Source organism: Chenopodium album, chromosome 20 (genome assembly GCF_948465745.1).
Source record: "Chenopodium album chromosome 20, dcCheAlbu1.1, whole genome shotgun sequence".
NCBI lineage: Eukaryota > Viridiplantae > Streptophyta > Magnoliopsida > Caryophyllales > Amaranthaceae > Chenopodium > Chenopodium album.
In genome coordinates, this window is record NC_137853.1 from 11,794,708 (window position 1) to 12,080,835 (window position 286,128).

General features: G+C 34.9%; 22 protein-coding genes, 1 long non-coding RNA gene, 1 other non-coding gene and 1 pseudogene across 27 annotated transcripts; 18 read left to right on the plus strand and 7 right to left on the minus strand.

The window, feature by feature from the left end:
• The first annotated feature begins 3,091 nt into the window (after positions 1-3,091).
• On the plus strand, positions 3,092-7,198 carry LOC145597404 (syntaxin-121-like). Its single transcript, XM_081653562.1, has 2 exons — positions 3,092-3,898; positions 6,668-7,198. Exons 1-2 carry the CDS (start codon positions 3,320-3,322, stop codon positions 6,983-6,985), a joined length of 897 nt encoding a protein of 298 aa, XP_081509688.1. The 5' UTR covers positions 3,092-3,319; the 3' UTR covers positions 6,986-7,198.
• Positions 7,199-20,193: 12,995 nt separating this feature from the next.
• LOC145597968 (syntaxin-125-like) lies at positions 20,194-22,202 on the plus strand. Its single transcript, XM_081654248.1, has 2 exons — positions 20,194-20,945; positions 21,741-22,202. The coding sequence occupies exons 1-2, from the start codon at positions 20,379-20,381 to the stop codon at positions 22,056-22,058; spliced, it is 885 nt and encodes a 294-aa protein (XP_081510374.1). The 5' UTR covers positions 20,194-20,378; the 3' UTR covers positions 22,059-22,202.
• Positions 22,203-22,475: 273 nt separating this feature from the next.
• LOC145598893 (multifunctional methyltransferase subunit TRM112 homolog A-like) lies at positions 22,476-23,921 on the minus strand. Its single transcript, XM_081655294.1, has 2 exons — positions 23,751-23,921; positions 22,476-23,073 (listed from the first exon to the last, which is right to left on the minus strand). Exon 2 carries the CDS (start codon positions 23,030-23,032, stop codon positions 22,664-22,666), a length of 369 nt encoding a protein of 122 aa, XP_081511420.1. The 5' UTR covers positions 23,033-23,073; positions 23,751-23,921; the 3' UTR covers positions 22,476-22,663.
• Positions 23,922-28,500: 4,579 nt separating this feature from the next.
• LOC145596802 (chitin elicitor receptor kinase 1-like) lies at positions 28,501-45,453 on the plus strand. The gene is made up of 13 exons (XM_081652999.1): positions 28,501-29,059; positions 29,729-30,280; positions 32,147-32,180; positions 33,867-33,871; positions 34,000-34,149; positions 34,527-34,708; positions 35,202-35,291; positions 37,054-37,147; positions 37,222-37,373; positions 37,448-37,539; positions 38,929-39,067; positions 44,721-44,819; positions 44,928-45,453. The coding sequence occupies exons 1-13, from the start codon at positions 28,501-28,503 to the stop codon at positions 45,084-45,086; spliced, it is 2,307 nt and encodes a 768-aa protein (XP_081509125.1). The 3' UTR covers positions 45,087-45,453.
• A 16,393-nt stretch (positions 45,454-61,846) lies between these two features.
• On the minus strand, positions 61,847-65,815 carry LOC145597583 (NADPH-dependent aldo-keto reductase, chloroplastic-like). The gene is made up of 7 exons (XM_081653783.1): positions 65,659-65,815; positions 63,720-63,770; positions 63,492-63,568; positions 63,231-63,318; positions 62,840-63,115; positions 62,348-62,596; positions 61,847-62,146 (listed from the first exon to the last, which is right to left on the minus strand). Exons 1-7 carry the CDS (start codon positions 65,764-65,766, stop codon positions 62,060-62,062), a joined length of 936 nt encoding a protein of 311 aa, XP_081509909.1. The 5' UTR covers positions 65,767-65,815; the 3' UTR covers positions 61,847-62,059.
• A 5,623-nt stretch (positions 65,816-71,438) lies between these two features.
• LOC145597584 (uncharacterized) lies at positions 71,439-77,662 on the plus strand. The gene is made up of 3 exons (XM_081653784.1): positions 71,439-71,902; positions 76,929-77,036; positions 77,154-77,662. The coding sequence occupies exons 1-3, from the start codon at positions 71,579-71,581 to the stop codon at positions 77,463-77,465; spliced, it is 744 nt and encodes a 247-aa protein (XP_081509910.1). The 5' UTR covers positions 71,439-71,578; the 3' UTR covers positions 77,466-77,662.
• A 3,125-nt stretch (positions 77,663-80,787) lies between these two features.
• Positions 80,788-84,619, plus strand: LOC145598881 (uncharacterized). Its single transcript, XM_081655282.1, has 4 exons — positions 80,788-81,059; positions 81,164-81,558; positions 83,734-83,776; positions 83,962-84,619. Exons 1-4 carry the CDS (start codon positions 80,939-80,941, stop codon positions 84,393-84,395), a joined length of 993 nt encoding a protein of 330 aa, XP_081511408.1. The 5' UTR covers positions 80,788-80,938; the 3' UTR covers positions 84,396-84,619.
• Positions 84,620-87,708: 3,089 nt separating this feature from the next.
• On the plus strand, positions 87,709-90,219 carry LOC145598853 (putative F-box protein At3g51171). The gene is made up of 2 exons (XM_081655248.1): positions 87,709-87,902; positions 88,420-90,219. The coding sequence occupies exon 2, from the start codon at positions 88,451-88,453 to the stop codon at positions 89,660-89,662; it is 1,212 nt and encodes a 403-aa protein (XP_081511374.1). The 5' UTR covers positions 87,709-87,902; positions 88,420-88,450; the 3' UTR covers positions 89,663-90,219.
• A 5,988-nt stretch (positions 90,220-96,207) lies between these two features.
• On the plus strand, positions 96,208-96,404 carry LOC145599826 (U2 spliceosomal RNA). The gene has a single exon (XR_014104087.1). It is a non-coding gene; the product is annotated as a U2 spliceosomal RNA (small nuclear RNA).
• A 695-nt stretch (positions 96,405-97,099) lies between these two features.
• LOC145597437 (33 kDa ribonucleoprotein, chloroplastic-like) lies at positions 97,100-99,509 on the plus strand. Its single transcript, XM_081653602.1, has 4 exons — positions 97,100-97,628; positions 97,718-97,819; positions 98,724-99,032; positions 99,151-99,509. Exons 1-4 carry the CDS (start codon positions 97,173-97,175, stop codon positions 99,235-99,237), a joined length of 954 nt encoding a protein of 317 aa, XP_081509728.1. The 5' UTR covers positions 97,100-97,172; the 3' UTR covers positions 99,238-99,509.
• A 34-nt stretch (positions 99,510-99,543) lies between these two features.
• Positions 99,544-111,901, minus strand: LOC145597436 (uncharacterized). Its single transcript, XM_081653601.1, has 12 exons — positions 111,797-111,901; positions 111,688-111,708; positions 111,495-111,595; positions 111,253-111,310; positions 111,117-111,160; positions 110,898-110,978; positions 109,641-109,711; positions 109,417-109,527; positions 102,075-102,157; positions 101,108-101,324; positions 100,109-100,192; positions 99,544-99,904 (listed from the first exon to the last, which is right to left on the minus strand). Exons 1-12 carry the CDS (start codon positions 111,822-111,824, stop codon positions 99,838-99,840), a joined length of 966 nt encoding a protein of 321 aa, XP_081509727.1. The 5' UTR covers positions 111,825-111,901; the 3' UTR covers positions 99,544-99,837.
• Positions 111,902-111,972: 71 nt separating this feature from the next.
• On the plus strand, positions 111,973-113,552 carry LOC145598655 (uncharacterized). Its single transcript, XR_014103594.1, has 2 exons — positions 111,973-112,246; positions 113,130-113,552. It is a non-coding gene; the product is annotated as an uncharacterized LOC145598655 (long non-coding RNA).
• Positions 113,553-119,199: 5,647 nt separating this feature from the next.
• LOC145599495 (RING-H2 finger protein ATL70 pseudogene) lies at positions 119,200-119,766 on the minus strand (annotated as a pseudogene).
• Positions 119,767-128,064: 8,298 nt separating this feature from the next.
• On the plus strand, positions 128,065-140,389 carry LOC145598752 (uncharacterized). Its single transcript, XM_081655142.1, has 4 exons — positions 128,065-128,259; positions 135,169-135,270; positions 137,275-137,435; positions 140,014-140,389. The coding sequence occupies exons 1-4, from the start codon at positions 128,166-128,168 to the stop codon at positions 140,128-140,130; spliced, it is 474 nt and encodes a 157-aa protein (XP_081511268.1). The 5' UTR covers positions 128,065-128,165; the 3' UTR covers positions 140,131-140,389.
• A 5,281-nt stretch (positions 140,390-145,670) lies between these two features.
• LOC145598854 (uncharacterized) lies at positions 145,671-150,134 on the minus strand. The gene is made up of 4 exons (XM_081655249.1): positions 149,614-150,134; positions 148,080-148,235; positions 147,284-147,961; positions 145,671-147,168 (listed from the first exon to the last, which is right to left on the minus strand). Exons 1-4 carry the CDS (start codon positions 149,992-149,994, stop codon positions 146,077-146,079), a joined length of 2,307 nt encoding a protein of 768 aa, XP_081511375.1. The 5' UTR covers positions 149,995-150,134; the 3' UTR covers positions 145,671-146,076.
• A 5,185-nt stretch (positions 150,135-155,319) lies between these two features.
• LOC145596803 (uncharacterized) lies at positions 155,320-156,965 on the plus strand. The gene is made up of 4 exons (XM_081653000.1): positions 155,320-155,545; positions 155,643-155,940; positions 156,073-156,266; positions 156,355-156,965. Exons 1-4 carry the CDS (start codon positions 155,320-155,322, stop codon positions 156,963-156,965), a joined length of 1,329 nt encoding a protein of 442 aa, XP_081509126.1.
• Positions 156,966-168,747: 11,782 nt separating this feature from the next.
• LOC145597491 (ubiquitin carboxyl-terminal hydrolase 8-like) lies at positions 168,748-191,404 on the plus strand. Of its 3 annotated transcripts, none has more exons than XM_081653673.1 (13): positions 168,748-169,057; positions 169,468-169,713; positions 174,606-174,747; positions 176,571-176,630; positions 176,710-176,805; positions 177,148-177,504; positions 177,605-177,745; positions 183,855-184,025; positions 184,316-184,573; positions 185,337-185,485; positions 187,683-188,228; positions 189,835-190,108; positions 190,947-191,404. In XM_081653673.1, exons 1-13 carry the CDS (start codon positions 168,840-168,842, stop codon positions 191,055-191,057), a joined length of 2,769 nt encoding a protein of 922 aa, XP_081509799.1. In that variant the 5' UTR covers positions 168,748-168,839; the 3' UTR covers positions 191,058-191,404. The 3 variants fall into 3 exon arrangements, with proteins under 3 accessions (XP_081509799.1, XP_081509800.1, XP_081509801.1); XM_081653674.1 differs by having other exon boundaries at positions 169,612-169,713; XM_081653675.1 differs by lacking the exon at positions 169,468-169,713.
• An 8,365-nt stretch (positions 191,405-199,769) lies between these two features.
• On the plus strand, positions 199,770-210,193 carry LOC145598661 (uncharacterized). Its single transcript, XM_081655043.1, has 4 exons — positions 199,770-200,365; positions 205,021-205,296; positions 205,829-205,966; positions 208,475-210,193. The coding sequence occupies exons 1-4, from the start codon at positions 200,045-200,047 to the stop codon at positions 210,023-210,025; spliced, it is 2,286 nt and encodes a 761-aa protein (XP_081511169.1). The 5' UTR covers positions 199,770-200,044; the 3' UTR covers positions 210,026-210,193.
• A 664-nt stretch (positions 210,194-210,857) lies between these two features.
• On the minus strand, positions 210,858-217,920 carry LOC145598956 (uncharacterized). The gene is made up of 8 exons (XM_081655354.1): positions 217,682-217,920; positions 213,269-213,412; positions 213,073-213,188; positions 212,684-212,775; positions 212,537-212,558; positions 212,387-212,455; positions 211,170-211,232; positions 210,858-211,086 (listed from the first exon to the last, which is right to left on the minus strand). The coding sequence occupies exons 1-8, from the start codon at positions 217,878-217,880 to the stop codon at positions 211,006-211,008; spliced, it is 786 nt and encodes a 261-aa protein (XP_081511480.1). The 5' UTR covers positions 217,881-217,920; the 3' UTR covers positions 210,858-211,005.
• An 8,403-nt stretch (positions 217,921-226,323) lies between these two features.
• LOC145598794 (uncharacterized) lies at positions 226,324-229,850 on the plus strand. The gene is made up of 7 exons (XM_081655183.1): positions 226,324-226,460; positions 226,678-226,755; positions 226,857-226,976; positions 227,091-227,169; positions 227,547-227,633; positions 227,880-227,942; positions 229,270-229,850. Exons 2-7 carry the CDS (start codon positions 226,700-226,702, stop codon positions 229,345-229,347), a joined length of 483 nt encoding a protein of 160 aa, XP_081511309.1. The 5' UTR covers positions 226,324-226,460; positions 226,678-226,699; the 3' UTR covers positions 229,348-229,850.
• A 1,167-nt stretch (positions 229,851-231,017) lies between these two features.
• Positions 231,018-238,548, minus strand: LOC145598704 (uncharacterized). The gene is made up of 4 exons (XM_081655086.1): positions 238,022-238,548; positions 237,476-237,650; positions 231,640-231,917; positions 231,018-231,317 (listed from the first exon to the last, which is right to left on the minus strand). Exons 1-4 carry the CDS (start codon positions 238,424-238,426, stop codon positions 231,210-231,212), a joined length of 966 nt encoding a protein of 321 aa, XP_081511212.1. The 5' UTR covers positions 238,427-238,548; the 3' UTR covers positions 231,018-231,209.
• Positions 238,549-243,689: 5,141 nt separating this feature from the next.
• Positions 243,690-251,015, plus strand: LOC145598645 (uncharacterized). 2 transcript variants are annotated; one of them, XM_081655028.1, is made up of 12 exons: positions 243,690-243,798; positions 244,000-244,041; positions 244,687-244,922; positions 245,076-245,197; positions 246,046-246,154; positions 246,260-246,299; positions 246,394-246,483; positions 246,583-246,682; positions 246,774-246,913; positions 248,249-248,351; positions 249,146-249,849; positions 250,471-251,014. In XM_081655028.1, exons 3-12 carry the CDS (start codon positions 244,781-244,783, stop codon positions 250,706-250,708), a joined length of 1,788 nt encoding a protein of 595 aa, XP_081511154.1. In that variant the 5' UTR covers positions 243,690-243,798; positions 244,000-244,041; positions 244,687-244,780; the 3' UTR covers positions 250,709-251,014. The 2 variants fall into 2 exon arrangements, with proteins under 2 accessions (XP_081511154.1, XP_081511155.1); XM_081655029.1 differs by having other exon boundaries at positions 243,698-243,798; positions 244,720-244,922; positions 250,471-251,015.
• Positions 251,016-251,536: 521 nt separating this feature from the next.
• On the plus strand, positions 251,537-259,618 carry LOC145598647 (iron-sulfur cluster co-chaperone protein HscB homolog). The gene is made up of 6 exons (XM_081655030.1): positions 251,537-251,945; positions 252,831-252,927; positions 253,019-253,108; positions 254,906-254,971; positions 258,583-258,651; positions 258,962-259,618. Exons 1-6 carry the CDS (start codon positions 251,596-251,598, stop codon positions 259,097-259,099), a joined length of 810 nt encoding a protein of 269 aa, XP_081511156.1. The 5' UTR covers positions 251,537-251,595; the 3' UTR covers positions 259,100-259,618.
• A 2,872-nt stretch (positions 259,619-262,490) lies between these two features.
• Positions 262,491-271,788, plus strand: LOC145599313 (fra a 1-associated protein-like). The gene is made up of 2 exons (XM_081655712.1): positions 262,491-262,753; positions 271,197-271,788. Exons 1-2 carry the CDS (start codon positions 262,530-262,532, stop codon positions 271,564-271,566), a joined length of 594 nt encoding a protein of 197 aa, XP_081511838.1. The 5' UTR covers positions 262,491-262,529; the 3' UTR covers positions 271,567-271,788.
• Positions 271,789-273,288: 1,500 nt separating this feature from the next.
• On the plus strand, positions 273,289-280,412 carry LOC145599312 (calcium-dependent protein kinase 26-like). Its single transcript, XM_081655711.1, has 8 exons — positions 273,289-274,234; positions 275,155-275,298; positions 275,434-275,586; positions 277,442-277,557; positions 277,650-277,817; positions 278,498-278,722; positions 278,877-278,972; positions 279,769-280,412. Exons 1-8 carry the CDS (start codon positions 273,289-273,291, stop codon positions 279,769-279,771), a joined length of 1,851 nt encoding a protein of 616 aa, XP_081511837.1. The 3' UTR covers positions 279,772-280,412.
• The last annotated feature ends 5,716 nt before the right edge of the window (positions 280,413-286,128 follow it).

Genomic DNA, 286,128 nt, shown 5'->3' on the forward strand with positions numbered 1-286,128 from the left:
GGGGACTAAAGTTTGCCATTGTTCAAGAAATCTAGCAGTTAAATTATAGCTGGTACAACTCCAAAAAACTTCCATATATACTCATCTCCATAGCCATCTTCTCCACCTTGCATATATTGAAAAAAAAAATCAGAAGAAATAATTACAAAAATTACAGGAAATACAAAGTGGTCTTAATTCATGTCTTGTCCTTAATTCATGTACAACTAAACATGGCTTAATTCATCCATTCTGCATATCATAGCATTTGATTCATGATAAAATAAGTGCATAATAATAACAACACAGCAATTTAAAAGATTTGGCTTCATTCATACATATACATTTGTTCCATTACAAAATGGCTATACAAGCCAAGCCATCCATTTCAACCTAAGCATTGTCATGGTAGTGACAAATAACAAAAGATTATAAATGATTTGTCACTTTAACAACAAAAACCTACTTAACCATGACAATGCACTCCCACAATTCACATCTTAAAACTTAAAAAAAAAAAAAAATAAGAACAAGCTTAAATCTAGCAGCTCCTAACCCCAAAAACCATCTAGCTGCACATACCCCCCACCCAACCTAACAACAACAGCCTACACATCCTCCTTGAAGAGCAGAGGGAAGCCATCAAAATAGACTGTCATGTCATTGTTGATCCAGGCATGAAAGTCACTGCCATCATTGTAGATGAGGTCGTTGAGGATCCACTCGTTGACAGAGGCCCTAGGACTGAAAAAGGGTTGGAGTCGGGCAAGGTGGCGGGTTTTCCACCACAGACGCCATTTCCTGCCGACCTTCTTCACATTATCCCGACTACCCCAGTCCAGCTTGGAGAAGACATGGACCACAAGCAAATCGGGGTTGCTGAAAATTGGGTGAGCATCGGAAAGCTAAGAGCGTCCATACCTAGGTAAATTAATGGAGTTAGACAAGGTATTTTGCATGGGAAAACCTACTCTGTTTTAGTAAGCCAAAACCCTAGAAATAATTATGAAGAAATTCTACCCAACAACAACACAATTCAATTTTGATAATCACCCACAACAACAGAATTACGCAAACAAAATACAAGATCATGATAATTGAAACAAGAAAAATCACTTTCAAACAAAATTCGCCCAAAAAAAAAAAAAAACAGAACAAGCATACAACACCATATATTAATGGCGAAATTAAGAAGGTGAAGACAAAAAAAGGGAATATACCTTGAGTAGATTGAAGCTCAGCCAACTTTGCTTTCTTGGAGGAAGATTGACAATCACACTCCCACATTAATGGCGATTTTCTTGAAGAGGAAGTACGAGTTTTTTTTTTTGGAATGAAATACTATGTTTTTATCTGAAAATGGAAGTGATGAGGAAGCCAATGGGCGTGAGAGAGAGTGAATAAAAAGGCATTAACCTTTCTAAAAATCGTGCCATTGTCAGTGTAATGATGGATTTTGACTTCTCAAAGTACAGCTAAGTGGACAGTTAAGCTTTTTTTTTTTTTTTTTTTTTTTTTTTTTTTTTTTTTTTAAAGGGAAATAGGAAGTAACCAGTTATTACCAATTGCAACCGGATTGTTAACCTGGAATAGTGGGTTTAGTACCCTCTTTGCAACTTCTGAAACTTTAGTCCCTTTTGTGCAACTTTTGGCAAACGTTAGTACCTTCAATTTGTATTAACTCATTTTTTAATACTTCAACTACCCCACTTACCTCTTATTTTATTTAAGTTAATTAAATTGCCTAAAACTACGTGCCGGTCAAATTGTACTCCCTCCGTTTTTAAATACTTGCTCCAATTCTCTTGGACATGCATGCCAATGCTAATCTTTGATCACTAATATCTTTAATTATCAATAAGTATAAATTCTAACAATTGAAAATTAATAATCTATTCATTGAGATGATTCCAACAAGTATCCACAAGACTATATTTTTTCTTATGCATAAATCACAAACATTAGTCAAAGTAGGACAAATGAATAGTGCATAAAATAGAAATGGAGCAAGGTATTTAAAAATGGAGGGAGTAACACTTAAAAAACACGGAGGGAGTTTCAAAGTACTACTGAATATTTTTTTTTTGGTGTTCCTTAGTGTTTAAGTTCCGGTCCCCTCCCAATTGTTGTTGTGGGAAATCGAACATAAGTCTTGTCTACCAAGTGTAGTCTCAATCACCATTACACCAACATCCAATTAGTAAGTACTCCCCCCGTTTTTAAATACTTGCTCCATTTCTCTTGAGCACGTATGCCGATGCTAATATTTGATCAATTATATCTTTAATTATCAATAAGTATAAATTTAACAATTAAAAATTAATAATCTATTCACTGAGACGATTTCAACAAGTACCCATAAGACTATATTTTTTCTTATGTATAAATCACAAACATTAGTCAAAGTATGACAAATATATAGTGTAAAAAATAGAATTGGAGCAAGTATTTAAAAACGGAGAGAGTACTACGAAATCTATAACTTTATACTAAAGGCGAAACCAGGAATGATGTAATTCATAGTTATTTTTATTAGTTGTGTATATATTATTCGTTCTGTTTTATTTTTTTTTTTTTTTGTGTGTGTGTGTGTGTGTGTTAAGAGAGCCACAAGGGCGGAGGGTAAGAATCGATCACAAGATCTCCTGGAACCGGGAGGAAGCTCTAACCACTTGAGCTATCCCTCACTCGCATTTTCTCTGTTTTCTTTAGTGTGATCAATTTTTTTAAATTTTTTTGTAATTACAGAACTTTTATCCTATTTTACCATTAGGTTTAATTTTTTATAATTAAATAATAATGCTAAATTAATAATAAGTATTAAGTTTTAAAAATTACCGTGCATGACACGGGATTTAACCTAGTATAATAATAATAAGATCAAATAAACTGAACCTACATAATACTTCGTATATATATTGGTTCATACCGCACGCCCACACGGTTATGTACTACTCAGCGGTAGCCATACGATATTACCCCAACCTTTACGGCTAGACGTCACTTTCCTAGATACTTCATCGGTTCTTCCCTTTTCAATTTTATAGTACTATTTCTACAACCGCATCTAACAAATAACTCCAATTCACAGCCAAAACCATAATTCAATCATCTCACCTTGTATTATTATAATCCAAACTCCCCATTTTAGTCAAAGTCTTCTCCTTCCCATTGACTTCCTCCTCTTGAATCAGTATTACATACTCCTTCATTCATCTCCTTTTCTGTACCTCCAACTTTGACATTTCAACTACTCAACCAAATCCAACTCCAGTTTTACATTTAAACTCATCTCCATTTACAAATCAAACACCACAAAAAAAACCCAAAAAAAAAAAAAATGAATAATCTCATCACAAGTTCATTCTCCCGGTTCAGAGAAAACCCGGGTGACTTAGAGATGGGTTCTCCCACCCCTAACCCAGGAGTAAACCTTGATAAGTTCTTCGACGACGTCGAGACTATCAAAGATGACTTAAAGGAGATTGAGGAAGTCCACAAAAAACTAAGAACATCCCATGAAGAAACCAAAACGGCCCACACTGCCGGTTCAGTGAAAGACCTCCGGTCTAGAATGGACCGCGATGTCGCGGTCGCATTGAAGAAGGCTAAAATGATCAAAGTAAGGTTGGAAGCTTTGGACCGGTCTAATGCTTCGAACCGGAATATAGCCGGGTGTGGACCGGGGAGTTCAGCGGACCGGACGAGAAGTTCGGTTGTTAATGGGTTAAGGAAGAAATTGAAGGAGAAAATGGATGAATTTCAAGAGTTAAGGGAGAAGATTAGTGGGGAATATAGGGAAACTGTTGAAAGAAGGTTTTTTACTGTTACTGGTGAAAATCCTGATGAAAAGACTGTTGATTTGTTGATTAGTACTGGTGAAAGTGAGAATTTTCTGCAAAAGGCTATTCAACAACAGGTTTGTTTTTCCTGATTTTTACTTATTTATTAATAATTTGTTATTTAAATTAATTTTGTGATTGATGAAAAATATGAATGGGGAGATTTGATAATTGGGGATGAATGATTGATCATGTGGTAGTTATGAGTGTTTAATATAGAATAATGTATTTCTGGATCAATGTAGACATGTGAGTTATTTTGACTAGTAGTTGTAGTTGTTAATCACTTTCTCTAATTATTGAATTAAGGTATCTCTATGTGATTTATTTTGTTTGAAATTAGTGTAGTTACTGGTATTTGGACTTAGGGCCTGTTCATATTTACTGAATTGAGCTGAACTGAACTAATTGAAGCTGAACTGAACTGATTGGAACTGAACTGAACTGAATTGAGCTGAAATGAATATTTTATGTGAGAGGGAAATTAAGAGCTGAACTGATTGGAACTGAACTGAACTGATTGGAGCTGAACTGAATTGAACTGAAATTAAATAAATGTGAACAGGCCCTTATATGAACTAATTTTTATCGTGAGTAAGGCTTGAGTGTGTTTTAGGAATTAGGATTGAAAATGAATGAGTTAATATAGAGAATGTAGTATTCTTTCGTTACTTATATGTCTTTTAAGAATTAAGATTATGCACAAGTATTTAAAAGAAACTTAATTAAAAAAGAAAGCAAGTGTATCGATATTTGGTTAACGGACTAGATATTATGAAATGGAGAGAATGGTATAACTAACGAATTGATCCTATTATTAAATGCCGCCTATTATTTTGTCAATGAATGCAGTATACAAAGGGAATGAATTTTTCCTCATTAGATAATAATATCCGGACTTCCATCCACCCATTGTCTTATTTGTAGGTGATTAATAATCCATCCATCAAAGATTTTGGCACACCTATTAAGTGTATTTAGTTGGATAATATGTCTTCTTTGTAAATTTATGGAAAATAAAGAGTAAAATTTAATTTGTCTTAAAAAAAAAAGAGTAAAAATTTAATTTAGAGAGAAAGAGTAAAGAATTCCTCACATGACATATGAAGAAAGAAAGCGATGACTTAAAGAGAGTGGGACAGTTAGTAGTGAAGCCGTCGTTGTATAGGTTGGATTGGTTGGGTAAGTGAAATATTTCGTGTAAAGTGACTGGAAAATCATTTGACGATGGACCAAAATAGTTTACAAGACAATTATTTGAGGACAAACGAGCATATATATTATGAGTTTGGTAATGAAACACTTGTGGTTGGTTAATGTACGTTGTTCTGTACAAAGTTTAGCTCAAGTTCTGTTTGCTCAATGTTGCAATGTAGCATCCTTGCAATGTTGTAATGTAGCATCCTTTCTTCTTCAAAAAAAAAAAAAGAAAAAAGAAAATGTTGCAATGTAGCATCCTTTCAATTCACTCTCATGGAGTCATGGGGCCATTTACCCTCAAAGTTAACCAAGCATATTACATTTTGATGTTTAGCCGACTTGATTTTAATCCTGTTCTCTTGAATTTCTCGTATTGAACATATTGCCCTTTGTCTGAATTCCTGTTTATCTGTGACATGAACTTGGTAGAGCTTATCTGAAAGTCTGAAACCATAAAGGTTTATTATTATAGGGTCTTTTTGGCATTACTCTGTATCTTTTTAAGTTTTAACGTAGCTGAGGTTAGACATAGTTACATTATTGGTTATAAGTTGGAAACACTTCGTAGTAGTTTTGGTAAGGTAGTGGTTAGAAAGTCCTTAAAATGAAAAACCTTAGAATTTTTAATGTTACAAACTTGCCTACTGGTTTGGAAGGATTCTCAGAATCAGAAGCAAAAAAGCAGAATAGAATCTCCCTTTTGATGTAGGCAGTGGAAACTCAGGAAGGAATCTTTAACATAATTTCATTGAGTGGAAGAATATGAAGTAAAATTAGACATGTAACAATCCTTGGTACTCGTAGTTATAGATGTAATTGGTCGAGAGTTATCACACTGTAACTGAAATTAATAGGCTAAAACAGTAATCAATATGATTGTGTCGTGTTGTAGCAGATGCTACGGATAACACTCAGGCTCCCAGAAAAAGTTTAAGAACTGATACAATAACTCAAAGTTCGTGTAATATCTACAAGTTTAAAAGCCAATATTCTTTCAAATGAAAGTAAAGGGCTCTTGTTTACATCTTTGAATCTTCCAAGAAGATGTAATTTTCTATAAGTATTCAAATGAAAGTTTAGACCTTTGATACTTTGATTGGATTTCTAACTAGAGAACTAAATGGAAGTCATTCAGATTTAACTTTGCAGATTTGCACAAATGTTAAATGTCAACTCTTTTCCTGAGGATAGCTAGGACTGTAAAATTTGCCATTCAAGACTAAATTTGGTTCGATTTCTATGCTAATCGGGTGAACCTGTACAAATAGATAATAGTATAATACATAAGTGAATTTTGATATATGACCAATCTTTAAAGTTTCTCCTCAATTAGGTCGTTTTCTCACTAACCTTTACTTTGGATTGTTTGGAAGTGTTAATTTATATCTTATGTTAAGTGCTTAAACACTTAATTACATAGTTTTGTGTTTTTGGATATCGATTGAGTGGCATAATGCATATAGGCATATAGGCATATAGCAATGCCCATGTTCCATACAAATCTTGTTATATATGCCCTGAATGCTATAATTCATATAGTGTGAGAAACAATGTGGACTGTCATGTGAATTTGCTTTAGTGCAATTGTATCTTTGATTAAGGAACAATGTGAACTGATGTGTGAAGTCGTTCTTGTGCAACTGCAGGGCAGGGGACAAATTCTAGATACGATTGCTGAGCTCCAAGAGAGGCATGATGCTGTCAAAGATATCGAAAGAAACTTAATGGAACTACACCAGACATTTCTTGATATGGCAGTGTTGGTTCAGTATCAAGGTGAGCAGTTAGATGATATCCAGGCTAATGTTGGTAGAGCTTCTTCCTTTGTTAGGGGAGGAACTGAGCAACTGCATACTGCTAGGAAACACCAGAAGAATACTCGAAAATGGACTTGCTTTGCCATCATTATACTTCTCATCATCATATTAATTATTGTTCTCTCTGTAAAGCCATGGAAAAAGTAACTCACTAGTCACATTGGTTTTTGGATGGAGGATTACAAGATCTTGAAATGCCATGTACACTCTGTAGCTATGTCAGATCTTCGCTTCATTATACCTTTTTTCTTTAACCGTCTTTTGTCATTGTAATTAAGAATTGTGGGAGCTCAATTTTGATCAGGAATGAAGTCAATATTGTTTCCAAGATGAAGAGAAACAAAGCTTGTTTTAACTAAATTTTGGAGTAGTTCCTCTGTTTGGCTCAATTGGGATGTTTTTGTATTTGAACCTCATCTGTAAATACCCTTATTGTTTGCTCGGAATGTTGGTAGTAACATTCTGTTGGCCTAGTGATAAGGAAATATTCTACTGAGTTTGATGTAGGAGTTCAATCCCCTTGAGGGTGAAGGATCCCCTCACCCTTTTCCCAAAATACAATTGATTTATTTTAAGTATATATTACTTCATATAAACATTTAAAAGGAATAATATAATAGAGATAATAACTATAAAGCTAAATATTCAATAAGTTGATTTTAAAAAAAATATTCAATAAGCTGATTTTAAAAAAAACTTTTTTTTTTTTTTTTTTGGAGATTTTCAAAGAGAGCATTTTCGACTTAAAAAACTCTTTTAATAAGTTATTTATCAAACACTCAAAAGTAGCTTTTTCATTTGGTCAAATTTCAAATAGACCTAAATAAAAAAAGCTCTCTAAATGAGCTTTACCTAACAAGATCATCCCTATCCCAAATCTCAACCCACATATTTTGGCTCAAAACGCCAATAACCCAATTATGCCCTTTTTTTTTTAGTTGTTTCATTTTAACTTGCATGTTTGATTGCTTATCAACGTACCACTTTAAATCTGTAACACTTAATATCTTAAACTTTGTAGTTGCAAAGAATATATAAAAAAACTACGTATTTGAAAATATGTATCGTAACAATTCTAACAACCCAACTTAAGTATGAGTATCATCATGTATAATTATCAAATGATGATCAAAATGAACTAACAGAGGAAGTAACAACACGTTTTAGCACGCATTGGCGGATGTATATAGGTGCCCACTGAGTCACGTGACTTAGCAGCAACAAGAAAAAAAATTGCTTTTTTTTAAAAAACAAAATATCAAAGAGACCGCTTATTGTAGAGAGGCGATCTCTTTGATGCTACTATTGTTGAAGAACTTTGCACTGCGTCAATGGTTTTCTTTTAAAAAATATCAAAGAGACCAGTTTTAATATTGACAAGATTTGTGGGAAAATATTAAAATTGGATGCACAATTATAGGATATAAATATAAGTAGAAGAAAAAAATATTAATAATTATTAATATCAAAGAGACCAATTTTAATTATTTTTAATAATTAGTTGTGGACCCGCGCGCGTTGCGCGCAGTTCCTTAGGTTATCGATTTTTTTTGGCTATTGTTCTATCGTTGTTTGTATGTTCATCGTATGTTTATTAAATAACGGGTTTAATCATAAGAAATTTTTCAGATTGAGGATAAAATATATGTACACTTTAATTAAGATAAGATGTGTGGTGGAGTTGAAAATGGTAACATGCATATTGCTGAGCATAATTCATACACTTCAGATCTAATGTCACAAGCCACCAAAATATGCAAGAAAAGCCAAAATTGAGCAATAACGACATTTCACACACAAACACGACAAATGTAGTAAAACGTTATTAAAACCAAGTAAAAAGATAGAAAAACTATGAAAAACTAACTAGAAAACTCCTAAAAATAGCGACATAAATAACACTTATCAGTCATTCACTCATTTACCAAAGCAAAAAAAAAAAGGAAAAACAATTACAGAATAAAACAAAATTGATAACTCCTATTAATCCAACATAAGTGCAAAACAAAATTAATTAAACCAAAATTAATCAGTCCCAAAAATAATGAAACGAAATTAAAACAAATTACAGAAATGAATCATCAGTCATTACAGAAATTAAACGAAATTAATCATTAATCAAAAAACAAAATTGATAACTCCTACTAATCCAAAGATTGAAAAATAGCAAAAAACGAAATTAATTACTCCCATAAATAAAGAAACGAATTACACGAAATTAATAACTCCCATAAAAAATGAAACGACATTAATTACTCCCAAACTTAATGAAACGAAATTAAGAAAGATTAAAAAAAAAAAAGCAAAAAACAAGAAAAAAGAAACAAGGAAAAAATATATGAATCAAAATTAATTACTCCATAAAAAATGAAACAAAATCAATTACTCCCATAAATAAATGGTAGAAGAATTGAAAATAGCAACAAAAAGGGAAAAAAAAAAGCAAGAAGGAAAAAAAACAGATGATCCGAAATTGAAAAAAATTTAAAGAAAACAAAGAACTAAAAGAGAAGAAACAGAAAGAATAGAAGAGACAAACAGCAAAGAAAAAGTGATATGGAGAGAGAATAGAAGAGAGAGAAAGAAAGCAGCAACAGAAGAGAGAAGAAGAGAGCAGCACGTGATTGCAAGGGCAAAAATGTCAAACCACTATTCATTTTCAACAGTAAACATGGTTACTGTTCCTAAGCTACAGTAGCTGATTTCTTATATTTATAGAAAGGGTTTGGATTTTTGCTTCTATGTATATTTTAGATCTATCCTATATTTGTGCATCCAAATATAATATTCAAAACCTTTTGCATGCCCCCGGTTTACAATAATTTTATTGTACATCGAACATTTTGTTAAAAGTGACCCTTTTTTCTTACAAAAGTGACCCTTTTTATTTACAAAAGTGACCTTTTTTTTTCAAAAAAGTGACCCTTTTTTTTCACAAAAGTGACATTTTTTTTCACAAACGTGACCTTAAAAGTGACTCTTTTTTCTCGCAAAAGTAAACTTTTTTTTCACAAAAGTGACCCTTTTTATCACAAAAGTAATTAAGTTACAGATGCAAATTGCAAAACAGAGTATCAAAATGTCACTAGTTTTTTTTTTTTTTTGTTTTTTTTCATAAGTAACCCATATTCTGTTACTTTGATTCGAAATTTCTACTACTTTGATCTATTATTATTGCTGCTATTGTTACTCGCTTGATCTGTTGTGAAAGATGAACCATCAATTTATATACAATTTTTCTGTTAACGAGGCTCAAGTTCACGGTAGTGGTGGTGGCGGCGGTGGCTTTGCGTAGTGGGTGAAAAATTAGATGAACATATACATACCTCGAAATTGGCTGTAGTGAAGGAATTATGTCTTCGATAAGTGCAATTACTAGATATATCAAGGATCACTATTATGGAGATAATAAGTTCATTCTATAGGGTCGTCGATATCTGGTGCTAGATATGATAATTGATCTTTGGGTTAGTTAAATAGCCCAAAGCCTTATAGAATGGATCCCATGAGGTCACACAATAAGGGTATTGGGTTAAACAAGTAAGAGGCCCATTAATGGGCCTCATGAGATTATGACATACCATGTAGAGTGTTGGGCTAGAGAAGTGTGTTTAGGATAAGGGTTTTGGGCTTTTGACATGGGCTCTTATTTAGAGATGAGATCTATAAATAAGATCCATGCCTAGGGTTTGCAGTAAGCAGTCATAATTCACACACTGTGAATTCTGACATCAAGGCAACCAATCCCAAAACCCTAAACACTCTCCTCACTCACGGCCCTCCCCTCTCCCCTTCACGTCCGTACGTGCGGTGCCCCTCATGGTGGCTCGTGGCGTTCGTCGTGGTGGCTCATGGCTAGCTCATGTCTCTCTTCTCCGTTGAAGGTTGATTGAAGCGTTCAGTCATGACTAACTAGCATTAGTGGAGGTTTAATCTGTGCCCGTGGACCAAGTAGAGGAATCACGCTTGGGGTTCTTTATCTCCCTTTGTTCTTGCTCGATCGCACGTGGAATCACGCTTCAAAGGTACAATTATTTGTTCTTTATGTGTTATGCATTAGATCCTTGGATTAGGTACTGTATGAATATGATTCATGTTTATTTCCGCTGCGTAGTACCTATAAACTCCTACAGTGGTATCAGTTAGCCTATTGCATTTACGCATATTGCCAATAATTCTTTGATAGTCCACAATTTTAATTCAATTAGGAGGGAGAATAATTAATTATGGTTCAATCTTTATATTAAATGGAGATTTAATTTTTGGGATATGATTAAATATGATTTAATTACTCAACAAATCTGATAAAAGCCCTAGTTTTTCAAAAATTTTAATTGAAATAAAGCCCTAAATTTTGATTTTGTGCTTAATTTTGATGAATTTCGAAAATTTTATGCTTCATAAATTTAATTGAATTGATTTTATACATAAAATATATTTTTTTGGTATAATCAATGTTTTAATTTAAAAGTTAAATTAAATTTTAATTAATTTTATGAAGAACCCTAGATTTGAAATTGAATTATGAATTTGATTTCAAAATTGAATTAGGCATAAAAGTTATGTTTTAATTCAAAAGACCTAATTTAATTTAATTTTGCAAAAGTTGTTTAATTAGATTAAAAATCTCAAAAAAAAAAAGGAAAGAATTAGTTTTTGGGATGGGCAGCCGTGGCTGGGTGGTCGAACCACCATCAGGTGGGCCACGGCGGCTGCCCAGGAGGTCGGAAAGGGTGCGGGAAGTGAGGGCGGCAGCTAGTGGCGACGGGCGGCAGCAGGCGGTGCAACTGTTGCACAGCCGCAAGCTGCAACCCGTGTTCAGCTGGTGGCTGGGCTTCGGCCTAGCTGCCACAGCAGCCCTCGGATGACGACGAAAGTTCAGGCAAGGAACAAGGTGACTTTGGCGATTGGAGCCCACTGAGAATCGGCGGCAACTTCCGGTCAGGCTGCTTATGCGGTTGTGCCGTGGCTGGGGTTTGTTCCTGGCTGCGGTTGCGGTTTTGCGGGAAGCAGCTGCTTCGTTGGTTGGGGATTACTCCCTGGCTGACGTGGCAACAGCATAATTTAAAAATAAAAAAATGTTTTTTATTAAATTATTTTATTTTAAAGATAATTTTCAAAATAAAATCTGATTTTATTTTGGGATAAAATCAAATTTCAAAAGTTGGTTTTTGATAATTATCCTTAATTAAAATTGTTAATTTTGGATAGAATTTGTTAGAATATTCTGAGCATATTCCAAAAAGATAAAGATTGATATAAATAATGTGATTATCCCATAATTATTTTTGGATATAATTGATTTAAAACATTGTGATTGGCTAGTAATTAGGTTTCCTAACTTTGTTAGGATAATCTTTGAGGATAAATATGATTTATCTTTTAAGATTAAAATAAGATTTGATTCTATCTCATGACTAATTTATAATATATGATATTTTATTGATGATCATGAATAATATATGATATTATCTAATTACATTAATTAAAATATGAGATATTTAGATGCCATGTTTCCTTAATTGTGAACATTTGATGTTGTAGTTTAGGAAAGCATGATGAGTGATTTATTATGTGACAATTTTATAATATATGATGTTGTTTATTGCTATATAATGACTAGTATGGCCCATTAGATTGCTAAATACGATCTGCGCATCGTGATGTATTTTTGTAATCTTAGTACGGTCTACGTACCGATAAAGTATTTTGTAATTTTATTTTATTTTATTTAAGTAGTAGATAGAATAGAGTAGAATTACAGGTTGCAGTTAATCCAAGAAGCCCATGAAGTGAAGGCCCAAAGGAGCAAGGTGGATGCGATCCATGATGATTCAAGTGGGAGCATTTACTTTATTAGTTTTCTTAGGATTAGGGGCCATGCTATGTCTTATTTATGCATTCAGTATTTTATGCATGTTAGATTTTATTGATGTATTGTGATGATGCGCTAGAGTTCACTATTTAATCACAACATAATAAATCTAGATCCCAGTAATATTGATGTAGCTTTTCCAATTAAAAACCCGACGAAAACCTTGATCGTTTATGATGGGTCGGCCCTCAGCAGAACATCATAATATATCTTGGGGAAGTGGGGGTAGGACCGCATATCTACACTTTTAATTGGTTATATTCAACAAGGTTACCTAAAGCGTTTATAACCTTGAAGCTAAGAGTAATAATTAAACATACGATGGTTAATTATTCAACCAAGAATTACAAGAGTTGTAATCAGTAAAGAGTTTACTCACCTTGAAAATGTAATGGTTGATTGCAGGGCCTCACTCTGGTTAATTATTGCACGAATAAAGGATCTTGGAATCACTTAATTCAAGTTGGGATCACTTAAATTGAATAGAGTGTTTTAAAGTTACCAATTTAATTCGCTTTTGGCACTTTAAATTTAATAAACATAATTGAATTTTGCGTTTACTTATAGGAAACATGTCGTTCTAATTTTATTATTATATATAATCTCCTCGATTGAAAATAAAGTTGAGAAACGTTCTCAAAAAGTTTAAAAGATAATCCATAAACCTATATTCCAATTTTGCTAAGATTGTTCTGAAAGGCAAGTTTTAGAAATTCATGTCACATGTCTAAGGTTGGTTTTATTCAAAATGTTTGAATAAAATACCAACACATCTTCATTTTGAAAAATGTTTCATGGGATATAATGAGATGAGAGGTACAATCCCTCAAAAGACAAGTGTACAAGTCCAATAAAATCTCTTATCTTCAATATGATTGAATATAAGAAAGTGATTGGAAATCTCTATGATCAAAAGTTGATCATCTCTATGATCAAAAGTTGATCAAATGACAGTATTCTTCATCTACTTTATATAGAGTTTAATACTTGATTAAACTCAAATATAAATAATGATAGAATAGACTTAGCAGAATCATGAAAAGTGCTTAAAGTAGTTGAGCAAGGTATCATTTTGAACCTAAGAGAAATGTTCTAGGTGGCTCAAACGGGAAAGGTTTAGGAATATATGAGGATTGCATTAAGAAGTTATAGGCCAAGAATTGCAAACAAGTTGCTACTTCTCAAACCTAGAACTACTTACATGCTAAAAGTTGTTATGAACAACAAATGTTTCAAATTAAATGGACCAATTCCAATTGATTAGATACTACCTCATATAGTTGGAAGGTAAAAGAATGGAAATGTTCCAATTTAAGAATTATATTATAGAAATTGATTTAGCATATTGCTACTTCTTGGACATATGATGTCTTGTTTAGATCACTCATTGCACAATTTGAATGAACTAAAGGAAGAAGATATGGCTAAAGGAGAAATAAATCTACAAGTTTAGAAGCAAATGTTGCTACTTCACAAGTAGAATCTACAAGTTTGGAAGCAAAAGTTGCAACTTCACAAGTAGAACCTATATTTCACCTTACCTTGTTATTGGTTAGAATTGAATAAATGTTATTCATTCTTGCCATTATCAAAACAACATTCAATGTTAGTAATGACTAAACATCAAAGATTCAAAACGTGGAATAAATGTTATTCTATGCTTCATTGAGTCATAATGTGTTTTGAATTGCTAAATAGGTTTAAAATTCTATATGATAGAAACAATTAAACCATTTCTATATATATATAAATTGTCTCTAAAATATCAATTCATTCGAATGAAAATGAAAATTGCATGCGGAAGATCCAAAGGGATGGACTTTCAATATCATTAGATTATGAATCCATTGATATATGTAATTATCATTCTAATTTGAAATTTTGACTAAGTCACTATTTAGAGAAATGATGATGAGCACTCAAGGTTGAATACATATCGATGTAAGAAAACCAAAGGTTCAAAGGCTAGAGACAGACAATGAAACTTCATTTGTGATACGATCACTACTTGTGCTTAGTTGAAGCATAAGAGTGAAATTTTGAAAAGTTCAAAATTTTCAGTATGAAGTTCAGTATCAACTTGACAAGATAATGATTACACTACAATATGATTGTAATTGTGAAAATTTAAGTCGAGACATGTATTGGCAACACATTCAAAGTATTGCGATATGATCGTAATAATGAGAATTTAAGCCAAGACATTGATAAACATCCAAGAGTTGTGAAATCGTTTTACAACAAACTCCGAAAGAAAACCTTGTGAAGTGTTTATGAAGGAAGTTATCAATCTATATGAGATATATTTTGATAATGGATGTAAATTACCTATCTTCCAACCATTGTTCAAGGGATATACTTTTAAGAAAAGCTACAAAACTAAACAAACTGCATACGTCAAATCAAATGTAGCAAAGGCTTCATATGTGATATGGATAAGAAAAGTTCTTATTAAGTCTTTCTACAAAGCAAGGAATAAAACATGTGTTAAACCGTTTGATGCATGTTCGATTCCTATATAGAGCACGGGGTACTACTACACAACCATACTTAGCACAAAATGTTTGTTGCTCAAGTAGGTGCCCTTATGGAAATTGTTCCAAAAGGTCAAGTGGGAGTAGTGTAAATCTCAAAAGAGTTCGAGAAAAGCAACAAACAAACATGGTTCAAAACCATGGTTGGTTCACCCTATGCTAAATAATGCCTCCTCAAAAGGTAAGTGGGAGCATAAGAATCTCGAAAAGTTCGAGAGCCTTAAAAGAGTTCAAGAATAGTGATTTCGAAAATCTCGAAGAAATTTGAGAAGTTATCAGTAATACCCCGTATTTTTATACGTATTTTATTTAAAATATGTATTTTATAAAATATTTAATTAGTTATAATCATTTTAATTAAAGCATTTTAATTAATATTATTATAAAAGGAAAGTTTATTTAATTATTTTTATTTTAAAAGATGGGGTTTTAATTTAAGAAAGTTTAATTTTTAACAAGTTTTATTTGGGAAGGGATTAGGAAAATTAAAAGAGGAAAGTTTAGGGTAAAAGGGTTGGTAGAGAAGGGGTATAAATATCCCACTTATGAGGCAAATCAACTTTGTCCAGAGTGGAGAAAACCCAAGGTAAGCTTCTCCCCTTTTCTCCTTACTTTTCTTTCTTTTTTTTTCTTCCTCTTCCCCTTCCCCTTTCTCACGGCCGGCCACCACCACAGCCACACACGTGGCCGGACCACCACCACACACCACCGCAAGCCACCAGCGCACGGCCAGCAGCTGCGGCGACAGGCGCCAGCAGCCCAGCCTTGCCGCGGTGGCTGCTGCTGCCATGTTTGGCTCTCGAAAAAAAAAAATTTAATCTTTCTTACTTAATCTATGCTTAGACCTAATTATAAATTATGAATTTTGGGATTAAATTTTGATGTTTGAATGTTGTAATTATGTTAATTAATTTTCAGATTTGGTTCTTAATTAAAAAGTCCCAATTTTTGAAACCCTAGGTTCTTGATTTATGAAATTATGAAAGTATATGATGTATTAATATTTAGATCTTCAATTTAAGTGCTTTAAGACTAATTTTCAGCAAGTTTTAATTAGAAAAATAGAGCAGGAATTTTATGTAGAACCCTAAATATTATGTTTTTAAAGGAAATTTAAATTACCCATTAAAGGGGACTTAATTATGGTGTTTTAGTGATTTTTACCTTATAAGATTTGGTAGATGAATTTCAAAACACTTTCTTGAAATTGTTCATGAAATAAGATTTGTATATGATACAATCAAAAGTTTGGAGATCCAGTAATCCTAAGGATGCATAAAAGATTCATAATGGATTGAAGTTAGCATCAGGGAGTTATGTTCCTAATTTTGTGAGTTAATCAATTCGTTTGATGTTCTCGTAAAATGAAGAAAATGTCTTGTATGTACAAGATGTTTAGTGGGAGCTATGAAGTCTTCTTGATCTAGTATAAAGAGCAATTATTCATTGCTTGAAGAGTCAAGTGGTGGGTAATGCATTTTGTATGAAAATCTTGAAGAAGAAGATGAGTACATTTGGGATTCAAGATCTATATAGATAGGTCTCGAAGGATGTTTGAGTTTTGGTTAAGAAGCTTATATTGATAAGATTCTTATAAGGTTCAACATTATATTGAAAAGAGTTTCAATCCCATGTGACATGGCACGTTGCTTAATGATTCAATACCTTGAGAAAGGTTGATGAAATTAAGACTTTGAGTGATGATCCTTATGCAATATGCAAAGGATGCATCATGCATGTCATGGACTATTCTCATCCATTTGATTCACGTGTTTTAGAACAAGTGATGATAGATTTCAATCGAAATCCAATGTAACGTTGGAATACAAATTAGAAATTCCAAAGTTCCTTGCGAAAGGGCGAAAGAAAATTCTTAGTGTATGGAGATGAAAATGATTATAAAACTTAGAAATTGCAAAATTCATGTTTATGAGAATGTCTCATGAACTATACTTACTGAACCCCTTCCATGACCAAGGTATGAGAGTCATACTAAGGTTTTTGGATTGAAGCAAGTTATGTAATTTTAGTTGTGTATGTTTTGAGAAAGCATATTACAAAAGTAAATACATTAGCTTGCAGAATTATGTTTATCAATTGAAACAAAGTTTCAATCTTATTTAATCGTGGTTTCAAGATTAAATAAAATGTCCAAAATAATTATGAATTGATGGGCTCACTAAGTTGATGACCTTTTGAATGAAACCCCACAGGTGAATTAAATTCATATATTATTTAAGTTCCTAGTTTGGAATCATTAAACTGGACATAAATGACTTCCAATAATGGACTAGCATGTTAAGATTGATTGGATAGCGCAGTTTCATGGGCTATAGGAGCGTAGTGATGCTCGGTCAATCACATGGATATGCATGAATGATGCATGATCGAACTATAGACCTACTTTGAAGTTCAAGTATAGAGTTTCCGGATATATTAGTGGATTCCTTTGACATGAGTGGAACACTGATTCAATTCAATGATTGATTTAACTGTGGTACATTCAAGCGTCTAGCCGTAACTGGAGATTATAAAGGATGTTTCCCGGTTACTTCATGAGTTGAGTGGGAGTTTTGGTTGCCACAAGATTGGATAGAGTCTACCTATTTAATTAGGAATGTGTCTTGGCCCTTTGAAGAGGGAGAATTCAAAAAATGCATGGCCGTGCTCAAATGGATTACATTGTAACCATTTGTTTTGTAATTCTAACTCAGATTTCAAGAAAGATTTGCAGATTAATATGATCACGACATGAGATGCAATCATGTTATCAAATCGACACACATTGACTTAAGGAATTTGAATATTGCGCACTTGTCTCAGACAAGTGGGAGATTGAAGGAATTATGTCTTCGATAAGTGCAATTACTAGATATATCAAGGATCACTATTATGGAGATAATAAGTTCATTCTATAGGGTCGTCGATATCTGGTGCTAGATATGATAATTGATCTTTGGGTTAGTTAAATAGCCCAAAGCCTTATAGAATGGATTCCATGAGGTCACACAACAAGGGTATTGGGTTAAACAAGTAAGAGGCCCATTAATGGGCCTCATGAGATTATGACATACCATGTAGAGTGTTGGGCTAGAGAAGTGTGTTTAGGATAAGGGTTTTGGGCTTTTAACATGGGCTCTTATTTAGAGATGAGATCTATAAATAAGATCCATGCCTAGGGTTTGCAGTAAGCAGTCATAATTCACACACTGTGAATTTTGACATCAAGGCAACCAATCCCAAAACCCTAAACACTCTCCTCACTCACGGCCCTCCCCTCTCCCCTTCACGTCCGTACGTGCGGTGCCCCTCATGGTGGCTCGTGGTGTTCGTCGTGGTGGCTCATGGCTAGCTCATGTCTCTCTTCTCCGCTGAAGGTTGATTGAAGCGTTCAGTCATGACTAACTAGCATTAGTGGAGGTTTAATATGTGCTCGTGGACCAAGTAGAGGAATCACGCTTGGGGTTCTTTATCTCCCTTTGTTCTTGCTCGATCGCACGTGGAATCACGCTTCAAAGGTACAATTATTTGTTCTTTATGTGTTATGCATTAGATCCTTGGATTAGGTACTGTATGAATATGTTTCATGTTTATTTCCGCTGCGTAGTACCTATAAACTCCTACATGTAGAAGATGAATCATTTATCAAAACATGAAAATTATGTTACAAAATCAAGATAAAATCGAAAAAAAGAAGGAAATTGAAGAACAAAGGAGAAAGAAAGAGGGAAGAAGAAGTGCAGAGGAGAGAGAAAGTGAAGAGGAGAGAGAAGAGAGCAGAAAAAAAAAGATCAAATAGAAACCCATGAAGAGAGAGAAAAATAGAAATTGTAGTACTCCGTCAAATTTTCTCGCGCTAAATACCGCCATTCATTAAATTATTGTAAACCCGCTTTTCTTAAACTTTTGTGTATAATATTTTCCCACAAATCTTATCAATTAAGTAAAAAATCATAAAGTTAAGGGCTTGTTTGGCATCAATTTTGGTTTTCAGTTTTCTGTTTTTTTGAAAATCAAAAACCAAAAAAAAAGAAACAAGAAAAAGGTGTTTCCACTTTTCTGTTGTCAGTTTTCAAAATTATCATGATTTTAATAAGTCTATATATTTTTTGATTCATTATGTGAAATATATAATACACTTTTAAAAAACAAAAAACCAAAAAACTAAAAATCACAGCGATGCCAAACGAGCCCTAATGTAATAGTTTTATAGTACTATTTGTTTGTAACATGTTATTTGCAGTATTCTCAACTTGTAAGATTGAATTTTTAATTACTATGGAGTATTTGGTTGTAGTATGGATTTTTGTATACTATTTTAGATTTAAATCAATTTGGTGAAATATAATTTATTTTTTGTAACTTTTTGGATTGAAATTAATTATGAACAAGATTTGAAAAAAAAAAAAATTTGTACTTTCACAAGTGATCAATAATTTATGATGACTCAACATGTCAGAAATCCTAGATCCGCCACTGTTAGCACGGGTATAACCTAATTTTAATTAATAATAAAGTAATCCGAAGTAACCCATTCACATTCTGAAAATGAAACTGGCAGACTTATATAGCTTCCTTCAACACGTTGTTGCAACTTTTATTTATTTTTTTTTGCATTCAAAATATGAAACAGTGGAAGCCTACCAAATTGGTCATACAATAAAATGATGTCTAAAAAGACTCATTCCAAACAACTATTTATACACTTTGAGAGAAAAATAATACCAAGTTTTTTTTATATATTAAGGTCAAAGACGTGTAAAAGCCAAAATAAGAATAAGAAAATTACATACAAAGTAAGAAATTCTTCATTGCAAAGCAAAATCAAGAAAATCCTGCATTACTTCCTCCCACCTTCTTATACTCGGTTATTACATGTCTAAGTTATTAAGCATAAATAATTCGAAATAGTATAAAATTTCCTAACAATGTTTTCATTTATTGACTTTACAAATCTTTCTGGAAGTTTTAGTAGTTGAATATTCTATCTGTAAACCCAATTTTGACGACAATATATCTTCTAAATGCATCAAACTCCTCCCTTTTTCTAAATCAAACAGGGGAGGAGAGAAAAAAATTGTGATTTCTTAAGCACAAATAGATTAAGTGAAAAGTTTTGTTAACAGCGAAAATGAACGACTTATTATCAAGTTTCTCCCAGCACAGGAAGAATGGTTCCGGTGACATAGAGATGGGGGATGTTGGTGCAAACCTCGAGAAGTTCTTTGAAGATGTGGCGAAGATTGAGGAGGATTTGAAGGAGATAGAGGAGCTCCAACACAAGCTGAGGGCGGCTCATGAGGAGAGCAAGACAGCACACAAATCTGGTGTAGTGAAGGCAATCCGGTCTAGGATGGACCAGGATGTGAACCAGACAATGAAGAAGGCTAAACATATCAAGGAGCGCCTTCAGGCCCTAGACAAGTCCAATGCTGCAAGTCGGAGCCTGCCAGATTGTGGTCCAGGAAGCACGACAGACCGGACAAGGACATCTGTTGTAGGGGGTCTAGGGAAGAAACTTAAAGACAAGATGGATGAGTTTCAAGAGCTGAGAGCGAAAATTAATGAAGAGTATAAAGAGACAGTTGGGAGGAGGTATTATACCGTGACAGGGGAGAATCCAGATGAGAAGACAGTTGATTTGCTGATTAGCAGCGGAGAGAGCGAGACCTTCCTGCAGAAGGCCATACAACAGCAGGTTCGTTGTGTCTTAACCACTTTTTTACAATACTCTGTTCTGCATATAAATATTTGAATGTCCACAAATCAAATGCATGGAATCAGAAAAAATAACTAGTCGCAGACCTCGCAGTAACGTGTATCAGATCATTACTCGTACTAATTACTAAGATTAATGAATGTTTACAGCTTAAGTCGATAATTCATGCTCTAAACAATGCCCTGATCACAAAAATGGAACATAGGCTCCACAAATATGTGTTTTGAAGATGGGGAGCAATACTAACGGGACATGAAAATGGTTACATGCAAATTGCTGAGCATAATTCATACACTTCAGATCTAAGAACCTCAATACAGAATAATCATTTATTGAATAAGAAATCTAATTTAAGACGTATGGGGAATAAGAAATCTAATTTGAATATGGTAATGGCTAACGAAAGCCCCGGTGCGTTAGATAAGCTAGCTAAAAGTCAAAAGATTAAATTAAAATTTACATTAATTACACCGATCGATGCGTAATTTTGTCATATTTCCCCAAATTAATACCATTTTTGGTAATATTTTAAATGTAGTGTGAAAGGGTAAATGTTTAGAAAAATATAAACTAGAAACTAGAAAAGAAATCTTATAAAAAAAACTCAGAGCGCCTTAGTTCAAAGTCATGAACCATTAAAAGAACTGAGAGTCATCAGCTGAAAACCTGTTCAATGCCATACTCATTATTGCCAAATTAAAATACTATAACTTGTATTTTTAGAAGATATGTATGGCTAAATGTGTGAACAAAATCATTGTGATCTAAATGCAGGGTAGAGGACAGATACTAGATACAATTGCCGAGATTCAAGAGAGGCATGATGCTGTTAAAGACATAGAAAGAAGCTTGATGGAACTACATCAGATATTTCTCGACATAGCAGTTTTGGTTCAGCATCAAGGAGAGCAAATAGACGACATTGAGGCCAATGTTGATAGGGCTAATTCCTTTGTGCAGAGGGGAACAACCCAACTGCAGCAAGCTAGAAAATCCCAGAAGAATACCCGAAAATGGACTTGCTTTGCCATAATTTTACTGCTCATCATTATACTGGTTATTGTCCTCTCTTTACATCCGTGGTCCAATTAGTTCTTATGCAGGTTATGAGCGTCTAGACGTAGAAATTGAAGCCTTATTTTCTATAGTACCCTTCATCTGTTACAAATCCCCTTATTTTTTCACCATTATATGTTTGGTTTGCCAATATTGTTGTAGATAAGTTATGTACTTTGTGGAGAGCATCAAGATTGAATTTTGATCAGATATATGTATAATATACTACTACAGATTCATTTAAACAAGCGTAAAAAGATCATGAATTTGAAATTGGAATGTAAAACAAGTTCTGTGGTGCTAAGTACGGAGTACTAGCCACACCATCCCACTAAAATCAACAAGATCATGTTCGATCAAACATTAACAAAATGGGAGCAGAGTTAACAAGATTGAAATCTAGATTTGGCCATCTTCAATTATAGAAAAGAAAACAATGCACAAGCTTCACAATAGAAAATAGACCAAAAAACTTGCATTAAGATTTCCAGTAAAATCTACAACTTCATTGTTACAATTCATCCAAATAAATAAAAACAGAACAAGCTCAGCAGAACAAGTTCCAAGTTTATCATTCTCTACTACAAACCATTGGAGTATCAGCAAACGACTATCAAACAAGTCAATAAAAACCTAAATAATCAGACTTCATCCTCATGAAGAAGCATGTTAGGGATACCTTTACTGACAGGGAACTTGCGGCCAGTTTCAGGGCAAACAAGAGCTCCTTCTTCGAGGTGAATTTCAAGGAGCGCATGGTGGAACTTGGTGAGAAAATCTTGAGAGTCAAGTAGAGAAGGGTCAACGTCTTCAGGCAGTTCAGAATATCCCAAGGTCTTGGCAGCTTCAACAAAGGGCTTCCACTCGATCTTGGAGAAGATGTTCTTAAGGAAATCTGTATTCATATCAACCTCTTTCTCCACCACCTTCTCCGCCTCTATCTTTAAAGGGAACCCGTCCGTTACCCCTTTAATATTTGAGGACAGCATGTTGTGTGTCAATAGCCTCATCTCAAATTCTTTGGGAATTATGCCAGCAGCAAAGTCTAATTCTATTAACACAAAAATGCAACCAAAATCTGTATCAGTAAACATCCAAACTTATCTTAGACAGTCATAACCACAGAAAAATTAATCATTCAAGTAATCGAATTCATCGAGTAACCAAGCTAGTCGAGTAATCAAGTTATTCGAGTAATCATATCAAGGCCATCTCTGAGCCAGGGAAAGAGGAAAGGTTCATATTCATAGTTCTGTGTTCTGTCCTACAATAAAGGGTTATAAACAACAGTCTACAACAAATTAGCTACCAAATTTGACTCATTCATCAGATTAAGCTCCAAAAATCACAACAAAAGGGTTATAAACAACAGTTTACAATAAAATAGCAACCAAATATGACTTATTTATCAAATTAGGCTCCAAAAATCACAATTATAAAGGGTTATACACAATAGTTTACAGTAAATTAGCAACCAAATTTGACTCATTTATCAAATTAAGCTCCAAAAATCACATTGAACTCTTTTCGCTTGATAATATCAATGTAAATTACACAGAAAAATTCTAGCAACAAAATCAATCGTTATAATCTTATATAAATTCAGTAATAGTAATCAATAGTTCAATAAACCCTAATCAGACTGTACTGACAGTTGAATTAACGATAAACCCTAGATAGTGAAATTGATATTCGTTGATTAAAAAACAGGAAAAATATATTTCTTACCTCAGAAGCCGGTTCAATGGAGGAGAAAGAGCTCGGAAGCCACTTCAATGGAGAAATAGAGTATGCGCTTCAATGGAGGGGAGAGAGGGGGTCAGGGGGAGAATGTAGCGTGTAAGTGAAAAGCTCTGAAGAGAAAAAAAAATGGAATTGTAGTAGGAAGACTAATAATAAATCCGGCTCCTTAAAAGAAAAACAGCAAAGTAATGGCACTCTGTGTATTTTAATAAGTATTATATTTACTAAATTTGGCCGTGTTTTCAACATTATTATTAATACTATTATTAATGTTATTATTATTAGTGTTGTTGTTGTTGTTATTATTATTATTATTATTATTATTATTAATAGCATATACGATTTAGGTGAGAGTATGTTAATAGTAGAAAGATAAAAGACAGCGGTTTACTTATATTTATTTCACAAAAATTTTAAAATAAAATGATAAAAATAGGTAATAATGATTTTACATATAAATTTGTCTTAATCATATATTTTTAACCCTAAAAATAATAATAATGAACAAAGTACTACTTGAAAACAACCTCTCTTTTTTTAATACTTAAAATGTATGGAAAGATTTGAAAAATAATTCAACGCAATGAACTAACAATCAATACCCACATAAAATGTTCCTACACATTGTGATTCTAATATCAAATGTTTATAAAAGAAATTGTTATTATGTTTTCAAAAAAAAGAAATTGTTATTATTATTATTATTCTTCATTTTTTTGAAAGAATTGTTATAATTATTAGAAATTATTAATTAATAATATTATTAAAAATTAATTCAGTTTGTATTATTAAATATTATTATTATTGATAATTATTATTAATAAATATTATTACTATAATATTAATAATTATTAAAATTATTTTTAATATTAATAATTATTATAATTATTCAAAATAATAAATTATTATCATCAATACAATATTATTATTATTGAATATTAATTTATATTGTTGTTATTATTAATTATTATTTGAAAATAAAGCAGAGCAGAGCAGAGCAGACTTCTTTTGAGCAGAGCAGATCAGATTTGATTTGAGCAGAGCAAAGCAGAACAGCTCTAAAGAACGGGACCTTAAGTGTTACACTTCTTTTTTTTGGCAAAAAGTTCATTTTATTATTATAACTTTTTCATGTTCTCTACCCAACCCCACTATTACTCTTTTTTTATTATTTACTTCCTCTCACATTCATTACTTTACAATAAATTATTAAACCTACTATCTTTTTTTTACAATTTTTTTAATACTCTAACTACCCCACTAACCTCTTATTTTACTTAAATCAATTAAATAGCCTAAAACTATGTGCCGCTCAAAGTGTACAAAACACCGAGGGAGTACATACCTAACCAACAAGAGTTTCACAAAAGTTTTAAAAAAGCGGGTTTACAATAACTTAATGAATGGCAATGGCGTGTGAAAGTTTACATACCCAAGATTCTATTTTCCTCTCTCCTCATAGGTTTCTATTTGATTTTTTTTCCTGGTCTTCATCTCTTTCCTCTGCACTTCGTAATTCTTTTCTCTCATCTGTACTCCTTTGCGCTTCTTCTCTCTCCTCTGCACTTCTTCTTTGTTCTTCAATTTCCTTCTTTTTTTTTCGATTATATATTGATTTTGTAACATAATTTTCTAGTTTTGATCAATGATTCATCTTCTACAGCTAATTTCAAGGTATGTATGTTCATCTAATTTTTCACCCACTACGAAAGCCACCACCGTCGCCACCACTGCCGCGAGCTTGAGCCTCGTTAGCAATGATCTGACGGTTTTTGAGTGTTTGGCCATTCATTCCTTCGATCGCGGCATCAAGCTCTTCGTTCCTTGCTTCCGAAGGTAATGAGGGTGACGATGCTTGTATGGTAATTGGAAGCGGTAGCAAAAATTTTGGAATCAAAGTAAAATAATACTTGTATGGTTACTTTTGGAAAAAAAAAAAAAAAACTAGTCAGATTTTGATACTTTGTTTTGTAATTTGCATATGTAGCTTAATTACTTTTGTGATAAAAAGGGTCACTTTTGTGGAAAAAAAAAGACCACTTATGTGAAAAAAATGGTCACCTTTTAGAAAAAAGAGTCACTTTTGTGAAAATATGGGTCACAGGGTCACTTTTGTAAAGAAAAAGGGTCACTTTTCGCAAAAATGTTCGATGTACAATAAAATTATTGTAAACCAGGGGCATGCAAAGAGTAGGCTTGAGAATTTAGCAATTTGATGTCACTTAAGGAAGGTTTCAAATCTCACCATATGCAGAATCTCTTGTTAGGAGACAGACCCATGATAAGTCGGGTGTGCAACCTATAGTGTAATGGTATCACAAATAGAACTAGGTAAATTTCAATGATACCAAGGGGGCGTTTGGTTGGAGGCATAGAAATAAGAGGGATAAGAAGGGAGGTTAAAGACAGGGGATTAATAGGTGGGACAAGGATAAATAAATTTTATCCTATGTTTATAAGTATGGGAAACAAATTAAAGATAAGTAATAAATTTATAAAAATACCCTACTAACTTCTACCATCTTCTTACCCTTTCAATTTCATTAAGGGTAATTAGGTCTTTTAAAACTCATTTCTTATCCCTTCCTCTTATACCATCCCTTAGTAATAGAAATGGAGGGATAAGTGGGTGTTTTAATCCCTATTCCTAACCCCCTTCTAATCCCCATCCCTCTTATGTACTTATTCTCTTCACCTGAAACAAGAAGATCTGGTCATATTTTAATAAGGTCTGATCTGAATTTTTATTATCTTTTCTTATATGATCTGATTTAATAATTTGACTAAACTTTGACCGCATTTTAATACTAATCTATAAAGAAAAACAAGATCAAAAATCAAAATAGATCTTGGTAGATTTGTCTCATTATGAACTTTTTAAATATGTAATTTTCATAATTTTTTGTAATACGCAATTAATGATATTTAGCAACAAGTAAATGATAATTAAAAATTCTGATATGGTCTAATCAAAACGTTTCTGATCTGATCTGATCTGATATGAATTTATTAAGGAATAAGTTTTAAGTATATGAAATAACTTGAAGAGAACATGTCCTAACAAACACTATATTTCTTTTATCCCTATTTTTTTTTATCCTTATCCCACCCCTTCTATTCTCCTAAACAAACACCCTCTAATAGTATAAAAAAAATGTACCATTAACACTATAACGATATCGTATGTTTCTAAAGGTACACAAAATATACCATTGAAACTTAATATTTTAGAGCAAATGACTAAAAAACCTTGTGTTGTGTGATGCTCATACAACACGGGTATGTACCCATACCGACTCGAAATGGTTGGAGTTTAATAGATCCAACCATTTTAAATTTGGACCTAAATTTACTTCCAAAGATACGATTTTGTATCTGAATTTTGTTAGTGCCGATGTAAATTCGACCTATTGATCCTTGTGGTAAAAACGAAAAAAATTAACAATTAAAAAATTGAATTATGTCAAATATTTAAGTCATGGAAGGTATCGGTGGTGGCAGTGTGAGTGATGATGACTTGGGTGTTATTAGGTGTCGGTGTCCTTGGTGATGGTAGTAGTCTGGGTGGTGGATGTTTTAGTGGTGACAGCCGGGTCAGGTAAATAAGAGTGGGAGGAGAAAGTAAGGGCATGTTCTCATTGACTGAACTCAGCTGAATTGAACTGAACTGAACTGAGCTGAGTTGAACTGATCTGAACTGAACTGAACTGAACTAAGCTAAACTGAATTGAACTAAGCTGAACTGAACTGAACTGAAATGAATATTGTATAAGAGAAGGAAATTAGGAGCTGAACTGAACTGAACTGAGCTAAACTGAACTTAATTGAACTGAATTGAGCTGAACTGAACTGAATTTCAACGGAAGAGAACATGCCCTAAGTGAAATGAGTTAATAATCTAAGGACATTATGGTCATAACTAAAGGTGGGCATGAGCCGTGCCAGCACGCGGGCGGTACGAGCCCGGCACGATTCCGGCACGGCGGCCCACTTGTGGGCCGTGGGCCGTGCCGTGAACACAAATCTTGAAATTTGGCACGGCACGGGCATGATCGTCGGCCTGCCGGCACGTTAATTTTATAATATATATATATATATATCGATTTCGTATAATATATATATTTATAAAAAAAATAAAAAATAAAAAAACGTGGTGGCCCGCGGCACGGGGCCGTGCCAGGATGTGCCAAAACTTGGCACGGCACGAGCCCCACCCCGGCACGGCACAATGCCCATCTTTAGTACTCATAACTCATAACCTATAACATGGTGTTTTTTTTTTTTTAATTGAATTAATTACTTGACTAGCATTACGTATGATATTATGGGTAATATTTTAACGGCAAAATGTTATTAGTATCACATGATTGTTGACGGATCAATACGAGTGTGAATTATATACTAGTGTCAAACAAACCTTATGGTGTGGGGTGTACGAATTTTCGCCTAGTTGCCGATTTCCTATCTAAACTACTACGTATTTGATTAAAATTCAGAATTAATTACTCGAGTTAGTTGACGGTCCAACAATAATGTCCACTAGTCAACATTTAAACAAAAGGATCATCCTGCCTTCATTATTCTACCCACTTTGCCAAATTCATCACTGAATAATTCCCAATTCCCAACTCAAATTTCTGGGTATTTTTTAATTCTAACAATCTTGATGTTGTCTCTTCAAACCAAATTATTACCACTTTGGTTTCTTCTTTTATGGATTTCTTCATCAACTTTCATGGTAGAATCAAAATGCAAAAAAGGGTGTCAAGCTTTAGCATCATACTATGTATGGCAATTTTCAAACTTAACATTTATAACCCAAGTTCTGAATACTACTGAAGATGATACTCTCAGTTATAATCCAAGTGTTCCTGACAAAGATAGGGTTCAATCTTTTATAAGGATTAATGTTCCTTACTCATGTGATTGTTTAAATAATGGGGATTTTTTGGGTCATATTTTTCAGTATAAGTTTCAAAAGGGTGATACTTATGATAAACTTGCTAAGACATACTATTCAAATCTTACTACTGTAAGTTTGATTCAGAAATTCAATAATTTTCCTTTAAATAATGTACCTGAGAATTCCATTGTTAATGTTCCTGTTAGTTGCTATTGTGGGAGTAGTCAGGTTGATAAGAAATATGGGTTCTTCTTGACTTACCCACTTCGTCCTGAGGATAGCTTGAGCTCGGTTGCCCGGTTTTCGAATTCGACACCGAGTTTGTTGCAGAAGTATAACCCTAATGTGGATTTTAAGGCTGGAACTGGGATTGTGTTTATACCTGCTAAAGGTATACCTTTTATCAAGAATACTCTATTTGCTAATTGCTATGATTCATTGTTTTATTGAATTGTTTGATATTATTAGTATGTACTTCTGTAATTCTATTTGATCACTAATTGAATGTGGGAAATGTTGATTTTGTGATTGGTTGTTTTCAGTGATTTTAGCTTTGAAGAACAATAGTAATTTTGTTGTTATTATAGGGTTGTGCATTATTTGATGAAGATAAGAACTAGGGTGTGATAAGTTATCTGGCTTCATCAGTATTGTTTGATGAAGATAGGAATTTTGGTGTAAATTTGGGTTTATGCATTTTTTGATGAAGAAAAGAACTTGGTAGTGATCAATCTGATCCTGTTATATATAGTTTTTACGAAATAGTATTCCAAATATGGATGTGATGGTCCAATGATTACGTCGATTAGTAATAGAAAGTGATTATCTTTTAATTATTTTATCATTATTATGCACTTAGTGACTTAACCCAAATTTGCTACCTACTCTCTTTTTCTCCCTTATTGTAAAGTAGCTGCCTTTAAAATAACCCAACACTTGAAAATTTTCATTCTGAGTTGGGTAGTAGGGGTTTTATTTTTTCTGATCTAGATGTTGTCTCTTCAAAAACAATTATCACCTATTTGGTTACTTTTTCTATGGAGTTGTTCATCTTTCGTAGTAGAATCAAAATGTGAAAAAGGGTGTCCAGCTTTAGCTTCATACTATGTATGGACAGGGGTAAATATCACATTTATAGCCCAAGTTCTGGGAGCTTCTACAGATAATATACTCATTTATAACCCAAGTGTTCCTGACAAAGATAGGGTTAGATCTGGTAGCAGGATCAACGTTCCTTTCTCATGTAGTTGCCTTAATGATGGGCAATTACTGGGTCAGTTTGAGTATAAAGTTCAAAAGGGTGATACTTATGCTAAAATTGCTCAGGAATACTATTCAAATCTTACTACTGCAAATTTGATTCAGAATTTCAATAGTTTTCCCACAGTTAATGTACCTGAAAATTCCATTCTTAAGGTTCCTGTTAATTGCTCCTGTGGGAATAGTGATGTTGATAAGAACTATGGTCTATTTTTGACTTACCCACTTCGTCCTGAGGATAGTTTGAGCTCTGTTGCTCAGTTTTCGAATTCGACACCAAGTTTACTGCAGAGGTATAACCCAAATGCGAAGTTTAGTGCTGGGACTGGGATTGTGTTTATTCCTGCTAAAGGTATAAATATATTCAGAGTACTATTTGAGTAATGATTTGATTTGATTTACTTTTATGATTGTAGTTTAATTACTCAACTAAATGTAGGAGTAATTAGTTATCTGGTTATGTGTTGCTTTGGGAATTGCTGTTTTTAGTAAATTTTAATGTACAAGAGCAATAGTGGTTGAGTTGTTTCTGTTTTGAGGATGTGCATTTCTTCATAAAAACAAGAGCTTGAGTGTGAATATGTGATCATCTATCTGATTTTCCCTTTTTTTTTTTGGTTGGTTCTTTAGATTCATTATATAATCTGAAATATGAATGCTCCAGACAAACCAAATGGAGTGCTTGATGCACAAATTCTCGGTATTGGGTGTGCTGGTGACCAGACCTGAGATTGTATACATTCTGGATCACAGCCTTTGAATCTCTGTCTAGCCCAACTGCCCAAGTTTACAGATTTGTTAGAGACTCAGATGATCAAGATTAATATAAGTTGGCTAACTTGTATGGTTGTTCCTCATTCACCCCCTCTCATGTCAGGAGTTAAGTTTTCGTTAATATTAACTTTGATGCTTGAGAGGGGAGCAAAGGAGCTTATAAATCTAAGAGGGAAAAAGCTCACTAACGTATTGAAACGATCAATATGCTTGGGTGAGGCTGGGGCATTATGAATCTTAGTCTTTCAAGCTTCAAAGGCAAAGATTGTTAGGTTTCCATCTTTCTCAAATAAGTAAAAGAAGTGTATTGATGAGATGGACTTTCTCAGGCTCATTTCTAAGGAGCAGCCAAAATATCTTGATATTTCAAGGAATTAATGATGTCAAACTAATTGTGAGAAGTAGTCATGACTTTAATACAATGTTTTTAAGGGAATGTATGCATCACATAATGTAACTAATATTTATTTGGGGAAGATGAGAGATAGCTGGCTTAACAGAAGAATAAACTCCTGTAATTCCTTAGTTTTTTGAATATTTTTTCTATGAGAAGCAATTTACTGATGGCAAAAGATAAGCTAGAATTGAATTGACAAATCCAAGAAGCAATGTGCTTCGGTATTGGTGTCAATTGTCATGGTTTTGGTAAACTCTTGATGTGCAGTTAAAATATCAAATAGAGTTTTTTTAATGAAGAAAAAACTGACTAGCGTGAAATAAGTTTTGGCCTAGGCAACTTTATAACGGAAGACAAAGTGAAGATCAAATGATGAACTTATGAACCCATCCAGTCAGCTGGAAAACCGAAAACCAACATGTCTCCAAATGGGAAAAAGTTATGGAGCCTGTCACATGAAAACATAGTAGGCCGCATTCTTGCACTGATAAGGCAGATACACAAACACTGGGAGCAAAGTTTTGTAAGGCCTTAGTTTTTGTTGATAGTTCTGCTACCAGTCTTACCACCAATCCTAATTCAAGCCTTGGCCCTATTGTTGTATGCCTTCCAAGTGATAAGATTGGGGGGGGGGGGGGGGGGATAGAGTCTATGATCGCATTGGTGTTCTATATAATACAAATAATTTGGTTGAACTTATGTTCCAAATAGGCTAAGAAATAATTTCATTATGTGTTCTCCTCTTCTATGATGATTAAAACTTTTACCGTTAAGAAATATCAATAAATGAGGAGGATTAAAGTAATTACGGTATGTCACCTGCTTAGTATCCTGCCTTTGTTTTATCTTATGTATATTTATTTATTTATCTTTGTTAATTTTCACTGGAGAAAATAAAGCTTGAGCAAATTGTGAATTTGTAATACAGTACAAATACCAAGCGTAAGCTTTTTGTTTATGGAACATGCTTGTGATTGTTTTCCCTGTATATGCTTTTGAAAGTTGAAATTGTTTCACTAAGTTTTTTTTCCCATGATTTGATTACAGATAAAACTGGACAATATCCTCCTCTGCCTTCAAGGTACAATTCAATGGTAATACTGTATGCATATACATATATAGGGAAAATTCGACCATGATAATTCTGGTTAAGATTATAGTTTTAGGACAGTCAAACATTGTTTCGTCATAATTTCCTTGCTTTCTTCAGATTTTAGATGAATATATCTGTGTTAGTGTTCCCTTTGTTTACATACGTATGTGCAAAGTCATCAGTAACTGTTCGCACCACTTTTCTATTATTATGTGGAGATATGTATGTAAATTAACATTGTAAACCCATAACTTCAGTTTTTTCCCCTCTTATAGAAGATTGCCCTTTGGACTTTTCCCAAAGCTTTAAAAAGAATAGTTGACTTACTTTATTTATGATGTGTAATACAAGCAATTGCTAATGTTGGAACCACAATTTTATCATATTCATATTAATGTACTACCTCTGTTGTTGTTGCTCTCTCTTAAATTTAAATGCATTTCTTGATTTCCGTGAAAAAGTAAGTGAAATTAAAAAGAAACAAAGGGTGTATATTAATAGGCAATATATGACTTTAATGGATTAAACCAAATATCATTTTTAGAAATCTCGTAGAAGGTAGTTTTATAAAAGTATCATTTTGTAGCTTTTACAATTATATAGTGTATACGAAGAATACCACTTGACTAGGTTAGAATGCCAAAGTGAAAAGGCTATTATTTTGGTATAGAGGGAATATGTGTCCTTATTCTTAGTCATTTTTTGTTATGGATATACCCTTATTTGAAATGAGGTTTCCAGTAAGGGATCTGGTTGGTCTTCTTCAAGGCCTTATTCATGTAGATGTCAAGGGGTTTATTGGCTTGCTTCTTAGCAGCAATCTAAACTGTGTTAGGATGAAAAAGAAAGAAACATGATAATTTTATATGGGGCCAAGTGAAGAGGTTTAGGGAGGGGTCATGATGGTCATATATAAGCTTTGGAAATATTTGTCATCTGATCCGGGTCTATGATAGGCATTTGTAGCAAACATAAAAGGACGAATTAAAATTGATCTAGGGAAGCTTTAGACATTGAGTAACTTCTTAAAATCTAAAATTTCGAAAGCTAATGCATTATAGGAGGTTTGAAAAATGTAAGTTGGAAGTTATTTGGCGTGATGTAAGTATACAGCCAACAAAGATTTATAGAAAATATGTAAATGACATTTGTATCTAAATACATAGGAGACTTCGTGTACCTAAAGATGACTATGGGCTGTGCATCGTGCTTAACCCCCATGCCTCGTACCAAGCCCCTATCTCTTGAGCATGGCTAGACCTAGCTCACGGTTGGGTCTACTCGCTATATGTCAGGATGTGCCATGCCAAAAAATTTTAAAGTGGTAGCCCAAGGCACGGACCAAGCCCACGTGCCACCATCCCGTGTTTGTGTGCCTAAGCCTGATTTAACTTACTTTTGTGTGCTTTGTCGTGTTGGGGTGTGCTGTGTCGTGCCTTGTTGTGCTTTTCAAACAAAGTCATGGCCCAGCACGCATAGTAGCGTGTCATGCCATGGGCTGGCAAGGCGTGATGCCATCTTTACGTGTATCCAAGATTAGATATTCCAAACCTTAGAGCTTTGGTGTGGAATGAATATCATAAAGATGAACTGGATTAGTTTCATGCCATGTTTGAAATCTTAAAATTATGTATTAACTTTATTTTTTTTTTGTTTCCTTTTTGTCTTTTGCAGCTCAGGTGCTGTGGTCCCTTTCATCATTGACTTATTTGGGATAGATCTTGTTGCTGTCTGAATGGAACATCAATGAGCTCATAAAATCCAGTTTAATGCTATGTGAAGTAACTGTCTCCTTTTGTGCAAGCAGGACTTTCAGTTGCAGTCATTGCTGTTATATCTGTGGCAGTGGTAGCTGTGGTGATTATGCTGGCTGTTTTATTTTTGCATATGAGAAGGAAGAAAAAGAAGAAAGCTTCACTATTCCTTGACAACTCTGGAGAATGGCTAGCACGGTCTGGTAAGATTTGACCAATTATTTGCATCCTACAACAGCTATTCCTCAGCAAGAATTTGGGGGGGTGGGGGGGGGGGGGTGGTGAGGGTCAGGAGAAGGATAGAGAGGGAGAGAAGAAATAGAGAGAGGAATAATTAAAACACAAGTGTTGTTGGTCTATGATTTAGGGTGATGATGGGGGATGATTTTAGTAATTATATTATTATTGTCAGATTATGTATTCTGTTTAAACCAGATAGTTCACTGTTAATTATATGCTCACTTATTCTTTGTTCTACAGCTAACGTTTCTAATTTCATAGGAAGTAAAAAATTAATTGCATTTATCTTGAATTTAATATTTAAAGGTACAAATTATGCTCAGTTCACTTATGATGACAGCTCAGGGAAGTTCACGTAAAACTGCAAGTTCATTGGATGCTGGAAACAGGGGTGTGACTGTTGACAAATCAGTTGAATTTTCATACGAAGAGCTTGCACTAGCAACAGATAACTTCAGCATGGCTAACAAGATTGGTTCAGGTGGTTTTGGGGATGTTTACTATGCAGAGCTGAGAGGAGAGGTTTGTATGGCACTTATACTGATAGTGGCTTTGAATCAGTTGATACTTGATATTTACTGTCTTGATTAAAGATTCATGCATGAAATTCATTTTTTCACAGTATATAATCTTCATGTGAAGTATTAACAGACCTTCTCTTGTGGTAAATTTGGATTATAAAGTGAGATATTGCTCAATATTGGAAGTCTTAATACTTGCAAAGTTTTTAGCTGACTAGCATAGGGCACATCTTAAATAGTTGTAAATTTTAGAAAGTATCCCAATTTGGATTCCAGTGTTGTTAATTCCTTCTACATGGGGGAAAAATGAGGTGGACATAGCGGAGTACTGTTAGCACTCCTTGTGCATTTACAAAAACGTTGTATATTTATCTGTTTCTCATTACCCCTGACAAGTAACTTTTAGTCTGGCCAAAAATAGTATGAACTCTTTTGCTGCATTTTTATAATTCCTGATTTCCTTTTTCTTTATTGCATGCCTGAAATCTTTACAGAAAGCAGCTGTCAAGAAGATGGACATGCAAGCATCTAAAGAATTTCTTGCTGAGTTACAGGTTTTGACTCGCGTTCATCACTTGAATCTGGTATGCTTCATGAACTTTCTTTATATTTATTATTTATGATGCATTTGCTAACTGAGATTAAACTGTGCCACTGTGGCTCTTGCAATTTTTTGGCCGTTTGCCATAGTAGACCAGTATGTTTCCTCTTTATTGCACAATCTTGCTTGTATGTCCAACATGTACACAGCTTTGGTGTGCTTAACCTCTAGAAAAGAATTGCGTTTTGATTAACAGTGATTTCCAAAGGTCTAGAGCTGTAGACTATATAGAGTCATGTTATAATTTAGGGAAAATTTCATTTAACTAGCTTTCTACGAGGCTTTTAGTGGTATCCTCTGTTAAGCAGAGGTTTAAGCCTGTCCACAAATACATTAATTGATTTTCTAGTTTAATATGTTTTGTCTTGCCCTGGTCCAGTAGCTAGTAGGCAGGACTGTGACTACTTTAGGCTTTCTAAAATCAGAAAGGAGCACTGAAAGAATATAATTGGATTTATTTGCTGCGTAAGGAGTCCACCAAGAAGTTACAAGTAGGACTCCTTTTGGCTCCAAAGAGTCTTGAGTGCTTAGTGTTTGAAGGTATCATAGGGTAAGCCGGTGAGGACCTCCAATCTTGATTTGTAATATATGGAGAAAAATTCTCTACATGAAATTGATTTGGTTCAGCATTGAAGCTATCATATTATTTACTCTTACGACGTTCCCTAAATAATAGGCTACATTCACTAACTTTATCAAATTGTCAAAACATACTACCTCTGTTCTTGAAAGTTTACACTCACTATATGCACGGACTCTGATGCAATATTTAACCATTAATATATCCAATTTTGTATGCTAAAAATTATGAAAATTTGATGTTTGGAAATCATAAATCGAGATGAATCTAACAAGATCCCACATGACTATATTTTGAAGTGAGCAATAATGAGAATTGATGGTCAATGTTTAGTTGTTTACTAACTTTGGACACATATTCCAAAGTGTCAATAACTATTTCTATATAGGAAAACTGGACAATCTGCCATATATTAACTTTTACTCATGCTACCACCATCTTTTAAATTGTAACTGATTCCAATCCAAATCTCTGTAATATAAAACAGGGGGGGGGGGGGGGGGGGGGGGGGGAACCCTCAGTGCTTCCTTTCTCTATCAAATTCTTCTCAATGAATTTGAACCTCCTCCGTTATCAGCACTTAATGATTGACTTAGTTGTGTGTGAATCGAAGCTAGATTAGATTTGGTAAATCTGTATTCTGAAGATGAGATGAAACTATGAAAGTAGGGCATAGATTTTTTTGACAGATCATATAGATTGAGAAAAGTTAAGTAATCAGATCATTTTGAATGGAGGGAGTTGAGAGTGTACATTTTCTCCGGGAATTCGGGGAAGCTCAGGAGCTCTGCTGCTCTGAAAATTAATTTGTCATCCAAAATTAGTGTCCCCTTATGCATTTAGCTATACAGGCCTTCTTCTGGAATCTCACAAGTCATCGTAATGGCTAACTTATTCAGGTTCTATATGGAAGCTGTAGCTATTATTGTATATTTGAAAAGACTATCAATAACATAAGAAAATCCTGCTATCAGATATGCTGTCTAATTGCATTTTTGTTATCACCGCCTCTTCCTTTTTGGGGGAAAGTTTTCTTCCAACTACTTAGGATATTGTTGAGAGGAGATTATCTTATTGAGTACTAAGAGGATAAAATTTGCTTACCTTGTTTAATTCCCATATTGGCTTTATACATGCCGTTAACAATTTATACTATTGGTTGCAGGTTCGCTTGATTGGATATTGTGTTGAGGAGTGTCTTTTCCTGGTGTATGAGTTTATAGAGAATGGCAATTTAAGCCAACATTTGCGTGGCACTGGTGAATATCTATTATTGGAAACTTGGTGATGTATCTTGGCATGATGCCAATAATAATTTTTTCTACATGTTCAGGAAAAGAACCACTACCCTGGTCTACCCGAGTGCAAATTGCCCTTGATTCAGCAAGAGGTCTTGAGTACATTCATGAGCACACAGTCCCTGTTTATATCCATCGTGACATTAAATCTGCCAATATACTGATAGACAAGAGCTTCCATGCAAAGGTGTGACTGACTCCTTTCTTTCCGAAGTGGAAGTTGTTCCATGTTTTTTTTACTAATTTTTTTCATCATTGCAGGTTGCAGATTTTGGATTGACCAAGCTGACTGAAGTTGGAAATTATTCAGCTCCCACACGTCTTGTGGGTACATTTGGATACATGCCTCCGGAGTAAGAAAGAAACTTCCCTGTTACATTTTCTGAGCATGTAGTTTTCCAATCAGAAATTGCTGTTAGTAATGATAGAATTTGAACATCTTTCCCAAATTAATTGGCATGTGTACTAGTTCCAACTTGGTTATAGCTGTTAACCTGCCAAATCAACTTTGCATACAATCAGATTAATCCCTCTCTAGTATCTAAATTGTTGTCACATAAAGTTCCTCTCTCTTTTTATATCTCCCTCTCCTTCTCTTAGTCTATTTCAAAATAATCTTTCTGATAGGTTTCATGCTGGCACTTCTGATTGCTGTTGGCGTTAATTTTTACATCATTTTCTCTATTGACTCATTGCTTCTCAATTTTCATAGCCAGAAACCCTTAGTCTTCATTAATAGAGACCATAACCTTTAACATAATTCACGATTTAAGATATCTAATTGTTACATGTTTTTGCAATCCAATCTGTAATGTAAAATCCTGTTACTTTAAAGCATAGATAAAGTATACGGAGAAAAGTCAATGGACCAACAAAATCGTCCTCAATAAATAATCCATAATTTTGGCTTAATATCTGTGACAACAGGCATCACTATATGGCCTCTCCCCTAGTTCCCATTCCTATAGCTGCAGATTTCTTTGCTACAAGCAATACAAACAGGGTGGTGATTTAGTTTATTATACATCTGGTTGTACCTTCACATTGTAGTCTATTATGGCCATGATCTATGTTGCATGGACTCAGGTACTTATGTCCAAGCGTTTGACTGGACTATATAATGAAAATTTCCATAATATTGAACTAAAAATGAAGTGTCCAAGTGTCGGGGTCTGACATGGGTACTTGAGGTGAAATGAAAAGTCCAAGAAAGAAGGAAAGGATGGGGGGGGGGGGGGGGAGAGGAGGAAGTGGAGGGAAGAGAAAGGGAGGGGAAAGGTGAGCTCCAGTTTCCCTTTAGATTCCAAATCTCTCCAATTTTGGAGGGATTATGCTTATTAAAGAGACAGGGAAAATGGATCCCCCCTCTCCTTCCTCAATCCTTTACCCAAACACAAGAAATTGTCTTCCTTACTTTGCCTTCTCTTCTTTTCCTTCCATTTCCTTCTATTCAAACAAAGTGTTAATGCTCATATGAAAAAAAATAAAAATAAAAAATGCACATAACATATGCTCCCTTGCAAAGATATGGTGCATATCTATCTGAGAAAAAGGTAAGTGGGCCATGCATTGCACCTGTAGCTCATATACCTGGATTTTTGTGTGTATTGGAAAATCTGCAGTATTTAGAAGGATTGTTAATCTTTTGAGATAGTTTTCTCATGTAAATAAAGAGCACGGTCATTATACTCAAAAGAGTCATAAACAATTTTATTTTGTTTTTCTTTTATTTTTTGTTACAGGTATGCCCAATATGGTGAGGTCTCTCCAAAGGTTGATGTTTATGCATTTGGAGTTGTTCTCTATGAGCTCATATCAGCGAAGGCAGCTGTAGTGAAGCAAAATGCCTCTGGTCCTGACTCGAAGGGCCTTGTCGGCATGGTAAGCATTTGGTACACCCTCTGAAGTGGGCTTTATTGCTGAAATTAAACTACTGCAATTTTGTCGGCCAGTGGGTTTCCCGCTGCCAGTCCCAAGCCTGGATAAAGGAGGAGGGTTACGGTAGGCCAGTGACAGCCAGTATAAAACTTCGTCACATCCCATGACATGAGCCAAACAGATATTTTCGTGGGGGCGTTCCCTACTCAGCGACGCGCTGCACTTCCTAGACCCGGGTGTAGTGATAAGTATGCAAGGGTTGCTAGGTCGTCGCCCAGAAGCGACGCGCCACATTGCCCGAGTGTGGTGTCAAATGAGCAAGGGCGTGCCATTGGGGCGTTCCCTACTGAGCGACGCGCTGCACTTCCCAGACCCGGGTGCAGTGATAAGTATGTAAGGGTTGCTAGGTCGTCGCCCAGAAGCGACGCGCCATATTGCCCAATTGTGGTGTCAAATAATCAAGGACTTGGAGTTGGGATCAGGAGGGAGCGTGGGAGAAAAGAATTTAGTTTGCGGATTGGTTCTTGGAATGTGGGGTCTCTTACGGGAAAATCAGCAGAATTGGTAGAAGTAATGAAAAGACGACGCGTGAACATCATGTGCCTCCAAGAGACAAGATGGACAGGAGAAGGAGCTCGAGGCTTGGTTTTGGGGTATAAGGTATGGTATGTTGGGCAAGAAACGAGCCACAGAACAAGGAATGGTGGAGCTAGGAACGGAGTTGGTGTGGTTCTCGATGAGAGGTTGGCAAAAGAGGTGATCGAGGTCTATCGGAAGAACGATAGGTTGATAAGGCTGAAGTTGCTATGTGGCAAGGAGATTGTGAATGTTATCAGTGCTTATGCTCCCCAAGTGGGTTTAGATGCAGAAGAGAAACGACAATTTTGGGAGGACCTAGACGAGGTGGTGCAGGGTGTCCACCACTCAGAGAAGTTATATATTGGAGGGGATCTAAATGGGCACGTTGGGGCGAGCCGAGATGGCTATGAGAGTGTCCATGGAGGCTTTGGGTATGGGCAGAGGGACGCCGGTGGTGAAGCTATTATGGATTTTGCCCAATCATATGATTTAATTTTGGCTAATACTTGGTTTAAGAAGAGGGATTCACACTTGATAACTTTTCGGAATGGAGCAAATGCAACTCAAATAGACTTCCTGCTCACAAGGAGCATAGATAGCCAAAGTTGCATAAACTGTAAGGTTATCCCAGGGGAGAGTGTGGTCACCCAACACCGGCTATTGGTAATGACTATTCGTCTGAAAGAGAAGGCGAAGAAAAAAGTTAGACAAGAAGAACCAAGGATAAGATGGTGGACCCTAAGGGATGCAAAAGCTAAGGTTTTTACAGAAAAGGTAATTGAAGAAGCGGATTGGGATGGAGAGGTGGATCCGGACATGACCTGGTTACGAATGAAGAACTGTTTCCTAAGAGTGGCCAAAGAGGTCTTAGGGGAAGTAAGGGGAAGAACTTCGGTACAGAGAGATACTTCGTGGTGGACTGAAGAGGTGAAAGCAGTAATTAAGCAAAAAAGGGAATGCTATCAAGCCTTAGGAAAATGTAGGAGTGATGAAACCTTTGCAGCGTATAAGGAGGCTAAGAGTAAGGCAAAGGCAGCTGTTCGCCAAGCAAAAGAAAAGGCATATCAGGAGGTTTATGAAAAGCTTGATTCCAAGGAGGGAGAAAGGATCATTTATAAGATGGCAAAGAGAAGACAAGAGGCAAGGAAGGATATTGGCATGGTGAAGTGTGTCAAAGATAAGAACCAAATGGTCCTAGTGCAAGAGGAGGGCATCAAGGACAGGTGGAAGGGGTACTTCGATGAATTATTTAATGGAAGTAATGGAGTTGTGATAGGAGATACCTCTATGAGTGATGAAGAAATCAACATGGAGTATGTGCGAAGGATTAGGAGAGTAGAGGTGGAGATTGCACTGAGGAAGATGAAACCTAAGAAGGCGGTTGGCCCTGATGGGGTACCGATAGAGGTGTGGAGGTGTTTGGGTAAGATTGGTATTGATTGGTTAACAAACCTTTTCAACAAGATATGGACGGCTACAAGGATCCCACAAGATTGGAGGAAGAGCACCTTGGTCCCGGTTTATAAAAACAAAGGAGACGCTCAAGATTGTTCTAACTATCGAGGAATTAAGCTTATGAGCCATACTATGAAGTTGTGGGAAAGGGTGATTGAACAAAGGTTGAGGGCATGCACAAGCATTTCAGATAACCAATTTGGTTTTATGCCTGGGAGATCTACTATGGAGGCAATCCATTTGATAAGACAAATGATGGAGTTTTATAGGGTAAAGAAGAAAGATCTTCATATGGTCTTTATTGATTTAGAGAAGGCATATGACAAGGTGCCAAGAGAGATACTTTGGTGGGCAATGTTGAAGAAAGGTATCCCACGAAGGTATGTAGACCTAGTTAAGGATATGTATCGGGATGTGTCAACAAATGTGAGGACATGCGGAGGGTTGACAAAAGATTTCCCTATTACAATCGGATTGCATCAAGGGTCTGCATTAAGCCCTTTTCTTTTTGCAACGGTTCTAGACGAATTAACTAGACCAATTCAAGATGAGGGTCCATGGTGTATGCTGTTCGCAGATGATATCGTTTTGGTGGATGAGACTAAGGATGGGGTTAATGTCAAGTTGGAGCAATGGAGGCAAAGGTTGGAATCTAGAGGGTTTAAGCTAAGTCGGAGTAAGACTGAATATTTGGTATGTCGTTTTGGCACTCAGAGGGGGACAAGCAATGAAGTGGTGAGTTTGGATGGAAAGGATTTGACCATGAGTGAATGTTTTAAGTACCTAGGGTCGATCATCCAGAAGAATGGTGACATTGATCAAGACGTGACCCACAGGATTAAGTCAGGGTGGCTTAAATGGAGAGCGGCCACGGGAGTGCTATGCGACCGCAGCATTCCCTTAAAGTTGAAGGGAAAATTCTACAGGACTGCCATAAGACCAGTGTTGCTCTATGGTACAGAATGTTGGGCTTCTAAGAAAGAGCATATTAAAAAGATGGAGGTTACGGAAATGCGCATGTTAAGGTGGATGTGTGGAAACACTTTAAGAGATAGAATCAGAAATGAGGTTATTCGCAAGAAAGTAGGTGTGGCGGGCATTGTAGATAAATTAAGGGAAAATCGTCTGCGTTGGTTTGGACATGTAAGACGGAGACCCGAGGGTGCACCGGTGCGAAGAGTGGAAGAGTGGGACCATGGAGGGATTAAACGAGGAAGAGGGAGACCAAAGATGACTTGGTTGGAAGGAGTGAGGAAGGATATGAAGTGCATGGATTTACGTGAGGATGAAGTTTTGGATCGTAAGGGATGGAGGAGAAAGATTTATGTTGATGACTACACGGAATAATCAAATTTGGTTCATGTTAGCCGACCCCACTTTTGGGATTAAGGCTTTGATTGATTGATTGATTGATTGCTTGTGAACCAAATAAACCATGCCCCGCCTGTAACTTGTTCTCTTTAATTACTTAAAAATTTTCCGTTGATGTTGCTTTCCTGCAGTAACTTGACCAAGCCCCACCTGTCAATTTCTCTATCCTTTTTTTTTTTTTTTTTTTGGGGGGGGGGGGGGGGGGTGAGGTGGGGTATTGAATTCTTGATTCAAAGTAGCTCCCATAGTTTAGGATAGGAACATGTGTTTGTTAGGTTGCTAAGTATTTTGCTGAATATGTGGAGAGGTGGAGTTAAATGGAGTTAGTGGGTTACTTAGTTTGTGCATTAAGTTAGACGTGGGAATATGGGGTTATGCATCCTTGGCCATACATCTCTTTGTTATGCCTATATAAGGCTTTTTATTGTAGTTAGATTTAATTGGATTGAATACAAGTTTATATACAATATAAACTACAAGTTTATTGTAGCTAGATTTAATTGGATTGAATATAAGGCTTTCCCCTCTCTCTCTATCAAGAGCTTCAGGTTAGATATTGGGAAAAGCCGAAAAGAAAAGGGAAAGAGATGAAGCTAAAAAGATCTTTTTTTAAAAAAAAAAAAAAAAATTGTAATAGCTAAAAATAAAAAAAAAGTACATGAGTGAAAGAAACAAGCAACGCAACTTGATTTCATTGTTTGTGAGCAATATTTTTCTTATTTGAGTGAAATTTTTTGTGAGTGTTTTTTGTTTAATCATGGAAGTAACGGTTGGGTGTGATGTGTTGATAGGTTCCAATCTAGCCTTGAAAATGGATTTTAATTCTGTGAAATATTATGCGAAAAAAATATTATTTGAGGTAAAGATCGAATCATCTTTACGTGTGTGCAATCTAATAGTGTAGAAGTCGTAGTCAACACAAAGATGGTTCCCAAGATAATACTAATGGTTTTTATGGTAAATGTTGACATTGTCGATTGGAGGACAATGTCAAAGAGCGTTAAGGGAGATATGTGCTCCATTGAATGTAAGTTGGTAATATGTTCATCAACAAGATTGAGTTATTGATGAGAAATGCTTCAACAAAAAAATTGCCAGGTTTGGCTATGCGGAGAGAGGTGCTCTGACAATATTATGTTGGTGATGATGTGCATCAACAATATTGTGTAGGTGATGAGATGCGCATCACAAATTAAAGTGTCTGGATGTAAATTTTGACGAGAAATAAGTCAAAAGAAAGGAGGAATAAAGATCATGGCTATCAGGTTATGGCATTGCTAATTTCCATAGGAGAAAACAGCATTTGTTTCAAATGGGGAAGAGGAGAGCAAGCTCTTCAAGGTGTTAAAGAATTGAGTCGGGGTCGTCGAACAGAATGTCATGAACTTTGAATCAAGGGAGCATATTGGATTATTGATTCAAAGTAGTTCCTATAGTTTAGGTTAGTAACATGTATTTGTTAGGTTGCTATTTTGCAATATGTGGAGACGGGGAGTTAAATGGAGTTAGTGGGTTAGTTTATGCATTAAGTTAGACATGGGAATATGGGGTTATGCATCCTTCGCTATACCTTTGATTGTTATGCCTATATAAGGCTTTTTATTGTAGTTAGATTTGATTGGATTGGATACAAGTTTATATCCTTCTTTCCCCTCTCTCTCTCTATTATAACTTCAACAGGGGGTGTCTGGCATAAACAGCACGTAGTGATTTTAGAACACAGAGAATGTGTTTTCCTCACATCCATGTATACATAGGGATTAATTGATAACATTTATGCAATAGGTGTGTGTTTTTTTTTTTTTTTTTTTTTTTTTTTTTTTTTTTTTTATAAACTCAAACTAGGACAATCCTTTCAATGTATTCAGAAAATGAAATTGAAATGGATTCTTCCCATGTATAGAGTACCTCATGTAGAAGGGATGAATGGTTATTTGATTGATAACATAAATGATAAGATAAACTTATGGAGTTATGGTTGTCGAAGGAAATGTGTTAGATGCTAAGATGATTGTGTGTGAACATTACTATTAGGCTAATAGCTGACTCACTGGACTTGGAAGAGCATTAGAACAAGCCATCAGTGCCTTAACCACTATCACTAGGCTAAGGACTCTGGAGAAAATTTATTTAGTAGATGCTATAACCTGCATGTATATGTACTGAAAGATGTAGATGATTTAAAAGCTTAAGATTACACAGTTCGAGGCTATGTACTGAAAGATGTATATGTTTCTTGATAATTTCACAGTTTGAGGCTGTTCTCAAACAGCAGAGTGACCAAAATGAGATACGGAAACTGGTGGATCCTAGGCTGGGGGACGACTACCCTCTTGACTCAGTTTTTAAGGTAAAAACTTTCTACTGTATTAAAAGGTGGAAATCACAAATAAATTGTCTTTTGGATAGTTCATCAGCTAGAAACTGCATTTGTCTGATCATTTATTATTTGCTGCAGGTGGCACAACTTGCATATAAGTGCACTCAAGAGGATCCTCATCTAAGGCCAAGCATGAGATCTGTTGTGGTGAACTTAATGACTTTGTCATCCACAACAGGTGAGTGGGACACAGGTGCCTTCTATGAAAGTCAAGGAAGTCTAGTGTCTGCACATTAAGAGTCTTGTGACAGGATGAAAATTCGAAAAATGTTTGAAATGTTCGTTGTATAGCCTTTTGCCATTACAACTCTGTAAAGTCGTCAAGCAAGTGAAGTGTCTGCACGAAAAGAGTTTTGCGACCCGATGAAAATCCAAAACTGTAGAGGTTGTATTGAAATATTCGCCATATAATCTTTGCCATTACGACTCTGTAAATATGCAATGTACTCGCTGTATGATCTCATAGTTATCTTGCCCAAACACGTGATTCTGCAATATGCAGTTGTTGATCAGATCAGTAACTGTAAGAATATACAGTTGAGGAGCTGAAAAACAGCCATTCTTTTCTGGTGTGTATGTAATTATTTGGAAATACTTAAAAACATATGATTATGAGGAAATCCAAGCTTATCTTCTTGATAAAACAATTGGTGTTTATCAAATGGCCAAATGTAAATAAATGTGTAATATTTGTATTGTTCATAGGTGAAGGGGTAAAATTGCTAATTATGATAGTAAGACTAGTGAGTAGCCCGGGCGTTGTCCTAAGTTACTAATTTTGTAGTTGTACAACTGCAAATTTTTAAGGATATTTATTAGTTTGTATGTAACATGTGTCTTTAATACTTTTATAGTATTATATTAATTTCTGTGCAAAATTAGAGCATAATTGACAATGAGCATAGATGTTGAACAATAATCTTTCTTCTAAGAGGTTCAATGTTTGAACCTTGTCATCCATATTGTTCAATGACATAATTGAGACAACACGGAATATTGTTGATTGTCTGGGTGATATGGCACATTAAAGAGTTGAGTGGGTGACATGGCATAATGAGGATTTGCGTGAGTGATGTGACGTAATGAGGGGGTCTACGTGGTGCATATACGCTCTTAAGTTATCATGGATATAAACTAGGACTCTCTCTAGGATATATTGTTGGAATAAAGTAGATAGTTGTTTGATGAAATCACATACTCGCTCCGTCGTATGATACAATGTTTGTTTTATTTTGCATGGTCTCTGCGCCTTTGACTATTATTAATATATTCAATTACCTGTTGAAAAAAGTTATGAAATTTTGACAATTACCACCTGCTATTCTTTCCATTTTAGCAATTACCACCTTCTATTATTTTTTTTTTTGAAAATTATCACCTACTCTTTTCTAAAACATCAAAAGGTCCTACCTAGTTGCCTCCCAAACACCAAATGACGTCATTTGGGCCCCATTTATTACCTTCCCTCTCATTTCTTATTTCTCACTCGATTTTCATCACCCCTTTTACATTTTTTCACTCAAAGAAATCAAAAACACTGCAATTCACTCCTCACCAAATTAAGGAACAATAATTGGTGTTATTGCAACATGAAAACGATTCCACGAAGAAAGGTATGTTGTTCATCTTAATTTAGGGGGTTTCAATTTGTGTTAGGGTTTATGATTTTAATTTTGGGGATTAAATTACTGTAGTTGAAATTAGGGTTTTGCAAATCAAATTAGGAGCCAGGTTGTTCAATTCGTGAAGTAATTAATAGCAAATTGTGCATTATCACCTTGTTATGTAACTTACAAGTAGTTATAGCTAAGTAAAGGTTTGATTTTTGCAGGCACATTTTCACATCTGCAAGTGTGGATATCCAGCTTCCAATATGACTTCATGGACTAAGCAGAATCCAGGGAGAAGATTTCAAGCTTGCCAATTTTACGAGCTGGACACTAATAGCAGGGATTGTGACTATTTCAAATGAGTGGATATTGAAATGACTAAATGGCAAAAGGATGTGACTAATTCACTAATGGCTGATGTGAACATACAAAAAATTGAGCTGGGGATGCTCAAGAAGGAGTTGGCTGATGTGAAAGCTGAAATTACCTTGCTTTTTTACTCCGTTTTGTTAATTCCAACAACCAAATTCCTTCTAGCTTGGTCCCCCCTTCAACGATGACGTTTTCCACCCAATTGTACTCTCTTACTGCGCCTGGAAGAAGGTACCAATTTAAGAAATTTTGCAACTTTTTTTACCAACAATTATGAGGGGGAAAGAGGATGTGACGCAAGGGAGTAAATTTTCTTAAAAAAAATGAGGTGGGTGAGGTTGGATTAATTGACATTAATAGCGAAGGAGAGATAAGGGAGACAGGGGAGATGAAAATCGAGTGAGAAATAAGAAATGGGAGGGAAAAAAGGGAGGGAAGGTAATAAGTGGGCCCAGATGACATCATTTGATGGTTGGGAGGCAACTAGGAGGAAATTTTTGATGTTTTAGAAAAGAGTAGGTGGTAAATTTTAAAAAAAAATAAAATAATAGAATGTGGTAATTGCTAAATGGAAAATATAGTAGGTGGTAATTGTCAAATTTTCCAAAAAATTATTTTAAAAAAAATATATTTTAAAACTACATACTCAGGCGAATGAAACGATAGCTCATCTGCTCATGTGAGTAAGAGAATTTCTTTTTTTTTTTTTTTTTTTAAAGTAAAGATTAATTAACCAACCCTCCTTGTGTCATATTGGCATAAATCATTTGCTTGGTTGCATTTGAACAAGGGTTCAAGGGTTGGTGAAGAAGGAAAGAAGAATTGAACAAAGTAAAGATTAATTAAGAGAATCTTTGGTTAAAGATTAATCATTTATCAGAGTTAAAAATTATTAGCACTATATTGTGGAACAAAGGAAATATTTGTAGCAAAATGACAACTAAACCTCTAGTCTACAAACAATGCGGAGTATGGTCATGGACCCTCCCCCACCACCCTCATTTTACATAATCTACATTAACAACAAGATTAAGCACAACTTACCATTCTCTTTTCTCTCTTCTCTCTCCTCTCTTCTCTCTCTTTAGGGTTTTAATTTTCTTGCTCGTTTAGGTCGAAAATAATTTAATTTCTTCAAAAATTAGACTATTTCCCACCCTTTTTCTATGTTTTAATTCGCTTTTTTGTTATTTGATTTGTTTTTCTTTGTTTTGTTCTCTCCGTTTGTGAGAGTCTATCCCTTTTTTTTTTTGAATTTTTCCCCATTTTTTGGGATTTTGATTTTCATCTATGGGTGAGAATTTTATTTTTAGAGATTTTATAATAATTGAGAAAGTGATTTGGATTCATATGGGTTTAGAGTTCGTCATCAACTCTACGATTAAATCATCAGCGCAGATTGCGAAGGTCTTTACTCGGAAAGATACAAAGATATCGAAAATCACTGCTCGCGTTAAGTTTGAAGCGGTGGAGTGTGAGCTAGCCCGATATGCAAATTAGTTACGATTTTGATTGTAAAAGTTATGTTATTTTCTCTAGATATGTGGTTTACAAATCGTTGTTATTGTTGTAGATGTCGTATGGCTATTTATTAATGATAATATTCTTCTTCCTGTCACAAAAAAAAAAAAAAAAAAAAAAAAAAAAAAAAAAAAAAACATTAAGCACTATTTAGTGTATTGATTTTTTTTTTTTAATTATGATAATATTTTTTTTTGAAACTTATTATAGTTCACGTTTTAGTAATTTTCACGGTAAATATTTTTGATTTTACCACTAGTAATTGTTGAAAACCTTAAAATTTACCACCTGTTTGCCCAAGGTCCCAAACGCCCTAGCATGACGTCATTCCCTTCACTTTTCCTCCCATATTTTCCCCCTTTTCCTCTTCTTTATTCTTTCAATTCCATTTTCTTTCTTCTTTAATTCTAGCTCTTTGGGCCCTGTTCACTTCACCTTAAAAAATTAATATTAAGTAAAATGATTCCAATTTAGTAAAAATAATTTCAATTTAGTTAAAATAAGTTCAGTTCAGTAAAATTCAGTTACTATAAAGAATAAATATAATAGAAAATTAATAAAAATAAGTTCATTGCAGCAAAATAATTTCAGTTCAGTAAAATTAAATTCAATTCTGCAAATATTATTTAAGTTTAGCAAATATAATTTCAGTTTTGTAAAGATAATTTCAGTTTAGCAAAAATAAGGGAAGTGAACGGGGCCTTGGTGATATTCACAATACACCCATTAAATTTTTTCATCGCAATTTATGTTCCCACTACTTCTCTCTCTCTCTCCTTTTTCTTTTTAATTTTTTTTTGGCAATGTTTTCAAAAGTTATCATTCAATATGTAATTTCACTATAAATGAATAAAGAAGGGACAAAAAAATGAACAACAAAGGCAACGATGGAGGGGTATCATGCTTTGGAAATCGATCGCTTTCAAACTCACACATATCAAACAAAGAGCTATATATGTAAATTGGGGTTTTTTTAATTGATTGTAATAAATTAAACGTCAATGATGTTGAGGATAAACACACCTCTTGCGGAATAATCAAATGACCAAACAACAAACCACAAGCACACACAAGCTACTAGGTCTTTCAAAGGTCACACTTAACCCAAGCTATATGTATGTTCTCCAAGATCAACACACAACCAGCAATATTAACACACTAAATGCAGCAACATATGGCAAATCACGAGCATAATTTACCAAGCAAGAGACACACAATTTTTACGTGAAAAACCTCTTCGATGTGAAGAGTAAAAACCGCGGGACTTTAGGAGTCCACCCAAATTGTTCTTATTATAATCAAAGGAATGTTACACAAACACAAATCCAAGTCTAAAAGATGGGTATTCAATTACCCAACAACAACAATCATAAGAACAAAACAATTGAGGAAGAAATTGAGAGATTAAACCAGAAAACGGAGCTTCTGTCCAAAGGTCGTATCTCACGAACCAGAGCAGAAAACAACAATCCAACCGTTGTAAACGAATTCCTAGATGTCCTGGATAAGCTGTCAAAATTTGAGCTAAATCGAACCACGGATGAGCTTCGATCAGGGCTGATTTCTGAGGCTGCGCAGTGAAAACCGTGAAGAGGGCTACTCTTGTGAACTCTCTGTATTTTCCTCACACTCTCAACTAATTTGCTTCCCTCACATTTACTCACTCTGGCAGTAGCAAATAGTTGATATTTTAGACTTTTGTTGCCCATCCATTTCACACGGCAAAGGCACCACAAAGTCAACAAAGAAGCTTCCTTGTGAAGCTAAAGAACACTTGGGCCAAAAACTATCTAGTTGCCCCCAAACTGATCACCACATCAATGGGCTTTCTCCACATAGGAAGGAACCCATAGCCCAACAAATGACAACCATGGTTTTATTAATCTTAACGTGCAATTCATGAAATTTGAATTAATTTCCCTAAAAGCCTCATTCAAAACCCCTCTTATTAAGTTTATGAGAGCATAAAACAATAAATACATAGTTTTTTTCTCAATTTCATTTCCTTAATTAGAAGGAAATTAGGAAAAGGGAAGTTAGTGGGCTAGGGGTGTGCTGATATTAATTTTGGGTGTGCAGAAACAGTATCTGGTGTTATGCACCAAATAGTTGCATGGAGTTGAGTGGAAGTAATATATCCTTTAAAGTAGAAAATCATATCCCACGTTGTTACCTATCTTCTTCATTAGATAAAACCTTTGAAATACGAGTAAGTTCTTAACTACTATAGTGTCATTTTAAACCCTAATTCGCATTAGAATGTGAATATAATAAACTTATAGTAAAGCCACTATTGAATTGCAGAGTTAATCAAATATGAGGTGATATGCTATATATTCACAAAAATGAAAAGCATATTATAGGATGAATCACTATTTAATTACCAAATTTTTGTAATAATAGATATATTAAAAACCAACTACTATAGTGTGCTGCTATATAAGAAACCAATATATATATATATATATATATATATATATATATATATATATATATATATATATATATATATATATATATATATATATATATATATATAGTATGTACATCACTTAACTAGTAAAGCAAAACTGCAGAGTTACTAATTTAGTTATCACAATGTAAGGATAAGCTTCTAAATAAGAAACTCAATACCTTTCTCCTTGCACCTTAAACATTTTCATACATACTTGACTAAAATATTTGGTACATTCCTTGCATCTAATCTAATAATCATGCTAACAGTGATATTCTATATCTTCCTCCTCTGTCCTTCATAAACTAAAGCTCTAGCACCCCCGCCCCACCAACTGCAGCTGCACCCTCACCTACATACCAACTGTTGCAGGCGCACTAGTTGTTTTTCAATGGCCAATGGCCTAAGCTCAAGTATGATTGTGTTCAAGTTATTCTTGATCATAGAATTATGTTGCATGGAGTATTGCCAACTGATGGACTGTGATGTCTTTTTCAATGGTATAGCAGCACGAGCATAAGCTGAGCCATGTTCAAGATATGAGGTCAATTTACCCCACTTATTTACTCATTCTTGTAAAGTTTACTACATTATTCGAATATAATAAGAAGATATAACAACTAAATAACTTAATAACTTGGAGAAACAATCTGCGAGTTCGATCTACAAATACAAGATACCCACGCTTAATTAAATGGGTCAATTAATGTGTAGATGTTATATGTGCAATATAAATTTTTTTTACGGGAGCTATATGTGCAATATATGTACACGTACAATGTAGGATATATGTGCAATACAAAATTGTATAATAAACATATTTAAGTTTAATTCGAATTTAGTATTAACTAATATATTTAAATCCACTTGAAAAGATTATTAGGTTTTCCATTGAGTGCGAGTAAGTGACAATGTAGTTCTTCTCAAATAATTCCCTTGGTTTTGTATGTAAACTAAGATATTGCATAAAATGACTTTTTTCTGACCATGTATTCACATATATTGAAACCGGGCACGGTTTGTATCAAATTTGGACAGCCACTAGTGTGGATTGAATGATCCTACCAAACATTTCTAGAAACACAAGAGGGATGCACATGGATCTTGCTCTAGTTAAATTATAAGGATTACTTCACAAATAGTCCGGATCTTTGCCAGAAGTATTATATAAAGATTTACAAGAAAATATTTAAAGCGTATAGATCGAGTTTAATTTTATCAAACCACTAGCTATTTGGGGACCAACTTATGGACTAGTGGAAGAGCCTAGCCTGATGATTTTATAATGTTCTATGATTGAGCAACCTTCAGACAAAGTTGAACATGAAAAGTCATCTTGTAGATTTGTGTCTCCACAAAACCAAACCCAGTGATGAATACCTTTCGCGTCGAATGATAATCGAATGAAGTGAAAGTGTGAAAATTCTAGTGTTGCGGTTAGTTTTTATTAAAAATTCTTCTTTCTATTTTCGAAAACCTACTCTATTTTATGAAAATAGCCAATCCAGTTTAGGTTGGTCCATGATAAATTGATAAGGGTCCAATAATAGTGCAGTCATATGGGTCTCAAAAAGACCTTTCCAACGATATATTATAAGCCCAATTTCGATGAATAATGAGGAAGTTATGGACAAAATACCCTAAACTGGGCCCAAACCAGATTTTACCTATGACCCAATGATCATGAGCAGGGTCCACAGGTTTAATCCTATTCCTAAACTAATTAGGATTTATTAGAAGCTTCTATGATTTTCTATAAGATCTTTATCATCCTTTTTTGAAAGATAAGATCATAGAGTTTGAATTTGAATAAAACTTTCCTTTTTTTAAGTCCTAATTCTATTCAGATTTAAAGATGTTCAAAGACAGTCAGATTTTATTTTCGTGTCTCATAATCTTTATCCAAATTTTATATGGTTGGATATATCTTGAAATTATCTTTCCAATGATATATTATAATATTAATTTCAGGCTATAACGAAAAAGATATGAAAGGAATACGAAACTCTATCCAAAACTGACACCCTTTAACTATTTTGGCCATATCTTTTTATATACAAAATATTTTAATCAGATTCTAATTAAGTTGTAAAGTAGACTTCAAGAGCTTTCCAACGACATATTATATGCCCTATTTGGACTTCTGGATCAAAAGATATGATAAAAACAAAATCCGCAACAAGCCTTGTCGCCAGGCGACAAGGTTGATTGTAGGGCTGTCAAACGGGTCGTGTCGTGTCGGGTTCGTGTTCGTGTCGATGTTAAACGGGTTGAAAAACCCTTGACCCAAACCTAACCCATTTATTAAACGGGTTGAAAACCTTTGACCCAAACCTAACCCGCTTATTAAACGGGTTACCCGTGTTACCTTTTACCCATATAGTATATGTAATAAACTATAATATTCAAATTCAAAATTAAAAAGACATACATCATAAATTCGTTAATGATACTACAAGAGTTTAAAGTTAGTAATTTTAGCAAAAGTATTATAGGAATTTAAAGTTGGTTGCTTTAGCAACACAACCATACATAAGAATTGTCCTAAACTAACAGCCAAATTTTGACTGTTTTCAATCGATTTCTGGATTATTTTCCTAATACAAGTGTCAAGTCACCTTCTAAAACAGGTTACTAATTTCATAAACCGGTAAAAGGATCATTTTGGGAAGATGGGGTTATACGGTGGGATTATTTCTGGAATTCGAAAAGGTGGGATTATTTTGAGCAAATAGGCGAAAGGTGGGACTATTCTTTTCAATTTTTCCAAAAATAATTAACATTTATTTCTTGATTTATTATTTTAAAAAAATTCAATTTATAATTTAATAGTTATATCAAATTTAATGAAAAAAACTATTAAAAAAAGAAGAAGAAAAATCCAAGCCACCAGCCTCCATCCACTGTCGACCCCCTCCTCCTTCTAGCTGGCGGCGAGCACACCTCTTTGTGGTCGGCTGTGTTTCCTGGCAACCCCATCCCCTCCTTTCCCCATTCCCGCCCCTAAATCCAACCCTGAAACTCTAAACCCAATTCCAAATTCACAGCGGGGAGAAGAGCGTCGACGAGGTAGAGAAAGGGACGGCGACGACAGCATTGGAGACTGGACGAGGGTGTTGGGGATGAAGAGGAGTGAAACAGGGGAGTATGAGTAGGCTCGAATGAGGGGATTGGGTCTGGGTCACAACAGCGAAAGACGGCACTTCTATTGCGGTTGACGGTAACATCGTTGTGTTTAGGGGTTGCAGGAAGTGGGTGGATTGCTATGCCGATAGATAGGGTTGAGGTGGTAAGAGTGAAGGAAGTGATGGTGGTTAGGTGGAAGAGGAGATAGAATTCGTGGGTTGAGAAGGTGATTGGGTGCCGACGTCGGGGTAAAGCGCCGGCAGTTGGCAGGGGCAGTGGGTAAGGGGTTGGCTGCGTTTTTCTTTTTTAATTTCTATATTTGGTTTATTTAATATAATTATATTTGATTAAATGTAATTTTATTTAAAAAATTAATAAATTATTTTTAATTAAAAAAATGGCTTGTTTAGTATGTGTAGGTCATTTAGCTTATTAAAAGAAAATACCCTTAAAAGTTAGCTTATTTTGAGTTAATCGAAATGTTGACTTATTTTGAGCTAATCACGTAAACATTGGCTTTATATATGTATATAGGGGAGGGATCCGGTGGGAATAGGTCCATATGTGAGAATTCATACTTATATGAGAACTGATTTAAAATTTAGAACATGTGAGAAAAATTTTAGAATATGTGAGTTAAAATTTAGAACATGCGAGTTAAAATTTAGAACATGTGACTCAAGTTAAAATTTAGAACATATGAGTCAAAATTTTGAACATTTGTGTGAGTAATATGTTTAAAACATCTGCTAGTACAAGTGATCAAAATTTTGAACATTTGTGTGAGTAATTTGTTTTATGAAATTTTAAACATATGATTAAAATTTTAAACATCTGATTTAAGATTATGAACATGTGAATAAAAATTTAGAACAAATTGATATAGAATATAGAAAGTGTGAGTAAAGAATTTAGAACATAATAGAACATACGCTTTAAAATCTGGAACATATAATTAAAAATCAAAGAACACACGTTTTAAAATTTTGAACATATAAGTTAAAATTTTAGAATAAGTTATTTAAAATTTATGACATCAAACTTAACTAATTTATGGTTTAGAACATGTGAGTACTGAATTAGAACATTTGATTTAATTTAGAACACCTAAGGAAAAATTTAGAACATCAGATTTAAAATTTAGAACATAAAAAGTGTTCTCACATATGAAAAATTCTCACATAAGAAAAATTCTCACGAGAGTCTTCCCCTATCTGCATATACATATATATGTTAGTATATAAGCAAATTAAACGGAAAAACTTATCTCAATGTTGTGTAGACCAATTGACAATTGCCGTGTCGTGGTAAACCACTGACCTAAAAGACGACGATTCCGCGCTACCCCGGTGCAGTAGACATCAAGCGCTCGCCCTCCAGGATAAGCACGGCGCCGGAATTTGTGTGCACTCACAAACCCGACTGGAACCAGAATACTTGCCCAAAAACCGAAGGGATAAATTTAGAGAGGGTAAAAGATAGCTAATTTTGTGTGTATGCTATGGAAGCCAAGGATGTATGTAGATCAGAGAAGAAAGCAACGATCCACACAATTACAAAGGAAACTTCAACTTTTTATAAAGAGGAGTATCATCATGTGCCATTGACCAATTAATAAATGGGTAATCAAGGAGGCAACGGCTAGGCATTAATAATCGATTATGAATGAGCGTAACCCCCGAATTATGAATGACATTCTCAAAAACTTAATTCAAATGAATAGACCATGAATATTGTATTAGATACAATATTCCAATAACAATATCTCATAACCCAATTACGGCTTCTCAAACAAGTGGTACAAAACTACTCCAAAGAATAAACGGCATAAAGCTTTGGTAAATTATCAAAGTGGGACTCTCTCTTTTATTTCCTCTCACCTTTCTTTGTGTTTCACTCAAGAAATTCCAACAACCCCCCACAGGTTCGAAGATGTGAAAAGAAAGAAAGAAAAATTGATTTTGGGCAAAACAAAACAATTGCATAAGTGTCAATGTCTCGTGACTTGAATTAACACATAGTAGATATCAAGCTATGATCCCTCACCTACCAAGTGACCTTCGTCTTGAACTTAATAGGGAGTTAGGGACCCGTCACTTTGAGCCACATAATTGAACATGTATAATATTCTGAAATTCCGCGAATAAAGGTGACGCATTATTCTGGCCATACGTCCAGCCTGGATGCTCATAGGTGCTCTAGAGTATTAGCCCACCCATTACTCATAGGAAGCGGCCACACTTCCACACCTAAGTAGGTGAATCCCATCAAGTGTGAGCTGCATCACACCACCAAAAATATGGATATGGGTTCATTGAGAGTCATATGCTCAACCTCTTTCCATTTGTAGCAAGCACACATCAAACATCTAGGGATGGACAAAATAAAATTTTGTGCTTCCGAATTATTCCATAATGTTCCCCTTTGAACTCATGATGAGTAGGAGTTGATTACTTGTAATTCATACTTTGGGATTTTAGTCCCATCCCTTCCGATGTTACCAAAACTAGTTTTGTACAAGGTCTTTAGCTAATGGATCCATAACATTCCTTTTAGACTTTATGAAGTCTGGTGATATCACCCCATTCGACAAATCATCTCTGACATCAACCATTATAGGCATGGTTCAATCAAAAGTAACCACGACTTGCAAATCACAAGGAATTCCCCTTCAATGGGATACTTGCAAGCCCAATTGCTCATAAGAGCCATATACTCTTGACTATCTTGCCTCATAACCTGTTAATTCAAAAGCAATAAATTTAGATGATTCCAAAACAAACATAGCAAAACAAGGTTGCTTAATTTCCAAAACATAGCTCCACCACTTAGTGGTGCAGACTTGAGTTTGAACTCATTATCAAACTCCAAGAACTCGTGGAAATTTGCAATATTGCATACTCTAATCTTTTGTACTTTTCAAGTACCTATGCAACCTTCTCAAAACTATCTAATGATCATTGCTCGAAATAAGAGTATACTTGCTTAATCTACTTACAAAATAAGCAACGTTAGATTAAGCATAGTTCCCAAGAAACATAACACTGCACAGATTGCTCCAAAAGTAATAAATTCAAAAAATTTATATCATAGCAATGCCTCATCCAAATAAAAAGTTTAGCCTAAAATACCTCCAACAAAAACTCAATGAATTAGCAACATATTAATCCATAGAAGAAATATCAAGTATTACAATCCAAGAAAAAAAATTGTAAAACTCTACACATAGTTAGACATAACCTAACTCATGGTCAACGACTTCTTCCACGGAACCAATCACTCATGAAAATTTCACTAGTTTAAAGTAGATACTCTAAAGACATAGAGATACCAAAACAAACTTGTAAGGAAAACACCATCAATAACCGTCTTTAGCACAATTAACCACTTTCAGTCTTTGCATTAAACAATCGAAAACCCTTAACTTTAATGCCTCCTATTCTTCCTACGTACTATATTCAAATATCCACCACTAATAAAAGAAGGAAAAAAGACTTAGTTTCCCAAAGTGAATATCCAACCACTTGAAACATAGTAGTAACACACAATTATGCTCAAAGACAATTTATCCATATAAAGGATCAATCACGCTCAGGATAAAGTTACTCTAATACTCGCCTACAAAGTCATAAACTAATGCAATTACGTACTAATCAAAAACTGAGCCAAGACTTTGAGTCCAACACTAATTCTTTATTACTTCCCCCACATTGGACAACAAAGTCCGATTCAGATCAAAGCCCTTAGCAGTACGCCTAAAACCTACATTCTCAATGAATGAAATATTTAGACATAAAAACTCCCTCCAAAAATCATATGGGGTCTTTAATAACGTAAATATCATATAAAGAAATCGCATAAGTTTATAAAACCTAAACCCCCACATGAAAGCATAAGGTCAAAATCTCAAAATAAAGCAAAGTCAAATACATGATTGAGAAAAAACTCATAACTATGTCATAGAACTTGGGTGTAATAACAGATAAGGTACGGTGGACAAAAGTAGAGATAGATCTATGAAGCATTGAATTAATCAAAGATAATAATTCAACCATACTTCAAAATATTAATTCCCAAAATACTTTACTCAAAATTCTCCAAAGAAATAGTCATACATTCTCCTTAAGGAAAAATTATCACATAATATTCCTTCACAAACTTACCATATTAGAAATATAACTTTACATATGTTAATGAAATACAGTAATTATGTAATGAGATCACGTTACAAAAATTATGACTTGCATATTAACAAATGAATAATTGATGCAATAACTTTGATTAAACTCCATATCTTACACATGAATAATGGCAAAGTAGTACTAGAAGTTCGTACATATACCTCAAAACATGACAAATACATAGCTCAAGCTATCCCACCATATAGGTATTTAAATCAATAAAGCTATCTCCAAGGCCAATTTCAATCCACAAAATATATAACCAAGAAATTAGAGGTAACTAAACATATGCAATGTCATACTCATTTCAACAAACATTTAATTGTCAAATTCAACATTCAACATTCTTTGTCAAAAACTACAAAAGCATATACTTGTATTCAATAACATAATATCATTGGCCAATTAAAAATAAAGTAACTCATATCACTATATTAGTAATATGTACCAAACGATTTATTTCAAATTATTGCAAAATGCTAGATACAATTTTATACATAACATAAAACAATAACTCAACAATTCAAGAAATAAAAACCAATCACCAATTAAAAGGTTATTAATGTGCTCCCATGATTCAAGCTAACTCTCCAAATTAAAAACTCCTCATACAACATTTACTTAGTCACAATAACCAAGGCTATAATATAGAAAATAGTTGACCAAAAGTAATATTCATCATCCATCAAGCATACACTATATGCATAATTAATTCCTCAATTAATTCTCACAATTGTTAAACTTTAGCAAAAATAATTCCTTAAATTCAATCATCCAGAGTATTAAGAAATAACTGTCCAAAGAAGTACTAGCTAAATAACGTAACCATTAATATACTCTCAAAGTCACAAGTAGCCAAAGAAGCTTATTAGTAATGTAGCATATCTATATTAGTTTTGACATGCAGGCATGTATAATAATCAACACAATTGCATTTATATAAATATTCATACATAGCATGAAAATAACTCATGAGTATAAGCAATACTATCACAAGCTCACAATCCGTAATTGCTTAATACATAGTAAATCATGATAGCTACAAGAATGACATACTCCATACATTATCTAAATTTGACACATCAAAGTTAAAAAAACTGGAAGTCAAATAATGGTCTTTTAAATCAATAAGGTTAGACATTCATAAAAAGCATAGAGGGAGCTAAGCTAGAGCACTCAACAAACAATACAAAATCCATATTTGCATACTATCACATGCAATCAACAACTAACATATAGAATACACACTATATAAAATACCAAATTAACAATATGATGAACCCACTAAATAATCAGTGAGGAAAATCATCTCAACGCATCATACGAACACAAACCTATGTGCAAATAAACCAAAGTTTATTTAACCATATCCACCATATGAAAACAAAATCAAAGCAAATTAGAGGTTACAAATCTTACAATATCCTACGGGAATATGAAAAACAGTAACTCATTTAATTTAATTAACGAAATTATTTTCGTCATTAGTCTAACAATATACGCATCAAAATTGCTCCAAAGAAAAGCATATCCTAATTAATATGCCAACATTCACAACTCTTTTATAATAAGAGACTTAATATGACATATCAAGCTAGAATCAAATATCTAGAAGTAGAAGCAATAGTTCGTCTATTAGATTGTTAGTATATAAGCAAATTAAACGGAAAAACATATCTCAATGTTGTGTAGACCAATTGACAATTGCCGCGTCGTGGTAAACCACTGACCTAAAAGACGATTCCGCGCTACCCCGGTGCAGTAGACATCAAACGGTCGTCCTCCAGGATAAGCACGGCGCCGGAATTTGTGTACACTCACAAACCCGACTGGAACCAGAATACTTGCCCAAAAACCGAAGGGATAAATTTAGAGAGGGTAAAAGATAGCTAATTTTGTGTGTATGCTGTGGAAGCCAAGGATGTATGTAGATCAGAGAAGAAAGCAACGATCCACACAATTACAAAGGAAACTTCAACTTTTTATAAAGAGGAGTATCATCATGTACCATTGACCAATTAATAAATGGTAATCAAGGAGGCAACGGCTAGGCATTAATAATCGATTATGAATGAGCGTAACCCTCGAATTATGAATGACATTCTCAAAAACTTAATTCAAATTAATAGACCATGAATATTATATTAGATACAATATTCCAATAACAATATCTCATAACCCAATTACGGCTTCTCAAACAAGTGGTACAAAACTACTCCAAAGAATAAACGGCATAAAGCTTTGGTAAATTATCAAAGTGGGACTCTCTCTTTTATTTCCTCTCACCTTTCTTTGTGTTTCACTCAAGAAATTCCAACAATCCCCCCAGGTTCGAAGATGTGAAAAGAAAGAAAGAAAAATTAGTTTTGGGCAAAACAAAACAATTGGATAAGTGTCAATGTCTCGCGACTTGAATTAACACATAGTGGACATCAAGCTATGATCCCTCACCTAGTGACCTTCGTCTTGAACTTAATAGGGAGGTAGGGACCCGTCACTTTGAGCCACACAATTGAACATGTATAATATTCTGAAATTCCGCGAATAAAGGTGACGCATTATACTGGTCATACGTCCAGCCTGGATGCTCATAGGTGCTCTAATTCCCTCTAGTTTTTAGTACCTGGAAATTGGTTTAATTGTAGGGAATATTGGTGATATTTATTTTTCACTACTTGTTTTGAATTGGTTGTCTTCTGTTGATATGATCTTTGTTTAAAGATGTGAAGTCCATTGTTATTATAGTGATTAGTGATTGGCTTATATTTATGTTGATTGAATTGGATGTGAAAATTGGTGATCAATTTTGCTGGGGAAATTGCATCTGCTTGCTGAATATTAATTTTTTTATTTTTTTTTTTATTTATTTATTTCTTTGTTGCAAAGCTGCCAATACAGTCAAGCATGGAGATACATTTTTTGAAAAGCAGCAGCTAATTTGTAACATACATTTTTTGGCTGTTGGAGTTCAACAAATTAAGAAATTTTAACAAATTTGAGAAGAACATATAAATTTTAATGTTTTTGATCTCCAAATAACTGGTCTATATGCCCTGTTTATCTGTAATGGCTAGTTTTTAATTAGCCATTGTTGTACTTCCAAGAATGGAATTTTTTTTTAAAAAAAAATATGTTTAGTTGTTCAATGATGGTAATCGGTTCTAACAGCTAAACTCTCAGGCAATCCAAACTTTAGTACCCAATTTGCAACATCCCAAACTTTGGTACTCAATCTGCAACAATTGTCATACTTTAGTACCCAACTTTTACATTTACTCACCTAAGAATCATGAGGGCAATTTTTAAAATTTCTGTTAAGTATAGAGTCCAAATCATGTAAAGCCTCTGGTATAATTACTTGGTTAAGTAAAAACATTTTTTTTTTTTTCTTACATAGCAATATCGGCGGCTAGTTGTTCAACCCAATGACATACTTTAACATTAGAGCAACCTGAGCCAAATCCAATTGCCTTTTCTATATATAATATATAGCTTGCACAATAGGATTCTCACAGTAGAGTAGAGCTGTCAGTTCGGGTATTCAAGTCAGGTCAAATCAGATGTCGGGTTAAATTAGGATCAGGTTATGTCGGGTCAATCTAGCTTCAGATCGGGTTCAGGTTCGGGTCGGGTCAATTTCAGTTCAAGTTAGCAGAATAGGACTCATGCCAAGTGATACTATAGATCATTGCAACACTGCCTCATCTAAGTGAACATAAGTCAAAATGGGGAAAAAATTCATAAGGAATTTAGAAACAAATTTCATCAACGATTCTTATTTTTCGATAAACTATAAAATAAAAATAAAAATTACATAAATGAAACTAAAAGGTTAAAGACATTTATTTCAAATCATAGATCTTAAGGTAGGTAACACCATTAAAACATAGTCTACCCAGTGGAATAAAAGTATAAAACCTTATTGAACTTAATATGAGTTGATGATCAGACTTGCTCATCCCATAGTTCTTCGAGACTCTTGTAGCCAGCAAATGTCTCATGTACCATATCCCTGCCTTTAACAAATTTTTCCTGCAGCCCCCAAAGAAAAGGTATTTAACATGTGCGAAACCAACATGACACCCTAGCTAGCATATATATGCATTAATCAAATTCAACATACTTCAGCACAACATTCCAGTAATGAAAATATGCATTCACTTACATAGATTACCAGACTGGAACAGTACTAAATGAAGTTAGGTTGCATAAAGTGTTAAGATGGGTACTTGCCTGCTGAATCTCAGAAAGTTTGCAGAGTAAACTTTCTGGAATTGACCAATCAAAAATATCCAAATTCTCCTTCAACCTTGCTTCATTTGAGGTTTTAGGCAGTACACTATGGCCCTTCTGAAGCCCCCAGCGAAGAGCTACTTGTGCAGGAGATTTTCCTAGCTCCTTTGCAATCGTAGTGAGAATAGGATCGGCAAGAATTGATTTAATTTTTGCAGCAGAAGCTTGAGAACCCAGTGGTGAATATCCCTGAGAGACAAGAAATTTACTTGAAATTCTATCTAAATCTTTAAGCAAAACTACAATGCAAAAGAAATATGCCAGTGTACACTACAAATAGTAGCAAGACTAGTGACAAAACCATACATGGATCAATCCCCACACCACTCACAATAAAACAGCTTCAAAAGGTTAACCTTTTGCCAGAATTTACAGGCATATCATATTTGAAAGCACTACAAAATCATCAAATTGGGAGTTTGGGACACTTACAGATAGATGAATGCTCTTTGTTTTGCAAAATTCATGCAGCTTCTCTTGTTGCCACATAGGATGACATTCAACTTGGTTTACAGCAGGAGTAATACGGGTAGATTCAAGAAGGTTGTCAAGTTTCTTTATAGAGAAATTGCTAACTCCGATGGCTCGAACCCTACCTGAATCATATAGCGCCTCCATTGCTTTCCATGTACTAGGTATGTCTGCTGGAATGTATCTCTCAGGATTGTTACCAGATAATCCTTTTTTCTCCTTTACTGGCCAGTGGATCTTTCATACAACAATAGGATCCAAGAAAAGGCATTAATATGATAAATTAGAATTCAAGTAGATTGATTAAAAAAAAAACCATTTAGTAATTTCTCAATTAAAATAAGTTACATACAAGATATAGGTCCAAGTATTCAAGTTGAAGGTCACTCAAAGTCCTATCTAGCGCCTTTGGAACATCTTCTGGTTCATGATCAAAGTTCCTGCATAATCACATAAATTAAACCAAGTGATAAATGTTCGTCCTTCATGCTAAACATAATCATCTTCTTAAATTATACCATAAAATTAATAAATATATATAGTGAAAAAATTCTAGCCAGGCTTGAATACAAGATTATACTCAAAACAAGCCTTTTAAAGTTTCAATATTCACCATAGTTTGGAGGTGATGAATAACTCCTCTCGCTTCACTATCCCTTCTTCAAACAACTCCTTTAAAACAACTCCAATCTATTAATCAAGGAAAGCATTATCATGTGAGCAAGAATGGGGGAAAAAGTAAGTCAAATTGGAGTAGATCTTTATGATACAAATTTATTTATTTTTTTTTTTTTTTATATAAAGAGAACATTGAATATTTATGGTTAAATTTCATAATTACCTCCTTCTCATTTCCATAGATATGTGCACAATCAATGTGTCTGTAGCCCAACTGCATCAGGTAAAATAAGTGAGCTACATCAGAATGAGCTAGCATATGCTTTGACAATTAAATCACATTAAGAAGCTGATAGCCTCATAGGTACACATCTACATGAATTACTGATACATACGAAGTATATAACAGTATAATAAAAATAATGTATGGTTTAATCTACCAACAGAAGTCAAGAAGGTTCCTGCTAATTTGTTAGACAACGAGAACAAAATAACGCTCTAAATAACATAACCACATTTAAATATCTGTCAAAACTTTCCATAGCCCAAGAATATGCATTGTTAGTTTGTTACAGTGCAATTTACCTATTGGTTAATTGGCCTTTTGTTTCTCATTCATGGCTTCACCAAATTTCCCCAAAGTGATCATGGCTTTGTGGGAATTTGTAACAATGTATGGGGTAGAATCCACACTTTGGATTTGGCAATAAGCAAGACATAATATAAGAATTCGGAATCATGACTGATTCCATCTAATCTAAATAGTCTAGAATTAATCTTACAGACAATTTAAAACCAGTTAGATGGGAGCTACTATGAATGCAGACTATTGATGAGGCAAATTGTGGCTATAGATGGAACCCTTGTCATGTCATCCTGAAGGTACCCTCGTCTATGCTCCTCGAAGATATGATAAAGATCACTAGAGACCACACTAGGACTATATTCGTTGCAGCTGAAAACTTCTAAATGTATGTAATATGTAGTTGAATCATAAAACTCCTCTATATACTGAAAACTTCTAAATGTACTGAAAACTTCTATTGAACTCATAAAACTCCTTTTAATTTTGGCATAAAACTTGTTAGCCATTAAATAAGCTTATTAGCCCCTTTACACTTTTACAAACTCGTTTTACTTTAAATTTATTTTTCCTCCAAGATAAAAGAACAATAGAACATTGCTTAGATCATATGTTGCATAACTATCTATTTCAATCACCCTACTTAAATACTCCAATCAGTCCAATGTCAATCAAAATTCATGTATTCCTTGTCAACCAAACAGACACAAAAAACACAAATCAAGTACACTTTCGTAAATAAAGTGACAACTTTTCCATTCAACATAACAGTTTCGTAATAAAATCAAAAAAATATGGGACCACATTCAATGAAAGTAGAATTATATACAAAAATACCCCTTAATTTTATTTTTATTTCCTTTTTATCTATCTTGTTGATAAACTTAAATTTTTTAATTTTATAATCAATCTCTTTCATGGTCTTCACTCTTAATTTAATCAAAACTTTTTTTTTTCCTCAACATATACTTACTTACTCCCTCCGTCCCCAAAAGAACGACCTGTTTGGGTTGATTACGCAGGTATTAAGAAAGTTAAATAAAAAGAAGTAAAAGTATGTTAGAAAGATAAATTAGAAAAAAAAGTAATAAAATTACATGAAAAATCAAATTTTTATATGAGAAAGCTAATTTTACACAAATATTGTTGCAAATTGGTGGGTGTTTTAATGCAAATGGGTCATTCTTTTTGAGACTAAAATTAGACCAAATAGGTCGTTCTTTCAGGGAACGGAGGGAGTAATAAACTATCAACAATTCAACACCCTATAAAGTGTTTTTTACATGGAAGGAAGTAAATCTAAATTAAACAGAGTATACATGTTGTACAATGTATTTTTCTTTGGAATAAAATAAAACTCTTCAACTACTCTATTCTATATAGATTTATGTTTGGGTATGCAAAGAGCATGTTTTGACTAAAATTAACCAAATTTTGCAACAAAATTAACTTCAATTACATAGAATTTAACAAATACTAATCAAAAAACCAAAATCCCACTAATTTTAAGAAATAATAATGGGCAATTATTATCAAAGTACGGTAATAATACAATACATAAAGGCAGAGGAGAGAAAACCTTAACAGCAGCAGCAACAATTTGTGGAGGAGTTGAATAGGTACCAAGCCCAATAGATGGAATTTTGGCTCCTGTATTTAACTCAAAATATTGCAAATTCCCTTCCATTGTTAATTCTAATTTCTGAATTTTTTTTGATAGAATAAAGAAAAAATTAATTGAAGAGAAATGTACAATGCGAGTATTAATAGAATTGTGTAGAGACAAAAGAATTGATGAGAGAGAATGTAAGATAAGAAAATGACGTTATAAAGGTTAAAAGGTAACAGGTTCTTTTCCCCGAGAGCCCCGTATGACTTCATTGTAGGCGTCATTCTCGTGGAAATTATGTGAACTGTTTTTTTTTGACAGGATAAAATTATGTTAATAATCTACCTGCTCTAGATGATACGAGTATTAGAGTTGAGTATTGTTTTTGGCTTTCACTTGTTACGATTCCGGATTTCTAGATTTGATGGAGGACTTAAGCAAATAAGCATAAGAGCAACTTCAATGACAAGCCAATTGTCAAATTAGCTTGTCATACCACATAAGCTTTCAAGCTAATTATGTTTGTAGCTAGTTTTATCCCCAATGACTAGCTATTAGCTTACTATTTAAATTATTAATTTATTATTTTTATCTTAATTACTAATTGACTTTTAACATTTTCTTTTTGGCAAGTTTTTTTCAAGCAAATTAGCTTGGCAAAGCTAATTTGCTTGATTAAGCTAATTACATATTTTGGCTCCAATGGTCAAGCTAGTAGCTAGGGACTATTTAAAATTGCAAGCAAGTCCCTAGCTACAACCATTGGAGTTGCTCTAAGATTTGATGGAGGAGTTAAGCACATAGCAAAAGGATAAATTAAAGGGATTTTTTAAATAATGCATCTATTGTGTAGCCGGATGAATCAATCAATCAATCAATAACTATATACTAAAAGACACACCAGCAATGACACGTGTCATTTTCTGGTGTGTCCTTTAGTTTTTTTTTTTAAAAAAAAACAACTTTAGCAAACAAATCTTATACATAAATAGAAAATAGCAAAATAATGCATAAATAAAAGATTTGACAAATCTCATACATAAATAAAAAGATAGCAAAATAATACATATATAAGAAATTTGATATGTCTTTCCATAACATATACAGAGTAAATTGACAAATATAGAAACTAAAGAACAAAAAAAATAGTAAATCAGATTTTTAATATAATTGTGCCATAATATTATGTACTACTTATTACAACAATAATTTTATTTATTTATATTTAATTATGTGTTAAAAAATCCAAGAAAGTTTTTTGAATTTCAAATATTAAAAAATAGATTAAATTAAAAATTTGATGTATCCTTCTACAAATAAATATTAACTATTATTAACAACTAAAAATCAATGAAAGAGAAAAAATCAAGTTCTTAACATAATTTGTGATATACATAAATAAAAAGTCAGGTTATTAACAACTAGGGATGGGTCTCGGTTTGGCGGGTGGCGAGGCAGGCATGAGGATAAAAACCATACCCACCATGGGTGATGGGGCAAGGGTGGATTTTAGGTTGTACCCGCCCCATCCCCACCACATACCTATTGATATATTTTTTAAAAGATAATTATATACTTTTATAATATAATAACTACCGTGCTAATATGCTCTTTTATAATAATTAATTATAGGGTATTTTATAATAAATTCATTACACCATATAACATTTTAGAAAAAATTCATTGTTAATTTAAAAATAATAATTAAAATTACCGTGCATGGCACGGGACCTAACCTAGTAATCACTAATATAAACTTGTTTAGCAATGAAGCAAAAATATAGGGATAGGGACAGTATATTATAAACTTATCTATACTTAGGCCTCGTTCTTTAGAGCTGCTCTGCTCTGCTCTGCTGAGCCCTGCTCTGCTCTGCTTAAATTAAAGCTGCTCTGCTCTGCTATGCTTTGCTTAAAAGAAATCTGCTCGGCTCTGCTCTGCTCGGCTCTATTTTCAAATAATAATTAATAATAACAAAAATAATAATTAATATTCAATAATAATAATTAATATTCTATTGATGATAATAATTTATTATTTTGAATAATTATAATAATTATTAATATTAAAAATAATTTTAATAATTATTAATATTAATAATAATTAATATTTATTAATCATAATAATAATTAATAAAAATAATTATCAATAATAATATTTAATAATTCAAACTATTAAGAATGAATATTTAATAATATTATTATTAATAATTTCTAATGGTTATAACAAGTCTTTCAAATAAATAAATAATAATAATAATAATAATGACAATTAATAACAATTTCTTTTATAAACATTTGATATTGGAATCACAATGGGTATTGATTGTTAGTTATAGAGTTGAATTAATTTTCAAATCTTTCCATACAATTTAAGAATTAAAAAAAAAGAGGTTGTTTTCTAGTAGTACTTTGTATATTATTATTATTTTAGGGTTCAAAATATACGATTAGGACAAATTTATAAGTAAAATCATTATTACTCATTAAATCATTATATTTTAAAATTTTTGTGAAATAAACATAAGTAAACCGTTGTCTTTTATCTTTTGACTAATAATAATATTTTATTATTATTATAATATTATAATAATAATTATAAATTTTATCTCGGCTCCCCACCAATTTCTTGTAAATTTATTGACTTTGTAGGTTTTTTCTTATGATGATGATGATGATAATAATAATAATAACAACAACAACAACAACAACAACAACAACAACAACAACAACAACAACAACAACATTAATAATAATAACATTAATAATAGTATTAATAATAATGTTGAAATCTGCTCTACTCTGCTCTGCTCGGCTCGGCTCGGCTCTGCTCTGCTTTGCTATTCTAAAATCTGTTCTGTTCTGCTCTGCCCAGAAGCTCAAAAGAACAGGGCCTTATTAGTATTTAAAAACTCTAACCAAGAAAAACACATGTCTCCATCCTATTACACTTCAATATCTTTTTCTCTAACCCAAGTGCCACATGTCTTCTTAGATTTTTAATTTGTTATTACATATTTTTCTTTAATTCTTTCATTAAAATTATACTTCATATTCCATGCCCACTTCATCTTCATTTCCCCTTTTCAATTCAACTTTTTGCTTTTTCTCTTCTTTTCCCATCCACCTTCTTTATTTAATCCTCATTTTCAATTAAAATTCCAAAAATTTAATTTCTTTAATCATGTTTCAGATTACAGTCATTACACATTATAACCATAATAACTTATTGATATTTTATAATTCATCTTTCAATTCAATAGTCTATGAATAATCCATGCATTGCACGGGCCAGAAGGCTAGTTTAACTTAGAGCATCTCCAACGGCAAGGCTACAATACATTGTAGTTTGTTTTGCCACGTCAGATTTTAAAGCTACAAAGATTTAAGCTACAAAGTTCCACATTAGTTGGCTACAATACTTTGTAGCTTGCCTCATCAAATATTTGTTATTTTTTTTATATGTTTAATATTTTAATCTACAAATAATATGTTTAAATTTTAGTCTACAAATAATATCACCAAAAAAAAAAAAAAAAAAAAAAAAAAGCAATTTATGACTCAAAAAAATTAAAATGTTTATAAAGATCATGATAAAGATAAACATCTAAAAAACCAGAAATACATCATACAGTAGTCTAGTGACATATCATGATATCAAGTACTATGTATTTCTATTCAAAAAAAAAAACAAAGTACTGTATTTTTTTTTTTTATCTATATAGCGTTTTGCATGCCAAACTATTTCACACATAGTAGTATTTCAATTGGTGGAAATTGAATAAATTTGCATTAAATTTTAAATAAATAAAAAAATGCATTTGCTTTAAACTTTCAAGCAGTGTTGCTCATCCAAGCAGGGTTGCTAATGTTGTGCCAATGGTCAACTTTCAGTTTTTATACTTTCTAAATTTGCAAGCAAGTCCTTTTAATAAACCATTGGAGATGCTCTTACAGTATTATGTGGTTTTCGAGGTGGGAAAAAGGAGAGGGTTTGTGATAGAACTCTTGGGCATCAATTCAACCATCAGCTTAAGTTTTTAGTTGAATTGGTCACTTAATATGGTATCAAGAATTAGCGTGACACAAAGGTCACGAGTTCAAATCTCATCCACCCTCCACATTCAAGTGGGTTGAGTTGGTCCTCTAACAGTTTGGTGGTGGTTATAAGGTGGAGGATAAAGAGAAGGCGAATTCTAGTGGTGGAGTAATAAAATTGTTATAATATTAGTTTTAAAATATTAGATAAAATTCCTAATCTCAAAAGATAATATTTTGTACTACCTCTGTTAAGTTTTATTTGCAACTTTTACTATATTTGGATGCTTAGTATTATTTGCAACTTTCCCAAATCTTACCCTTTTTAGTAAGTTTTTTTTGCTTGAAATGTCAATATTGTCCTTATTTTAAAAATTACTAGGGCAGCTAACGCGCGTGATGCGCGCATCATAGCTAGCCAAAACTAGAAGGTTTTTTTTGGTTTGGCTTTTAAATCACAAATTTAGTTAAATTAACAATAAGAGAAAATATATAACAACTATATTTAGGAGATATAAATGTTCAAGATAACTAACATTAATGAAAAGCATAAAAATAAATAAATATTTTAAAGGGTATAGTTGTCTAAACACTATTCATTAAAAATAGCCTGTATATATTAATGAGGGTATATATGTAACACATTTGAAGGATATAATAGGCATTACACTATTCATAAGAGTAGTTTTCTACTTTTTATAAGGTAGGGAAACATTCACTTAAATGATTAATTACATTACACTAACAACTTAATCTAGATCTAACAACTCCCAACTTGGCTCTTTCTCTCTCCTCTCAATCGCAACCTCCATTGATTTCGACTCCGATCCGGCAAGCACTAGCAGCAACGTCGTCGTGGCTATGGTGGTTTTGCAGCAAGACTCTGATCCACATGTTGTTTCGTGCGTGGAATGCATGGATGATTTTCGTGGCCTCGTGGGTTTGTGGGTATTCAAGGTATAAGGGTTTCATTGGATTTGTGGGGTGGTTTCGGTGATATATTGTGTGTTTATGGATGGTTTCGATTATTTTCGGTGGGTTTATGGGTGGTTTTAGTGATTTTCGTGGGTTTTATGGGTGGTGTCGATGGTGTCGGTGTTGATGGGTTGTCTAGATTTAGGTGGTGTTAGGGGTTTCAGTGGGGTTTCGCTAGTGTCGATCGGTGGTCTAGGTCGGGTTTAGGGTGTTTCGACGGTGTCAGTGGTTGTGGTGGTCTGGGTTTGGGAGTTTCGTCAGTGTCGCTGGTTGTGGTGGTCTTGGTTTGGGAGTTCGGCTGTGTCGGTGGTTGCGGTGGTCTGGGTTTGGGAGTTTCGGTAGTGGTGTCGGTAGTCTAGGTTTAGGGGGGTGTCGGTGGTTCCAGTGGTGGTGGCTAGTCTAATTTAGGTGGTGTCGGTGGTGGTGGCCTCGTCACCTAGTGAGTGGCTTGGGTAGTTTACTAATCATGTTTAATTTCTCTCTCTCCTCCTTAATCACAAACCCTTTTATTCCATAATCACCATTATGAAATTTTGACTTGGGATCTGTGTTGCACCCCAAAGTTGCAAATAAAACTTAACGGAGGTAGTATTTAATTAATTTAAACATTAAAATCTCATTAGTCAATTTTGTTTACGTGACATTTGAATTATTTAATTGTAAAAAAAAATTAGATTGAGTTATTAATTATTTCAAAAATCTAAATTCAAAGTTGTAAATCCAACTGTCCAAAGTTGGATTCTCCCTTTCTCCACCAATTTTCATCACATCACACATACAAAGTACATCACCCACGTTATTTCCACTTCCCTCTCCACCACCCTGTCGCCGGAAAAACAAACCCCACAAACTCCACTTTCCAGAACATTCTTCCGCCATGGGAGGACCTTCAAGGTGGACCTTCGCCATCACCATCACCATCTTCATCCTCGCCATTACAACGATCTCAGTTCAAGCAGGCGACAACAACCATGTCTACTCCCCTTGTCGTGACACTACAGTTCAGCGCGACGATGGCTTCGCCTTCGGCCTTGCTTTCTCTTCCAAAACTTCTTTCTTCCTCAACAATAATGCCTCGCTTCAGCTCTCTCCTTGCGATCGACGACTTTCTCTCTCCTCCAGTAGCTCTCAAATTGCGCTTTTCCGACCTAAGGTTGATGAGATCTCTCTTCTCACCATTAATGCTTCTTCTTTCAGCCCGGTATGTTACTCTTCCTTCTTTCTTTTTCGCTAATTTTTGAATTTAGGGTTTTGATTCTCGTTGTTCAATTAGGGTTTGTTTTTAATTGGGGTTTTTAATTTGTTTGGTTGGATTCGGAAGTGTTGTTTGTTTTTATTGTGAGATCGGATCGTAGTGATTTGAGTATTGCTAGTGTATTTCAATTTATTTGAACCATAAAATGTTTCCAGTTTTCGGGTTTGTTTTGGTAGAAGTATATTTGAGTGTTTGACCTGATTGTTGAGCAGATTGTATATCTTTAGTTACTGGGATAAAATTGCAGAGGTGGTAGGTCTATATGATATGTGGTGTCATTGGATTAATGTTTATAATCTAAGGAACGTATTTTGGACTATGGTTTTTAGTTAATCTTGGTGATGTTGTATTGATGTAGCGATAACAAGCCATGAATGTGAGTTTTATAATTTAGTGCTGAAATGCTGTTGGAAGGCGTTTTGTAGTTATGTAGGATGTATAATGGGTAAACATTGGGAACTATACTCCATGATTGGTCGAATTCATGACAAACATTCCAGCCGGAAGAAAGGTTGTCGGGTATTATGCATTTAAATCACTGTTGTTATTGTCTTGCAGTCGTCTTTGCAGTTGAGCGCACTGTAAATTATTGGATGTGCCAAAATCTTCTTAAAATCCTTGAAAGCATCCTTGAGCATTCTTGATTCCCCCGTCAGCAATATTGCCAATCAAAATCTAATCTTGCTCATGTTACTATGGTGCTGAGTGTTTCTGAAGACTAGAGCCATGTATCACTGAAAACATTCCACAAATTGGTGTTCCAAAGTTCTCTTTCTCCTCCAAATACAAGGCACTAGGATTTTGTTGGTTAAGTTTGAAGTGAGTCTGAGTGAGAGCTATTGTAAGCTATGAGAGGATTTTTCTTTATTTTGTGACAACAGTTGATGTTTTGCCATCCTTTCAATTGCTATATGTTCATGGGTCATAGGTTATTGGAAGGTATCGGGGTTCTTAAGCTCTTTTGCTTGACTAGAGTGTCTTATTCTCTTATTATAGGTCAAACTAGTTGTTTTCTATGTATGATATGTGAACCTTATGCACTGGTGACTGGTGATAGATTGAGAAGCTCTTTGAACATCAAAAGGACGTTGAGTTGTCCCTTGAATTTATTGGCATTGATGACATGACCTTGGTTTTGTTGCTAGAGTTAGGCCTTGTTATTTTGAATTTATTTTTTCTGTTGATTCCATTTTAGTCAGTTTCGTCTCTCTATTTCAGCTCGGTTGGTGTTTGTCTCAATACTATCATACTTTGAGGTGTAATATTTGCCCAAACTTAAACCAGTCGTTTCTTGTATTTAATGAGAGACATGAATTTTGGTGGTTAGAATGTTAACAGCTGGACTGTGTTGTGCTTTCATACAATATAGTGTTGTATTGCATTTTGTTGCACAAGTATTTGATGAATTCTAATGTACCTTCTCTAACTTAAGTATGAAATGGAATGTGCTTTGTTTGAATTAAATAACCCCTAACTCATTTCTCAAGAAAAGGACAAATCTAGCCAATGCTCATTATTTCAATTCCATAATAAGTATTGTTTTACCCACTCTAGCTCCCCCAAATAGTCCTCCATGGCGCCTGGGGGGAGGGGGGTATGGTGGTGGTGGGTTTCATACTATTACCAGTATTTTAATTGCTGTACAAGTTTGATAGTGGACAAGCCATAACAAAAGCATTCTTGTGAAAGAAGTATCAATTCTCCTTGATTTTGTGTTCTATTTTGTTGGATTTACCAGTACTGTAGTTATACTGGTTCCTCAAAATAATACTGTACTGATATGCTATTCCATACCAGCTTTCGGTCCCCCTGATCCTTCTGTAAAGCCCACCATGATCTTTATATCTAAGCTTCCTAAATTCTTTGCTAACCACGGCCATCCACCATTGTCATCCTTTCTATTATCAAGCATCTGTTAATCACTCAAACCCTACCCTCACTTCCATTAAAACCCATCTTCCCCACTTGGTGCCCACCATCAGCACCCACCTTCAACGGTGCCATAAATTCAGGCACCACTAGAAGCCAGAAAATCAGATGCTAAAAGAGTTTATGTATACTCTTTTCTGGCGCCCACCAAATAGTGCAATTTGGGTGGTGGTGGTTGGACAATGTACGGCAGAGCCGCAAAGGTGGATTAGTTGAGTTGGGAGTTTTGGTGGCTGATGTAAGATATATTTTTAATTCTTTTCTTGATTCACATTAAAGCAAAGGCAACCCATTGAAAATTGTATAAAACTGTGGCACCCCCTTGTGTTACATCTAAAAACCGTAAAAGAGGAGCAAGTATTTCAAGATTCATCATCCAAAATCTAAGCTACATTGTTGCATTAGTACATTCTCTGTTTCAGATATTCCATAGATCCACAACATAGTGAATTGAAGCTCTCATCCCCATGAATTTTGATTTAGGGAAAGCCAATATAGACCGGTCAGCTTATTGAGCTTGGAATTTCAGAACACCCCCCCACATTTAAAATTATCACGCTCTCTCCCGCTCCCCAATTTCCTTGGGCATGCAATTTAAAAGTATGTTGTTTTCTTCGTTTTTTCCTAGCATCTTTTTAAACACCTAGCCTTATGTATGTCAGCTATGTCTCATCACTCACATGCCTGGATGAATGTTTTGGTGGACAAAAATTTGGTCCTTAATCTAGTTGTGATATACTAAAGATGATTTTTACAGTTCTCTCTTGTTGGAATTTAGGCCTTAGCTTCAGGGTGCTTGCGTTCTGCAATTTAGGTATGAGGTGTTGGTTTGTTTAACCCATACCTTGCGCTTGTTTGAGAAAATGACTAATTATTATTTATCCCATTCCTCATCCTCCAAGTTATGGGTTTTAAAGAGAAAAGTTCATTATCAAACAAAATTAGACACAACCCATACCGCCCTAAAATCCTTTCTTATTCAAAACCTAAAGTAGGTTGTGAACAAAAACGGTTTATATGGCCTTCTATAGCTAAGGTTGCAGATGCTGTTATGCTCTTTCAGTTATTGTGTAATATTTGAATTTAGTAAAAGCTAGCACATATAACTATATAAGAATGATTGTTTAGAACTTTGATTTGTCAGCCTACATTATATTTGCTAGCGTTTTGATAGGGACTAAATGCCCTGCCCTTCATTATTTTATTGAGACAAAGGAGAGAGGGGATAAAGGTGAGTGAGCTTAGTGCATATGAAATGCATTTTCCTTTGTGGCACATTGGCCTACATCCAGAAGTCTTTGAAAGAAACTAATGCCTTGAAATTTTCCGTGAAGCAGAAATTACCAAGCCCTCCGTTGCATTAGATGGGTTTCTCCCACGTTTATGAAACAATTTTTTTTTTTTTTTGGGTTTATTTTTTTATTTTATTTTTTATCTTAATGTTTCTATAGAGGCATCAATGCTTGCATATATAATTAATATAAGTCCTATTTCTTTCCCCCAAATGGCTAAACTAATCTCTCATGATCCGGCTGCCTCTCATTTAATGTTCCATGGACATCTTTCTCCTAACACTGTATATGTACAACTTATAGCTGTAAGTCCTTTTGCAGAAATGAAAATTTGGTAGCTCTGGCCTCTGATTGAATTAACAGCTTGTTTGGATACACTATCAGGATGGAAAGGGAGGGAAGGGGTAGGGAGGGGAGGGAAGAGAAGGGGAGGGGAAGGAAGAAGAAGTTAAACCTTCCTTGTTTGGATAAAGGAGAAAAGGGAGGAAGGGGAGGGGCATTCACCATTTTTGATTGATTCTTAATGGGTTGCCATCAAAATTATACTGATTTTTCAAAAAATTATACCGTTAATATTTGTATTGTAAACCTAATTTAAAAAAAAAAAAAAAAAACAAAAACAGCAAAATACTGACTAGCGGCAATTAAACATCAAGCAAAAATTAAAATCCTATGTTCTTCCCAAAAAATTAAAATCTTATGTAAATAAATCTGAAAGATCAGATTGATTTTCAAACGAATCATTCCAGAACTAATTTTCAAACAAACATCGAAGAAAAAAAAAACAAATTAAAAATCGAATTAACTGTTGCATTGAAGAACAATCAATACCTAGAAATTGAATGATAAAATTCATTAGAAGCAGAGTAGAGGAGGAGCGAGGCAATAACATGTTGAATTATTTTGGCCTTTACCTTGAAAATTCAAGAGATTGAAAGAGATGAATTATTAGAAATGCCATAACCCTAGCAATTGGGGGAAAATAATTGAGATAGTAGTATGGAGGAGGAGAGAGAAAATAATAGAGGAGAAAGAATAATTCTTTAATCAGTTTCTTATAATATGTTTTCCTTCCAAATCTTTTCAAATTTGGAACAATTAAACATAAATTTTCTCTTCATTTCCTCCCCTCCATTTCCCTCGCCCCCTTCATTTGTTATGCAAACGATGGATTTAATCCCCCTCCCTTTCCCTACTCTTCTTTTCTCTCCATTTCTTCTTATCAAACAAGCTGAAAATCAGACAGAAACTCTTCCCCAATCTTCACTTTAAATTTCTATACTTCCCATGTTAAGGTACCTTTTCTTTCACAGAATAGTGTATACATCAAGGTTCCCAAATCCCAATGCAAGGGCGTTGTGTATTTGTATGTGATCAATAAGATTCAGACTAGATATCAACAGGTCTTAATTTGAGCGTAAATGTGGTGACCACTATATTAGTATATTAATTTCATCCTGCTTCAGCACATAAGCTTGCTCGATATCTGATTATGATAGTTGATCCTGACATGTTTATCTTCTTCTCTAACTTAAGATAATAGTGCCATATATCCTCTACTGGCATGTTTTTGGTTCCCTTATATTTGACTCTAGTGTCTAATAATTGCTATTCATTCGAGTGCTTTCGGTGATGAAATGTTAAGCAAAATGGTCCTTAATCTATATGATCTCATATCTTCCTTTAGCCAAATGAGATACCTATTTCTGAATTGGACTATCCTAAACTTTAGTGGGATGTTGATTTTTCAGGATTCAGCTGGTGGTTATATGGTGGCATTTGCTGGCTCAAAATATGCTGCAAGATCCATTCCTACATTTGTTGCAAATAGCACCCACGTAGTGACCAGTTTTACTCTGGTAAGGATATCAGAGATCACATGGTTTTCTTTTTCTGTTCTTTTTTTTTTTTTTTGAAGGATCTTTTTCTGTTCTTAATCCTCTTTAAAAGCTTATATATTGCTTTTGTGGAAGCAGATTCTAGAATTTAAGCAAGGCAGACTACAAAATTTGTTTTGGAAAAGGGATGGTTGTGCATCATGTAAAGGCAAGTCTAAGTTTGTCTGCCTGAACAATGTGGATTGTGCAATCAGAATGAGTGACTGCAAGAATCGAGGTGGTTCTATGGATTGTAGCCTTGGCATACAATTAGCCTTTTCTGGTACAGATAAGCATTATTCAGTTCTTAATTCTTGGTATGAAGTGCAGAACCTTCGGCAATATTCACTATTTGGCTTGTATTCCAATTTACGGAAGTCTCTCTCTGATCAATTTAGCAGCTTCTTCTGATTTTCTGCTGTGACTTGTGTGTTCTAAAGAGGTTTTCTCTGCTTTTACAATTGCACGATTCTTCAATTTATTCTCCTTTGATCCTCCAGCAGGCTTTGTGTGGAAATATGTAACATGTTTTGGTATGTAATTGTTTTTTTAATTAACAGTGTATATTGAAATTGAGTTAATGTGATTAATTAGTCATTCTCTTCGTATCATTTTGCCTTGTACTATTGACCTTTGGTATAAGATCTTGATTCTTGGCCTAAGTAACTTCTTAAACATGATTTTATTTGGTACGTTGTTATGTTGTACAAGAAATATGTATTGATATGTCATATGTGTGATGACTGACTTGGGAGATTTTTGGCCAAACAGCTACTGCTCAAAATTTAAGGCTCGAGTAGACAATATCAGTATATAACTATGTGATGATGCATTAGTCTACTTGTCTCTGATCCTGCACTATCACGAAGAAATGTACGCAACTTAGATTGATATTACACCAAGCATGCTGCTTGATTTATTTTAAATCCTTTGTGTAAAACACGTTTTGGGCAGCAAGAGGTTCCAAAAAAATAAAAATTAAATAAAATAAATAAATAAATAAATAAAAAGGAAACTTTGATACTCCTATGTTTTTTGGTTACCCTATTTACTGTGATCTTTAGTTACATAAGCAATTCGTGAAGTGAACTGCTAAACATCGCTCCCATTTTACAAGGGAACGTCCAATATTTGGCTATTATTATATCATACCGTCCCCTCTAATTTGTACCATGTAAATCCCGAATCCACCGTATCGGTTCCACCACCACTTTTTTTGATCCACCACCAAAAAATCGTTTTTTATTAAAAGAAAATTAAGTTTTTGTTTTTTTTTTTGGAATTTTCAGATGCTCCCAAAATAATAGGATCCACCTAGGTCGATCTGCCTAAAATTCTCGGATCTACCTAGATAGATTTGGAAATATTAGGCGGATCCACCTAGGTGGATCCTATTATTTTGGGCGGATGCATGCTTTTCTAGATTTTTTTTTTTTTTTTTAAGTTTTCAATTAATTAAATTCATTGATTTGGTACTCCTTAATAATTCTTTCTTTCATGTTGTTGTCACTAATAACATAATCAAATATTGAGTTCTGATTTTGTTTTTTTTTTTTTCGTGAATAATTTTGTGTTTAGGATCAGTATTTTGTGTTGGATTAGTGTTGACAGCACTAATCCAGTACCTATTTTTACAAGTATCTTAGTCGTGAGTATTTATTTGCTAGGGGTAAAAATGGAAATCTCTTTACAAAATGCGAGCGCTCCCTTGTAAAATGGGAGCGACGTTTAATAACCCCCGTTGTAAAATGCATTGTCATGTAAATGATGTAACATAAAAGACAACAAAAATTAATAAAGAAGGAAATTTAAACTAATAATCAAACACCCTAATTAAACAAGGATTTGGACATCCATAGTAATATCTAGTTGTAATGTTGATTAAAAACATAGGTATCATCTATTAGGTAGTTTTCAATTGAATTTCATAATTCAAGCATTTTCTTATGTATCTTTTATTTATTTATTTTTACATCGGAAAAGGCATTGTATTAATCATAAAACAAATTACACACTAAAACATCAGGGGTACGACCATACAAACTCTTTCTATTAGGAAATCACATATTTTCGGAGGAGCAAGGCACTCTTCTTTCAGAGCCACTCATCCAGCAAAAATAAGGAGTCAGCAATACCCACATGGAGTTTTACTTCTTTGATAAACTACTTCCTTCTAACTCTGGAAAGGCAGGAAGAGGTAAATATCTTCGACGTTTGAAGGAGCACAATTTGGGGTCCATAGTAGACTTCATCGAGGTAAGGACTGATGCATCTGGAAGGGGCATCGACGTACTTTCATATGATAAATCATGAGTGACTTTACCTATAGTCGGATCTTCTTGTGTCAAAATTGGAGTTGTTTCACACCTATCATGCCCTTCAGGGGGGGGCTAATCTCCATTGGTGTAGAAATGTCTTGAGTTTCTACACAATCCATCTTCTTTGGAGGATCAAGAACTTGGATGCTAATAAAATTCTTTCTAGAAGACAATAATAAAGTAGTGTTCGTCCCTTGAAAACCATCCCATATATTATCGGGTAAGATACATCACCGAAAATCAATAACTTGACCTTGCAAGATTTGAATATTTTTTTTCTTCTAAAATTGAATTCAGAACCAAATTGTTATCAATAATATTGGGTCTTTCATCTTGGTCGGAAGGGTTGACCTTACCCTTCAAATACAGAGATTTGCCTACAGCATTCTTTTCCACTTTGGTGTCATCTTTTACACCAATACATTTATATACACAACCATTTCCATGACCAACTTCTTGTTTCTTAACTTTCTTTTTTCTTCCTCCTTCCCAAACTGAAAAAATCTCATCCTCTGTTGATAGTTGTAACCACAAGTGCATCTTCAACAAAATTTTGAGACCAACCCAATCTAAAGGTCACCTCCTTGAGTTGTTGTCTAAACTCTTTGTTGTTGGGATGAGTGATAATTGCTCGCTAAAGATCCATGAAAGCTAAGCCAGGTTTGTTTAGCACTAAAGCTGTGACCGCTTTTCTAAAGTAAGTTTTCACATTTGAGGTATCATAATAACACCACCGAACACAATTGACCCACCTTGTCAAAGTTATTCTCTTTGACATAACAAGCCCCTAAGCTCATATTAAGAGACACAACAAGGCTCGAAAAAACTAATTTATCCTCATCATTACAAACTGACCCAAACCGAGACAGACTAAAAAAGGTAACCTTAACCAAACACACCCGAACTGAATAAAGTAGACCTGTCGTTGGTCAACCTAGACCCCATCCAGTTACATAAATTGACCCTTATAAATATACTTACCATTGGCGTTTAATTATTGGTCGACATAGACCCCACCCAGTTACTCAAATTGACCCTCATAAGGCACTTACCATGTACATCATACTTCCTTTGTCCCTATTTTTTGCCCCATTTGACTGTACACGGTCTCTAAGGCACGTATTAAACCATCTATATCTTTATTTTCATACACATAAAAATTATAAAAACGTAATATTAATAAAATTTATAACGACATGAATCTAACAAAATCATTCATGACTAGATTATCTTTTATAAATTATCGATAATTTCTGGTCAAAGTTATAAACTTTGACCCTAAAAATGACAATGAAGTATAAATAAAAGGGCAGAGGGAGTACAAATATAACCGCTGTTGTACTGACGGTGAAAATTACTGAATTGACCTGTCTTAACTCGACACCGCTGTCTAAGCGAAATCAAAATCCATTCGTATAGCATAGCAGTATAGCACATATGACTGAATTTTTTAGCAACTCAGCTCTATATTCTCTCCGATCAATTTCTGCAAATCCCAAACAAATAAATTCATCAAGAAATTGTAATAAAATCGCAAAAATTGTTGGTTGAATTAACTAAAAATCAATGTCGATGAACAAAATAGAAGAACCAAGCACAGCACCAAATCCAGATCAATGGTATACTCTAACCCTAGGTTCTTCCTTCAAAGATCATCAACCTTCTTCCAAATTCTGCACTTTACGCTGTAATCTTCAATTTTCTCTCTCTTCAATTTTTATTCTGCAATTTTACTCTTCAAATTGAATTTTCCGAATTTGATTCAATCAAATTCATTTTCTTGATTTTCAGATGAATTTAAGCCGGCATCGATCGATAAAACTCAACCAGGAGCATTGCACAAGACGAAGGACAACAAAGTCAGCGTAGAATTCAACAACAATCAACCTGGTAAACCTAAGGTTACATTTGAAGGTAATTCTGGCGATGATTACAAGGAAAACGACGGCGTTTTGTTATTTGACGGCCATAGTTTCCGTCTTGAACGCCTTCACCATGCTGTCCAGCGTTTGCGCCATAATCGCTTGCCTGGCGAATCCTCCGCCGCGGCGTTGGCTGCATCTTCCACCGCGGACGGTGGTTCGTCGCCGGTAGTCCGAGGAGTTAAACCTCAGTCTCAGCCTCAAGCGTATAATAGCCGGCCTGCGTTTACGCCTCCTCGGCCGCCTCCGGCACCGCCTGTTGCGGTCAGTTTTCTGTCTCATAACATTCATTTTCAGCTATAATTATGTTGTGAATATATATTGTGTGTGGTGATAATGTTGTCAATTAGTGCAAATATGATGGTGGAGGCGTATGCATAATGCTTGTTGGGGAATATGTATAATTGCACTGTATAAAAGAATGCCAGTTATATTTTAATTAGCTTCATCCATCAAGGAATTGTGTTTAGTGATTAGTAATGTAGCTGTGATAATGTTGAGTGCAAGTATGATGGTGGAGGCATATGCAAAGTGCTTGTTGGGGGATAATTATGGTTAATTGATTATTGCAGTTTATAAAAGAATGCCAATTCTATTTTAATCAGCTTTATTCACCAATGAATGGTGTTTAGTTCTTAGTACTTCGGAAGTTACTCATATGCAGTAATTTAGAGGATGATTTATATACTGAATCATAAGGCTTTATGAGCATGTTTGATTGGGGTATGTATTTGAAGTGTGCTTTCAATTAGGTGCTGGTTATGATTGTTCTCATTTTGGAGTAATTTGTATGGGACTTTGCCAGTTTAGTAATGCTGATAGCTCAAACACCTTTCTTGCCATTTGTTGATTGATTAGTGGTCGTTTGATGTGTTACGTTGGTGAATTGCCGCTGATCATAAGTTGTGGAAGATAATAACGTATAAAGTGGACTTAGGGTCAGTTTCTATGGCCTTGAATTAGTATAATTGGTAGCTTCACCAAAATTACTGAATTTTAAAACACTATGGCATTAGTCAGTAGTCAAGGTTAAGTGGAATCAGTTCCAGATTATTGTCATACGTTGTTGCCCTGCCCTTGTCAAACTTTTGTCCTGGGAGGCGACTATAATCCTTTTACTCACCAGGATACAATGTATGTTTTTCATTCTAATTCATAGCTACCACATTTCCTAAACGTTTTCAGACAAAATTTGGTACTCTCATACTAGTGTAATTCTCCACTATAGCCTTTAGATAATTAGATGTATTGACATTATAGATGTGAAGAAGGTTGTGGAATGTTGCTCTTCCATGAGATCTTATGCCGAAAAATAATAATCATAATTTTGATGCATCAACTAATACACCTCCTTATCCTGAAGGCCATGGTAAGGGAGAAAAATTTTACTGATTCATTTCTCTCTAAACTACTAAATGCTGGTTATGGATTTAATGTATGATACTATGATGAACCTCAACAACACTAGAATTATCCTATCAGTCATCAATAATACCCCATTGAGCTGAAATCTTATAAGACATAGGCTGCATAACCAAGCTGCAATTTTTTTATTAATCCAAACATAGTATAGATGATGCAATCATGGCAGATGAACCTGAAGAATAGAAGCAATAAGGAAGTATACTGATCTACTTGTAAAGGAAAAAGTTTTATTCTGTATCTGTGATCATCGGTCTTGTGCATTAAAAATTTTTCCTGATGGGAAAGACCCACTATGTTATCACTAGATTAATGTTGCTGACACCTTTCCATTCTTCCCTGTTTCCTGGGTGAGAGCCTCTTTTTGGTAATTGGGCTAGTTAGTGCCTGTAGAACCGTAGCCAAAACATTTCTTTGTACCAGACCCATTTTCTCTGTATGTTGGCTATTATGTTGTCTACATCACTTCCCATTCATGGCTAGGATTTGAAAGGAGATGGGGACTAAGGCCTGAGGATTGGGCTTTTGGGAGTCATTGATTGAGTGGGTGTTCTTTTGGCTGCTTTATGAATAAGGAGCTTGATGATGTAGTGGCCGTAGTGAACTACGTGACTGTTATTATGTATAGGGTCATAAGCTCCTGGTATTTGGGATTGAGGATTACCAAGAGTTAATAGAATTATACTTCTATGCTATACTAAGGGCTTGTTTTGTTCAGCTTAATTTCATTTCATTTCATTTCATTTCATTTCAGTTCAGTTTCTAATTTTCTTCTCTCATAAACAATTCATTTCAGCTCTATTCAATTCAATTCAATTCAATTCAATTCAGTTCAGTTCAGCCCCTATCAGTTCAGTTTAGTTATATTCAGTAAATCGGAACAGGCCCTAAGTGTTTTTATTATCTACATTTATTTAAAATTTCACAAAAAGATTTAAGTGTTCATATTTCTGCATTTATGAATGCCTTAAGAGGTCCTGACTTCCTCTTTTATGTGTTTGTCTATCAATGCTCCAGGTTGAAGTTGAGCGAATCGATATTGGTGATGCTGGAAATTCAGGTAAGAAGAAATACTCTATCTCTTTCTCTCTACGAGTACTTTACAAAACTGAAATTAGGGTATCAAATTTAAGATGCATAGCAGGCTTTTCCCAGCTTCACTTTTCTGTGCATTGGGACAGTACATGTGTATGCTACATTTTTGCCAATGTCCAATCATATGTATTTTCTGGTGTCTTGGTGTAGGAGGAAAACCTGGAGTTGACAAGTCAGCCACTACTCCTCAACAATCAATTGTTATGGCATCACCAGACTCAAAGGACTTTGATTTGGAAGAGCATTTAGACATAATGAATGATGATGACGACGATGATGCATTAGGGCCTGTCAAAGATAGTGCTGAAGAAAAAGCAGTTTCCCATACTGGCATTGATATTAACATCCCGCAGCAAAATGACATGGATGTCGAGATTGCTGATGTGGATGTCAATGATGACGATGGTGTAGATGCTGCTGCGGCCTTAAGAGCCCAGGTAAATGCAGTGGAAAGGGTAGACCACACCTCCAGCTCAAGTGGCAGCAGTGGGAGTGATAGTAGCGGAAGCAGCAGTGGAAGTGGTAGCGGCAGTAGCAGCAGTGAAAGTGATAGCAGTGATGGTGACTCGGTCAATTCTATCTGAGTTCTGCATTGTGGAATTGGTTATGTAACTTTGGACAGTGCACAAAATGTGGTGCTTCTCCTATTGTTATGAACTTGTAATGAGAGATGAGGGAATTTAATGTATTTTTAACATTTAAACTAGTGAGTAGCCCGGGCATTGCTCCGGGATACTATTTTTATAGTTGTGCAGCTTCAATACTTTTATAGTATTATATTATTTAGTGTGCAACATTAAAACATAATTAGCTATATGCCTAGATGGTTAGACAATAATATCTCTTCTAAGAGGTCTAGTGTTCGAACCTTGTCATCCATATTTCTTTTTTAAAATATAGTTGAGACAACATGGAGTATTTTTGGTAGTGCGGTGATGTGGCATATTGAGGATTGGGGTAGCTGACGTGGCATAATAAGGAGTTGAGTTAGTGACGTGGCATAGTGAGGGGTTCTACGTGAAGTAGAGACGTTTTTAGAAACGCCTTTTAATATATTAGTATAGATTTTTTTGCTTATTTGATGGGAATCTGACATGTAGAGGAAATTCTTGTTCATCAGACTGATTTGCGAAATCAGTAAATCAGGGGGCAAATATGTCTTTTTCCAATTAAAGTTGGGGGCAATATGGTCGCATCACTTGTTAAAGGGGAAAATGTCTGAATGACATGGCAGACGTTCTTCATAGTCAAACTAACGCTTGACTAGTCATGTTCTAACGTCCGTCCTCAAGCCAATTGTTCTAACGTTCCTGGATACTTTCCCAATTTCTGAAACCCTAAGGTCTACATTATCACCGATTGTTTTATCAGTGGCCGGAACTATGACATTCCATCGTCGGTGATCAATTGTATGTGAAATTGAGGTTCTTAAGGGTTAAGCGGTAGTCGGAATGCAACCAAAAGTTGCAACCGCGTCCGGTCGAAATCAATTAGAACAGGTTAGTGGAAGTACTGAATTTGGTATTTTGTCGAATAGTAAGTAAATTTGCGACATTGTGCTCATGCTATGGTTTCAATGAATACTATTTATGTGTATGGTTGTAATTGGGAATTAATTTTGGCTATTAGTATGGATTGAATTGAATTCAATACTAATTGTGTTTTGTAAATTCTTGTTTTACCTATTGTTTTGGCTGTATGTTTATGAAAATTAAAGGGGAAAAGCAATAAATTAACTTACCAAGGTAACTAATTGTGTTGAGTACATAGGTCAGAGGAGGAAGAAGATGCAGATCTACAAATTTTTTTTGTTTTCCTTTATTTTTTGGAGAAGGGGGAAGGCCATTAGCTTATCATCAAACGATGTAACGGACTTTGTAACATTGAAAACTTCGACCGTCAACGTAGCCATGTCACCATCAGCAGAACTCAATATAAAAATATTACTTTTGCTGAGGAGGGCCCACAAATGTCGCTGATTAACAACATTTCGTTAATCAGCTGATCAACCGGGTCGGCCTCCTGAAATGTATGATAGTTCTGGAGTATTTGTTTAGTTCTAATACAGTACGAGTACTACATAGTAATAGAGTTCTTTTTAAAACTGACATTCAATCATTATTCATTATTGGAAAAAATACTTTAAATTAGAAACAAAAGTTATAATCTTCAAAGGGCAGGAAATTCTGTCTAAAACCACCCATTAAATAACACTTTTTGTCTAAAACCACTCACAATAAAAATTGTTGCCTAGGTCCATCCAAATTAAAATTTTGTTGTCAAATGCCATCTATCACTGAAAATTGGACATTGACTAAATTTACCGACGTTGACCCTAACATGGCATTGCATGTGACCTTTTTTTTCCCTCTTTTTTTTTCTCCATATTCTAAAACCCATCCTTTTAACTTCGTCATTCCTTGGCCTAACTCCTAACCTTTCTTCATCTTCTACTCCTCTCACCCTTAGTTTGTCTTTGATTTGTTAATCAATTTCATGTTCTTTGTTTCTTTTTTGCCCCAAATCAGAAGAACTCAATTCTTTAAATTAAATAAGCAACAAATGAATTCGTAATCTGCCATCATCACCATCATGGGCGACCATACGCAACATCAGTGGCAGCAGGAGCTACTTGGTAGTGGTTGGCTAGTTGTTGGTCATGGCTTCCATGGAAATCGTTGTTGATCGTTTGTAGATCTAGGGTTTGGGTTGTGGTTCAATTCCGGGAGAAAAAAACAAGGGGTACAATAATTTGGGTAATTGATTTTCCATTGGAGTGTACCTCGAGCTCTAAGTTCTCCATTGAAGCCACCTCAATTTCTGGGTGGGGCTAATTTTCGGGTAAGACCGTGGCATGGGTAATGGTAGGGCTAAGCAAAACTATCTGATAATCCGAAAATCCGATCCGCATCCGATCCGGAAATTTAGGATAACCGACCCGAAAACATTTTTGGATCGGATATCCGATCCGGAAATTTCGGATATCAAAATTTTGGATTTCGGATATCCAAATTATTAATAATATTATTAATCATTGATATTATATAGTGATTATGAAATAAAGTAAGAGTTTAAATATTGGAATAATAGATTTAAGTATGAACAGGTAACCGTTAATTTTAAATTGATACTCAATAACCATACCCGATAACAAATTATCGGACTGGGTACCCGGACCGTTATGGTTATCGGATCGGTAATGGAACGAGTTTTCAGTTTTTCGGGTAGTTTTGCTCAGCCCTACTATGTACTCCCTTCGTCCCATAAGTACAGATGAATAACTCTAAAAATACGGTTTTTAAGGAGGATAGAAAAAGTAGAGGAATATTGTATGGAAAAGATAAAGGAAAAATTAGAAAAAATAATCCCAACTTTCATCAATTTTGATGGAATAATCCCAATTTTGGATTATACTGGAATAATCTGAACTTTGGGGGTAGTTCTTTTTATTCAATCCTAAACACGGTGGTCGCTGGTACCTAACCGGCGTGAAAAACCGGTTTGCCGCTGCCGTTAATCGGTTTCAATCGCCGGTAACCGCAGTTGGCCAATCGGTTTTACACGCCGGTTGCCAGCGATCGAATTTAAAAATAAAAATACAGAAAAAAACAGAGAAACTAACCTCATTTTTCGAATTTCCGGCCATGAAAACACTAGACCACCGCCGCCTACTGCCGCCTTCCGCTGATTGTGGTCAGTAAGTGTGTGATTGTGGTGGTTGTTTAGAAAGAAAGTGGTGGTTGTGGTGTTTGATGGGGCAATAAAAAATAAAAGGGTAAAAAATAAACTAAAAAAATAATTAGGTTTTAATAAGGGTAATAACGGCATTTTACTTGAAATGAGGGCGGTTTTGAACTTGGCATTAATAATCCTATTCCCACCTTATAATCCCACATTCCAAACACCCCCAGATAGAATCAGAATTGACGGAATCACCATCACTTTCATTTCTGCTACTGCCGCTACCACTTCCACTACCCCTATCGTCTCCTTCTCTCCCTCAATTCTCCATTGCCATTGAAGAGCACTCAACATCGCACTCGACGTCATGCCTTCTGATACTTGTATTCCCCGTTGAAGCAGCTTATGAGGTAAGTTATTGTTTCTTTTTGAATTCATCATATCAATTTCAAAATCTAGGGTTTATCTTTCATCTAATTTAATTGAATTTAAATTAATTTTATTGTCAGTGCACTAAGCTTAGGGTTCGAAATCTAGACTATTTGCTCTAAATACTAAGATTATGAAAAGGAAATTATGGGCATAATTTGATGATTGAATCAAATATCCCTTAAATTATTTGATTTTAAAAACCCTATTTGATAATTGAATCAAAGTTCCTTAACTTCCTTTTATGTTACGATTAAGCTATGAAATTAGACCTCTTCTCCATATAATTGAATAATTGATTGTGGAGTTAGAGTCTTACTTTTTAGGTTTTTTAATTGATGATTGATAAACTAATGGTTTCCTTAGGAATTAGTGAACAAGATGGTTGTGTGCTGTCAATTAAGATCAAATATAACCTCATTTACACTAAATTCTATACTACGTATAAAGTTATTTGCCATTGTCCTTATATAAAGTTTTTTATATTGCAAAACATAGGTTAAAGGCGTCTAATCTTTAATATTAGCCCATGGAAACAAATTGGATCCTTCCTCGTGATCTATTAGTAGACATAGTTTCGAGGCTGCCAGTTAGAGACTTGTTGCGATTGAGATGTGTGTGTAAAGAATGGTGTGCCTTTATCGACGATGATAGCTTCATTAAGAAGTCCTATGAAGTTCGATATTCCATTTGCAAAGAGGATGGAAACATGCGCTACTTGATCACCAAATATAAATTAGGCAGATCAAATAAAGTCTTGCTTCTCTCTATACATCAAGGGGAGACTATTACCTTGAATTTGAATGCTGATCTTGAACGAGACAGCACTGATGTGCTCCCACATTGGGCAGATCAATTCTATGTTAGTTGCCATGGCTGTGTGAATGGTGTCATTTGTTTGTCCTTTGAATACAAGGAAACACCTAAGATTGACAAGTGTTTTCTGGCCTTGTGGAATCCAGCCACTAGAGAATTCAAGACTGTTGTGTATCCGAATGTGCCTGAACTTTTCTTTGCTCGGTGCTTTGGGATCCTCGGATTTGGTTTTGATCTTTTATCTAATGATTTTAAAATTTTGGGAGTATGTGATGATGAAACGGGAATTGGGAAGTTTCGTTATGAATTATATTCGGTAAAAACCAACTCTTGGAAGACAATTCCAGATCCTAATGTTCTTTGGTTGCCAAGTGCTAGCACCGACGCGTATCTTAATGGTGTGTATTATATGACGACTGATGATCAGCAATCAGTTGGGCGCGCGTCCAACTTTGAGATTGTATCATTCAATTTTGCATCTGAGGTTTTCAAGGTATCTGAAATGCCGCAGGAGGCTGTTTCACTTGTGTACTTGGGTAAATCATATCAAGTAATGCTTGCGCTGTACAAGGATCAACTTGGGTTGTTTGTAAGCCATGTGGTTGAAGAAGTTGCATTGTGTAACATTGATATATGGATTGTGACCCAATTTGATGATTGTGGAGTGCCGTTGTCATGGCAGCACTTGTATACCATTTACGGCGGCACTCTTGATAAACTGGGTCTGGAGGTTCAATCAATACTAATAAATGGTGATCTTGTGCTCTTATTTTTTATTCCAGATATAGACAGAACACATGAAGGCGACGTGGCTTGTACATGGTATTCTGGTCTTTATAATCACTCAAGGTGTGAGTTCAAGAAATTGGAAATCGATTTAAAGGCATGTTTTAGATATGTGGAGAGTTTATTTTTATTATCATAGAGGCTAATTTAGACTTATGGACAAGTATTTAGAATTTTAGATGCGGTGTAATTGTTATTGAATTTTCTTTGTTTGACAAGTTAGTTTTCTTGCCTTATCAGGCTGCTTATAAGCTTAAAAAGGATACATAATTTTTTTTTTTGTTTATAGTTGCTCTTCTAAAATGCTATTGGATGGTGTGTCTGCAACCATGAGCTAGGAATCGTGGTGTTTTAACTATGCAATTTCTTAATAACTACACCATGTACAAGAATGGAGTAGCTGATTTTTTTTTTTTTTTGTATTTTTTTATTTATTTATTTATTTATTTTTAACTTCAAATTCATATATAAGGATTGAATGTGGCATCTGATAGAGCTCGCTCTAATACTGAAGCTTATGCTGAGCAGAGTGCATTATTTCATCTGTTATTCCTTGAAAAAAAAGGTAATGATGAAGTTTGACTGACTTTACCGCACTGATAACGAGGAACAACTTCAAAGGGAATTACTCAATCAGGTTTCTTCCATTTTGATCTCATTGAGTTGTAGTCCATAACTTCATATTCTCTTGTACACATAGAGTATGGCTCAATGCTGCTCTATATTTTCATGTAATACTTCTTGTACTTTGTATGAGTTAAATTATTCTCAAGCTTAATGTGTATCCATTTTGCCGCTATCTTATTAAGCTTCATCTTCATCATAATTCTGAATGTACAACTCCATAGAGCCCTTGTTTTTACAGTATAAAACAAATTAAAAGGCAAAATGCAGCAACCTTTTAATTTCCAAATGTATGGCAAATAAAAAGATTGATTGTTTGAAAACAAAGGAATTTAACCTCCAAGATCTAATATGAATATTAAAACTGTTTAGTTTCAATATAAATGTATAATTCTAAGACTTTAGGCCTCTCTTCTACAATATCTATTATGTAGTGTTTGGAAACCTTGATTATAATTAAAATAAAGTGTAGTTATTAATTATGGTTTGCAAACAGACCATTAGGTATTAAACAAATAAACTTATATTAACAACGCCCTTATCATTAGGAGAGTAATCAGAGCAACCAGAGTTGAATATAATGGAGAACTTGACATCGTATGGAAGAGTAGACAGTCTCATCTTCTTTTTGTCACTATTAACTGTAATCTCTTATTCATATGAAATTCTAAATGACAACAATGATTCGATCATGCATTGTTGGCACTACTAGTTGCATTAACAGATATGTAATCAAATGCTTGAACTCTACGGGAAGAGGTGTAAAACAGTGCCGTGCTATGTCGTGGTTGTCCACAGTTTTTGAAGTTATTTCTTGTAGCACAATTCTGAAAACTCAACAAATCTGCAGTGGCACAAAGCCTAATCTCCAGCAGGTACACCTTACCGTCACGCGCCCCGCAAACGATAATAGGAACAATGTTGAGCTTAGTGTATATAGCATCATAGTATTCTTGAGGGATGGGTTGACCCCTCATTTTCATGTCAGTGTTGCTTGAAGGTTTTAACCCTGTTGTCAAACGCAAAGCAAATAAATTTACTAAATTAACAAGTACTTATATTGTAAAATTAAGTAGTGGTTTGAGAAAATTAGACTCTACCTGTTTCAACAATTTTCATGTACAGATTTTTGTAGTACTTCTTGCAGAGATTTTTGCTATTGGTGAAGTATTCCTTGACGGTTTGACCTGAGCATGATCCATGAGTATTCCACTCATGTTCCCTAAACACTTTGTCAGGCGTGTTCAATCCCCGCCAATACATGTTTAGATTGGTTACAGACTGCACCGAAATTAAATATTTGTGAGTACATAGTAAGAAAAAAAAAAGTCATTTTACGCACTATATTAATTTATATACTCGCGCTGCTGTATTACTATAAGGTTCACCGCCGCAATTTGTGATGGTAACGCCTTGTCCATCTGTTGGCCACACCCCATGCAAGAGGAATCTATCGTCAGGAATACTTTCAACGCAACCATCATTGAGCTTGCAGTAGGCCATTGGCCACTGAAAAACTACAAGTGCACCTGCAACTGCTGGGTGTGCAGGTGCAGGTGCTGGTGCAGCATCAGTTGATGGGGGCAGGGGTACAAAAGCTTTAGTTTGTGGAAGACATTGGAGGAATACATAGAATAATATTGTTAGCATGGTAACAATGCTAAGGAAGGCTGCCATGATCAGATCAGATGTAAGGAAATTTTGTTGTAAGAGAATTGAGTATGAGAATATTTAAGGTGCAAGGAGGAGATGTATTGAGCATGCTTCTTTTATAGAAGCTTCACCACACCTTGAAGAAGCTAAATTAGTAACTGCAGTGGTGCTTACTAAGTTACTAGTTCATTGAAGTGCACTCCTACAATAGTGTTTTCTAATATAGCAACACAATACGATAATGGTTTCTAATAGTGGTTTCTTATATCAACACGCTACAATAGTGGTTTCTATAATAGTAATTCATAGCAACACACTGCAATAGTTGCTTCGGGTGTGGGCTGGGTGGTTTTTGGTGTTTTGTTTTGTATTTTATTTAAAAATTTTAAATTCTTTTTAACCAATTATTAGCTCTCGAGCTCGACACTTGGGATTTTATATTGGAAAAAAATTAATGTTTATAACAAGTAATTGATCATAAGTATTAAAGAAAGAAAACAACCCCAACATTCGGATTATTCTCGAATTATATAAAGTTGAGATTAAAATCGGGCAAAGTTTTAAATTAAATGTATTTTTGCATGAGAGTATCATGAATAACACATGTATCTTCACTAATATTAGTACTTTAATTAGTGTATACCTTACGTTTGATTTTGTAGTTTGTTTTATACTCCGTATATTGGTAATTCATACGAGTATAAGGTATAACCCACGGCCACTACCCGATCTTTAAATACCCACTATTCTAGCTAGCTAATACCATTATTTAGTTATTTAAGTCTCAAATGAACGGTGCCATGTGACACTCTTCAAAGTATGTGCATCATGTCACAATGCAACATACAAAGGTCATACATTTACCATCTCAACCAACTTTTATTAATGTTTTTAATTTCACGTAATTAACATTATATATTCCATTTATTAAGTGAATTAGAGCTATATAATTTATTTATTTTTTCACAATATTAGAGATAAATACGTATGGGCTAAAAAAAATCAGTAACACCCGAGGCAATGCACGTACCACACACTAACAATACAAACAGTTGAACATAATTATTAAATTAAAGAAATACGGGCAGTCATCGTCTGAGACACACAATAATTAGTCTTTACGAAACTAGAGGTGTATGTGGAGTTTAGCACTAAGTTATTCTGTTTGTTTTTTTCATTATATATATTTAGACATTGTTAATTCATACAAGTATAACCCACTACCTCTATCTTTTTTTTTTTTTTTTTTTTTTTTGAAAAAACACTACCTCGATCTTAAAAAAGCCCAATATTCTAGCATCTCCACTATTAGAGCAACAAATTTCAGTAGTACTATTCACAAACATAGAAATTTTTAATACGGCCGCAATTGGTTTTGCCTTACTATTTCAATCTATATTCTCGATCTTAAAATACCCTAATCGTGGCTTAAGTGGGTTTGGTTTTGTACTAATAACCTTTTTTTAAAATTTTATTTTATTTTTGGTTTTGATTTTTTGAACCCTTATTTAATTACTCCGTATATTTAATTTTCTTTCTTTCTTCTTTCAAAAAAAAAAAAAAAAAAATCCTTTTTTTTAAATTTTATTTTATTTTTGGTTTTGATTTTTTGAACCCTTATTTAATTACTCCGTATATTTAATTTTCTTTCTTTCTTCTTTCAAAAAAAAAAAAAAATCCTTTTTTTTAATTTTATTTTATTTTTGGTTTTGATTTTTTGAACCCTTATTTAATTACTCCGTATATTTAATTTTCTTTCTTTCTTCTTTCAAAAAAAAAAAAAAATCCTTTTTTTTAATTTTATTTTATTTTTGGTTTTGATTTTTTGAACCCTTATTTAATTACTCCGTATATTTAATTTTCTTTCTTTCTTCTTTCAAAAAAAAAAAAAGTCTTAATTGTGGAATTAAGAGGTGTATGTGGAGTTTCCTACTAGTTTTTGCTTCGATTTATTTTTTTCTTTTTAATATTATTATATATTTTTAATTTTATACATATTGATATTGTTAATTCATACAAGTGTAATCCACTACCTCGATCTTAAAATACCCACTAATCCACTATTTTAGCATCTACACTATCAAAGCAACAATATTCAGTGATTACGATTCGCAAACATAGAAATTTTTAATGCCTGCAAGGCTGCAATTGGTTTTGCCTTTACTATTTCAACCTATATTTGAAATATGTTCTCAATTAATGTTTAATTTATGATAAAACTGTGTGTGTCAATTAAATGAGTTACTAATGTTTTATTATTTCATTATTATTCATCTTTTTTTTTTTTTTTTTTAAAAAGTAATATTCATGTTTATTTTACCTTCCTATATAACCTTTTTTTTTAGGGAACCTTCCTATATAACCTTTATGGCTTTATATACTCCTAATTGATGTGATAAAAATACTTATAATAAAAAAAATTAGGAAAAATTGATAAAAATAATCCCAACTTTCACCGGTTCGCTCAAAATAATCCCAACTTTGGATTATTTTTAAATAATCCGAACTTTGGAGGTTATTCGTTTTAAACGGTCCCAAGTGACCGGTAACCTGTTAAAGAGGTTATTTTATTTTTTGTTTAAGTGACACTTGTTACCACATGATTGGTTGATTTTGTATTTTTTTTTATTTAAGAAAAACACTTGAAAACTACCACCACCAACCCAGATTCCGGCAGGCGAAAGCCTTCTCCCACCGCTCACCCATGTACCCTGCCCCAAACTGTCACGCCAAACCATCACCCTCCCGCACCGGCGCCGGCTCCGGCGCATCACCTTCCCTCTAACCCCTGAACCACTTAAACCACCACCACAAAACCACCTAACCAAAACCCCAAAATCCTTAAAATAACCCATCCCCACCGATAAAACCCCTCAATCGGCCCTCCCCCACCCTCGGAACCCTAGTGCCGAGGGTTCCGAAGGTGGGGAAGGGTCGATTGGAGTGTTTTTGTGATGGGGCTGGGTTATTTTAAGGGTTTCGAGTTTTATTTGCCGTGGAGGTTAGGTGATTTAGGGGAAGGAGGAGGGAAGCACCGGCGACAGCGTGTCGGAGGGAGGTTCTGAGAGCCGACGCCGGCGTGAACGAGGATTGGCGGTGGTGGTTGGGAGCTTCGGAAGCAGCCAGCGGTGGTGGTAGGGAGGTGGTCGTGGGTGGGTTGTTTTTTTTTAAAAAAAAAAATAATTTTTTTAGTTTTCTTTTGTTATATTTTTAGACCAATTATGTGGTGCCACGTGTCCCCGTGACCTGATACAATAGGTTGGGTGACGGGGTGGGACTGTTTAAAGCAAATAACCCTCAAAGTTCGGATTATTTAAAAATAATCCAAAGTAGGGATTATTTTGAGCAAATCGGCGAAAGTTGGGATTATTTTCATCAATTTTTCCAAATAATTATTTAATTTAATATAAATCATGACGTGTAAATGGGTAAACAAATAGTGTTCTTATAAAAAGGTTCGTAGTGACATACAACGTAACAATTTTATCCATTAAAAGGTCTTTTTTTTTTATTTTGTTGGAAAAAAAGGATGGTTACGTTGATAAGATGTGAATACGAATTGAAAAACAGGAAGCTATCATGTCATATCATATCACTAATATATACAGCCGGTCTCACAGCCAGGCCATGAGACATCGATCAACACTTGACATTTCAGTTTTTCGCTAAGTGTTGCACCACGTAGGCGACAAATAGGTATTATTGTGACACATAGGATGCTAAATAAGCGAAGTTTGGATAGTTTTTTAAAGATAAAATTGTTGCATAATATTTTATTATCGATATACTTCTAATATTTCATATACTAGTTGTGGACCCATGCGCGATTCCCCAAGTTATCGGTATTATCTTTTGGTCCTTGTTTTATCGTTGTTTGTATGTTCATATATTTAAGGACGTTTTTCCTTTGAGTAGCCGTTCTATTCTAATTTCTCATTAAATAACTGGTTTATTTAGTAAGAAATACAAAGAATTCGAGGATAAAAAAAAAATGTATTTATTATATATTCATATAGATGACCCCAGGCTTTTTACCTTATATTTAGTTCCAATAATTTTAGATAAGTTTAAAGTACATTTAAAATAAGTTTTAATAAACTCATACGAAGTACTTTGTATAAGTTTAGATAAGATAGTACGAGGTGAAAACTTAAAACTAAAATTTGATTATCAAATAATCTATTTATCAACAATTCGAAACTCAAACTGAGGCAGTGTAAACATTAAACAACTATCTTTTATTTAGTAGTCACTAATGTTCATTTCAAAGTATGCCTACTGAGTAGTACTGTTTTACTGTATACTATATGTTGATTTCTGGAAAAATAACATATCCCACATCGAGCAGGAAAAGAAGAAGGAGAAGTTGTCAGACTATAAAAAAAGAAATGAGCTAATTTGCAAAGCATACCTTTCTCGGCCTTTTGGCTAAGATCAAGTGTAGTATCTGTTCTTATCAGTTTAATATCTGATACGTGGGCCAATGGCCCACAACGATATTAAATTTATTTTTTAAGGGGGAAGACCCATCACAATAGCTTGCTATTGGGGTCTTCAAGCGTCGCCCATGCGTTGCACTACTGCACGGGCCTGGCGCACCCCACCAATACTCAGTTTAATTGTTTATTAGCGACGAACTATTTTTTTTTTTTTTTTTTTTATTATTATTTTTTTTTAAATTTTAATTTTAAGAAGACGAACTATAAAAGAACTATGGAAAAGAATTAAAACAACTAAAAGGACCAGAACAAATTGTCCAAGTTAATACTGACTGTAGCAATGATTAATAAGATTGATGGATCCACTGATCGAATTACATACATACTAAGGGAGTAAAATTAGATTAATATGCTTATAATTTATAAAACCAATTATTAAAAAAAATTAATATCAAGCTAAATTGGATCAGTTTAAGTTAAATTGAATTAGATAATTTCAAATTTCTTGTTGAATATTTTAAAGGATTACATGATTTCACGTTAGTTTTAAGCTTCAGGGTCTACAAATCAGTACATGGAGTTATTTCACTAGGTAGTGATTCAATACCTAGTTGTTTGCTCCTTAGTCATGTTTACTTTTATTTGAGTGGAATTGAAAAAAAAAAAAAAAAAGTCGTGAGACCTAAATTAACTTTTACGGAGTATTAAAGTTATGATCTTATAGGGTCAAAGGCTTTTATACTATTGCCATATTGAGACAATTTTTAATAGACATCTCTATATGTAAAATGGAGCAAATAATTAGGAACGAAGAGAGTAATTGAAAATAAACAGCATATATCAACAACCTTATCCATAAACAAAACAAAAGTTGTGAGGGAAACAATTCACAACCAACAGCCAATTTCCCAAGCCAGCATCCCCTGCATAGCAATGGCGGCAGCAGCATCTCTTTCCACCATTGTTACACCTGCAACCTCCTCTTCTTCTCTCTCTTTCATCCCTTCTGAAAACTCCTTCACCTATTTCTCACCTAAACCAAAACCCTTCCACAAAACCCTCACTCTTAAATCCCAGAATTTCATTCTATCTCCTCTCCCTCTTCTCTTCCCTCTCCACCTCTGCCACTCTTCCTCAGGTTTCAACGATATCGAAAACCCGATAACCGATGAATCAGAAGAGAACCCAAATGAGTTAGAGCTAGAGCAAGAGCAAGAACTACAGCAAATTCAAGAGCAAGATGAATTAGAAGAAATTTTAAATTTAGAAAATAAAGGGGTTGATTCAGTTGATGATTGCAGGCTATTTGTTGGAAATTTGCCTTATTCTATGACTTCTGATCAATTGTCTGAAGTTTTTGCTGAAGCTGGTCAAGTACGGTTCATTGAGGTATAATACTCTCTTCTTAATTTTTATTTTTTGTAATTTTGGAAATTCTGGTTTTTAATTTTTTTTTTATTCATTGCACAAATTATCAGATAATATATGATAAGGTAACTGATAGGAGCAGAGGGTTTGGATTTGTAACCATGGGAAGTGTTGACGAGGCGAAAGAGGCCATTCGAATGTTTGATGGTTCTGTAAGTTCCTCTACATGTTCTCTTTTGTGGCACCTATATTTTGCAAGTTTCTGTCTGTTAATTATCTTGCTTATAGAACTCAATGTTTTTCACAATTTATATTATACACTCGGGTGAGTATGTATTTGACTGTTATGTTGTCAAACTACTCCACTCCACTCCACTAGAAGGCTTAACTTTGAGCAGTGACACCTTGATACAGTCTTCGAATTAGTCTAAAGGATATTAGGACAGACCACTTCTTGGAAACAATCATGTCCATTGTCCAAGCAATCCTTGGATTCACACTGTTCTCGCGGTCTATGTTCTATAGCCTGGGTAACACCAACATTGCTGTTTGATTGTCCTAAATGAAAGTGCAGAGAGTGAATGTTTGAGACATGGCAAACTGGCTATCCAGAGTAGTACAGTATATGACCCTTATTAATTATATGCTTTTTGAGGTTCGTTTGTTTTCAAGAACTGATTTTATGCAAAGTGCTTGACGATTTAGAAATTTAAATTGATAGTGCTGATTTAGAAACAATTAGAACTGGTTTAGGTGAGACTGGAGACTGACCAAGGACCTTTACATAAGTTAAGCCAACTGTGGCTTCCTCTTGTTCTTCATGAGTACCGGAACCTCTTCTGTTGTGTACAACGATCTTAATGTTGGCTGGGAACTTCTGAAACATAGCTGATGAACAAAAGCATTGGCTGGGTGTATTGGCTAAGAGGTAGCAAAACTAGTTTTGCAGATGCTAAGTTGACAAAAAATGCATGGAGTAGTCCAATCATCAATTCAGTATGCTGTATTAAGGCTTCAGTATAAAGAGCTGTACCTTGTTTTGATGGCATTACAAAATTAATGACAATCACCTATGTTATTAAATTTCCCCCTTAGTAATTAAGAAATATTTGGCAGCAAGTTGGAGGCCGAACTGTGAGGGTGAACTTTCCAGAAGTACCAAGAGGTGGTGAGAGGAAAGTAATGGGGCCAAAACTTCAAAGCAGCAACGTAGGTTATGTGGATACTCCTCACAAGCTCTATGCTGGTAATCTTGGATGGGGAGTTACATCACAAGGACTCCGAGAAGCCTTTGCAAACCAAGAAGGTTTTCTGAGTGCTAAGGTGATATATGAGAGAGCAAGTGGAAGATCTCGAGGTTTTGGTTTTATCACATTCTCAACTGCTGAGGCTGCAGATTCTGCTCTCACTAATATGAATGGAGTGGTAAGAACCCTTGAAATTTTGTCTTTCGGATCCTTGATAATAATATCATGAATTTGAAGCGTACGACTTTTTAGTTCTCAGTTGGGTATGCTCTGATTTTGCATCTTTTTTGCTCTAGGAACTGGAAGGACGACCTTTACGATTGAATATGGCATCTGACAGAGCTCGCTCTAATACTGAAGCTTATGCTGAGCAGAGTGCATAAATTTCATCTGTTGTCCCTTGAAAAAAAAAAAAGTAATGCTGAAATGCTATTTGACTGATTTACCACAATGATAAAGATCAAGGAACAATTTCTAGAGGAATTATTCAATCAGGCTTCTTCCATTTTGATCACATTAAGTTGTAGGTCATATATTCTTGTACGCGTAGAGTATAGCTTTGAGGTGTAAATGTAGCTAAATTTTTTCGTGTAATACTTATTGTACTTTGTATAATTCAAATTCTCAAGATAAATGTGTATCCAGTTTACTGTTATCTGATTAAGCTTCATAATAATTCTGAATGTACAACTCCACAGAGCCCTTGTTTTTTTCCAGCTGATTTCTTTTCCAAATTTATTGCAAATAAAAAGATATATTGGACCGTTTTACAACAAAGGAGTTTTAACTTCCAAGATTCAATATGAACATCAAAGTAACAATTTTGGTTTCACTACTTAAGCAACAAGCCCCAGAGTTTAATTCTTGGTGTGAAACCTTCAGTCACTAGCCCAGACGGATCTTGCTTCTTCATATGCGGCAAGAAGGTTAATCCCCGATGCCCACAAGCCACCTGGTATGTTAAGTGGGTTGATTGAAGTTCTTCACTGGCTCTCCTTACCAGTGAGTAGGGCATCAGCAGCAGAGTCTAAATCATGAGGAAAAAAGACCCTGTATCATACAGCAGAGCAGATTTAGGACTACAGTACAATACTATAATGCATCTACAAGTAGGGCATCCGCGCTGTTATACTTGTAATAATGCATATGGTCTTGTGGAAGATGAGAGATTTAATCTTGAATGCAAGATAGTGTCAATTTAAATTGTTACCTTAAAGAAGCGCAAATATATAATTCAATGCCCACAAAATTTACCTGCAAGTGTTGTGGTACACATTCTGACTCAGCTGATTTATGTCGGCAATACCCTTGCAGCCAGCAACCACCTCGAGGACTTGCCTGCAATACAGGGGGATCACACTTATAGACCAACAACAATATCAAGAAAAAAGCCACAACAATGATCATAAGCAACAAAGAATGATTTCAAAAATGACCCATCATAAGTAGAGAGTATAATTAGAGAGTCCCAGAAACTGATGTGTAAACAGCCTCTGGGAATTCAAACATAAATTCTACATAACTCACTTTATGAAGGGTGATAAAAAGAAACACACATAACAAACTTGAAAGCTATGGTGGTTACAAGATGCATAGAAAGCAAACGGACAAATAATAATATAAAATATAGAAGCAGTATGCTGGACACAGAATCAGCAGTAAACTAGTGCTATATGCTGCTTTGGATAAATTTTCTTGTGAGTGATAATAAAAGAAAAGAAAATTCTAACACTAGAAAAATGTTTGCACCACAAGCCAGGATTTACATGATTATCTAACTAGACAACCAAACACTCTTTCCTAATTTGCAATTGGTAGCTAGATCATATTTGCAACATCATCTGAAGAAGATCATACATCTACATTTAGCTAATAATGACTCAGGACATATCAACATGCTACTGTTTATCTCCACAATTTTATCTTATGAACACCTAAGATTAAGAAAACCAAAAACTGCACGACAATAATGTATCAACAGCACTACATCATTACATTGTACAAACCAGTCTGAAGCAAGTGTTGCTTGAGAGCAATTGAAAAAAGGTGCATACAAATATATCTAGATAAACAAAATAGCAAACACCAAAGACAAAGAACTAGGTACATTTTAATAAAAATAAAATAAAAATGAGACTGAATAAAAGGATATTGAATGCTTGTAACAAATGCAGCATAGTGAACATGAATCACTCGAAGTAAAACGCATCACGACCACATGAAATTGTAACTTAAGAATTGAATGACACTAACCGAACCAAGCAGGGTTCATTTCTCCCTTTGACAAGGCACTCCGAATCATATTTCTCTTTCTTTTTCGATGGCCATGTCGACTTAACCATTTTAATTCCTGCATGAGTGTTCTTAATATCACAATATGGCGAGTCAGTCTCAATCATCATTCTCTCAACAGGTATTCCCTTCACCACCTCCAGATTCTCAGTCGTCTTCAGTGAGCAACCATTGACCCCTGTTTGTGAATGTCAAAAGTGAAGAATCTCAGGTCAAGGGTTTTGATACTGCTTGAAGCAAACAGTCATGCATGGAAGGAACCGACAAAATTCATTAGCAAAGTCTGACTTTCATATTAAACAACATATGAATTATTAAGTAATATTTACAATAATTTCATAGCTTAAAGATTGAATAACTATACCAATTCTAAATAAGCAACTTCAACCACATCACATGAGGATAGTAACAGGAAATGGATTTTGGATTTCAAACACAAACAATGGAAAAAGAAAACTAGATTTGGAACTTTGGGAAAGCAAAGTGGACAATACAGGGGAAACGATGCAGAATCCTCACTGTATAGGAAATGGTAAGTACAAGTTTAGGTTAACCTACTTAGTGTTTCCGTAGTTGAGTCAGTTAGGTACAGAAGCAGCAGAGGCCTTATCAATTACCCTCCCATTCCCCAACAGGCTACCCCTTAAGTTATCAAGAGTCCATTAATATTCTTCAGGAAACTAGAATGTGCATGAGTGTACAGGATTTACTGAAAAGGCCAAAAAAAATTTAATATAAACTGCCATGCCTTATTTAAGTTTCCAAATTGGTCAATAACTGCAACGTATGTCACATTGTCAATTATCAACTACTTTTCTCACTGTGTATTGATATTCTATTGATCAATTCTAGAAGTTTGCTCTACTAATGTCTGAAACCCAAAAAATGAAACATAATAGAAGCTCGCTCTGGAAGTTAGTGTATTCACCAATGTACAAATTACTGAAAGAAAGTAGTTTATCACGATCTTCTGCACTTCCAGTGAAGGAATGAGCAACTCCAGATAAGAATCTACAAGCAAAGAATGTAACAATGACATCAAATTCTGCATCTATAGAGAGCATAGACAACTGAAACCCATCAGCAACTAAATACATGTAGATTGCATGCTATATTTTATAAACATTGCAATACAGAAAACAACAAATCTCCTGCATCAGCTTATCATCCGTGTAAGTATTCTTCTCTCAACTATTTGACTCGTGATCAAGTTTCAGTATACCTTACAATCAAGAACCAGTAAGATTGCTGCTGTCCAAGTTAGGATATGAATTGTCACAAGTATATAGACATCTTGTCAGTTGTAATACCACAAATTTTTTTATCACCGGGTTGATGATTAATTGATTACAGCCAAATAAAAATTTGTCAGTACTCAGTAAGAGTGCAAACAAATTGAGTTGAGTATTATTGTTGCATTGGCATGTTTAGGTCATTTTCGGGGCAAAACGAGGGCGAGGGAGACCGAAAATGACTTGGTTGGAAGGAGTAAGGAAGGATATGAAGTATATGGATTTGCATGAGGATGAAGCATTGGATCGTAAGGGATGGAGGAGGAAGATTTATGTCGATGACTACACGGAATAATCAGATTTGGTTCATGTTAGCCGACCCCACTTATGGGATTAAGGCTTTGATTGATTGGCATGTTCAGGTTCACATACTGAATATTGTTCTCAACTTAGACAAAATTTTAACCTTTACCATTCTGAATTCAGCTCAATTTAATTTTATAGACTAATAGTGAACTAGACTTCTCTTACAAATTCAACTAAAAATTCTAAACCATAATATAGAAATGGAAAGTTTGGACTGAAAACAATAGGAACTAAAGCATAAAATCCATATATCATCTGCTGAGAGCATCATAAGGGCAACTAACATCTTGAGTTTATAGGAAGAGAGCTAGATCTTTTTCGTACTAGCCATTTATATTTTGATCACCATTACTTACACGGCCCATTTAGTAAATATATGAAAGTGGAAGTACTCATATATTAGTAAAAGAGAGTTGAATGGCAATGTCCATAGTAATGGTTGTCTACCCTAAAATTTTGATTTTTCTCCATGAACTTTTATTATTATATTATAGCCCCTCTAAAGGGCATTGGCATGAGACCCTTCATACAAAATTACATACTTACCATTTCTGGTAGGAAATGGGATTAGGGTGTTCTTTTCCTGATTCATTACCATTGAATTCAATCTTTAAAAGAAAAAAACACCAATCTTTAAAAGAAAAAACATGATAATCTAATGAATTCAATCTCAAGGGTGAGTACCTTCTGCGCATCAGGACAAAATATTGAATGACAAGGGTGAGCTATATTTGGGGTTAATTAATGACGGACATAACTACACAAGATATTAAAGAATGAGTGTATAAAATACATTTTTGTGTAGTCAAATCAATCTTTTCTAAGTGACATTGGTCTAAAATTTGGATACCCTTGAAGTTACCTCTTTCTCCACCGGAGGTGGCATCAACAGAAGAGCGGGAGTAAGTTGATTCAGCGGCACAGGTTGGCATACGTGGCAGGATAATACCTGAAAAAAGAAGATAGACAGTTAATGCCTCTCAAGTAGTCAATTAGTACAAAATATTAAAATTCAAAACTTACTTTATAGCAGTTAAAAGTTTGAGATTCCAATCATCAAGCCTTTTAGCACAGTACTTCTAGAGTGAAAGACTGTATTGACTTTGTAACGTAGGACGAATGCACGGAATCCTTTCGAAAACTACTACGTCCAACACAGATTAACATCAATTGAAAACCAGTGTCACTTTCATTCAAAGTGGATTTGGAGTCGGTCAAAGCTTTTTTTAGATGACCAAGTGCAACTACAGGCCAATTCAGAGAATTGACCTTCCTCCAAATCATCTGCTAAATCAAAAAATCTTGAATTAACGGTTTGGTAGCAGGGCAAAGGAATTGGTCGATGATGTACAAGGTGCAAAGTTTTTAAAAGATCACCTTATCCTCCTTTTTTTCAATGTTCATCATGATGATATGCTACCTACGTGCAGGCAGGCAGCTTTCTTTTTTTTAATATTAAAGGGGAGAGGTAAAAAGGGAGAGATGAACAACTGGCAAGGAAGAGATATCGATCACGGTCCTGGTATCTTCAATACCAAGGACCGAAGCCACCTCCTGGCTGCAAATTTGCATTCTCGTAGACTGGTTGAAGACAAAGCTTGTCCCATCAAACACATAACAAAGTTCTAGTACCAGAGGCCCACTAGCCTCTCGGTCGTTCGTTAGATTTATCAAGTTCTTAAATATGGATGAACTTAATAAATCTGTTTTGTTTATTCTCTTCAAAGCCTTAACTAGCTCCATAATCTTACCAAGGCTTGTAGCAAATTTCATTTTTGACGAATTTCACTCATTTTGACAATATTCCAATACAACTGAATACATTAGACATTAGATTTAAATTAGTGTTCATATATTAGTGTTCACAATTCAGTATTCATATAATCATATCCTTCATAAATCACAAAACCTCCAAAATCATAATTCATGAAGAATAAGATTTGGGCTATAAATACCTCTTCTAAAGCCCAATTAAAGCACAATAATACTGAATTGGAGGTTTAGTGATTTATGAAGAATATGATTATATGAATACTGAATTGTGAACACTGATATATGAACACTAATTTAAATCCAATGTCTAATGTATTCAGTTGTATTGGAATATTGTCAGAATGAGTTAAGTTCGTCAAAAAATGAAATGTGCTACAAGCCTTGGTAAAATCGGCAAAATGACCCCGTAACTTCGGGAGAAGGAGAATAGAAATCAGAAGCACGACCGGAGTCTTCGTGGTGTGGAGCTAGTTAAGGCTTTGAAGAGAACAAACAAAACAGATTTATTAAGTTCTTCCATATTTAAGAACTTGATAAATCTAAAAAACGAGACGCTAGTGGGCCTATGGCACTAGAACTTTGTGATGTGTTTGATGGGACAAGCTTTGTCTTCAACCAGTCTACGAGAATGCAAATTTGCAGCCACGAAGTGGCTTCGGTCCTTGGTATTGAAGATATCGGGAGCGTGATCGATATCTCTTCCTTGCCCTTCATCTCTCCCTTCTTACCTCTCCCCTTAATAATAAAAAAAAAAGAAAGTTGTCTTAGGCAGCATATCATCACGATGAACATTGAAAAAAAGGAGGATGAGGTGATCTTTCAAAAACTTTGCACCTTGTATATCAACAACCAATTCCTTTGCCCTAGTACCCGCTACCAAACTGTTAATTCAAGATCTTTTGATTTAGCGGATGATTTGGAGAAGGTCAATTCTAAGTTGTACTTGGTCATCTAAAAAAAGCTTTGACCGACTCCAAATCCACTTTGAATGAAAGTGAAACTGAAAAACAGCGTGTTTTCGATGGTTGTTCACCCGTTTTGGACGTGGTAGTTTTCGAAAGGATTCCGTGCATTCGTCCTACGTTACAAAGTCAATACAGTCTTCCACTCGAGAAGTATTGTAATAAAAGGCTTGATGTTTGGAATCTCAAACTTTTAACTGCTGATAAAATAAGTTTTGAATTTGAATATTTTGTATTAATTGACTGCTTAAGAGGCATTAACCGCGTGTCTTCTTTTTTCAGCTTTTTTTAGATATTATCTTGCCAAACTGTGCCGCTGAATCAACTTACTCCCGCTCTTGTGTTGATGCCACCTCCGGTGGAGAATGAGGTAACTTCAAGGGTATCCAAATTTTAGACCAATGTCACTTAGAAAAGATTGATTTGACTACACAAAGATGTATTTTATACTTTCATTCCTCAATATCTTGTTGATAACTTGTTATTTGATATGATTAGGGTGATTTTAGACCTTGTTTACTCGATATATTAGCATTTTGGTTCACTTCTATCCTATTTTCGTTCAATTTTTGTGTATCCCTTGCTTCACGGGTTGTTAGTGTTTTGTTGAATTTTTAGGTCCAAAGACGATCATTTGAAGCATATGGATGATAAACCGAGGTTAGAAGCCGTGACAAAGGAGCAAAACCGAAGAAAATGTGAAGAGAAGGGCCTAGAAGACCCTGCACGGCCGTGCCATGTCCTGCACGACCGTGGAGTGTCCCAGCAAAACAAAGCTACTGCCTGATTTGGCACGGGCGTGCAAGGCTTCAGCATGTCCGTGCAAGTCAGACAACACGTCCGTGCCAGAAGATGCACGACCGTGCAGCTCACTTGGCCCAAATCAGTTTCAAAACTGATTCTACTGTTCAAAGTTGCACGTCCGTGCCAAATGTGGCACGTCCGTGCAGATTTTCCTGGCCAAATCAGTAGCAAGACTGATTCACCCCTCTGCATCTGCACGGCCGTGCTTAGGGTGGCACGTCCGTGCTACTTAGGCTGCCTTGGCACGTCCGTGCGTACCTGTAGCCGTGCCCTACTCTTGTTTTCTCCGTCCTTTTTATTTGAGGGTCATATAAATACCCCCTCTTTGCTCAATTGTACGGCATCCAAGTTTTTAGAGCTTTTCTCTTAGTTAGTAATTGTAGAAACACAAATATTCTCAAATCATTAGTTAGATTATAATTATTAGCTTGGAAATTTCATTCTCAATCATTGTAGAAGACAAGTTCCACCATTGTTATTCAAGTTCAAGCTTCTAGTAATATTTTTCTCACTCTTCTTTTCCATTTTAATTGCTTGATTGTTAATTTTCTTGTTTAATTCTTGTATGCTTAGATTGTTAATTAGCATAATTCTTAGTTTAATTATGCTCATGAATTGTTTGAAATCCTTAATTGCTTTAACCTCCATGGATTGTGAGTAGTCTAATTTTCTAGGGTTTGGGTAAAACCCTCGATGTAGTCACTAATTACTTGTTGCATGTGCTAATTTGGTAATTGTTGGGTGTTAATTAGTTGAGCTTAAGTGGTTTAATTGTTTAGTTCTTGTATATGGCCATTGCTAGAACTATTATCCAAGCTTCCTCAACGAAGGATCGAGAGATGAACTTGAGTTAGCTCCCTTATGCTTGATTGACTTGAAATGCCATGAGAATAGGAATTTCTAGTCAAGGGAATGTTTATGTCATCGTGATTATACTTTAACACTTGTTTTGTGCTTTGTAACCACGAGAGTAGGTTGTATTCATGATTCAAGTAATCCCTTCCTCTAGCCTGAGAGAGTAGTTGGGTGCTTTAGATGATTTTCCCTATTTTATCCCTTATTTTACCTTGTTTGTGCATGCTAATCGTGATTTGTGATGAAGTTGAGTGGTATAACCCGAGCCCTAGAATCCTCTAAATATTGTTAATCTCCCCCTAGTTTTAGTTGACTTGAACTAGTACTTGTTACATAAAACCAAACCAATTTCGACTTCATTTAGCTTATTTATGCGGAGTATTTCAGTGGTTGATTCAACGCCTCTCTTGGCTTCGACCCTTTCTTACCCTTGCTATTAGCTAGTGAGACCAAGATAGGACTTTATCTTTGGTAGGCTCGACGACGGCCTATCACTTATGTAGTTATGTCCGTCATTAATTAACCCCAAATATAGCTCACCCTTAGATTGAATTCAATATTTTGTCCTGATGCGCAGAAGGTACTCACCCTTGAGATTGAGTTCATTAGATTATCATGTTTTTTCTTTTAAAGATTGGTGTCTTATCTTTTATATATTATATATTATCCCTGTTTCTTAGCCGATCACTTGCACATTTGAGCTTTTCAAAGCCAATTTCTACTAATAATTTCTTCTCTAGTATGGTTTGGAATTTAATTTGAGTTTTGTAGGAATCCAAAAGTTTTAAGTTGCTTTCTACTATTAAAAGAGGCCAAAGATTATTGAATGAAGTTTCTAGATTTGCCCAACCAAGGCGGAGACTATGCCGGACAAAGAAGCGCGAAATTGCACATTTCCACCCCCATTGCTTGATTAGGCGGGATTGCCCCGGTGAGACTAGGTAAAGTACAAAGGGGTGCAGGAGTGCAGCACATGGAGAATTTGGCACATCACACACGCAACCGATAACCCAGGAAGACCGAAATGAGCTAGTTTTCAGTGCAACAATTCTACAAAGAGAGGTTTACCATTTTCCTTCGCATGCCTAACCGAATGAGGTTGGCCGGTGTGACCACGTGAAGCTTCATTGGAGGCAATTTTTCCTATGTTCGGACTTTTAAGATTTGGGCTATAAATACCCCTTCTAAAGCCCAATTAAAGCACAATAAGACTTATTATTAGTTTTCTAAATTGCTTAGAACCCTAGTTTTCTCTCTTGGTTACTTAAATTAATCACTTGAAGTTTGAAGCTTACTTTTCAATATTAATTCCCCGATTTTTCTCATAGTTTGGCATTGTTATAAACACCATCACTTATTTATTCTTATATACAATCATATTTTCATTGTTTAGACTTGAACTTGATATAAATAATATGTGTGAGAAGTCTCCCTATTCGAGATTAAGATTAATGCATGATATATTTCTTGAAATTCCCCAGTAGATGACCTAATAAACTAATTGATTGTGCAAATGTCAATACTAGATTAGGGATAATTGGTATTGTCATAATTCCATCATCTTGACCACAACATAAGTTAGGTTTTGACGGATTTGATTATTTCAATTAAGGGTATGAAATTCTCTATGGGAGTAGGTAAAACGGATTGTTAGGAAGATAAAGTATTTAGATTAATGTCTTAAATTTGCACGATTCAACGAGATTAGGTTTGAATGTCGATTAGGAAAGCCATTGCATACTCGGGAGACATTTCCTGACAGACTCATAGTTTATCAATGTTTATACCAGAATCTTTTGAAATGATTATATTTGTGGTGATGCCTAATCTTGGAGGTTCTTTATCACTGAATTTATTCCCTTAGAATTTACAGTAAAGTTCTTAGTTTAGTTCAATCTTCCTTGTGTTGATTTTTGGCACTTGATTGAGTCAAATAACTGGTTTGATTCCTTGGTCTTTTGGGATTCGATCGTTAATTGCCCCCATCTATATAGTACGAGGTCCATTAAGGTTATTTTTGTTAGGTACATCAGACACATAATTACCATTACCACCAAATTAAATATTATTGCCTTTGAAACGGGGTGTCAAAGTTTAGGAATTCCCTTATAATACTTCACTTACAGTTTTCAGGATCATAAATAAGTAAATAACTATGGCTTATACTAGGTCCAGCACAGCAATCACTTATATGTTACGGAAATATAAGATAGATGCAATAACAATAAGTAAGATCATACTCTAATAAGACAGGAAAGGCACAAAGATAATAATGTACCTGCTTTTATTGTGATCAAGAATATCACAGAAATCTGCTGCAGCTTCACGCATATGCAGGAACATTGGCAGCTTCATAGCATTTGCCAATTCAAATTGTTTCTCAAAATACCTAAGACCAAAGACAAATTAAAAACTAGCTCATTTTCACATGACAAAAAGTAACCAGTTAGGAAAAAAAAAAAAAAACACAATTCCACCAAGGATTAAATAGAAGTAACGTACTTCTTTTGGATATCAGCTTGACAAAACTGAAGTCTGTCGTAGTCCAGTCCACATTCACCTATCGCCACAACCTTAAATAGTAAATCATAAATATAAAGCACAAAATCATTACAAGTCAATCAAAGAACCATCATCCCAAGTATCTAAGGGGAGTAGAACCATCAATAAATTGTCAGAGAAATCAGCTCCCCCCGCTCCCCCCCCCCCCCCCCCCCCCCCCCCCGAAAAAAAAAAAAAAGGGATAAACCTAAGAAAGTGATGCTCCAACAGTCTAATGTGAAAACAGAAAATGAATAAGATAAATTACAAAGTCACAAAAAGGAGGTTAAAGAGAAAATATGATACACAATAAACTTTGAATAACATTGAGCAAGTTTACACAATTAAGTCAAAGAAGCAGTCTAAATTAATAGTTTGTTTATTTGTATCAGAAGGTATATACAGCTTAGCTACAAAGAAATTAGCCATGATACTCACAAATATCACAATGACCAACAAAGGGTCAAAGTTAGTATCTCTATAATGCATCTACAACAAAGTCAACTAGAAATGACTGATATATAGGAGACAAATACACTAAAAAGAAGATTACAATGGGCAAAGAACGGAACATATTGCTTTTACATGACCTCATCTAGCTATATTCTATTGATGATGTGCATACACTCGAAAAATTACTCAATCCGTTATTAAAATAATAGCAACATTTTCCTTATTTTGAATAACGAAGTTTCACATTAAGTGCAACATTAATATCTTTGACTAATAGGTTTCTCTATCTGTCTCTTCATACCATGGGTCCCCATTTTTATCTCTCTTCTCATTACATAAGCTCCTAAAGTCTTGTAATTCCCCCAATGTTGTAATTAGTAAGGAACAAAGGAAGTATTCGATCTTAGTACGCATGATGAAACTTGATCGATTGAGCTAAATGTTTCAGATTAGTTAGCGTTCATATATTGCTGACTACTAGCATCAAGAGTTCAAAACAAAAAAGAAAGCTTCGGTTACATTAGATAAAATTCTTTTAACATAAAAAGTGACCACATTGCTTTTGAGAGGACTGGTGAAATATAGCATTATTTCGTGGACAGAATGATATAGTTACACAGAATTTGAGTGCTGATCAAAAAGCAAACATAGTGTACCCCAAAAAAACCAACAAGTCCCAGTAAGATAAGCACATAATCAAGCTCCAAAATCATATACTCGCCACTAACCCAAATGAAATTCCAGTTGAAAAAAATTGGTCCCTACCTTTCCCTTCTCGACTCCCTCCTTAGCTAGGGATAGAAGTGCTTGAAAATGCTTTTCAGGATCACCACTTTCTTCGAATTCCTAGAAGTAATATGACATTTCACCCAAATAAATCACTCAAATTAAACTCAAGCAAGCATAATCATCTAACTTATCATCATATTGTAAGTTACAATAGCTAGATCACTTGAAAGCTATGTGAAACAAATAATGACATACATTGCATCTAGTTGGGTGCACCCCAACAGTACAAAATAGCATTCCTGAAAAGATCAACACCATAATTTATTAAACTTTATTTACTAATCCTAACTACAATGTTCAATCCAAGAAACTAATGATAATAGATCAAAACCATCAGTTTCTGCAATTGCTAGAGCTTTCTTTGACTCTTCAAGGGATCCCCCTGTCACCTAAACCCAATAAAAACTGAAATTATTTCCACAAAAATAAACATTAATTTCATGGTAATTACAGCACAATTAATCAATATACAAAAAAAAACCCAGATAAGAATTGGAGACAAATTACAGATTTCAATGGAAAACAGAAAATGGGTATCCCACAAAAATTAGGAAAAAAAAAAGGATGAATTACAATTATTCGATCAACTCCAGCGCTCCAAGCTCTGCTCAAAACAGTTTGAATATCTGGGACATGACAATGCTTGCCATGATAAATTCCCTTAAACATGCCATCTACAAATTACAGAATTTTGACCAAATGATTAGATGATAAAATGAGGGAAGAAGAATGAAATGAACACCAAGTGTTTGATAAAATGCCTGACCTGTGAAATTAACTGCTATATCTGTTGAAGGAGAGAATAATGATTAAAATATGAAATTGTTGGTAGTTTAGCTAAAAATTACATGAAGAGAGTATAAATCATGACTTGCCTATCATCCGTAGTGTAGGAGCGGCCATTGGTAGAGGCGCAAATTTAATTACTTTGAACTTTGAAGAACAGATTCTTCAATTCTCTCTTCAGTGGTGGATTTGGATATATATATATATATATATATATATATATATATATATATATATATATATATATATATATATATAGGGAGTGGATCATGTGAAAACAAGGCTTAAGCCGTAAACTGAAAACATTAAATCCTGACCGTATATTATGATCTGATGGCTAATACATCACTTAACTGAATTTATTGAGCGTGATATTATATACGGAGTACTATGCGGATATAATTACTCTGTACATTTTCTCTCTCCTCATTCTCTCTCCTCACCCATTCTAGAATTTTGGAGTACGATTTTGCGATTAATTTGCTACAATTTTATCTGCGACTATTGTGATTCAACTTGTATTTAGCTTCCAGTATCTTGTAAGTTTATCCGCCTCTTTTCTGTAATTATTTTTCGATTTTGGTTAGGTTAACTATCATGTTAATTTGATTTTACTGGTTATCGTACTTATCGATCAATTTGTTTTTCGCTGTTAATTGATTTGTTTCTTTCCTTTGATTATTAATCAATTTGTTTGTCGATTGTTCAATTCCTGCAATGTTTAGATTCTTTGCATCAGTGTTAATTTTGTTAATTTTTAGTGTAATTCTACTAAAATTAAGTTGAAATAAAATTATAATGGTGGAAATCCAAAGTGGCTAGTTCTTAGTGTAATTTAATGATTATTTGAGATTTCAGATTTTTGATCTTTCTAGAAGCTAATGTTACAACAATTTTTCAAACGATCAAGTAAAATTTTTTGCATCTCTACAAGTCAAAGTTCTTATCTCTCCTATTTTTTAGTTTAATTTTTGACTATTTTTTTCAAATTGTTTTTTTAGTTTCGATTTCAATTTTAGTTTTGCAGTAGTAGTTTTGAGTTGAATTTTGTGTAATTTTGCTTGATTTTGGTAGATTAGGTTGTAAGCGTAAGTTTTTCTCGATACTCTTACTCATGTTGTTCTTAACCTTATTTGGAGCACATTTTTGTGTTTGTTGCCAATAATATTATGATCTTAAGCAGCAGTGAGAAAACAAAGGTTCTGTTGAAGTTGTGGGTTGTCAAATATATATTTCAGAGTACTTTGCATATGGATTGTATTGTGTTTGTGTTGAGTATAGGAGGAGAGAGATTAGCATGCCTAGGTTTTGGGTAATTATGTGTGATTCAACTTAATGGTATGGCATTCTTTGAGATTCATTTCATTTGGACTATTGTGTTGCGGTGGTTATTGTGATAACTGATCCTGTGAAATGGTGGAGGTTGGTTGTGGATTTGAAGGTTGCGACTTGCGAGGTGGATGAACTACATGACTGGCTAGGCGAATGAAGGTGGCTCGTGGTTGTTGCGGGAATGCGTAGCTACTATATGTATATAACCATCTTTATGTTAATATTGTAACATTGGTGTAGTTAACTTATTTTTATATATATAGTGACCTTTATTTTTGTGTGTAGACCTTTATGTAAATGGAGTCAAAAACTCGAAGTCGATATAGTTACCTTATTTCTATACATAGTGACCTTTATGTAGATGGAGTCAAAAACTCAAAGTTGATATAGTTACCTTTGTACATAGTGACCTTTATGTAAATGTTGTCAAATTTGATATAGTTACCTTATTTTTGTATATAATGACCTTTGTGTAAATATCGTCAAAATTAATATAGTTACGTTATTTTTATATATAGTGACTCTATGTAAATGTCGTCAATTAAGATAAAGTTACCTTATTTTAGTATCTAGTACCCTTTAAAACGGCTAAATTGGTTATATGTAAGGTTGGAAAGATCTTTAGAGCTTTTAAATCGTCTGATCTTTTGTGCTAATAATGAATGGTTGAGATTTGCTGTTTTCAGCATAAGCCTTGTTTTCAACATAAGTCTTGTTTTCAGCGGAACCACCCCGTATATATATATATATATATATATAGGCTCTCGTGAGAATTTGTCTTATGTGAGAACACTTTTTATGTTTTAAATTTAACTCTTATGTTCTAAATTTTAAATCTGATGTTCTAAACTTTTCCTTAGGTGTTCTAAATTAAATCAAATGTTCTAATTTAGTACTCACATGTTCTAAATCATAAATTAGTTAAGTTTGATATCATAAATTTTAAAAAAAACTTGTTCCAAAATTTTAACTTATATATTCTAAATTTTAAAACGTGTGTTCAAAGACTTTTAATTATATGTTCCAGATTTTAAAGCGTATGTTCTATTTTTTTACTCGTATATTCTAAATTTTTTACTCACACATTCTATATTCTATATTACTTTGTTCTAAATTTTTATTCACATGTTCATAATCTTAAATCAGATTCTCATGTTTAAAATTTCATCAAGCAAATTTAATAAATATTTAATCATTTGTTCTAATTCTTAAATCAGATGTTCTAAAAATATTACTCACACTGATGTTCTAAATTATTACTCATATGTTCTAAATTTTAATTTGAGTCACATGTTATAATTTTTTACTCGTATGTTCTAAATTTGTAATTATATGTTCTAAATTTAAGATCAGTTCTCATATAAGTACAAATTCTCACATATGGGCCTATTCTCACCGGATAGGTCCATATGTGAGAATTCATACTTATATGAGAACTGATCTAAAATTTAGAACATGCGAGTTAAAATTTAGAACATGTAACTCAAATTAAAATTTTGAACATATGAGTAATATTTTAGAACATTTGTGTGAGTAATATGTTTAGAACATCTTATTTAAGAATTAGAACAAGTGATTAAAAATTTATAAAATTTATTTTATGAAATTTTAAACATATGAGTAAAATTTAGAGCATCTGATTTAAGATAATGAATATGTGAATAAAAATTTAGAACAAATTGATATAGATTATAGAAAGTGTGAGTAAAGAATTTAGAACATACAAGTAAAAAAAATAGAACATACGCTTTAAAATCTGGAACATATAATTAAAAATCATAGAATACACGTTTTAAAGTTTAGAACATAAAGTTAAAATTTTGGAACAAGTTATTTAAAATTTATGACATCAAACTTAACTAATTTATGGTTTAGAACATGTGAGTATTAAATTAGAACATATGATTTAATTTAGAACACCTAAGGAAAATTTTAGAACATCATATTTAAAATTTAGAACATATGAGTAAAAATTTAGAACATAAAGAGTGTTCTCACATAAGAAAAATTCTCATATAAGAAAAATTCTCACGAGAGCCTTCCCCTGCTTTTTCTTTCTCTGACGCTCATCTCCTCCTCCTTATTTGCATCTCCCAATCAAAAAAATTCCTCATCATTACCACCACCATTTCCATTCACTTCATTGCAAAAAATATTTTACTGCACGTGTTCGACTTCTTCGAGAATCTTACCATCCCAATAGATGAAACTCAGCCTATAATTGAAACTTCGTCCTCTCTCTTCGGCAAGCCTAAACTCAAAACACGCGAGTAATCACATCTTTTTCTGGTGATCGGAAAGTACATTCGCCGACAACGTCAATTGTATCCGTAAAATATGGTTTCTAATGTCATCATCAGCATACTCACCGAATTAAATATCCAAATTATTTTCTCAACTCTAAATCTAAATTAAAAGTTAGACATGGAATAAATTTAATGGAAGAGAAAGAAAGAGACAACACAGGTGCCCGTGGCTATTATATAGAGAAATAAAGAAAGAAAGAGACAACACAGAGACAACTAAAAAAATGAATGTGCATAATTTTTTATTTAAATATGCATAACTTTTGTACTAAATGTACATAATTTTTTGTCTAAATGTGCATTTTATTATATTGCAGCGTGAAATGTGAATCGTTGGATGCGATTGTATGGTCAAGATTCCTTCTCATTCTTCATCTCATTTTAAGATCCTTCTCATTGGATCTTAGGGTCAAATGAGAAGGGTCTTATAATGAGAAGGATTATATGCGCATTTCTTTTTTTGTATTAAATGTGCATATATTTTGAACTACATGTGAAAAAATCTTACAAATTAAAAAACCTACGCCTTAAATAAAATTTCTCTTCCATTTTCAAGATCTTATCTACCACTTCTCCAGCCATTATTAATGCTCATAACTTTCTCACTCCTCCAAGCTCCAACAATGGTGGCCAATCTACCGCAACTTAGCTCACACGTACTTTCTCTCTCCAACACTTTCTTATTTGACGTAACCACCACTCGATGCCCACTACAACTGTCAATCTCACTCCAATTCACTCACCTCCTCTTCATAATTTTTCCCTCCACGGTCACCGAAATCATAATATTATTGCAGCAATTGAAATGAATTCTTCGACATCAAATTTGAATTAAATGTTATTTTTGAGTTCTTATATAATAAGACCCCTCACTCTAGGAGTATTAAGGTCACGTTCTGGACTTCTAGGAGGGGGTTGTAATTAAGACATACCTAGCCGTTCCACCAACAACAACGATGTAGAGTCGTAATAGGAGATTGGTGGTATTGTTGTTGCTAATGAATTTAACAGGAGGTTGATTATTCAAATTATGAAAAATGAATTTGCATAATTTTTAAATTAAATATGCATAATATTTGTAGTAAATGTGCATTACTTTTGTTGAATAATGAATTTTACAGGAGGTTATTTTTTCAAATAGTGAAAAATAAATGTGCATAATTTTTGAATTAAATGTGCATTATATTTGTACTAAATATGCATTTCACAATGGTGAAATGTGAATCGTTGGATTCATTTGGACGTTCAAGATTCCTTCTCATTCTTCTCATTATAAGATCCTTCTCATTGGATCACAATCCTACCAACTAAGTTCTGATAAGATAAGTTATGTTGACCTTCTAGGATATATGGACACTTTATATAACTGACTTGCCTGTGTCGGACACCGTGTGAGACACCGACACCCGTGGGATACACAAGGATACGTCTCAACCCGTATCCTACTATGATATGGACAATACAATTTTTGTTAATGAAAAAATGTAAGTAATATAAAGTAAGGGACTGTTCTCATTCACTGAACTCAGTTGAACTGAACTGAACTGAGCTGAACTAAACTGAACTGAATTTCAACATAAAAGAACAGGGCCTAAGATAGATAAGGTAATTGTTAAATAGTATGAGTTCCTTCATATATATATATATATATTACATATATACATATATATACATATACATATACATATATATACATATACATATACATATATATATATATATATATATATATATATATATATATATATATATATATATATATATATATATATATATATATATATATATATATATATATATATATATATATATATGTATGTATGTATGTATGTATATATTTGTATATATATATATATATCGTTAATATGATACAATATGATCTAATTAGAGGACAGATTGATATATATGGTCAAATTCTTTTTAAAAATATATTATTTGAATTTTAACATCACGTACCTGTGTCCCTTATTCATAAATTGACGTTTTTCCGTATCTGTTTCGTACTCGTGTCTGTGTTAATATTCGTTCTTGTACAACCTAGTTGAATTTCGTCTAAATTTAAATGGTTAGGGCCAAGGCCCTATAAATTAATTATAATTTCTAAACTTTAACTATAAAAGATCGAGTATAAAGTTAGGGCCTATTTCTTACGTTGAAATTCAGTTTAGTTCAGTTCAGCTCAGTTTAGTTCAGTTCAGCTCAATTTAGTTCAGCTCAGTTCAGTTTAGCTCCTAATTTCCTTCTCTTATAAATTATTCATTTTACTTTGGTTCAGTTCAGTTTAGCTGAGTTCAGTCAATGAGAACAGGCCCTTAGACTATATTAGGATCTATAAACAAATTTGGTTACCCAGCCTATTCAATTAGAATATGAATACTTTATTCTGCTTCAATTTTTTTTTGGTACGTCAAATATATTGTGAAGTACGGAGTACTACTTTTGGTGATACGAAGTTACGATTCTTATTAAGGGTGTGTTTTATTCACATGATTTTCATTGATATGAACTTATCTTAACTGATCTGAACTTACCTGAACTTATCTAAACATATTAGACCTTATTAAAACTTATTTTAGTTGTAATTTGTACTTGAGTAACCCTTATTAGAACTTATCAAACCTGAACTAAACTTATCTAAACTTAGGGCATGTTCACATTTACTTAATTTCAGTTCAGTTCAGTTCAGTTCAGCTCTAATCAGTTCAGTTCAGTTCAATTCAGCTCCAATCAGTTCAGTTTAGTTCAGCTCCTAATTTCCCTCTCTCATAAAATATTCATTTCAGCTCAGTTCAATTCAGCTCCAATTAGTTCAGTTCAGTTTAGCTCCAATCAATTCAGTTCAATTTAGTTCAATTCAGCTCAGTTCAGTAAATGTGAACAGGCCCTTATTACACCTAAAATAAGTGAAAATAAGGTGAACAGAACATAAGTCACAAAGTCACATGTCTATACTTTGTCCACCACTTTTCTCTAGCTCCCTCCTATTTTTCGTAAGGGATTTGATTGCAATTTAAAAAGTCTCTAATTACTAGCTTGACCAATGAAGCTAAAATTTACAATTAGCTTGGTCTAGTGGCAAGTTAATTTGCTTGTAATTTTTTCTTTCAAAAGATCAAGAGATTGAAATATATTACTCGTACTAACATATTATCGAGTACAAACTAATCAATTATCATTGAGGCACAAAATTGCTATAAAGAGATTAGTTTGAAATCTTATGTGATATGAAAAGCTAATTTAACAATTAGTTTGTCATTGAAGTTGCTTGCCTGTATTCCACTTTAATTTATGTGACTTTCCATTACAAAATAGTCGTTTGTAGATTAATACAACTAGTAAGGGTCTGTTCTCATTGACTGAGTTGAGCTGAACTAAACTGAATTGAATATTTTATGAGAGGAGGATATTAGGAATTGAACTGAAGTGAACTGAAATTAATCTTATGAGAACAGATAGTCAGACCCTAAATAATGAAATTTAGATAGTCAGAGCTAAAATTCGTTTTAGTTACATACAAAAGTTAATCTTCTATACAAGTATTCTCTGTTCAGAAATCAAGCACATGAAAAAATAAAGTCAACTATGCTCAAATTGCAAATGAAACCATCCTACATTAACTTTTCTAATTTCTTTGCTCTGTAATTTGTCAGAATCCAGAAAACCATGGCTTATAAATTATGGAGTATATATAAACAGCAAAAAAAATAAAGACAAATCTAGAAAAATAAACTATCTAATTTTAATTTACCAATGAGGTCTTGGCCTACTTAGGTCGCGGGTTCAATTCCCCGACCCCATTTATAATTTGTATTTTGTATTGCTCTTGTGGCTCATTCGCACACCAAAAGAAAAGAAATTTATCCGATTCTCGACGCTGCAAGAGGAGCAACCTCGGCAAGAGGCGTTGACTGAGGGGTAGGCAAAGGAGAAGTCCTACAAACAGGACAAGTAGGATGAACTCTAAGCCAAGGATCAACACATTTTAGATGAAATACATGCCCACATTCTGGCAATAATCTCAACACATCTTTCCCTCTATAATCTGCTAAACATATTGAACAACAACTCACTGTTGAACCATTTTTCTTGCTACTCTCTAGTTGTGAATACAAGCACTTTGGGTATGTCTTTAGTGTATTTTCGTCGATCCCTTCTACGTCGATCACACATTGATCATTTCGTCTTTGTTGTTGTTGTTGTCGTTGTTCTTCTTCTTCTGATTGATTAGCACCCGTGGTGGTTCCTTCATCACGGGTGCAAAAGTAAGAAGCCAGGGTAATAGTTGTTATTAGTACAAGAATACCTATTGACACCCCTAAGCCGTAGGTGAACCCGCCTACGGTATCTTCTCTTCCCGGGAAATCTGAGTTATTTGAGGCTGCATCCCTTGTGTTGCTTGGACTAGCACCGGCCGTGTTCATTTAGGTTCTCTTTTGGGTTTTTTTGTAGCAGTGATGGATCAACAAAGGCTTTTCGAGTCGATTTTTGTAGGAGAAATTAAGGGAAGGACTACTATGTACAAGTTTAAACATGTAGCCATGAAAGAAAAAAGGGGTGTTATTAGGCTGAGGAGAAAAATGAAGTAATAATTAAGGGTTATTTAGGGGAGGCAATAGATTATTTAGAAAGTCAACAAATGAGGAAGGCAAATGGATAGGTGGAGTAATAATTTAGGGAAGATGTATTTGAAATTTGAAGCAAGAAATTCATTTTTGTATGTATAAAAAAATTAGAGGTCTAGTCTTTAGATTACATGTGAAATTCTTATCTTAATGTATAATTTATTATACGAAATGAAAAAAGGTCAAATAATTATATAGTTTAATAATATTTGATGCAAGGTGATGTACAATTTGTTTAACTTTTAGTGTTTCTTAAGGGCCCTTCTTAACTCAGCTCTTAAGAGCATTTAGTTGGATTTCTATAATTTTGTTGATAATAAGTTAATTATATATGATTAAAAAATGAGAATTAGTTGATATATTTGTCTTTTCTTTATAGACGTCCTTCGTGCAAAACACGTTGATATTTAAATGCAACTATGTAGTATATAAGTATATGCTTTGTATTCAAGGAAACGGTCTAAAGTGAGCTCCAAAGGAAACTCAATTATCCAAATAGAATTATCTAATTTTTATAGATATTTTAGGCAAAACGGTTGAATTTTTTGTCTGTTTAATGCGTTGTTACTAGCTAGTCGCAAGCATGATTCAACAAATTGATTATGGCAATAATTAGGCATATGTTCCTAAAGAAACTTCAAAACATTCGTGAACACAAAATTAATGATTTTGGGTAGGATTGTCAATGAGACGGGTCAAGTAATAATTAATGTGGAATCTAGTCGATTTTCAATCGTCTCGATTAGTTTATTAGAATCTCACTCTAAAGTCTAATGAAACTATTTACGGGGCGTTTGGCATGTGGGAATGGGAGTTTGGAGATTAGAGGATGGGATGGGGATGGGGATTGGGAATAAGTTGATGGGAATTCATAAAAATAAGCCAAGTCTTTGTTTGGTTGTTGAGTAGGAATATGTAGGGATTAAATAACAATATTACAAATTTGTCCTTGCCAAAACCTTTCTTTTTTTCTTTTCATTAATGGCAAGATAGTCATTTTACCACCCCTCCCAATTCCCATCTCATAATACCAGCTTCCCCTTGGTATTATTTTGATGGGAATAGAGGGCATATATTCCCAATCCCTTCCCACATTTTAATCCCTTCCCCACCTAACAAACAAGGGATTTTATTACAAGTGGGATTAAAAGTCCCATTCTCAACCCCAATTCCCACATACCAAACGCCCTCTTAGCTCTTTAACGAAACTTCAGTGTAATAAAATCGTTTTCAAAGGAAAATATAATGAATACTTAATTTGAGACTCGTCAAAAATTAAGTATTGGTTTGTGGCCTTTGTGCCTAGTTAGGTTGCATGATTGAATATTCACAAACTATTGGGTGCGGGCACCCAAACCCAAGTGTTTGTGTGACTACCTCTTTCTTCTACAAAAGTCCTCCTCTTCTTTCATCGGACTTTCTCTTTACTCCCTTAATCCGCCATTTTTCCCGGCATCTATGCCGAGTATCCCTTACACTTAATCACTAAATTACATTCATTTCATGGTGGTTTATTGAAGTAATTGAATGTCTTCGTAACCTTCGAAATTGGTGAAGTTTTCTTATCGATGGTTTACTCGTTTTCTTCTCTCTCCTCGTGGTCTTGTGGTGGTTGGAAAATTGCAATGTGGGCGGTGGCTGGTTATTTGCGGTGGGAAGTTGTTGGGTAATTGCGGTGGCTTGTTAGGGTCGTGGGTTAGGGTGGTGGCTAATTGGGCGGCATGAGGTTAATTAGGATTGTAGGTTGTTGGGTGGTGGCGTTAGGTTATGGTTATGTGTTGTTCGTTGGTGGCTTGAGGAAGAAGGAGAGAGAAGGAAAGAGGTGGTGTGATATTGCATATCAGCTAATTGATGTTAGCCAACAAAAGATCTATATATCAGCCAACTAGTATTGCACATCAACCAAATGATGTTTGACATAAGTCAATAATAAGGAAATTAAAATATATCAGCCAACAAAAGATCTATATCAGCCAACAAGAGGAATATATCAGCCAAAAAAAGTACTTATCAACCAGTAGAAGGAACATCTCAGCCAACAAAGGAAGCTTATCAGCCAGCAGAAAGAAGAAATCAGCAAACAAAAGCAACAGGCCAGCTGGCCAGGTAAGCCAACAAAATAAACATATAAGTCAATAAATGAAACATATAAGCAAACGATTAAAATATACATATCACCCAACAAAATAAATATATCAGCCAACTAAAGAAACATATAAGCCAAATGATGTCTGATATCAGCCAACAAAAGAAAAAAAAAATAATCATGTCAGCCAACAAAAAGAATATATTAGCCAACCACTAGTAGAAAAAAATGATATTTATAACTAACGAAATTGACTTTTTGTAACTGGCATTGTTGGTTGCGATTGCCACTGTTACAACTAGTGAAAATTATTCTGAACTGGCTAATGTTGGTTACTAATAATATACTATTCGTAACTGACTTAACCTAACGCCAGTTACAAATAGTCTATTTCTCAAGTTAGAAATCATATTATTCATAACTAGCATTAAGTTACGACGGTTACAATTAGGGTATTATTTGTAACTGGCATAGCCTAACGCCAGTTATGAATAGTTTATTTATTTATTTATTTATTTTTTGAGCAGCAAGAAGGGGAAAATGGAGGGGGATGGCTACGTTGGTGGGCGAAAGGGAGTGTGGTGAGGTCGCTGGCGTCGGCACGGTGGAGAGGTGAGCATGGTTGATGGGAGGGGGCTGGGCAATTTAAAGTGGCTGGTTTTTTTTTTTAAAAAAAAAAATTGAATAAACTTAACGAAAACCTAACTGATTCCGTTAAGTGGTAGTGAAATTTTACTTTTTTGATTTTATGTGGTAGCAAAATATAAAATATAGTTTTAAATGGGTAGCAAAAGTGAAGTAGGGTTATTAAGTGGTAGCAAAAGTGAAATTTTCCTATATAATTCAAAAAATAAATAAAAATACTAAATACAAGCCAATCAGATTATGTCGCATTAGCAAATTGTGGTGTCATTTTTAAAAAATGTCAAGAATCACATTTTAGAATTTTGAAAAATTTATAGAGATGGATGGAAGAACAATGGGGGTGATTGAAATCAAAATAAAGATGTGGATTTAATCATCTTCTTGATTGGGAGGTCACAAACAATCATTTTAAGAACAAGAAAAGTATCCACAAAGAAGGTCAAAGAACTCTGGATCCTCAATGCTTAAATTAACTGGGCATGATCCACCCAACCGGGTGAGAGTACTATATTCAAGCGAGATAGCTGTTAGGATTGCAAGTAGCTGTCAATTAGTAGTAAGTAGAGATTAGCTGTCAAAGTATTGGTTGATCATATGAGTGTTTGACAAATATGGCGGTTGTAATACTTAAAGATATTAATAATCATCATATCGGCCCTAGCGGTGAGCATTTAGACCAAGTCAAAACACTAATACGAAAAAATAAGTGTCTTTCGTAAGGTAGCAATTCATGTAGCGGTTAGCGGTACAGGTAGCTTTTGTCAAACGTACAATATTAGCGTTTGAAAAGTAGCAAGCAGCTTTTGACAAATTTTGTTTGCTTTATAAATATTATGTATGTATTCTTACTTTATTTTAACATTTCAATCGTTATTTTTGCCAAACACTCATATTATTCTGCTACATTGACAGCTAATCTCTACACACTACTAATTGACAGCTACCCGCTACTAGACCGCTAAAAGCTATCCGCTATCGTTAGTTTTGCTAAACAGAACCTAATAGAGCCTAAAAGTAGCGGGTAGCGTTTGTCAATTTTTGGTTAATTTTCGCTTAAAACAAAACCTAATAGCTACCTCTACCGCTAATCGCTACTCAAACCAATACCTTGCTAAACACTCTTATTTTCTTTCTATTTTAGTATTGTTTTGAGACTAATCAAAATGCTAATATATATATATATATATATATATATATATATATATATATATATATATATATATATATATATATATATATATATATATATATATATATATATATATATATATGTATATGTATATATATATATGTGTTACATACATATACATATATAAATATATACATATACATATATACATATACACACACACACACACACACACACACACATATATATATATATATATATATATATATATATATATATATATATATATATAGAGAGAGAGAGAGAGAGAGAGAGAGAGAGAGAGAGAGGCTCATGTAAGAACCCTCCTCTATGTATAAGAACCCAATCTTATATCAGAACCAATATCTGCCCTTTTATTAGTTTTAATCTAATCATCTAAAATGATCCTTTAGTAATGGCATTTCTACAATTTTGAGAAGTTCGTATTTAGAACATAGGATAAAATTTAGAACATAGAAAAAAATTTAGAACATAGGTAATTTTTTAGAACGTAAGCAGAAAAAATTTAGAACATAAGCTGAAAATTTTAGAACATTAGAAAAATAATTTAGAAGATAGCAAAAATATAGAACATAAGCAGCCAAAAAAGTTAGAACATAAGAAAAATAATTTAGAACATAAGTGAAAAAAATAATTTATAGCATAGGTAAAAATAAACAACATAAGCTAAACAAATAATTTAGAACATAGGAAAAAATTAGAACATAAGCTGAAAAAATAATTTAGAACATAGGAAAAAATTTAGAACATAATCTAAAAAATAATTTAGAACATTGAAAATAATTTGGAACATAAGTAGAAAAAATTTAGAATATAGGAAAATCTTTATAACATAAGCTGAAAAAATAATTTAGAACATAGGAAAAAAATTAGAACATAAGCTGAAAAAAATTATTTCGAACATAGGAACAAATTTAGAACATAACCTAAAAAACAATTTAGAACATTGGAAAAAATTTGGAACATAAGTAGAAAAATTTTAGAATATACAAAAAACTTAAGAACATAAGCAGCAAAAAGTTTGGAACATAAGGTGTTCTTACATAAGAAAGGGTTCTTATATAAAGAGGGGTTCTTACCGGATCCCTCCCCTATATAAAGAGGGGTCCCGTATATAGACTAATCACCACCATTATTCTATTGATAAGGGTAACTCTCATAACCCCCATTTAAGAGGATGTTTAAGGTGATTATTCACCTTCCTTAATGCTTGAGATTTTTCTTCTATGTTCTTTCATGTTTCTTTATAAATAGAAGAAGTTTTTTTTTTTTTTTTTTTTTTTACACTTGAAAAATACATCAAACACATAGCCTAAACACATTCTTTATTGGGCATAAGACCATAAGTTACTTGACTCAAACTTTCCTTCCAGAAGTGTCTTTGTGTAGAACTAGTGTGTTAACCTTAGGGTTCGTGCCAACGAATACAATTGAACACTTTGGTTGCGCTGGATATTCATTTTCAAGTCAATGATTTGCATCAAGACACACCGATATTATTCTATTGTTTGTGAGATTATCTTTTTTAATACCCCTACTTAAATATTTTTAAGGGGATTACTAAATGCCACAATGGAATTACTTATGCCGCGGTATTAATTGACCTATCTACCCTTATGAATTTAATCTTTGATGTCATTCAATTTTCTCACCACACATGTCCCTTCCACCACCATCACCCTAAACACCATAGGCGGTCAATTTTACCTCAGACGTGCACCACAAAATTCGCCGGAATCAACCACCTAACGCACCACCTATTGCACCTATATTGCCGGAATCAACCATGTATCGCGCTAAATCAACCGGAAAATCAAGAGGTTGACGACAACGGAATCGCGGCGTGGGAAGGGGGTTCGTTTGCCGGAAACACAAGGAAATCGCCTGCCAATTCAACTGTAAGTTTTTTTTTCATTTTGTTTGCCGAATCGCAATATGCGATCTACGACTACACCGTGGTGGAGTAGCATGTTACATGCGATTATACCATGGTTTAGTCGCGTATTACATGCGACCGGGTACAACGGAAATTGAAAAAAAAAAAGAAGTCCGACATATACCTGACTCGCCGGTGTCGAAGGTTCGTCGTCCCCACCAAGTGCCTCCGAGATGAACGCAGACCGCCGTCAACTCATTTATTGGTCGGAAAGTACAATGTTGGTGGTCAACCGTCGTGGAATCGGTCAACCTGGTTGTTAAGGTGGAGTCGTGGTGGTGGACAGTCAAGGTGAGTGGTGGTATGAGTGGTGGAGCTGATGGTCAAGGTGGAGCCATGGCTTGAGTAAATTCAAGGTGCAAAGTTAGTACTTAGTAATTGTTGGATTATTATTATGTTATTTTCAAAATTATAAGTGGCATGAAAGTCGTTTAATACTATAGCTTGAATAATTCCATTGTGGCGAATAGCAATTCACATTTTTATACCATTTTACAAGACTATTCGCTATTACTTTATATATATGTATGTATTTTATCACATAATTTTTATTATCAAACCTCAGATCATTTATAATATGCATATATTCACCCGGGGCATTACCCGGGCCAAAAACTAGGTGCTATATCAAACGCTACCATAAAAAACGACCTAATTGGTTAACAGTTCTATGGCCCAAACGTGTCCCGGGTTAACAATAATAATTTGAAAAGGAGCATCATATATTTAAAATATTAAGCTAAACTTTTAGCCAGGTCACGAGATTGAGAAATAGAGTTCATAAGATAAAAACGTTACTTTAGACTTCAATTTGGATAAAATTTAGGATAAAACTGTTAGATTAGAGTTTTATTATCGATAAAATATCAATATTTCAGATGTACAAATTGAATTATAATTTTATTAAATAAAATTAATGTATTAGTTTATAATTATAAAAAATTGTCATATAAATTTATTTTTTAGGAAAAATTGCTCCCATTAATCTGAACTTTGCCTCGTTCGCCCATTATCTATCACTCCCAAATTAAAAAGAAAAAATGTAAAAAAAAAAAATTAAAACCAACTCAGCAGCTGCCCCACCACACAAACACCACATCCACCACCACACGAACACCACCGATGCAACCACCATCCCAGTACCTAATACGCCGACGATGCCCCAGACCAAATCCAAACCCCATCTCTCATCGCCGCGAACAAGCCCACAACTCCCAAACGCTAACGCCGGCCTAACCAGCAAGAAACAAAGGTGCTGCGGCGGGGTTAGGGTTTAGAGTAGGGATGGGAGTTGCGACGGCCGGGAAACACCACATCCACCGGTTGTGGCCGATTTCGTGGTTGGGCTGCTAGGGAGGGGTTTTCGACGGGGAAGAGGGGTTTTCGTAGGTGGTTGGGCTGCTGGGGAGGGGTTTTCGGGGGTGGGGGAAGGGAAGGGGTAGTGGCTGGGCGGCGGTTTCCGGTAGTGGGGGAGGGGTTTTCGGGCATTTCCGATTATTTTTTGTCAATTCTAAGGTCAAATTGGTGCTATTGGACCAAAATGCCCCCTAAACTTTTGAAAAACATGTTTTGCGCAAAAAAAATCAAAGAATTTAAAAGATTCCGTTAGATTTTTGAAGACATGTGGTAAAAAACAATTTTAATTTTTTATTAGGTGATAAAATAAAAATTTTAAAATACAATTTCATGAATTTTTTTGTGGTTAAAGTCATATATATATATATATATATATATATATATATATATATACACACACACACATAAAGGGGAGTTTTTTCCCGAGATTTTAGAGCGCCATGTAGGAATTTTATTTTAAAAAAATTATTAGAGTGCCACATAGGATTAATATTTTTAAAACGCTACAATAGGATTATGCCACCTAAGATTAGTTAACGTGCCACGTAAGATTATAAATTATAATTATATCCAATAAATAATTCAAGTGCCACATAAGCATAATTGACCAATGAGATTGTAAGATTATAAATTATAATTATATCCAATAAATAATTCAAGTACTACATAAGCATAATTGATCAATGAAACTTTAATGGTTACATTAATTAAATACGAAATATTATCTTTTGAGATTAGAAATTTTATCTAATATTTTAAAATAAATACAGAGAAAATGATATATTACGTACAACTAATAAAATAACAAATATAATCACATAAATATGAAAAAAAAAAAAATAGATTGACCCATGCATCGCACGGGCTTCGTATGGTTTCCATATATATATATTGCCAAAGATTCCTTGGGAGCGCCAACTACCATTCTCCTGGTGAGTGTTGACAGTATTGTTCTACCTCCATAATCAATTCCTTCATCTCCACTTCCAACTTTCAAGCAGAAGATGATGATGCGTCAGACTGCAATCACAGTTATTCTCTTTTCACTGCTTTTCATTCTCTCTCCTTCCGCTTACGCCACCGATATTCGATATTGTGGTAAATTTTCTTCTTTTTTTTCTTTTATTCCTGTTCATTTTTCCTATTTTTAATTATTTTTTTCTTGCTTCGCCCGAATTAATTTGTTATGATAATAGTTGTGTCAATTTAATTTGCTTTTTTTTTTCTTCTGATATTTGCTTGGATTTTACAAATTAATTTCCGTGATCGGAATAATTGGATAATATATACATTTAGAGTTAGACATTGGAAGACTTTCGGAAATTAGTTGACATTGGATAAATCCACTTACATTTGGACTCGATTTAGAGAAAATGTGTATCATAATTGGATCAGACTTCAATTGGGTTTAGATTGATTTGTTATTTAGATGAAATTATAAGAGTTCAACAAATAGATCAATTATTCTATATCTACTTGTTTCCTATCATGAAAACTAAGTTACCTCATTGTAATTTGTATTTTATCTATTGATGAGGTTATGTTGGAACTCTTGAAAGCCAATTCGGATTGTACAGAGTTATCAAGTCTTTAAGTTAAACTGAACTAAAATCAGGCCTATTGTTATCGTTTTTTTTGGTTTTTGTTTTAGGTTTTATTGAAAACAAAAAATAAGGGGAAAAAAAAAAAAAAGTAGTTTTCATTTTTCAAGTTTCTCAATAATCATGATTTTAATAGATTTGACTAATTATTGGTTCCATACATGACATACATTGTATGACTTTTATATAGCTAGAGTTTGTTACTTTTTAAGTAGTACTACCTCCGTTACACATTATTTGCAACGATTTGACATAAAGTGGAGAGGGAAAATGTCTAATCGTTGCAAATAATATGTAACGGAGGTAGTAATAAGATTTGATATCACACCATTGATTTTCGAACTAAGGTTAATGTGTTCTCTTTGAATAGGGAATTTCACTACATGTTTATTAGCTTTTTTTTTTTTTTTTTTTTTTTTGTTGTTTTTGGTATTTAGAGGGCCACAAGGGCGGGGTGAAAATCGATCCCAGATCTTCTGATATCGGGAGGGAAGCTCTAATTAGGTTTATTAGCTCTGTATGAGATGGGCTTTTCTGTTTGTAGTTATCTTCATGGAATGTTGCTATCACAAAATGGTGCAACAATTACTATAGGCAATACACGACAAGCAAATCACTGGGCTGTCACATAGATTTTGAGTTTTTGACCAAAACAAATAAGTGGGAAAGGCACTCTTTCAGTTATATCGTTAAAAATAATTAATGGAACCACCGGTATGCAATCCTTTTCCTAAACAATCAAAGTGTACCCATAATCTTTGTCCCTGTACAGGTTTTACCATTGCAAGAAATATGTGATACTTATTATGGTTGCAGTATAATCATTTGAATTGCTTAAGTATTCCTGTTGACTACATTCATAGACTTCTGTTTTTTCGTTATTAATTAAGTTATGAATAGGAGTAAAGAATGTGAAGGTTACAACATCATTAGAATTGAGTTTTGTACTACCTCCGTTACATATTATTTGCAATGATTTGACATAAAGTAGAGAGGAAAAATGTCTAATCGTTGCAAATGATATGTAATGGAAGTAGTAATTAACATCAAAAGATCAAAATTTGGAATGAAATTGTTGAGCTAGAGGTTTCAATCATTCAACAAGGCTTGAGCTTGTGAAACACCGAAAGAGTAGGAACTCTTGATTGAACCAACAGAATTGTAGTTGAAACTTGAGATCAATAAAGCTATGTATCAGAACCAGATTTGCCTAGTATTCAATTTAAAAATACAAGCAGAAGAGGGGAAACAGGTAAATGTGGTTCAACATTGGAGAAGTTTATGTCCATTCTCAATCAATCAATCAATCAAAGCCTTAATCCCAAAAGTGGGGTCGGCTAACATGAACCAAATTTGATTATTCCGTGTAGTCATCAACATAAATCTTTCTCCTCCATCCCTTACGATCCAAAACTTCATCCTCACGTAAATCCATGCACTTCATATCCTTCCTCACTCCTTCCAACCAAGTCATCTTTGGTCTCCCTCTTCCTCGTTTAATCCCTCCATGGTCCCACTCTTCCACTCTTCGCACCGGTGCACCCTCGGGTCTCCGTCTTACATGTCCAAACCAACGCAGACGATTTTCCCTTAATTTATCTACAATGCCCGCCACACCTACTTTCTTGCGAATAACCTCATTTCTGATTCTATCTCTTAAAGTGTTTCCACACATCCACCTTAACATGCGCATTTCCGTAACCTCCATCTTTTTAATATGCTCTTTCTTAGAAGCCCAACATTCTGTACCATAGAGCAACACTGGTCTTATGGCAGTCCTGTAGAATTTTCCCTTCAACTTTAAGGGAATGCTGCGGTCGCATAACACTCCCGTGGCCGCTCTCCATTTAAGCCACCCTGACTTAATCCTGTGGGTCACGTCTTGATCAATGTCACCATTCTTCTGGATGATCGACCCTAGGTACTTAAAACATTCACTCATGGTCAAATCCTTTCCATCCAAACTCACCACTTCATTGCTTGTCCCCCTCTGAGTGCCAAAACGACATACCAAATATTCAGTCTTACTCCGACTTAGCTTAAACCCTCTAGATTCCAACCTTTGCCTCCATTGCTCCAACTTGACATTAACCCCATCCTTAGTCTCATCCACCAAAACGATATCATCTGCGAACAGCATACACCATGGAACCTCATCTTGAATTGGTCTAGTTAATTCATCTAGAACCGTTGCAAAAAGAAAAGGGCTTAATGCAGACCCTTGATGCAATCCGATTGTAATAGGGAAATCTTTTGTCAACCCTCCGCATGTCCTCACATTTGTTGACACATCCCGATACATATCCTTAACTAGGTCTACATACCTTCGTGGGATACCTTTCTTCAACATTGCCCACCAAAGTATCTCTCTTGGCACCTTGTCATATGCCTTCTCTAAATCAATAAAGACCATATGAAGATCTTTCTTCTTTACCCTATAAAACTCCATCATTTGTCTTATCAAATGGATTGCCTCCATAGTAGATCTCCCAGGCATAAAACCAAATTGGTTATCTGAAATGCTTGTGCATGCCCTCAACCTTTGTTCAATCACCCTTTCCCACAACTTCATAGTATGGCTCATAAGCTTAATTCCTCGATAGTTAGAACAATCTTGAGCGTCTCCTTTGTTTTTATAAACCGGGACCAAGGTGCTCTTCCTCCAATCTTGTGGGATCCTTGTAGCCGTCCATATCTTGTTGAAAAGGTTTGTTAACCACTCAATACCAATCTTACCCAAACACCTCCACACCTCTATCGGTACCCCATCAGGGCCAACCGCCTTCTTAGGTTTCATCTTCCTCAGCGCAATCTCCACCTCTACTCTCCTAATCCTTCGCACATACTCCATGTTGATTTCTTCATCACTCATAGAGGTATCTCCTATCACAACTCCATTACTTCCATTAAATAATTCATCGAAGTACCCCTTCCACCTGTCCTTGATGCCCTCCTCTTGCACTAGGACCATTTGGTTCTTATCTTTGACACACTTCACCATGCCAATATCCTTCCTTGCCTCTTGTCTTCTCTTTGCCATCTTATAAATGATCCTTTCTCCCTCCTTGGAATCAAGCTTTTCATAAACCTCCTGATATGCCTTTTCTTTTGCTTGGCGAACAGCTGCCTTTGCCTTACTCTTAGCCTCCTTATACGCTGCAAAGGTTTCATCACTCCTACATTTTCCTAAGGCTTGATAGCATTCCCTTTTTTGCTTAATTACTGCTTTCACCTCTTCATTCCACCACGAAGTATCTCTCTGTACCGAAGTTCTTCCCCTTACTTCCCCTAAGACCTCTTTGGCCACTCTTAGGAAACAGTTCTTCATTCGTAACCAAGTCATGTCCGGATCCACCTCTCCATCCCAATCCGCTTCTTCAATTACCTTTTCTGTAAAAACCTTAGCTTTTGCATCCCTTAGGGTCCACCATCTTATCCTTGGTTCTTCTTGTCTAACTTTTTTCTTCGCCTTCTCTTTCAGACGAATAGTCATTACCAATAGCCGGTGTTGGGTGACCACACTCTCCCCTGGGATAACCTTACAGTTTATGCAACTTTGTCTATCTATGCTCCTTGTGAGCAGGAAGTCTATTTGAGTTGCATTTGCTCCATTCCGAAAAGTTATCAAGTGTGAATCCCTCTTCTTAAACCAAGTATTAGCCAAAATTAAATCATATGATTGGGCAAAATCCATAATAGCTTCACCACCGGCGTCCCTCTGCCCATACCCAAAGCCTCCATGGACACTCTCATAGCCATCTCGGCTCGCCCCAACGTGCCCATTTAGATCCCCTCCAATATATAACTTCTCTGAGTGGTGGACACCCTGCACCACCTCGTCTAGGTCCTCCCAAAATTGTCGTTTCTCTTCTGCATCTAAACCCACTTGGGGAGCATAAGCACTGATAACATTCACAATCTCCTTGCCACATAGCAACTTCAGCCTTATCAACCTATCGTTCTTCCGATAGACCTCGATCACCTCTTTTGCCAACCTCTCATCGAGAACCACACCAACTCCGTTCCTAGCTCCACCATTCCTTGTTCTGTGGCTCGTTTCTTGCCCAACATACCATACCTTATACCCCAGAACCAAGCCTCGAGCTCCTTCTCCTGTCCATCTTGTCTCTTGGAGGCACATGATGTTCACGCGTCGTCTTTTCATTACTTCTACCAATTCTGCTGATTTTCCCGTAAGAGACCCCACATTCCAAGAACCAATCCGCAAACTAAATTCTTTTCTCCCACGCTCCCTCCTGATCCCAACTCCAAGCCCTTGATTATTTGACACCACAATTGGGCAATATGGCGCGTCGCTTCTGGGCGACGACCTAGCAACCCTTACATACTTATCACTGCACCCGGGTCTGGGAAGTGCAGCGCGTCGCTCAGTAGGGAACGCCCCAATGGCACGCCCTTGCTCATTTGACACCACACTCGGGCAATGTGGCGCGTCGCTTCTGGGCGACGACCTAGCAACCCTTGCATACTTATCACTACACCCGGGTCTAGGAAGTGCAGCGCGTCGCTGAGTAGGGAACGCCCCCACGAAAATATCTGTTTGGCTCATGTCATGGGATGTGACGAAGTTTTATACTGGCTGTCACTGGCCTACCGTAACCCTCCTCCTTTATCCAGGCTAATGCTAACTAACTAACTAACTAAATTTCCATTCTAACTAACTAAATTTCGAGTCTAATGCTAGAGTCCCCAGAACATTCTTAAGTCATCCTATGGTTGAAACACAGGCCCCGTATATCTTAATTCCCGATAACTAAACTCCTTATGTTCCAAAACAAACTTCTACATATAATTGTTACACCCCTAATGACTATATACAATAACCTTGTACGGTTGTACCCTTCAAATTTTTTATAACAAGTAGAAAAAATAATCATTTAAGAAGAATCAATGGTATGAAAATTGCTGGCCAAATTCCAACAAGAACAATCCACTTCAAGAATCTTAAAGCACTAACCATCATCAACAAAACAGCAGCTATAAGCCAACATTCTAATGTTATCAAGGAACAGAAAGAGCTAGTTTGATACATGCAAACTCCAAATATACAAATACTGAAATAATGCACACAAAATTCCCAGCTGAAATTGGGTAAATCCTGTTCCATCAACTGGCACCAACAAATCGAATGACTGTAAGGCCCCAAAGAGTTTAGCACTCATGGTTGGCAGAAGTCTTTGCTTGAAGATAAAGTTTGAGCAATACCAAGGGGACTGGTAAGGAAATTGGGGATGAAGAAAGAAATGAAAAGCAGAGAGAGAAAAGACACCTTCCAGGTTCCAGCTGTGGTTATTGTGAAGGGTGGTATTGTCAGCGTGACTATTAGGAGAGGTATAGTAGTTATGAAGAAGGATTCTTCAGGGTGAGTAAAACCCTTAATTATCATGTCTAATGGCTTTTCAGCCTTCTCTACAATAAACTTACCAATTGCTATCATTCTTTTTGCGACGTTTTTCCCATTTTTGGGTTTTAGATTATCATTCTTTATTTGAGGAGATTACACACTTAGAGTAAATGTAATTAGGTTTGGATTAGGTATTGTTGCTGAGATTGCTTGGGAAACTAATGAAATGGGTGATTTTTAAACGTTAGTACCAAAGGTCTTAGGATATACTTCATGTAAGGTATACCAAGGAGGTGTTTTGCCAATTACATGTCAGAGAAAATTTACCATATTTTAGACATTTAGTATATTTGACCTGTCAATTTTCTGCATCCTTATGCCTTTTTTTGGTGTAATGTGTATTCAATTCTAGATATTCTGATGTTATATGCATGCAACATGCAAGATTGTAACAGTAGCTTTGTGGACCTGTCAACTCTCTTTCCCCTTTCTTGTCTTCCTCCTTATATTAAAGTATTAAACTTGAGTTTAGTCTGTTGAAGATATTGGATGAAACAACATTATATAGTTTGATTAAGAGAATATGATATATGATGGGTTATGGGTACTTGGGGACCTTATGGAATCACAATTTGGATTAACTAGCTTTTTTATCATTTAAATTGTGTTGTTTTATACCAGAGACTTGAATTCTTTAAGGCAGGCTTTAAGCTCTGCTTTACACTTTGTGGAGTTTGGATAGGATGAGATGCATAGATAAAATCAGATATTGTGCTTGCAAGCTTGATGAGTCCTCCTCAGCTCTATAACATTGAATGTAAAAATTGGGCTTTGAAAGAATGTCTGGAACTCTTGATAGTGCAATGACATATGGAGTTAGAGTGTACAAATCTTTAAAGAAGAAAAACCCAATTGTTGAAATCTGTACAATAAGTTGTGAGAGAGAGGACAATTGAATTAATTACAATAAAAAAATATCCGTTGTTCTGCTTTAAGATTGCTTCTTAATTGTATGTCTCACAACCCTATAATTCTTTGCAGATAAGAAAACTGATTATGAAGTGAAGGTACACGGGGTTGAAATATCACCTGATCCGGTTGCTAGAGGCCAGCCAGCTACCTTCAGTATCTCTGCATCTGCTGGTATTTTTAGCTATCTCCCATTTTCTGTTAAAAAATGTCCTTTCTTTCCTGCAATCTTTGTTTGTGCTCCAATACTGCTTCTCTAATCTTCCATTTTAATTTTGATGTTGCAAATGACTTTTTGAAGAGCTTGAACTGTCATAGACATATTCTAGTCAGGTTGCATGTTTTTGATTTCATGCCTCTTTATCTTTTGTAGACATGAGATGTTTTGGTTTATATAGTTGTATGCTTTTTGCTTTTGAAAATGTTTCACTCTTGAAGGCCTTTAGGAAAAAGTCTCTATACTTGGAAAGTTGTGGTGCTTCCCATCATGACCTCCATTGACAGGATCCTCGTGTATGATCGTCATAATGTTCAATTAAGAAAATAGTCTTTTGTGTGGAAAAGAAATTTTAAGAAACAGAACGGGAGTCAAAATAGAGATCTGCCACTGTGAATAGTGTTGAAATGATGCAAGGAAAATATATAAAAAAAAATAATAATAAATAAATAAATAAATAAAAATGAAGGAATTATCAGAAAAAAGGGCAAGCTTCCACTCCCTTGGAGCTTTCAATCTCTTATACTTACTCAGTATTTCAATACATACTTCATTTTGACTTTCACAATTTCCTATGCACAAATTAAATACATTTTTTCAAAACTATAATTGTTTGTATTTTGAAAATACTTCCTTTGCTTGTAATTAGTTGCAGCATGTCTACTTTTTATAATTATTAATTGTTGATAATCAAATATATATTAACGGTGAAAATACACATTGACAAGTGTGAAAAGTAGATGTGAGATTAACACAACAGCAGTATAATGATGACACTTATTATCACATATATTAGTAATGAATGTAGTCTAGTATATAAATAGTGAAAAGTCAAATTGATGTATGTATTAAAAAACAGAGGATTTATAAAAGAGAGGGTTGCTGTTGCTGATTGCAAAATATCCAAAATTAAGGAGTTCTGTTCAGCTAATAAGACAATTATGGTTGTATTTAATTTTTAACCTTGATTAAGTGGGCAAAGTTAGTCTTTGATACTGATTCTTGCAGTAAATAGTTGGAAGTGGATTGGATTTATTTTGTTGTAATGGTAGAGCCGTAGAGGTTTCTTTAAGGTAGGATATGATAATTAGCATTTCTTACTTTCTTAGTGAGGATAGCTGAACAAGTAGCACTAGTCATGTATTATGAAGCACTTAGTGCACTACTTATCGAAAATCTTGTGTAAGATACTCTGCAGATGCAGTTATCTTCTAAGTATCCCATTGAAAAGGCTTAGTAATGAAATAACATGAAAAGGCTTAGTAATGAAATAACTCAGGTAAATAGGTGGTTACCATCATCAAAGTTTTCCATTAACTTATTCTGATTCTCATCAAGAAGCTGAAATTTCGTTGGATCTGTTTTCACTGCACTTGTGTAGATTCCATTTTGCTCCAATGTAAAACCTAACTTTTTAGCCACCAAATTTTGCTATATTTCTGTAGGTTAGTTGGTCGTTTTACCAGTTAAATTTTTTTCTTTGGGTTATACTCCTTTTTTATTCTACTCACTTTTCATTTAAAGCCGTTATTTTTTTTGTTCTACTCACTTTGCTTTATTCTCTTTTTGGCATACCCCTTTTACCATCTTACCCTTTCAAATCTACGATAATTACCTACACGGCGCTACACCTTGTCATACTCTCTCTCTCTTTTACTTTATTCACCTTTTTCGTTCACAAACCAATCTTTCTTACATTTTCTTACCTTATTATTTTACTGTATCTTACACCTACTCACATTTTTCAATATTTTTAAAATTGCAAACCTATGTAACTAAGTAGAATATAGAAGAACGGAGGGAGTATATTATAATCATGACAAACTAGTGATCCAATTTAATGTGAGAATTTTTTTAGTTCCATTGTATTGTAGGGCTTTGTAATTAGTGCTTGCCTTTTCCTCTGATGAGATCTATTTTTATTTCTGTGTAACATCATTTTGGTCATATTATATCCTCAGGAAATGCCATTTCTGGTGGGAAATTGGACCTTGATGTTGCATACTTTGGATGGCATGTGCACAGTGAAACCCGTGATTTGTGTACTGAGACTTCTTGCCCAGTCTCAACTGGTGACTTTGTAATTTCACACTCCCAGGTTTTGCCAATATTTACTCCACCGGTGAGCTATCTTCTGTATACTCGTTAATTACTTATTTAATACAATAGTCGATGTTGGTTTGATTGTATTTGACTTAATTTTATGCCTGATTAAATGACTGTTAGAACTGATTATTACAAGCTTTGATAGAGATTCTACTAATCACTAACATTTGGGAGTGAAACATATTGTCTACCTTAATATTTATGTAAGGGTTAAGGAGGTCAAGGTTTACTCAACCCTTATCCCATAATGAGGCCATGTTCTCCACAATCTTCACGTCAACATTAAGTATTTTAGCTCAAACCTTGGTTATGATGACTTCCGTAGAATTTTGCAATTTGTATTGTGTTTGGAACCCAAATTTAATAAGCAAACATGGGTGAATCTGAATACGAATGGGAAATTTCCTCAATTACCATGTTTGATTGTTGCAAAGGAAATGTGTGAAAGTTAAATTAAGCAAATATGGATAATACTCTTAGTGCTTGTTTGGTTGCACTTCTTTGACATAAGCAATGGGTATTCCTAAGAATTGCTTAGACCCCTTCTTATTTGGTTATGTCATGGGAAGATAAATACTTCAACTCCCTCCCAGTCATTCAAATTTCCTTATGTCCACCAAACAAGTTTAGCAAATTTCTAGAAAATATGTGAAAGGAGCTACTTCATAAGAAATGTAAATTACCATAGGCATAAAATTCCCCGTACAAGCAAACAAGCACTTTGATTTATTTTTTTTTTGACTACCCCTTCCCCACCCCACCTATGCTCCGTTTAAAATTTAATATACAAGTACAAAATATCAATTCGACAATTCCCACTGTTTTTTTCATAGTTTTTCACCATAACAAACCAAATAAATGAAATGTATAATTTGTTTTCCCAAGTAATACTCATGCTTTGGTAACCAAGCCAATCTGCATTTTTTTTAATTATCTGGGGAGGAATAGGTAAATTAGAGCACATTTTATGGTTCATTGAAAGGGTAAAACTCGGGGAAATTCCACGTTTCTCATGTTGAGAAACGAAATTTGTTTCTCATGGGGGCATTTTTGTGAATAAATCAACAACTTTTTCATTATTGTGAGCTCCACAGTTAAATAAAGTTGAATAAAGTTGTTACTTTATTTACGAAAATGCCATGTGAGACTATGAGAAACTGGGGCATCCTCTAAAACTCGTAAAATAGGAAAAATAATGACTAAATACAAAGGAAAAAAATAAAAAGGCAGCAAAAGTGAGTATAACTTAAAATTTGGATGTAACAGAAAAGTGAGTAGAACTTTAAATAGGTGGATTACACAAATATTTACTTCCTCTACCATAACTCGCCCAATAATATACAAATATTTAATCATTAATAAGAAAAATAATTACCAAAAAAAAAAAAAAAAAAAAAAAATTATAAAAAGTTGATATTTTGAATATATTAAATAAGACAAATCTAACAAGATAATATTTGACTATATATTGCTTACATATAACTCACCAAAGATGTAAAATGGAGGTTTGTGTTAATGTTGCCAGTAAAAGTGAATAAAGGAAATATTATTGTACTTCTCTACTGATTTTCATAGGTTTACTTTTCCTCATATTTCCATATTTTAATGGCTTCCAAACACTAAACATGTGGACGACCTGGACGTTTAACAAACAGAAATATAGTGTTTTCAATCTTCATATCCAAAAATTAGTTTGTATCATAGTAATATCTTTTCCCCTGGTTGAATGATTGACCTTCCCTTGGTAAAATTCTGTTACTCTTTTAACTTTTGGCTTTTTCTCTTATTACCAATTTACCATTTACTCCATGACTATTTATTATCCTGTGTTAAGTGAAAACTGTAATAGTATTTGTATAGAGAGAGAATGACCAATAGTTTCTTCAATTTCACAATTTAGGCTATGCTCTTATCTTATTTCTATTTACTTATTTATGAAGTTTACTTATTCATGCTGAACATTTGCTTAACTTGTATCTTGCTGAACTTTGACTTTTTTTTGCCGACTTTTTTTAAAAAAAAGGATTAAATAATTGATTAATAACAAAGCCTTATTCCTCTGGAAAATTGGAAACCTGAAAGGCATGAGTGTTAAGGTGTGATTCCACTTTGTTATGCATTTATAAACTGTTTGTAATCCAAAGATTCTATATTAATAGGAATGAAAGGCAAGCTTAACTGTGAGGTTAATATGTACATTGTTATCCTGTGTAAGTTAGCAGTTAGGATATGTGCTTTGTTAAAGGATTTTAAACTATTAAGACAGGAAAAAAAACAGTTTTTAGTACAAATGTTCAATTTCCACTTGTTCTCTGTCTATTTACCGAGTTGTTTTACCAGTCCAAAAACCTGTACAACACTGTGTGTACGCGCAAGTATGCAATAGGGGCAAAGCTTTCCGTCCTTGGGGAGGACTAATTGTGGGACTTAATCCTTGGGTGCTAGGTTGCATCACCATTGAACCATTCTCTTGTCCTCTGTTCTTTTCAGTTTATTAACAATAGCAGATGTTAGTTTGATAATATATTTTTTATGTCATTACAGTTTGGTCTCTTTTCATTTCTCACCCTGTAAATAATGTGATTATATACCAGGGTTCCTACACTCTTAAGATGAAGATCCTGGATGCAAACAAGCGTCAACTGTCTTGTGTTGCTTTTGATTTTAGCATTGGATTTGGATCGTCTATGGCTGCGAACTTTCTGATGTAAAAATCAATGTTATGCACAACTTCCTGAAGCAATCTTCCTAACAAAATTATGTAAATACTTCATATGTTTCTTACAGAATTGATTACAAATGTAAAGTACATACAAAGCACTTTATATCCTGTTTCTGGATATAACTATACAAGGTGATGTATAGTTATATACTATATCTAAAATTAGTTGCCACATTAATTGTGATTAGTAATTGTTTATTTGCTACTTTTAAAAAAAATAATATGCTTGGAATTAGTAGTTAATTACATACTTCGTATATGATATAAGCAATGTGAATTATTTATATGTTATTTAATCTGCTCAGTTGCTTAAATGTTCAAAATTCCTTTTACAGGATATATTCATAGAATTTGAGGGAATAGGGAAGATAGGGTTAACCCGTAACTTCATGCAATTATACAATTGGCTTCTATATATTCTCTTTCTTTTTATTCTTATTTACGAATGGAATGAATATGATAGCAGCTGGAATTTCAGGCAAGTTGGGGGTCGTGTTTGTGTTTCCTTACGTGTCGATTCTAGGTTGTTCATCAAATACATAAAAACTTATCTGAAACGTAAGATATTACACTATGATAATTTAGTTTGATTAGATAGGGTTTTTGATTCTTCGTGCTAAAATTTCCCCGTCAATTTAGTGGTCGAGTTTATGTTGTGTTGTCAAGTCATGTCGTGTCAACTCTAATAGTTGTAAAACACTAATCCAAAAGCAAGTTAGAGTGTCCTACGAAGGAGTATTAATTTACTGGTATTTCGATATAGTGCATAACCAAAGCTACTCTAAAAACTATTGCTGATTGCACCATCTTTGAAAAAATAGTTTATAAAGAAAGCATAATGGATCAAATATTGGTTCAGTTGAGAAGTCACAATATGTGCTGGGACTTTAGGAAAAGTCATAATGGGTGATCAAAAAAACCCTTTTGATGGGATTTGGTGGTTAAGAAAGGATAATAAAAAGCAGACTGAGTACCAAAAAAAGGTTTGAAAACCATACTTAAACTTTTATGTGGATGATTCTTATCATATAAAAGAGTGGAAGAAATGAGGGAACACAAGCTTTTTCCCACATGCAAATGTATCATGACCCCTTACCACACCTTGTCTCCCTTTCTTTGCTATGAACCACAACTAAAATCCTCACATTTATCTCATCAACTCACCAATCATAGCTCGCCACATCGGTATGATTGACACGGTCACGCTACATGATTGGCCACGGCCCGGCCCCCACAACAAGCAATTGGGTTGGAATTGAAGGAGATGCTCTCTAGTCTCTACTCTCTAATACTAGTAGTTAAAATTGTCAATTATCATCAGAAGCTTTTAAAAGCAAAAGAACAATAGTTTTTATAGTAAGACTTCCTGATCATAGAAAACCAAAGGAAAGGGATAATAATAATAACATCCCTTTCACTTTCCTAACTAACAAAAGAACATAATTTCAAAATGAAAACCAATCTTTGTTATGTATATGTTTCTCTCCTTATCAGTCGTTTTCTCAGTTCTATAAACTCAAGTACCAATTTTACGTCTTCTTTTCTACTTAGTTTTGTTCATTACCTTCATTTTGAAGGAAGAAACAAAATAAGTTCACAAGAGATGAAGAGCATTATCAAAGGTAAGTTTCTTAAGAGATTTACATCCATCCCATCAATCTACACTTCAAAACAGAATGCAGTACCTGTGTCTGTTTACCGCGATTCCCCAGAAAGATTGTCTAGTAGTCGAAACCTGCAGAAGCCACCAAACAACTTACAGCAAGAAGACATTACATTCAATAGTCTTGCTTTAGGAAGCAAAAATGGACATATCATTTCGAGTGATGACTTATTAAGTTCCAACAAAGAGGTTGATGTGTTTGAAGATTGCGAATGTGGGTTTGATGATTCAATGCCTGAAATGGTATCATCTTCGTCATCATCATCATCCTCTTCTTCGTCTTCTAATTCCTCTCCTACCAGAACAAACGACCAAGAAGATGAAGAAGAAGATGTCGAGTGTCATAAAAACTTGACTAATTTTCAAGAGATATGTCCACCAGAAGGGGGTGACAAAGTTGTGTTATACACAACAAGTCTAAGAGGAATTAGAAAAACATATGAAGATTGCAATGCTATCAAGTTCCTCCTAGATAGCTTTCGAGTTGTGTACTCTGAGAGGGATGTCTCGATGCACCTCAAGTTTAGGGACGAGCTTTGGGAAGTCTTAGAAGATCGCGTACTTCCCCCTAGGCTCTTCATCAAAGGGAGATACATTGGTGGAGCTGATCAAGTTTTAATGCTGCATGAGGCCGGTATGCTGAAGAAGATGCTGCAAGGGATACCGGTAAGTGATCTGAGCTCGGATGTTAAGTGCTGCCAATGTGGTGGATTTCGGTTTCTATTGTGCTCGGATTGTAATGGAAGTTGCAAGGTTTACAAAGGTGATCAAGAAGATGATAAGGGTAGTTTGTTTGGTAGGTGTACTAAGTGTAATGAGAATGGTTTGATCAAGTGTCCACCTTGCTCTTATTAACTAGATTAGCTAGGAAATTAGTAGACTGATTAATTTAACATTATTGTTGTCTTATATCTTGCTTATTTTGCTTTGATTGTTTGTATATAATGATGCTAAGGAGTAAGGAAGTAGAAACTATTATTGTTGTTAACTAAATTTCAGAATGGATCAGTTTTAGATTTTCATTATTGTGATGAAAATAATTCAGACACAAATACACAATGCACAATAATTTAAGTACCGAGTAATATTATCTAAGTTTTATGTTAGACAATGAAGTTAAATAGTGCATATATATTAGATTGATCCTACCTACTCACATGTTCACAATGCTTATTAATATGCACCCAAGAAAAACACAAAGTGCGTGTATAAAATTTAAGTGACATTAAGAACATGAGATAGTTATCTTAATTTTGTACTTTAAAAGTAACATTTGTTCTTTTATTGTAATGTCGTGTTGTTTTACATACGTACTTATTTTTGTTTTGTTATACAATGTGCAAGTGTTTATCGAATACAAGTACAACCTAATAACCATATTACGAAGTATTTAATAGAAGTACTTGTAAACTATGAACCTCTTGGCTTCTTTTTTGTTTGTTTGTTGAAACCTCTTGCTTGTTGATTTTACAAGTTCATGTACTTGTAGTTGTAAATAGGTCATAAGATCGAGAAGCTGGTACAGAATTAACCTTGATTATAGTAGGATTGTAGGAAAGAATGATGGTTGAATATGCTTTCCTACTTTACTCCTATATGCATCTAATCATTTTAATGCATGGATAGGAGAGCATATTAGACGACTATATACGTAGTCACAACAGTCACAATGTAAAAAAAAAATTGTAAAGTAAAAATTCAAATGAATAAATTATTGTAAACTAAATATTGGTAGTAAATGGTAATATTTCCCTTATAGTTTGACCTATCTGTATACATTAGGTCGCAAGTTTAAATATTGATAAGAGGATTTAAACTTGTAACCTATCGTATACAGACCCTCAATCTTAACCACTAGGCCAAGACCTTATTAGTTATTGTTATTATATAAAGTGATGCTACCAGCTACCGCCAGTCCGCCACTCAATACGGTGTCAATGATATCATACCATACACTTACGCACGTATGTCTAGTGGTATGCTCAATATGGTACATATGCTTTTTTTTCCATGCACAAGTGAACATTAAAATGTGAAGACTCCAAGGTCTCCAACTCATTAACGGGTCAAGTAAAGTAGACTAGAGATTACGCATTGATGAGACCAATATTATCATATAGTTATTGTATGTAGTCAGCATATGAAAGATATGGACAGCAAAGAAAAGATCTTGCCAAACTCGCATATTTTTAGTAGCATTTAATGGATAACATTGGTAGTGTGAACTACGCCACCGTCTCTACTTGCCTAGTTTACTTTGCATGCCATTTATTTAGCTTGATTGGATACTCCGCAATTAGACGAGTGTACGATTTTTCAAATTTTGAACTAGTTTTGGGTTCATGTGATGTCCTGAATTATTAGAGTCCGTTTATTTTGCTTTGAGAATTGAGATAAAATCATGTATTGTTATGTATAGATTAGTAAATAAGTCTCTTGATTATCAATTTGAGGTCGGATTCAAACTATATATCAACCACGTTGCATTGGGAGGGTCTCTTGTAATTTCCCTCTTCGCCCTACTTATCTTTGACCTAACGAAATGAAATGGTATACCAAATTTGCATACTAAGAATTTTGGCCTCAATAATTAGGATATCAACAAAGTAACAAGTTCAACCTAAAGTAGGATAATGTGTAATTATATGACCAAATCCTCCCACAAATTCAAACCATCATTGTTAATTTTGTAAGATGATTTTTTTTGGTGAATTTTTGTAAGATGATCGTAATATGAAAAAGTTGATGTTAATGTTTATTTATTCATTGGAATCACCAACATGTGTTTGGATCAGCTGGTAATAAAGTTATTCCAACTTAAAACCTAGGTCGGTTTCAGGTTCAAAACTTGAAAATACACCACCACCTATTGGGAGGATTTTAGCTTAATTAGAGCTTAGTCTGACTCGAATTTAGATTAGTTGAAATTTAATTGGCTTTGTAGTACTGAGTATGCTTGCATATAAAATAAATAAAAGTTAAAATAAAATTTTACAAATCAATGGATTCAACTTAACTAATCATTGATTCCACAACTCTACAATTCAAGGCACCATTGAGTGCCGGAATACTACAAAAAGCCGATTTGCACATTGAAATTATCAGAGTCCACAAGAGATGCAGGGAATATACTCAACGTGCATTGTTTGGTTCACAAAATGAAATATTCTCTGTATTCCAACAATCCAATCTACAATAACATGCAATTTCCTAACTTAGCACTACAATAATTTCTGATTTTAAGTAAACGGGAAACATAAAAAGAAATCAATTGTAATCTAATCTGGTAAAAAGGAGAATAGTTTGTCAAAAAAGCTATTGTTTGGGGAAAAGAGGGCTTCAGCTTTACAGCTCACTGCTCACATTTTTATTTTCAAATTACATTTCAACCCCACATTATGGGGTTTATTCATCATTCATCAACACCACCACTTCCTCAAATTATTACTATAACCACCAGATTCTAGAACAAGAATACTCACTAAGCTGTGCTGTAACAGTTCATGCATCAGTATGGGTTTCGCTATCAGCTGTTCCGAGGTAATTACATTGGAATGTATAACAAAATCACACATTGTTCTGTGTTATTTACATAATGCTCGCTACTTTAATTACCGTCTTATACTTAACCCTAGTTGTTTTCGTACCTAACTTTATCTATGTAAAATAAAGGAGCACTTTGCCATAAAATAGTGTAAAGTTCACCTTTCACCCCACCACAACCACCAGTCCACCACCAGTAGAAAAGAGTAACCCTTTTACAATATGGTGCTTCTAAAAGAAAAAGTACTTTAACACGTAAATTTTTGGGGGAAATGCACCAAAAAAGAAGGGGGAAAAGAGCAGAAAGTACAGGTGAAACCAAATTCTAGTAACAAATGAATATCTCATCATTTTAAGCTACCTAAGGGTAACAAAATGTTGAGAAAAGAATACATTAGAGGTATCTAAAGTTCAGAGTTCGAATATCAGTTTCGAAAAGGCCTAGTTATCATTCCAAACTGACCCTTTACAAGATTAATAAAAAGTTGTGCCAGGAAAGATTACAAAAGGAGATGTAGTTCCATTTCCTACAGCAACAAGAGAAAATCCAACCTAAAGAGCTTTGCAGAAAAATAAGCCATTAGGAAAAGACTCGCACGAGCTCATCTTAGCTTTTCTTGAGAGCCCGTTTGAACCCTTACAAAGCAGATAAACAAAATAACGGAAAAAGCAGTTAGTGCAGTTAAAACCTTAGCTAAGATATACACCATTCTAAGCAGTGACACCATTCTATGCAGCGGCAACTTCAGATATTGCTACATTTTCATGTGGTAAATTTGCAGTTGCAGTTGCAGCCACTACTTCAGCAGCTGATGACACCTCAGCCAAGGGAGAAGAGAGAAACTGCGTGTAGTGAAACTCGACCTGAAGACGATGCAGTGGGGCAGAAGACAATAGGCCTTTCTTGAGGTCTGCAAGCAGTTCGCTTATAGGAAGTGCTGCCATAAAATTCTTGATGTAGTCTTTGCAAACCTCCTTCCCTTGACAAAGAAGCTCCTCTTCTTCACTCTTTGTGGAATCTACGACTTTTGGCTCAACAGGTCCATTTCTTGGTTCGGGCCCGTTTCCCAACATAGGTTGATCTATGGCAGGTTTTTCATCCGATGCTTGGGAGTTAGCTGGGAGTTTAACGATCCTGGTGTTTCGATCAAATTTCAACACATAAGCTTGATTACATCCTTCATGCAGCCTCTCTCCCAAAGTGTCAATGATATAGTAAGCATCAGTCTCCACCTTGAGAATAAAAAAGTGGTCATTCCAACTTATAATGTAAACATGAGGATCACCAGAGCTAGAGCAATCCAAACTAGAACGGCTGATCTCGTCCCAAATCCCGTCAAAGGACATTGCACCTTGTAAAAAGTCAAATTTGCCATCAACTGTTTCTTCAGGGTGGAAAAACCCAATAAAAGACTTGCCAGGGTGGACAGAAAGAGAGCGGATCTTGGCCTGCAGAACAGTCTCTAGATCAAAATGCTTGTCAGGAAACCTTTCTCGATATGTTTCATTCTCGCAGAGTTTCCTCCATTCAAGCGAGCCCTCTCTGATTAGACTGTCGAACTGAGATTTGATAGGCATAATTCCACTATTTTTATGGAGCCAGTCAGCAATAACAGCAACTAAAGCAGTGCAAGCACTTTCACCAGCTGCTCTCTCACTCCTTTGATCAATGGAAGCAAAGAAAACCTCTGCATAAAGCTTCATCTGTCCATCACGACTCACAATTTCTTTCTGTTCCCAGCTGCCTACAGCAAAGCTATCATCACCAAATTCTGATATAGATGGCCGATTTGCTGCCAAATCATCCTCACTCTTAGGCCACTAGAAAATAACATTTTAGTTAGTTACAATTGGAAACTAATGCATAACTACACTACAAACGATTAAAACTTATAATAAACCAAAGATCAAAGGCAAATAAGAAAACTGCACTCACTCCAAAGATGGATTCATCTGAGCTGAGCTGTCGTCGATCAAAGTCAATATCATCCCCGCCTTCTTCAGCATAAGCCTTCTTCAACAATGGCTCTCCCTTAGCTTTAGGGGATCGGAAAATTTGTTTTCTCTTTCTCCACGGAAGTATGCTACGTTTTGAACTCTGCACAAGTGGTGGCTCACTAACCAATGAAGTGGAATCTTCTTTGACTGAACACCCGACATCTGACTTTCGGTGACTGTAATAAATCCAATCTTCATCCTCACTAGTGACGCGTGTGCCAGAAGCTAAGGATCCTCCCACACAATTAGCATAAGCCAGAGTCCCATAACTAAACGACTTCCGAACACTAGTATCCTCCTTTCCTTCATCTGTCTCTCCTTCACCGAATTCATCAAACGAGTCTGAGTCAAATGGGTAATCACCATCTTCACTCCTAGAAGAACACCTCTCTTCACTGCCCTCTTCCTCCCGGCATGCCTTCTTCGCTCTTCTGGCAGAAACATATTCTGTCAGAATCTTTACTTTTCTTAGGCCAGCTTTCAGTGCAGAAAGCTCGTCTTTCTCTGCTGGAAGTGATTCCCCGGGCTGAGGAGGTGATGACACAGGAACAATAGACCGTTGCAGAGAATCTCCAGAATCCTGTGTAGTTCTAAGTTCCAGCAGGTTCAATGATATCTGTCAGCATTAAGCACACTTGATCAGAATAAGTGAGCACATACGGAGGCAGAACAAAGAAGATTATAAGAACTCATGCAACAAAATATATTGAAAGCAGAAGATATGACGGACATACGTGTAGTGAAGGGGAAGAATCAGCAGCACTGCCTGAAAGTATCAGAGGAATGCCCAAGTCGAATTCTTTTTGTTCAGTCATTGATGCATACTCAGCTATATTTAGCGATGCAGTAGCAAGGACAGAAGTCTTGTTCTTTGGACCTGGCTTCGAACCCTAAGACAGCAGAAACGCTGTGAGTTAAGTACGGAAAATCATACATCTTCACAGACATATAAACCAGTAATCAAAATCGGTAACATGTAAGAAAATTACTGCTCCATGGCCAAAATAAATGTCAGAGGTAAAATCCACCAGCTTCAAGAACAATGAGCTTTATTAGTCTACAAGAACATACATACATGCACGGCAAGCCAAACATGCAAGCTAGAAAAAATGCAGTGGAATCCATGTGTTTTGGCAACTAATTATCTAGCTGGGAATCGATTCATTCTCAAAGATTCTTTCCTTGTATGAGTAGAAAAGATAACAATGCATCATCTAATCCAACGAATATGTATAATATCCTGGATTTGACAAAGAATTAACAAAAGCATAATAAAATACATAGATTTTTGAGAAAGTTTGGCAAAAGACTAAATCAACTTTGACTTCCCCAATACGGAAATTTGTGGTAAATTATGCTCGGATTAGTACTCCTTCAAATCAGCCATTTCAAAAGTGACTAGTAAAGGAGAACCTAAATGATTCCAATCAAAAACAACCATTAATACTAATTCTAAATCTAAATATCCCAATATCCATTTCTATCACTCCTATACCACTAAAAGGAAACTTAAACGTGTTTAACCAATGATCAAATCCTTATCGCGACAGTGCTAGGGAGTTATCCAATCGAGCTAATTACTAATCAAATTACCCCGATTTTTCAAAAAAAAAAAACCAGGTATATATCCCTAGTTCGATATAACAATTGCCATGATATTCTTCCAAATATTCACCATCAATTGCTAGAAACATCCATCTTCACGGGAAATTTCGGGTTTGTCCCCCGTGATCTTTCATTAAAAATGAAAGAGATTGAAAATTTTCTTTTTTTTTTTTTTTGACGAGATTGAAAATTACACGAGTGGATATCACTTAATTTTATACATCTATTCTGTTTCTAGGTTCAGTACCAAAAATGGCAATTAATCCATATCAATTTCACATTCATTGAAACTTTTAAAATAACAATGAAATTAAATTAAATTAAATAAATAAAAGAGAAAACAACAGAAAAAACAGAGTTAAAATCAAACAAAACAATTAATGTCAATTTCACATTACTATTTACCAACTAACTTCCAATTCTCCCAACCAATTAAAAAAAAATTAAATAAACAAACCTAAATAAAAACAAATTTATAAAAAATACATTAATAACACCGATCGTCGCGTGAATTTGTCATAATCTACCCACCGATCTATTTTCCAACTAGATTTTCAAATCCTCAATAAAACAAATAAATTCAAATAATTCACATACATTTTCCTCAAAAATTAAAATAAAAAGAAAAATTAAAAAAATAGGAGAGAGAAAATAAAAACTCACATGAAAAATAGAAAATCCGATCTCCCAAGGAAGAAAAGAGTTGCAATTATCTTTAACAGAAGAAAAACAACAAACACTCTGAAATTCATCGTTCCACTCAAAAACGTCACCGTTTTGGTTCCCATCAACCTCCTTAGTAAAATCCCTCTTTTCCGACGACCTCCGTCGCATAAGCCCAACCTTATGATTATTCGACGGTCCTTTCCATCGAATCTCAACCATCAATTTCTCTTTATTAACTTCTCCATCGTATTCTTCCTGTACACCCTCCCGCACCTGATCACACCACCCATCTACCCTCAAAATTACCATTTTAACCTCGTACTTTTTCGTCAACACCGGTGGCGGCCACGGTCTCCACCTCATCATCTTCACCACCATTGCTGAGTTTTCTCAAAACGACGCGTTTTGTGGGTGTGTTGGACTAAAACGACATGAGAATGGAATTGGAGATTTTAGAGAGAGAATATGCCGTTAGTTGCGGAGTTTTTTTTTTAGAGAGAGAGTGAAGAAGTAGAGAGGAAAAGGGGAAGTGAGTAAAGAAAAGGATTTTAGTTTAGCGTAGTTGGGATTTTGTTAGGTAGTGAAAAGTTTTAACTAGGGTTAAGAAGTTGGGTTTAAGATGGGTTAAAGGGACCACGTGTGGTTAATGGTGAGTTTGGTTTTAAGGATTTAAGATTAAGGAGTAGTTAAGTGGCGTATGTAACGGCGTTGTTGTATTAAGTTGAGTTTGTAACTCAGGTCATCGTTGACTCAACATTTAACTCGAGTATCTATCTATCTATCTATTCTAGTCTCTATTAAGTTGTCTTATCTTTAATTATTTGTTTGATGATCTTTCTTTTCACTATTTTTGTTGTGGTTTTGTCAATCCGGTTGGATGTGGACTTGGACTCTAGGAGTTTACGAGTTGGGAATTTCATTTGCTAGTATTAGAATTGTTAGATAGGTTTATCGGGTTATAACTTTTTTTTTTTTTTTTGAATAGCTGGTTATAACTTTAAAGAATTAAGTTTTATTAGTCTCAAATTATTTTGAATAAAAATTTTAAATATATATATATTTTCGAACCTGGCCATATTTCAAGTTAAATTTCAATTGAAATTCAAAAATAAGTCCAATTTCGTGAATATAATATAATCATTAAAAATTCTTTCTCAAAAAATAAAAAAATATGTATAATCATTAAAAGTTTGTTGGGTTAAAATAATACGAAGGGTCTGTTCTCTTCAAATTATTTCAGTTCAGTTTAGTTCTTAATATCCTCCTCTCGTAAAGTATTTAATTCAGTTCAGTTCAGTTCAATCAGAACAAGCCCGAAGTATATAACTTTTTATATTTATCGTTTCTCCAATGGTAATAGTTAAAAACTTGTTTGTCATTTTCAGAGTTTTCAGCTACTAGATTGACCATTCGAGCATTAGAGTTAAATATAAAATTAAAATATTGTCAAATGATAGGAAATTGGTAATATGGCTCATAAATAGCTCATTTAAAGTATATGAATAAAGCTTCTTCTTAATTCCTATTATTGGCTCATTTAGGGCATGTTCGGCGCTAGCGTTTGAGTAGCTTTAAGTGATTTGACCAATTAACAAAAAATATGAGTGTTTGGCAAAGTAGTGGTTAGAGTAGCTTTTAGTGGTAGATGTAGCTTTTATGAAAAGTTAAATATATTAGCTTTTGAAAATAGAAGTAGTTTTGGAGGTAGCTGTTGAAAATTTAATCTATAAACTATAAATGTTAAATTTTTTAGCAAAATCTTTTATAAACTAAACTAAAAATGTTAAATACTATTGTTTCGGGGTATTTTGTGAACTCCTCGGATACTGGTCACGTTCTGCTGGCAACGAGACGCGGACACCTGCAAAACAACGAATATTCCTTTACCGGAATATTCGCCTCCGACGATCAAGTTAGAGATCGGTAATCGGAAAAGCTAGAGAGAGAAAGTAGAGAGAAGTTGGAGCTCTTTTAGTGCTCTTTTTAATGTTATGTCACAATCCATCCCTCCCATCATAAATGATTGGGGTATTTATAGGGCTGGGAACATGTGCCCCTCTAGGGTTTGTACCCTAGAATTCCGTGACGTGATTGGCTGCGCAATCAAAGGCCGCCACGTGTCATAGGGGGGCGTCGTTTTGCGTCTTTCAAGGATTTTCCTCGGGATTTGGGCCTGATGTAATAAAGGCATTTTCTCTTTCTGATGTTTCATTATACGTTTAGGACAGCTGACACGTGTCACCCTATCAGGAGGACACGTGTCGCCCTCTTATAGGGACACATGTCGCCTTCTTATTGGGCCACGTGTCGCTATGAGATTGGGCCACGTATTTGGGGTAATTTTACCCTAAACAACTATCATAAGTAAAGTTCCATGTGTTGTGGACATCGGGCTTGTTCACATTTACTGAACAAAGCTGAAATGAACTGAACTAAACTGATTGGAGCTGAACCAAACTAAACTGGTTGGACCTGATTGAACTGAACTGATTGGAGCTAAACTGAATTGAAATGAAATCTTAGACTATGGATCAATGATTTCTAACTATGGATGTGTATCAAAAAATTTAACCATTTGAACGACGAATATTATTATTATTATTATTATTATTATTATTATTATTATTATTATTATTATTATTATTATTATTATTATTATTATTATTAGTATTATTGTTGTTGTTGTTGTTATTGTCGTTGTTGTTGTACTATATGCTAAAAAGTATAAAATTTGGCTTAAATATCATTAGCAATATCATTAGACATAAAGATGAACTTAATAGATTGGCCCACCTAAACTAAATTTTCATTAACATTATTTAAATCATATAAAACAAAAAAATTAAGAACTGGACTGAATTGAACTGAACTGATTAGAGCTGAACTGAACTGAACTGATTGGATCGGAGCTAAACTGAATTGAACAAAACTGAAATAAAGTTGAAGTGAACAGGCCCTTCTTGTGCCCAGTCGAGGAGATTATTGTCGAGAGTTAGTAAAATCCCTAGAGGTTTGATGTTTTACTTTCAATTTGGCCCTCAAAGGTTTCCTCATAAAAACCTTTGCACTCTAAGTCCCTCGCATGTAGTAATTCATCTTGATTAACACAGTCAATTTCAAATTTATCATCAATTAGATTTATCCAGGATAACTATTAAACAATTTGAGTCATACAACTATTTAATCAATTTTATTCAGATCGATTTTAAGTAGTTTAAATTTCGATGCAAGTAGTATAAAATCATTTTATGGTCTGTTCTGATTTACTGAGCTGAATTGAACTGAATTGAACTGAATATTTTATGAGAGGAGAAAATTAGGAAATGAACTGAATTGAACTTAAGCTGAGAGAACAGGCCCTTAGTCAAAATATTTTGATGAGTCAAATAATATAATTAAGTATATTATACCGTTATCCCTAATTGTACATACCAAGATTTGATTCATGTAGCTCTACGCCATACTTTCTCACTTTCTTCATTTTGTGGCTATTTTTGCCCTACGTCCTTGTCAAAGCCTTGAAGGTCCCATGGTTTAAGTCATAACACTCATAAGGTTCAACGTTGCTGCAAAGTCCATTGGATTTTCTTTTTTTTTTTTTTAAAAGAAAAAGAAAAAAAAGGTACTCGTATATATTTACAAAAAAAAATAGTGAATCGTTATTCGTCGCTCCCATTTTACATAGTAACGCTCCCATTTTGACTTGAATGGACAAGTGTGCCCTTCATCGAAATTGTAATATAAAAAAAGGACTTTGTTCCCTTCTTCATGCACATTTTACCTACTATTGGTCCCCTCAAAGTAGTACACTGTAAATCCCGAGCACATCGGTCCCCACAACTTCAAACCAAATCGGTCCCCACGACCACCTTAAATTTTTTTTTTAAAAAAACATTTAAATCATCAAGTTTTTTCCGACGGATCTAGGATAATGGACGGCTGGGACGACTGGGAAGTTCGTACGCCGGAGAATGCATCGCAACATTCTGTAAGTTTTTTTTTTTTTTTATTTTTTGAAAATGGGACATCCGCCTAAAATTTTCGGATGTCCCATGGAGGATCCGCCTAAAATTTCCGGATCCTCCATGGTACTTCCGGAAATTTTAGGCGGAAGTGATGATCCGCCCAAAATATCCGGATGTACCATGGAGGATCCGCCTAAAATTTCCGGATCCTCCATGGTACATCCGGATATTTTGGGCGGATGTATCATTTTCAATTTTTGTTTTTTTTTTTATTATTAAAAAAATTAGCCGTTTAAAAAAAAAATTATTTTATTATTGTTGTTTTAATTTTGTGTTTTTCATAATTTCAATAATTAGTAATAATGTTATTGTTGTTATTTAATTGTTGTTGTTATTAGTAGTCATATTAGTAATTTTATTATTTGAAACCTTATTAGTAGTCATATTAGTAATTTTATTATTTGAAACCTTATTATTGTTATTGTTATTGTTATTGTTGTTGTTATTTTATTGTTATTATTAATATTATTATTATTATTATTATTATTATTATTATTATTATTATTATTATTAGTAGTAGTAGTAGTAGTAGTATATAGTATTAGTTATTTTACTAAATAATAAAATTAGTTGTAATAATGACATAAACCGTTGTTTTGTTTAATTTTTATAGGATATGGAATCTGAAGACGGCGGTGACGGTGTGAATTATAGTGGGAATTTCGTCACGGATACGTTCTTTCCAACGTTTGAGGATGCAGTTACATGGGCGGATGCTGTTTCCATTAATTTGGGATTTATTTTGGTGAAATCGTCTTATAACAAAACCAGAGATGGTCGGCCGTATCGATATTTGAGATGTGATCGGTCACGGAGGAGCAAGCCGAGAGATTTGGAGAACGCGATACGGAAGGACACAAAAACCAAAGCTAATGGTTGCCCTTTCTACATCAAGATATATTATGAAGTCAGCACTGATAGTTGGAAGATCCGGGCAAAAAACGATCACACCGGGACACATAACCACGCAATGGTTGTGTACCAAGAGGGTCATCGAAAAGTGAGCGGATTGAGTCCGGGTGCAAAATAGGTTGTGCGTGACATGACAAAGTCCAAGGTTGCGCCCCGTAACATCATGGCCACTATTGCAGAGCAATTTCCTGACGATCATCCAAACATCAGGCACATTTACAATTGCCGGAATGATTTCAGGATGGAGATGTCCGAAGGAAGAGGAGTTGTTCAGCAATTTCTTCATTTGGCAAGAGAGAGCAAGTACATTTACTGGGTCACGGCCGATGATCTCGACGTGTTGCAACATGCATTTATGGTGCACCCGATCACAGTCAACATACTCCGCACATACCCACATGTCATAGGTATGGATTCTACTTACAAGACCAATCGATATGGGATGCCGTTCTTTGAGATAGTAGGTGTGACACCGACGAACCAGAATTTTCTAGTTGGTTATGTTTTCATGCGCGACGAGTGCATCACTAGCTATCGGTGGGTGTTGCAGAGATTAAGGGAGTTGATTGGGTTTGATAAAGAGCCATCGGTATTTTTGTCAGACCGTGAACTTGGCCTATGTGCAGCTTTGAGAGAAGTGTTTCCAGGGACGTCACATTTACTATGTCGATGGCACATTAACAAAGATGTGGAGGCAAAGGTGACGAAGTTGTTCAAAAACAAGAAGATAGGTGCTAGTTTTAAAAATGGCAAATGGAAACATATCATGGATGCAACAACCGAGGCGGAGTATGATCGTGCTGTCACTAGCATGAAAGTAAAGTGGGGAAGTTTTCCGAAAGTGATTGAGTATGTTGAGAGAACATGGCTTTGTCATAAAACCAAATTTGTGAAATATTGGACGAACCAAATTCTTCACTTTGGTAACATCAACAACTGTAGAGTTGAGAGCCAACATTCAGCCGTGAAGATGTGGTTTGAATCGTCTACAGGTTAGTTGTTTTACTGTATTAGTTGTTGTGGTTATTTTGTAGTTGTAAGTATAATAAAAAAAATTATAATGTATTTACTAATCTGGATCAATGACAGGTTCTTTGGATACCGTATGGGCCCGAGTTAATTGTCATATCGGTAATCAAATCATTGAGATTCGAAATAAGTTGGAGGAATCAAGATCTAAAATTGGTGAGTTGTACAGACAGTTGCCGTTGTCACGTATAAACGGCAAAGTGTCTCAACATTGCTTGAAAGAACTTCATGAGGAGACGAAAAGGATGCGGGATTTGAGTTACCAGGTTTATGACCGTTGTGGATGTGCTATGCGAGTCACCCATGATTTACCATGTGCTTGCCAGATACACGAGTCGATAGTTGCGCAAACAGGCTTGTACACCAGCCAAATTCATTCTTTTTGGAAGACTTTGGTTATTGGTGATGGTGTTAACATTCCGGAGTTTGTTAACGATTCGACCGAGGAGGCTGCACATTTTCGTTCCCTGGTTGATGAAGTCATGGAAAGTGATCCTGCTGTACGTCGAAATGTGACTCGCATCATTGAAGAGGAGCTACATCCGGATCAAACACACCTTCAGCAACCACATGTGAACCTCAACGTTCGTGGTCGACGGAGGAACAATGACACCAGGCGTGATCGAAGTTATTTTGAGCATGTGGACCGTCAATACACTCAACGTGGTGGTGACCAAGAACCAGGTAATAGTAACTTCGATTTATTTTTGAAATTAAATGAATTGGTCCTTTGTAGATTTACTAATAACTGACTTTTTATTATGTGCGGCAGATCCAAATGACATTAATCAGTGCAGGTACTTGACCCTGCTTCCAGGCCCAATGTTGCCGTACATTACTTCATGGAAGGATGTTATTGGTGACGGGAACTGTGGCTTTCGTTGTGTGGCCGACTTCTTTTTTGGTGATCAGGCGAAGTGGTTTGATGCTCGGGAAACAATAGCGAACGAGATCGCCGGTCATCCTGACTTGTACGAACGGATTTACGGGCAAGGACGACTATGGATGAACATCGAGCGTATTCGATGGGATGGTGGGGCTGTTGGGGAGAGGCATTGGATGGTAACCATTCAAGATTTATTTCCTATTGCTACTTGGTTCAATGCAAGGGTGATTTGTCTAGGTGTAGGACTAGTGCCAACATGCTACTACCCATGCATCACAGTGTTACCACTGAGGGCTCGGAACGGGGTCCGGACACCGAGTCGAGAGTTCGTGATTGCTACAGTTGGTGGATCACATTTCATCCGTCTTGACCTAACACCTGATTCACCTCTCCCGCCGATCGCCGGTTGGTGGACTGAGCACCATGAGAGTAGTGTCGATGGATGGGACCAACATTATGAAAGTAGAAGGAACATGTGGGATGCATTAGTTAGATAGTTTGTAATGTATTTCGATTAGCTTTGAACATTTGTAGATATTTTAGTTTGAAATCTAGAGTTTAATGTACTTTAACTACGTTGTTTAAAGTCTAACATTAAGGTCTAACATTACATGCCACAAAAAAAAAAAAAAAAAAAGTCCAGTTCTGTTCTTACATCCCTTGAGATCTAAAAAACAAAGTAATAATAAGCAGTTCAAACAAGTAATAAAGCAGTTCAAATGACTAAACAACAATCTACATCCCCATTTTGGACTTCCAATCAAATAAAAGCTGCTCAGTCAATGCCTTGGTCTCATGCGACATGTGAGGATACTCCGCCAATGCTCTTTGGTGAATCTCCATGGACCGACTCATCCACTGCAAATCAAACAAAAATATATTAAATAAAAAACAATTATTATTCGTCAATCTTAATAGTACAATAAGCACAAAAACTTACATAATCAGTGTTAGTCCGCTCTGGAAGGTTGCTTGTAACTCCTGAACTTGGAGATACCCGAGGGTGAGAAAACCTATACAGCCACTGCATGTAACCTGGCAAAACTGTAGGAGCTCCAGCAACGAGTCTGGTGAGGGCACCAAATACTAAACTATGAGACGCGCCAGGGACAAACCTCTTCCACATCACATCTGTCATCTCGGTCGGAAAGTCTACCCGGTACATCTTCAAGTTAGTCGGCCTCTTGGCCTTCTCTGGCCTGATAATGTCACGTGGAATCCCCTGCACGAATCCAAGCTGTCGAACGACTCTGTCGGGCATGTACGGCTCAATGATGTGACGGTACCGGATGCAGCCAATGAATAAAGTGGAGGGGACTCGTTCCCCAAGATCAACTCCGTACGGTAGCCAGTTCACCTCCCGCTCAGTCAGCGCATCAATTCTAGTACGAAATGCTAATAGGCGCTCCAAGTTCTTGCTAGGACATCCCGCGCCAACATCCCAAACAGACGCACGAGGGATATTAAGGTCCCTCGTCAAGGTACCCTGCTGAGGCCGAAAGCACGGAAAGTACTCGTAAATCCACGCTTGCAGCAGCGTCAGACATCCAGCGATCGAATCAGCACCTTTCCGTGATGCCGTGCCCAATTGCCGATACAAATAAGCTAGTGCAACTATGCCCCATGCGTACTCGTTAATAGGGACATCTTCATAACATAGCTCGTGGAGGAAGGAAGGATGTGTACGGTTACCGCTCTTGTCTACAAACAATGTACCTCCAAGCACTAACCACACGTACGCATGACACTGATCACCCCACTCTCTCTCAACCTCCAATGTCGACTCCAAAATCTTATCAGTCAACACCCCACTACCCTGCCAAATCGTCTTCGTGCCGCAAATCTCAGACAAATCATCCGGAGTCATATCCATGGTAACCGAGCAAGCGTCTCGTAGCACGTCCGTGCTAGGTGTAGTGGTGACCATTTGCCCATGAACACGTAGCCCGAGAATGTTGTACACATCGTGCAACATGATCGTGATCTCTCCAAATGGCATATGAAATGTGTTTGTATCTGGCTGCCATCTCTCAACAAATGCAGAAATCAACGGCCAATCAAGTCTCTTGAACATAAGCCCGGGTAAGTGAGACAACCAACTGGCATCAATCGACTGTTGGTTCTCCGCTGATTGACGACCTCGCCACCTAACCAGATCAGCACACAACTTTGTCCTACTCAAACACCGCAAAACACTACGCTCCTGCTCCGCCCATATATATCGGGCCACGTGACCACCAAAACTAGGGATAACAGTCCCATCCTCGGGACCACCCGACATCGGCTCCTGCACTAACCATGTCTCTGCAGAGCTAGTAGTAGGCTGACTCGATCCACTACCAACAAATCTCCCATACTGACCCCTATATACCATATGATAATCCTGAGGGCCCGATTCTTCATCTTGGTCATCAGCATGACTACCCAAGTCTTCGTCGTCATCGTCAGATGATATTGGTGCTCTACCTGCCGAATACACAGGCCGACTACTACCCGACTGCTGCTCGGGCTGTGACGGTGCTGAACGAGAAGACTGTCTCCTAATTGACGCATTCAAACGTCGTGATATTGCATGACGAGCACCAGAACCCTCGATCTACAATAAAAATAACAACAACAATAATAATCAGAATAATAATAATAATTATACTAATAATAATAACAATAATAATAATAATAATAACAATAATAACAACAACAACAACAACAACAACAATAATAATAATAATCACAATAATAATAATAATAATAATTATAATACTCATCATAACAAAAATAACAACAACACCACCAATAATCATATAATAATAATAATAATAATAATAATAATAATAACAACAACAACAACAACAACAAAAATAATAATAATAATCATAATCATAATCATAATAATAATAACTATAATAATAATAACAATAATCATAATAATAACAATAATTACAATAATAATAATAATAACAATAATAATAATAATAATAATAACAACAATAATAATAATAATAATAATAATAATCACAACAACAATAATAATAATACTAATTATAATGCTCATCATAACTAACAAAAATCACAACAACACCACTAATAATCATATCATAATAATAATAATAATAATAATAATAATAATAATAATAATAATGTTGACGAAATTAAAATAACAACAACAAAAACATAAAATTAACAACAAAAACAATAATAGTAATAACAAAGCATAATAGTCATCGAAAAAAAAAACTGGAAATTCCAGGCTTCCGCCCAGAATTTCCGGAAGTCCTTGGAAGATCCGCCTGAAATTTCCGGATCCTCCAAGGAACTTCCGGAAATTTAGGCGGATGTCCACTTCCGCCTAAATTTTCCGGAAGTTCCTTGGAGGATCCGGAAATTTCAGGCGGATCCTCCTTGGTTCTTCCGAAAATTCTGGGCGGAAGTCCACTTCCCAGATTTCTTTTTTTTTTTCTTCAGATTATTTACCTCGTCGCCGCCAACTCCGCCGCCGTTGCCGCCACCGCCGCCCAAACCCCTCCCTCCGTGTGTGATCCTAATTCGCCGCGAATCAGCCATCTTTTTTTGTGTACGATCTTATAGATTATTTGTTGATAATTGTTGTATTTTTTTTTTAAAACAAATTAAATTTCAGATTTTGAATTTCAAGTTTTTAAGAGAGTTTGGAGTAAGAGAGATGGTGAATATGGTGAGGGAGTGAGCATGTGACTCCTTGAGTGAAAAAACCGTGTTTATATATTAAGGGTACAATTGGAATTTCATTCCAAAAATGGGAGCGTTACCCTGTAAAATGGGAGCGACGAATAACAACACCCGACCCTTTCTTATTGGCCTAGTATTGTTGGCAGCATAGTCTTAATGCTTGGTCATTTTTGAAACAAAATTTTCAATGGAGTTTACTTTTGTTGCTACTAGTCAATTAGGAGTGAGGACCATTATTGAGTAACATTTTATTCAACGCAGAGCAGGTAGAACGTTGAGTTACATTACGCTACTAGAGTACGACATCTAATCCTACTTAAAAGACAATGATACATACTCCAAGCTAACAAGATGTAACAACTTCGTATTAATTTTAGAATAATAGAATTAATAGAAAGGATCATAGTGGATTTGATCTCTAACTCTATCATCAACTCTAAGGGTCAATTCACTTTAGCTTAATTTCAATTCAGTTAAGTTCAGCTCTTAACTTCTCTCTCATAAACAATTCATTTCAGTTCTATATTAGTTCAATTCAGTTTAGCTCCAATCAGTTCAGTTTAGTTCAGTAAATGTGAATAGGCCCTACGTTTCCATTGTCACACTACACTCAGGGCTTTTTGGCGTCGGGTTTCCTTTCCCTTTCCCACTTTTAAAGTTCATAGTAGGTTGACTTATAAAAGGTTCCGTCCTAATTTATTAATTTAATGTACCATAAAAGTAAAATAAAAAAATATATATTTCTTATACTCTATTTAATTAACTGTGTAAATAAGAGATGAGTATAGTGTTAAATTGTGACTCGAAATCTAATAGGGCTGACTTTGAATGCATATATCTCTCAAACTATAAGTTATTTTGAGGTAATTCAAGTTGGAGGTGATAGGTTGGTTCAAGAGCTTTCCAATGATAGGTCATATACCCAATTTTAATAAAAAACGAGAAAGTTACGACCGTGTTATGAAAACCTGACGAAGCTGGAAAATTGAAATGAGTGGGCGAGCTATAGCTCTATGCGAGTGAACTATAGCTCGGCCCTATGAAGACTTGCGGCAAGCATGAGCTAACTGTCGAGCTATAGCTCGGTATTTCAGTTCTTCTCGAATAATTTTTGGAATATTTCTTACAATTATATCTATTCTATGACGGCTCTTTGAGCATACTTGGGGAACAATTTTAGGGTTAATTGGGGTTTCCTTATGTTAAAAAAGGACCCTATAGTTGATCAATTAGATCATACCTTTTGAGCCATTGACTTTAAGATTCCAGATGCTCTCGAATCCCCCACCCGTGGATGTAGGTCTATTTTGACCGAACCACGTAAATCCTTGTGTTCTTTGTTTATCTTCTTTATTGCTTTTCTAGTTCTTATTTTTCATAGATTTGTTCTGCATTAATACTTTGTTTGGATAGAAGGAAATGGAAGGAAAAGAAGGGAGGAGAATGGGAGGAGGACAAACTCTCTTGTTTGAATAAAGGATTGAGGGAAGGAAGGGAAAGAAGAGGGAAGAATCCATTTTCCCTCTCTCTTTAATAAGTATAAATCCCTCCAAAATTGGAGAGATTTGGAGGGAAAATGGAGTTCATTTCCCCCTCCCTTTCTTTTCCCTTCCCTTCCTCCCCTTCCTTTCCTTCCTTACTTGCTATCCAAACAAAGCGTAATAAAACACAATTACACCCCTTATTTCCTAACATATATCTTTTACCAAATTTGGTCGGTCTTATTACCAAGTTTATATTTAAATAAATCAATTTATTCTTTACTTTAAAAGTGATTGATTGTTAGAACCGAAATATTTCTTCGTTGTATACGAACGAAAGTGAATAATTAGGTGTAAACATGTAACATCATCAACCAAAAAAGAACCTTAAAAATATTATCAGATAAAATGATATACATCACATTATATCATTTAAATATGTGTCGTCTTAATCATTCAATCCCTTGTTTAATATATTTTGTTCAATTGAGAGTGAGGGATAGCTCAAGTGGTTAGAGCTAGAGCTACCCTCCCGCTTCTAAGAGATATTGGGATCGATTTTCATCACCCGCCCTCTCTAAACACCAAAAAAATAATTTGTTCAATTAGTTGGTTGTGAGTTAGCTAAGGGCCTGTTCATATTTACTGAACTGAGCTGAACTGAACCGAACTGAAATGATTGAAGCTGAACTGAACTGAACTGAACTGAACTGATTGGAACTGAACTGAACTGAACTGAATTGAGCTGAAATGAATATTTTATGTGAGAGGGAAATTAAGAGCTGAACCGAACCGAACTGAACTGAACTGAACCGAACTGAACTGATTGGAGCTGAACTGAACTGAACTGAAATTAAGTAAATGTAAACAGGCCCTAAGTCTTGATTTATAGCAAATCAGAATTTGGTTAAAGGTTTTTTTTTTTTTTTTGCACAAAGATAATTAAGCAAAAGTGCTTTAATTTACCTTCATACACTCCGTATCTATAGGTAAATAAATTATTTGGGGGGAAAAAAAAAATCAAGTCCAAAGTTGGGGCATGACTCATGAGGCCATCCAAACAAGATGGCACTTTTGTCAAGCTGTAAATTATTAAATTGGATGGCAAAGTGATAATTCAAAAATTAAAATCAAAATCAAACAAACTTTATCTCCAATAATATAAGCGTGTGGGAACTGGGAACATCTCATCCTTGCTCACATTAAGCATGTTTTATAAAAGGGATTTTGTTTCCAAAGGCATTTAAGTTACAAATCTTTTTAAGCATTTTGTGGAGCAAAACGATGTACATGTGTTCATGCACATGCACTCCAAGGTCCACCACCAAAATATCACTTACAAACAAAGGAAATACCAAAATTTTGAAATTGGAGAAGTGGATGGTCTTTACTATAGGGTGTAAATGAAGCGAGCTCATCAATAAACTATTCAGGTTTGAACTTGGTTAAAACTCGTTCATGTTTGTTTCTCTAATAATTGAGTCGGGGTTTGAACAACTTTTAAAGCTAGTTTTAGTAAATGGGTAAATAAGCTTGAGCTTGAACTCGAACTCGAACGTAACATAGATATACTAATATAAATAAGTTTATGAATGACTCGTTTATTTATGTTAATGAGCAACTCATTTAATATAATAAACTGATAAGATGTGATAAATCGAAGACGCAAATGCTTGATTTGAAAGCTTTGATATATATTGATAATTTCGAATTTTATTGACCTATTCACAATGATTAATTTTAGTCAAAATTTCATAATTAAGATTTAATTATTATGCTGATTTTGAGATTTTTTTTAAAGGTCAAAATTACAAAGCTCGGTCATGAAAAAGGCTCGTTTATCAACTCGTTTAATAAATGAGTTGTACTTCACGAATCGTTTGCAAAAAATAGTTTACTTAATGAACCGAACTTGAACACATTATTTAGCTAGCTTGATAGCTTGGGATCAGTGGCAAAACCAATTAAGGTCCTGGTAGGGCACGTGAATTATTAGTTATATATAACTTATATTTGGATCATGCTATTTAATTTGATCGATACAAATAATGTGTTTAGTGATTTCAGAAGATTTATAAAATCGGTCATTACTTGTAGTCTTGAATAGGTCGAGATTAAAATGGGTCATTACTTGAAGTCTTGAATCGGTCGGGATAACATTTGATGGATTTTAGAATACAACATAAAATAAATTTTTATCTTGATATTAAGAACATTCATGGAATAATCACGGTATGTCGATGTGTCTCGATTTTTTTTAAATCAAATATTTGAAGGAGACAAAATTTTGGGGCTTGAGAAGTGGATTTTCGGACGGTATATATTGTGGCCCACCATTATTAAAATCCTACCTTCACCAGTCACCACTACTTGGGATTGTGCCCAAATTTGCCTAAGTTAAATAAACTTGAACATTAACAAGGTATGTAGCACCTGACTCAATCACACCTACTTTACTAAATCAATTGTCGATAAAAGTTCTTTTTTTTCTCTCCTCTTCATTCAGTGTGGAATAATTCACAACTAGAGTACAATGAAGTTTAATTTCAGCAAGAGTAAAATTATCGACACTACTAATTTAGGCAAAAAAGACATACAAGAGCTCCCTCATATTTTATTACTTGGTCCATTTTCTTTTTGCGGTCGTATTTTATAACTTGCTCCATTTCCTTTTTGAAACCCTGACAGGCTAAAGTCGTATCACCTTATCAAAGATAATTCCTACGTCCTCTAACTATGCGGATATGGAAGAAGGGTCGAACCACAGGGAAACAAGTTGATTTATTCCTAATTAATTAAAAGTAATCTAAATTATTAAGTTACTAAATTGTTATTAATAAGGGAAACTAAACTACAAAGATCAAGAATGGGGAGAATCAATGAATAAAAGACCTAGGGCATATGTTCACCAATAAATAATACTCTAGGGTAAAACATAACAATCAATCATCAATGCATCAATTAATCAGATCATTTAGGCTGTCGCTACGCATTACAATCACAAAATTAATCTACCAGTATTAAATCGCATATCTCGAATCTTGACTTAACCATTTATAAATAACCTGCCTATTGAAACTAAGCTTAAACATCAATTCTCATCTCTCGAATCTCGAATCAATATTGTTTAACTCAAACAATTAAACTAGGCGTAATCTAATTGCATAGCATTAAAACCATTAATAGGAAATTAATCAAGCATTGACAATCAACAATAATAAATTACCCCATTCATATTATTTATGGATCCCCACAAACCCTAGAAAGAAAACTACTCACAAATAATTAAGTCTAAACTAATCAAAACAAATAAACAAGGCATGATGAATTAAAGAAATTAAATTACTGAAAATAATAGAGAAGAAATCATTACCAAAGTTAATGGAAATAATAGACTGAATTAAATCAAGAGTTCTAGAGTTGTAGAGAGAGAAAAACAAGAGAGTAGTTTAAGCTAGAGCTAAGTAGAGAGAGAAAATAACTAAAAGAAGAGATAAATTGTATCAAAACACTAAAAACGTATTTGTACAAAGCCTCTAAAATTCCTAATAATTAGAAACTAAGTAAAAATTGTCGGAAACGAACTCTAAAACACGCGCCCGATAGGGCGAGGCACCGCCCGGCCGGGCCTACCTTTTTCCTTAATAGTTCACCGGGCGCGAGACAGGGCAATGAATGCCTTGTTGCTTCGACTTTGATTTAGGCCTTGATACTCAACCCAATCCGAATTTCCTTTACGGGGCTTGAATACTCTGTGTCCATTGCCTTGGCTTCTCATAAGTCGAGTCCTTAATCACCGATTTGATAACTCTAACCGGCCTTGGGCTACGAAAGGTGGTTGTGCTTCTCCAATGCTCGTAGTTGCTCCAAATAATCCCGGAAAAATGCTCCAAGTGTGCAATTTCCTACAAAACTCACCAAAACTACGAAAACACTAGAAAACACAAATTAGTAATAAAAGTGGCTCTAAAGAACCAAAAATTACTACTAATTATGACCAAGGGACGGGGGTAAAACACTATATATGATAGACATATCAAACCCTTTTACAACATTTTACTAATTTCTTCTCTTTTAGTGGATCCTGAACTATCATATTTCAATAATTCCAAATTCCCTCTCATTCCCAATGTTATACTTTATTCTTCCACCAACCCCACTTCCTTCATAATTGGTCTAGCTAGTTTGGCGATAGTTGGTTGTTGCCCTTGTTGGCAGTTTAAGGGCATATTCTTTTTTAGCTGTTGTGGTCTATTCTACTATGCTAAAATATGCTCTACCGAAATTACCAATTACTAATTATTAGTTACTAATTTTTAATTATTAAATAGTAATTACCAATTACTCCGTAATAATTATTACTCCTTCCGTCCTTTTTAGAGTCGCATTTCTAACATTTATTACTCACATAATAAAGAGAAATGAGGCTCTATTAAAAGGATGGAGGGAGTAATCATTAACATTGCATTGGTTGTTTGTACTGGCTGTTTGATCATTTGTTCGTTGTATGTAAATATGTTTAGTAAAATCAGTTGTTAGTTGTTGTTTGTACCTACGCAAAATGATCTTAAAGAACATTATTATGTGTCTTTAATCATTCATATTATGTGTATCATTAATTACTATTTATTAGGTACTAATTTTTAATTATTAAGTACTCCCTCCGTTTCAATTTGTTAGTCCCATATACTATTTTGGGCGTTTCAAAACGATCTACCCATATTGAATGTATTCCACTTTTAATTTGTTAGTTTTTATTTCCTATTTTATACATATCAAATTCTAATTGGTTAAATTCATTATTTGTGAATTGAAGACATGACTCTAAGTAAAGAAATTATTCCCTTGAATTATGCAATTATGTTTGACAGCTTTCTAAAAAAATCAAAAAAAATTTAAATACGGCAAAACTATTTATGAATTGTTTTTTACTTTAATGTCAGATTCCAATGATTTTTCTTTTCTTATTTTATGTGATTGATTCCATATGCGACTATCAAATTGAAACTGAGGGAGTACTAATTACCAATTACTCCTTACTAACTATCAATCATTATGAACCAATTATTAAGTATAAATTACCAATTACTAACTATTAACTATTTATATATTACTAATAATTTTTTTGAAACAACTAATAATTAATTTTTAATTAATACCTATTAATTATTAAGTACTAATCACTGATAACTAAATACTAATAATTATTAATCATTTATTATTAATCGTTAATTATTTAGTAATTAATTTTCAATTATTAAGTAAGGATAAAAAAAAGTAGGGTATTTCTATATGGTACCCCTAAGTTATTGAGTTTTCTACATTGTACCCTTCTAAATCCTAAATTCTACAAGGTGCTCTTGAGTTTTTGGGTTTTTCTACATGGTACCCTTGAGTTGTAAATTAAATGACTCTAACTTAATTTGACTCAAACCGACACCATCTAAATGATCTATTTACCACTTCTATATTTATATTAGATGGAGGAATCATCAATCTTCATTATTTGCTATTTAGTGGAACTTTTGTACGATTATTTGAGATGGAAGATAAGAACTTTTTTTTGCTCCTACTTTAACTAAAAGAGCTTGTTTTAGAGGGACTCAGTTGTTAATCCTTTTTTCTGCAATAAACATGCTAGTTGTGTCGTTGATGGTGCTAAATAAGTCGTTTATATGGTGTGGGTTTGAGTCAAATTAATTTAGAGCCATTTAATTTACTACTCAAGGGTACCATGTAGAAAAATCCAAAAACTCAAGGGTATAATGTAAAATAAACTAATAACTCAAGGTCATGTAGAAATTTGAATTTAGGAGGGTACAAGGTAGAAAACTCAAAAACTCAAGGGTAACACGTAGAAAAACCCAAAAAAGTAATTATATTAATGAAAAGCCAAAATCAAAAAGTTAGTAAGACTAGCTTTTTATTTTTAACGGAAAAGCCCGCTTTTCAGTTAGCTAAAAAGCCATTTAAGAAGCACATTTTCTTGCAGTTTGACCAAAATAATAAGCCAAAAGCCATTTACGAAACATGCTTCTTGCTGTTTGACCGAAATAATAAGCTAAAAGCCAGTCAAAAGTCATTTACCAACACATGACCTTTGTGTTACTTTCGAATATCTCTGCCAAAACTCTGCATACAAAAGAAATGAAGCAAATAATAAAATAAAAGAGAGTACTTTCTTTTTGAAACCAAATACAAGAGAGTACTTTCTTTTTTATTTGAAAACAAATACTCCCTCCGTTTTTAAATACTTGCTCAATTTCTCTATGCGTGGAGTTTTAGGAGAAATTGGAGAAAATAATAAACTATGGAGTTAGTAAGGTTGGTGGAAGAATAAAAAAAATTGTAAAAGGCAAAAATAGTGGAGAGAATTGGAGAAGAGAGAATATATGTTGGGTCCACTAGGTGAGAGAAATTAATTAAATATTATAAAATTTTTTCAAATAAGGAAATGATCAACTATTTAAAAATGGCCGTAAATAAAAAGTGGAACAAGTATTTAAAAACAGAGGGAGTACAAGAGAGTTTTTTTTTTTTTTTTTTTTTGAAGGGGAGTACAAGAGAGTACTTAAGAAAGGGCTGAGAAGTGAATAATTGGTGTCTAAACTATGAACTACCCGTAACTCATTCTTCTGGAAAAAAAAAACAATTAGGTTTTACAAATTATTAACCCAGTCCACATTCAACAAAAATCAAGCCCAGCCCAAATAACTTTTGTTTGAGAAAGCCCAAAAAACTCACAAGACTCTTTTTGCCGACCTTTTATTGGAGTACGAGTTGAGCTACCTCGGTTTCCACAACCATTCCACGTGTAACAACCCCCTACCCCACAACCTGAACCTCTGAGAATCATCTAGACCAACCATCACTCCACTCGCTTTTTTTCACCTTTAAACTACGGTATCTAATCAAATCAAACTCCTAATTTAAAATTAATAATAATTAATTAAATAAGCCTTTCGTACTCCCACAAAAAACCTTTCAATTTCCCAATTTAATTTACTTTTTTTTTTTTTTACTCTGCTTTCATTCATGCCCTCTTCTTCTTCCCCTTCAACTCTGACTCAACAACAACAAAAACGACGCTTTAAATTCAAAAAAATAATCAACGCTTTCATCATCTTTATTTTCTCTCTCTTCTCCCGCCTCTTCAATTCTCTTAAACTTTCTCTCTCTTCCGCCATGGATGACGTCTTCGATCCCGACGAGTTTCTCGCCGTCGACGATACCGCCGCCAATAACAACGCCGCCGATGATGACGTCGACGGCGGCGACGATGACGGTGATTTTCTCTACTCGCACGCTCGTCGTCGCCGGAGAATTCACTCTTCTCCTCCGTCGTCGGCGTCGCCTTTGGCTCTCGCTATTCGCCATGATCGTCTCTTCCTCGTCTCCTACAAGTATGAATTCTCTCTTTTTTTTGATTAGTTCGTTTGGTTTTGAGTAATGTGGAATTTGAATTGAGTTCAATTGAGTTGAATTTAAGTGAATTGAGTTGAATTTGATTGAATTAAGTTGAATTTGATGAAATTGAATTATATTTTATTGAATTGAGTTGAATTTGAGTGAATTGAGTTGAATATGAGTGAATTGAGTTGAATTTGATTGAATTAAGCTGTATGTGATGAAATTGAGTTGTATGTAGTATTTGATTGAATTGAGTTGATTTTGAGTGAATTGAGTTGAATTTGATGAAATTGAGTTATATTTGATTGAATTGAGTTGAATTTGAGTAAATTGAGTTGAATTTGAGTAAATTGAGTTGATCTTTGAGTGAATTGAGTTAAATTTGATTGGATTGATTTTGAAGATGGTGGAAGGATGCGAGTGAGGAGTGTTTAGGTAGTGAGACTGTAATTAAAGGTGTTCGTTATACGGCGGCGGCAACGGACGATGATGATGATGATAAGAGGGAGAGTGATTATGATGATGAGATTATTTTGAATTTACACAGAGAAGTGAATGATGTCGGCAATGGAGATGATAAGGGCGAGGGTTTCTCTGGTCGGGAGTATGCTTTAATAACTGAAAGCATGTGGTTTAAGGCGCTTAAATGGTGAGCAATTTAATTGTTTTAATTTATTTTATTTTAATTGTTGCATGCCTTCAATTTCTCGTTTTTTTAGTTATTGTTATCATGATTTGCATTGAAGTTCTTGCTCTAATTTGTTCATGTTTGTGGTCATTCGATAAAAAGACAATTCTGATATGCATTTATTTTGTTGGTTGATTTTATTTGTAATCTGTTACGGATGATATTTACTGATAAAGTATGTGCAAATTTTAAAGTGAATTTTTAGGAATTACTATAAAACATTTTTGTAGTAGTACTAATAAAATCGATTGCAACTAAAGGCTCATTTACCGGGGGCTAGTTGCTTAATTGTAGTAATGTATGAACTTAACGACAGAATTTTTTTTTGGGTTTGGAGTCTTCAAAGAAATTATCAATTAAAACTATTGGTGCACAGGTGCAATTACTGTAATTAGGGAATTCGAATATATTTTTGAATTGAATGTCTATTGTCTTGTATTGGAGGTTCACTCTGAGGTGGTTTTAATGATAAGCGGAATTTTTTTTGTGACACTCAACATTTACCAAAAAAATCAATGTTCCGAACTCTTCAAACTCTAAATTGTAGAATAACCCAAAATATGAACATATTACATAGTAGCGATTACAAATTCAAAGTTCATACGTCACAACAACAATCAACAATATTTCTCTTTATAAAGTGAAAAGATATCCTTTTTTTTTTGGGAACCACGGGTTTCAGCCAAGTTAAAGACATGCAACTGTCCAATCTGGAACGCCTTAGGTTGTAAAAAATACAAATGAATTATGATCTATTCTATTATTAACCAATAATTAGAAAATAACTACTTACACCCTGCAACATCTGTTGTCACTTCTGGGAGTAAAAAATCCTAAATCCTATAATCGGCTGATCACCCAATTTTGCCTCCAAAACCACCTTTAAACTCACTTAAACACCTTTTTTTTTTTTTTTTTTTTATTTTTTTTTTTTATTTATATATTGGAAACACTTAAACAACTTATGTAACTTAATAGATCTATGCAATATGAGCATCCAGTCTGGGTTACATGCATTTCAGGGTTGGGACAATGTAGATTTCTAGAGAAGCCAAAAAAGGCCATAAATGATTTGGATAGAGTAAGATGGAGGGAAATTTTCAACCAGTGATGACATCACTGGTTTCGCTTTTAGTATTAAGTTATTGATTGATTGCTTTTTATATTACTAGTATTAGCTTGGGTTAGTTTAGGTTAAGATACTTGTTACAAATATTATCAAATGAGGTGTCATTAGATTCTTAGTAATGTGTAATTTCACTATATAATATTTGCTTAAATTTTGTTATCATGAAATATTAAATGTACTCCTATTCCAGAATAATTGACACGTATGACTTTTACGCATTGTTCATATGCAAACTTTAACCATAGTTTTTTAGTAAATAGATTAATTTAACAAAATTTTATTGTAAGTTATTACAATCGTTGAAAAGTTATACAATAATTTACACAAAAGCGAGAGTTATACAATACTTTAATTAGTTGACAAACTTTGATCGACACATGGTTTGGGCATTAATAATGAATTACCTTATATAAAAGGTATAAAAGATATGAAATGAAAATATGGAATGTATATATGTTAACTAAATATGGAAAAAATATCTTCGTTGGTATAGTAGAAGATTGTTTAAAAAAATTTAACAAAAAATAAAATAAAATAAATAAAAAAAAACATTTTGGAGGAAAAATACAGCACTCTGTTTTAGTATTTTAGTATTATGTTATTGATGGATTTCCCTTTTTTTTTTCACACACTCTTTGTAACTTATAATATCTTAAGTTGTATTGTAGTAAAAATTATAAAAAGTCGATATTATGAAAGTGTAGTTTGAGATTAATCTAGCAAGATCCCACATCATAAATGGAAATTTTCCAATGTGTAAATATCAATAGACGATTAGAGAAGTGTGTGTGAATAATGTAAAATTCCAAATGTTATGATTTAAAAAAGGTGGAAGTAATAAAAACAAATTCTATCATGAAATGTTCTGTCAAACAGGTATTATTAATATAAGGTTTCATGATATGAACTTTTTAATATTTTTGTTACTAACATTTAATTTTATATATCTAAGTTTAAACTAATGCATTAGCATGTGTGCCAAGTTTAACTATGTTAAATACTCTTGTATAAAGTGAGTATAACTAGGGCTGTGCACAGGTCCAGAACCGGACCGGACCGGACCGGGACCCCTTGGACCTGAAGACCGGTATTTGGAAATTTTGGGGACCGAGGACCGGACCTGAAAAAAATCAGGTCTGACCTGTCCGGACCCGAAAATTCAGGTCCGGTCCGGTTTTAGACCTGTTTCAGCAAAATCTTGTTGTTTTTACCTTTGAAAATATATAATTACATAAAATCCAATAAGAAGGCTTTGGCCTGCTGCTTATCTATATGCATTTTGTAGAAAAAATCAAGCATAATATATACTTTTATTCATAGGTCTACTATATTTAAATGCAAAAATTGATGATAACTATATGTATTAGATACTTTGTATTATTTACTTTACCAACTGTCCAACTGAAGTCTTGACAGCAAGCAAAAATAGTTCTTTCTTCTCTGAATTCACCATTAATGAGCAATTTGAAAGGTACTTTGTATATTTATCTTGCAAAATCAAAATGTAATAAGTAATTGAACATAGTACAAGTCGAACAATGAGGTTTGAAAAGCAGTGACTCGAGACATAGCTATAACTCGACTTTGAGAGTTCCGATGAAGAAGACGCGGCGGCACACGGTGAATTGATGGTGCTAAACTCGCCGGAAAAAATAGAGTATGTGTGAGGGTGACTATGAGATGTGACTCCGCTGGAGAGTGGAGACTAGGAGAGAAGTTTTTTGAGTTTGAAAACGTTAGGGTAAGGTAATGGGTAAGTCAGTGAGTAAGAAAATTCTCAAAATTTGTATTTTTTTTTTAATTATTATTAAAATCCGGGTTTCAGGTACAGACCTGATTTTTCCGGGTTTAGATCGGACCGGACCTGAAACCCAGAATCCACTATTTTCTTGGACCGAAGACCGGACCAAAATTAGCAGGTCCGGTCCGGGCTGATCCAGGTCCAAAATACGGTCTGGACCGATTTTTGCGGGCCCTAAGTATAACAACAAACAAGTGCATATAATAAATATGATCTAATTTGGTTTTTTTAATGATTATTTTTTTTTTAAACAATTTTATGATCATATTTGAAACAAGTAAATATATGCTTAAACATGTTAGTTTCCTATGCTTTTCACTTGAATGCTCTTGGTCCTTGTTTATTTGAATTGAATGAATGTAGATTATTATTAACATGGCTATGAACTAGCAACCCAGGCTCAATTCAAAATCTTAAGTTTGTACTTGTTCAGTTTGCTAATGCTAATCAAGTTTGACTGTTTTTAATCATATTGAAATTTCATAAGTTGAAAAAAGATTTGTATTGAGAATCATATTCAATATATGATATGTTATGATATATTTAAAGACGTTCAAAAACTATTGAGTATTTGATAGAAAAATAAAATTATTACTTTTCATCAATTTGAAAAATGATATAGAGTTTTTCAAACTTCTAAATTTAAGTTTTTGAATTATCTTATGATCATTATATAATGGAAACAAATAGTATAATTAAACACTAATTATTTATCTAAGTCAACTATAATTTTGTTCGACAGAAAAGCTCAATAACTAAATGGCTAAGATAAGTAAGACTTCTTGGTCTCGAGTTCAAGTCTTGCTATAAATATTTTTTAGTTGTCAAACTCAATCATTAAATAATGGAAACAAATAGTATATTGTAACACTATTTATCTTATCAAAGTTAACTGTAATTTTGTTGGATAAAAAAGAACAATAAATAAATGGCTAAGATGGTAAGACTTGTAACTTAAAACTTGTTGGTCTCGAGTTAAGTCTTGCTATAAGCATTTTTAGTTGTCAAACCTAATACATGTGGTCAAGGTGACATGTCATGTTTATAGTGACACATGATATATATTGATTGCAGTCACGTTTATAGGACTTAAAAAAGGTGACACGTGGCACGTGACACATATTCTGCTTTGGACGCTTTTTAATATATAAGTATAGATAAGGAGCAAAGCTGTAAGTCCATATGAACTGGGGGTATGAATGATTGAGAGACTGATGTACTAGTCTTTTTGACACTATCCACTTGAGTGTCATAGTGTGTTGATGATTAGGTTATGTCTTAGAATATGAGTTTTGTGAATCGATCATAGTCTTAGTTCATTTCTTCTCTTTATTGATTCACATCATCTTAGAATAAACCAAGGTTTCCATCTGAACTCAAAAAATCTTGTGAAATCTACACAATGATTTTAATGTATTTTTTTGCCCCTGCAATGTTGTAACTTGCCACAATTAAGATTAGGCACTCATATTCACGCATGTTTTTACTTCCATGGTTTTAAGTCCTAGAAATATTGTCTGTCAGAGATTTGGAGCAATTTATGTTTCTTTGTAAAGGTTAACTTGTTGTGCTTTTATTTGACTAGTTATAGCTACAAATTATCTTTGTTCTTTAATTGTTTATTCTTGTGTTTCGAGTTATCTAGCCTACTTTATCCATTTAAGCAGCCTCAAAGGAGGTCTTATATTTTTGTGCTCACTTGGTTAAGTGTCATCATCTTAAATTTTATAGTTTGCTTAGTTGTATATCAATGTAATCAGCCATGTCTTTATTGTCATGAGGACCTGCATTGGATTTGTCATTGTTCTTGGAGTTGCGGGTTTTTTTGTACATACCGAGTCATCTAAATTGCTAGGGGATTGTTAACATGCAATGTTTTCATTCAGTGTCATGAGCGTGAAGATGTCTTGCTTATCCCTACAGGCATAGTGATTATTGCACAAGAATTAAGGATATGGGATGTTCTTTGGCTGCAGAAGATGATGACCAGGATGTTTTCACTATTCAGATTAGGTTGTCTGTAATGCAGCAGAATGATTCTCTTGTTGTGAAGATATCTCTGATGGTGAGCCCCCACCCCCCTCTTCCTCTTTCTTTTGTGTGTGCGTGTGTGTGGAGGTTTTCAGTTACTGATTATCTTTATTGCTATTAAGGCCAAATATATGTAATGGTTTTACTTTATACGTTGCTGTTTTCACTCATTTTCTTTAGCTGCTTGTTAATTCTTAATCTGACATATGAGACCTATGTCATCCATCCCTTGGTGGGGATGGGCGAAATTTGCTCTATATAGTGTATTGAGCACGGATCTTCTCTGTTCAACAACTGAACTACTTGTTTCACCAGGAATTTTTTTTTATAAGGAGGTGGAGAAGAACATTTGAACAAGGGATTGTTGGACAATTTTATTTAGAACCCACCTTTTTACAGTGTTGAAGAGGTCTGGTCAGTTCTTCCATTAGAACAGTTTGGCCTTTTTTTAAATTTTTTTTTTTACTCAATACTTTATCATTCTCATATACACCGAAAAAAAAAGATAGATGACGTCAATGGATATGAGTGCATGAATTAAGATTGTGTAAAATGATTATGGAATGTCCTGCAAACAAATGCTGACCATTTCATTCTCTTTGAGTTGGGTGATTAGCATTGTGAGAAATTTCTTCGAGCTGCCACCTTGTAATGCTTTAAATGAGTAGTAGTTATAGTTATTATTTTCCCAATTTTTAAATGAGTAGTCGGACGAAAATATAAATCTAAGTGCCTAACGATTAGGATTTCTTTCATTCTTTGTTATGTTTTGCTTGTGTATCATAGACTTGAGCAGTTTAGAGTGTCCTTGAATGAGTATTGTATATTTATTTTGCCTATAAAAACCGTGTAATTAATAATGGTATTTTATGGTGTTTTGCCCAAGATATTGATAGTGGAGGTTGGTGGAGTTATTATTTTTTTTGACATGTATCTATATTTATTGGTCCTTATGGATAGTCTCTTTGTTCTATATATTGTTTTGACACATATTAAGAACTAAAGGGGCGTTTGGATTGGGGGTATTCAAGAGACGGTAATGTAAATATGTAATTAACAAGGATGATCATCTAGTTTGTTAAGTTAATTAAATTATTCCCTTTTCCCACTCAATTACTCCAAAGTCCTCCTTTTTCTCTTCTACTACATAACCATCTTGATCACTACTTTGACCTGCTCACCTAACAACCAACCACCTTACCCAATCACCTGAAATTCACCCGCCATAAAACCACAAAAACCCATCCCCACCCAACCAAAACCCACCCCACTACCCTAGTAACCTCCTCAAAGTCCACCACCATGAAAACCACCTCTAACCATTCAAACCCTCCCAAATTCATGAATTAAGCTTCCAACCAAACCACCCTGAAAACTCCTCACCCTCTTGAAAACCCACACACCACCACCTAAACACACTAAAATAACCTAAGAAAGCCTTCATTTGCCAAAAGAATTCACCCCCACCACCAGAAAACAATACCAACCAATATATGTTACATTAAACGAGGGGTTGAGCGGCAGCCGAAGTATAAGACGGCTGTGACAGTTTTAATAGAGTAGGAGGTTGGGGGGGGGGGGGATAGTGGGAGTGGTGGTGGTGGTGGTTGTCGTGAAAAAAGTAGAAGGGAAAGAGTAGTTGTGGTTGTGAAGAGAAATGGTGATTGTGGAAAATAGAGTGATTACCTTACTTGAAAAAAGAAGACATTTTGAGGTCTAACCTTTCTTTTCCTCATAAATTTTTCTTAATCTTTTTATTTCCACATTTTTAAATAATCGCCCCCTAAATGTAGAGTAAGCTGGTTCTTGGTAACTTCTCTCTGTTGCTTACCTGATGCAGCTTGTGATTCATTCCAGGATAATCCGGTCCAGCTTTACAGGCGAGCTTATGAGATTTTTGATGTGCAGTCGTACATGGTATGTTGCTAATGAAAAATGCTGCATTTGTGAATGTATGTTGTGCTGAACAATTTTCTAACTGTATTGAATGAAATAGGTTTGTATTTGGGACTTTTCTGGGCAGATGACCAAATTTTTTGAGAGAGATGGTAAAATATTTCCCTATGGCGGTCCAGGCCAGGCTGCTGAAGAGGTAATTCTTGTTGCACTTATGCATCTGTTATATTGATGATCTCGTTCATTTTAGTTTGGCTCCAAATATCTCTAAATTGATGTTACTGCTGCTGGATTTTGAAATGTAACCTTATGTATACAGTATATTAAGCTTGTACATGCACATATAGCGGCATCACATTTAAGATGATTTGATTGGGTTTTAGCAAAGTTACCTAAATAATCTGGATCTTCAACTGTGCAAGAGAATCAGTCTTTCTTATCTTTGTTTTGTTTTTGGGGCAATTAGCTGTTTTTATTTTCTTTTTTTATATTTTTATTAAACTTTTGATTGTCTTAATGTTTATGTATTTTAATACAGGCTCTCCTTGAATTAGAAGTTTACGGATTGCCAAGTTTTGCCAAGGATGCAGAAGTTAAAATAACTGATTTTTCCATGGAAGAAAGATCCAGCAGTGGAGGCTCTTGCAGCAGCTGGCCGAGTAAGATGAATGGAGCCGTTGATAATCAAAGTCCTTCACCACTTCTCAGTTTGCAATCACGCACTCAAGGATATGGAGAAACTGGTGTGCTGGGTTTGACCGGACTTCTAAATCTTGGGAATACCTGCTTCATGAACAGTGCAATTCAGTGCTTAGCTCACACTCCAAAACTTGTTGATTATTTCCTTGGAGATTTTAAGAAAGATATAAACTATGAAAATCCTCTAGGCATGAATGTAAGTGGTTCTTTATTGGTCCTAATGCTGCATTGCCCGCTTTAGTACCTTGCTGTTCATGCCATTTCAAGTTTTCTAAATGCTTTGTTCGTTTGGACAGGGTGAGCTTGCTTTGTCTTTTGGGGATTTGTTAAGAAAGTTGTGGGCTCCAGGTGGTATGCCTGTTGCTCCAAGGTTATTTAAGTCAATTTTAGAGAACTTCGCTCCTCAATTTTGTGGCTATAACCAACATGATTCCCAGGTAAGTTCTGTTTTGTATGGAATAATGTTACGAGAAGGGCATATTCGGAACATGTAAAGTTTTCTAAAGTTTAGAAGTAGGTTAATGTCTTTCCACCACACGCTTCTTGGCTCCTTTCCATCCATTGAAGGCAAACTGTACATTTGGAAAGAAAAGGTGGTTCGGGGGTGGGGGTATGTAATAGACCGAGTTGGAATTGTAATTTAATTATACTGGATGTTTCAATTTAATGGAAGAAGGGCAGATTTCTCATTCAATTACTCAAGAATACAAGGATAATTAGTAGCTTGAGGCTACAAGTCTCTAAGCCACTTTAGGTAGCCACTCTCTTGTGTTTGCCTTACAAATTTCTGGATGAAAACCACTACAAGGTAAAGCTATCATACTTAAACTAGTTATCAAAGTTGATCTTAGGGAGATACATGTGACTACTTTACTAATTAAGAAAAACCATAAATGAACATAACTAAAGATGGTTGCCCTTCTTTCCTTCATTCTTCTTAATTGTTTTTGGCCCTTAGCAAAGAAATGCCTTCCCTATGCTGCTGGTTGTTGCTGCCCCTTCTTGCGCCTCGAATACACCACCCACGGTTGACTTGGGTCCATGACAATACTTCCCCCCCAAAGTTTCACCTTGTCCTCAAGGTGGAAGGACGGAAAACGATCCACGATTGCTTGATAATCTTCCCAAGTTGCTTCGAATACCGGTAAACCCGACAATTGAATGAGAACCTCCAAGACCACCGTGCTCCCTCCCCTACGCTTACGGACATCGAGTAATTTCTCAGGCTCTACAACCAATTCGAGGTCGGCGGGCAGTTGCTCCGGAATTGTTTGATTGATGGTGCTAATCCCTGTAGCCTTTTTTAATTGGGAAACATGGAAGGTAGGATAAAGTTTGCAAGAACTGGGTAACTCAATTTTGTATGCCACCTTGCCTATTCGCTGGAGAACCTTGAAGGGACTGTAGAAGCGAGCCGCCAGCTTCTCGAACGGCTGTTTGGCCCAGGAGCGCTGCCGGTACGGACGGATTTTTAGGAACACTTCATCCCCCACTGCAAACACCTCTTCGCGGCGGTGTTTATCCGCATTCTTCTTCATGATCTGCTGCCCCCTGATCAAATTCAGCCGCAATTCATCGAGCATACAATCCCTCTCCCGAAGCTGTTCTTCCAAGGAACCCACCGGAGTTTTGACCAACTCCCACCTTCAATTGCTTGGGCGGATCACGGCCATAGACCACCTTAAAGGGCGTGGTTTTAGTGGCTGTGTGAGGAGAGGTAAGGTATTGTAGGCATACTCTGCCCACGGCAACCACTGAGCCCACCCCCGAGGCTAACTGGAAGCGAAACATCTCAGGTAAACTTCGAGGCTCTTATTAACAATCTTAGTCTGTGCGGATGGTATGAAGTACTTCGCTGCAAGTGCGTGCCCTGAAGTCGGAACAGCTCGGTCCAAAATCGGCTCAAGAAAACTCGATCTCTGTCGGAAACAATTGTCGAAGGAAAACCGTGCAGTCGGACTATGTCTTTGATGAATAACTCTGCCACCTTAAGGGCGGTGAAAGGATGTTTCAACCCCAAAAAGTGCGCGTACTTTGAGAACCGATCCACCACCACCAAAATTACATCCACCCCTTTTGACAGCGGCAAGCCTTCGATAAAATCCATGGACACATCTTCCCAGACAGCCGTCGGCACTGGTAGAGGTTGGAGGAGACCCGCCGGACTTTTCTGTGAAACCTTGTTCTGTTGACACACATCGCACTCCCCCACATACTCACCCACCGCCTTACGCATCCCCGGCCAAAACCACTCGGCCGCCGCTCGGAGGTAGGTCTTTACCTCACCGTCGTGACCCCCCGTCGGAGAGTCGTGGTACTCTCGCAGTAGTTTAGGAATGATGCTGGCTGATTTGGGAAGAACCATCCTGCCTTTATACTGGACTTGCCCATTGACTAAAGTGAAACCATTGGGCCCAATCTCATTGGGCTTAAGCCCTCTTTTAATTTCAGCAATCCACTCATCTTTTTCTAACTCCTGGTTCATGTCTTCCCAGTTAATACGTTGAGTACTCACCAATGCACTCAACTCACATTGCTTTCTTGATAAAGCGTCGGCCACCCGATTAGAGGCTCCGGGTTTATATTGGACTTCAAAATCGAACCCCACCAACTTCCTCATCCAACGCTGATATTCGCTTCCCACCTCATGTTGTTGCGTTATGAAGCGAAGACTTTGTTGGTCCGTTCGAACCACAAAATGCCGACCCAATAGGTAATGCCTCCATTTGACAATAGCCAAGCAAATTGCCATAAGCTCCTTCTCGTATATTGACTTAGCTTGAGCCCTTACTCCTAAAAGCTTGCTATAGTACGCAATCGGACGACCTCCTTGCATCAAAACCGCCCCAAGTCCATAACCGGAGGCATCGGTTTCAAGGATGAACTCCTTCCTAAAATCGGGCATGGCAAGCACCGGTGCGGTGGTCATGGCCTTCTTGAGTCTTTCAAAGGCCTTCGTTGCTTCCTCGGTCCACCCATACGCCTCTTTCCTGAGCTGTGCCGTTAGTGGCCCGGCCACTTGAGCATAATGGGCTATGAACTTGCGGTAGTAGCCCGTCAAGCCTAGAAACCCCCTCAACTCCTTGAGGTTTCGTGGGCTGGCCCAATCAAGGATGGCCTTGATTTTTTCATTGTCCATTGCCACTCCTTGCCGTGATATAATATGTCCCAAGTAGGCCACCCTTTGACTTCCAAACTCACACTTTTTGTAGTTAGCATATAATTCATGCTTTGCCAACTTACTAAGCACTTGTTGCAAATGATCTTGGTGCTCACTCTCATTTTTGCTATAGACAAGTATATCATCAAAGAAGACTAACACAAATTTCCTTAGAAATGGCCTAAAGATGTCATTCATTAGAGATTGAAAAGTGGTCGGGGCGTTAGTCAACCCAAAAGGCATAACGAGAAACTCGTAGTGCCCCTCATGAGTTCGAAAAGCCGTTTTGTGGGTGTCCTCGGCTCTCACTCGTATTTGATGATAACCGGATTTTAAATCCAATTTCGAGAAAATAGCCGCACCATGCAACTCATCTAAGAGCTCATCGATTATCGGGATGGGATACTTGTCCGGCACGGTCTCGCGGTTGAGGGCCGATAATCGATGCAAAACCTCCACGATCCATCTTTTTTCTTCACTAGTAGTACCGAACTCGAAAGTGGACTTGTTGAAGGCTTGATTATTCCGGCGTCTAGCATCTCTCGAATCAACCTTTCAATCTCGTCTTTTTGGATTTGTGGGTACCGGTACGGTCTCACACTAACCGGATCCCGACCCTCTTTCAAGACAATTGCATGCTCCCTGCCTCTAGAAGGAGGTAACCCATTTGGCAAGTGAAAAACCTTCTCAAACTCTTTTAAAATAGGCCCCAAATATTCTGGCAGCCCATCACCATTGCAAGGCCCATCAGAGCCTTCTTCTTTCTCTTGGGCCTTCTCAATCTGATTTACCTCCACCCATAGCCCACTCTTTTGCTTTGTGATTGTACGAAACATGGCCTTGAGGGAAATGAGGGTGGCTTCCAAGGTCGGATCTCCGGTGAGTTTAACCGGTGTTCCGGCCACCGTAAAACTCATCTCGTGTGTCTTCCAATTCGTGGTGACCGTGCCTAATTTCTCCAACCATTGTACCCCTAATATGATGTCCGAACTACCAAGACCAAGCGGTAAGAAATCTTCTACCACGGTTACCCCTCCACTCAATTTGACCCGAAATCCTTGACACACCCCTTTTCCACGAACGGTATCCCCGTTTCCGAGGGAGACCTCGAATTCTTCACCTTCCGTAAGAGGAATTTGTAGTTCCTCCATCACCTTGGTGGCTATAAAGTTGTGAGTAGCCCTCGGATCAATCATTACTACGACTTCTCTACCCTTGACCACCCCTTTAAGTTTCATTGTCTTCGGATTAGAAATACCGACTACCGAACAAAGGGAGACCCCCACATTTGGCTCGGGTTCCTCCTATTCCTCCATACCCTCCGAGTAATCCGCACTCATCTCCTCTTCTTCGCACCCTACTCCGGCAATCAAGACACTCATCTCCTTCCTCTTGCAACGGTGTCCAATTCCCCATCTCTCATCACAACAAAAACAAAGTCCCTTTGCCCTCTTCTCTTGCAATTCACTCTCCGTTAGGCGTCTGGGCCCACTACTGGCTCTCGATGATTGCTGGGACGAACTGGGCTGACTCACACTGACGGAGCCCTGTGACTCGGGGGCCCGAGGCCAAGCTCGGTTGCTGGGTGGGGGTGTGGGTAAGCCATAGGATTGGATCAACCCAACTCCACTCCGGCCCACGTTCTGGGTTTGGGCCAGGCCAGATGACTGGGTCCAGCTCTCCAAGGCGCTGAACTCCCCGTACTGCTTCCATTCACCCTGTTCCTTTCTTCAATCCTCCCAGCCAAATCCATGGCTCTCTCCAAGGTCATCGGATTCAACAACCTCAATTCCGCCTTAATTTTATCATTCAACCCATTCACAAATTGACCAAGCATTAAACTTTCCGGTATATCCTCTAATGGAAAAGCGAGTTCGATAAAATTACGTCGGTATTCTTCCACGGTGGTCACCTGAGTAACAGCGAGCCACTGCTCGTGGAGGCTGCCGGCGTTCGAGGGTCGGAATTCTCGTAGCAGGCGGTCCTTCAAGTCAATCCACCCTCCAAACGGTCTCCTTTTGTTTTCCCAATGAAACCACTGAAGCGCCGCGCCGTCCATCGCCACCACGGCCGCCGATACCTTGTCCTCCTCCGACAGCCGATAGAAATCGAAGTACATCTTGGCTCTCATGACCCAATTATCGGGGTCTTTCCCTTCAAACACCGGCAAATCCAACTTCTTGTTTCTCCACCTTCCCGCGTCGCCACTGCCCTCCTCTGGCCACGCTCTCGGGTCCCTCGTCCTCCATTCCGGCATACCGAACCCCTCATGGCGAGGAGTTCTCACCTCATTCTCTCCATGGTTACTGCTGTCTTCGACGTTTACAGGAATGAGAGGTGGCGTCGGTGGCTGCCCGGGTTGCACCACCGCCGCGGCCAGTGCTGCCCGCACTTCATCTTGGAATTTCTCTCGCTCTTTGGCTGCTACCGTCACTTGTAAATCCTGGTCGGCTCGAAGGCGGTCAAACCGCCCTTCCATGCGCACCCTATTCTCCTCCTGCCTCTTTTGCTCTGCTTCGAAGAGGGTGGTGAAATTATCGGTGATTTCCTTTTGGGTGTCCGCCATGGCTCGAGTCACTGCCTCCGCGACCGCACGACCAATGGAGTTACCCTGGTCAGTCAGCTTCTCCTCAATTGACTTCAGCCTGGACTCGACTTCCTCTAATTTCTCGTCCACCGCGTCGGCGCGCTGGGTTAGTGAAGGTCCCCCCGCCATGATCGATGCTCTGATACGAAGTTGTAATAGACCGAGTTGGAATTGTAATTTAATTATACTGGATGATTCAATTTAATGGAAGAAGGGCAGATTTCTCATTCAATTACTCAAGAATACAAGGATAATTAGTAGCTTGAGGCTACAAGTCTCTAAGCCACTTTAGGTAGCCACTCTCTTGTGTTTGCCTTACAAATTTCTGGATGAAAACCACTACAAGGTAAAGCTATCATACTTAAACTAGTGATCAAAGTTGATCTTAGGGAGATACATGTGACTACTTTACTAATTAGGAAAAACCATAAATGAACATAACTAAAGATGGTTGCCCTTCTTTCCTTCATTCTTCTTAATTGTTTTTGGCCCTTAGCAAAGAAATGCCTTCCCTATGCTGCTGGTTGTTGCTGCCCCTTCTTGCGCCTCGAATACACCACCCACGGTTGACTTGGGTCCATGACAGGGTATAGTTAAATTATTTTCTTTCTGACTAGGGGAAAGTTTTGTGGGGTTTTAACTTTTTCTTAGTTCAGCTTTCTCCTGCGACCAATTTAATATGTGATGTAAACCATTTTCTTCTGGAATGTAAGTCTAATACACAAGAAGTTCCATTATGTAACTTGCTTCTCACTTGTATGCTGCGCCTATCTTGTCCACTGAACTCTGCTGAATACAGGAGTTTCTGGCTTTTCTGTTGGATGGGCTCCATGAAGACTTGAATCGTGTGAAACACAAGCCATATATACAGCTTGGTGATACTGAGGATCGTCCTGTTGATAAAGTGGCAGATGAACATTGGCAGATTCACCTAGCTCGTAATGACTCTATAATAGTTGATCTGTACCATGTGAGCTTAGTGTATTTTTTTTGGCTTTATATTGTTATATGTGTATAAACATGTTGGTTGATTTTATATTTCTTACAGGCTTTCAGTTTCCTTATGATCTCTCTTAAGATTGTTTATAACTGTTAATGTAATTATAAGAATAACTTTCTTTAAGTGGTAGACGCATATATTTGTTGCTTGGTAACTCGTGGCACAAAATTATTATGTGACAGGAAGATTGTAGAATTTCATATCTATATGCTTATGGGGGCATCTAACTAAAGCTCGCTTTTTACCTTTCTGCTATTTAGGGTCAATTTCGATCAAAGCTGGTTTGTCCTGTCTGCAAAAGGGTCTCAGTCACTTTTGATCCGTTTATGTACCTGTCGCTTCCTTTGCCTTCAACATCTATGCGAACAATGACTGTTACTCTTTTGAGCACTGATGGAAGTGTGCTTCCATCACCGCTTACTGTAACGGTACCCAAAAATGGAAGTTGCAAGGATCTTATTCAAGCCCTCAGCACAGCCGTTTCATTGCAAGATGATGAGAATCTCTTTGTGGCTGAGGTATGTTGCATAATCTGCTGATTGATTTTGCCATTGCACTCATTTTTACTGTTTATTAAGGATTTAGTTTATTGTTGCTTTCTTCCCTTGTATCTTAAACATTACTATACAAAAGTATTTCATACTTGGGGAATGCATCATGCCATGACCAAGTAACTTTTCCATGTGAAACTGCTTTCTGTTTCGTGTTAAGTGGTGACTGGGTTGGGAAAACTTGTAAGTTTGAAATTTTACAAATAGACAAAGCCTAGTTATTACATGACCTCAACTTTTGCGATTGTCAGTAGATAGCTGCTGATTTAGCTCAACTTGCAAGTTACTGTCTGCTTAAAGTTACTGATGCATATCTAATGTTTTGCATCTCCCTGATTTAGGTTCTTTGAATGAAAATTTTTGTTCCCAAATTTTTTTTTTGGTCAGTGTTTTTAAATCATTCATATTTTGGTAATGTTAGATGAAAGTCTCGTTGTTGGTCATCAAACGCATCACTTAGAATATAGATTATCATCTTTTGAACCGCTTGAAATTATATGTGGATTTCTCGATAACAAGAAATTATCTTAGACAAGTGAGATTTTTAACATCTGTTAGACTAGGTGGAATTTTGGTTAAGTAATTCTAGGAGGTTGGTTTGGGACCAAGGGAAGTTACTTACTTGCAGGCATACATCTTTTTGGGAAACATTATCTTGTTATCTTTCAATTGATTTTAGCTAGATTACTCTTACTGCTGCTTCATATGTGAATTTTGCTTCTTTTTGAAGGTTTACAATCACTGCATCATCCGATCCCTGGAAAATCCATCCGATTCATTGGCATTGATAAGGGATGGAGATTGCCTTGTAGCGTACCGTTTACCAAAAGAGAGTGAGGGTGGATTTTTGGTGGTTTTCATGCATCAGAGGCGTGAAAGGTATATGTCTCACACTCTCACTATTGCTCCCTGTTTGACATCATGTTAACTGGCAAGGCCCAAACCTTATTTTGTTAGAGTATCCTTCTCAGTTGCTTCTCATTCAAAATCTCCATGTAATGGTAGCAAGTTAGGACTAAAAGTGTCAACCAGAATAGCTGATTTGTAGTTTGATTTTGGTAAATTTGTGTAAGCATGACTTTGTTTTGATTTGATGACTTAAATTATGTGCATGCTGCTTTTTCAATAACATAAATGAGGTACAAAAAGGTAAAGAAAAATTACAAATATATATTGCTTGTATGTGTTAATTTTATAGCATACATCTGTTAAAATATTAAAGGTAGTCTTGTATTTTTATAAGCTACTAAGTAGAGAAAAATAGGAATGGAAAATAGAAGAGAGAAAGAAACCCCTGCTTGCCTGGTCATCACTAGGTCCCCCCCCCCCCCAACCCCCCCACCCACCCCCCGCCCTCTCTAGTTATGTGTTACAATTTGTCTTCTCAATGCTATGCATCAGCCCTTCCAGACTTTCTTCCATGTTTCTCTCTTTTTTCCCATTTGTGGCTAGTAATCTTTTAGAGACAAAAGCAGTGGTAAGAGTTTACTCCTTGCTGCAGCCAAAGTCCTTTTTCATAATTTGATGATTAAATGTGTCAAAATAATAGACCTTAGTTGTGTGTTTGGATTAGGAAATCAAGAAGTGGATGGAAGGAGTAGTAAGGGAGTTTGGATTAGAGAGAAGAGGAAAGAGGGATAGAGAAAATCATTAACACAATATTCATTTTCCATAAAAGAGTAAAACGAGAATAAAGGGAACGTTGTGTGAATCAATTGCTCCTGTTATTAATCAGCAAAGGCAACACAATTAAATATTACTAAAGAGAAGCAACAAATAGATCATATTAGCAAACCAATATGCAAGAGTTATTGAATTGAGGAGAGTAAAGGAGAAATGTGACCGAAAGGTAATTTCGTAGAGGTTCCTGAACTTTCATTGTTATTCTAATGCATAAAAGCAAATTAGAGAAAAATTTTAGAGCATTATGACTCATTTATACAAAAAATTCTTTTACTTTCCAAACCCTTCCAATTTTGGAGAGATTTGATCTAAAGCAACGAGGGAAATTCTTTCCTACTATTCCCCTTTCCTCCATTTCCCTCACCCCCTGCAATTGCTATCCAGACATTTCTGTCTCTAGTCTGTCCTTTTCCTTTTATCCAAATATAGTGTAGGTTTGAATTTATTATAAATTCCCCGTTCTCTTTTAATTGCAACATTTGGAAATTTACATTATCCACGTTCTCCCTTTTGACCCCCTTTGTTGATTTATATGTTGGGCAAAATATAGTCATGTGGGCTCTTGTAAATTTCGTCTCAATTTGTATTTTCACAATAATTTTTTTTTTGACACCATACTTAAATATTTTCACAATATCAAATTTATATATTTTTACTTATCAAAATTAGAGATATGAAGGATTAAAATTAAGCATTGACAAGTGTAAAAGTCAAAACGTTGCAACTAAAACAGAATGGAAGAATAAATATTTTTTTTCTATAATGTTTTGCAAAATTAGTTCCACTTTATGAAATGGACAATAAACTTACTAAATCGTTGGTGTTGAACTTGAAGTTTAAGTCATCAAATGAAAATATTTGAGTTGTCCTGCATGTGCTTTTTTAATGTTGTGGTTTCTTCAAATTTCGGGAACAATAAATTATTATTGCTAGATGTTGGTCAGTTGGTGTGCTACATGGCTTTTCTTAGCCTTTCAGGCAATAAGGTCTATCCCAACTGTAACAAAGTAGGGGTACTATCTGTGTTGTTTTCTGCTTGCAAATGTAATTGTTGAAGTATTAGTCTATGCTTATGCTTACAAGATTTCACTCAATTTTTAATCTGTATTTTGTACTCTTGAAGGTGTATTTATTAATCATTTTTCTATACAATTTAATGCTGTCATACTTGGCAAGAAATAAATAATAAGAATAGTTAAGTACCATGTTAGTAATTGCTTTTTTTTTTGGGGGAATTGTGTGGTAGGTTGTTCATAGACTGGTAATGAATAATTAGGGCACTCGTTTGAAAATGGACTAAAGAGTACAATAGCAACTGGGGAAGTGGTTTTATGCCTTTTCTTTGTCTATTAATAGAGATATTGTATCTTCCATAATTATTGTGTTATTTCAGGCAATTTGGCTTTCGAATCGGAAGACCTTCTTGGAGTCTGTTTGGCACCCCTTTGGTGGCAAGAATTTCTAGTATATCAGACGGAACTCAGATTTATAATGCTTACATAAAGCTGCTTCAGCCTTTATTGAATATGGATGAAGATGATTATGATGATATTGAAAATTCAGATAACGAGTTTACCAAGATGGGGTCAGGGAGTTTGTCAAATTCAGAAACTTTATGGAGCTCGGATGATGAAATGGGAGCTGACGTCTATGAGCCCTCTGACTTTCAATTTCACGTTTCAGATGAACAAGGTATGTTCAGGGGCCAGAGGATAAAATTGGGCAAACCTCTGGATGTTCCGGATGAAACTAAAACAATGAATGTGCTTGTTAGCTGGTCTAAAAAAATGTTAAGGCGGTATGATACCTCTCATCTCAGCTCGTTGCCGGAGGTCTTTAAACCTATATTCCCTGATGTGAAACCTCAAGAATCAGTTTCCTTGTACAAATGCATGGAAGGCTTCTTGAAGGAGGAGCCATTGGGCCCTGAAGATATGTGGTTAGTATACATCATCTTCAATACTTTTTCTTTCTGTAAATTGAAATGTTAATGTTAATGTTTTGTTGCATAATCACATTTGGACTTATGCCCCCTCCCTGGGTATCAAAGGCAAATATTTGTCTTTTTATAGTCACTGCAATGATATATAACATGTAACTACAGTTAAGTTTAAAGCAATTTGTTTGAGGCCTTTTGGGATTTGAGAGTTTAACCAGGTGAAATCTTGGATGCGGTTGCAATTGTGGTAACGGTTCAAAAACTGCTATCATGGGCAGAGCGGATGGTATGCGTTTGTTGGGGGATAAAATTTCAGTCGCTGTAGGCTCATATAGCAAAGGATTACATATGGTTGGATATGGTACAGTTCCAATCTACCTGAGTACAAGTATTCTAGGTTATAATCATGTTAGGTAAGGTGCTGTTAGATCACTGAACAAACTTTGAGATCAAAAATGGGCAATTGGATGAAATTAATGGATACTTGTTGGTTAGTCGTAGCTGAGAACGGAGAACATAAGCTAAGTGCAATGTACTAACCTGGTAGGGTCGGTAGGTTTTTAGTATCCAACATCATTTTTATTCTCCCTTGGTGGATTGTAGTTAAAAATTGATGGAAGTTTCTAACTTTTCATGATGCAGTTTTGGTACATTCTGAAAAAGTAAAATGTGGGATGCCTTTGTGTTAAAGTTCAACAATAGGATTGAATTGAGCTATTTTAGGAAGTTGTCACCTAAATAATGAATGGCTGTGAAAAGAATGATAGAATTTGAAATCCATGAACCATATATAGATGATAAAGACGTTAGATATTAATTGACTTTTCTTCTTTTCTAAGCTGTATGATACAGGTATTTGTAATTGTATCTGCCGTTAATACCCTGTCTAACCCATATTTATATTGACTATGTAAAGATCAGATTTTTTTGTATAGGTCACGGCTGATTAAATTACTTCTGATGTAGCATCTTTCACCTGCAACATTGTTACTGGTTAGGGCATTCTATGTATTGTTACTATAAACATGTATTTCTGAATGTACCTTTATATAAAGTTCTACTTTTAAATATATTGTGCTTGAAAGTCTCACCTTTGCTTGATTTGTTCCTTCATACTGATGAAAGTGGGAATTTCTGGTTTGCATTGTTCTTAGCAAAAGGTATCCACTATCATACTGATTAAAAGCTTAAGTCATTTTCAAGCTCAAGAATGAATTCTGAGAGAGAGAGAGAGAGAGAGATGTAACATTAAAAATGTATTTATTTTTAGTGTCTTATTGGAAAGATGTAAGGCTGAGGAGTGCTAGAGTATATCGGGTGTTATGTTTCATAGCTTTACTTTTATACTATTCTACGCTTTAAAAATATATTCATTGATATTTCATATCCTAAATCCATTAAAATTATATTTATTGCTGTAAATTTTGTGGTCTTCTATTAAAGTTATCTTATTTTCATCCTGTAACATTTACATGTCTAGAATTCCCAGTCAAGAATGAGTTCTTGTTTTGTATTTGAAACAGATAATTGACTAAAAAAAAAGTATTTTATTGCTTTCTTTGCCTTTCTATGTTTTGACATATAGATTGTCATGCTTGTGTTCAAGGTACTGTCCTAGCTGCAAGCAGCATTGCCAAGCAAGCAAGAAATTAGATCTTTGGAGATTACCTGAAATTTTAGTAGTCCATCTGAAAAGATTCTCCTACAGCCGGTTTTTGAAAAACAAGCTTGGGACATATGTTGATTTTCCCTTAGACAAGCTTGATTTGACAGGATTCCTTGCCCATGATAGTGGTCCAAGCTTGAATTGCTATAGGTTGTTTGCCATCAGTAACCACTACGGCTGCATGGGTGGCGGTCACTATACAGCTCTGGTTTATGTAAGTGCTCCCTTTCCAAATAGTCTAATGTATATTTTGACTCAGGTTTGCCATTTCATGTGTACAGTATGATAGTCTTTGACACTAATTGAGACTTCTTGATTAGGAAAACATTATATTATGTTGGAATATTCATGATTTTGAGTAAAAGAGTGCAGTATTCAAACTGTAAAGTGGTTTTATTACAATACATGTATTCTAAACAATGGGCTTGGTCCCCCAATTAATTACGTTAATGTCCATCTTTCAAGTTGTATACAGTAGGCTTAATCATCCTAGAGAATGCCTACTGTTTGCTATGGTACTTTGTTTCATAATATTTGCAACCAAGTTCCATGGCAAGTTATTTAAAAAGCTTCTTGATTATTGCAGAAGCTACCCACATCAACATTGATATTAATTCTATAGCATTTAATTTTGGGCTTTTATGACATCTAATACCTGTGATCCTCCTAGATATCTCTTAAAACTTAAGCTAGCCTGAAGATGAGAAAATGATATGAGAGTGCTGTTAATCTTAAAATAAAGCTATGCATTTACATTTATAAAAAACGTAGGCATTAGTTATATAGATATGCTTTGATGTTTGAAAAAATAAATTGTTGGATTAAAATGAGATGCAGCTGAAATTAATACAAGTAGCATATATACTGTTTATATTAGGAATATTTTGAATAATATAGTTTAGTGTCCTTGGGAGCTAGTTTATCGTTTGTCTCTGGATCCTTAGGAAGTATCTTTTAGCTGTATTATTTGGTTCACAATTAGTTACTTTGTAATCTCGGGGTATAGCTGTGCTGTGAATGTAAAGGTCTAACATCTTATGCTCCCCGTGCAGCATGGTAACAGGTGGTATGAATTCGACGACAGCTCTGTTAATCCAGTTAGGGAGGAGGACATAAAGACATCCGCTGCTTATGTTCTTTTCTATCGCAGAATCTCTGATTAAGCTTGTTGGTTATTGTTTTTTAGTTCAGTATAGAATGATGGGAAACCTAGGATTAGAATCGACACACAATTTTTTTTGTGAAGCTTCAGAGATCATCACAAGATTCACAATCAAGCAATTGTAGAGAGGAGCCGGTACACAGTGATTAATTTATCAACCAATTTTTGCATTTTTTTTTTCCTTTAGTTAATTTGGTGTATATATTTACCTTCTTAGGAATGTGACGTTTAGCGCTGCTGGCTCCTGTCTCAGTTGTTTTCTGAAAAACATTGGGCATATAATATGTATAAATTTTAGTTATTTCAGTCCTATATCATAGTGGTTTGATTACCTTCAACCACTTCCTTCTATTCTGTTTAACTTGTAACTTTACTCTGTTTGAATTAGAAGTGTACCTCGTAATCTAGGCTTAGGGCTGACCTAATTTGCAAATCTGTCAAAAAGATACTCCCTCCGTCCCCTTTTGATAGTCCCTTATGGACAAATTTTAGTCCCAAAATGTTCACCCCATTTGCTTTTTTCAACAACCATTAATATCAATTTTTTACCAAAATTTCCTCCAATTTGCAACAATATTTGTGTAAATTTAAATTTTTCATGTCAATTTTGTTTTCCCACGTATTTTATTACTTTTTCTCTTTAATTTTTTGCATACTCAATGTCAATTTACTTTTTCAATTTAATTTTACCATTCTTATTTATGTTTATTAATTCCCGTGAAAAATGTCCATAACGGATTATCAAAAGGGAACGGGGAAGTAGGTAATTAAATTGTGTTTTTTACCAATTGACCATAGTAATTTACTAGTTTGAAGTTTGTGGCTGACCAGCCCTTAATAATTGAAACTTTAATGGGGAAGTTTTACTTGTACAGTTGTACTGTCAACCAAGCATTTGTTTACATTTCTTGGTACTACAATGTTTTGTGGACTTACGATATTTTTGAAGTTATGAACAACCAAACTACTATGAGATTATTATATAGCGTGAAAGTTACAAATGCAACCCTTTACTAGTGCGGTGAGTGATAAGGGTGTCATGTAGGATTTTTATAGATTAGATTATGTGACTAAGTGAGGTACGGATGTCTTCAAAAAAAAAAAAACTGAGGTACGGAGTAATACCATAATAGTAATGTTAAGGTAAAATTTTAAAAATACTAAAGAGTAAAAAAAAAAAAAACTAAATGCAACTCTTGGGCTTTACAGTGTCATATCATAAGTTCATAACCATTAAATATACTTTGTATTTCTATGTCAACCCCACCCCTCCCTTTCATTAGTGATTTTTGTTCAATTAACTATTATTGGCTCTTTATACAAATCTTAATTTGTATTGTTAAAGATGTTTTGAAATTTCACTTTCTTCCATCTTATCCGATACGATTCAATTCTCTTTGGAAGGTATTGAAAAATACTCCTTTAGTAACTACTCCTGATTGCATGGTTCAATCCTTACATTACATTCAAACTTCTTTTCAAAAAAAAAAAAAAAAAAAATTACATTCAAACTTAATACCTCTATTATTATTACATTCAAGGGAGGGTAAATTGACTAAGAACATGCATTTAAGGGAAATTTAATTTCTTTAATCCAGTTAATAATCTCTTATTTCATCTATTACAAAAGATATTAATAAAAAAAAAGGAAAAAAGATATTATTCTCTTTCTTATATTATTATCATATAAAGTCAACAATACTTCGCTTTAATTTGTAGGTTAAGATTGAATTATTTGTCTAATCGATTACTTTTTATGTAACAAAAAGAAGTAAATTCATGTAAAGTTAAAATAAATATATATAAATAACACATAAAAGGCAGAAATAATTTTGAGAATTTTGAGGGTATGTTTTACAACTTGTGTGTGGCTGGGCTGGGCAAGCTGGCCACACGATTTGACTAGTTGTAAAAGAACAAAGTACTCTCTATAATACTGACCAAGTAACCCCTAAAACAATGACCAAGTAACCTCTATAACATGATCAAGCAACTCATGTAAGACTGTAACTCTACGAAGTAACCCTTACAATACTGACTAAGTAACCCTAGTAATAATGACCAAGTAACCCCAGTAACACTAACGAAGTAACCCTTATTGACTGGTCACACCTTGTGGCCAACCACATATAAAAGTTTGTGTTTACTAGATTATTTATGATGTTCTCGTGCCAATTCTAATTTGAAGGTCAGCTTCAAGAGTTAGTAATCGATACAACCCGATATTAGAGCATATTCCTCTAATTGGTCACACATCTCCTTAAAAAATTACTTTATCCACATTACCTTTACTTAAAATTTAACACAATCTAAATGATCAATCTTACAAGATTAAATCTAAATTATCATCACTTGATAAACAAGCAGTTGAAAAGGGAAATCATAGTTTTAATATTGAGTTACAATAATCATTAGATTGATTACGCTAATTAAATTTATTTCAAAGGTGTTTATTGCTTCACTTAAGGAACTTTCAACCACAAGCAACTTTTAATAGCATTTCTTTTAATGTTTGATTATAATGGAACGTAACTAACAGCACCAACACCATCTAAATTAATAATCTTGAACTCTAAAGTTGTACTGTAATTTACACACTAAAAAAAATGTTTAAGTTCCACCTTAAACTACAAAGTACAAAAATAATATCTCAATTTTTAAAAGTTTTTTACAATTAAATTTTTTTTCTAATGAAACAATTATCGTCCAAATAGCAGAACGAACTTTTAAAGACAAAAGATGTAATAATTTTTAATCAATGTCAATAATATTTAAATAGTCGATCCAATACAAAATTACAAACCATACAGTGATAATTTTTGAATTAGAATTGGTTAAGCAATGCTTTCAATTTTATTAGCCGCCATCTACGTTTTAAAATTTGATTTCTATGAAGATAATGTAAAAATAAAATATACTACAACATATGCATTTTTTTAATATTGTTGTTACCAACTTTTTCATGCTTTTACATTTGCTGACCGTTTATTTTTTAAAAATTTAAAATGATTTGCCCCCTCCTGGAAGACAAGAAAGTGGAGAACAATTGATATGAATTCCACCTTTGTATGTTGGGCCAGTGTGGCGTAGTAAGGGCCCAGTTAAGAAACTAAGTAGTGCGGCCCATGCAATCATCTTTGTTGGCATATTTATTTGAGGGCAGATGTTAAAACTTGCATAAACATTACTTCCTCATTTTGTTTCTTAATTAATAGTTGTATCATGTTGTCAAAAAAAAAAAAAAAAAAAGTATCATTTTGATCTGACACAATTACTTTTATCATAGATAAATCGACTCAAAAGAAACTTTCGATTTGATATGAGAAATTCAAGACCCAAATCCGATTAGATGGAATGGATTCCAACACATTCCAAAATCCAAATTAATGATTCAATTAAACGACCCTTAAATAATTTCATTAATGATTATTTTGAACCCGAGTATTATCTAGTTTTGATAAAAAATCTTCACAATAACTTTAAATCATTACTTGTATTTCTTTTAATAATAATACGAAGTAATAAAATCACATACATAAGGTCAAATATTTTTTTGATGGAATGAAGTTGCTTGTAAAATACACCAACTCTTACTACTCTTATGACTTGGTTTACTATAAAAAGAAAAACAAAGGCTGCTGCATCTGTAAAAGTATATATGTATGTTTTTATAGTCGATTTTACTCTTTTTCTGCAAATAATCCATCTGTTTTCAGCTTTTGATGTATAAAAACTCTATTATAGTATAAAGTTTAATTCATTAAGGGTGATAGTTTCAAAAACTTTATAGTATATACGTATAATAAGGTAATAATGTAATATAGAATTATTAATTTCATGTGTTTCTCTACTTTTAATTGTAAGTACTTAAAAAAAAAAAAAAAAAAAAAAAAAAAAAAAATCCTTAATAAGTTAATAAGATAATGAAAGGATATTGTATCGTTATATCGTGGAAGCTAAATGAAATTGGTTAACAAGTTACAAAGCTAGTTTACCAAAACTTATGGACGTAAAAACAGTTGAACCAAATTATACTTACTAGCTCCACATAATATAGGAATCGTCATTGGCAAGTTATTATGTGAGTGTGACTTGTTAATTAGCAACACTAAATTAGGTCTATCAGTTTAAGACTTATGATTCTTAGCTCATGAATTTGATAATTGGAGTTGTTGAATCACTTAGGATTTGGTGATTTTTTTATAATTGGAGTTGTTGAATCACTTAGGATTTGATAATTAGGATTTGGTGATTTTGGTCACTAGATAAGTAGAGAAACAAGAAATGAAGATACAGCGATACGTACTCTCTTATTAGTCCCTTCGTTTCTGAATAAAGTGCATTTCTTTGATTTTGCATTATTCAAATACTGCATACTAATTTTGACTTGATTTTATATTGTTGTATACTTGTATGAAGGGAAGGACAAATGACATTATTGTGTAAAAATATGCTAGATTAATCACAATGTATATGTCGATAATATCCTATCAACTTTTATTAATTTTGCTCTCTATATATATATATATTAAAGCCATTACACCTATTGTCAAAAAAAAAAAAAAAAAAAAAAAAAAAAAAATTATAAAGCCATTATACACATAGTAGGTTCTATTCAACTTAAGAAAAAAAAATACAAAGTATATATATATTTACATTAATAAAAGTGTTTATAAGGTTATTTTCATCTCGCCTTATTTCTACTTATTTCAGATTACATAAAAAAAAAAAAAGTTTGGATCAAATAAAATAAAAAAGAATAAGTTCTGATATAACTTATCGTTTTATTATGCGGTTTTTTTAAAGCTAAATATCTTTAATTTTGTAATGAAACATATTACTCCCTCTGTTCATAATGTTAGTCCCATTTACGTATATCGATGTAAATCTTTTAATTTATTGCAAATATCTTTAATCTCACACTAGAAAAAAAATTATAAACATTAAATATTAATAAAGTACTCATCGAGACGAATAAAACTAGGTCTCATATGACTATATTTGTTATTATATATATAGAGAAATTTAGAAGATTCCCTCTAATTTTTAAGAGTTAAAAGATTCTAAATGGGATTACATTATAAAACGGAGGGAGTAATAAAATACACATTATTACAAATTTAACAAGTCTTCACTTGATATATTTTTTTTCTTTTAGATTAGCGCATATATTAAGTCAAAATTTAGTCAAATCAAACAATTAGATCGTATCAGAAAAAATAAGTACCAGATCAAATAAGCAAATATAAGGTTAATGAAACAAGCTCTAAATTTCCCTTTCAAAAAAAAAAAAAAAAAAAAAAAAAAAAAAAAAAAAAAAGCTCTAAATTTAATAAAACATGTTCAGTGAAAAAAATGTTTTACTCTGTTAATAAAATCAATTATTTGTAAAAATATTGTAATAAACTATTTGATCTTATAAAACACTAAATTAAATTTATAGCTGGCTGAGATAGTTTTTAAGATCAAGTTTAATGTTTTAGTGTATTATATAAGATCAAATAGTTTAATTAAGTTTACAAGGGCTACTTGATCAAATAGTTTATTATAAAAACACTATTTAGTTTAAGTTTATTATAAACAATTTAGTGTTTTATAAAACACTAAAATAGTTTGATCTTATAAAACACTATTTCTTAATAATAATTAGTGTTTTATTAAAATATTTGACCAAACTTAGGGCCTGTTCTCATACGTTGAAATTCAGTTCAGTTCAGTTCAGTTCAGCTCCTAATTTCCTTCTCTTATAAAATATTCATTTCAGTTCAGTTCAGTTTAGCTCAGTTCAGTTCAGCTCAGTTCAGTCAATGAGAACAGGCCCCTAAACTATTTGATCTTATACTTCCTCCGTTTTCTTTTAGATGCAAAACACCCTTTAGCGCGGTATTTAAAAAAGGCGGGGTTTACATGATATAATAAACTTTAAAATAAGATGAGTGGTTGTTAAGAGTGTAATTTAGTGGGCCATGTGCTTTAAATAAGGGAAATAGTATAGTTTTTCCTTAAACTAACTTTCCTTTTTATAGTGTGTTGCAAGTATAGTGACATTTTCTTTTTAGGAAAGTGTTGCAAGTAAAAGAAAACGGAGGAATTATAAAACTAAATAGTTTAAGTTTATTATACTCCCTCCGTCCCTAAATTACATTCCTCTTTGGAAATTTACACGGGAATTAAGGAGGGAAGAATAAGACAAATAATAATAATTAGATAATGCAATGGGAAGTACAAAGATAGATTAGTTATTACTCATGACAAGTCATCAATCCTTTGCAAAAAAAAGGACCAATCATATGCTCCTAATTAAAAAAAATTTAACCAATCATATTCATTGTAATTTGGCACAAGGATTATGAGTTAGATTAGGTAAGGATGAGTAAGAAAGCATTAAATATAAAACAGAAAAAGAGAGTCGATTTACTAAATTTTTTTTTACCAAAAATAGAAAGGACGAATGTAATTTTGGAATACCAAAAATAGAAAGGAGGAATGTAATTTTGGAATACCAAAAATAGAAAGGAGGAATGTAATTTAGGGACGGAGGGAGTAATAAACTATTCTAGTGTTTTTATAATATAAATACTATTTTCCCTCAAAAAAAAAAAAAAAAAAAAAACATTGATCAAATTGTTTATAATAAACTATTTGGTCTTATCTTATAAAATAGTGTTTTAGTGTTACATAAGATCAAATTTAATTGTAATAAACTGGCTGAGAAAGGGGGAGAAAGGTGGAAAATGGCTCATTAAACATCTCTCTTATTCAATGCAAGAATACGGCAAAATGTGGTTTCTTATAACATTATTATGTCAAACTTAAAGATGAGAAGTGATGCTAATAGGTCACAAGGGCTTTGATAAATATCTTTGACTACATAAAATCAAAAAATTTTGATGATATATTAATATGTGATTAAAAATCCTATCAAACATGATTTTACATTCCTAAATTATAAGTGTTTGAAGAGATCTACCAACATCGTAATGGATACATTTTCGTTGAAATCTATAGTGATTTTAAATAAATTTGGTTGATTACCAATTGGAAATTGAGGGTCCAAAAAATTGTATTTGCTTTAACTTAAAAATTAATGTGTCTACAATACATATGTTGAATATCAAAACCAATGTATTTATCTATTAATATAAACAATAGAACAAATTTAACAATATTAAACCTCTTTTTTCGTATATACTTCCTCTAGCACTATTTATTTTGCCCTATTACAGATATTTGGGTCAAACATGATTTTACAGGATTTTGTTGGATTTGTCTGATTACATATATTAGTAATACAAAAATTTTATAATTTATAAGCATATAAAAACATTATTTATATACACGTATTACTTTTTCTCCATCTGATTTTATTTGTAAAAGAACCAAGCTTGATCAATGTGAGAAAATGTAAACGAATACTCCGTATACATATTGTATTAAAAAAAAAAGTGAAGATAAAAAGATGAGTGAATGTTGATAAAAACTGTGTAATTATTGTAGAATAAGAGAGGTAAGAAACATTATTATGTAATTTAAAAAAATGCTAAAAATTATGAAACATTCCATATAAATTTGGTGATTATTCCATTATTTTTACAATAAAATTTCTCGCCAAAAAAAAAATTAATTAATTAATTGGAAGAAAAAAGAGAAATAAAAAAGTCCCAAAACTTAATAAAACTAACTTAAGGGGCGTTGGGTTCAAGCATCTAAGGTATGAGGTATGGGTTTAGAATGAGTGAAACCCATACCTATTGTTTGTTTTCATAAAATTCAATTTTGAAACCCATACCTCAAACCCCCAAGGTATGGGGTTTTGAAACCCAAGGGGGGAGGTGGGTATGAGCCATACCCATACCTTTAGCTTTAAATTAGAAGAAAAACATACTCCGTATCTAGGGATGTCAATGAGGCGGGTCAAGTAGGAGACCCGCCCCAGTGGGGCGGGGATGTGTCTCGGTTTGGCGGGTGGTGGGGCGGGGATGGGGATAAAAATCATACCCGCCATGGGTGATGGGGCGGGGGTGGATTTTAAGTTGTACCCGCCCCATCCCCGCCCCGCCCCACCCGCCCCATCCCCACCTCATACCCACATCTATATATTTTTTAAAGCAAAATTACATACTTTTATACTATTTATAAAATAATTATGTGAAATACAATATTAATTATAATACTTTGTACGACACTTATATTATAACACAAAAATGTGTTTAGAATGTTTTATTTTATAATTCGTATTAATTATGTAGGATTGTGTATTTGAGATACGGAGATTCGATGGATCTTGGGTGGGGGTTAGGCGGGTCTTTGGTGGGGATTAGGTGGGGATGGATATCCAAGTGGGGGGTGGGGCGGGGATGGTTTTGGAGTTGTACCCGATGGGGCGGGGATGAGGATGAAAATTAGACCCGCCGCGGGGATGGGGATGAAAATATTAGGTAGGGATGGGGATGGGAAGACCAACATCCGCCCCGCCCCGCCCCACTGACATCCCTATCCGTATCATTCCCAACTCAAAACCAAACAAATGGAATCAAGTATCAAGTTTCAAACCCAAACCATCCTGGTTTCATTCCTCATTCCAAACCCATACCATTATTTGAACCAAACGCAACCTTATTCAATTGACCATAGTTTTTTTTTTCTCTGTGAAAAAGAATTTATTTATTTATTTATTATTATTATTATTATTATTATTATTATATTTTTTTTTGACAAGGTGAAGAAGAATTAATCATAGTTAATAAAATAAAAAATAGTTGTAGTAAAATCTGAAAGACAGCAATCAGGCAATAAATTCCCCTGTCTCTCGCATTCTCATTCTCCAAACTCCAACTTCTCCTCTCTCTCTTCTCCTTCCTCTGCACACCCCTCAACACACTCTCACACAACACCCTCACCTCAACCCAAAATCAACTCCACAAATCTCAACTCCATTCCCTCTTTCTCTCTCTCTCTCCTCCCCTTCGCCATTTTCCGGCGACAACCATGACGGTTTTCTCTCACACCTCCGCCGCCATCGCCGGGAAACAGATTTTTCCGGTCAACTACGAAGCCGAGGTTTCTCAACGTCTCCTCGATTCTCTCTCCTCCGGCGATCTCAAAGCCGCTTCCGACTTCTCTTCCGACTCTTTTCTCGACGTTAATTTCGTCGGCGCCGTCTCTCTTAAGCTTCGCCGTCCTGAGGTTGTTCTCCGTGATCACCTTCCAAACGACGTCGTTCTTCACTATGAGGAGTTCAAAACTGACGTCACTCCTCTTTTTCTCGCTGCTCATGTCGGCAATTTTAATCTTCTTCGCCAACTCCTGGTAATTGTTTATCAATTTATTCATTGATTGATTTTATTTTGATTGAAGTTTGATTAAATTGATTTTCATTTGTTGTTTTTGATTTTGCTTTTTAGTCAAAATCTGCTCTATTTTTGGTAATAGTAGATTTTTGGTGATTTTTTCTATCTTATGAGTTTTTTCAATATTTGCTGTCAAAATTTGAATTTCTACATGTCTTCAAATGTACAGTGGTCCTCCATCTGGAATTGTAGAATTTTACGGAAAAAGTGCTCGAAATTGATTTCTAGTTTGAATTTTAAATTTCCCATGCATTTATTTTTTGCACGTTCATCACTCGGCTTCGTGTTATCGATTCTGGTGTTTTAAATTATATTTCCTCCGTTCCAAATTAATTACTGCTACTACGAGTATCATTTTTTTTAATATGAATAAAAACGTGATTATAAATTCCAAACCAGAAAAATGTCTAATGTGCTAATCAATAATCACTACTCACTGTTTCGTGTTTTCGAGTTGTTTGAGTTGTTATATTTCCTCAGTTATGAAATAAATTGTGGTAGTGAGAGTATAATCTTTTGAATAAAATTGTCGTAGTCGGAGTATAATTTATACTACATATTTAAACAAAAACGTGACAATTAATCCCAAACATATTATTCATCCAATTAACGGTAATTAATTGAATGTTAATTTGCGTTAAATAATGGAGTATACAAAAATTGACTTGGATTATAAGCGCAGAGAATATGTGATCGATACTAGTAGTAACTGATTTCGCGGGTACATGTCTTAAAAATTGAAGGCTGTTTCATTCTTTAATTTGACTTTGAATTGAAATGAATTACTTTCACGTATTTTTGAGTACAAGGCTCGTTTACCTTTTTCTATTTTAATGGTCCCACTAAAGTTAAAAATTTGAAAGGAGTATCTCCAATTTAATTTGCGCAAATTTTGGATGATCTTCTTCCTTCAAATGAAAGATTTACATTTTTAATTTTTTGATGGTTGATTTGCTTTTTTATTAATACTTTTGTTATATATTACAATCTATATTTAAAAATCAAAATAAAAAGATTATGTTTCATTTGTACTAATTTAAGGTATATATCAAGAAATTGTTTAGATGTCTACGTTACCCATACTAGATAGTAGACGGTCTTCACAAGATGACAACTATCTTTAGGAGAGAAAATATTGTGAGAAAATAATGTTTTCCTCTTGAGTACGATGTCAATTTAATTTATTTTCATTCTCATTATAGCGAGTGAAAATAATTATAATAATGTGATTGAGTATCAAACCAATTTTACACTCTAATAATGCGATGGATTGGATATAAAGGGCGTGTTCGGCAAAATATAGCTGTAGAGGTAGCTGTTAGCTGTGCTGGTGGCTGTTAGCTGTATATGAAGCTGTTAGCTGTCAACTAGCTGTTAGCTGTGAAAATAAATAATTTAGTATGAGTGTTTGGTAAACTAGCTGTGAACTGTAAAATTCTAAAAAAAATAGAAGAAAATTCAACAGCTACCTAGCTTTTCACAAAAGTTAATAATGTTAACTTTTCACAAAAGCTACTTCAACCACTAAACTCTACCCCCACCACTACATTCCCAAACACTCATAATTTTTTCTATGTAGTGGTTTGAATAAGTCAAACCACTAAAAGCTACCTAAAAGCTACCCAAAAGCTAGTGCCGAACACGCCCAAAATCAATTTTGAACTCTAATTATTAGCTTAATTGTTTAGTAAGCTGGTCCTTTTGACATGGTATCAATAACTGAGAAAATGATGAGCTACATATAATAAGTTAGGGACTTAGGGGTAAATAATACAAGTTAATCTTTAAGATACACAAAAGTTGTTTATCACTTGGCATTTTTGTAAATAAACCAACAACTTTTTTAATAAAAGCGGGTCCCATAGTGATGATATCTGGATAAAGTTGTTGATTTATTTACCAAAATACTATGTGATAAACAAATTTTGTTAATTGGAGCTTCCTCGTAAGTTAGAAAGTAAAATTTTAAGTTAAACCAAATATTAATTTCACCGATTGACATGTAACTTTACTGTTCATAATTAAATTAATGTGAAATACATTTTTAATTGATTTACTTCATACTATCATTTATTTATAGGCTATCATAAATCGGTACTTGTAGCAAAAATAAATATGTAATGTATACAAAATTCATTTTTCTTCAAAAAAGAAGTACAAAGTTCATTAAATTATCTCGAGCTCAACATCTCTTGTTTCTCCCTCCTAGTTTCAGCTTTTTAATATTTTAGAAATTATTACTTTGTATTTCACTTGAAAGAGCAATTGAAAATTATTCTCAGTACAATAATCAATTGCATTCTGAATTAACCTGAGTTATATGGAAGTCGCTGGTTGGTTGGATAGCAGCCTTACACAAAGCTAAATTGCTTCTTTTTGTGCATTATTAGTACTTCTTCATTTAAAACTATTAGTACCACAGATAAGTTATTTTATGTTGGCAATCAAAAAATTTGTCTCTTTTGTTCACAAACGTTTTTCATGCCTTGAACAAAAAATAAATGGAAAAACTTAATCATTTTATGTGCCATGTATCGGTTTAATATAAAAGTAATGAGTGTAATCCAATTCAGTTACGAAGTATGTTACTCCATAGATAAGTAAGTAGAAAATCTGATTCTCCTTTCTTTTTTTTTTTAATTTTTTTTTACAGTGTAATCCAATTTAGTTATGAAGTATGTTAGCTAAGTAGGTAGAAAACCTGATTACCTGATTACCCGTTAAGTAGCTCGAAAAAGCAATTGACGGTGTTTCGAGGCAAAGCCAAAACAAAAGAATAAGGACTTAAAACTCCTTGGGCACCACAATCTGGCATTTATAATAAACCTGAAGCATAATAAATGCTTTAATTAGTTTTGTACTTGAAATTATCATCAAAGTGGGAGGTATTAAAAATAAAAATGAACTTCTCTTTCATTATCTGAAAGCTTGCTAGTCAAGACGGGTGTGAAGTCCCTACCAAACTTGCTAGGATTGAATGTTCTTATTGCTATCATTTAAGCGTGTTACTTAAATGCTATTATATGTTTCTGCTGTTCATCTGAATAGTAATTGTATATTCGATACTACACTATACCTTTTTTTTTTTGAAAGAATACTACACTACACCTAACTATACTTCAAATTGAATTTTAAAACATAGTACGACTTTTTATACAATAAAGTATTAAAGTGCATTCGTGCTTAGATTAATTGAAAATCTAGCCATTTTGTTACACATGTTGTCTGATTAGCTACCTTTGCTTAATTTTAGTACTTGGGAATTGATCTATATTCTGTTTGTTTAAAGATAATTAAACTCACTTAACTTTATAATTTGAATATTCTCAATAAACTAAAAACATTATCTTTGATTATTTATTTAAGCTCCGTAAATTGTTACAGAGTATTACTAAATATTAGGGCAAGATTATCTGCTTATGTATGTGTCAAGTTTGGGTGTAGGTGAGCAAACATTTGAAAAAAAAGGCATACTATTGTTAGTATTCAAACTCATTGCAAGGACCTAGGACCACACGAAGCATTGTTTAATTTTTCTTTTTCCTTAGCCCAAAGTCAATGCTCCTTTTTTTGAATTTTCCCTTTGTACAAAACGGTGCGTTTTGGCTTGAGAAGAGACAATTAGCCCAAGACTTCCAAAATTAGTGGCTTGGTAAGAGTTGAGTAAGTGCCATCCTATCAATCTAATGCAATAGACATTGTGCATTATTGATTTAATTATTTTTCTGAGTCAAATAAGTCGTTTGCTTAACTTAGAATAATTATAATGACCTTACATATCTCATAAGAAAATGCATATTATTAAAATGTATTAATATGAAATAAAAAATATCCTATACAAGTAATTATTGATGAGTATATTGTCACACATGAACAATATTTCCTGCAGGAAAACCCAACTTGTCCATGTCAACACATGAAACAAAAAATAAATTTAACCTTGAACTTGAGACAGGCAATTTGTCGGGGAGGGAGGGAGATTACAAATGTGGAAACAACATGGTGCAATTGTGTAGATTGCCAATAATTTGCATGGTTTAGTTTTGTTTTGCCATTGTTAGTAGAAACTTAGTAACATAGGATTCTTCTGGTAGATGCTATAATTAGCGGATCTGAATGTCTAGTTGACATACTTGACATAGTGCACATGAATATCCCCAAGACCCATATTTAATTGTTCCTCGTCCATGAATACAGACCGACGTTGTAATTTAACTTACAAATCTGTAGTAAATTCCTCTTTCATACAGTTATTTTACAAAATAATGTACTTTCATGCTCCCTTGTTTCTGTCTGTCATGGCATTTTCTGAGTTTTTCTTTGTCTCTTTATGTAAATCTTAGTTCTAAATCAGTAAGGCATTTTTTTTTCTTCGAAGTATTTGTTTTTTTGCTCAATCATACTAAAAGAGAATATACTCACGTCTGGAATTAGTAATAGTCACATTGTCCCAAGGATTTGTCATGATTTTATCGGAGACTCCTCATAACATTCAAGATTTAATAAAAATGATAATTTATTCCGGACATTCCAAATTAGTATATTCGACTTTTTTAATATTATTGCCGACATTAATAAAAGTTCTGAGATTCTAGCTGTTTTCATGGGTGACAGAATGCTGGAGCTGATGTAAACCAGAAACTATTCAGAGGTTTTGCGATTACTGCAGCAGTGAGAGAAGGGCATCTCGAGATTGTTAAGGTGCTGCTCAAGGCGGGGGCTTCTCAACCAGCATGTGAGCAGGCTCTCTTGGAGGCTAGCATTCATGGACGGGCAAGGTTCGTGGAACTGCTAATGGGATCTGACCTTATACGGCCCCATGTTGCCCTGCATGCTTTTGTCACAGCATGTGGCAGAGGATTCACTGATGTTGTTGATACAATGATTAAGGTCCGTAATAAATTAACGCTTCAACGTATCCCATACCATATTAACTTATTAAGCATACATAGTTTCTTGTCATCTACTTAATTCTTTCTTGGTATTATTATTGATAATCTGCATGCTTATACCACTTAACCCCTTAATTTATATATAGGTAATTGCCTTGCTGTAATTAAGAACACTAAAGGTTAAATTTTTATACAGAGTACAATATAATAATATAGAATTACATAAATTCGTTGACTTTTGAAGCAAATTATTAAGGTCAAATGTTAATTCCTTTTAGTCCAGAGTTGATTACATTGCACGCTAGTATTAGTCATTAGACACTGCTTAACATCTAAATGATGTTTATTACTGCTGCGTTATACGTGTCTGGCAATATTGAGGTGTTGATCCGATTGTTAACGTCTCAATTTAGTTACAACTTACGAGCAACACGTAGAAATGGCACAGTGGATCTACAAGTCCATTGAGTGATACATTTTTTGGAGTATTGGCTTACATGGACATTTTGTTGTATTGTTTTAACTGGCAGTGTGGTGTGGATACAAATGCAATGGACCGTGTACTTCTCCAATCATCCAAGCCATCTCTTCATGCCAATATTGATTGCAATGGGCTAGTCGCTGCTGTTGTGAGTAGGCAACCATCTGTTGTCCGTTTGCTGCTACAGGTGACTTTACTATTTTCACTGTCAATTTTTGTTACTGGTGATTGACTGTTTAACCATCTGATCCCTTCTCCTTAACTGAAAATAGATATGAAGATAATTCTTTATTTAAAGTAAAGATAATTCTTTATTTAAAGTAAATAAAAAAAATTTACTGCTACGTTATTATTTTATTGGATATTAGATGGGGGAAATGTTAGCCATTAAGTCTTACCTACACGGCTACACGTGAGTTATTTGGAAAATTAATCCTTTCACTAAATTTAGAAAGTCGAAAAGGGTAAATGATGCAAATAAGATTTAATTTCACATCTAAGGTATTACCGTACCCCATGATTTTTTAAAAGTAAGTTAGTTGTTAGTCGTTATGGGGTTTTTGTAAGCATGAAAACCAATTTATCCTGTTGGTGATTGAACATTACATTATTATGTTTTGATGGCCTGTCAACTGGATGAGCTACCCTTTTTCGGGTGCAGAAATGAGACACCTCCTTAACACCAAGTATGTTGTAGTACTAAAAGTAAAAATTGATAGACTTGTTTCCATCCGATTAATGAAAGACCTCATAACTACACTAGACACTGACATTAGTAAATTTAACAATCTTGATTAAGATATTTTGCGTCATGGTAGCTAATTTGTTGAATTCAACCAGATTTTTAACCAAATTAAAACGAAGTGAATCATCACTTAAATTGACTTGGACAAAATTAATTCGGAGACCCTTAAAATTTACTTGTAATTTATTACCAAGATATATTTTAATTTTTTTCAGAAGAATAATCCACCTTAACAAAAGTATTACTCCCTCCGTTCTTTTTTACTTGTTTCTTTTATCACGCTTGTCAACGCAAAACTTCAACCATCAATAACTTTAACTGTCAGTAAGGCAAAATTGTAAAAGTTATATATTATGAAAGTACTTATTGAGATGATTCTAACAAGATCTCACATGAATATATTTTTCTTTACATTTAATTCACAAAAGATGGTGAAAGAAGAGATAGTGAATAGTGTAAAAGCCAAAGCGGGTCAAGTAAAATAGAACGGAGGAAGTATGTACATTTTACCAAGGGTTGTTAAGAAACACAATAAGAAGGATTACTGATATAAATGGTTAGGCCTTAGCACATTTTTGAGATCAGGTTGTCTTTGGGTCAATCTGATATCAGGTATGGTTCTCATACGGGTGGATAAAGTGAATTCTGTTTCAAGTTCCAATCTAATCAGCTCGGATCAGTAATTGGTTCCCAACAGTCACGTTCTAAGCGGTTCGATTCTTGTGGGGTTGGGACGGTATTATTAATAGACATTGGTATTTATAGTTGATCTCTTAATATAAAAAGCACCTGGGAGGCTGGACCTAACAATCTAACATGTAAAGATACAGAGTACGGAGTAACACCTAACATGAAGTGTGATCCTTTTCAGCTCATATCTTGCGATAACCGTGCTTGCTTAGGAACCACTGAGTCACTGACATAGCAATATATGGAATAATTATTTGCAGTATGCTTGCATTACTGAATAGGTCAATTTTATCCTTGTACTATTTGTGACGCGTTAAGTTGTTGGGTGAATGGGTCATTAATGAAATTTGTTCAGAGCTTCAGAGTACCATCTTAATGACAGCTGGATATGTAAGCGTGCAACCATACAAGTACAATGCATCCGTTCAAGGTACTTGTACGGTTTGAGATTATATCTGGTTGCAGATAGCTTCTTAGCTCACTGCCTAGAATGCCTGTGGTCCACTAGTCAACTGGTACTGTGGTACACGAATAACACGATGAGGAAGAAGAGAAACCCTCAGCTACTGTCTTATTGAGAATAAATTTAGCATGACACAGTAAATTTAAAACTTGCAGTAAATAGTGTTATAGCTGTATTTGGAATTCTAACTTTAGAGTATATCGTATTTGATACAGTAAGAGAAAATTACTGACTTCCCTCAAAGTTACTAGAGTATATGTAAAGTTACTTGGAAAACTATACAAGTTTATCCCCTTAATATGCATGCGGGTAATGCACAACTGGGGTGTATATTAAGTGAGTATATCTTAATGAAACTGAAAAAAATAGTTCGTTGCACTAAATGAATAGAAAATCAATTTCTGAAATTATCGTTGCAAAATATTTACCTGTTTTTTGTGTATATCAATGAAAATGACAAGTTCTCAGTCAATCCATGAATAAAACAAAGCAAATTCTGGTGAATGTGGTGATTAGTATTTATACATGGTTAAATTTTCATTTATGTATCATAAAAATGTTTCTTAAATTTACTCAAATAGTAGTTGAGTTGAGACGGCCGAGTCTCTTTTATTTTATTTTTTTGTACATAATAATATCATGGCAATTGTTAACAGGTAGCTAAGATGTTATCTTGATTGTACTGTATAAATTCATATCTCCCCAAAAGAAAAGATTAATTTTAGCATATTTCCCCAATTTTTCTACCACTTGTGGGCTTTCTAGAGTTTTAATCACCATCTTATTTTGATAAACAGGCTGATGTAAGAACAGACATGGAAGTGAAGCTTGGAGCTTGGTCGTGGGACTCAGATTCGGGTGAAGAGTTTCGAGTGGGTGCAGGATTAGCAGAGCCATATCCCCTCACTTGGTGCGCAGTCGAGTACTTTGAGATCAGTGGCGCAATCCTCAGGATGCTCCTCAAAAAGTACTCTCCAAATACCCCTCATCTTGGAAGAACTCTTCTTCACCATGCCATCCTCTGTGCTAACAGTGTAGCCGTCAATGTGCTGATCGATTGTGGAGCTGATATCGAGTGTCCAGTTACAACATCCAAAACTTTGTTCCGTCCCTTACACATGGCTGTTCGACTTGGATTACCAACAATCATTCGAGCTCTTCTTGAAGCTGGCTGTGAAATAAACTCAAGGACTAACTCTGGTGACACGGCTCTTATGATATCCGCTAAGTATAAGCAAGAAGAGTGCCTCAGGGTACTGGCAGCAGCTGGTGCTGATTTTGGGCTGATCAACGATGTTGGCTTTTCTGTTGCTTCAATTGCTTCCACAAATAAATGGTCTTTGGGTTTTCAAGAAACAATTTTGCAAGTCATCAAGGCAGGAAAAGTTCCTCAAAGCAGCAATTTCTCAACTTTTTCACCTTTGCTATTTGCTGCTCAAGTTGGGGATACAGAGGCTCTGAAAATATTATTGGCGCAGCCAGAGATAGATATTAATCAACCTGACGACAATGGCTTCACAGCGGTCTTGCTTACAGCTTTAAAAGGTCATGTAGAATCCTTTCGCTTGCTTGTATATGCCAAGGCTGATGTAAAACGATCCACTAAATCAGGTGATACTGTGATAACATTATCAGAGCTCAGCTGTACAAGAGACTTGTTTGAGAAGGTGTTACTTGATTATGCACTTGAAATGGACAACCGCAATGCTGTAGGGTTCCATGCTCTACACTGTGCTGCACGTCAAGGAGACCTAGGAGCTGTCCAATTGTTGACTAGCAAGGGTTACGATGTGAATGCTCCTGATGGAGATGGCTACACACCTCTAATGCTAGCAGCCAGAGAAGGCCATGCCCAAATATGTAAACTCTTGATTATGAAAGGAGCTTCTTGTGATTTTAAGAACTCCAGAGGCGAAACGCCACTTTCTTTCGCAAGGAAGAATGGTAGGAAAGACAATGAAGCAGAAGGTATTATACTAGATGAGCTCGCTAGAAAGCTGGTAAGGAGGGGAGCTTGTGTGCAGAAACACACTAAAAGAGGGAAAGGATCTCCCCATGCTAAAATGATCAAAATGGTTGTAGCCACAGGAGTTCTGACGTGGGGAACATCCAGCAGGAGGAATGTGATCTGTAAAGAGGTCGAAGTTGGACCCAGTGCACGTTTCTGCAAGAACAGGAGAAGCAAGGGTGATGCAGATGAAGCTGGGGTATTTCATGTAGTAACAACCAAGAACAAGGAAGTGCATTTTGTGTGCGAAGGTGGTTGCGATGCTGCTAAACTGTGGGTAAGAGGGATCAAGCTCCTGACAAAAGAAGCTGTTTTAAGCTCTAAGCTGAATGGTAATTGAATGATGAGGTACTTCATTTAGGTATATTGGTGTTCTATAGTAGTGGTGTAATACTTCACCTCGAAGTATTCTTTCTTTGTAAATATTTTCAAACAGTTAAAGAGAGTCAAAAGGAAATATTTTCGAAATTGTGTCAAAACTGGCACAGCAGTTCTGTGGGAAAGGCAAACTTATACTACTGTTAAAAATGTCATCTAACCTTACTACTCATAATATACCTTTCGACAGTAATAGGCCATATACGAAGTATTAATATATCATCTCAACTGGAATATACATTAGCTTACCCAAAAGTTAAAGAGTATTGAACATAAGCAACACTTTTCGACAGAAATATAATCCTTATCCGATGCTAAAATGCTCATATAGACACTTCAATTATCTTAGAAACACGATTGTAGAAGATAATGTGAACATAAAACATAGGAAAAGACGTGTGATATGTGCTCATAATTAGGCTCTAGATAAGCATATGAACAAGAATTAACAGTTAATTCGGCCTAAAATGTGAGTAAACTCATGCTAAAAGTCTTCAATAACAGGAAAATCTTCCCTTTATAATGTGTGTTCCTGCACCCAAGTCTAAATTTTTCAGCCTTGATGTGTCAAATTCTGGTATATGTACCCACACCCAACAGGCCAACACTCATACCTGTGTCAACAAAGGTGACTAGAAGAGCAACCTCTACTAAAATCGAATTTACTAGACTAAAAGTTAATCAACTGACGAGTCAAAGCCTACCAAGATTGAAGCAGTCTAAGATCATAAATCTCATCATACAAATTAGAACATGTGAAGTATTTATTCCAAAAACGGCTTTATCAATATTCTTTAAAGCATCCAATTACAACAAGCTTTGCAATGTACAATGATGTTGATTCAGCATTCTTGAAAAACAATACCATCTAATCCAAACATTAAGTTTAGAACCTAAGGTAGCAGTATGAGTAGATCAAATAAGGAATGCATTTAAAAGCATTTAACCCGAGGATATCTCCTTCTCCTTTGCTTTGCACATATCCTCGGCAGACTTGACAAACTTCTTAGTCAGCTCATCAATCTAACAAAACATAAAGTAACTGTCATTAACAATTGGCAAAATGAGAAAATCCATAATACATGCCGATGTTAGTGACTACATACTTCTTTCTCCAATTTTTTTGCACCGTCTTTAGGGTATCCAGCTTTCTTTATAGTATCCAATGCCTGCATAAGACCAAAAATTTGCTTCTAAATGAGAGTAGTTGACAATCAATTGCTCTTACAAGTGATTTGAGATATCAGTTCATATATAACACTTAAATTTTAATGACATGCCCCACAGAGAGGGTTCCTCTTGAAGTGAGAGCTTTTGTGTAGACATTGGCATTAAATAGGAATCACGCTATTGTGGGTGCTTCAAAATGAAAGGTCAAGTTTGGTTCTTTCAACAGATATTTGTATGCTTTGCCAAGCTCCTAGTGAGCCTTGTTCGCAAGTATTTCTACATTGTGACAGGGCAAGATACTACTGGAGTAGGGTGTTTGCTTGCAAGAAGAATATTGGGTTTTCCCTTTAGAGGCTGTGGATTAGCAGCAGCTTTAAAGAGTTTGGTAAGTGACCTAAATGCAAGGAGAAGTTGTGGTGCAACACTTAATGGAAATCATGTGGTGTGCGTGGCTGGAGCATAACTCAAGGGAATTAACATAAGTCTGTCTTTTCAATAAGCCACTTATTTGGCTTCATTAATGGCTAGGGCAGCCAGACTTAATAAATTGGTTAGAAAGGTTCAAAGAAACTGAGTTAAAAGTAATTTTGTCTTTAATTTAGATTATTATTCTAAAATAAGAGGTTGGGGAGAGGAGGGGGTGGGGGAAGAGATCCATTTTTTTTCTCCCTCTTTAATAAACAACTTCTCTCCAATATTGGAGAGATGTGGAGGGAAAACGGAGCTCCACCTTCCTCCTCTTGTCCTCCCCCTCTTCCCCTTCTATATAGCTATCCAAACAAGATGTAAGAGAACTGAGAAAAGGAGGAAACTCTGCTAGCTCATTAAATAGCACCTAGGGCAGGCTGCTAGCCTCAACTGTGTAAACAGCTAAGGCATTGCTTCTAATAAACTCTTACTCTTTTACCCTCAAACTGCAAAATGGAGAAATATTTAAATCAAAAGGGTTTGTTCAATTGAAATAACATGTTATCATCACCATCAGCATCTCAGTCAACTGGAATTTGAGCTCAAGATGCCCTTTTGGGAAAATACTCAGTTTTTCTTAACTTTCCAACCCAAAGACACAAACACTGTACTACTGTACTGGACGGAGGTGGAAACTACACATGAGAATTTTGATCATTGAAAAATAATAATGTCTTCTACAAACCTTTTGGCGAGCTCTTCTGATGCTTTGCTTTACATCTTCACTTGATTTGGCAACAACCTTACACATGGCCTACAGAATCCCAGAGATGAAAAGGGATTAGTCCCTTGAGCTCAAAGGCAATATATTGAAAGCAATGAACTTAAGACACACCTGTATGTGCTCCTTGGTTAATCTGCCCATCACAACGAACCGTTAAATCAGTCAGTTAGGAATAAGGAAGTCTCAGATATTATCCATAAGATAAATTGTACATAGAAATTCTAGTATCTAACAAAGACAAAAGGACGAATTGCTTACGGAGGAACCACAGCTATCAATCGTTGACCATCTACTTTTGGATTTAAGCCTAGCGGAGATGACACAATGGCTTTCTCCAATTCTTTAATAGTCTGCAAACACAGTCAGTGAACATGATGATTAATTGAATCAAAGTACATGTATTCCTTTGTTTCTATTATTGTTCATTCATCATCTTTTAATTACTTTGTCTCAAAACATCACAACCTAAATAAAAAAGATGTTTCAAGCAATCACAGGTTAAAAAAATTGGAACTATGGAAGTCAATGAAAGTGCACATCTAATAGGTTATTAGTGTGTGGCTTGCAACAAAAGGAATGAAGGGTGCACTAAAATCGTGTAAGAAAAGCAAAATTAAAAAATTTTGCATTGTGGAGGAGTTCCTTACATCTGAGTCATATGGAGTTATTGATAGAGTTTTGGAGTCAATAATGGTGACAAGAGCAATTCGGTTCAGATTCATCTTTACACCACTTGTTTCCACAATGATATGGTCAAGCATTCCTGTAAACAGTAAGAAGATTTTATTTACTTCAGGCCAATTATTAATAATCTTCATCTTCATAGAAGAGACAGCAATGAACCTGTAGATGCTCTTCCTGTTCGTAGCTTAGTTAGTTCTCTTGATAATGCATCTAGGGCTGCCTCCATCTGTGAACTAGCAGTTGATTTTACAACAGGCCCAATGTCTTCGACAACTTGAGTTGTATTAGCATTATCATCACCCTCTAAAAAAAATAAAGAAATTTTAAATCACACCGAAATCCATGTCCCATTTAATTAATGCATTTGTCAAAATTTACAATGACAGTAAAAATGTCAAGGACGCTGAATATTCATTTACTCTGCTGAACTTGAGCAGGAAATGTCTAACAATACAGAAGACATATCTTAGGAGCCAACATAAGTTTTAGGGGAAAGAAATCTCATATCCAAGACATGTAAATTGTAAGCCCAGTTGTTTCTTAATATAGCCTTCCTAGAAGGGGGGTCGATCAATCTCAGTGTCCTTTTGGTATATTCATCTGACTTATAGACAATCATATAAGAAACAATATAAATTTGTAATAGACTAGCCCAAGGAGGGGTGGAATGGGTAGTCTAGTATTATTAGGTTAATAGTCTTTAGTCTTTAGTCTTAGTACAATAAACTATAAATAGAGGGGAAAAAGAAAAAGATAGGCAGATTTTGGAAGTGTATCCTTGAGAAAGTTGTGACCTCAAGTCACTATTTTGAGAGTGGTAACCCCAAGTCACTAATAGAGATTGGCAGCCTAAAGTTGCTAGCTTGTACGAACCCCCGTTTTCAATATTTTCAATCAAAGATTCAATCTTTATCTCTGTTTTCAATTTTACTTATGTGGGTGAAAGTCCATCAAGCTCGAATCTATTACAAAATTAAATACTAAAACCTTCAACTTAACTTATTTTAAACTGTAAAATAAGTAAGAGACTTCAACACCCCATCGAGAGATTAAATGGGAAAATTCTCATAGATTAAGAAACAAATGAACAAGTGGCAATATGTTGATGGCTACCACTAAATTCAACAAGATTGAAAACTAGGGTGTTTTGGAGGAAGAAGGAAAGAGAGGAAAGATGATAATTTTATTAACCATTTGAGAGTAATTGAGGCTTTGAGAGAGCTCTTTCAAGAAAACCCATAGTAAAAGTTCTGTTGGGAAAATAAATCATTTTCTCCCCATAAGGTACATTGTGATTTTGTTCAAAATAGGACATTCATTCATAAATAATTTTTTTTTTTAAAGAGAGAGAGTGTGTTAGGCCATCCACACTCATTACCTTAAAACTAACACCCAATCTAGTGTTCCTTAATCCTTACTACTTAAGAACCAAAGGAGTAAGTTAAAAGAAACCAAATGACAATCTTGTTTGAATTTGCTTATCCATAGAATTCACATAACGAAAAAGACATTTATTTTGATTGATGGAGTATGTCCAATATCCCATTAATTTGATAAATAAAAGCCACACTCTTTAGAATGATATAAGCTAACTAGTAAAGGAATTTGTGCAAAAATCCGAGCAAATATAAGCAATAAAATTAAGTGTACAAAATGGTGATTCCCCAACAATAGAATTAGCTACAATGAAGCATATGTAGCCAATTCAAATTAGTAGTACAGGCACAACTATGCAACAAACAACCACAAAAATGAATCCCAATATAAAAAGAGTGTTTGCGTGAACCAAGATTCTATCTCTAGTAGTTGTTGACAAAGATTCTTTCCCTCCATGCCATTCTATTAAGTGTTATATGCTCTTGTAAACTCGATTTTCATCTTTATTATTGACTCCCTTCAATCAGGATTTCAGGTCATCTAAGACCTCCCCAGGAATCTTCTAAAATAGCCATGATTCCAACTCCCTACTGCCCTTACCAATGTATCTTCTAGTTGCTGCCTCACACGCCCTTACAAAAGCAATTGGTTCTCTCATATCTTACTGTAAAATTTAGGCATTTCCAGCTTTCATTTGTATCCTTAATTCTATCCTTTACAGTAATCCCACACATCATTCCCAATATGTTCATTATCATCTTCCTAACATGCTTCTTCTTAAGTGCCAAACAATAAACCCTTACAATAATGTTGGTCTAATAGTTGTCGAATAAAATTTACACTTTAACTTAATTAAGCTACAGTCACATAATACTCCTGTTATTGCTCTCCATTGGACCACCTGGAATTAATCTTGTGACTCACGTCTTGGTCAATATCAAAGAACCTTTATAGGAAAGACCAATGCACTTAAAACACTCTTTATCTCTTTCAGCTCCTTACCATCCAATATAACTACACCCTCATTTGACTCCCTCCTAATACTAAACCAGCACACTATATACTCAATTTGCTCCTACCTAGTTTAGACACTCGGGAATCTTATTTTTGCCTCCATAACTCTAACTAAGCATTGACCCCAATTCTAGTCTCTTTCACCTAGAGCTGTCAATTCGAGTAAATGGGTCGGGTTTGTGTGGGTCGGGTTATCTCGGGTTGGGTCAATACGGGTTAATGTCAGGACCTATGTGGGTCTGGTTCGGGTTGGGTCATGCTTGAGTCGGGTCACGTCGGGTCATACATCTTTTCGGATTCGGGTCGGGTTTAGGTCGGGTCAATAAAAGGTCGGGTTATATTCGGGTCGGGTGAAAAACAAGTCGGGTTAAATTCGGGTTTTTACGGGTTTAAATGAGTTAGGGTCGTGTTCGGGTTCGAGTCGGGTTCGGTTCAAGTCAATTATTTTCGGGTTATAATCAGGTCGGGTCATTATCGAGTTTGAGTCGGGTTCGGTTCAAGTCAATAATTTACGGGACATAATCAAGTTGGGTCATTATCGGGTTTAAGTCGGGTTCTATTCAAGTCAATAATTTGCGGGTTATAATAATCAAGTCGGGTCATGTTCGAATTCGGGTATCAAATATTGGATTAATAAGGTTTAAGTTTGATATCAGGTCGGGTCATATTGGGTCCACTTACATTTTTTTTAATTTTTTTAAAACTCCAAATTAAATTACGTAATTTCAAACATTTTCTAAAAAAAAAAATTAAACAGACAAGTGAATAATAAAATTTGAATTCCCTTAAAAAATAATAATAATTAAAAAAAAAAAAAGATAAGTCAAGTAAGATGAGAAAGACCTGCTATTGTCTGGGTCCCGTGTATTTTTTATTTTTTTGTTTAAATTTTTTTTTTTTTTGGCTGTTGTCCAGTTCAGTTTTTCTTTGACGAGAATTATGTAAGAGATAAGTCAAGTAAGATGAGAAAGACCACTTTTGTTTTATAATTGGAATCCATGTTAATAAATTGAAAAAAAGCCTGAAACTCAATAGTCAATACGGAGTACTCTTTTTATCTTAAAAATTCCTAAATCCTAAAATTCGGGTTAGTAATAGGTCGAGTTTAAATTCGGATTGGGTCAATAACAAGTCGGGCTGAATTTGGGTCGGGTCAATAACAAGTCGGGTTGATTTCGGGTCGGGTTTAAATTCGAGTCGGGTTAGGAACGGGTCGGGTTGAACTCGGGTCGGGTTAGTAATAGGTCGGGTTGAATTCGGGTTTTGACGGGTTAAATCGGGTTTGGGTCATTCTCGGGTTCGAGTCGGATTCGGTTCAGGTCAATAATTTACGGGTCACATTTGGGTCGGGTCCTCTCTAGGTCGGTTCATGGTCGGGTTCGGGTCTCAAATACTCGGGTCAACTCGGGTCTAGGATTGGTTTCAGGTCCAGTTAGGTCGGGTTCGGGTCACCAATTTTTTCGGGTTCAGACGGGTTAGGGTTAGGGTCAGGTTAGGGTCGGGTCAACTTTTGACAGCTCTACTTTCACCTATACAATATCATCCGCAAACAACATACACCATGATGACAGACCTAAAATATCCCCTTGATTCATCTAATACCACAACAAATTGTAAAGGACTCAAATCAGAGAGATCCCTGGTATAATATAAATATAATCCTTGGTTACTCCTCCACAGCTTGTCCATGGATTTTTAGTTTTCATAACTCGATACACATCCCTAACTAAGTCAATATGTAACAACACAGGTTCAATTACATCAAATGCAAACCAAAAACTCAAAGTTTTGGTAAGAATCGCAGCAAAGACAATCAAAGTATTAGAAAGAATGATTCCATCAATTATGGCATCATCACAAAAACCCGATAATGTATTTGAATTAAAATTAAAATCAAATCAAAAGCAGCCAATTCAAAATTACAGTTATGAGTACAACTATAGCAAATGCAAACAAAAGGCTCTCAAATTTCTCCAAAATCTTTTCCCATTTCATAATTTACTTCAAATAACGAATTGAAAATACACCATAGATCACAAACAAACAAAAATTCCAAAAAAAAACTGAAAAAATGGTAGCATCATACAATAAACCAAAAATGAAATTGTCAACATGTATACAGATTACTTAAACACAATCAACAAATAAACAAGAATCAATGAATTGAAAATGCAAACATACTTGACTTGCGTCCTTTGGCGAAACCCCGGCGACATTCTTTGAGGAAATCGGAAGAAGGGAAGGCGGGGAGTGGTGCAGAAGAAGAAGGGGTGAAGAGAGAAGGGTTGAAATGAGAAGTGGGAATGTGAGAGAGAGTGCGAGAATGGAGGAGGAGAGAGAAAGAGGTGCGATGATGAGTGAGTAATCTACGAAGCGACATTGATAGGGAGTTGCAGGGATGAAGAAGATGATCTGTGTATCGGGGTTTTGCGAGGGTTTCAGGCGTTTTTTAAAAAGCCGAGGGGGTGATTTGGTGGCCTTATGGGTAGAGGTGTCAATTCGGATAATCGGATGGAATTTAGGTCGGGTCTATTCGGGTCGGATATGTTCGGATCAAAATTATCCTTTTAACTCGGATCGGGTCGAATTCGGGTCATGGTCTATCGAGTCCGGGTCGAATATAGGTCGGGTCAACCCCAGATCGATTCACTTTCGGTTCGGATAAATTTGGATCAAGTTTAAAACGGTTTAAACGGATAACTTCGGGTCGGGTGAATTTGGGTCGGGTTGATTTCGGTTCGGTCAAGTTTGGTTTGATTAATATAAGGTTGATCCGTTGATTCATTAAATGGTCAGTTTCGATTCAATTCCTTTTTGTGTTTGGCTGGATTTTGGTCGAGCTGACCAAATTCATATCCAAATAAGGATATTTTTAATCTAGAGATATTATTGAGTTTTAACCTTATTATTGGTTCAATATGATTATTAATTACGAAGCACGAAGTTTTAGTTTTCTCATTTGATCAAGTTATGTATAATTTTTATCTTAAAGGAAAACTGTGAGATTGAATAATTATCGATAACTTATCATACCTATATAAGTGAGACCGAGCTAGTGATATATTGACGAGTAATTATAGTTACATATGGTGATATATACAAAAAAGAATACAATTTTTTAAGGTTATTACAAGGTTACTACTCTTCATCAATTGTACAATCTTACGAGGTTATGAGTTCTGTACTATTAGTTTAGTTTATTACTAATTCAATTTATATAAGATATTTGTTAGAATTACTTTATTACTAATTCAATTTTTATATTAAAAACTTGACATTATACATATTGATAGTTGATTATTACTATGTACATTCTTTTTATTTGAGCATAAATTATTGCATTTATATGTAGTGTGTATATAACCGTACGATGTATAATACCTATAATTCAAGGATAATGCACAGTTGTAGAGGAAGTAGTAATGAAGGAATGTTATACACATAACAATGATTAAAATATTCTAAAAACACATGGTAGAGAGAGAAAAAAGGAGAGAGATAGGAAGAGAGAGCTCTTTATATGGACCTCACCTACTTTTTGGTCAGATTGTCTCACGTGATGGGTTAGTAGTAAACTTAAGACTCCAGACTATTTATTTGTAGTAAAAAAGTTAACTTATTAATAATTAGTAAATATATAGTATAAGAACTTGAATAAAAAGATCAATAATCAATTATGGTCGGGTTAAATTCGGATCGGGTAAAAATCAAATCGAGTTAAAATCGGGTCGGGTTAATATCAGTTCGGGTCAAAACAGATCGTATCTGATCGGTTATTTGTCGGGTCAATTTCGGATCGAGTTGAGCTCAGGTCGGGTAAAATCGGTTCGAGTTGAGTTCAGGTCGGGTCAAATCGGATTCGGGTTAGTTCAGGTCGAATCAAATCGGTGCCGGGTTAAGTTCAGATCGGGTCAAGTTCGGATTCGGGTTGAGTTCGATTCGGTTACAAATTGGGTTTGAGTCTTGAATTTCTCGGATCAAATCGGATCGGTTACAGTTCGAAACGGATAATTTTTTCGGGTCTGTTCGAGTTTGACACCTCTACTTATGGGAAATGCTAGGAAAGTAGGAATGCCTTATTTGGCTCATTTTCGACTTAATTAATTCTTTTATGTGGCTGGTCACATTGACACATCGTATGCTTTATTTTTTTCCCTCTTTTTGGGGTTTTGCAAGGTATATTGCCTTGTTTGGCTCATTTCCGACTTTTCGTATCCGTATTCGTAACCGTTAGTCGTTGTGAAACTAATACGGAGTAGAACTGTAGAAATGTCAAGTCGGGTTGTAGGATGTGTTCAGAACGGATTTAGTTGGGTCAAATCATTTCAAATTTGAGTTATGTAATTTATTATGCCAATTATGGTGATTGTGAAGATAAAATTTAAAATCAAATCACCCGAAATTAGGTGAAGTTATTTCTATTCATAGGGTCTGTTCACATTTACTGAATTGAGCTGAACTGAACTAAACTGAACTGATTGGAGCTGAACTGAATAGAACTGAACTGAACTGAATAGAGCTGAAATGAATATTTTATGAGAGAAGGAAATTAGAAGCTGAAGTGAACTGATTGGAGCTGAACTGAACTGACTAATTGAAGCTAAACTAAACTGAACTGACTAATTGGAGCTAAACTAAACTGAACTGAACTGAAATTAAGTTGAAGTGAACATGCCCATGTAGACGATATAGTTTTTCTAATTTATAATTAAGAAAAAATATTGCCACTTAGGTTCTTGTTAGATCGTTTTGGTTCATAGTTTATTAGTATCATAGAGGATCATAAAAAGTACTATCTATACTAATATATTAAAAGGCATTTATAAGAATGTCCACGTGTCACGTAGACTCCCTTCATTACGCCATGTCACCAACTCAACTAATCATTACGCACTAGTGTGTGCCCCGGGCGATGCCCCGGGACCCGGATTGATAGTTTGTGTATTTTTTTTTAATTTTATAATTATGTATTTGTATAGTTAGTGTGTGGTTCGGGCATTGCATCAAGTGTTACTTTTTTTTTTCCCTCATATGTATTTACATTATATTTTTGTGAAAAATAGATAAATAATATTACCTCTAATTTACGTAATAAGTGAAAGGAATATACAATATTGTATGTGAACTTTGAAACATAAATAAAAGTTGGTTGAGATGGTAAATGCATTACTATTATGTATAGGAGGTTTTGGGTTCGAGTTGATGACATGGCGCTTATACTTTGAAGAGTGTCACGTGGCACCGTTCCTTTAAAAGGAACGTCTTTTAATATATAGTTTAGATTTACGCCATGTCATGCACAAGGTGTTCCTAAGAACGTCCATGTGTCACGTAAACTAATCATTACGCTACGTCATGCACTTATAATAAAAAAAATGCTCTCCATAAGATTTGAACACGCAACCTCTTAATCTAAAACTAAGTGTTTTACCACCAAACTAAGTTATTTTTTATGTATTATTTTGAATACAAAATATTAATATATAGCAAATGACAATTCAATATGAGCAATAAATTTAACTACAAAAAAATTGAGTTATAAATTACAATTTATATTAATGATCAACCCTATATAATAAATTGGGGCATCGCCCGGGCTCAAAAACTAGTTAATGATTGAGTAATGCACTGGCAAACGTGTATTGAGAAATGTTGCATTTAAAGGAAAAAGTAGGTAAAACGTTGGGTTTTTTATCAAATAAACTTGATTCATCATTAATAGAAGTGTTATAGTTTTTTTTTTTTTTTTAATCTTATTCTTTACCATAGATGTGAATAGTTGTAGTACGAGTTTCACCAAAGTTTGATTATTAATATTGCAAAAAAATGAAAAAGCTAGGTGTTAATTAATATTCTTCTCATAAGTTTATGATAATTTTTACCTAAATATCTTTATAATTTTAGAATAATGTTTTATGGAAATAGTTAGAATTATCATTGTAATTCTTATTATTTTATTTTTGAGATCCAAAATTACAACTCTAACATCTTCCCTGCGTCTTAATTATTTTTAAGACATACAAGATAAATACTCCAAAACTATATCATGTTTTAAAAATAATATCTTGAATAGCAAGGATTTTAATTGTGTTACAAAGATATATATACGTTGAATAGGGGACTTGCTTGTTCTTATTAAAAAACTTATCGAGAAATTTAAGTTTTAAGGTTGAATATCTATATATGTTGTATAGAAGGTGGAGAGACCTAGCAACTTAGCACATAGCAATGGAACTAGTGAATTTCGTTTTCTTTGCTGCTTTAATATTCCTAGTAATTTTAATAATCCGTGATTGTTGTAGCAGATGTATGTTTATACACCGGGTCATCCCATAACAATCATTATCAAAACCAAGCTATGCCTACTTCGCGTGCAATGCCTACAACCAACATGATACAAATTCAAACCAGCTATTTTTTTCAAGGAGGATCTAGTTTTGATACAAATTGACGAAGAGAGAATAAATGAAATTACTCAAATTAAAGTTGCTTGGATTGTGCGATTTGTTTAGATGGTTTTGAATCGCTTATACGTAGCAGTTGTCCTGTAATAATTTTGAGGCACTCTATAGATTTCACACATTTTGTATGAACAGATGGTTTTTAAAGACACATACTACTTGTCCTACTTGTCATGGTCCTATAACATATAATGATTTAATTGTCTAGAAATAAGGCATATACTGTAAACAATCACAAGCAGAAGCACAACGATCTCATTTTTCTGAACGTGTTGTAGAATGGGAAATTACTACCAATCTTGAGCAAACACAATATGGACAACAACAAGTAAATCTAAATAGCCCAAATGCAATAAAAATAAAGCACACCAAGATATACGTGGAATCTCAAAGCGGGAGGAAACCACGGGTACTGTAAGCCAGCACCAAGCCCTTCCATTAATCAATAATAATTAGTGGGTACACGAAATTAAACTTCTCTAAACAATGCTAGATGTTGTGCAACATCAAACAACAAATTTGGAACAAACTATTCTCCATATACATTACTAATAAGTGGATAATCTCAATTATGGAGAGGTTAGGGCTAAATAGAGATTACCAACATCCGGAGCACAAAATGACAATCTGACCTTTGGATATGTAGCGTGGAATGGCAGGAACTTTGTGTCAAAATTTAAAGTCACGTTTGACCATTTGACCGAGCTAAAAACTGTGACAACTTCTATGGAGAAATTCTCCTTCTCCTTCTCTGCCTTCCTCTATTTTGTGCATGAGATTTGTGTGGCTTGCTATCCATACTTTGTTTTCAGCTGCACACTCTTTATAACAACCCCCTCTTTGACTTTCTTATCACCTTATACTTCATATGGACCCAAGGTTTAAAGCCCATATGATTAAAACATTATATTAGCCCACTAAAATGGGTTTCATCCTCCAAGTAGGAGCTAGGAAACAACTCCAACATTAATTTCAGGGCTTGCTCTTTAAATTGTTGAGCTTTCTAATTGATACATAAGACCATATGAAGAACGGAGCATCTGGACTTTGCAATTGATATGAGTATTACGTGAGGCTTAGGTTTCATAAAGGACATATTACCATTTTTGTTTGAGGATTAATTTTTGGGAGACATATATAAGATTACAACTTCAATTCTTAAACCATGGTTTTGAACTTTTGTGTGTATAGATTTGATGTTGAACAAGATCTTTATTAAGGTATCGAAGAATTGAATTGGTGCTTGAAATAATTATTCCTTTTGAATATATATTTTTTTCCGTTAACTTTTTCTAGGTTTAAATTCTATATGATGCATTGAATTTTTGTTTGACACAATACACTAGGCTATTGAAATTTGATCATATTCCAATTGACTACTACTATAAGACTTCATATATAACTATCTTAAATAGATTAAGATCTATACTTTACAATTTATTTTAATAGCGCTTGTTGATATTTTTATTATATATTCCTTATATTGAATAGATTGAGTGGACAGATTAGCTTTTAAGACTTTATTTAATTTTTTTGGTGAAAAGTTTTTAACCCTTTAATTAATTTATTATGGATCTAATATAATTATTTTTCTAGTAAACATAGCGACAACATTAATGGTGTAAATGAGATTCTATCTTAAACTTTAGACTCTAAATTTTAATATTTTGATAAACTAGGACTATTTGACATTCACATAATTATAGAGAACGAAGAATATGATACTAATTAATTATTTTAAAAAATAAAAATGTACAAGTATTTAGTATTTCTATTTCAAGATATAATTGTAATAGGATGTCCTCAAACTAAATACATGTGTGTGTTAGTTCCTCAAAAAAACATGTATGTTGGTTGGATGTTCAATTCTTTTTTTAAATATTTTGGTCCTAGTATTTTTATTTTATTTAAATTTAATAATGTAGATTTTCGATAAATACATGTGGTAAGCACTACAAAACAACTTTTTTTTTTCTAACAACTTTTTTTTAAAAAAAAATTCTATGCTTTGTTATATGATCTACCAATATTTTAACCTTTTTCCTTTACATAATTTGGAGCAAGTCCAATTATAATATTTTGTGCACCTACACATTCTTGTCCAGTGTGGATGATCGATAACTATAATTGGTTAAATTAAAAATCAAATCTCGTTTATAGTATTTGTCCTTAAGGCTCTCTCTACTCCAAAACATATTCCACTTCAACAATATCTTGAGTAATCTCTCTCCCCAACATTGATTCTTTACAATCCAAAGATGATTGAAATAGATAGAACATGTGCATTGCTAGCCAATAAATTAGATTTGATATACTAAACATAACATGATGAATGAATGATTAAATTAATAATTGCCCTCAAAATTTACAAATATTCAATTACTTGTCATACTTCTTCATTCAAATAGGTACGTAAATCAAAATCTCAAAACCACCATTTGCTACATACAACTCAACCGTACATCTGCAATAGCTTCACCTAGTAGAGAAACAACATAGCCACTTTTTCTGCAGTTATTAAAACAACATAAATAAGAACCAAATTAAAATATCTCTAGCTACTACACATTATACACGCTACACAATAACACAAAACTAATTTAACAAATTTGTTAAGACAAAAATAATAGATATTCCCTTTGATCTCTTTTATTCTTTCTACTTAGAAAAAAAAATTTCATCGAGAAATAAAAGTTAAAAGTGGAAAAAACAAAAGGAATAGTGATGAAAAGGTCTAATAGTGAGTAATTATTACCGATCCCTGTTCTTGATTATCAGCTTGTTTGAATTTTTTCTTGAGATCTTGATCTTGCTTATGTTGGTTGTTATTGACATGATTAATGTTTTGATTAAATCTTTGAGCACCTTTTAAGCCGTTGGCGGCAGTGCCATTAGATTTCTTTTGATCTCTAGCTTTATTGAAGATGACTGTAAAACCTTCAGCAGATGCAGGATTGTTTACATCCCATTCTCCAAACTTAGGCAATGGTCTACCTCTTACATTAGTGACGCCCTGCTGTTTAACATATATATTTCAAGGTACGTGTATAGTAAAACAAGAACAATGTAATAAAAATAATTTATCACTTTTATATAGTACTCTCATCTAATTCACCATTATCAACTAAGCCTTGAATCTGGATTAGGCCATTGCACCAAAAAAATTCTAATTCAACATTAAAATTCATGTTACAATTATACATTGTTTACATTTGTTTAAAATATCGTCAAAACTTAGGTCATCTTGCCCATTCTCAAATTACGAAAAAAAGGATATACTCATGAAATGAAAAGAAATAATTTGGTGGAATTGAATATTAGTTAATGTTTGTATGTCACGACTGAATATGATGCATAATAATAGGCAATATCATACATGAGATATATAAAAGCAAGGGTGATACTTTAATGAACTTGATCTTGCCCTAGCTCCTTGTGATTAAAACTTAGGGTTGGTCTTGCATGATATGACATATGTTCAAATTTTAATTTCCCACCTTTTATTGTAATTTTTTATTGCTCTTTTGGCTCAATTAATTTGGAACGAATAAATATGTATGATTAGATACACTGCATGTATGATATAAACAAACTTACCGACATCAAAAATGATCGCAGGAAAAATCAATAATGGAGCAAGAGGAAGAAAGAAGATGTTGGAGCCTGGGAGAATTGTAAATAAAATGAGGGCAATCAATTGAAAATGAAAAAATATTAACAAACAAAAAACAACAATAACTATTAAATTATGATACAGGGTGGAAGAAAGAGAGAAAGAGCGAGTCATTGGATAAATTATAACTAATAGCATGTGTGGTACCTAATTCTTCTTTGTCTAATTTTAAGATTAGATTGGAGAATTTGTTTAAATATAACCTTGATATCATTTATGGCCCTGAATTAATAAAGATTAATAGGAGAAATTTTTATAAATAGGAGTATGATCATGTGGCTATGCAAGTGAAAATATTGACTCACATTTTTTTTATTTAACGCCATGACTATACACTATTCACAAGCTCTACTTTGACTGGTTAATGATTATAGTTTTTTTTAGTAAAAAAAAAACTGTATTTTTTCCAACTTGCTTACGTGGACGGTAAAGTGGAAATATATTTTTTTTAAAAAAATGATTGTAATATGGGAATTGGATCTTTTCCTACAGTATTTAGAAAAGCGCTAAATTATACTCTCTTCGTCCTTTTATTAGAGTTTCATTTCTCTTTATTATGTGAGTAATAAATATTAAAAGTGAGACTCTAATAAAAGGACAAAAGGAGTATGAAAATGTAAAATTATGCAATTTATTTACAATTTTGCCACTTAATTTACATTAATACATTCAAGTTTAACAAGGAGATAAACTTGTTCCCTGTAGGCACAAATTGAAGTGATTACTGTAAACACAAGCCGTGCCTTCGTCCACCATTTTCCCCCAAATTGAACAATCAAGCGCTAGGGCTTAGTTTCCCAGAAATTAAATTCAGTCCACTTTCCAGGTAAATAATCAATCGTTATCTTCTCATAGTTCTTTCATTTCGAATTCAAATTGAATTAATTTTCATATTTGTTGAATCCCTTGAATACACCACTGATTCTATTGTAGTTGTGTTTTGCTAGTTTAATTGCCCTAATTTTTGGTTCAGTATAAGAAATTTGCAGAATTTTTCAATTTTTTTTGTTTCCCATTTGAAATGTTGCTTAATTTTGTCATAGGGGTTTAGTATCAATACCCATAATGTCAGAATCATCGGTGTTCAGTAAGATGATGATGAATTTTCGTGAAAGTTGCAGGTAAAAAGTTATTCAAATTTTTCTATGGGATTCATAATTATTGAACTATATAAATTGTAAAAATCTTAATATTGTTTTGTATTTTCTTGTGAAATTATAAGGTATTATACTGGTTATCCCAAGGATTTAGGACCATCCCGTGTAATACATTTTACGTCGGAGCGTCAATTTGTACAGATTCTTCACCAAGGCTACCCTGTGGTTGTTGCTTTCACTATTAGGTAGTATGATGGATTTCCTTGCCCCCTTTTTACCCTCTTGCAATGGTTGATTTCGGTTTCATTTTCGTCTTTGTGTACCCTTTTCTTAATGTGAAATGATTTGTGGAATTGTAGGGGAAATTACACAAGACATCTTGACAAAGTATTAGAGGAGGCTGCGGCCGAGTTTTACCCTCATGTCAAATTTATGAGGGTAGGTTTCTTCTTCTTTGTGTTATGATTATGGGTCTACAGAATCGTACCTTATCAATTTGAGAGAGTAGGTTCACTTCTTCATCGTAGGAATAAAGAAACAGTCTGTATTAGAATCAGAATATGGTTATAAATGGTTATCCATCTCTTCTTTTGATTGATAGATTAGCCTTTGATATCGTGGTTGCTGTGGTTTATTCTGCTTGTCAATGTATCTTCTCTGAATCGCTCTAGTATGTTAGGCATGTTGGATGTATAGAGTATAGACACAGGGCTGATAGGGATCTGAATGCATTTTGTGCATTTCAATGTAGCATTGCTGCATTGTGTAATGAAATTTTAGTCCTTTAATATTTTTGATACTTTGTGTAATTTCAGGTTGAGTGTCCTAAGTATCCAGGCTTTTGTATAACACGGCAAAGGAAGGAATACCCATTTGTTGAAATATTTCATACCCCAGAGCAAGTATGTCTGATCTTTCTATATCTTTTAGTCTTCTGGGAATTGGACTATGCAAGCATCCAGTTTTAGGATCATGCCTCCTTTCATTATTTTTTCTAAATTACCTTGGGTATTTGTTGATTGTATCTCTTTCTGGTACAAGATGCAACTTATTTGAAACAAGCGATTGATTGCAACTAAATTGTACAGCTTTGTAAAATTTACATGCCATTGCCAAGATACCAACCTTTTGTCTTTCCTCTACTGCAGGCTGCTGCCCCGGGAAGGGTTACTGATCCAAACGTCACCAAGTACTCCGTGAAAGTCTTGCCTGTAAGATTCTGTTATATTTTTCTAGTACTTGTCTTATTCATTTCATTGAATTGCTGTACACATGCTGTTGTTTCTGTAAACCATCAGTTGGGAAAAAGAAAAAAAAAAATTGGGCTTAGATTCATTCTTTCCACAAGTTGCTATTTATTGACTAATTATATTGGAAAAATGGAAAAGAAAAATCCAACCTTTGCAATTTTTCCTTACAAAAATCCAACCTTCTGATTATTCCTCAAAAGTCCAACCTTTATACCCCTCCTTCCCCAAGAGGTCCATTTTACCTGTGATCTGATAAACAGGTTAAAAAAGATGGTTTTTTTTTTTTCCCCCTCTCATTTTTCCATCTCACTCCTCTTCTTTCTCTCTCTCACCTCAAACACTCAAACCACCAACCCCACCTCCGCCACCACCACTCATCACCGCCGTTTCACCTCTCCTCCCCTCCCTCACTCTCATTCTCCCTCTCTATCTCTCTCTCACCTCTTCCTCCATGGAGTCAGGGCTTGCGATTTGAGAAGGGTGGGATGGGCTGTGTTTCAGGCAGATCAGGGAGGTTTTTAGGGGCTAGGTTTCAGGTAGGGAGGGTTTCGAGGTTAAGGGAATCGAAGGTGGGTGATTTGGGTGGCTGATGTGACGGAAAAAGGGAGGTGTAGTGACGGAAAAGGGAGGTTTTTGATTTTTTTTTGGCGGCTGGGCGGTTAGCGGGGTTTGGGTTTGGAGGTGGTGGCTGGGCGGTGGAGTTGGTGGCTGGGCTTGTGTGTTGGTGGATGGGCGGTGGAGTTGGTGGCTGGGTGTGTGTGTTGGTGGCAGGGGAAGGTGGTGGTGGTGTCTTTCGGTTTCGGTGGGCTGTGCGTTGGTTCCGGTGGGCGGTAGGCGCGCAGGGGAGGGAGGGGGAGAGGGAGTGATGGCAGGGGAAGGTGGTGGTGGTGGTGATGGAAGAGGGATTCTGATTTTTTTTGTTTTTTGTTTTTTTCTTTCAATTTTTTTTTAAAATTTTTTTTAATAATTAAAAAAATAATTAACCTATAAATAGCTGACACGTGATATATAACTTAGAAAAACTGGTCATCAACAGGTAATGGACCTGTTGGGGAAGGAGGGGTATAAAGGTTGGATTTTTGAGGAATAATCAAAAGGTTGGATTTTTGTAAGGAAAAAGTTCAAAGGTTGGATTTTTCTTTTCCATTTTTCCAATTATATTTGTTTTGTTGCTTGCTACTTGACAAATACACACTGGAATCATACCTCTTTTAAATGAAAATTTGTTATGATGTCATGTTGCGTTCTAGATTTTATCTGATGTCAAACCTGTTTATCGAATCTGCAGTTCAGTCATGACCTCAGTTCTTATGGATTTAGAGAATTTTTCAAGCGCCACAAGATTCAAATGTCTAACCAGGAGTGATCTCTTATGAGGCCATAGCTCTCTGCGCTGCAGTTCTTGTTAAGCTTCACCATGGAATGTGGACAACACTGTTGTGCCTGGTTTTACACCTATTTACAGTTGCTGAAATCTCTGTTTTATCATGTGCAGAACCCTCGGATAACTATTTCTGAATATTTGATTAATATCTTTGAAGTGGAGAAGATGCAATTTATTCATTGGAAAAGTGATATACATAGTACTGCCTCCTGCCACCCGAAGTTGTAGCACATGAAGCTGAAATCTTGATCTTTGCAATGTTTTCCAGGTTTAATCAATCAAGCAAATTGTAGCCTGTACTCAGAAGAAATTTTAGTTGGTGAATCCTTTTTGTGCTCAGAAGTGTAGTGGTATAATTAATTGGGTTAAAGCTTGTATTAGGTAATATGTGTTGGTTCCCTGTTTTGATATTTTCTAGTAAATGCACTGAATAAATTAGAAAAAAATGTTGATAATGCTGAATTGTATGAAAGATCATTTTTCTTTCCGAAGTAAAATTTCTTTATCAAGAATTGTGTTCATAACTCAGAAAATATATCCCGGTAGATTGCTGAAAACCTTTCCTAAAGTAAAGGAAAGTGTAAAATTTGGTAAATTGGCGATACATGAACCTTTTAATGCATTTCCAAGCAGTGTTTTGTGTTTGCATATGATATGTCGAAGGTGAAGTTCCCTTGAATTTATCCTTATTTAAGGATTTGGTGTGAGGTTTACCTTGAGTGATCTATTAAACCAAATCTTAGTTGGAATTGAAATATCACCTATTAGCATGTAATGAACATGATGTCTTTCTTTACTAGTAAAATATGCCTCTTCTAATAACTACAATATACAATAAGCCACACTGTTGATGAATCATGTCATATGTTTGAAACCTTAGGATATAAAGTACAAAAACAATCCTATAAAAGAAGTTGGTTCCAGCCAGTTTTGACAGTACTAGGCAATCCAACTGAAAGTCTGAAAGCAAATCTTATAAACTATGAGGCAATCACTAGCAATAGCTTACTTCTTCATGAGCCTTGTCGCAATTAATGTCATCGATGTCTTGGCAACCAACCGACTTCCATTTGTCTTGAAGCCACATGAACTGGAATCATCTCAATATGTCATCACAGTCCCAGGTAATAATGAACTGAAAGTGACAATCAGTGAATCAAAGCTCTTTATCCGGTAGAAAATTAAAAAATCCTGATGTTCCTTTGGCAAAAGTAAGCTTCTAATCAAGTAATCAGCATAAAAACTAACTCAAAGGTATTTTCTGTAACAGGTTGCAATAATGACTGTGATACCACATGCTGTTATTGTGTCATTAAACAACCACCAGTTTGTGTGCAATGCTGCAATGAAGATCCTTAATCTGCCACAAAAGCAGCTGCTTCGGCATGCTACCAACCATTTGGTACTATACAATATAAATTGTACAACAGTACATGACTAAAAACAGAGCTGAAATTGGTGAAGCTTACATATATGCACATTATAACTAAACGATTACAGCCATAAGAACATGTTGACCTTATGTTTCAACACTGAAGATTTAGTTCCCATTCCAGATTTCAGGTGTAGAGTAACAGTTTCAACAAAATTTCTACCGTTATAAGAGGTTTTGCAATTGTTTGCTTAATATTAAGTACTGTATTAAAATGCTGTGAGCCTCAGAAATACCGAAGCAAATATTATTACTCTTGCTGCTTTCGCAAAGGCTACAACACGTTTACAAAAAGCTCCAGCACATTGGTTGTCAATTTGTCATTAGTACAATACAGCCTTCAACAGAGCATACAAAAACAAAAAATGCACAATCAACTCATTTGATAAAAAAAATTTCAAAAATGTGGATACTATGACCTTCTTGATAGCCCAAGGAACACAGCAGCAGATGCAATCTGCACCTTCAAATCCGCAATATCAATATCATGACCACCCTCGACAAGACCCCACTTGTCCACCTGTCAGATGAAACAGTATTAGAATAGTTAAATAAAAGTAATGATGAAAAAAATTCTCTCGAATCTCCTCTATTTATAGACTAACTGAATCAGTCCTCCAATATCCCCTATCTATATACTAAATGATTCCCTCCTTGAATTGATATCAATCTTCATGTTGCTTAAACTACCTCTAACTGAATTATAATGACAATTCCTGAGCCCTTCTCATATACCCGATGCAATACACGTTCAATGATGCAGCAAATCATGGTTAGATTGGGTTGGGGAGGGGGAAGTAGAGGTTGGGCTCATAAAAAGCAACATGGCATACGACACTAACCTGCAGATCTTCTTCAAGACGTATCAACTCAATGGCCTCCTCTAATTGCAATTTTCCACGAATTATAGCGATAGAAATAATTAAAGAGTGTGATGCAGATGTCAATGCATCAATGGTAGCTAGTTCACAATCATCTGCTTTCTTCAATAAACTTTCAACGGCTTTTACAAGACCTTCATCCTGCTTGCCACCAAAAAAACAGGTGTACACTACAGGCTTGTAGCCAAATTCTGACTCCACCCACTTTAGTAGAGGATCTATTTTTTCAACTTGGCGTTCTGCAAAGATTTGAGAGTAATACGCGATTAGAAGTATTGATTTAAATAATTCAGAAAGTATCCATATAGAACAATGTTCATACTTCAATTAAGCAGGGGACAAAATAAAAAACAAGTTAAAATCTACTCATGGGCCAGTCAGGCCCTCTCCCTCTCCCTCTCCCTCTCCTGATGACTACTCAACAACTAGAGAGTTAAAACAAAATTAATTTGCATATCGATGTATGGGCATAGTTCAATAGAATTACTCGAGAGCATTCAGCAACCACACCACAATAGTTTCCAAATGAAAGCCTCACAAATTTGATGGCATAAAAGAAAAAAGGAAAAAAAAAAAAAAAAAAAAAAAAAAAGAAATTCTCAATGGTGACCTTCAAAATCTCCATTAAAGCTCTTAAAGGTAGAATATCATCAATGGAAACCAACACAAACCAAACTATCTCAGTTTTCTAATTTCGCCATTGTTGCACAAACTCGAGTTTGGGTGTCATTTCCAAGTAGGGATATGAGGATCCTTCGATTCCAAAAATAATCCATACGGGGATACAGTCAAAAGAGCGTCTTGACTAATTTTTAGTACACGACTAGCATATAAAGTATCGGGAAAATTTTTAGATAGTTGAAAAAAATTCTAATATTATAAAAACTTCACATGAAAAAAAAAATAAAATAAATCAAAGTCAAACCATCCAAATGTTGTTAAAAAAAACCACTAAAACAAATTGCATATTGTTCCAAAACCATAAAATCAAAGCCAAACCATCCAATTTTTATAACAAACTTATACAGTAATTGCTTATTGTTCCTATGTTATTCGGATGTTTCATTTTACCTCAAATACCCGTGTCGGACCCTCGTGTCGGACATGGATACTAGAGTCCGAGTTATACAGTATTGTTCCAAATCTCATAAACCGAATATTCCAAAAGGCTAACAATATCATTTAAATCTCGTCATCTTTAGCTCGTAATCTTCATTGAATGCTCATTATCAAAACCAATGATAGCCCTTTCTAACTCCAGTTTGTTGATAAATAGTTCTGTTAACTCGCAAACATCAACATCCTCATCAAATTGATCTCCTCTCGTATAAACATTACAAAAATTTAATTAATAAGCTGGTTATGTTAAATATCAAATAAAATACTTAATGCTCATTATTTAATAATAACTATGTCCCAATAACGAGTAGGGCCTAATTTGTAACTCTCTTGCTTCCTCGCCAATAGTTGAACATTGTTATGGCAATACACCAAGTCTCTTGCCCTTTCAGAAGTCGGGCTAAATCTCTTTAGAGTTTGAATATTACCATAGTGACTCCAATTTCGTTCACATCATGAAAACGATGATGGTTATGACAATAATTTTGAGTGGGGAAGGTATGAACCATTATTTGCCCACCAAATTATAGGTTTTTCATCATCACAAGTAGCAATTATATGAGCTTGACTCAAACGAGCTGCTTCACTAGAAAATGCCCCATACTCTAGTCTCGCATGCTTAAAATCATTGTCATTGGGAAATGGACATTGCAAGCATTCAATTCTGTTGTTAGAAACTTATTCACCTTCATTAGGCGTAACCCTTTTAAATCCCTCTCTACTAGCATTTAGTGTCTTGGAATTACTGAGTGCGCTAAACAATGTAAGGGTGTGTTACTTTTGTTCCATCAAACTCATAAATACTTCTTGAATAGCATTAACAAAAAGATTTATTAGATCATCTCCAACTTTGAGTATTGAAATACAAAATGAGTTGTTTTTTTAACTCCAATGGTGATACCTAACCTACTTCTCAATTTAGCAACTCATGTGAAGTTTAATTTCACAATGGTGAGACTCTCTAAAGTATACTAATGTCACTTTCAATTTATGGCCCACCAAATCCATATTGTAAGTTTTTCAAAAAAATTTTAAAAAAAAATATAAAAAAAAACTTAAATAAATTACAAATATATTATAATATTGATAAGGGCCCACACTTTTTGTCAAATGAGACTCCACGTTGAGAATCCAAACTTAGCAAAACTTTCTTTTGGAGTTGCTAAGTTTAGATACCAATAATATACCAACTTATTGGTATCCTTTGGAAAAAATACTCTCTCTCCTAAAACAACTCACTCAAGTCTTACCATTGGAGATGGTCTTAGATACAAAACAAGTTTTTCCATTCATGTTCAAAAACATTGACTTTTACTCTTTAATCAGAGTATCTCTCATATCAAAGATAAGATGCAAAACAGGAGCATCTTTGTCCAACCCAAATAGTCATATATAGGCTCCGTAAACTTCAAAAATAATCAAAATTATCCTACCAATTGTCACTTAGAATTCTTTCTATACACGAGCCTTAATATCAATACGATTTTTAAGAGATCTAATCAAAGTCCTAAAATTAGGATCCATTACCATTTTTTTTAAGTCCATCTTTCACTTGTCACGTATGTTTTGCAACCACTTTAACGACTAGAAAACTTTGTTACAAGCAAGAGTTGTATTTTAGCATTCTTCTTGAAAATTGCCTTCGCCATGTCATATAAGGTCACAAATTTTTGGATATCGTCACAAAATTTCCTTTACCATGTCAAGAGTTGTAACCTCACATGTGTGCACGATATTAAGAAACTTGTGACCTAAACAAGGTTTGCTAGTCATTGTGTTGTTGCAAAATGTATGAGAGAAGTGAAAGATGGACTTAAGATATGGTAATTGATCTTGATTTTAGGTCATTGTGTTGTTGCAAAATGTATGAGAAATGGGTAGTGCTACTCTAAGTTTTTAAATTTAGGGAGTAATTATTTTGATAAAAAATTTTAGCGAGTAGTTGTTCACAAATGCCCCTATTAAGCATGTAGTTCCTGACAATTTTTCCTTTTTCTTATAACAATTGGATGGTTTGACTTTGATTTTTTTTTTTTTTTTTTTGGAACAATATGGAATTCTTATTTAGTAGTTTTTGTTAGAATAATTGGAAGGTTTGATTATGATTTTTTTATCATGTCAAATTTTTTTTTAACTAAGTATCTAAAAAAATTCCCGACACTTTATATGCTAGTCGTGTCCAAAAAATAGTCGAGACGCTTGTTTGATCGTATCCCCGTATCAGCTATTTTTGGAATCGAAGGAGATACGACACCGAAACTCGAGTGTGTGTAACATATGTGATAATTGAATTATAGTCTCTTGGTTAATTGACTTCATGAACTTATTCATATCGGATAAGTTTAGCGGAAGTGGGTAAGATTAATATGTGAACACCCTCATAGCTAACCAAACTAATAGGTGAGTTGGGAACTTTAATGTTTAGTGTGTGCGAGAGTGACCTAAGTAGACAAATTTTCCCCTTGATATCTCTATAATCTACGTATGCCTTGATCACCTTTCCCATGTTTTAATCGGTCTCTAACCTTTAGACATAATTTATTGCCTTAGTTTTGTTAGATACTTATCATCATTCAATAAAATACTCAATATATTTGAAAGTTGATGAACTTAGGTATCCCATTTTCAAGCTTACCGGTGGAATAATGCTTCCTTTGTTTTTTTTCCCCCTAACATAGAGTTTTAAAGGGTTGAGTTGAATTTGTTAAAATATTGTGTATGTGGGGGTTGTAGGGGAATTAAAAATTATAAATAAAAAAAATAGTAGGTTAACATTTTATGTAAAAGAAAAGGAAAGTGAGGTTAGAGAAATAATATTTTTTTTAAAAAAAAAAAAAGAGTATGTATGGGGTGGAAGTGGAGAGCATAAAAGGAGAGAAATATATTAAAATAATATAATATTTCTCCATTAAAGGAAGTGTTGCACTTAAAATAAAAATATTTTTAAGGAAGTATTGCATTAAAATAAAAATGAAGGGAGTACTACATATTACTCCCTCCAATCCTTTTTGTTTTTTCATTATCATTAAGGGTGTTCCTTTTAATTCTTTACATTTAGGATCTTTCCTTTTTAAGTTATTAATTATGGACAAAATTACCCTTGCTTTACAATTTAAATACTCAATTACCCTCCATTTTTCATGTGCAATTGTACCAATTTTAATGGGTTTTCAATACTTATTATTACTTTCTCTCTCATCCCTCTTCTACTTTCTTCCTATTTACTTTACCCCACATGTACAATATTCCTTTTTTAACAAGAATTGTACTTCAATGATTGAATTAATGTCAATATACCTCAACTTTACACCATTTCTTAATAACCGCACATAATTTCAAATGGCGAAAACAAAAAGGAACGGAGGGAGTACTATATTAGTAATTAGGATTATATGTGATCACAAGTAGACAACAATTTTCCAATAAAATCCAATTTTAAAATATATTTTAACAATAAATATTACTTGAGACTTATTAAAGCAATTAACATTACTAGTTGGTCAACAAGTCAAGTGAACCAACAACAATCAAAATTTGATTCCAAACAAGGCCTACGGAGATATAAGCACAATGCACCATCCAAGAAATGCTTAGAATTGATGTGCTGATTGAGTAGTAAAAGAAAAGTTAAGAAAAAAAAGTGAATTAAGGTGGTGACATAGGATATGGTAATGATTGTGTGAGGAATGAAAGAATTTTTACCATTATTTTGGGGGTGATAACTGCCCACCATCCCCTAATGGCCCGTTTAGTAGGCGGTAATAAATAGAAGTAATGAGATTGTATTTTGTTGTAATTATGTAAGTTAATGTACCAAGACCCATGGTCGTTCTAATACATATAAGATACCTCATTATCTTCATAAATCTTCATCACCATCGGTTATCACTTAAGAGGGTGGTATTGGGTGGGAATGAGACTTTATGAAGAAAGCATAGGTTTAGAAATGAGATGGCATGAGTGCATGACCATGATCATTATGATAGTAATTCCTATACCAAATTACACAAAATTCATTCTTATCCCATTATTTATTACAGACTACCAAACGGGCCGTATGAGAGAAATTTAGAGTACTAGAGTAACGTATCACCCTTGAAATGACAATTATTAAATCCCCCTACCCTCTTTACTCTTCTATGTGCATTATCACCACATCAATCCCTCTAACAGCACCTAAATTTCTTCATTCTTTTTCTTTCAATTTCACTTGCTCTTAATTCATTACCCCCAATACAAGCATGGCCAAACAATGCAAAGTTAAATTATGAGCTTCAATTACTTTAAGCTATACTATCTTAACTTATGTTAAAATGAATGTTCGCCAAATAATCATAGCAGTTCCATTGATACTTCATTCCTTCCGCATTTATTGAGTGCCATTCTTATTTAGATATTGTTCAACCTCACTACCAAAGTAACAAAGACAATTCACAGTTTCGCACATAAATTAAAACAGCAAGGCTTAACATAGATCTTTTGCAGGCATGCATTTGTTTCATCACTGTTATTACACTAATGCTGTCCTTTAGCTTCACAAGCATAAAAGGCTGGCCCTCAATAACAAAACAGTTCAGGACATGGCATCTATCACACTCAAAGCATTAAAAACACGAGAAGGGAAAGGCATATAAAGTTAAAACCAGTAGTAGAGGGTGATCAATATTAGGGATCATACCATAGACACCGCTGGTTAATTCGTTATCATTTGGAGCACGACAAAAAACTAAGTCTTGACTGAATTTACTCATCAAATTCTCAATTATTTTCGGGCGAACAACAGGAACTCGTTCCAATGCAGTGCAAGCAAGCTTCATCAATGGCATTGTGAAGGGTCTTATTCCATCTGTTTGCTACAAATAATACCAAACAAACCCGAGATTCAATTAACACCAAAACCCCTTCTCAAATAACACCAAATCACAAACACTAATCTCAAGGATTCTCAACAACACTTATAACAGCACCAAATTATAAATGCCGTTACTTACAAAATCATGTAGCAACCCAGCAAATTCAACCAATATCCCCAAATACCCAATTCACATCTAAGCTCATAAAACAAACCAACAAACATGATCACCATTTACAAATCACCAATCACCTATTAAATAAATAATCACTGGGAAACAATACCCTTATCGAATAAACATTAATAACACCGATCGATGCACAATTTTGCCACGAATTTCAAAATCAAAACAATCAAAGGAAAGAGAGTAACCTGGAAATCCCACTCAGCAGCAATAGCTTTAGCAAGAGAAAGAGTAGGAAGCTTAAGAGGGCGTTTAGAAGGGGTTTTAAGGGTTCGATAATCAAGCATTACACTCCACCCATTACCATCATCAGCTTCTCTCGTTGTCACCTTCTTGTAGAATCTCTTCCCAACAATAGAACCAGTCATGAACGACATCGGCATTGTCACTGACGAATCTGCCGCTTTTTTCGCCTTCAGGTGTATGCTGTCGGCGCCGTCGGAGGAGAAGGTGAATGCGTCGGATTCTTCGGCGGTGGTGGTGGTGGTGGGGTTTGCGGCGGCGGCGCTGAAGGGGCGGTGGTGGGTTGTTAGGGTTCGAAGGGTTAGGGAGTTGATTGATTTTAGGGAGTTTCTTATGATGTTTGACGCCATTGCTGAAGATTCAATGGAGTTTGAAGGTTTGATTGAGTTAAATTTTGGGGGATCGAGTGGGTTGGAAATGGGTTTATGTTTGTGAGGGGTTTATGAATTGATGGCCATGTTTCAGAATTACGACTAGCGCTGGGAGGAAGTAGTAATGGAGGAATAAGAGATGCATTCATGTAATAACATACTTCGTCGGTTCTATTGATGTTGCAACAAGGAGGAAATTACGCATTTTAAAGCACATTTTATATGCTAAATATCTATAATTGTGTAAGAGTTTCAAATTATAAAAAGTTGATATTGTGAAAGTATTTTATGAGACGAATCCAACAAGATCACACATGACTATATTTTGCTTAATGTATAAATCATATTATATGGTCAAACATGAGTGATAATTAGTACAAAAAGTTCATTGTTGCAATATTAATAGATTGGAGGAAGTATATATACGAGAGTGGTATCATTGAATGATCAAATGATATCTCTGAACATACGGTGATACTATATACGCATAAAAGTACTAAATTATGCGTATAAAAAAATATAGTGGTATTATATACATTCAGTTGTACTAAATTATGCATAAATAATACCATTGAAAATTCAATGGTGCTATATAAGCTTACAGTGGAACAATCAGCATGTGCTCTCCCATCACGTGAGATAATCTGACTAAAAAATAGGTGGGGTTCACCTATAGACCCCTCTCTTCCTATCTCTCTCCTCTTTTCTCTCTCTACCAATCATTGTTATTTATATACAAATACATACTCCCTCCGTGTTTTTAAAAGTGACACACTTTCCATTTCCGGTCGTGTTTTTTTAAGTGACACACTTCCTCTTTTAGAAATTCCTTACATTTTAATAATATATCTTCACCCCACTATCTCTTACTTTATCATTTCTCACTCCTTTTATGGTCCCCACTTCCTCTCACATTATTTTACTTTATCATTTCTCAGTCCTCCAACCTACCCCACTAACATCTTATTATATTAAAGTCAATAAAATCTCCTAAAACTCTGTGTTAGTCAAACAGCGTCACTTAAAAAAACACGGAGGGAGTAACATTCCTCCCTTTAAAATGTCTCTAGTGCTGGAGAATGATCTGCTAACCTTGTGGGTTACTAACCCAATGACATGGAGTCTGAGTTGGACCAAGGTGGAAGCTTAGGTGGAGAATGATCTGGTAATTAATTAATTACCCTAGGAATCTATTTAGTTTTGCTAGTTTAAAAAAGAACTGATTCCTAGGTAATTAACTAGTTCAAAACCAGTGATATGCACGGTTTTACAATAGTATTTCACTAGATTAGTGCATGTGTGATGCACGGTAGTAATAATCTTTTTTCCATAATTAATTGTGATATAATATAAATATAAGGCAACTCATGTAGAATAAACAAATGCAATGCATGTAGAAAAATAAACATCATAAGGCAAAAATTATTAAAATTACAATCGAGGAAAAAAATTATTGTTGATTAGTTGTGTTGAAAATATTTAAAAGCAGTATATATTATATTACATTAATGATTGTATATTGTATGTGAGCCAGTGACTCACTTTTCTATAACCAAAAAAGTTTTGGAGTTTTATTTTAGATAAATGTGTATAGAAGAATATAAAAATAATTAAATAATAATTATTAAAAAAACATTTTAATTTCTTTGTAAGATACTCTAAAAAATATCATCCCTTGATCACCAAAATAATCTAAGTGATAAAACTAAGTAGAAAAAATACACGTTAAGATAAAATAAATTAATCTGATCTCATATATATAAATATATAAAATTATTAATTTTCACCTCGTAAGTAAGTTGTACAATATTTTTTTTTAAAAAAGGATCATATATAGTGTGACTCTTGTGAGTTTGTAGACTTTATACGATTAACTCATTTATAACCAAAAAAAAAAAAAAAAAAAAAAAAAAAAACTTTGGCTATAAGATACATTGTACAATATAATAGAGCAAGTAGTAAATACAATATTGTAGGCACCTAAAAATGTCTCCCCATAACCAAACCCGATGATGAACAACCTTTCACTACCATTAGTTGGTCGGGTTGAGTATTTAATCTTGGGAGTGCTTGAAATTCATATTCAATCGAATTCAGCTCATAAAATAACCAACGGATCAGTCTTGATGTTTAGTCAAAGCATAGTTTCTTTTTATTTTGGCCCAAACCTTTTTATTTTATTTATTTCATTTATTATTTTAGCCCAATTAATAATAATAAATCAGAAATGGCCCGAAATTATCAATCGGCACTAATAATGCTGAACGAAATTAGGGTTAAAAGTGAATTTAGACGGAAAATTGGATTACAGAATCTCGCGTCACGGGAATTTTCCACCGTGTCACGTGTACTTTCCCCGTCTGACGGTGGGATTCCCCGTGACACGGTGCCCCTGCTGTGACACGGGGAATTCTGTGTCCTTTCCGCGTAAACCCTTCACGCGTTTTCTTCCCCCGTACCTAAATATCTCCCGCGTCACACAGTGGTCCACCGTGTCACGGTAACATGTCCCGTCTGACGGTGGGATTCCCCGCGACACGGTGCCCTCTACCGTGTCGCGGTGCATATTTCTAGGGTTTTTATCTTTTTAGGGTTCCGTGTGTTCCCTCATCACTTTTTTTCTATAAATACCCCCTCATTTTTGATGTACGGGGCATCAATGAATTCTCATTCTCTCTTCTATGCTCTAGCCTAAACACTAGCCTACCCTTCTCTCTCAAAATACCTTCCCTAAGCACTCCCAGGAGTCCATACTTTACCCGAGATTCTATCCTTAAACCACGGCGTGAAAGGTGGAATTGTTTGAGGGTTTGGCCCCAAATCAATTATATTTAATTTAATTTAATTTCGTTTAATTTTCGTTGAAGTTACTAACGCGTTTATTGTTTTTATAGTAGCAAGCAAACAAAATCAAAGTAAGGAATCATGTTCCTTTTATTTCTATTATTTTTCTAACGATTTTATATTGTTGGATTTATTGCTATATTGCTTCCAATATTAATGTATATTCTATTATTATTTATGATCACCGTATTGCATGGTAAAGGGAATATGTAATTGAAAATCACGCCTAATAAGATAATTTGGACAACCGGTTTAGGTTCCTTTAATCTTATTTTTAAATCGAAGTGATCACCAATATTTTAGAATAATATGTTGCATTAATATTAATTAAACCAATTTATCTTAATAATAGTTTGGAGCAAATTGAATATTTTGTTTGTATGCCTTTGAGATCACAGGAATACTTTTCACAATAAGAATCGAGTAGAGGCCAATACGGGCGAATGTGACTCCATGACTCACTTCGTACCATCATCCTCGATCCTCCTTTCGTGGTTCCGAACCATATGGAGTGAGTTAGTAATCTCATGGATTATGAATGGGGTGTAACTTTCACGGGTCAATCGTTGTTGCCTATCGTTGTCCCTTTTCGTGGTTGCCTTATAATGATCCGTGAACGATTTACAAGTTCCTTAAAAACTTGTTGGCGGTTCCCTACTTTCCTTGTCCCTATTCGTTGTCCCTAATCGTATATGTCAATTCCCACTTCCTATGAGTGCCAAGCATATTCACAACATGCTTTTACGTAGGCGCACTTCAAACGACGCCTACAATTTGGCGACTCCACTGGGGAGGATTCTTGGTTATTTATCGATTTGAGTGATTGGTATTTAATTAAGATGAGTGGATGAGACTTGAAAGATTCTTGAAAAATATTCTTGTGATTAATTTGACATTTTTGCATAAGTGTAGACGTTTTAACGTCGCATCTAGGTCTGTCCCGTAGGAAAAATTGAATAACTTGATTACGTACGAAGGAAACAGGGCACCAGTCAGATTTTCTAACTGTCGTGTCATGACAGATTCTGCCGTGTCACGATGCAGATCAACGTCTGACGGTGGGCAGCACCGTGACACGGTGCTCTTTGCCGTGTCACGGCAGTCCTTAAATCAGTCCGGTGGCTTATTTTCTCTTCTCACAATCAACTTCCTTCGGTTTTTCTGAAAAACCGTATGTGTTCTACATACGTCTTAGCCCCAGGGGATTTAAGCTCTATCAACCCAAAAACGCTCATGGCAATAAGGGTTCATCCGAGTTTTTTAAATCCACCCAAACCATGGAGTCGAGTTCGATTTCATCACGAACTCGCAGAGCCGCCCGTTGGTATACACCCTCAAGGGAGGCTGCCTTGCTAATGCGTCCAAACTCTTAACCATGGTACCCTTTTGACACCAAATAAACCCGACCATAGTCGAACATAAAACTTGACTTTAGGTTGCGAACTCTTCTTTTCATCATTGTGCCTACCTGTTCTATGTGTGTATATTTGATCGTTTTGATATAACCTTAACGATCTTTCTTTGTCTATGGTGGATTATTTTATGACTAATAATTGCCAATGGACCGTACTCACTTAGTAATTAGCGTCAACAAAAAAATAAATAAATTGCCGTGCCAAGATAGTTCTCACCGTGGCGCGGTGGATTTCCAAAAAAAAAAAATTGTCGTGCCACGTCAGCTTCCACCGCGCCACGGGGAAGCTCACCATGTCACGGCAGAGTCCACCGTGGCACGGTGGATTTCCAGAAAAAAAAGTTGTCGTGCCACGTCAGCTTCCACTGCGCCACGGGAAAGTTCACCGTGTCACGGTAGAGTCCACCGTGGTACGGTGGATTTCCAGCCAAAAAAAAAAATTTTGCCGTGCCATGTCAGCCTCCACCGTGCCACGGCAGTTTCCACCGTGGCACGGTGGATTTCCAGCAAAAAAAAAACCTGGAAATGGTCACCGCGTCATGGCAGCTTGTGTCGTGACACGGTGCAGTTTGCTGTGTCACGGTGCCTCGGAAATAAGTCCAGCCAGTTTTCTTTTAGTCTTCCGTGTTAATTTGGTCCTCGCGTCAGTCATTTTGGTTACTGTTCACATGTCTAGCCATACGATCATGTTATTTAATATTTGGGTCATGTTAAAAAAAAAAGCTAAATAATTGTGCTCATAGTATTTCCTGTTACATTTAAAATTCTAAATTAAGTCAGCTTCAAATTATGTCAATTTAATTTCAAAATCGGGTCAGTATTTAACAGCTCGGGTTCATTACACGACTCTTGACTTAAATAGACATTAATTTATTGAAATATAGTCGTATTTCCCAAAAAGGGGAGAAGGGTAAGAAAGTTGAAATCTGGTAAAAAAAGGTTGAATTTAGGTGGCTGCAGATGGATATAAGAATTCATAGAATTCATGAGCTACAACTTCAACTTCTACTACTTCTACTGCTACTGCTCTATTTAGCTGTCACTGACTCGTTAAGCACGAGAAGCAGCCCCACGTTGTGTTTCCGTCTTGATGGTATCATTTATTACTCTCCTTTTTTTTCTTCTTTTGTTCATCATCATCATCTTCTTCGAGATCTGCAAGCTTCTTCTTATCAATGTCTTTTTCACTGTTCAATCCCACGTGTTGTTTAATTTTCTATTGATTTTTTCAATACCCAACTTGGTTTTTTCCTTATATTTGCTCAATTTCTCTTTGATTTCACCATTTTTGCAGGTTTTCTTATCTGGGGTTTTCTGCTTTTACTTCATCTTGAAGGTCCATTTTTGTTTTTTATTGATTTTATGCTGTGTATTTTCTGTCTTATGTTTGGAATTTTATTAATTTCCTTGTATATAGAAGCATATGGAGTTTAGGGGTTTGTATATATTTGTGTTTGTGTAAAGGATCACGGGGCAATAATGTAGACGGGATTTGATTAGAGATGTTGGGTAGATGACATCGGCTTTATTGGGTATTTTGTGGAGCCTAGTAAATTTGTAATTTTGCTATTTGGATTCATTTTGTTTCATTTTTTTTGGGTGATGTAGTCTGTTCTTAAGATTTTGACTTGTCGTAGGACTAAGCTAGCAGTGCTGCTATTGTGATGTGGATAGTTAAAAATTAACTGTGTGAAAGGGCACTTAACTCTCATGTCATTCTTGTGCAATGAATTGTACTTGTAATGTGATTGGCATGATAATAATCTAATGATAATGCGGCGCTAAAATGATGTATTTAGAGTTAGTTCGAAACAGACCTGGATGTACGGAAAGAACCAAATAATGTCTTGAACTTATTTCTGTTAGCTCTAAGTGGCAAAGATAATTGGGAACTAGACTTACATTTAGAAACATGGTGATAAGAATTTATTGACTAATGTAAAGGAAACTCATTTCATCTGTCTCTTCGAAAATTTCACAGGCTTGATCATTGATAGAAATTTTACACTCTCAGAGTCTCAGTTGTCACTTAATCTTCAAAGTCTGCCTGTATCGGGCTATTTGGAGATGCGAAGATGGTGAAAAAGGGAAATATTGCCCATTATCGAGAGAGATTGGATGAGACGCTTGCATCTGATAATCTTATCGATGAGAAGAAACTTAAGACTCTTGTAAAAGATCAAATTTTGCGATCATTGGCAGACAATAAAGCCATAGGTTAGCGTTCTTTAACTTTTTATTGCTTTTGTCAACTTTTTAGTGGATATGTATCTTTAACATAAAGAATCCCTGAATATGTAATAGCCAGTGCTTTTTAGTGGCAATTTTATGTTGCATTAAGGTATTCTCTTTGTCACTCTTATCCTGCAGATAATATTGATTATATCACCGAAAAACGGACTGTGGAAGTATCAAATTTTCTTGAGATGCTGAGGAGTGCATCTGAAAATTATAATGCTTCATCCTATGAGACACATCATACGACTTGGAAAGTAAGCAATAACTCTGCTTGGCTATTATTGAACATGTGTGAATAGATGTGATACTATAAGTGTAAAATAACGAAAACCATAATATAGCGCTCTGTCTAATGCTAATGAATTTTAAAGAGAACCTCATTTGGTGTGTGTGTGTGCGCGTGTTGGTGGGGGGGGGGGGGGGAATTAGAGCTGAAGTTCACAGCTGTATTACAGCATGAACAAAGAGTATTGTTCTCTAGATTTTTTACCTGACATGTGCTGACTGCCTTCAGCTTTGTTGAACGAAAATAAATTTACTTGTAAGTTTTTGAACCAGTTCATTATAGTCCGCTACAAATCTAGTGTAGAAGCTTTCCCATATTTCTTCTAAATTAATTAAAGCTTTACCAAATTTATAGTTTAATCTTCTTAATGGAATTTTCTACAGTCAATTTTGTATTGGAGGTCATTCTGAATGAGTGAATGATGTACCATAAAGAATTGTAACACTTCTGAACTCCAGCAGAGCTTAGATCGCTGGTTAGCCTCACTTGTTTTAATTTTCTCATCAGATATCACTTTCCTTTTACTTTTCTGTGAACTCTCTAGTCTTGTCCTTTGTGTTTGTAGGCATCTCCTTTTCTTTTCAGGGGTCAATGCTATTTGATTTTACTTAATTAATCCTATCTAACATAGTAGCAATATGAATTTGTTAATGTCCAAAATGATAAATAGTGAGCTGACTTTCTGTTTTACAGTAACAGCTTACTTAACTGTTCCAAGTGAACTTTTGTCCAAGTCCTGTGTAGTTAATATAAAGGCTTTTCTTCGATTTAAGAGTTTCAACGATTGCAATTAAAGTAGTTGCATCTCTTTATCAGTTGAAACAGGATACTGAAGATTTTCGTGTCATGTATCGGGAGGGACCTGTAGGTTCTCCATTCCATTCACTACTTGTGGAAGGCTATATAGATGCTCCTCTGGATGCTTGTAAGTCAAACAACTGTAGTAATCTTTGATTTATCCAACTTCTGTATGCCATTTAGTGATTGGATAGACAAGTCCATTAATTAATGAAAGTCGTGCGTCTTGTAGGTCTGTGTGTTTCTTGGGAATCAACCCTCTATCCACGATGGTAAGATTGGTAACTATTATTTCTTTATAATCTCATGGATGAAAAACACTGAATCATTTGATGCTTTACTGTTTCTTTCTGCTTATCTTTCTAGGTTCCCTGAAACATTAATTCCAACTTTCAAAGTTGCAGAAGCCAAGAAATTGCAGAAGGTCAGGATAGGTGAAGAGATATCTTTAGTGAGGTTTGTGATAAAATAAATGATATGCTTTCCTGATTCCATCTAATTTCTCACTGATTTTTTTAATGGGTGCTAAATTTCTTTTTGCTCTTTGGAAGAAAGGGTGAAGCTTTCGTGGCCATTGTCCAGTAGAGAGGCTCTTCTCCACTATTTTGAGTTTGAGTACTTCGAAAATGATCTCATCGTTGTGCTCTTAAACACGGTAATTGCTTAGACTACACCAAACATAATATTTCTCAACTGTATATGTTACTCTAACATTGAGAGTGTATAATTCATTTTGTTCTGCATAGATTTCTAATGCGGACAACATTCAAAACGAAACTCATGGCTTCACCAATGAGGGAATACCAGAAGCCGATAACACAGTAAGGATTGATTTAGTGGGAGGTTTTGCTTTGCAAAAGGTGACCGAAAACAGGAGTTACTTTAGGTGTGTTGTCATTATTAGCTGCTTTTATGCTAGATCAGATAACTACATTCTATGTTTCTTTTTCTTGAAATTTTTTATGAAAAGTGATTTTATCAGGTAATAATTGGATACCAGAATTTTTGCTTTGATGGCATCTTATATGTTATAAAATCAAGTTTCAGCGAGTTTGAAAACTGTAAAATGTCAAGTCTTTTGTCTATTGCAATTTGGCCATCTAGAGTCAATTTTTTTTTTTTTTTTTTTTTTTTTTTTTTTTTTTCCCTTTCAATACGTTTAATCTGAATAAAAGAAGATACTCACATTCAAGACTTCTGACCTCTCTTTCAAAGACTTCTGACCTCATTTACTCTGAGCACTAATTTTCTGTTGAGCTTGTAGGACTAGTGCCTATTTACTTGGCCCTTGTCGCTTGTCCTAACATTTTATGCATAGATTATTCTTTGATAATTTGCCTGATATAGCCATCAGAGGAAGTTGGGTCAATGTAAAGCCTAGGTCCTCATGGTTTGGTGATTCTCCCTTTTTGTCTGGGGTGGATCTTTCTATGAGGTGATTTAATGCTACATTGAATTGGAAATATGATTATTTATATTTATAGTACTAGGATTGTTACTAAATCTGCTATTGTTCCGGGTATGGACTGGGGAACTGATGTGGAGCTGGTAGCATCTGTGGTCTTATACTCTTATCGGGGTGTTTGCACAAGTGAGACACGTGAATTATCCTTGGGGGTGAGCTAAGGAAACCCCCTCTGATGGTATAGTCAGTATGAGATGTTAACCTATAACAATTGTAATAGTACCAGGCTCATCCCATCCCAGTCTTACTTTATCATCAGAGGGGGTATCTTGACTTTCCTCGACTCAGCCAGGATAGTTCAAGTGTCTTACTTGTGCAGGCACCCTGACATGACCAGATATTGCTACCAGCTGGTCAAGCTCCACATTCCATACTAATTATGCTTAGTCAGCAAATAATACAAGTAATCCTAAAGAAAAAAATTATGAAATTTGGCACTTTTTTTTTTGTATAGAAAGTAAAGGAGATCATGGCAATTTAGAGGTTGATCAAGTAAAAAAAATTGATGTTTCAAAGTTTTTTGAAGCTCTCAGAACAAATAGTTCAAAACACTGGGAGATATGAATTGTGAACTTCATCAAATTTCCATGCAATCGAAAGGGTAACAACAAAAAAAGGGATTCAGATCTTTTCTTCAACAATAGTTGACTGGATTGGTGACTGAATGAATCATCATAATGTCATGGGTTTATTACATGCTCTGTAATTTTATTCTTATCACTTCTGTTTACTTGGATTTTCTCTTTCTATTTGCAGGACAATAGGCAACCTGGACATAAAATTGGATTTTGTTCCTCCTTCACTTATAAATTTCATATCGAGACAACTGATAGGCAGTGGTTTCAGGTTCTATAAGAAGGTAAAAAATCCTTACGCCCTTTGTACTCTTAATTTTGAGGATGGGGACTTCACATTGGTGCAAGTTACAGTAGAAACTGGTGATATTAGTTGTGCAGTGTGCTAGGTGTTATTTTATTTATATACCTCTGCTGGAGTAATCCTGATAAAAGCTACTGGATAATCAAATGGAGATTCAAGATCATAATTTAAGACCTACCAATGTGCTCCTCTATGCCAAAGGCCTTATATCTCATGGTCTGTCCTATTCCTTCTCCTGAGCAAGCCCTTCAATTAGCAGGCGAAAATATGTAATCACTAGCTACCTCACTGTTTAAAATCTAATTTGAGCCGTTTGTGCTGATGTCAAGAATGAAATTCTGAACTTGGAAGAGTGACTGATTTAGGTCAACTTATTTGACATAGTTGGATGTTACTAGTCTGTAGAAATGAGATGACAGGATATTCTTGTACCCTTGGTTTAGTTTGTTGGGAGATCAGTGGAATTATTATTTTTATTTTATTTAAGGGAGCTAGTTCTTGCCTGAACTTTTCTTCCTTTTCATGTTTCAAAATTGCTATTATTAGTTAAAGCAGTATAAAGACTACAAAAAAGCAGTGAAAGAATGAATGAATTTTAAGGATGAAAATATCTTGAAGCTTTTGTTTTATCATCTAGAACAACCTCTGTTGCAAATGTTTAGTTTTACAAGGGGGTTGTATTATATTCTAGACATAACACATCATTCTTAGGTGGTTAGATGCTTCAGTATGTACATAATCTTTCAGCATTGCTGATATCTGATGTTATTGCAGACAGTTGCTTCAGTATCTAATGGAGATGAAGCATTTTCCAAGGTTTTGAGTGACCCTCTATACAGTCGAATACGTCAAGCTGTATACTCAAAAAGTAAATCAGAAAGGAGCCTCATGGAAAAACAAACCATTTCGGACTACACAGGCATCAATGATGGGGAGCAGAAAACAGACGTGAAAAATGCATCTAGAAAGGAAGATGAGAAGATTCTTAGCAGTGAAAATATTAGCAAACCTTCAGAGGGGAGCAAACCAATTAGTAACGAGATCGAGGAAGAAGAGATCAAAGAAAGCAATGGCCATATTAATGGATACTGGATGCAGGATAAACTAGCCAGTGAGATTGAGGAAGAAGGGGTGGAAGGAAACGAAAATGAATTTGTGAATAATATCAAATATGCAAAGGAAAGCCGTGGTTTAATTGGTCAACCTCAATCAGTGGATTTTCATAATAATGTGCCTATAAGTCCCCAGGTGGAGAGAGCCCTAGGTACTTTGGATAAACTGATCAGTGCTGTCAAAGAGAATAGACGCAAAGGTCAAAATGGAAGTCAATCTGGCCCTAAGATAGAAGAGGGTGCTGCTATATCCTCAACATTGGGTAAGCAAATGAACTGGGTGGATAAGCAGGGTACTTCAGTTAAAGAAAATGATAAGGCCACTGCACATGTATCCAGGAATGACTTGGGCACTGATAATATGAGGTATGTTCTTGTTCCTCCTATCCCATATAAATGTCTCCTTTTTAGCAGGTATATCAATAAACAATCGTGACAAAAATGATTGGTTGCATACAAGAGTGGCATGTAAGATTGTTTTCTTAGGCGACAAGGATATAAGATTATTGCTGTTGAGATAAGGTCCCTATTAAGCCGTGCAAGATACTGCAAATATATTTTTATGCCAAGTTTCTCAATTTTTTTATTCTTGTTTGTTGGAATTTTGGCTGCTGAGGGGGGATTAGTGTTTGCGGATTTATTATAGGTGCATGGTTGTCCAAGTTTTGTGAACTTATTTCTGTTAAAAGGATGATTGCTAGGTTGTTCCCTTCTGTTAACCTCTGAAATCTCACAACACTGCAGACTGTATCCATCTGGATGAACTTGTCTTAGTCTAGTTGTGTCTGGACCTGTGGTACACGTGTTCCCTCTCTAGTCTCTCATTTACTAGGATACTCTAAAAATTTTGAGAAAATAAGCTTGATATTCAGCAAAGAGGATGTTATATCTATATATCCTGTTTATCTCTAATATTTTTTTTGCCTTTTAAGCTTCTAACTTACCAGTTGTACATGTAGTTTAATTTTCTGCCTTGTTTATTTACAGGTCTGAAAAATCGGATCTTCAAGCCCAGGAAGAAAATTCTCAAGTGGTACCTCCTGATCAAAATCCTGCAATCGCCAGTTGGTCAATACATGTGCCTTCTGCCGGAAACAGTCCAGTCGCAGTTAGTTCCATGAACCGTGAAGCTAATGGCACCCATGAAGACAAGAAGAAGACTGGACAGCAAAAAAAGTGGAGGCTATGTTGTTTTCACATCCCTTCCGCGAGGCTGGTCTCATGAGTACTTATAACCACATAAAGGACAATACAAATGGTAGTGTTCAGCTTTTCACCATCTTTAACAAAGAAAATAGTTCGAGATTGTACCTAATGTACACTAGTGCCATTTTTAAATGATATAGTTGATGTATCATAAATTCAAAACTGACTTAGGAAAATATTCCATATGATTTCTTCTCTTTTTCTTATTTATCCTTGAGTAAATTAGTTTGTAAGAATGTAAATAATTATTTTTTTTGGGCACCCAATTGTATGTTTTTGATTGAATATTCAAGGTTTTGTTTTGTATATCAATTTTTAGATTGAGATTTCAAAATTTGTACATTCTTGAGTCTTGTATGTAATTGTTCACTTTTCATTTTGGGGTCTAATTTTACCAAACCGTGTTTTTTGGGTGCAAATTTCAGAAGACTAATTACTAAGAGTATGTATTATGCTCGCATTGATAGATTTTCCTAAAAATAAAATTAGATCATATTGAAAGGAGATTGGAACCTAACCATCTAAAATTGATTTCAAACTCAGATCAACCCAAATGGTGAACCAGGTGAAACATAAAAAAAAAAAAAAAAAAATCATATTGAAATATTACTTCCGGTCCATTAGTATCCGGTAATACTCGTAATTTCCCATGGATATCATAAGACATTCTTTGAAAAATTACGCTAAAGTTTATTCTCATTACCATTGTTTACAACACCTGACCCGACCCGAACAATATCCGATTCAGCTTTGAGTTCTCGTATATAATAAACTTAGCATGACTCAAAAAGTGACCCGACCTGATCATCCGAATTAACATCTCTATTTACAACCATAACCGACTACCAAAAGTCATTCGTATCTTCAGCTTCAGTTGCCGGAATTACACTGCTTCACAATACTCCGATGAATACCAGCAGACTTTCATGGCGGCGATTCTCGCGACTCTTCCACCGACACCTTCGACCTACGTCTTCTCTCTCCTCTACCACCTTCCACTCCCAAACTCAATCTTTATCTTCTCTCTCCTCTTCATTTTTTCTTCCCCATTTCAATTTTCCTGCAAATTTTCTCCATGATTTTTCCAATCAATCATTCAAGCTTTTTTGCTCTTCATCATCATCAAGCTCCGAAATCCGAAGATGCTGGAACTGTAATTCGTCTCCAACAACTTCGCAACTCTTTCTTGTTTGTGATTCTTGCCGTTGTATTCAACCTGTTGATCGCTCTGTTGATTATTTTCGGATTTTTGGATTGTAAGTTTTCTCTTTCTTCATTTGATTTTTCTGCTGGTAATTGAGATATAATTGTTAAAATTCATATAAAATCTTTGAATGATAAATTGATATTGTTGTAAAATATTAATTTAGCTCATAAATGCTATGATAGTTTACTAGAACTTCTAATTTATGTAATTTTAAGTGATGTTAATTCAATGTTATTGCCGTGATTTGAATTGCTTTGATTTTGTTACAGTAAAATGATGATGTTAATGTTATGAGCTATTGTTTTTTTTATTTTAGCTGATAACTTTTTATTAGCATAACATGCCTAATTATGTCTAGAACAAAGTGGTTATAACTCCTACCGTCCTACGTATTCCCTCTGTCCCTCTAAGATTGCGGCATTGGAGTTTTGTTACTTTTTTAAGGTGGAGTTGATGAGTGAAAAATTGGTGGGACAAATGTTAGAGTTTGTGGGATTGAAGTCATGGTTTTTATGACGATGTATAGTATGGGCAAACTCAAAGGGATGGGCTGAAAAGGAAACTAGGACAATCTTAGACTTAGAGTGATGGAGTATATAATTATTCTTTGGGATAAAGGGATAGTTGTGTCGCGAGTTGTAGGGATTGAATAACTTTGTTTCATAGTTGAAGTTATTATCACATCATAGTCCCATAACTTGTCCTCGTGAGATCGCGTTTCTGCCTATTTCGAAGATATGGTTTTTCATGCTTATGTGTATTTGTTGTTGTAGTTGTTTACTTCGTCCTACTTGAATATTTTAGGTGTTTCAATGGTATATAATGTGATATTATAAAATTCTTCAGCCCCTTGGGATTCAGAACTTATAGTAATTAGCATTGGTAGATGAGAAAGACTATAGCGTTTAAGTTGTGCTTGTTTAACATGTTACAGGGAGCGAAAATATGATATTGAGGAGAGTAGTTTGGAGGGCTTGTATAAAGACTGGCAGAAAAAGCTGCATCCTGATTTAGTTCATTCAAAGTCTGAGGTTTGTTTTATATGTATTTGAATTTAGAAGGTTTTAGAAACACTTATACTCCGAACTTTTAGTTTATCTAATTATTGTCGTATGTGATTAGAGTGAAAGGGAGTATGCTGCTGAGCAATCTTCTCGAATAATTGATGCATACAGGACGCTCAAAAATTCCTTGTCCAGGGCAATATACCTTGTGAGTACAACAGAATTTCTGCATAGACTGCATTGTTTGTTTCCTTGAAAGATAGCAGGCTTTCTACTTTAGTGACTGTGATAAAGCATGTTGTATGAACCTCATGCATTTATGCTACGTGTGTATCTTGTGTGTGGTGCTTAGCTATACCAATTTTATCACAATTCTGCAGGTGAGACTCTAATCTAGGACAGATAAGGGAAGTTAATAGTATGCTGCCTTACAGAAACATTTTGTAAAGTCTTATACTTTTATGTGCTCAACACCCCCCTTCCTCTGTTGGAGAATTGAGTGGAGACACCTTCAAATTGCTGAGTATGTAGTGATGGTGCCGTCCAGGAAGAACCTTAGTTATCTGTCGAATTGCAGTTGTAGTGTAGGTACATGATAAAGTTTGATGAGTCTATGCTAAATTTGTCCTTGGATATAATGGCAATCCAATTCTATATTCTTTGGATTATAAGATGGAACTAAGTCAATTATTAATACCTTGAACTTTTTCAAATATATTGCTATTACTTTTCACGATGTCCTCATAATGTCAATTTTTCCTAACTAGATATCAAAATACATATTGTAACACGGGGCATTGCTCAGGACACTCACTAGTTTCTTCACCTAAATCTCCATGAAGAAATGTTTATTTACAACAAGCTTATATTTAGCAATCTCTTTTTGGCAGCTGTAGCCTGTAGGCCTGTGGCAATATGACTCCTGACGTTAGTGAATTTGACTCCTAGAAAAAGCTTTCAATGCAGTCAGCCTCCTCCTCTTTGTGTATCTCCTCTAATTATAACTCTTCTTTTTACCTTTGTATAGTCCTGTTAGATTTGTATTTCACTATGTAAAGTTATAGACACATTTGCTGCTCATGGGTTTTTACCCTTGATGGCATGGAAGTAAATCCACCATCTCCCATGTGTGATTTGCTTACAAGTCTTTAAACTATCACCAACATCTGAAGTCATTGGCCAAATTTGTAAGGTAGGATCGGCTTCCTCCTGATGTATTTCACTATGTAAAGTTATAGACACATTTGCTGCTCATGGGTTTTTACCCTTGATGGCATGGAAGTAAATCCACCATCTCCCATGTGTGATTTGCTTACAAGTCTTTAAACTATCACCAACATCTGAACTCATTGGCCAAATTGTAAGGTAGGATTGGCTTCCTGCTGATAAAATACTTATTTTGTGTTGAGAAGGTACGGAACAAGGGTAAGAAAAAGTGTCACCAGTAGCACTATGGCATATTAATCTTACAGATCTGCAGGGGGGTTGGAGATTCTAGTTGATCTTATTGGTTCGGCTGACTACCAAAGAGTGGGAAGTTAAGTAGGCGGAGAAGATGGAAAAAGAGGAAGAGCAAACGAAGTAGAGAATATGGATAATCAAGAGAAGTAAAGGGAAAGAGAAATTAGAAGATGGATCTGACTAAGACTATCCTAAAAGAAGCATTGTTCTATGAAACACAACAACCTTCAAAAAAAAACCTGATAGGTTTTTAATTTATTAAATTTGTTTTATTTCTTCCCAACAAATGGATTACCAAGCAGCAGACATGTTTGGGGTTTAAAAAGCAAAGGTAGCCAAAGGTTTTAAAGTGAGAATAGGAAGGCTTAGAACCAAACGGCACTTCGAATGTGCTTTCTTTCCCCCCTGAAGAATTTAGTTAGAAACCAGTTAATAGACACGTAACTTCAGAATGTTTTTTGGCCTCCTGTTATATCTTTTCTTCATATATCAGATTATCAGGCCTCCATATAAGGCAATTGATGTGTGATTTCTAACATGGCAGATGAAGTTACAGGGTGTACACGTTGATGAAGAGCAGACTGTTTCAGATCCCGAGTTGCTAGCTGAGGTAAGATTATTACACAATCCATTTAGATGATTACATTTGCTATTTGACTTGTTAATTTCAATTAGTGTTCTTAAAAATTCCAAAGCCCATTTCGACGTCCAGTATAACCATTTTCAATGCATGGTTTCTTATGGAATAATGGAAATGAATTTGATGCTGAAGCTCTAATCTTCTCTTCTTTAATGAATAATGATTTTGTCTCTTTGGAAATTTAGTTCTGGTGTCCCGTTGAATGTCAAAATCAATGTAAGCTGTGACCATTTGGTCAGGTAGAACCACCTGATAACCAATGTAGTTTTTGCAGGCAATATAAACCCCATGAATTTTCTTTAGAAGCTTGACTATGGTTCCGTTGTTTTAGGCTTTTCTAGTGTATTTTTACTTTTTTATTAGTGACCATCCATAGGGAATTATATATTCCAAAAATTATAATTGTTCCAAGTTTTTTTAGCTTTACCCTTATTATTCTTTTCCTTGTATCCTCTAAGCCCATTACAATCTAAGATAGCCTGCTGAATAAACATTTTTCTACGTGGCATTGTGGCATGGAAGGTTGCCATAAAAAAAATAATAATAATAAATTTATTTGCATTTTATGATTGTGGGTTGGTCTACTGGTCGTCATCGGTAACATTACAGTCTTCATCATGGATTCATGGATGAAACTCCAAGCAGGTCTTTCCTGCTGTAGAGTCAAAGCTATGGTAAGAACTATGAAGGTAATATATGCACAAAAAACTAATTAACCCAACCATTCTGGCTAGTACATCTCTTGAGTTTTGGAAGATAAACACTCCTTCCCTAGTTTCGTCCCCATATAACAATCTTATTTCATCCAAAAATCTTGTTCCTATATAAAAATCCCATATCTTTTTAACTCTTAAATCTTAATCAACCAAACCCCAATATTTTTTTCACTTTAATCAATCATACTCCTCAATCTTTTTTATATTCACCTTAATTAATTAAAGGAAAATTTGATTTTAATAATCCAACCTTTGAGTGATTTATTTTTATTAATCCAACCTTTGAGTTATTGCTGAATAATCCAAGCTTTAGGGGGTGTTCTTTTTTATTAGGCCAAAGCAGGTTACTCAACCTAAAATAGCAAAATGTAAAGTAATAAATAAAAGTTAATAAACTTTCTCTCTCTAAAAATCCTCTCTCTCTCCCATAAACCGCCGCCCCTCTTCTTCTTCTCCGGTTATGAGGCTCGCCGGCGGGCGTGTGGCTCACCGCCCACGCCACCGTCGGCGAGCCTCCGATCTACCCCTCTAGCTTGTTTATTTCTTTTTCTGTTATGGTTTTTCGTTTTTTCAGCCTTTCATCTGGCGCCGCACCGCCTCTTCGTCCGCCGCCGTTGTTCCTCTCCGACTGTGAGGCCGGCCTGTCGTCGTTTCTTTGTACCGCCTCCCCGCCGCGCCTTCGCCCCACCCCTTTGTCCGTTGCCGCGACGTGGTTTACGAGAACGGGGAGGGGGAGTTTCCTCCCTCTGAGTCCCTCGTGTAGGGCCGTTCTAAGTCCCTCGTGTAGGGTTGTCGTTGCAGCGGCTCAGGGGCGTGTGGGGTTCGGGCTTCTCTGGCGGGCCTCGGTGGTCCGTGCGTTTATTTCCGGCGGTTCGTGGGCTGGGTCGGTGAATCCCATAGCGTGGGTGGTGGGACTCGGTTTGGCGGCGGGGTGGGATGTTAGGGTTTCGTTTTTTGTTTTAGGGTTTAGTTTTCGTTCTGTTTTTCCTTTTAGAAGTCGTTGTGTGTTTTTTAGTTTTATTATTTTTTCTGTTTGTGTGGTGTGTTGGAGTGATATGGGGCTTGCAGATCGGTGTACCGATCTTCTGGTGCAGGATTTAAGCCGGGTTTTTTGGCTATGGGGCTTCGGTTTGATCTTCTGTTGGTTTGGGCTAAAGGGTTTTGCTTCCATGCCGATATCCGTGTTTGAATCGGAGTTGATCTTGTCTATGGTGAAGTGTACGACACCAATTTTGATTTTAGGTCGAGGAGTACGGGATTCTGAGCCAATGAAGGTTCTCGTCAGAAATTACATCATATTGCCAGACCCCCTTGCAAGAGGCTGCATAGGACAGCGTTATATGAGCCAAGGGTACTTAAGAAAGTCATTCTGCGCGTGCAATTGTAGTTTCGTTTATTTCGAACTTGTAATTGGTTCGGTTGTCTTTGTATTGTTCGATTTTGATCTCTTATGTAAGTGCCGTATGGCTTTTTATTAATGAATATAATCTCCCCCCCTTCCAAAAAAAAAAAAAAACCTAAAATAGCAAGTCACCTGCCACATGTCGTGTGTTCATTTGTCAATAATTATTTTTTCAAATTTTATTAAAAAATTGTTAAATTAATAAAAATAAAAACTTTTTTTTTTCTTTTTTCCCCTTTCTTCTTCTTCTCCCCTTCCCCTCTCCATGAATTCAGCCCCCCCCATTTCTGGCCAACCTTTCTTCGCCGCTCCCCCTTCACCTCATCCCTTCTTAATTTCCGGCCACCCCCCAAATACCATTTCAATTTCCCGGCAACCCACCCAAAAACATTAGCATTTTCCAGCCTGCTCATCCACACAAAATCACACCCTGAAATTAAATCTCGAACCCCCTCGAAAACCAGAACCCCAACCACGCAAATCTGGGTTTTGGATTTTTAGTATTTGGGTTCTGGGTTTCATGGATAGAGGGGTGGCCTGAGGGGTTTCGGGGTCAGATGCAGGGAAGGATTGGAGAGGGTAAAGACGGCCGGGGAGAGTGAGGGGCGGCAGGGGAGTGGGGTGGTCGGAAATTGGAAAAGGGAGGGGGACGTTTTACGAGGTAGGGAAAGGGAGGGGGAGTATTCGAGGGTGGGGTGGGTTTTCTGGTGAGCTCCGGCGGGGGTGGGGGGAGTATTCGAGGGTGGGGGTGGGTTTTCCGGTGAGATCCGGCGGCGGAGGAAGGCAGGGGAGGTGTTCAGGGGACAGGTGGTTATTTCCCGGCGGGTTGGGTAAGGGATGTGGGTGTTTTCCGGGGAAGGGGGCTGGTAATTACTTTGATTTTTTTTTTTGTTAAAGATTTTTCTATTTTTGTTTTATTTTTTAAATTCATTTTTTGTTAAAAAATTTTAAAAGAAAAAAAATTAAAAAAAAGTTACCCGAAGAGAAGGTAACCAGTCATCTTGGCCTAATAAAAAAGAACACCCCCTAAAGCTTGGATTATTCAGGAATAATCCAAAGGTTGGATTAATAGATTTGGACGAGCAAAAGGTTGGATTATTTAAATCAAATTTTCCTTAATTAAAACCCACTTTTGACTTTTTTTTTATCCGCTTTTAATCAATCAAACCCATTACCTTCTTTTTTGTACTTAATTTAGGGACAGAGGGATTAATTGATGGAATCTAGCAACATCCTTATGGTTGCTGTAAAGATCAAAGGCGTTGAAGGGATTTTAATCAACAGTATAGCCATTATTAGCAAGAACTTGAGTAATAAGCATACCATTTTCTAGATATTATGAGTTTATGACTAGTATTACCTTCTGGTTTGCTAGTTATGTTTACACTTCATTTTGTTTGCTATCTATGCTTTTTCTTCATTTGTGTGCTTGACTAATAAGGTAAACATCTTGATCATTTCAGATTATGGAGATCAGAGAATCTGTCGAAGATGCTCCTGATTCTCAGGCGTTAAAAAAGATCCAGGCAGAGGTTTGAGATTTTCTATAGAAGTTTGATATTGAATCACATAAGAGCTATTGCTTGTTTAAACTACTGTGTGGCTGGCTCATTTGCAATCCTGAAAAGAGAGTTCTTGGTAGCAAAAAATTTATAATATTTTCATGTTATTCGCATGATGACTAACTTGTTTGATTGGTACTTATATGAGTGTTTAGTGTTAACATATGGAAGGAAGGCAACGTAGCCAAAAAGCCAATGTCTTGGCTATTTCCAGCTTTATGGTGTATATATAGATATATTTTCATATGGCATCTAATAATTTGTTACTGTAATGGCTCAGGTACATGAGAGATTAAAACAATGGTCCAATACATTTGCAGGAGCATTCAAAAGCCAGGATACCGAAGAGGCATTAAATGCCATCCGTAGAATGACATATTATAAACGTGCAAATGAGGAAATTGTGAAACGACTCTGATAGTGTGCATGTGTATCTGAGAACTTGTAAACTTCAACCCATTGATTTGTCCTATAGCTGCCAGTTGATTCTTCTGAATATTCTAAGCACTTGTACTCAGAAATCACAGGATTGAAGAAATTGGCCTGTTTTGAAGAGTAGAAGCATTGTTTAGCATATTCATAACATAGAGTTTAAAGCTGAAGGGTGCAGATGCCATAGTTCTTTTTTGTGGATGCATCTTTGATTCTTAGGTACGGCGCAAGGGTTAAGACTTATGATGTAATAATGAACAAGCAAAAGAGGCCGAAGAAGTCTGGTTGAGCATAGGAGGTTGAAGAAGTCAGATTTATTTTACAACTTTTCTTTTCTCTCTGATTTTTTTTTTTTTTTTTTTTGTAGAAAGTAAAAGGTTTTCTGGATTTGTGGTTCAAAGTTGGTTCTCTTTGAACTTTGATGCAATATATTTCCTTCGAATCTTCGATCCAAAAACATATTCTTGCTAATTCAGCTACAACTAATTGGTTGTCAAAAAAAAAAAAAGCAGGCTTAGCTACTGTTAGTGCTACAATTCTCGTCCAAGCCACAAAGCAAAGATTGCAATTCGTGAAAGGTGTGTTTTAGGAGACACAGAAAGAATAAGAGTGGCGTGTTTTGCAGTAATACGTTTGTAAGTATGTTGTTCCAAATAAGATAGTGGGGTTTTGGTTAAAGGGGATACAAAAAACACAATAAACATGTATTTGAACACTTGCATGCTTCCTACAGTACCAATTTGATGGCTAAATAAAATGCAAGTACGAGTAATTCTGAAGTTGACACCGAGCTAAGCTTGGTTTTGTGGGAAATATCCAAGTTTACACCTTCTAACTTCGAGGTTAGGGATTTAGTTCCCACTAGAGACATTTTGAGGGTAGGATCTTTTACCCTTTCCCCTCACTCTCAAAGATATTCTTAAACTGACAGTGGCGATTCTTTGTGTACCTCAAAGTGTAGCACCAAAAACTCTTCAAACTGAGTCCTAGGAGACAATTCCTCTTTAAGACGTTTCTCTTGTGTATCAGTGCATGTATGCCTATGCAATACTTTGAATGATAATATATTTAATTATGAATAAAGTATAAAAAAAAATATAACAATTGAATATTTATAAACTGTTTATTGGGATGATTCCAACAATTACCCACAAAACTATATACTACCTCCGTTACATATTATTTGCAACGATTTGACATAAAGTATAGAAGAAAAATGTCTAATCGTTGCAAATAATATGTGACGGAGATAGTATATTCTTATGTATAAATCACAAACATTAATCAAAGTGAACTAGATGAATAATGCAAAAGGTCAAAACGTTACATTGATTTCAACACGGAATGTATTATATAAAGATTTTTAATTCTTAAAATTACAATATAAGTTTCATATGACTAGCTACACCGTGTGACCGGGGGTACATGGTCTGAGGTTACTTAATCAGGGGTTATCAGGCAATGTTTTGTAGGGGTGTCTGTTCGGTTTTCGGTTTGGATTTAGTCCAAATCCGATCCAATCCGAAATATAATTCAGTTTTCAATTTTTAAATCCGATCCGATCCGAATTTCTCTCCCAATTCAATCCGAATTAAAATTCGATTATTCGGATCTGATTCGATATTCCGAATTATAATACATTATATTTTAGCGCCTAATACGATTATAAAAATAAAGGTTTAATATAAATACAAGTCTTCAAAATCATGATTAAAATAAATAGTACAACATCAATCATTATTTAATTAATACAAAGTCTCCCTAATTTATTTTATGTAGTACTCGTAGTAAGTATTTGAGCTAAACTTCAAAAAACAAAGAAATTCATATTTATACGAGCTTAATTCTACAATTTGATTTTCGGTTTGGATCGGATCCAATTAGGGTCAATCCGATCTAATCCGAAAATCCGAATTTTTAAAAAATCTCAATCCAATTCGATCCGATTTGAAGTTTAGATCCGATCCGAATTGATAATTCATCCGATTTAAAGTTCAGATCTGATCCGAGTTGATAATAGGTTTGGATTGGATTGTGTCTGGCCACTCAGAAAACACTGTATAAATATTTTTTAGGAAAATTTGTTAATTACTACCTCAAAAAGAGCGGCCTTGTCACTTACTACCCCTAAAAAAAAGTTTCTAATTACTACCCCAGATTCACCATAATTGCACCGATTACTACCCAAGTGTACTTTCCGGTGATTTAACTCACCTTATGATGTCATAACCCATGTTTAACCGCACATTAACCTAACTATAGTGAAATTAACCTAACCAACCCAAATTATAACCTTTTACCCCCTAATTGCCCCCTAATTAACCTTAATTAACACAAATTAATCAACACATTTACCCCAACAACTCAGCTGATATAAAATCAAATGAGAAAAGCCAAATGAACTTCTCAACGGCTCTTTCACCATTGTCAACCCAAATCCTCTCATCCTTTCCTCTGTAAATCACCAAATCGTTCATCCCCCCTGTTAAATCGCACACTTCAGCTTGCAAAAGGAACACTTTTGAAAAGGTAATTGATTTATTTCCTTCAATGTTGTGATAATTGAACAAATTTTTTAGGGTTTATCGTTAAATTTGGATTTTTTACATAATTGAACAATTGAGCAGAATTAAACCTTCAATAGCAATTGGTTTTGGCTGAAGATGAGTATGCAAATTGCTCGAGCAAGTACAAGGCTTTGTAGGTGCGGTTTACACACTTCATTGATGACCTCTTGGACAAAAGAGAATCCAGGAAGACGATTTGTTGCTTGCCCAGATCTTGATGCAGATTACTTTGTTAGTTAGGGCAAATATTATGAGCTTTCAATGGTTTAGATTCGCAAACGAACTGAAATTCTGGGTTTTACTGGGGTTTTGCTAAGGAAGAAGAAGAAGAGATTAGAAGGAGAAAGAGAGAATTAACCTTTTTTTAAAAATTTGGCAGTTAGGTGAGGTAATAAATGGGGGGTAATTAGTTGGGGGTAATTTTTTTAACATTTTGGGTTGGTTAGGTTAATTTCACTGTAATTAGGTTAATGTGTGGTTAAACATGGGTTATGACATCATACGGTGAGTTAAGTCACCGGAAAGTACACTTGGGTAGTAATCAGTGCAATTATGGTGAATCTGGGTAGTAATTAGAAACCTTTTTTTTGGGGAAGTAAGTGACAAGGCCGCTCTTTTTGAGGTTGAAATTAACAATTTTTTTTTATTTTTAATTCAGTAATTTCTTGGACGGAAAGAATACTCTGTATGGACCGTATCTCAATGAAATGACCATAACACCCTCGTGCACACACCGCCTCAAGCGAACTCACAGCATAAAAATGATAACAACGAAAGAATGGTTGAATCTGGGTTTAAGTGTTGTAGATTGTCCGCCAAGAAACAAAAACAGAACTCGCTACTGCAAAAATGGGTTGGGTCTGGAGAGACGACGATGACGAGCCTAATCACTCGAATTCCTTTGATATAGCAGAATTTCAAAACCCTAAACTTAACCCTAGCTCCGATTCAGGTGATCGTTGCTCGACTAGGAAAATTGTGCAATCCAAATGCAACACTGAGGAGGTTGAGCCTGGTAAATTCGTCAGAAAGTGCGAGAAAACCGAGCAAATTCTCAAGGATTGCGTCGGAAAGTCAGTTTCTCTTTCTCTCTCTTATTTGCTTATTGATGATCTTCCTCTAGTTTTTTCGTTTGCTTTGGATTGCTGAATTTCTCGCAATTTGATTTCGGTGGTTTTGTTGTTCTTTTTGTTGTTGTGATTGTATTGATATGACTATAATTTCTTGTTTTTTTGAATCTTTAGAATTGATTTGGTGAAAAATATTGCATTGCCGAAAATTTTACATTAAACAACTACTATATGCAATTGAAGAATATTGCTGATGTTAATGGCCCTGATTGGGAGAAAGCTGAAAGCTGATTGAGTTAGCTGATTTTGACTAGCTGATTTTATTAACTGACTTGACTAGCTTATTGTATTAACTAATTATATAAAAGTGTTTGGTAAATAGCTGATAGCTTAAAGGTGATTGAGTATGTGAAATGACCAATAAGCTAATTGTGAGGCAGGTAGTTTAGATAGGATTTTAAATTAAATGAGGTTATAAGTGTCATTTCACAATAATTAATGAATAAGCTAATTGAAAAAGCTCCTAAAATGAGCTTTTTCAAAAAGAGCTTATTTAGTGGAATAAGTTATTTCAATAAGCTTACTACCAAACACTTGTATTAGCTTGTTTGACTAGTCAATCAACCAAAGGTAGTCAAATAAGCTAATATACCCCAATAAGCTTACTACCAAACAGGGCCAATGGCTATTTTGTCGAAAAATAAGTTAATCTAGAAATATATTGTTCAAATCTAGAATAAATATCTAATAGGAAGGATCTAGATAAGCTAGATAAAAGCCTACTACCTAGAGTAAGTCGGTGTAAGTAACCGACATTACTCACTATAAATAGGGGCATATATACTTGCATGTATACTTAAGCCATACAATAAACACATTTCATCACCACCATTAACTCCATTTCCCATAATACTAGTTTACCAATTACCATTCCACTACAAACCCTCTACGTAGATACTCCTCTAAGTTCCTACATTTTGGTATCAAGAGCAAAGTTAATCCAAAGCCTCCATTTTTATCATCCATCTTCAAACCTCATTTTAACACCAACTCCACCTAAATACAAATGACCTTCCCTTCTCCAAACACAAACTCAAACACAAATAATTTTAATCCCCAAGTTAATTGGGTACCTACATTTAAGGGGGAGATATTTGATCAATGGAGTATGCAAATAAAATCAATCTTCATCACCCAAGATATTTGGGAAATTATCGAAGATGGCTATGAGAAACCCAAAGATGCCAATGAAAAGTTTTCTTGGGATGCCTCTAAAAGAGGCCAATATAAACAAAACATAAGAAGGGATCATTATGCCCTTTCTATAACTTATCGTGGGGTAGATGAAACTATACTACCTACGATCATGGCCTCTACAACGACGAAGGAGGCGTGGAGTATCCTGCCGACAAAATATAGAGGCTCGGAAAAGGTAATACACTTTAAGCTTTAATCTTTGTGGGGTCAATTTGATAGTCTAAAAATGACCGATAATGAATCAATTCAATCCTATGTTGATCGAGTCTCAAATATTGTTAATCAAATTCGATATAATGGAGACACAATTGAAGATTTTAAAATAATTCGGAAAATAAGAATGTGCAGATCTGATGAGTAGTTGGTAGAACAAGCCTTTCAGCTAAATTAAAATTTTTAAATGGAGAAAATAAAAATGGTCATGAAAATAATTATCAACCAAAAAAGAAAAATTTTAATAACTGTGGTTGGGGAAGAGGAAATTATAAAAATCAAGGGAGCCAAGATAATAATTCTTTTTGCATGTTATGCAAGAAAAATAGCCATTATATAAAAGATTGTCGGTACAAATGCAAAAGATGAACACAACACTCTCATTTTGAAAAAGATTGTTATTTCTGGCAAAAAGAAAAGGCCAACTTTACGGAAAATAATAACTTCAATGATCAACTATTTTATACTCCCTCCGTCCCACAATGTTCTTATTTGGAATCTTTGACTTTTTTAAGAAAGAGAGAATCTTCTAAATTCTCTTAATCTATAAGAATAAATATAGTCATGTGGGATCTAGTTTGATTCGTCTTGGTGAGTAGATTATTAATATCTAATTTTTATAATTTTTGCTAGTGTGAGATTAAAGATATTTTCGGTTAAAGTTGGGTAAAAATTTGCATCGATTAACGAAACAAGAAACTTGTTTAAATGCTCAAGAAGACCAAAATGACATATGGTATATAGATGGTGGTTGTTCCAACCACTTGACCGGCAATAAAAATTTATTTGTCACTCTTGATGAAAATATAAAATCACAAATAACTCTTGGTGATGGGAGTTATCAAGAAGTTTCCGGAAAGGAAACAATTGTTGTTAAAACAAAAAATGGCTCCTTTGAATTCATCCTCGATGTCTTTTATGTCCCTGACACAAAATTTACTAAGTGTGGGCTAACTAGTCCAAAAGGGCTATATGGTAAAATTTGATAATAATCAATGCCTTATATGACAAGAAAAAGAGACAATTAATCACTACCACTAAAATGGCTCCAAATAAAATATTTCCACTTAAAATGCAACTGGAGTCAAACATTGCCCTAGAGTGGATGAATCTACCTTGTGACATTTGAGATCGGAGCATTTAAATTTTGACAGTTTAAAACTGTTAAAAAATAGAGAAATGGTGATTGGGCTACCACCAATCACTAATGAAAAGAAAATTTGTGAGGGTTGTATCTATGGCAAAATGCATAAATCACCATTTCCAACCATGGAGGCCTATAACTCCATTAGAGCTTGTCCATGCTGATATATGGGGTCCTACCAAGAATTCGTCTCTTGGCGGAAAAAGATACTTCTGTTGATTGTTGATGATTTTTCACGCATGATGTGGGTATATTTCTTGGAGAAAAAGTCCGAAGCATTGTCCCAATTCATGCAATTTAAAGGCCTCAAAGAAAACAAAGTGGGCATTCAATAAAGGTTTTAAGAACCGATCTTGGGGGAGAATTCACAAACAAAGAATTCAACAAATTCTGTAAAGAACACGGCATCAAAAAGGAGCTTACAGAAGCACACTACAACAAAATGGTGTTGCAGAAAGGAGAAACAGCTGAAATGGCTTGGAGTATGATGCAAGGAACAAATCTGCCTAAACATTTTCGGGCAAAAGCTGTCCACACAGCTATTTGCATTCTTAACAGGTCTCCCACGAAAGCAATTAGAAGCATGACGCCATACGAAGCTTGGCACAAACGAAAGCCAAGAGTTGAGCACCTCAAAGTTTTCGAGTGCATTGTATATGCCCACATCCCGAAGGAGAATCAGGATAAGCTAGACGGAAAGGAGGAAAATGTATTTTCATTGGGATACAGTGAAGAGTCAAAAGGATATCGTCTCTATCCGCCCGAATCCAAGGAGTTGATCATCTCTAGAGATGTCATATTCAACGAAGGAGCATAATGGCAATGGAACGAGACCAAGAAATGTAGGAACTTGGAGGAGTAGCTACGTAGAGGGTTTGTAGTGGAATGGTAATTGGTGAACTAGTATTATGGGAAATGGAGTCAATGGTGATGATGAAATGTGTTTATTGCATGGCTTAAGTATACATGCAAGTATATATGCCCCTATTTATAGTGGGTAATGTCAGTTACTTCCACTGACTTACTCCTACAATTTGTTTCCACATATTTCTTCTTCTATCTAGATTATTCTAGGTAGTAGGCTTTTATCTAGTTTATCTAAATCCTTCCTGTTAAATATTTATTCTAGATTTGTACAAGATATTTCTAGATTAACGTATTTTTCAACACTCCTCCTTAATCAGAAAAATGTTGTCTTCGAAAATGGAGGAATTTATTTGTTGGTAGTGCCTTGGTGAATATATCTGCGAGCTGCTCTCCCATCTTGCAGAATTGTAGCTCGATCTCTTGTTTCTCGACCAGTTCTCGGATGAAGTGATGTCGTATCTCAATATGCTTCGTGCGACTATGGAAAACTGGATTCCTCGTGCATGGAATAGCAATATTGATGGCTATCTTATTCAAAATGGGTTTATAAAAAGCCCAAGTGAGCCATCACTCTACATCAAGGCCTAAGGGCCACATGATTTTCTAATCTTATGCCTTTATGTAGATGATCTTATCTACATGGGCACTATCTCAAAATGATCGAAGATTTCAAGAAAGCAATGATGTCTCTAGGAGAAAATTGATGCATCGCTCTATTGTAGCATGGTCGGATCTCTCATCTATCTCACAAGGCCCGACATAGTACATGCAGTTAGCATTGTCTCTAGGTTCATGAGTGAACCTAACAAGACACATCTTGCAGCAGTAAAAAGGTTCTGAGGTATATCAAAGGGACGAAGAGCCATGAAATAATGTATGAATTCGAGATCGACTACAAGCTCAGCGACTGGGTTGGGCATTGATGATCGAAGAAGTACGAGTGGATACGTGTTCTAGGATCGAAGTCCATCTCCTGGTCATTAAAGAAACAGGCATCGGTGGCATTATCATCATCTGAAGCACAATACATATTGCCTACAAGCGCAGCATGTGAAGCAGTCTGGCTAAGGAGAATTCTTCAAGATCTACGAAAAGACACGGAAGATCAAACAACCATCCATTGCGACAATATTTCAGCTATTGCCATGACAAGGAATCCAGTTTTCCATAGTCGCACGAAGCATATTGAGATACGACATCACTTCATCCGAGACTGGTCGAGAAACAGGAGATCGAGCTACAATTCTGCAAGACGGGAGAGGAGCTCGCAGATATATTCACCAAGGCACTACCAACAGATAAAATCCTCCATTTTCGAAGACAACTCGGTGTTCAAGATTTTTCTGATTAAGGGGAGTGTTGAAAAATAAGTTAATCTAGAAATATCTTGTACAAATCTAGAATAAATATCTAATAGGAAGGATCTAGATTCTCTAGATAAAAGCCTACTACCTAGAATAACCTAGATAGAAGAAGAAATATGTAGAAACAAATTGTAAGAGTAAGTCGGTGGAAGTAACCGACATTACCCACTATAAATAGGGGCATATATACTTGCATGTATACTTAAGCCGTGCAATAAACACATAGTTCAGCTCAGTTAGGCCCTTAGTTTAAAGGCTTTCTAGTCAAGCAAGCCGAGCCTGATTGATATTTTAGTTGGGAAGACCATTTTGTGCTGATATGTGATTAAGCTTGCTAGTCAAACCACTTTCAGAGAAGTAATAATCTGGGTCTGTACTGTGAGATATATTGATGGATTACATATATTTGATTACTTAGCAATAGATATTGAAATCTCATTATTAGACAAATTTCTATATGCAATCATAAGATTGAAGTTTTAGTTGGTAGTTCGGAATTTATAACCAAGTTATCAATCTATTACTTCATTTAAGCTAGGTTAACTGTTTTATTAAGGCTGTTTCCAAGAACAGTGAACTTGTTGGCTGCATTTGATAAAATTCACAGACTTCATTTTTCTTTCACAAAGAAAAGAAATGGAATTAAATCGCAAAATGACAACCTTCTGTATTATTTTTGGGCTGATGGGCTGGAAGTAAAATTAACTGTACTGGAATGTATTTTCTATTTTGTGGAAGTGTGGATGCTCAAAGAAAATATCTTGGGCATGCATGAATATGCAACCTTTGAGAGTGTTTTAATTCCAAAGAACTACTCAGTTTCATTTATATTTTGGAAATTTTTTACATTTGGGATCTTTCAGCTATAATTCAAGGCAGTTTCAATAGGATGTATACAGAACCTTTTCCATATTTGTGGTGGTGTTCAGAGGTCTTTTACTTTCTTCAAGAATTAGTTTATATTTATGAAAAATGAACTGCAACACTTGCTCAAAAAGCTGATCACCTTGAGCTATGCCTCGAGAGATAGTTGGGAGAAGATATTCTACTAGCCAAGGCTGGGAGCTTGTGGTGTTAATTAGGGAATTTTTATGTGTGTTAAAGATGATAGTTTAAAAGAGAAAAATGTTAACTTTGTCATATTGATTACATTTTACCTATATTTCCATGGCCCTCAACTCCTTTAGCCTTGTGTGCACATATGACTATGCCAAATTTCCAAGTGATTTATGTATTTCATAGCAACTTAATTGCATACATTTCCATGTGTTTTAGGTGCTGGCTTGCTGGGAAAGAACCCAATTTTCAACTGAATATTTTCGTTTGTTGCTAGCCAAAATTGAGCAATTTTTCCTTGCCTTTCCAACCATATGATTTCCATGCATGCTCCTTGTAAGGCATTAGTATGTGTAGCATGGAAATGTGAAACAGGTTTTCTTATGTGAAGGGAAGGGGTGTTTCAAATGGTCATGGTCTATGTTGATGATTTTTTAACGAGAATGCAGCAAGTATGTCAATGTGATTTCAATTATTGGTTTGTGACGAAACTCTCAATTATGGAGTACAGAGAATCAAAATTTCTACTTTTCCCTGTTTGTGCTCTGTAATCTGTATTATTTTGTGTCTGAGAGCTGTTAAAATATTTCTGGCTTAGGAGTGTTAACGAGCCAAGTTAAGACCGCTTTTAAGTAAGCTTGCCTCAGCTCGACTGTACTCCGAGTAAGGCTCTGCTTGAGCTCGAAGCTCACCAATCTTGATATGGTTAGCTTGGCTCAAGCTTGAGCAATCTATAAGTTCCGCCTGAGCTTATTGCCAGCTGGATCTGAAGCTCAAAGACCCAACCCAAGATAAAGATGCCAAAGCCCAGATTCACTTTGAACATTGACACTACAGTTAATTTTTTCTGTTAAATGTAAGGATTCCATCATTTGATTCTCTACTGATGTGAGACAACCTCTTTTCTTTTTATAATCTGAGTAAAATCTTGCTATTGCAATTCAAGCCAGTGCTTTATCAAGTGCCAAATTAGAGTTTCCTTGGCTTGGAAATTGGAAGCCGTGGCACAAAATTATCCTCATCAACTAGTTTTAAAACAATATTCCACTAGAACTTGTCCAATTAGGCCCTGCTACACTTGCATTTACACTTGGTAGTTTTGAATTGAATTAAAGCTAAAGCTAAGGGGTTTCCTTGGTGATGAATTCTATTATTGTATCAGGACTCTTAATGAGCATGAATATTGCCCATAGATTTGACCAGCATTTTAAAGCTCCAAGAGTTGTTTAACAGATTTGCCCAATTTAGTCTCTTAGAGTGCTTGCTTGTACATTTTTCTTGGTTGCATGACATGCTTGCATTAGTAGCCTATTCAGGCTAATGAACCAACGAAACTAAACACCATAATTAACCCCTTGTTTTTATCTTATTTAAGATGATTTTATTTTAAATTTTTACCACATTATATATCTTTCTTGATAAACATGATACCTATATTTTTGTCCTTTAAGCAGTCAAGCCCCAAATATGAAGACTCATTAGTATTTTTATTAATCATATATGAATTTTTTTTATCATTACTAAAACTCCTGTTCACAAACTTTCGAGCTGAGCCAAGCTTGGTTTGGGCTTAGCTCCTTAAGATCTCAAGCTGAACCCAAGCTCAAGTGGAGAGCTTTGATCAACTCGAGCTTGGTAGTTTATGACTCATTATTCCCCCTAGTCTTGCTTGTGTGCACTGTCATCCAGCATCATCTTTATTAAGTGTTTGGCCTAAGCCAAAAATATGTTGACCTATTAAGTCCTGCTGTTGCTACTGATGCATCAATGAGTAGTTACACTTATGAATCCTATCCGTTTGACTTAGAGGTTGGAATTCATATAATAATTTAATAATGGTATGCAGATTTGATATTTATGCCACAGGATAAACCATCACTTATTTTTTGTGCTGGTATCTAAAACTTTTTGATGCGTCTGAGTGATCAGTTTTCAGCTTTTGATATGTAATTGACTGAGTGAAGTGTTTCTTTGTTATGTCCAATAATTTGGTATATCTGGAGTAGCCTGAAGATACCTATCCAAAATCTAATGGGAGCTGCCTCTATGTTACTGTGTGAATACTAGGACAAGGTTGTGTATATCTTGCTTCAATACTCTGCCATAATCGGGGGCTTTCTAGTTTTTATATTACCTTGCTGTGGTTTTTTTTTTTTTTTTTTTTTTTTTTTTTTTTTTTTTTTTTTTTTTTTGTGGCTTTCTAGAGATTCCCAGAAAATCTGTCATTTTTTATGATTGACAATGACCTTTTTAATTTACTCCAACAAGGCTGAAGTTGGCCATTTTTTAATTTACTCTAATGGGGTAGTTGGTTTTAAACTTGAGCAACCATTTTATTTAAATTGCCTGAATTTTCAGCTTTTCGATTTCTTATGCACCACTCTTATAATTTTATCAAGAACCACATATTTGACTTTTTATAGACTAGTGGATGATAATTTAAGACCCTTAGGCCTAGGGTCAATGCTGTATTTGTGTATCTGTCACTTGTATTGTATTTGTAGCTGATATTTTTCCTATTTTACTTGAAACTGTAACATAACAGGCCTACTGAGATTGTGGAATCAAACAAAGAATACACAGAAGAAGATGTGACCGATGAGATGAAGAAAGAGTCATTTTTCCCATCCAATGATATGATGCGACCCTTTGAATTTCCTGGAATCCGCAGTGATATTGAGGCTATGGAACGCAGCGTCTTTGGGGGTATCAGCCGTTTCTTTGAAGCTGCTGAGGAGATGAGAAATGAGTTCTCCCGCTTAATGGATGATCCATCTATATTTGGGGGGTCTTCATCATCACCAAGAAGGCAGGAAATACCTATTGATGGCCATATTCTGAAGGAACAAAAGACAATTCCAAACAACTCAGACTCTGGGCATGTTGATCTTTCTGGATTGGCTAGGGATGTCTGATTCTATTGAGTTTTTTTTTTTTTTTTTTCCACACCTTATATTCTGACATTAGTAACAAAAGGACATGTATGCTATACTTTGTAGCAAAACAATAAATATCGTGAACGCATGAATATCAGCTGGGTTATTGTACAGTTTATGCATTGCTAGGCCTTTTGTTTTCAGTTTGCGAGAACGATTATTGTTGACCATGAATTGAAAATTTTATATTGTTTAACTTGACCTAAAGATTGTGCCAGAGATGTGGAGGGCTGGTCATTAGCAAGCATGTCCCTCGTTTGGTAGCCAAAGCCAGTGATCTCTTCCTCATTGATTTTTAAAGATCTGAAGTTAAGTTTGTAGACATGGACATGGACAACTTATTTTCTATACTTGGAATCATTCTAAGTGCATTTGTTTTTTTTTTTTAAAAAAAAGTTAATTTTATTTTTGCAAGGCTCAACGACGTGAGGCCATGTTTCCTGACTTCTTCATGCAGTAAATTTGCAAAATTCTTCTGGATAGGTACATACTTGCTATAACTATAACAAATTAAATTGACAAAAACAAACCAGTAAAGCTGAGCAATCGTGCATTCGTGCTAATCTAATATTTGTTATACAAGTAAAGTACTTGTATAGTTGTATTAGATAAAGGGTATACTAGTACGGAGTACATATTATGGAAAATTTATCATTTCTACAATATATACGACTGTTTAACTTTGTTGATTATATATTTAGATACTGGTACGTACCTTAGTTTCATAAATCAAGTGTCATTTTAAGTTACATAAATATAAATTAAAAATTAAATATTGCATGCTTGTATTAAAATCGACTTTGAAGTTATAAATACAGGTACTCGTATATGAATTCCCTAGAAGATCTTATCTTCAGCTGGCGTTTAGGCCGGCAACATGGCTGTATATTGGGTCAAAAATGAACCCAATATATAAATTTTACTATACAGCACCAAATTTCACCGTTGATCTCTCAAACCCACATTTCCTGGCCGTTAGATTATCCAGAATGTTAACTGAAGCCACGTCGTTGGAATTTGAAAGTTTTCTAACAGAAAAACCTGTAATATTACCTTTTCTTTTTCTTTCTCCAATTTTCTCTCTTTTCCCCAAAAAGCTGGAAATTACATCAAATTTTCAAAACCCTTTTTCACATTTGCCCCAAAACGATTAAATTCTTGTTCAATTTCGTTTTTTCCATTACACATTGATTTTACCTTGCACCCATTTCATTTCCCTCCAAAATATATTACCCCTTGACAATCACATTAGATAATCTTGGTTCACGTAGTCGACCCTATTATTTTGGGAGATCCAGGCTTTGAATTGTTGTTTTGTATAAAAATTTGATCATTTTCTTAATGTGGGTTGTTAAGAATTTGTCTTAATTTTTCAAATTTTATCATCCACCCTGATTTGCTTCCAAAATTGTGCTTTGCATTTTGGCTTGATTTTTTTCTGCAACGTTGTCAAATTTGGATTGTTTTTATAGTTTGGATCATTGATAATTTTTAGGGTAATGCAATGTCATTATTGTTAATTTGTTTATATTAATGTTCATGGTTGAATAGTAGATAAGGTGTTTGTGTTGTGGCGCGAATGAGTTTGGTTCTTGATATCATCTGTTATGAAAAACCCTGAACCCATTTGGGTGATCATAAGACAAACAGATATTGGTTATTGAGCGGCGAGGTGGGAGAAGGGGTTGTGTTTAGTATGAGATGGGGAACAACTGCATTTCAAAGCTTATTCAGGTTGGGTTTTGGTGCAAGCCACCAAATCAGACAATTGGAGATGGTGCAAATGGCGATGTTAAAGGAAAAGATAGGTCATTAGATGTGCAATTCAAGCCACCTGAGGTAGTGAAGATTGACAGTAAATTAGGCAGACAAGAGAGCCGGTTAAATAGGCAAGAGAGTCGAGTAGGGAGGCAGGAGAGTCGAGTAAATAAGCAAGAGAGCCATGTAGGGAGGCAAGAAAGCCGGTTAGGAAGGCAGGAGAGCAGCAGGTTGGGGAGGCAAGAGAGCAGGATGGGAAGACAAGAGAGTAAAATAGTAAGGCAAGAGAGTCGAAAGAGAAATGTGAATGGAGGAGATCAGGAAAAGACCAAGAAACGGCCTGTAAATGTGAAAAGGGTGGCTAGTGCAGGGCTGCAAGTGCACTCGGTTCTAAGAAGAAAGACTGGAAATCTGAAGGAATTTTACTCTTTAGGGAAAAAACTTGGACATGGCCAGTTTGGAACTACCTTCCTTTGTGTGGAGAAAGCCACTGGGAAAGAATATGCTTGCAAATCAATCGCGAAAAGGAAGCTGATTAACAAGGAAGACGTGGATGATGTGAGAAGGGAAATCCAGATTATGCATCACTTGAAGGGGCATCCTAATGTGATCACCATTAATGATGCCTATGAGGATGGTGTGGCTATTCATGTTGTCATGGAACTTTGTTCTGGAGGTGAACTTTTCGATAGAATTGTCAAGAGGGGGCATTACACTGAGAGGAAGGCAGCTAATCTTGCTAGGATTATAGTTAGTGTTGTTGAAGCCTGCCACTCGTTAGGAGTCATGCATCGTGATCTTAAGCCTGAGAATTTTCTTTTCGTGGATGAGAAGGAGGAATCGCCTCTCAAAACTATAGACTTCGGATTGTCAATATTTTTCAAGCCAGGTATATATACTTCTCAAAGCTCTCAAGCAAATAATGTTTGGTATTTTCATTCTGTCAAACATGATTGTGAGTCTTGAACATGGTATAGTCTTAATTTCTGTTTGTCAAAGGTCAACTCTTGTGGAAAGATAAAAATCTTGACAATGGCATGAAAGTAATAAATTGTATATATAGCAGCATCAAATGTCTGGACATGCTTCACAAGAAAGAACAGCAGAAAGATGGAACAGTTTTAATTATGTCTTGAACTGCTGCACCCCAACTCTCTAGAAGCTTAATAATAACCATCTGCAGGAAACAACTTGTGAATTCATTGGAAGAAAAAGTAATGCATTGTAAATATTACGTTCATGTTTATTTTCCACAAGAGAATTATACTTCACACAGCAAATGGTGTGGCCTTTGTTTCTTTCGAATCCATTCCATACAAATGCTGTTAGTTTTCTCTGCTTGATTATGTGGCCGTAAGAAGTTCTTTTAAAGTTGAAACGTCCCCCTTTTCTGAAATTTATGTTCCTGTTTTTTAAAAACAATCCAGTTTATTCAGTTTTTCAGACAATTATCTATATAGGTTTAAGTGTATAACTGTATCTGTTGTTGTTCGATATGGAACAGCCTCTCATAACTTTTTAAAGTATAGGCAAGATTACCTGGGACCGATAATAGAAACTAGAGCTAGTTATATCCTCAATTCCCATTGCATTGTTGGTACCTTTTGTTACCATATATCTTGACAATCCACCTTGATAAATTTCAACTAATAACGTAGAGGACCATAACTTAAAAAATTTACAATTATCCCATAAGTTTACGAAGTAGCTATTTTAACAAGTTTGATATGTCATCAGTTTTTGTATATATGTTGAATTGCCCCTTTGTGTTCCTATGCTGATTTTTTTTTATTGTTATTATTATTATAGGAGATATCTTCAATGATGTGGTAGGGAGTCCATATTATGTAGCACCTGAGGTATTACGCAAACGTTATGGTCCTGAGGCTGATGTTTGGAGTGCTGGAGTGATCCTTTACATTCTCCTAAGTGGAGTGCCTCCATTTTGGGCAGGTAAGAAATCATAAGCTTTAAATCAATCAACATATTCTTTTTTTTTTTCCTACCTTGATTAATTGGTATCATGGTATGTTACCTTAGTTTTCCTACCAGAAGCAATTTATATCACCTAATCTTTTGTTGATGTAGAAACTGAGGAGGAGATATTTGAAGAAGTCCTGCATGGTGACCTTGACTTTGTTTCTGATCCATGGCCTAATATCTCGGATGGTGCAAAAGACTTGGTTCGCAGAATGCTCGTAAGAGACCCTAAGAAAAGATTAACTGCACATGAAGTTTTATGTAAGTGTTACACAGGAAATTAGATTTTCTAGTTCTTATATACTCTTCTTTGGAAGATACATGGCTATATATTCAAATGCTGAATGCACCAGTACACCCTCAATGACATTTGTGCTAACATTAGATCATAAATATCTAACTAGGACAGTTTTAATATACAGAAGCAACTGCCATTGTTCATGTAACATCATGGTGTCCCCTAGAGAAATCTCTTTTCTTCAATATTGCTTATGTTTTTATCGTTGCTAATCTTGTACCATCGCTTGTCTTCAGATCATGTGCAATTTTATTATGGTTATTTTTTATACTCATGCCAGCAATGGTAACTATTATTAGTACATATAGCTCTACATTAGTGATTTTACATGAAAGTAATACACGAACTGCGTGAAACATTTGGTGTCCGTACTGTGCTATATACTTTGTTCTTGATGTGAAATGAATGTGTTTAGTTAATGAAGGGTGTGCAGGACTTGGTAACTTGTTATTTCTATCTGAGCTGTTATTTCTTTGACCATTACCTAGTAATTATTTTTCCATGTTTTGGAGGGCTGATCCAACTTTCATAATCGTGTTGTTCTTCCTTGAAAGCTGTATGAGGTATCAGTAATTCCTGCATCTTGTTTGATTAGATAGGTAATTTAGATAGCTGATATCCAATTTGACAATCATGAAATAAAAGCTTTGCCAAGCTTATGCTTGATAAAAATTAGGAAAATTTGTCTAGGACAACCTTTTAAAAGACAGTTTTTGTCTAGGACAACCTTTTAGATTTTTTTTGGCAAAGGCAGACCCTATTATAATTTTTTTTTGTTAACAACAACCAACCCCCACTTTCAGGCGTTGACCCACCGAAATCCGGCGTTGACCCTCACATGACTTGCACGTGACCCTTGTTTCTCCTAATTGCACCCCACCATCGTACCACCATCATCATTAGCCACCACCATCATCACCGACCACCATAAAAACCACCGCACCAGACCACCAACACCATGAACACCTTCAACACCAGACCACCAACACCAAGGCCACCATAAACACCTTCGCATCGCACCATTACAACCACCAATCTTCTTCATCTTCTTTACCACCACCACCACCAGCCGCATTATTCTTAGTCTCAATTAAGGATCTCCGATTGACACGAAAGAGAGAGAATTGGGTGTGCAATCTTAGAAAAACAACGGAAATCGATCAGATCTAAAGCTAGGGTTGGTATTTTTGTGGTGGATTTCGATTTGATGCGGTCTACGGGGGAGGGTGAGTGAGGCTGGTGGGTTGAATTCCTGCCATGGGGTGGCTTTTATTTGCTGCGAGGATCGGAGGGTGATTGTAGGGTGGGGTTTTGGTGCTTGGTGGTGGGGTTTTGGATTTAGATTTCGCTGGTGGTGTGGTTTCGGTGGTGGTGGGGTTGCGGATTTCGCTGATGGTGGGTTCAAGGTGGTGGTGGGGTTTCTAGTTGTGGTGGTGGTGGTGGCCTGGTGGGGGTGGTGGTTTGAGTGGAGTAAAAACAGTGGTGAAGGGGTGTTAACGCCGGATTTCGGTGGGTCAACGCCTAAAAGTGGAGGTTGGTCGTCGTTAACAAAAAAAAAAATTATAATAGGGTCTGCCTTTGCCAAAAAAAATTTAAAAGTTTGTCCTAGACAAAAACTGTCTTTTAAAAGGTTGTCCTAGACAAATTTTCCTAAAAATTAATTAGCATATTTTGATGCATCTTTATGAAGTTTATTTTAAAATTCTGGACTCCTGAATCATATATAAGTTTAATTTTTTCAGCTGTAATACTTAAACCTCCTGATGATTGCTAACTATTGTGATGCTTACTTTTGATCCTGAATTTTTTTTTTTTCAGGCCACCCCTGGATTATGGCTGATGGATTGGCTCCTGACAAACCTCTTGATCACTCAGTCATTTCGCGACTGACACAGTTCTGTGCCATGAATAAACTTAAGAAAATGGCCCTTAGAGTATGTATCTCGGCACCTTTAATAGGTTGTATGACATATAGTGTGAAATTTTAACATTCCATTTATCAAAAGTGTTATATTCTCATATACAGGTTATAGCTGAGAGGCTTTCAGAAGAAGAAATAGCAGGGCTCAAGGAGATGTTTAAGATGATAGACACTGATAACAGTGGGCAGATTACTTTTGAAGAGCTTAAGAATGGGCTGAAAAGATTTGGCGCTAACCTAGAAGAGTCTGAGATTCATTATCTAATGCAATCTGTAAGTGTTTGGTGGCTAAATTGCAGTTTAATTAATTCTGTCTTCTGCTTTTTTTTTAAAAAATGATTCCTTTAAAATTACATTGATAAAAAGCCATAAGACTACAAAGGATTAAAGATGAAAACATAATTCTAGTTATATAGTGAACAAATGTGTGGATGATTAAACATTGACCAACCTAAGACGATTCATTAGCTTGCTTTTTTCCCTCTTTGCTGTATTATTTTTTGCTTTTAAATATCTTGGTCTGAATTATGAATTGACAGCAATATTGATTTGATGACCTTTAGTAATAATATCAAAGTATGTGTATCAAGTTTATAAATTTCATTCACGATGAGCACATCAAATAGCTTCCTTCAAAGTATACATGGTTTTAGCCTATTAGGTCAATAAATACATGTATCTGTTACCTCCTTACCTCAAACGAAGCAATGAACCAGGGTAAAAGGCATCTAGTTTTTATTTTAGACTCCATTGGTACAATGGATTAGAATCAACCATTCTGATACATTGAACTAATTATGCTGATTAATGCATTCCTTAGAGTATACTTATTGCTAAAAACTGCAGTTATTGCTCTTTCATCACTACTTTTCAGAATTATGACGACTTTGTGATTACATTTTGAAATTGGATATACCTTAAGATGGTTAATCATATGTATCTTGAAACTGCAGGCAGATGTTGATAACAGTGGGACTATTGACTATGGAGAATTTATCGCGGCTATGTTGCATCTCCACAGAGTTGACAAGGAAGACCATCTGTGTGCAGCATTTGCCTACTTTGACAAAGATGGAAGTGGATACATTACAAAAGATGAATTACAACAAGCATGTCAAGATTTTGGCATGGACGTTGTTCATGTTGAAGAAATTATCAATGAAGCGGACCAAGATAAAGTATGTTCTACTATTCTTCTCTAATGAATTGAAGGGCCACTTTCAAGTTAATTCATTGGCCAAGTAGAACAAATTATATTGTTTCTTTAAATTTCTTGTTTCATCTGTGTATCTTGGTAGTCTTACTGGATGTTATTATTGTTAAAATTTGCAGGATGGTCGTATAGATTATAACGAGTTTGTTGCGATGATGCAAAGAGGAAATGTTGATCTTGGTAGAAGACACAAACATTCAAGTTCTACAATACAGGTTTGTTTTTTTATCTTGTTAGCACTTCATGGCAGTTACTTCTTGCATTCAACTCATATGACTGTAACAGGTATGCTGTTAGATGACCACTCATTTACCTAATGCTTGCATATCTTTTTGTATAGAGTCCTTGCGATGCAAGTGCAGCTTGTTATCGTTCCTAGAAGGTGTACGTGGTGGATATCCTGATGCTGGTAACATGATTATGTTCTTGTGCTCATGTGTCTAACATGATTTTGAGTAGTTTTAGTCCGATATGTAAATACTGGAACTGATTGCTGCCAGTATCTGGGCTGATTTATATGAATCTAATTATTCTTACTCTGCTGCTATTTCTGCCCATCACAGCAAAAGGACTGTCTCATTTGTGGTTTTTAAGTATTATAAGAAAAGTCTTTTTTCCAATGAAGTATAGTTATAGAAGGTTTAACTGTTCAAGTAACGCCTCTTAAATGTAAAGGAGGTACAGAGAAGTAATCTATTCCTTATGTCTGTTACTGATGTTAGTGATTATTTGATTTTTGAATGAAGACGTCATTGTAATGAAGACAGCTGCATAGTCTTCCTCTATGTTGTATCTTTTAGAGTATGCGTTTATGTCTATATTGGCTTACCTAGTAAATATTTATTTCTTTTATGATATTATCACGCCCATGTTGATTTTGTTGTGTATAACTTGTGAGTGGAAATGAAAGCAAGATTATGGTTGAGCATAGTCGTTGATCCCCCTGTTTCCTTTTATTTTGATTATCTACAAATAATAACTTAACTAATTGTAGCCACTTTCTCTTCACAGTGAGATATAGATGGGCTGGATATAATGGGGGCACGCCACAAAAGCTTAAGGAAGCGATTCAAGAGGGAGTGCGTGTGAGCCTTGGTTTATTTTTCTCCTTTTTAGTATCATGGTCCTCATTCTTATTGCAAGAATTAGAGCAGTTTGATTGTAGGTGAGATTATAGCCAAGAGATTTTTTATTGATGGGCTGAAAGGTAAAGCCAAAGGTTGGTCTCCAATGCTTCAAAAAGAAAATGCATAAGCCAAAATCTTTCAGATGATAAGACTGGACTTCGGTATCTTCAAACACAAGATCTATGTTACAGAGAATGCAGTCAGTCAAATCATATGTTACAGTGATTGCAGTTGGTCAGTTGCTAGTGCGTCATTTACTGGTGTGAAGTGTTGTTAATACGTGATAGAGCAGCAGCAGGTAAACTAAACTTGTGATAGTGTGATACTAACAGCCCCTCGGATTAATTTTCTGATGTTTCAGAGCCATAGGACTAAACATGGTAGAAGTTCTTTGTAATCAGAAATTCCCTTCAATCATGTCTGCTGCTGGATTTGTGTAAAAATATAGATTTTAAATGTAGCTTGATAAATGATAAATTAAGAAGTATGAAGGACAGATCATTTTTAAGCTTTTGTGGCAAGTTCTTATCGTGATGAAATATAATACTTATCATAGAGTTTAAGCATGTACATAAGGAGCAAGTCCTTTCAGGTGCAACAACATGCTCTGAAATTTATACAGTTTTTTCTATAAATTTTGCACTGATTATATCGTTGGTAGGTTCTTCTGTGTTGCACTGTATTTATTGTGCACACTCGTTATATTGTTACAAAACTCCGATAGAACATCCAAAGGCAACCTTGTGCTTAGTTCAGATTTCAGAAAGGCTCCCTGAAATCTACTGCTACTTGATTCTGTAACACACCACTGATCCAAATATTGGCCTGGGGTGATAGTACAAAACTACTAGTAGTACGTCTTGCTTAGGGTAGGAAAAGTAATTTAAATGATGAGAATTGTATAGCCTATGTCGCATCTAGATATAGAAAAAGGCAATCTGTCGCAGTTCATCGTGTTTGTTAAGCTAAGGAGGCGCTTTTGTATATAAAGGTCTAAATATTCCAGTTTCACATCTGGTATTGCACACGCTGGTTGTGTGTATATATCATATGCCCCTATAAGGCTAGAACTACTCACTTGGCAGCAATTCAGCATACATATACATGATAAATGTTCGTATTATGTCAACAACCACTGGCTGTGCTGCTTTTCATTCCTCAAATATGTTTTCTCGACCTTTCAAGAAGCAAGCATTATTTCCGTCTGATTAGATTACTACTAGAAACATATCAGATCAAATCAAATTACTCATACAGTCATACTATTAAGTTTCTCATGGTAATACTGTCGTAATAGTTTTTCCTACCAGTTACGAGCTGAAACAGAAGGTTAATCAACTCTGCATCATTGTACTCTTATGATCAATCTACAAATTGTTATGCTTCAGATGAACCAGTATTCTGAATTAATTTTACACTAAGTTCTTGCTGCTGATTGTAAGGTTCAAAACCGTATTGTTAAGAGGCTGATATAGAGAACATCTACTGACAGTAACGCCTCTCCTGCTCTCCACAAACAGTCTCGTCGTTTGCATGATATTGTTAGGCAATCATTATTATCATTATACGATTTAATTTGACACGGGTTAACAATTAGAAATAAGGAAACTTGAGGTATAACATAGTTGAATTAAAAATTGGGTAATGATTAATAATGTACATTCTCATAATAAATAATGAATGGTAAGACAGTGTCCTAGGAGGGGTATCTAGTCTTAATGAGGTTGATCTAATGCAATCTTTTGATGATTTGATACCCATGTATGTCTCAATTAGTTTGTGGGTATAACGACTGTTCTGTAATATTAAGGCATCTTTCTTCTGTCTTTTTATGCTGGATCAGCTGAATTTCAGCTCTTTGCAGTCCCACTAATTTTACTCGTATCCTTAAACAGTCAAACTAAATTGAGTGAACCCTATGTCTGTGGCATTTGGGTGAATGAAAATGACTACGGGGAAAACTGGAATTTTCCTGCTCATATCGGATATGAGAAATTCTTACCCTCATATTTTAATTCCCGAACATACCCTCTAATCCTTAAATTCTTATTTCCGCATTCTAAAAAACCCCCTATGAGCGAGAGTGTTGTGAGATCTATCCGTTTATATGTTAAGTTTGTCATATTAACTAAAATGGAGGGAGTAATACCAACAGTGCACGTTTGCTAAATGCAACCATAACTTCCTCAACGGTAGAGCTAAGCACCAACTAATAAATAGATAAATTTACTAAAAACCAAAAACAATGAGGTGCATACAACATTACAACGTGGGATATGATTGAGCAAGAAATAAACGGCAGAGATTGTATAAGAGATGAAAGAAGAGCCGTTGATTAAGATGACCTGGATTATGACTGGCATTATCGTCCTCACGTTGTGACAGCTAATATCAATTATGAAACTTAATTTATAAATTTAATAATTCTTGAAAAAACGAAATAATACTAGTAGTTCATGTTGAGATTTTGAGTTATCGAGAGATGGATGGGTTGGTAGGCCGTCGACCGTCAACATGATTGGCGGGACGTGAAACCTATCACGTTTCTAGTTTTCACCACCATGCTCACCCCACTATTTGTCATGGGACCTATTTTTTTAAACAATTACTGAGTTTTGTTAATTTTATTTTCACTTACATTAAAAAAAAATTAAAAAAAAAATAAGTAGTACTACATATTATCGTAAAATTAGCTTGTCATGTCACTTAGTTTTGCAAAGCTATTTTCCAATCTAGCTAATTTGTAGCACAATGATGGTTAAGCTAATTGTCATTTAGTTTTTTCAATTATATTTTTTAAATAATTAATACAACTTGCTAAAATAAAACAAATTAGAATAAATAAAATAAAAAATTTTAAAAGTAAATTAAGGAGGTGTGGTTCATTTAAACAGTAAGCTAATAGCTAGCCATTGAAGCTCAAATGATAATTAGCTTAAAAGCTTATGTGGCATGCCAAGCTAATTGTTAAATTAGCTTGCCATTGGAGTTGCTCTAACTACTAGCTTAAAATTAGAGCTAAAAAATACAACTAGTTTTTGCCAAGCAAAGCTAATTTGCTTGAGATAACAGTTTCCAAAATTTTTGGAAAGAGCAACTCCAATGGCAAGCTAATTGTCAAATTAGCTTGCCATTGCCACCTAAGATTGTAAAGCTATTATTCCTTCTAGCTAATTTATACCACAATGGTTAGGCTAATTAACATTTAGATTTTTCAGCTTTATTTTTTAAATAATTAATATTTTATTATAAACAATTAATTTCTAAGCTAATTAGCTTAGCTAAGCTAATTTGCTTGGCATTAGCTTGACCAAGCTAATTATTAAATATACTCCAATGGTTGGGCTATTAGCTTGAAAATTATTAAAATTGCAAGCTAGTCCCTAAAAGCAACCATTGGAGTTGCTAATATATTAAATTAATAAAATTTATAAATCTGGTTGAGAAAGTCAAACTTATTTAATTAGGGGTTGTGCCCTATTAATTCCCCAGGGTTTAATCGTCTTTTCAAGTACTAGTTGAGGGGTGCATGTGTAATTTCCTCACCAAACAGTAAATGCAAGTTGCAAACAGTAATTGGACAGCTCACCAAAATTATTGAATAAATGACCACGCTTATTCAATATATGTACATAAATGCCACCAGATTAACAAAAAATTGTTTATCTGGCAGATAAACTTGTATTTGTCGTTTAATTAGCAAGCTACTACTCGGTATTTAACCATTAAGACACAAAACAGCTACCCAGAAGATTAACTTGAAAATCATATGTGCCATGGCAAGCTAATTTAACAATTAGCTTACCATTATTGGAGATGCTCTAAGGATTACAATAAAAACTTTTTTTTTTTAGGGATAAAAATACTTAATATCACCTCTTTTTTTTTTTTTTTTTTTTTTTTAGAGAGCCACAAGGGTGATTGATGAGAATCAATCCTAAGATCACCTGAAATCGAGAGAAGAGCTCTAACCACTTGAGCTATCCCTCACTCTCTCAAGTTAGTAACATATCGATTTTAGAAGTTAATTACATACACTTTTACATTATTCTGATTTGGTAATAGTCACTATTAATTTACTCCCCTTATCCCACACACAAATGCACCTTTTCACCCATTATCTCTACTTTTTTTCCTTTTTCAACACACTTTTTCTTTCATTACATTATCCTAATTTGTGCGCAATTATTCATTTAGAATAACTTTAATACATATTTAGAGGAATGAATGAAGGGATGTTTTAAGACTTTGTTCAAGGATTATTTTTATTTTTAGAATATGTAATGAGTATAATTTAACAATAACATCTTACATATTGTAATTTTTAACATGGGTTAATTATATAAAATTGTGAATGGAAAGGGGGTAGAAAAGTGTGTGAAAAGGTAGCTATCTCAAGTGGTGTAAGGAAAAAAAAAATAGATACTATAACAAGTATAATGGATTGGTGTATAAATAGTATAATGCAAGTTTATAATAACAATGCAAAATATAATACATTCAACAAATGTCTTAATGTGCATATATCTGTGAAATTTCTTAAAACAACTTTGATTATGGATCATGTTTATAAGTAAAAATATAAACGACATTCGTAAGTAATTTACACATCTACAAGTGTACATGAATATGGCATATAGTTATTAATCTGAAATATATTAAATGTCAGCCTTCATTTGTATTTGATTAAATTACTTCAATATTTTTTATATACACCAGGGTGCACATAGAGGTAAGTACACTAATAGTATGTTTTATTTAATTGATTTTCACTTATTTGAACTTACCTGAAATTATCTGAACTTAACTTAACTTAACTTATCTAAACTTATTAAAACTTATTTTAGTTGTAATTTGAAGTTGGACAACCCTTATCAGAACTTATTTTTCCTGAACTAAACCTATCTGAACTTATTTTTTCTGAACTGAACTTATCTAAACTTATCTGAACTTATTAAATCTGAAATAAGTGAAAATAAGGTGAATAGAATAGACCCTTAATGATACTTTTTTGCTCATTTAATTTCATTTTAATATTTTAAATCGAGTAAAAACATATTAAATGAGCATGAAATACCTTGGGATTTGATAATCTTAGGGGTCGTTTAATTCACCCGGGGTAAACGGAATGCAATGAACAAAGGGAATGGAATGAAAATACCCAATACTCTCTATATTGTTTGTTTTAAAATAAAGAGAAACAATCCCATCAACCCACCACCACACAACCACCCCACAACAGCCTAATTTATTCACTTTCCACCTTTTCTAGCCACCATCCGTCCACCAAACCACATGCCGCACCTTCGCCACCCTTTGCCGGCCCCACGTAGCTCTCTCTTCCTTGAAAATCAACCCTGAAAACCCTAGAATCATCCCCAGCCCCTAGAAATCCCTCCCTATCCCTGCAAAACTGCCGTCCGACCCTCCCTCACCCTCGAAACCCTAGCAGGGTTTCGAGGGTGAGGGAGGGTCGGACGGCAGTTTTGCAGGGATAGGGAGGGATTTCTAGGGGCTGGGATGTTTTTGCGTGAGGAGAAGAGAGTTTTACGGGGAGGGGGAGAGGCGGCGAGGGTTGTCAGAGTCTCGGAGACGCGGCGAGGGTCGTCGGAGAGATGGTGAAGCGTGGGTAGTGCGATGGTTGGCTTTCTCGGTGGTGTGTGTAGGTAGGAAGGTGGTGATGTGGTGGTGGCTAGGGAATGGGAATGAAATAGTCTAGGGGGGTGGGGAATGAACTTTGAGGGATTTGGGGTAATAAAGAGGGTAAAGGGAATGAGAAAAATGGTTTAACAAACAACAACAAAAGGAATGAGGGCAGTTGATTCCCATTCCCTTTGATGATTAACCCAAACCAAACGGCCCCTTAGTTAATTTTGATACTTTCAATATGTTTTAATAAAAAAAAGTCTTTCCAAATTCAGTATACCAACGTGTCAAAAAAAAAATAAAAAATACAGTGCACCCAAAAAAAAGTTATAACATGGCTATTGCTATAAGGCCAATAACACAAAATAAGATTATTAGTTACTGTACCTTAAATGGGATAATCTATAACTATACATCCGAATTAAGCCGCAGAAGCATTAGTATGAAGTTATGAACAATGAGTGTATTTACGGAGGATTCAAAGGTGCATTCTACTCATCTATTATTTATTTATATATGAAATTATTGTGACTTACGGCATATTTGAATTAAGGTTATAAAAACTTACCTTTCTATAAATTGAGCCAAATACGATGAG

What these genes read in the sequence shown, in the direction of transcription:
- LOC145597404 (XM_081653562.1), top strand. Translation starts at nt 3,320, where the DNA reads ATGAATAATCTCATCACAAGTTCATTCTCCCGGTTCAGAGAAAACCCG. An exon ending in AAAAGGCTATTCAACAACAG is followed by an intron (nt 3,899 to 6,667) that starts GTTTGTTTTTCC and finishes GTGCAACTGCAG; the next exon opens with GGCAGGGGACAAATTCTAGA.
- LOC145597968 (XM_081654248.1), top strand. Translation starts at nt 20,379, where the DNA reads ATGAACGACTTATTATCAAGTTTCTCCCAGCACAGGAAGAATGGTTCC. An exon ending in AGAAGGCCATACAACAGCAG is followed by an intron (nt 20,946 to 21,740) that starts GTTCGTTGTGTC and finishes ATCTAAATGCAG; the next exon opens with GGTAGAGGACAGATACTAGA.
- LOC145598893 (XM_081655294.1), bottom strand. Translation starts at nt 23,032, where the DNA reads ATGAGGCTATTGACACACAACATGCTGTCCTCAAATATTAAAGGGGTA.
- LOC145596802 (XM_081652999.1), top strand. Translation starts at nt 28,501, where the DNA reads ATGGTAGAATCAAAATGCAAAAAAGGGTGTCAAGCTTTAGCATCATAC. An exon ending in GCGTTCATCACTTGAATCTG is followed by an intron (nt 35,292 to 37,053) that starts GTATGCTTCATG and finishes TATTGGTTGCAG; the next exon opens with GTTCGCTTGATTGGATATTG. An exon ending in CCAACATTTGCGTGGCACTG is followed by an intron (nt 37,148 to 37,221) that starts GTGAATATCTAT and finishes CTACATGTTCAG; the next exon opens with GAAAAGAACCACTACCCTGG.
- LOC145597583 (XM_081653783.1), bottom strand. Translation starts at nt 65,766, where the DNA reads ATGGAAGGGAATTTGCAATATTTTGAGTTAAATACAGGAGCCAAAATT. An exon ending in TCTATGGAAATGAGAAGGAG is followed by an intron (nt 63,569 to 63,719) that starts GTAATTATGAAA and finishes CTTGATTAATAG; the next exon opens with ATTGGAGTTGTTTTAAAGGA. An exon ending in AATACTTGGACCTATATCTT is followed by an intron (nt 63,116 to 63,230) that starts GTATGTAACTTA and finishes GTTGTATGAAAG; the next exon opens with ATCCACTGGCCAGTAAAGGA.
- LOC145597584 (XM_081653784.1), top strand. Translation starts at nt 71,579, where the DNA reads ATGGGAGGACCTTCAAGGTGGACCTTCGCCATCACCATCACCATCTTC. An exon ending in ATGCTTCTTCTTTCAGCCCG is followed by an intron (nt 71,903 to 76,928) that starts GTATGTTACTCT and finishes TTGATTTTTCAG; the next exon opens with GATTCAGCTGGTGGTTATAT. An exon ending in TAGTGACCAGTTTTACTCTG is followed by an intron (nt 77,037 to 77,153) that starts GTAAGGATATCA and finishes TTGTGGAAGCAG; the next exon opens with ATTCTAGAATTTAAGCAAGG.
- LOC145598881 (XM_081655282.1), top strand. Translation starts at nt 80,939, where the DNA reads ATGTCGATGAACAAAATAGAAGAACCAAGCACAGCACCAAATCCAGAT. An exon ending in CAAATTCTGCACTTTACGCT is followed by an intron (nt 81,060 to 81,163) that starts GTAATCTTCAAT and finishes CTTGATTTTCAG; the next exon opens with ATGAATTTAAGCCGGCATCG. An exon ending in CTCCGGCACCGCCTGTTGCG is followed by an intron (nt 81,559 to 83,733) that starts GTCAGTTTTCTG and finishes TCAATGCTCCAG; the next exon opens with GTTGAAGTTGAGCGAATCGA.
- LOC145598853 (XM_081655248.1), top strand. Translation starts at nt 88,451, where the DNA reads ATGGAAACAAATTGGATCCTTCCTCGTGATCTATTAGTAGACATAGTT.
- LOC145597437 (XM_081653602.1), top strand. Translation starts at nt 97,173, where the DNA reads ATGGCGGCAGCAGCATCTCTTTCCACCATTGTTACACCTGCAACCTCC. An exon ending in TTCGAATGTTTGATGGTTCT is followed by an intron (nt 97,820 to 98,723) that starts GTAAGTTCCTCT and finishes AATATTTGGCAG; the next exon opens with CAAGTTGGAGGCCGAACTGT. An exon ending in TCACTAATATGAATGGAGTG is followed by an intron (nt 99,033 to 99,150) that starts GTAAGAACCCTT and finishes TTTTTGCTCTAG; the next exon opens with GAACTGGAAGGACGACCTTT.
- LOC145597436 (XM_081653601.1), bottom strand. Translation starts at nt 111,824, where the DNA reads ATGGCCGCTCCTACACTACGGATGATAG. An exon ending in TGCACCCAACTAGATGCAAT is followed by an intron (nt 110,979 to 111,116) that starts GTATGTCATTAT and finishes TATTACTTCTAG; the next exon opens with GAATTCGAAGAAAGTGGTGA. An exon ending in GTGTACCACAACACTTGCAG is followed by an intron (nt 99,905 to 100,108) that starts GTAAATTTTGTG and finishes TGTATGATACAG; the next exon opens with GGTCTTTTTTCCTCATGATT.
- LOC145598752 (XM_081655142.1), top strand. Translation starts at nt 128,166, where the DNA reads ATGATGATGCGTCAGACTGCAATCACAGTTATTCTCTTTTCACTGCTT. An exon ending in CACCGATATTCGATATTGTG is followed by an intron (nt 128,260 to 135,168) that starts GTAAATTTTCTT and finishes AATTCTTTGCAG; the next exon opens with ATAAGAAAACTGATTATGAA. An exon ending in CAGTATCTCTGCATCTGCTG is followed by an intron (nt 135,271 to 137,274) that starts GTATTTTTAGCT and finishes TTATATCCTCAG; the next exon opens with GAAATGCCATTTCTGGTGGG.
- LOC145598854 (XM_081655249.1), bottom strand. Translation starts at nt 149,994, where the DNA reads ATGGTGGTGAAGATGATGAGGTGGAGACCGTGGCCGCCACCGGTGTTG. An exon ending in ATTCTTCCCCTTCACTACAC is followed by an intron (nt 147,962 to 148,079) that starts GTATGTCCGTCA and finishes TAATGCTGACAG; the next exon opens with ATATCATTGAACCTGCTGGA. An exon ending in CAGATGAATCCATCTTTGGA is followed by an intron (nt 147,169 to 147,283) that starts GTGAGTGCAGTT and finishes GTTATTTTCTAG; the next exon opens with TGGCCTAAGAGTGAGGATGA.
- LOC145596803 (XM_081653000.1), top strand. Translation starts at nt 155,320, where the DNA reads ATGGATGCAACAACCGAGGCGGAGTATGATCGTGCTGTCACTAGCATG. An exon ending in GTGGTTTGAATCGTCTACAG is followed by an intron (nt 155,546 to 155,642) that starts GTTAGTTGTTTT and finishes GATCAATGACAG; the next exon opens with GTTCTTTGGATACCGTATGG. An exon ending in ATAGTTGCGCAAACAGGCTT is followed by an intron (nt 155,941 to 156,072) that starts GTACACCAGCCA and finishes AGTCATGGAAAG; the next exon opens with TGATCCTGCTGTACGTCGAA.
- LOC145597491 (XM_081653673.1), top strand. Translation starts at nt 168,840, where the DNA reads ATGGATGACGTCTTCGATCCCGACGAGTTTCTCGCCGTCGACGATACC. An exon ending in CTCTTCCTCGTCTCCTACAA is followed by an intron (nt 169,058 to 169,467) that starts GTATGAATTCTC and finishes TTGATTTTGAAG; the next exon opens with ATGGTGGAAGGATGCGAGTG. An exon ending in TGGTTTAAGGCGCTTAAATG is followed by an intron (nt 169,714 to 174,605) that starts GTGAGCAATTTA and finishes TTATCCCTACAG; the next exon opens with GCATAGTGATTATTGCACAA.
- LOC145598661 (XM_081655043.1), top strand. Translation starts at nt 200,045, where the DNA reads ATGACGGTTTTCTCTCACACCTCCGCCGCCATCGCCGGGAAACAGATT. An exon ending in TTGTTGATACAATGATTAAG is followed by an intron (nt 205,297 to 205,828) that starts GTCCGTAATAAA and finishes TTTAACTGGCAG; the next exon opens with TGTGGTGTGGATACAAATGC. An exon ending in TTGTCCGTTTGCTGCTACAG is followed by an intron (nt 205,967 to 208,474) that starts GTGACTTTACTA and finishes TTTGATAAACAG; the next exon opens with GCTGATGTAAGAACAGACAT.
- LOC145598956 (XM_081655354.1), bottom strand. Translation starts at nt 217,880, where the DNA reads ATGTCGCTTCGTAGATTACTCACTCATCATCGCACCTCTTTCTCTCTC. An exon ending in TTGATAGCTGTGGTTCCTCC is followed by an intron (nt 212,559 to 212,683) that starts GTAAGCAATTCG and finishes TGTGATGGGCAG; the next exon opens with ATTAACCAAGGAGCACATAC. An exon ending in TCAGAAGAGCTCGCCAAAAG is followed by an intron (nt 211,233 to 212,386) that starts GTTTGTAGAAGA and finishes GGTCTTATGCAG; the next exon opens with GCATTGGATACTATAAAGAA.
- LOC145598794 (XM_081655183.1), top strand. Translation starts at nt 226,700, where the DNA reads ATGTCAGAATCATCGGTGTTCAGTAAGATGATGATGAATTTTCGTGAA. An exon ending in GTTGTTGCTTTCACTATTAG is followed by an intron (nt 226,977 to 227,090) that starts GTAGTATGATGG and finishes GTGGAATTGTAG; the next exon opens with GGGAAATTACACAAGACATC. An exon ending in ACTCCGTGAAAGTCTTGCCT is followed by an intron (nt 227,943 to 229,269) that starts GTAAGATTCTGT and finishes TCGAATCTGCAG; the next exon opens with TTCAGTCATGACCTCAGTTC.
- LOC145598704 (XM_081655086.1), bottom strand. Translation starts at nt 238,426, where the DNA reads ATGGCGTCAAACATCATAAGAAACTCCCTAAAATCAATCAACTCCCTA. An exon ending in CTGCTGAGTGGGATTTCCAG is followed by an intron (nt 237,651 to 238,021) that starts GTTACTCTCTTT and finishes TATTATTTGTAG; the next exon opens with CAAACAGATGGAATAAGACC. An exon ending in GTCTTGAAGAAGATCTGCAG is followed by an intron (nt 231,318 to 231,639) that starts GTTAGTGTCGTA and finishes TTCATCTGACAG; the next exon opens with GTGGACAAGTGGGGTCTTGT.
- LOC145598645 (XM_081655028.1), top strand. Translation starts at nt 244,781, where the DNA reads ATGGTGAAAAAGGGAAATATTGCCCATTATCGAGAGAGATTGGATGAG. An exon ending in GAAGAGATATCTTTAGTGAG is followed by an intron (nt 246,484 to 246,582) that starts GTTTGTGATAAA and finishes TTTGGAAGAAAG; the next exon opens with GGTGAAGCTTTCGTGGCCAT. An exon ending in TTGGGCACTGATAATATGAG is followed by an intron (nt 249,850 to 250,470) that starts GTATGTTCTTGT and finishes GTTTATTTACAG; the next exon opens with GTCTGAAAAATCGGATCTTC.
- LOC145598647 (XM_081655030.1), top strand. Translation starts at nt 251,596, where the DNA reads ATGAATACCAGCAGACTTTCATGGCGGCGATTCTCGCGACTCTTCCAC. An exon ending in TATTTTCGGATTTTTGGATT is followed by an intron (nt 251,946 to 252,830) that starts GTAAGTTTTCTC and finishes AACATGTTACAG; the next exon opens with GGAGCGAAAATATGATATTG. An exon ending in TGTCCAGGGCAATATACCTT is followed by an intron (nt 253,109 to 254,905) that starts GTGAGTACAACA and finishes CTAACATGGCAG; the next exon opens with ATGAAGTTACAGGGTGTACA.
- LOC145599313 (XM_081655712.1), top strand. Translation starts at nt 262,530, where the DNA reads ATGGGTTGGGTCTGGAGAGACGACGATGACGAGCCTAATCACTCGAAT. An exon ending in CTCAAGGATTGCGTCGGAAA is followed by an intron (nt 262,754 to 271,196) that starts GTCAGTTTCTCT and finishes GTAACATAACAG; the next exon opens with GCCTACTGAGATTGTGGAAT.
- LOC145599312 (XM_081655711.1), top strand. Translation starts at nt 273,289, where the DNA reads ATGGGGAACAACTGCATTTCAAAGCTTATTCAGGTTGGGTTTTGGTGC. An exon ending in GTCAATATTTTTCAAGCCAG is followed by an intron (nt 274,235 to 275,154) that starts GTATATATACTT and finishes TTATTATTATAG; the next exon opens with GAGATATCTTCAATGATGTG. An exon ending in TTCATTATCTAATGCAATCT is followed by an intron (nt 277,818 to 278,497) that starts GTAAGTGTTTGG and finishes TTGAAACTGCAG; the next exon opens with GCAGATGTTGATAACAGTGG.